Below are 246,994 nucleotides of genomic sequence, written 5' to 3' on the forward strand. Positions count from 1 at the left end.
GGCCAGGAACAAACTGTCATGCTCACGTTCATGTCTGATGATTTATCTGACTCCTGAGGAAACTCCTGCTGTGTAGCACATATGTTTACTTCTGCTAGGATTTTTTTTTCTGCTGTAGGACACCATCTCACTCTTGTACCACCCCGGTTCAGTTCCTGCTCTGTGAGCCACGATTGTTTAACTCCAGTACGAGGCACGACAGCATGGCACCGCTTCATAAACCGCAGCTTCTCTTTGATGTGTGTTTTTTTTAATGGGCGAGGAAAGCCTCCATGGGTTGGGCTCCTCTCCGCCTTCACCACAACCTCCTTCTTTAACCCAGATGGCATCTGATTTTTAGCTTGAGTTTACTAAAGTATAGGTGAGCTCAACAAACAGGAATGATACTGGTTTATATGAAAACGTGATTGTGCGTTTAAATCGTTAACCAATGGGAGCTGAGGGTCAAAATGTGCAAAGCCAAAGGGCAGCATTGTACATCAAACTGCACGTGAGTCTGTGCTTCATGGGAAACATGGAGCCTGCTAACATGTAATTAGCTGTTACTATTTTGATTCTGCATCGCCCTGAAGCGGCACAGTGTTGTTGGTTGTGTGTCTTTTGCCAGGAAAGTATGAGGCTGTCATATGGTTTTTCAGCCTCATAGTGTTCTGCCTTTCTTTATTATTGAAGAGAGGACCCTTTTCCTTAAATGAATGACTTCTATGACTTGTGAAAAAAAACAATCCTGAATGAAAAGTAAGCCTTCTTAGGAAGTGTTTTTTAAGATTATTGGCAATTTCCTCAAAAAGCAAAGAAGCAAAGGGAACAGTCATGCGGTGCTCCTTAAACAGATGTTGTTTTCATTCTTAAATGAAAAAATAAAAAATATGGGACTCCGATAGTTGATATGATGGATTTTTAAAAGACTTTGGCCAACTCCTGTACAGTAAGTGGAAAGCAGGACTGTCCGCCTTAGGGACCTCTCAGTGACTTTGAGGATAAAAGCTCATTTTCCTCTTCCCTAAATCCTGCTGCACTGAACATCATCCAAACTGCAAGCTAATGCAAACTCCTGGCAGAACTTCAAAGCAGGGAGGGCTGGTGTCTGTCTCACTTCCTTTGCCCCTTTTCCTCCCCTGCCCTACCCCCTCCAACTCCAGCAGAGTAACAGCAGACTTAAAGAAAGACACAACTGAAATCAAACTGATCCCTGACCTAGAATTGAGGAAGTGACTCTGTTTGTATAGGAGGTCAGTCATGTTTGCTCTAAAAATACAACTGCACTTGAAGGACAGAAAACCTGAGGTGGATTAATTGAGTCCAACAAAAAAAAATTGTTGTGGTTTTGAATATTAATGAGTTTAAAAAAAAACAGACAGAAGGCAAGTTTGCTAAATGTGAATGTTGAGATGAACTTTATAGCTTTTTAGTATCATTAAGTTTTAATGGTGATAATATATTTCATCAATAATTCAGAGGTATTTTAAGTATGAGTGTATTTTAAATGCAAACAGTATAAATCTTCTTCAGTCCAAAATCACATTAAACTAGAAAGGCATTCAGAGGGTGCAGCACTCCACCAAGGTCAGTGCAGTTAATATTTTAAATAAAGTTTAATGGTTTAATGGTTTAGCCTAGTCTCCATCTCTCCAAGAAGCTTTACGACATCCAGCCTAGTAGTTGTTATATAGACAGAAAAACAGACAAACCAACATCGTTGAAACAGCCCAGTGCTTTATCCCAAAATTACTTTTATAACCAAGAAAATGATCTAGAGAGTTTGCCAAGATTTTCCTCCTTGGCAGTGCTCCACATCTCCACCAAGATTCATGAACTTCAGCCAGTTCATTTTTCCATAATATTGCTGACAGATTGATAAATAGTACTTAAAAATTACCCCTGTTGTGGCTACTGAACAGAAACACACAATTTCATTATCAAATCATAGATGCTTTCATTACTTGTTACTAAAAACGGTCATCTCGAGTCACTAATCACAGATATATTAAGAACTTGATTCAGATTGGTTAGATGGCTTCCTTTAATGAATTGGAATAAAAGTAGTTCAGTGGCTTCCATAATACTGGGATGTACCACATTATACTGCTATTTTTGGGCCCAGAGAGCATGCTCAGCATCATTCTTAATAGTCGAGTCCATAAAGAGCATGGACTAGTTGGCTGACTTCCTGTTGGCTCCACATAAACACAAACAGCGCTTAAATAAAATAATCAGTGACTCTTTGTTTCCAGATGATTTTGAACCCCATGGATCAAATTAAAAAGGTTGCTGATCCTAGAATATTTAATATTGTTGATGATCTGGATCTGGAGCTCCAGTCACACAGGCATAGAGACTAGTTGGCAACCACTTGGCAAACACCTGTCGCTAGGGGAAAATATATAGCCCCAGACTGATTGTTGGGCGTTTCTGGTTAGCAGACAAGTTAGTCTTCCATGCAAAATAGGAGACCACAGCAATCTGCTAGTGACAAAAACAATCACAAGGAGGAAGCACGTTCTATGGGACTGATTTTACCTGGTAACTACTCGCCAGCCAGTCAGGGAATACACATTTTTCCCCAGTAACTGGATACTATCAGGTTTTTCTGACCAATTTCTAGGCCTGTGTGAGTAAGGTCTAAACATATAAAATAAGCATCACTGACTTTTGTCAGGGCACTGTCACTGACTGACAGTTTGTAAAGATGTGGGAGGGTGCTAGGTCACATTTGCAAACATACCAGTATACATGATGTCTGATGATTTAATTTAGTGGACAAATGTGATCAAAAGATAAAACAAAACAATTATAATATATGGTATTTTATTTCAGTTAAGAAATTGACAAGCACTCATCAGTCAACATATTAAAACATTTGTGCCACGTGTGCAAACTCACACGACGGCTCCTTAAAATAAATACTTTTAAGAGGAAATAATACAGACAGAATATGTAAGGCTCAAACCACACGGACGAACAAATTCTCCAAATGTCCAAGAGACGAAAGGGTCTGAAAGTTCCCAAAGTCACCCCGACTCTCCAATGAAAGGTGTTTGTATAAAACAGCTAGGTACTTTTAAAAATACAGAATCTTACAAAAAGTTTTATTTTTTCACTTCTTTAAATCACTGGAAAATATCAGCTGGTATTATGACAAGAAATCAGGAAATTTTTCCATGTATAATCATAAAAAGACAGAATGTGCTTCTGCATTTTTACATTAGTATTCACATACATCGTGAGTGAACTGCATCGAGAAAGTCCTCCACACCTCGGATGGTGCTGTGATGGAGAGTGATGTTTAGCGCAGGGCCGCTCCCCATTGTTGCATTATGCATCGATCTTGCTATCTTTTCAAAATAGCTGCAGTATACCCTCAACGCCCAGGCTACGTAAAACACATTTCACAGCCAAGTGTTCATTGTCTTTATAGGTTATATTAAAAACAGTGTTCACATTTCTGTATATAAAAACAAACCAAAAAAAGTAAAAAACAATATTCTTTTCGACAATTTGTCATCTTTCCAATGGTCCAAAAGAAAGAACAGCCATCAACAGGAGAGGATTTTACAAGTTACAGTACAAAAATGTGATCCCGGTGATAGCACATGAAGCATGCATGTGTTTATGTCGCCCTGCTCAGCCCTAAAACCCTCATGCGAAGACATACTGTATAAAAAGGCCACATGGCTTTTCCTTCTTTTTTTAAATGCACAGGTACTCCGACAGCTGACCTCTTTGCTCTACTCATCCGAAGACCAACAGAAGGTGAGTTTGTTTTTATCTTATTTGGGACTCCACTGTAGATATGAAGCCTCTAAGGGTCAGTACGAGTGCTTGTTTGGTTGAAGCTACTCACACCGGGGGGGTCAAACTAGCTAAAAATACAAAGTCATGGAGAGGTCCTGTGATGGGAAGAAGAGACAGACCTGTAATTTCATTGTTGACAGGTGAAAAAACGCTTTGAGAGATTTTGAAAGCAAACATCTCAACGCTGAAAAACCTTTGACACACCATCTTTTCTCAATGGAAAGAGAAAATCGTACAGTCGACATGACTTTGATGTCCTGAATGTCCTTTTTGGACTTTATAGTGATGAAAGGTTTGTGAAGAAGAACCATTTCATAATATATTTTTAACAGTTTTTAATAAAACAATCATTCTTAACCCGTTGCACTGGAGGCCGTGGTTGGCCTGATGAGCTTCGATGCTGTATGGTTAGCTAATCATAATCATTTCATAACCAAATATGTCATCAGTCAAATGTTTGTATGAACAAAATCCAGAGATATTTGTCTGCTCTTGATAATCAGATCAATAGTTCTTGCTTTGCAAGAGACGATCTGACTGAACAACTGTTGCACTGAAACAACATGAGCAGGTCTGACTGGGAAGATAACGTTAATGTTTCAACGGCTTGCTGGATATTTATTGTTTCAGTGGTTTAAGTCTAGCAGTTGATAACACTCATATCTTTTGTTACAGCTGGTAGGTAGTTAGCTTATCAAGAGGAAACAAGAGGAAAAGCTGTTTGAAAGTGATGTATGAGTGGTTTACAGTTTCTGTGAGCATGCTAGGACTAGCTTGGTCCAACTTTACAGTACACCATACATACAAGACACCACATTGTCTGGCATTAAGGTGGACTTCAAAGAAGTATAATATGAGTGACTACTCCTCTGTGTTGTCTAAAGCCATCCACAACTGAGTAATCCCCACATGACTGTTGGCTACAGTTGCTTGAAGGCTAGCAGGAAGGCTAGCTGTTAGCCACGCTAAGATTATAAGCTATAGCAGCTGTATCTTTTCCAAAGAATTCATTTTCTTATTCAAGCCTAATCAAGTTGAGTAAGCTGGATTGGTAGTTCAAAAGGCTAACCTAGAAACTGTGATCCACTCATGCTTGCATTCACAACTACGGCCAATTTAAACTCACCAATTAACCTAACATGCAAGTCTTTGGACTGTGAGAGGACACCGGAGCACCTGGAGGAAAGCCATGCAGAACAGCCAGCCAGGAAGTTCAAATCCAGAACAGTCTTGAATCATTATTCCATTAAAACATGAAAATGATCAATATTTGAGCTGGAAGTTTCTCACCCGTGAACACTGACCTGTTTGTGTGTTCACAAATCTCACAAGCAGTTCTTACTGCGTATTCAGGGTTCATATATACTGTATGAGCACATGTACAAAAGGCAGTTGGGCTTGAGCTTGAGTCCTCTGCTCCCTCTTCTTTAGATCATCCCAGATAAAAATGGGACATCTCTAAAACAGCTTGTTTTTTTCCTTTTTTCCTACTCTTAGTGTAGAGGCTAATGAAGCCCTTCAGCTTTATTTTATATCTGTTCCATAATCTTTTGTATGGTAAAAACAAAACAACAAAAGCATAACTTAAGATAAACTCTTTAGGCACTGTTTGATTTCCAAGGCTTTCAGTTGTAGACTGTGATTAAAGGTCAACAAACGGAAATTGAAAAAAAAAAAAAAATTAATAATAAAAGAAACAACAGAGATTGATGGCTCTGCAGACGAAACACTTTCTCCTCTCTGATATATCAAGGTCCTCCAAGTCCACTTGCACAGCCAGACAGACTCACTACAAGCTCTGTGGTGGAGAAGTTATAAGGGCAGAAAGTGTCTAAAGCAGGGGTCCCCAATCCCAGTCCACGAGGGCCGGTGTCCCTGCAGGTTTTAGATGTGTCCTTGATCCATCACAGCTGATTTAAATGGATAAATTACCTTCTCAACATGTCTTGAAATTCTCCAGAGGCCTGGTAAAGAACTAACATGTGATTCAGGTGTGTTGACCCAGGGTGAGATCTAAAACCTGCAGGGACACCGGCCCTCGTGGATTGGGATTTGGGACCCCTGGTCTAAAGGGTAAGTCTGTATAAGTTCTCAAGGTTAAGTTTCAGTTCCAGTTTTTAACGAATCTTTCTCCTTCATAAAACAGAAAACAAAGTTTGCATCTCAACCCATTATCTTCTGTGGAATCTCTATAGAAGCCTTGATGAAGATGCAGTTGTCCCGGATGTAGTTCCTCTTCTTGATCTCCTCGTGCGAGATGAACTTAGGGTAACCGAAGCCCAGCGTGCTCTCGTCCAGCGAGTTACGGCTGCTGCAGGGCTTCTGGAAGTTCTTCCAGTTAGGGTCGGGGTTGAAGGTCTCCGTGATGTGCTGGGGTTTTGAAAGCGACGGGTCGCTCTGGTCCAGAATGGAAAACGTCACCTTGTAGGAGAAGGGCCACTCCAGCAGGTTGTCATATTCTCCGGGCAGCACGCGGATATAGACAGAGAGGTGAGAGCCCTCACCACTCCCATTACCATTGAGGAAGGCTGACACCTGCAGCTTGTAGCCATAGCGGTGAGTGTAGAAGGGCGGGCTGAAGAACTCATGGTTACTTCTGAGTTTGGCCTCCTGGAGTTTCCGTGAGTAGTCACTGAGTTTCCAGATGAGTACGCCATCGTGGCTTACAGACAACTCCTCCATCTCCCTCCGCAGCTCCAGGATCTCCTGCCGCTGACGACCCACCAGGTTACACATCATGGTCAGGTGGGACTTAGTGGTGTCTTCCAGGTGACGACCAATAGCCAGTTTGGGGCACTGCAGAGAACGGGGAATCTGATTATAAAAACAAAAATTGGCTTCCCATCAGTGTAAAAGAATGCTTTTGTGCTAATCTTAGTTATTTATAGTATTTCTCCCAGGTTTTATACAGTACGGGACACTTAAAACTTCCTGTGTATCAATTAATAATAAAACAAACAGTAATATGATGAAGATGAGCATGCTCAGACTGCAAAGTGAATCTGCACTCTGCTTTTGTGTTTGTACTTTCCATCAGGCCATCTTTAAATAGAACAAGTCAAGCTCTCCAGATGCTTTTTAAGTCTTAACAGAACACCAAGCCGGAGTTTGGTGCTCATCAGTCACTCTTCCTCGAGCATATCCACATTTCTCCAGATTGATGTGGGTTTTATAAATAGACAGAAATGCACTGTCAGAGTGTAGAAGTGTTGATCTCATTAAAATAGACCCTACAGCCACAGCAGTGCATGTCTGAGAAGAAGAAAGGCCATACTTTGGACACATTTACCAAGGACCAGAAGTTTCCTTCTTGGACAACAAAGGCAAAACATTTGACAAGTCATCTCTTAAGGTCAAATGATGCAGGTCTTACCCTGTGTTTGCACCCGGCATCTTTAAAGGGGCAGAGAACGAGGGCGCTACCGCAGTTATCCTTCATATGGTTAGCCAGGTCCTCTCGGGCAATGTTGGGTGTGCCGCATTGGTTTGGGCACTGGACAGGAAAGCGAGGGCAGTGGTACTGATGGTTCTGCAGAGGACAGACAGCATGACCAGTAAGAACACAGACTGCACACCAAGGCTCAGATTAATAGCTGTACAGGGGAAAAGAAGTCCTTGAAAGTACCCCCCAAAACTTGGGTTTAAAAATGAGGCTACAGACATAAAAAGCATAAAATTATTTTTATTTTAGCTTCAAAGAAAAGAAATGAAGCTATTTGTTATAGTAAATACGTTATGGTTTTAGATCCATGGCTGAATAAACCAAGGAAAGCAGTGGATCTGGTTAATTGTGATTAACATTTTTATACATTTTCATCCGTTTTATAAATGTCGGCTGATCATTTCATCAACTGATTTCTTTAAAACCAGTCTATAAAATGTCTTCCATATCTTCATGTGACGTATTAGATTGCATATTATTGTAAATTAGTGTATGTTGTCATGGTAAAATCAGCAGCTGTTTGAGATACCCCATTATAGACTAGATGGCAACATGAGGAAGCAGGATAACACCTATCTTTGTAAACCAATTAAATGAGCAATACTGAGAAAAGCTCTGAATATCACGTGACAACGAAAAAGCTCTTCAACTCTAGTGTGTGCTATGACCAAGATTGGATTATTACATCTTGGCCTGTCACGTGGGGGGAGGGTGACACTGACTGCTCTGCCTCTGGCCAGATGTGTGCAGCAGGAGGTGCCTTCCCCATAACAAAAACCCAGAAAGAAAAAACAGCAGCTTCACACTAAAAATCCAGCTGCCACAAGACAGAGACACCATAAATGGAAACATCCTTCAGCTACAGCAGGTTTTCTCTTTGCCATCGGGCCCCAATAGGCTGAATTACAGACAGAAGATAAAATGTGTCTCTGCACTTCATCTTGCCAAACATAATTATTTCACTAATAAAAAATAAATACATTTAAAAAAGAAATTAAGGAGCCTTTTGGGGAAAATCACAGCATCTGGTCATAAACTTAATGTGAAACAGACCTGGATTGTGTCGAAGACGAACTCCTTGCCGCAGTACTTGCAGGGCTGCGTGCGTTTGGGGCACTCGGCCATGCTGTGTTGGGACAGCAGGCGACGCATCATCCTCGCCCCGCACTTGTTCTCGCAGTAAACGCTCTCTTGAGGACATACACCCTGGTGATTCTGGAATGAGAAAAATGAAAAATTAGATCGGGGTTATGACATAAATCTATGATTCAGACATGGAGGTGTGCATATTTGATGGTGTCTTCTATTTAAACTGCATTTTAATTAACAAAATAATGCCTGTTAAAATTGGGTTATAATGAATGTTATTGCAGCAATGAACACACCTGGATCCATGAATAGTAACGAATCATGGGGATCTAACTGGATCTTAATCTAATAACAAAATGTTCACCAATTATATCTAATGGTGTCCAGCACAGAAAGCAAAACCTTTTTTTACCCATTTTATATTGCTAGATTTGTGAGGCAATTTAGTTCCATGTATTACCACTACTTTTCCAGTAGCCACGGGAACTGAACTGAATTAATTTAATAAAAATAAAAACTGTATATTTAGTTTAAAAAAATGACCTAAATAAAACAGTCTTCCATTCAAACATTTTTTTAAAATTCAAATTAAAGTGCCACTGAACATTTGTTTTGGCATTTTGCTAACTTTCAAAACTTAAAATTTCACATTACACATGTCAGAATTTTGACTTTTTCCAAATTTATGCATCTTGAAATTTCAACTCATTCAGAAATAACTCCTCATTTTCAGATAATAACCTAAAATTATAAGATAGAATATAATATAATAATAATGAATTTCATTTATATAGCACTTTTCGGGGCCCTCAAAGTGCTGTACAATTCCACTATTCATTCACTCTCACATTCACACACTGGTGGAGGCAAGCTACAGTTGTAGCCACAGCTGCCCTGGGGCAGACTGACAGAAGCCAGGCTGCCATATCGCGCCATCGGCTCCTCTGGCCATCACCAGTAGGCGGTGGGTGAAGTGTCTTGCCCAAGGACACAACGACCGAGACTGTCCGAGCCAGGGCTCGAACCGGCAACATTCCCGTTACAAGACAAACTGCCAACTCTTTGAGCCACGATTGCCCTAATAATGGCTTTATTGTCACTATACAGTTGTACAATGAGATACAGAGCATCTCCTACTCAGTGCAAACATGCCTGTTAGCACTGCAGCACTATATACATATGGAGAGTATTAACAGAGAAACAATATATAAAATGTACAAATATACAAAATTATAACATGATAACTCTTAAGTGTTATTATCAACTTGAAGTGGTAGGAACAAGCTTTCGCTTCTAATGTGGATAAACTCATTAAATTGTTAAAAAAATACTGTTTAAAATTAACACCACATTGTAGGGAATTGTTAGCTTAAATGCATGGCTAACAGTTGTTAGCTAAGAGAAACAAAGTAACAAACTATATTTAATTTACTGTACAAAAACTTAAAATAGCTATCTATAAATATAAACTTATTGTTTAACTTAAATATATAGATAACAGTTGCTAGCTAATAACTACACTACAGTAGAGACAAACAATTTAAGCTGTTAGCTAAACTGTAGCTGTAAAATACCTATGAAATGGAATAGCTTCAAAAAGCTAACAAATAGAATTATAGATAAATAAGTCATATTTAATAAATGACAAGTTGAATGCAGTTGCTAAGAGTAAATGGCAACCTCGAGCTAACATTAAACAATGTGAGAAACAGTGTTAATAAAGGAGTCTTGAGTCCAAGGCTGCAAGGGTAAGATATTTAGTTATTTTATAAGTATAACCAACTTTGTAGAAGCTTTAACAACCTATTTTTTTGTCTTGTGAATAAATGAATTTTCTGAGTACTACTGTTAATCTCAGCATCTTAAAGGCACATCCATATAAATACTTACATTAGATATTAGGATTATTAGTAAAGGTCAAAAGTGTATTAATGTTCCTGTAATATTGGGCAAAGGGGAAAGCAGAGTAAACAGAGGAGGGGCAGGCTGGCAGTAATGACAGAGGTGCTAGTGAGAAGCCTGAATTACTTCAGCTGTGGAAAACACTTTCAGCATGAAAGACACAGTTATATATTCTTTCTTTCTGCCAACACACGTGTTATTTCAAAATAGACCTAGACTCTCTGAGGGCTCTGACACGTGCATTCACTTTTCCTGCTGCTTTCAACAAAGACACCTTTCATATAACCATGGAAATCATGTGCCGTCACATGAAGTTGTTTACAATGAGAGAGAAACCATAATAAAAATGATTTTTAAAAAAAAAAAAAAGGTGTGAAGTGCTTACCTCATAGGCTTCGCCGGTGAACTCGCTGCCACAAAACTCACACTTGACCTTGCGCTTGGGGCAGTCGTGCTGCAGGTGGTCGGGCAAGTCGCGGCGCGTCAGCTTGACTGAGCAGCGATTGGGGCAGGGTATCACATTGAAGGCGCAGGTGGAGAAGTGGCCCTGAGAGCCACAAAACAGGTCATCAGAATCACCCCACATGCTGGGTGCAGCAGTGGAGGAAGGAGGCATGTATCAGAGGGCATGGCTTCTTACCTGCAGCTGCTTCATCTGGCCAGTCCAGCGACAGCCCTCCTCGCTGTGGATGCATCGGATGGGCAGAGCCAAGATCTGCTGCTCCAGCTCTGGGTCTGGGTAGATCTAAACAGAAAAGCAGGAGGTCGGTGTAGCAGATCCCAGGATGTGTCCCCACTGGTTAAATGCATGTGGCTTTGACAAGTTTTTGCTACATTTGTAAGCTTTGTCATTACTTTGAGGGTAGGAAATATGGGATAAATGAGACACTGGTTAAGTGAATAATGGGAAATCATAAACCAGAATACAGACACTCAGTGGCTGCTCACAGTTACACACACTGGAGATTTATATTGCAAAAAGGGTAAATGCAGCCTTCATCAGACTGCAGCACAGTGACTCAAGCCAAGCACTGCAGTGATAATGAGTAAGTCTGTCGTTTTATGGGACCTCTGAAAGAGTCAGAGAGGGGAGAAAAGAAGAAAAGATTTATTTATTCTTGTTCACAGAGCGATAGGGATGAGTCAGTTTTCTGCCCAAACACCCCAAATCCTTCCCTACAGTACGCTGTCCAGAGGATTTACGGCTCTTTCGCTGCATCTCCATCCCTTGTGCTGTCACACGAAGCACGGGCAGAGCACTGATCAAACAAGAAAAGCCACTTCCTCAAAATGTCACAACAGCCCTCCGAACAAATAACGGCTCCCAGAAAGTGCCCGACTGCGCTCACGTGTCTCTGCCATCGCCAGCAAGTTAAAAATTCATTTGGAAAACGATCTGCAAGGAAACCCTCGTCGTCTCTCTCATTGTTTGCAGCAGCTTTGTTAGGAGATAGACGCCTTTTCAAGTGTTTTAAAGTACATCTCTGAAGTGAAATGAGATCCACAGAAAGCGACTCCATTTACACTGAAGGAGCGGTTGAGATTTCAGTGCCATAATCACATTCTCTGAGGAGAAACAAAGAGCAGAAAAAAAGTCCTCTAAAGCACACTGAAACACTCTCTCATTGTTACAGTCTTGGAATTTGCAGGAGGACGGCAATAATGACCTTTTAATAAGTTAGTCGCAGGCAGATCGGGGGGGGTTAATCTCTTTGGAGCTCCAAGTTGGGGGTTTATTCTGTCTGCTGCAGCAATTGTTGGCCGTGCACTGCTGCTACAGCAGAAACAGTGCAATCCTTTAATGACTGCAACACTGTTGTTCTGTGGGAGCGAGGTTGTGTTTGTGCACGTTTTCGAAGGACAGGGTTCAGCGAGCGTTACAACAACCCTGACAGGGACCACCAGGATGGGGTAATTTACAGGCGACTGGGAGCCTTGGCAAATAACAGCGTCTGACAGGTGTGCCATGAGCACATCCTTCCCGTGGGGAGTCCCTGCTATTACAGGCGCCTTCATCGCTCTGAGCACAGCATGCAGACCTGCACTGCTGCCCCGCTGAGCCTGCTGCAGCTCGAGGTTAAACCCTGATAATTTCCTTCGTTTTTTAACGAGTTTTAAGGTCACAAAAATCACCTTATTCCTCCCCGCCTGACGGTATCAGCTTTCATTAAATCTGAACGATGATGAACTTCTATTGAGTGCAGTCATCTTTTTCTTTTTCCAGTGGCTTTGATTAAATGAGCTTTGTGCACACAGAACAAAATCATAAAGAGTAAAGCTAACAAACTGCATGGGAGACTTATCAACTGAAGCCTAACACTGCACTGAAAAGGAGATGATCCTTTCCTGCCCCTTATCCTTGTCTTCCAGTCTCTCATTTTGCAGTGGGGGTGTGGGTGTGTGAGAGCCAGCCGCCGACTCTGAATACAGTTAGTCATTATCTTTTCCCCCTGAGCACAATCTGATTAACTGCATTTATTGTTCAGCTGAAATTTCTTCTGGACATAAAGAGATGTATTAAAAGAGGCGAGGGTGGGGTGGTACTAGTTTTAATAGATTTTCCACTGACTCTGACTCTCAGTTAAAACAAGGATCTGTAAACTTACTTTCAAAAATTCAGCTTTTATCACACCATTATAAAGTCAAAGCCATCACCCTAAAGCAGTTTTTCTGATAATTTGCATTTACATCCGGATTCATGACTCCATCTTTATCTAATCTTTGTACTCGTTAGACATCTGATTTGCATTCGTTCCTAGTCAGGCCAGTGTAGCCCAGTTTATTTACATCCTGAAGCAGATGAATGCAAACAAAACAAAAATGCTACAAAGCTAGCATTTTAATTATTCTAGCATCTAGTGGCATGGTGTTACATTGATCATCTCCAGTCTTATCTGTACTCTGTGTTTAGTGCTTTGGGCAAATGCTAGCGTGCTAAATTTCTCAACCACAGGGGTGATCACAGTTAATGTATCTGCTTAAAATCTGGATGCTAACGTGGTAGAAATTCTGTACAAATTGTCAATTCTTTGATCTGCTGCACATCAGCTTGGTCGCACAAGCATTTTAGCACACTCACGTTACCTCACGGTGAGCTGTATCATGGCTATTATCACCTTTGGCCTTGCCAAATAGAACTCTTTGAAAACTTCCAGTGTACAGACATCCATAAACAAGGCGAAACTGAGTTTAAAACATGTTCTGTTAAGTGTTTTGTTTAACTTAGGTAATGTTGTTCAGTTTGCACATGACACAAAAGTCTGAGGTTTCAAGAACATCTTTTATGCTGTCCATGTCTCAAAGCAAGTCATTCCCCATCGGCTTTTGGCAGAGGGTATTTTTGGTCGCTCCCTTTATTTCCCAAAGGAGGTCATCGGAGTGGATGGATCCACACCTTTTATCTGACACAGATTTTATACCAGGTGCTGCTTTTTTTTTTGTTTTTTTTTGTTACATAACCATCCCATTTATCCAGACTTGGGACCAGCACTTGGACTACCATATGCCCCCTGAGCCTGGGTTTGTGTCTGCCCCTGGGATCGGAACCATACAAACCACTACATTATGGGGTCATTTGTTCTCAATAGACTCCCATGTTAAAATACCCCACTTCACATCAATTAAAAAAGGTTTACAACCTAGAACTAAATATATTTGACCTCTATGGATATTTTCCTCCTTCAAACCAACTAAACAGGGTCTGTTTTTTCACATACTGCAGTAGGGGGTGTAGCTGGTTTGATTGACAGAAGTGTAACCACTCAGTGTTTGCTAGGCCACAGCTGCTAATTGGAGTCAGTGAAGTGAACCACTCAGCTGCGTTTGTGCTGTTATTGCCTTTTGGAGCATTTTCAATGGAAATTATTGGGACTTGCTCTTTGGTATAGCCCGTCCAAGATATATCCACTAATTAGCATTAATTAGCAACTCCAACCTCTCATCTAAAATATGCTAATTTGCCCCTCAAAAACAAACAAACCAAAAAAAAAACAAAAACAAAAACAAAAAAACATGGCAGCAGACAAAACACATGTTCAGGCTTCCAAATGTGGTGGGTTTGGTTCATGTTGTTACCGTGCTGATTTTTCAACTAAGGAGGGAAAAATGTGCTTTTAAAAATACTCCTGCATGTGTGGGTTTGGCTTTAGTTTGGGATTAGGAGTGTCAGTCGTACCTTGGCATAGTCTAAGGGCAGCTGATCCTCTGGACACTTGAAGACACCCTCACTGCAAAAGAAAAGAAAAAAAAAAGAAAAACAAAGAAAAGTTTAGTATTGAATGAAAAGAAGACAGAGAAAACAAGTTTAAAAGCAGACATTTTAAAACCACACTGACCGTTGGACAGAGCTAAAAGGCTCTTCTATAATAGTCTGAAAGAGCAGCGTTGCTCTGCCCTTAGTGCTTCTCTGTCTCTTCACATACACTTTAAAGCTGAAAAGTTCTCTGACTGATCATGCTGCGTGACGCACTCTCATGCACAGTGATGTCAGATCTGTGAGCTGCTGACTTTAATGACATTGGCTCTTCTGTGTTTGACCCCTCAGAGGACACGTCTGCACAGATTTATATGACTGCAGAGGACAAAACTACACTGTAGAGCTTCATCTGTTTTTCTCTAAAACATAAAGAAATGATTGTGAACCCCACTGTTTAGCTTCTTTTTCCATTTCTCTTTTTGCTCTAGTACCACAGCCGACATAACAAAGTTCTTGTTTTAACAGGCTTCAGTTTTTCTCAGTATACAAACTGAACCTCGCCTTCATGCTCGAGGCTCATCCTCGGGACGATTTGCCGATCTGCTCCCATAACAGCGAGACGACTATTTTCTGCATTTTTCCCCCTGGAGTAGTAAAACCCCAAATAAGACTTGAACACCCACTTTACTACATACCCCCTGTGCAGTTTTTGTGGCGCCACAGAAGTGCATTCAGCAGCCCGTTTAAGGTCCAAATGAGTGAGTGCCATGGCTCATTAGGGCAGCCGTCTCCCAAACTCCCAGCCCTGATGTTGTCATAAAATATTCACACTTCTAAATAATAGAGGCAGCAGCCACTAGGGGTGAGCTGCTATACAGCGCCGAGGCTCACAGCTGCACAGCAGACACTTCTACACACACACAAACTTAAACAGACAAAAAAAAATAAAAAAGGAGGCAATCATGGCTCATCTCCTGAGATTTTAACAATGTTATGATTATCTGGAGCCTCCCTGTTATTTTTGAGTCACACATGTTATTGTTGAAAGTCAGGCCATTTAAAAGATGTCACCTTGTGAATCTGCTCATGATAAACATGATCACACGATCATGCTCAGGCTTCACACTGCTATAACGGTTTGTTTTCACACAGTTTTTCTACTCTTTTCTCTGTGTGTTGTCAAAAAGGGGTGACCTCCGCAAGTACACACGTGTCCCCCACCTGCTATGTAAACCTTGTATTTGTGAAGGTCAGCCAATCAGACCAAAGCTTAAAACAGCAAATTTCTTACATATGAAAAAAGTGAAGGGGTCAGGATGAAATTATTTATTTAACTGTAATTTATGCAAAGCTACTGTAGCTGAAGCTAATATTAAAAATACAGAGCTGGAAATCACTATAACTGGTCCTAATTTCAGCAGTGGTTTTGCCTAAAACTACAAAGAAAACAAAAACGGCAGGAGAAATGTGTTCTGCACAAAAGCCCTGAAGCTTCATCTGACCTGTGCAGAAGCCTCTCATAACCCCGACCACGGCCACATTATGCTTAAACTAATTAAGGGACAATCGTATGCAAACAGTAAGTGTATGCCTTTTGGTGCTTTAATTTGCTTGGCAGTGTCACCTGACTGCAGCTCCCAGAGGCACAGGGACATGTGACAAGGCGGGAGTGCATGTGCACCCCCCGTCTAACCAGCTGCTGTGAAACCAGAGAGTGAGCATCAAAGGGGGGGGGGGGGGGGCAGAGGTTAGGCCTGAGATGGAGGATGGAGGGAGGGTTGATGAAAAAAAAAAGGGGGGAGGTTAATGCATGACGAGACAGCAGTAATTCTCTTCCATTAGGGTCACTGTGTCAGCAGGGAGCTGGAGACCAATTAACAAACCCACAACGGGCTGTAAAAGGAGGTCAATCGATTAGAGGCTTCGAGAGCCCAGTCAGCATCTCGTGTGGTGTGAAATCATTTACAGTATTCGTGGCCATCGCAGATTTAGAAAGCGCTGCCTGTCCCACAACTGTAAAGCGAGAGGAGATGGGAGGCGACAGGCTCTCCGCTCTGGACAGGGGGTGATGTAGGCGCAGGCAAGGGTGGTGGGGGTTTACAGCCCGAGGCCCCATCCAACTCGGGCCATGCATCTGACACACAGAGAGGCAGACAGGCGAAAAGAGCCTAGTCACAGACTGTCAGGATAATTCCTTCCCCGGTCACAGAGAAGCTCCCACAGCTCCCACACATTCATGTGTTCGGCCCCACGAGCGATAACGCTGCCCGACTCTCTCGGGTCGCTCTCGAATCGAACTGGCTGTCGCTCCATGACAGCACATTAGCAGTGAGCAGCGGGGCTGATGTGAGACACAGCTCCGGTTCAATTCATCCATCTTCTCTGCCAAACAATTTCTTTGGCTAGCGAGAGCTTTCTAGAAGAAATGAAATATAACCCACAGATTTGGGTACAGTGCAGAATACTCTGCTAAAGGACTGCTTCAAGCGACATGTTTACTACAGCAAATGATTATCTGGATATTGATACAAATTCGTTTTTAAGCATTTATCTAAGAGCACAAAGAAAAGACTGGAAAACTGGTAGAAAGATCAATGGAAAGTTGAGCAGGTTCTTATACAGTGAATTTCTACTCACTTGGAACACTCCAACCACTCCAGGATCAAACTACCAACCTCTAAGTTAGTAGGTAGATCAGGTCAACTGCTAAGCTATAGCCACCCTATCTAAGGTGAGATTCGAACCTGGGACTCTACATTATCCTTGTGATACATCCTGCTCAATCCAGTGAGCTAAAAAAAGCAAAAAATTGTTTTTTCTAAATGCTTGATGGTTCCAAATGTGTACAATTTTCCATTCAAACAATTTTCTCTCGTATAGTTACAAGCACTACTTTGGACAGATGTTTAATCCGACAAACAAAGCGATCTGAGGACGTCACCGTGGGCTGCGGGGAATTGTGCACTTCTACTGGACCTTGACATTTTATAGCACTTTACACAGTAAGCAATTAGCAGATCAGTAGTAAAAAACATTGCACAGGACAGCCGCAGCCTGACTAAAGCTACTATAGGGTAAACATTACTATTACGCAAAGCCTTGAGGGTAAACTTGAACTGTGCATGTGGGAACTCGCACCCCACAAACTTCTTCTGAAACGAGTTCGTCATAAATGTGCATAACAGTCGAGATGCTGGTAAACAGCGTTTCGGGGCTGTGTCGGGGAGTCACGGGGGAGCAGCTTAAGAGCGTATAGCATGCAATTTAACACAATCACTTCATTAAAATTTGATCTCCTCCTTCTGTCCACTCAGCTGCTCTCAGGCATTCTTAATATCACCTTAAATTCACTGGCAGGCGACATCGTCACATCGTGTTAGGGGGTAGAAAACACATTCCCCCCACTGGAGGTGAAATACACCCACCCACCTACCCACCAATCAGCCCTTAAATCCCTCTTCCCTCTAATTGCCCCCTCTTTCTCTCCCCTGTCCTTAAATCTTTTCAGGCCCAGATTAAACAGTCGTTCATTCATCCAGCTGATACCACGAGGACAGCCGTCACAACATGCTTCGTCACTCTGCGCGCAACTCTTGACAGGCAGACGGTGAGGAGTACAAATCCCTCAGGTTTAATCTCACCGGTGCAGAGCAGAGTGGTGTTTTTCCAAGAGACAGCGACCGGCCTGCAGGCCACACAGAGACAACATGTTGGTGACAGTCTGCCTCAGAGTAACCTTGAAACCTGCTCTGTATTGACTAAGAGAGAAACTCCTAAACAAACCCTTCTGTGTTTGCCATTGTGGCAGGCAAGGGCTGTCGAGACGAACAAAACAAACTAAATCAAAAGCACGAGAGCTTCGGAGAGCGCCAGTCTGTGGCACATTAACTCTCTGAGCAGACTTTTGTTATTGAGTCAGATAGCTTCGGGAGCCTTGACTGAACTGCCCACTTATCTCTAGCTGGAGCTCGCTGCCAGCTTTTATGTTCATCCTTATGCTAAAGCCTTTTGTCTTTTCAAGATATAACCAGGATTAACTTTAATATGCACAAACAAAACCTTAAATTCCACCAGTGCGCTGCATGAAGGCTTTGGGTCTCACAGCTGAAACTCTTCTCGTTTCCTCTCAGGAAGTTGAGGGAAAACAAGACCTTTGTTTTATCTCATCTAAAGTTACGATAATCCCACAAATCCATCTGGTTTTGGGTTTATGTGTGCAAGAAGTCAGGACTTCCTTCGTCCAAGTCTCGTATTTTGAACAATAATGAGTACAGATTTCATAGAGACATCAGAGTATTAGTTTTATGGTTCAACTTCATTTAAATGATCTCCTTTTTTGCAAGTTTGGGATACTTGATACAAAACAAAACATGTACCTCGAGTTTCACACTGTACTTTCTAATATTCTTTTTTGTTTTCTGATGTTTCAGTTGCAGGATTAGGGTTTAAAATCACAATCAGTCTTTCTCAGTACAGAAAAACACCTTTTCAATAACCATTAACTAATTTGAGAAGATCCATTTCAGCTATGGTCTCCCACTCTGCTCCAATTGTTCAGCAGGCCTGGCCAAAATGTGCCAGCGGTACTCGATGAGTCATTCTGTGAGTAGAGGCGCAACCCTCTGGGAGCTGCCGGTTGCTAACAAAGCCCCAGAGTTCAACCGCACGACCAGAACTGCAAGCGAGGCAGCAGCATTCTTCGGTTCCAGGGTGTGTCAAACTATATGTGAGGCGGGCATAGCGCTTACGTGTTGAAGTAACGAGGATACGGAAGAGAAAGTAATAAGGAAAAGATTAGAGTTAAGGTAAATCATTTTAACCTGGGGTTTTTTCCCGTGGGAGGGAAATAAAACAATCTAGCACGGACTTTGGACTCTGCATCCAACAAACTAGATAAAAATAAAAGTGCTAGCAGATTAAAGGAAAGGAACAACCTCCAAAAACGCAAAATACAGGCAAAGATCGGACTGTACTAGAACGTCTCAATCATTTTTACACGTGGACTCCAGTGCTGAGCCTTTTCATAGGTTAGATGTGAAAATGCAAATATCCCTCCACAAAGCCTGCGTGATATCAGAGCGTGGAGGAGGGAATAGTCTGGAGAATTCATAGCAAGCGAGTGCCTCCTCAAAGTTTTACCCGTGAACTTCCCCTCACCCAAAGCAAACAGACCATTTCCAGGAATTAGAACAGGAAGGACAACTACCTGTTGTTCGTTACATGTGGGCAAGAGCAACTTGGGACGCTGCCAGGACCCGATAGTTGTCATCACAATATATGGAAAGCAGAAATCTACACACGCAAGACTATCAGGGAAATTACAAGTGTGACAGCTACTACCAGTTTAATGAGAACTTCACACAGAGAATTCTAACCGTTTTTCCAGAGATTTAACAGTTCGTTCTTACGTTTTTCCAGCTGTCTCTGAAGCTGTCTGACCACAAACCACAATTCGTTGTAAGGTCTTGTGGAGGAGCAGCTTTGCAACAGAGTTTTTAGAACAATGGGATCAACATAAAATACAAAAACCAACGACAGTCAAAAGGTTACACTGACATCCTTCTGCACACCACAAACTCAAAGGTTACAATTAGTATTGTTAGTGCTGCAGCTCAGAGGTCTTCCTGAAAACATCCTGCCTCTAGCCGGGTGTTCTGTCCCTCCGCCTCACGATTAGCTGCGCATCCCCTGAATAAGCCGGGTGATGTTTCCACCTGTGGAACCTGATAGACTTCGCCCACAGCTCATTTGGCTTTCCGCCGAGCTCTCTGCGGCACTCTCATTTGTCTGAAAGAGGAGAAGCAGCTCCTACTTTCACGGAGCGCGATGACACACCGGCCTACAGGTGGATTGACGGCTCCTTTGCAGACTTTCTGTGTGGCATATCCACACATGAATGACGCTGTGACAGCTGCTTGTGTAGCGCTTAATTCCTACAGGATAAGCTGTCCATACCTGTGGTTTGTTGGAGATTATATTGTGCATAAGCCCTCTGACGCTTCTGGGAGGCAAAGCTATTGCCTACTAGGAAGCACGGTGACCTTTTCACATAGTATAGCAATAATTAAAAGAGGTTGGCACTGAAACGTCTTGGTGTAGAAAGTTTATTTAAACTGAGGCTGTAGAACATAAGTGTGAAATGACTAGTGAAGTAGTTATTTTATATAAAGTAAAAAACCCACACATTTCTTTGTTTACAATTTGTAAACGTGAAAGTGTTTTGTTTTTTTCTTTCATTTGACATTATCAGGTTTTGGACACCTGTCTGCCTGATAAATAAAGGATTTCAAAGAAAAATAGCAGCAGATTGACTCAATTTTTGTAGAGAAAAACTAAACTAAATCTAACATTTTACACAAATAGCATATAGTTTTTTTCTGCATCTCTATTGTTGTCCTTCAGTCTGTTACGCACCTGACATTTTAGTGTCCAATTTATAAGGCTGCTATTATCATCTGAGCTAAATTTGTACAGTTCTCTGTTCCGTCTTTACTCTGTAAAGTACAGATATTATTACTGAACCTCACACCGAGGCCATCTAATGGCTCATAGCTCAGTGATATTTACTATTTAGCAAAGGAGTCACAAGACAGTCAGTAAATTTTGGTCAAACACAGTTTCTTTATCATATGCCCCGAAAACTAAACTAAAGAGAAGAGAGGACAGACTATTACATTTTGCACTACTGTTTTTACCCTAAAATTATTCTTACAGTTTTTGACAGATCTCAGGAGGCTTTTTGTTGAGTTTAGCAGGATCCAGTCTGGAATATGACACCTGTAAAATCCTATCTGACTTCCTGTGTTGGTCACTAACAGCCACTGACAGCTGTTTAATATGAAGCAACAATGGCTGACAGTCTGTAGGTCATGGTCATCAGCAAGAGAGAAATAAACCACATGTGACGCTTTGTCAGATGGCGCTTCAAATAAAGGCGGAAAATGTAACTGTTTTCAAAGATTTGTTGCATAATTCCCTGTAAATTGAACTTTCACACTTTCAGTTCTCCATGTTCCTTATCCAGAAAAGGACTATTTTTGTTGCGTTACTTTGCTGAAGCAGGAATAAAATGATGCAAGTGGAAGAAAGGCACTACTACTACTACTGGAGAGAGTGTGAGTGTGTGTGTGGGTGGATGTCTGGCCTCGTTCCCTGGCTTCATCTCCTGCACCCCATGCAACACACTCGCTGAGAACAAATGTGTACCAAGATAGAAAAACCATTAAAGGACGGTTTTACTACGAGCTACACAGACGCCACCTACAAAAACCTGAACAAAAGAAGAAAAGTGGATTTCGAAGCTACTGGGAATTTGTTTCGTGCCTATACGCAGGCAATTTTCTGACCACACACACAAAACAGTGGAGATCAGGACACCTGAGGCCATCCCTGCTCATGCCGTCATCGCTTATGCAATGTTATTCATTTCTCTGTGCAGTTCACCTCACCGTGTTGACATTTGTGAACACGAGCCATCTGTGAGAGAGTTCGCACATCTTCTCACAGCATCCAAAGGTTGACAAAAATCTGTTTGTTTGTTTGTTTGTTTTTTAATGTCAGCTTGGCAGTAGCACCGGAAGCAGATAAAGGTGAATGTTGCCCTGCGCTCCGTGTCATCTAAGAGCTCTGACTGAGCATACTCAAAGTGTGACCCAACAGTAAGAGAATATTTCCAGGGACTGTCCTTTAAATTTCCAAAACACAACATCAGATGTGATGTTGTGTCCTGAGAAGGCCTGCAATAAATGATCATAAATATGCACCAATAACACGTGACCTGTGTCACCACTTCTTTATTTTTCAGCTGCTCCTTTAAGGCGTCGCCACATTGGATCATCTGTCTCCATCTCACACCATCCCTAACATCCTCTTCTGTCCCACCAACCACCAACAATCTTTGTGGTTTTCCTCTTTGTCCTCATTCCCAGTGGCCCCAACATCCTTTGTCCAATAAATTTAAGTATTCCTCCTAACGTGTATCAATAAGATACTTCATTATGTTATAAGCACCATGTTGGTTATGTCAACGCATGCATTTGAACAGGATTACATTTTCTGTATGAATAAAGGGGATAAATTGAAGCTAACACAGGTTTGCTATTAACAGATGAACTTTTATTGAACATATTTTGCAGTTCATAACATAATTATTCTGCTAACTTCCTTAATTTTGATGTATTTCTACACACAAAGACCTGGTTGTACTTGTAGCATTACACAATAAAGCTCCATTGATGTGTTATTGGTTTCCAGAAAACACACACCTACATCTCCTGGACAGAAATAACCTTTTGTGTGATTATAAAAAGTAGAACTCAGTCGCTCGAGAGGTGAAACCTGGCGGTCGGTCTGAATTTGAGAGCAATTAGATGACGATGACTCATCTCATCGACCAGAGGTGTAGCTCAGACACACAGCCACGAGGAAAACACAAAGAAGAAGAAGAAGAAAAAAAGAAAAAAAAACACCTTTCGGAGGGCAAGCAGGAGAGGGGAGGAAGGAAGACCATATATGGAGGGCTGAAGGGAAGAGGAGGAGTAGTTTTCTGAAAGCTGAAGGCAAGCTTGTGTGATGCATAATCCATCCTTAAGTGTGTGAGGAGGGGAGACGGCACATACAAGTAGTTATAATCCCCCCCACACTGTCTCCTTCCATCAGCGTGATCAGGCTCTGACATGAGTCTTTAACAGAAAAAGGAGGGGGGTATAACAGAAACTGAATTCCAGCTCCTCCACTGACACTATGAATTTACAGCAGTCATAAACTCAAGATGCCCTCCTAGGTCGCACCTTGGATATTATGAAAGGAGCAAGGGTTTAATGATTGATAGCGCTCATTTCCAGGTTAAATATGAAGTTAGCTGCAGCAGCTTGTCAGTTTAGCTCCAGATCAAAAAAATGAAAGAGCTATCTGAAGGTTTCTGCACAGTTAAATGATAAAAGGTAAATCAGGTTCAAGAGTTTCAGGAGCCTCGCCTCGACGTCTGTTAAATACCTGCAGGCATGTGCACAACACCGATAACTTCAAAAAACACTCAATTATAAATTACTCAAGACAAGATTGATTAGGATCTAATATTCTAGAGAGCAGTATCACTCCTCTATCTTGACAAAGAAGCCAATAAGTGCATTTCCCAAATGGTCCAACTCTTCCACTAAAATGCCTCAAGTCATATGGATGTCAGTGCCAGTTATGCCAGTTTTATACCAACGCAGACTGTTTTCTAAGGAACTTGGCAGGCAATCAAAGACATAATATAACAGAATGCAGTAGGATCTTTTGTTTTCCTGGTTGATTTCATCCCCCAGATTAAACGTTGGAAGCAGGAGGTACAGGAAAATCAATCCACTTTCATTAACTGCTGCTGATCTGGGAGCAGGGTGGTGGGGGAGTTGCAGAGAGAGAAAAAAAAAAAGAAAAAAAAAAAAGAGAGAGGTCCCATCAATTGTACCGGGAGCTGAGCTCATGCATGCATGAGTGCAGTCACCCTCACCCACTCAGTATACAGCAAAAGTGGAAAAAAAAAAAAAAAAAAAAAGGAAACGAGAGAGACCACCATAACGGAGGCGTACCCGCACGAACAGAGCCCGCACTGCGTACATGAAAGGAAAGCAGAGCTTGAAAGGAGATGCTTTACGTTTGATCTGAAGGGCGGTTTGTGGAGGGGCGGGGCGGGTGGAGGACTGCATCTGGAGATCAATGAAAGTCCTGAGGTTTAACATGTCACACATGTGAGAAGGACTTACTGGCCATTGAAGAAGTGCTAAAAGCTGCATTTAAGGTTGCAGCAGGTGAGAAATACCCCACTCTCTGTTTTACTATCCACTGTCACCAATTTGTGAAGATTCAAAAGCTACAAAGGAGCTGGAGAGTGATCAGCTATAATTCAGCAACAAATGGAAGCAGCTACATGCTCTACATTTCTCCAGACGCGTGCGATATTTAGCAGTTTTAATCACAGATGGCTGGTCTAATTTTAGTTCAGAAGGCAGATTTCTGCTCAAAAGAGCAATATGCAGCGATGACGGCTGGCTTTGAGGAGCCGCAGTTAATCTCGTGGAGCGCCTACACCGGACGGGGAGGCAAAGCCTGGCCTACTCAAACGAGAGCCACAAGCCAACTGTATGCATATGGCAGCGGAGACGGAATAGCAGACAGAGTCACCTCATTTCCCCCCCTCAAAACAGCATTAATGAATCAGCTATTGGAGCCACAATCACGGAGAAGCACAACATGAAATCGCAGCACTAATGCAGATTAAGTGTGGAAGCAGCAGCGCGCTTCGAGCTATTGTACAAGCTGCCTGTCAAAATAAGAGCATTTTCAATCAGTTTGTGACGTCTGCAATAATAAGGCATGAGGTGTGCTGCTCAAAAAAAATAAAGAAAATGTTTTCATTCAGGTGTTTAGTTTGAGGCAGTCAGCTCAGTTTAAAGGCTGGAAACAGGGAATCAGTCAGCCTGGCTCTTTAAAAGGTCTCTGTATCATTGTGGGTGGATTTTTCTTACTCTAGGACAGAGCTAGGCCAGCTCCATGGTCTCCTGGTGCAGCTTCATAGAACACATTAGTAGGCTGAAAACAGGAGGGGGGGGGGGGGGGGGGGGGGCTCAGTTAGTCTGGCACAGTCTAAAATCTGCTTACTAACACCTCTAAAGCTCACTAACTAACCACTTTATATCTTGTTTGTTTAATCCGCACAAAACCCTTCGCACAGAGCCAGGCTGTGCCCACTTCCACTATATTGAGCTGCTAGCTGCACATTCATATTCAGCAGAAATAGCATCCACACTCTTCTTCCTTTCACATCTTCTCATAAACGTCTCTCTGAGCTGGGACACTGCCGCAGGTCAGCGTATCTGACAGATGGTTGACAGCGAGGTGAGGAGGTTAATGCCCAGTAAATCCAGAGATAAGCATATTCTGCATCATAACGCATTTTACTTTGAACACACTTTCTCTGATTAGTTGGGACACTGGATGGGAAAATCAGTCCTTCACACAAATACTGGATTAACTCAAGATTTAAATGCAAGGACAGTTCAGCGAGTAAGACGAGCTGCGATCGGTCACGATGGAGCATCTCTGCTTCGCACACAGGAATAAAAAACATCAAAACACAAAACTACATTTCCACACAGAGGTGTAGGCTTCTATATTCTATTAGGCTAAACGCATGTGGTCAAAATGGCTTTAAAAAAAACAAACAAACAGAAAAAAAATCAAGACCATTTTATCTTCTCTGGAAGAATGATGAGGAATATGCCAGTGATTTGTTAACTGGTCCTAGCAGAGCATTTTTCCTGCGTAATGACCTCGTTTTGCTCTCTGTGGGGTTTGTTTTATGACTTTAAGAACCGCCAAGATCTGTTTCGCCCAGACGCCAAGAGGGACATTTCAACTTTAAAGAGAATTTAGGACAGACCTGGCCACCAGAGGCACGGCATCAATCAAAAGCCACTTAGAGCTAAAATTTCACCATTTAGTACCTATAGGCGCATGAGCTCATGGCAGAAGAGGAGGAGAGGAGGAACTGCTGCTGCTGCTTTGCATGCTCTCAGCATAAATCACATTTTATAGCAATTCGTAAGGAGAGTGCTTCGGTTTGCTCGTTTATTATGGAGTCTTTCAATGCCAAGGCCCTCACCAGACAAAGAAGACTGTTGTTTTTACAGCAAGCAAATGAGCCGTATACCCTCAAGGAGAGAGCCTCAGAGAAACACGGAGCTCATCACTCATCAGTTAACACTATTATTTACTGCAGACTGACTGACAATCGCTTTGGAAATATTTAGAGCAAAGAAAACAAGCTCAGATTTTTTTTAAAAAGTGAACAAATTCAGACCACAGACACATCTCAATCAAGTTCAGGAAGCAAATGATCGGTCTGCAGATTATGCCAAAGAACTTCTCCGTCACAACTCCACTGAGAGACTGCAGCAGGTGGGCAATGCAGATAGCCCCTCCCACTTGTAATAGCTTATGGATCGTAGCAGATCTTTTCACTGATGTGCACCTGTTAACCTTGGAAAAGCAGGTGGAAAACATCCACATGACAAGAGCATTGTTACAGGTGGAGGCAGCCTAGAACAGTGGGCTAAAGGATATCGGCTGATCCATCAGCTGATGTGCGTTAGTACTGAGATCGGTTAGTCTGCTGAGATAGTGGCTCGGAGGCCTGAACTATACGAGGCATCTAAATGTCACAGGTACAAAAATAGGAGGCTGGTACGAATCATAAATGCCATATTTGACATATTTTCTGGTAAAAAAAAGCACCCCCAGCTGCTGATCCTGGATAGCATTAGTTAGCATTTTAGGAAAAAAAAAAAGAGTCTGACTTGTGCACAGAGAATAAATAAGCACTGTTGTTTCCTCTCATCAGGTCAGTATAATGAGCAGCAACTTCCATTACACAAACTAGATACACCAGAAAAAGAAGCCCTGCCTTCAATAAACAGCTGTCTGCTCTTCCCAGGCCTTCAAAGATAAGTACTCCACACACACTCCCTCACAGCTGGTCTGCTATGTGTGAGAGAGATAGGAAGAGATAGCAGGTGTGGGTAAACCATTATCAGCTTTGCTGTGTGAAGAAGTTATTTTGGTCCGACCCCACAGGAACAACACAGACGAAGAAATGTGAATTGGCCTGAGGTGGACGAGTCTAATCCGAGATAAAGAAGTTTTTATGTCTGGACCCAATGAATTTCCACAGAATTTAGTTTTTAGATTGCAACTTTGCCACAGTGTGTCTGAGGTCACAGCGAACTGAAGACTGGAGCGAGGATAACGACTTGGATTTCCTCTTGTCAGAGTCTGCGATCTGCGTCGTTGTGATTCACTGTTATCGCAGCAGCAGAGCGCGGGAGGCACAGCCGCGAGTCTGATGTGTCATGAGTCACTTGTGTTCCTCTCAGGCAGAAAAACTGAAAACTTTTGCCTCTCAGCGCCGTCTTAACTCTCCTCCTCAATCCTGCTCACCTTAATGCCTCGCTTTACTGTCAGATATCGAAGAAATCAGCGTTACGTAACGCGAACGTCTGCTTCCGGCTCGTTTGAATTTCCACTGAACAGCGAGCGGAAAAGCTCCTTTTTCCTGATGTGTCAGTAAGCTGATTCGGGCCTGAGAGGTGTGCACATCACCGGCAGGCAGTGACAATTTTAGGTCCTGTGCTTTTGTGTCCATGGTAACTGGAAGTAGGTGTGTGTGCGTGTATGGTTGACAGTGAGCACACACACACACACACACACACACACACACACACACACACACACACGTGTGCACTAATTCACAAAAAACACACACACAATCCCTTCTCGCTGCCCTTATTATCAGCTACTGGAATCACACCTCAGACGGGCTGTGGCTCTGGCTTCTCCTTATCAGCCTCAGTCCCTACCAACCAACACAGAGAGCCCCCTCCCCACACCCCCTCCCACGTGCCTGATCTGTGAGGCACCTCAAAGCTGGGCCTCCTGCAGTTGTCCACTTCTCTGCCTGCTCTGTGGACGCGGTCTCTTTGTTCGGCGAGGCGAGGCGCTGACGTCAAATCGCCTCCTTTGTTTCAAAACGCCTCAGTTTGAATTGTTCCTCGAGCACCGATTCTTCAACCTGCCCCTGTTGCTGGGAGCAACAATGAGATAAATGACAAGATTTTTCAATCAGCGCATAAAAAAAAAAAAAAAAAAGAGGGGGAGGAAAAATAGAGGAATTAGCAACAAATACAGATGTCATCCATTACTCATAATAAAATTTGTTTTTTCAGCTGGAATATAAGCTGCACTGCTTGAGCTGCAGTATTAATTGGGGCGTCTGTATGGCACTTTCTGAAGCAAGACGTTAAATAAGTAGCCTTGTTACTGCAGGGCTTCTTGAGTGTCAACAGTGAAATTAGTATCATTTGTTTGTCTGCTGCTTGTTGGAAACTAATAACTAATAATAATCTAAACCCACAATCAGCTGATCTAGTCTTCTTTCTATAGTCTCTGAGCTGAGGAGGTGAAGTAAACAAACGCTCTTTCATTCTGAACAGGGTGACTGACCCATCCGGAGGTGCACCTGATCGCTTCCTGCGCCACCCCATCGGGGGTTCAAAGTTGGCCCGTTCAGAAGGAGGAAGGAGGAGGCCAGGCACAATAACGCTGCGTTGACGCATCAGTAAATGAGTTGTGAGAAAGATCCTGAGGCAAAAACACAAGGGAGTCATTGAGCTGTTCGGTTAAAGGGCCACCGCAGAAAAATAGATGAGAGGAAGATGTAGAGCCTTGGCAGGAAGGAAGCCCTCGTCACTGAAAAAAAGAGGGCAGGCGGAAAGGCTGAGGGCCAATGGACAGTGACCTTAACATTGACGGAGGGCCCTGTGAATAAATGACTATAATTCAGAGTGTGTTCACTTCAAGCGAGGGGCTTAACTGCTCTGCAGACACCTGTTCGGCTCGACAGAGGAGCCTTTCACTGAGGACAGGTGCCTCGGCAGCGAGCCGCCAACTTCCCGATCCCAGCTGCTCCGCTTTCAGACCTCGAACAGAGATTCCTCACATGCCTTCCTGTCAGCCCCGAAACCCTAAAGACTACTCCCTGATGCAAACAAGAGGCATTGAGTCGACAAAACAAGAGCATGTGGTTTAAGGCGCATAAGCTGCACGCAAAAAGCTGCATTAGTGCACATTTCTCACTCGGGGATAGATCAGAATCAGAATACTTTATTAATCCCGAAGGAAATTAGGGATTAGATTACAGATGTTTTGTCTAAAAGTATGTGCAAGTTTCACTTCCTTCATGAATAACGAGACGTCACCTTCAATACAAAGAAGTCTGACGAAGATTCAAGTAAAATAAACTCACAAAGCTGCTGCATCATCAAAATTACTTCTCAGAAATCTTTCCACAGTCATATCTCCTCAGTATTAGTCCAAGGTGACGTCTTCATCACTCTAACCAGTTCGAATTCTATCTGCTGGCAGATTACTTCACCGATTATTTGATGAAATTTTGGTGAGAACAGTCCAAACAGCCCACTGCTGACTGTTAAATATAAAAAACTAAATACCAGAGCCAGAAAACCTCACAGTTCAGCTGCTGAAACTAGAAAAATGTTCAGTATTTTTGCCTGAAAATGACTCGTTAATCAGCCCTAATTTGAGGTTTGATGGCGTCTGCTTGCACTCTCCAGATGCGATTTCAGCCTTACAGCTTCAAATGAGAAAGCGCCCTGCTGGAATAATCTGTGTGAGAGTCGAAACACGTGTGTCGGTGCGCTGGGTCCGTCAGCTCGGTGACCTGTGCACAAGACAAACACGCTGAATGAGCGGCGAGTCGATTAGTGCGAGAGGGGAGCAGATGGAGCCGGGCTGAACACTCAAACCTTAAAGTATCTGCCGCTGAACCCTAAAATCAGCAGCGGGAACAGGCAGAGAGCATGTATGTGGTTTCATATACACATATTATTATCTGAGCCGCTTCACATAGTATGCATACTCGGGCACATGTAAGCACTAGTCACGCTTTTCAGATCTGGGCCAGTTGGCTGTGGTCCAGCATCAGGGCTGGGCTGAGCAGCTCGGTCCCAGCATGCTCGCTGTGCGAGGAGCAAGGTGCTTCAATGCATAGCAGGAATGTTTTCAGCCTTTGTTTGGGCGCAAAGGGCTGCGGGATTCATTTTAAAGGAGCTCTTATAGGCAAGGGCAAGTCGAGGCATGTCTATAACGGCCTCTTATTGGGCCTCACGAACACTCAGGAATATATTCACAGGCATATTCGCATGGTTACATGCAAACCAGGCGTCTACTGGGAAACATTACATCCCATTTACACACGCTGCCGCCTCTGTGGGTTAAGGTAAAAGCAAGCTAGTGTTTTTTCCTGTTTGTTTGCCTTGTTTATCATGTTTTGGGTGAATAAATAAATAAATAACTCAACTCTTTACCCTTTAAAAGCCAGCTAGGACTAACCCTTGAAGCTCTCTTCTGAGCTGAACAGTTTCTGTCATATTTCAGGCCTATATATAGACCAGATGACTCTGTGTGCGTCACAAGTTAGTGAGGGTGGTCTCTGCTTGGATAACCCTGAAAACTATTGTTAATAAATCTTTATCGACATATACCGAGCTTTCAAAACTCATCACTAAGGGTACTGGGAACGTCGTCGAATGTCGTCTTTATGAAGGAAATAACTAAACGCCGAAACTTCCGGTCCATGCATAGTTGGATTTTGGGCTTCCCGTTGAGGATTTTATGCAGATCCTTAAGGGTATTAGCGCATAACAAAGCATAACATTCAGAAACCATAAATCAGTGTTATCTGAAAAAACACAGAAGATGATGGTGAAATCAGTTTGATGTAGCAGGAAGATCAGTCAATTATATGGGAATTGAACAAATTTCTTGGTTATCTTCCGAAACATTTCTTCAGTTCTTTGCAGTTTTGTTGAGACGGCCTCGTTTGCTTGCAGTTGCTAATTTTCACTAAGCTTCACACCAACCTAGTATTGTTATTAATGAGTCATTTAGTTGAATTAGTATCTCCCTAAGCCTGTTAAATTACTTTAAACTACCGCCACATAACTGTCAGTTACAGCCACAATGTAAAAAATGTTTTCTAAAGAGCAACTAATCCGTTAATTATCACCTTTAGCCCTAATTTTACCTACAAATAATCGTCCTGTTCGCCCACCTTACCTGTTTTTAACAATACTTAGAGTCAGTGACTACAGTCTCATGACAGCCAATAAAAAAAACAACCACAACTGCGCAACAAAACCTATATTGTAACAAACTACCTCTTCATTGTAAGTACTATGAACCAAATCTGCACTTGTAATAAGCCGCAATTTGCTTTTATTTCAACAAACCTGTATTTCATTTTTAGGCTGTTATACCGGCACTTCATCAGGTAACATGAATCCATGATTTGAAGTCATTCAAGTGGATGGAAGTTGACTTACTTTCCCTAAACCACAAATTAACCTTCATCTAAACATTCTGACACAAACCACAAACAGCAGTGGAAACACAGTGTGTGGGGTCAGGTAGTCTGGCTTTATGGAGAAGTCTGTGAAAGCCTCCGAAGTCATTCAGGATGTGTTCCTGTCTGAGCTCGCATAATCGGTTCCAGGGGCCTTTCAGAAGAGAAGAATTATTATTATTAAAAAAAACAAATAAAAAACACATCCAGATGACACAACCTGAATGCGAAACATCTCCATCAGAAAATCCACCCAAGAGCCCAAAGTGGCTCCGAGTTTCATCCGAACTCGAGCGCACGCTCTCGTTTCTTTACATCCGTCAAAATATGAATCTCATAATGACATCTTTTCTCTACTGGAGGGCCTCTGCAGCTGTGTGAACTGGCCGGGGCGCTTTCTCTCAGCAATGTCATCATCACAGCTGCATCTCTAAAGCCTCTCTCCGCTTCCTCCCAGGAGACAAGCGTCTTATCCTGAAACAGCCTCGGCTCACATCTATCCGTCAGTCTCAGGAGTGAACGACTTCCATAAACGTATTTTTGTTCTCCCTGCTGCACTTTTTTTCCCCCCCTCTACTTTTCGTGGGGGGGAAGAAGTGGGTTTGCGTGGTATGTAAGCAAAGTCACGTGAAGCCGTTGTGGTCGCAGCCCAAAAACAACAAATTTAATCTGACTGTGTAATAATTCTGTCTGTTTGCTGTTTATAACAAGCAACATTAAAGTTGGCTGCAGATCATTTCATCCTCTCCTGTCTAAACATGGATAATTATGGGCTATTAGATGTCAACATCCATTTCCTTACACCCATGAGACATGGCAATTTGAGGTTGTTTTCTTTTATTTTTCGGGATTATATTCTCAGACTTAGATCTTCAGCTTATGTGCAGCTAAACTGAAATAACACTGCTTGCAACAGAAATGGGTGCTTGGTTCGTACAGACGCAATTATGAATCAAGAACATGCGTGAAGCCACCGGGTGGCTGCACCTGTAGTTCAAAAAGCACAAAATGAACCAAACTACACTGGTTGAGAATCTCCACTTTCATGTTGCGCTGCAGCTGAACTCGATTGCTCGGGCTGTAAACTTGGTCCACGTTAAACTTTAAACATCAGTGACTTTCCATGCAATCATTAATTTCAAAGTCCAGCCGTGTGGTGAGCTCAGGGACTTTCAGTGACTAACTTCCTTGTCAGTAATTGCTGCTAGAATTAGAAAGGTGTGGGTGTCACACCTTCACAGCAGCTGGTGACTGCTGCTCGACTCTGCAGGTACATTTAGGTGGCATTCAGAGCACCAACTGCTCTTTTCCCAGACAAAAGCTGCAGTGTCCCGCACCATGTTTTATCTCTGCACGCCTCTTTATCCTCCGACTCCTTCTATGCATTGATGTGTTAAAGTTTATGGGACCCTTTCCAGCTCCATCACCCCGAGTGCAACAGCTGACAGCAGCTTGATTGCACAGCTCTGATAGGCCTTCACAGACCCCAAAGTGTAGAGCGGAGGCCTCGCCTGAACACAGCATCTCTCTGTGCGCTGCTTGCTGATCACTGTTGAGTCTCCGGATCTGGACCCAGGAAGCCTGTGCAGTGTTGGGACACCTGCGGGGGGACTGTGAATGTCTCTGTGACAGGACCGCAGGATGGAAATGGCAGCGAACACGCAGTCATTCACCAGTCATCCATGGCTCTGCTCCCATTCAGACACAGACACCCACTGAGGCACAAAGACCCAGCTGCCTCAAGTGGCAGACTTACACACAACATTGAGCACTAATACAACACAGCTCCATTAAGCCCTTTAAGAAACGTCCTGTCACTGCAGCCAGAGTGCCCCTCTATACATCCCTTTGGACAGAAGGGAATTCATCACAAAGTTAAAAGGGGGACACATTTAGATCATCGTGTGCCAAACAGGCCAAACGCTCTGAGCTCAGATCACACCTGTTTAGTGTTTTGGTTAAATCCAGAACTAGTTTAAAATTGCACAATCCATCTGAATCGTGCCTCCAAGCTTAATAATGCTGGCATTGTGATTCTGACAGCTGTGCATTACAAAGACAGACGTCAAACTCAAACAAGTGGAGCTTTTACACACCTGAGTCACATGCAAACTTTGTTTTTCTGCTCTGTTCCTACAGTCTGTTCAGGCTCCGATGATAAAACCTGCGTGTGTTACACTCAGAATGTGGATGCAAAACCAACGAGGGACTCGATAAAGAATCAGACCTGTGAGGTGTATTTTAATCAATATCCATCCCTAGTCTTAGAATCACATCCTAACAAACCAGCTTCAGTAAAAGAGCAAATACAGTCTTTATAGAAACTTTATAAACCACTGATTAAACAACTTTGAATGAGGAAATTTCATCAGCACAGAAATTGTTTACTTTTTTGGGAAATTAGCTTTCACACTAAAAACCGAATGAGAATATCCGAGACTCACATCCACACCTATGGCCCATTAAACTAACGAGCATGTCTTTGGGCTGTGGCAGGAAACCGGAGCACCTTCAGGAAACTTATTCTGGACAAGCTCCACACAGAAAGATCCCAGGAACTCTATGAGGTGACAGTGAGGCAACCACTGTACCATAGTGCCGCCCACGACTTAAAGAATTCCCCACACCTGACAAAGAAGTCATCTGGCAAATAACTCACTTCCATATAGAAGGCCTGGCCTACTTTTTTCACATAAAGACAAAGGAAAGTAATTTTATTATAGATTTATGTTTTGAAAATAAAGGGTTTGGCTTTTTAACAAAGTAATAAAAGAGTTGTTGACTGTAGTGTTAGAGCAATTCATTAATTTATTGAAAAAGTAGCCAATCAGACAATCATTATAGCAACAATTTAGCCGTTTCATTAATCATTTAAATAGTTTATTAAGCAAAAATGCTCACGCTAAGCTTTTAATAAGTCCACTTGGCTTCTTGGAAACACTTCCAATCAGGTGACTTATCAGTTTTTTTACTACCACACTGCCCACATATTAGATTAGACAGATGCTAGAGGAAGGAGAGTGAGGTACGAGGTGTTCTGTGGCTGTGCATCAGGACATCCACAGTGTAAAAAACGTGGGAGAGCACAGCTGAAAAAGCGAGTATCACCTACATCAGTGAGGAGTGGGGAAAAATGCTGTGCTACACACAGAGGACATGTCAAAGTTAAAACGAATCAAGGTCTGCTGCGAAAAACACTGGCCTGGCTTTCGGACAGTGAATAATCGAGCCGTGAAAAATTCTCACATTAGCCCACTTTGGAGCCACTCGTGACTCCGGGTAAGTCAGCAGTTGTGCTGTACGAATGCGCGAAGGGCCTGTAGGAAGAGATGCTCCCGAGCTGAACAAACCAATTACACCCCTGTCAAGGCCGTGGCGCTGCACTGCATCATCCCCACAGAGGCCCCACAGTTACACTGTGAGGCTTTACTCTGGCTCAGGAGTCCCGGCACTGCCGAGCCGTGAGGCCTGGCATGTGTGGCTCGATCATAAGCCCAACTATTAAGTGTTTATTGTCCTTTATTAGAGCCTCAGTGTGGCTAAAACAAAGTCTGCCCTGGTCAGTAGACACCGAGCAACTGAGGCATGTGACTTCTATTTGATTGCAGAGTGTGTTAAAGCTGCAGGGCAGGGCTGCTTTTACCCCATGACTCTCCCTTTAGAAGAGTGTGTGTTGGAGGGGGGGAAACCTCCAAGACTGCTGCTGCTGCACATTCCTCCCAAAGCGGAAACACAGGCCATTAGCATCACATGCTAACAGAGGCTGCTCAGACACAGTAGAGCCACAACGCTTCATGTGTTTCCTTGAGTGCCTCTCAGGGACGTTTCACTCCACTGTGACATTCTTTGAAGTGGAAATACAGGATTAGCCTCCTCGTGGTCCTATGAACAAAATAAATGGTTTAAAAGGTGATAGAAAACTCTATCTGAACACACATGGCTTATGTCTGCCTGGAGGTATAATACAAAATATTTATATAACATATTAGCACTGTTGCCTCGTAATAAGAATGTCCTAGGTACAAATCCTGCCCCGAGTGAAGGAGTCTCCCTGTGCCTGCGTTGGCTCTCTCCAGGTATTCCGGTTTGCTCCCACACTCCAAAGACAGGCTAATTGCTGATGCTCAATTAGCCCTAGGCGTGAATGCGAGCATGAACGGACCTGCGCAGGGTGTACTCCACATCTCACCCTGTGACAGCTGGGATAGGCTCCAGCCTAGGATGTCCTCACATCGGCGCTTATTACAGCTTGCACCTGACAAGTACTGTCACATTAGGACTAAAAGTGAAACCAGAACTCGGAGGAGACATGGAGCATGACTAACAGAAGAAGGCGTCGCATCGTGGTGCAGATCGGGATCAATTTCCTTAAAATTACAAAGATGGTGCACTAACCCTGGTAGTTGTTGCTCTCTGCATGTCCTCGTGCCATTACTGTCATTTGTGATCATCTCCGTTCTTCTCATGAGGAATTTGGTTATTAAGCACGTATCACTCACCACATAGCGTGTTATAACCCAGTTATATTGCTCCATATAAATTTCTAAATAAGTCTGAGGGATTATTTCGTGAGAAAGGATGATTAACGCTCCAGCAATGTCATGCATTTGCTTACTTGTGGCTTATTGTGACAGAGCAGTGGGTCTCCGGAGATGATGACAGAGCCGTCCATGTGAAAGCGGGCATACTGGCCAAGCAAGCCTGGACTGGATGTGACATAGCCCTCAATAACTTCAGAGACAGGATCAGCTGAGTTGCACAATGGGCAATGCATTAGCTAACTACTGACTGTCAGCCTCAATAAACTTGAACCGTGCTCACAAAAGGCGCACACGCTCGACGGCCTCGACTGGCACACTTCGTTAATTAAAGAGGTGAGAACGAAGCCTGTCAGCTGCTAAAACACTATTTGCTGTTCACGTAGATGTTTATTTACGCTTTAATCTACCTGGGAAGTGAAGCAGGAAATCTCCTTTGAAGCACGATCAGAGTTCCCACTGTGAAACAGTGTGACCTTGTACGTCATTGTGATTCTATTATTATAAATCTGAATGTGGAAACAGTTTATTTAGACATCTTAGTGCCACTATCACACATCTCTCTTCATGAAAAGCTCAGAAAATAGCTGTTTTAAGTGGCTCGTAACAAATTTGGAGACATCAGGAGAAGTTTATAAACATTATTCTGCAGTTTTTAGGCCATTAATAAAGAGATTTAATTATCTGGTGTAAGATCATATTTGTTAATAAGTTGGAAATAGAGTTTTAACCTTGTATACAATGGGTGCTAAAAAAGTCTAACACCTAAGTTTACTGATCAGAGGTGTAAATACTTTTAAGTATTGAATGATAAACGGATCAATGGCCAACAGATGACCTGTGAACATTAGTAAATATTGATAAAACGACCACCCACATTTTAGCTCCTTTACTCAGGATGTGTTGTTAAAGAGGAGATGCACTTCCAGTAAGGCTCTCCACTCACTTGATGTAGGTCATGTAAACTGTACAGGGAGGAATCATATTATGTGACATCTCTACCACGCAGGGGCACAATGTTACTCAATTTAAAACTTTAACAAGTTGAGAAACTTTAGTTAAATTCAGTCAGTCTGTGGGAGTTAAAGGAAAAAAAAAAAAAAAAAAAAAAGAGCGTAAACTGGAGGACGAACATGGAGGCGGACGGGATGAGGCAGACAAAGCGTCGGGCCAAACTCATTGATCAGCAGCAACACTGTTCCTCCCGCGCTCCCTTTGTTCAGCACTCTTTCTGCTTTTCAACCAGATGCAATCTACTGCTGTTTAGTAATCCAGAGGAGGCTTCCCGATGACTCAAAACACTGCAAACCAGCAGCTCACGACAAACTAGCTAATATATTCATAGCGTCAATCCACCTCTGTGCTGTCAATGTGTTCTGACACAGGAAGCCTGACTGAATGATCACCAAATAAGACATCAGTCTTTCCTGAAAGCAACTGGAGCTTACAGAGAAGTTATCCCAGTTTCCCTCGGGGTGTCTTCGTGTTTCATCAAGTAAAAGCGAAGACTGGTCTCAGCTAAAAGGCTGATTTTATAACTGATGTTAAACTGTGGATCAGCTTGACAGGAAAAATGACAAACCAAGAAACCGCAGCATTTTTATGACTCATAAAACTACATTTGAACAATTATAATGTGACGTTTAACTATAGCAAAGCATCAGACACTGCAGACAGTCGTCTTTAGTGTCTCAAACAAAAGCAACTTTGTGTTTTGTCTTTCTCGATTTATCTTTCCATTTAATCACTGCAGCTCAGATTTGAAACTTCACAGCAGCTGTCACCCATATCCCATCCAGACTCCATAACATAAAAACAATAGTCTGAACAAAGAGACCAGATCTACTTTTATTCAAATCTGATGTGTGAATTTAGTTTTCAGCCTACACATGAAACAACTAATGATCATATTTCCAATAATTCAAATGTTTAGCACAAAACACTACAAATGTTCTTCAGTCCCATTTCATTCACTTGAATCTATTACGCCAGCAAATTTTCAAATCGAGGAGGAATCAAGTTCTGACGGCACTTTTGCTCAAAAAAAGAAAAGAAAAATGTGGTAATCAGACAGCTTTTCCAAAACAGTGTGAGTCACATTTAGACCGCACTGTACAGATTTAAAAAAAAAAAAAAAAAAGGGAAATAAAAGCCAAGCTTATGAATGACAACTCCCACAATCAAGTCTTTAGACCTTCTAGTGTGGAGGGCAACGCAACTGTAATACACAGATCAGATCTTTTATTTAATCGGCTACTCTCTGTTCAAAAAACAAACAAACAAAAAGTTCTCAGTGTCTCAAAGTCCACAACCAACAGGGAAACAACACAAATGGAGTTAAGGTAAAATGAGTTAACACAAAGAAAAGCAGGAAATTTTAAACCATTTAAAAACAGATATTTTGGTCAAAAATTAGATTTTTCCCTATCATCATCATCATCAACTACAAATTTTACTTATCAGTGCACCAAAATATTTCAAGGTTAATTTTAACCTTTAAAATAATTTTTTTCAGTTTATAAAAAAAATAATTAAGTATTAACTAAATTTGTTAACCTGTTTGTTTCCCGTTTTAAATCTTTGTGATGTGGCTTTTAGGGCCATTAGTGCTTTTCTGCACACATTTTAATGCAACTAAACATCACATAAACACAAATCAGAAGTCGACAATCTGAACTCATCTACTACTTTACATGGTGACACTGCAGCCAATCAGGCTGGAGAAGAAGCTCCTGATGCAGGTGTGTGTGTGATCTGCAGGTAAGCTGTTGGGGGATTCTGTGTATTGCTTGAGAGTCCTGTAGGTGTAGTGGGATAATTAGCAACAGGGCCATCTTTGAAAGGAACAAAACAAAGACTCTGTTTGTAGGGATCTTAACACTGAGTCCAGTGTTGAACAGATTAAAAGGTGAGGAGGTCTGCCATCCTGCTGACCTCTGAGCGAAAGGTCCCTCAGCGGCCCCCAGATGCCCCCGACCAATGAACCACTGTCTAATCCTGGACTCAAGAACATACTCAAACACACACATACACAACCCACGCAGACTCATCCACCCCAGCCCAGAAACACAGACAGTATGGGGAGGCAGGGGCCCTCTGCAGGCCACAATCACCACAGCATGAAAAATTAATGTAAAAGGGGGGAAAACCCCCAAACTTTAACATAAAGATTACACTCGGAGAAAAAAAAAAATCTGCACATTTATGAGTCTAAGCGATAATTAACAATGATGAAATATTATTCCAGGCTAAAGCTGCACATGCAGAGAGAGAAAAAACACACCTGACATCAAGAGAAGGAGGGTTAAAGCCAGGCATTGTTTACCAGGCCTCATATTGTGTTATTGCTCTGGGCAGCAGCTACACAATAGACCAACATTAATGCAGACCCAGGCAAGACGGAAGAAAGGTGAGCAGGGCACACCTTTGCTTTTATTTACTGCTGCTCGACCGAAACTACGCCAGTAATTTCCGGTGTCGCCTGCAAAGAGGTGGATCCCTGTGCACACAAACACACAGCATACCTCAGAAATTCTTGCAGGCAGGTGTCACAGAAGCGGTGTCCACAGGTGGACACTTGGACGGGCTCCCGCATCGCTTTGCTGCAGAGCGGACACTGGAAGCGTCTCTTTGGCTTCTCCAGGAACTTGTAATCAAACCCGGGCATGGCTGCAGGTTCTGTCGCTTTTGTCGGGCCTTCGGCTGCAGGTTAAAGGTAAAAATGTCCTCTCGATCCCCCCGCAAACGGGGCTGTCTAGCTGCGCTGCCGTGAAGCCGATGAGGGGTTCATATCACGTCCCTTCCGCCGCCGACGGATCGGGCTCTGCAGATTCGTCCTCCCGCAGTACTCAGCTGTCTGACGGCAACAAAGGCTGGACGGTCCGAGACAGGCTGGAGAAACGGTTCTCCCTCCGCAGTGTTTATGTTGGCCGGCAGAGCTGCTACAGCTGTGCGGATGACTCCTCTGGTGATGCAGAACTGACACACTGAGAGCAAAGCAAGAGCCCTCCGTCTGTTTAGGTGCACCGAGTCCCGCCTCCTCCTCCTCCTCCAGGCAGGAGGAGTCAAGGAGCTGAAACGCTCTGTTCACACCATTTTATCTCTGTGATCCCCTCTTTATGAGGCTTTAATCGAGCCTTTGTCCGGCTACAGTGGGCTCTCATCGTTCTTTCATTTCACATTTGATAATTATCAATGTTTATTTATCAGCTTAGACGCCATCAGGGGTCCACATAAAGTGTCGGAGAGTGATAATAAATAAATAAATGAAAAAATACTAAACATACATAGTGCCAGCTGGTGAAGTCACACGTGAGAGAGGTTTCGCAGTAAAGATGTAAATTAAATAAAGAAAAACTGAATCCAACTCAGACACCTACAGCACAGTCAGAGGGGAGAGGCGCCCCCTGGCGATGGAGCAGCACACCAGCCTGGTATTATTTCGTTTCAAGCTTAAATGTTTCATATAAATGCTTCATTAAAAATAACCACTGACGTCTGCTGTTATACTCATTAAAAGAAATAAACATCCGGATGTCATTTCGTTCACGGGGTCAATAAAGCGCACAGCTTCACATCTGGATCGGTTTTCACCTGCTGTATTGCCACTGGATTACATCACCATTACATCATCACACAGGACAACAAAGGCAGCTGAGCCATGTCCCCAGAAAAGGTGAAGAAGTCTGGAATAATACCCACTGATTAAAAATAACTCGGTGTGTTTATAGTATTAAACTACATATTAATGACAGCGTAAAGAGGAGGGTAGAGGAGGTTAATGTTTCATTTTTTGAAAGTCTGTCTTTTTAAATGTTCTCTATTGCAATAAAAGCCGCAACACAAGAAAATGTCACTGTGAGTCAAATTTAATGTGAATGTAAATATAAAAAATACATGCATATTTAAAAAAGCAGCAGTGGAAATGAGCATTTTGAGGTGCTTGTACTTGAAACTGTTTTCTGTGATTATTTTGGTTTGTTTATATGCATATATATATATATATATATATATATATATATATATATATATATATATGCATTAAAATCTTTATCAGAGGTGAGCCTTGGCCCACACTTAGAAGCGACTACCTGCTTGAAGTGGAACTAACAGTTAGTCACAATAGATCAAGGAATTTTTGGAACGATATTTCAGCGCTGTGAGACATCTTGTGTCATCAGAAATACCTATCGAAGTGAAATCAGACATCACCTTGATGTTTACGAGAAAATATCACAAACTAATCCAGATGCAGATTAGTAAGTAAAATTGATTTATATAGCGCTTTCTAAGAAAAGGAGTCACAAAGTGCTTACAGAGGTATCAGGAGAAAAACAAACAAAAAGAAGAGCAAAATGCACACAACAGAAAAACAACCAAATCTCTGTCTGAGAAGTTTAAAGCTTTCTAAAGAATGCCACAGATTCAAGCGTGTGAAGAAAGAGTGGTAAGCTGTTCCACAGTTTTGGTTTTAAGAGACAGTACCCACTTAGATTTTACACGGGTACGGAGAACCACAAGAAGACCTCTATCAGCCAGCCTAAGGATTTGAGTAGACAGGCGATGTAAGTGAGGGCCTCACCTCATAAAGCCATGAAAGTAAGAACCAAGATTTCAAGATGATACCTAAACCTGACTGGATGCCAGTGCAGATGCTGTAATGATGGGGTGATATGAGAGAATTTGAGAGCGAGTTACAATCCTTGAAGCAGCATTTTGGACAGATTGGAGGCGATTAATAAACGCTTTGGCGGACAAGAAAATAGAGCAGTACAATAATCCAAGCAGGAGGTGATGAAGACCTGAACGAGCATCTCTTGTTCACTTTTTGAGCATTTTTTCTTACAGTGAAAAAGCAAGAGCCTTGATGTGAATATCAGAAGTCAAACATCAAAAATGATCTCAAGATTGTGTGTGTTAGCTTTTAGGGTGAATGAGAAAGAAAACGGATATAGAGGTATATGCTTTCTGGAGCGGGAAATAGAGACGTTTGCTTTGTCTGAGTTAAATTCAAAAATATTTATTTTTCATCCAATCATTAATTGAATTGAGACAGTCAATCTACCCCTCGTCTCTGGAGAGACAGAACTTCCAGCCTAAGCTGAGCTGTGCAGTCTCAGACTGCTCTCAGCCTAAATACAGAATATAATCATGTAACTGCAGATGATCTCTGGATTTACTATTGGAAATGAAGCCATGCAGCAGCATATAAAGTACTTCAAACTGACCCCACTTTGCATTATTAGGACTTCAGGTTCTGTGTGCAACTTTCTTCAAATCGTTCATTATTACAGGTTCAAGTTTACATTGACTGGCCCAAAAAAGGTCCTCAGCTGTGACATTTATTTTCCAATATCTCATATTGATGAGGGGAGATCCGCACCGCTGTGCAACATGTTCTTCAGCACATCCCAAAGATTCTCAGTGGGGTTAGGATCTTACTGAACCTAGATCTTCAACCCAACGGAAGACCCTTATTTCTTTAGTTAAATTGAGGCGGTGTATTTTGTCTTTATTTACTACAATGGGGGCTTTTCAACATTGTGGTATTTTCATTTGTTGTTAACCCTTTTCAGCATGGTTGTGTCTGCATCAGAGTGAGGCATTGAATGAAATAGTTACTGTACTCTGAACACTTTGGCAGGTTTTGATTTTGGTCATCACATGAACAGTTTTCACACTGTTCTGTACAGCGACATGATTTCAATGAGTTACAAGGACAATAATGATAAAACTGTGAACTTCATCTGCTGTTCAGAGTCCTACACTGGAATGAAAACAGCCCAGCATGTGCACCATTTCCTGCTGCAGTCAGTAAACAGTCTGAAATCTCCTTTCACTCCTCTCATTGAACTGCTGTTTATCTTACAAAAGTGAATGAGCGAACAAGCGAGTGGTTTCAGACACAGCTCGGTCCGTCGTTATGTGGTTCGAACACCGCTGTAATCCAATAAATCGCAAAGTGACCACTGACGTGGTGCTGACTTCATTTGTCTGATGAACGCTCAAGTGGCTTCATTCTTTTCGTTTCATTGACCGGCTGCTTGAGAGCGCTCAAACCAGTTTGACCTTTTAATGGTCTTTCTTGTGCTGACACTGCACATGAGAGCGCACAATAGCTCACTGCATGAGCCCAGCCTAATGACTTCCCGTAATCTAGCTTCAGTATCTGTGTTGCAACATTCCTTTCACCGACCTGATGTGAGATAAAACCTGCAGCAAGGCTGTGACCTTTTTTTGTGCTTTGCACCATGAAATCAAACCATTGAATGAAACACCTGAAAGAAAAATAGATAGAGAGAGAAAGGCTGAGGCTGCAGCTGGGGTTTGAAAGGAAATCTTTCTAAATTCAGCACAGATGGGTCTCTAGGAGGAAGCGGTCCTCCTCCACAGTCCGCTGTCAGGTCTCACGATGGCCGCAGAGTGGGTTATTTTTCAAGACAAGATCATCTGGAGATGGCCTCCTCGAGCAGAGCTGAAGCAGAAACAGAATGGCAATGTCAGTAGAGCTGAATCAGGTGCAAGTGCAAGTGTTTGACCTAATTGGGAACTCTCCTTTAAATATAACAGTAAGATAAACAGCTTTTGGTTTTTGTATTGAATTAATCTGAAGATGCCGCCTTGGCTTGAAATCTTCGCTACATTTTGACATTGGTTAGACAAAATATTCATTCATCCCACAAAGAAAACAATTAGCAGGTTAATCGATGAATGAATTGAACCGGCAGCAAACAACTCGTCTGTTGTTGCACAAAAAGTATTAACCCAATAAATCAGTGGGCCAATAATGAGGCTGACAGTTAAATGAATATCAGTACGAGCTTGTCATGTTTTACAGGAGGTCTGGTAGTCCTGACTAGTCTAATGGAAATTTTAACACTGCAACAGAGTGATTCCTGCTGTCCAGATGTTCCGCTCTCTTCTTTCTCCATCTGCTTTTTCACTCATGACTAATAAAGGCAAAAATACGACATAATACAAAAGAACTTCAGGTCTTATTTGTTTTTAAATTTAGGATCAATATTACAAATTTTGGAGAAGTGGTCTGCAGTGCTGCATTTTCTTTAGTATTGTTTAATCACAATTACTACTACTGGGCTACTGGACCAGAAAAACATGTTTGCTTTTCACAGTGACTCCACAGCTACATCTGCACACAATTATCTACATTTTCTCTGTTCATTGTTTAAAAGTAATTAATAATTAATTAATTCTGTCTTCAAGTAATTGTTGTGAAGACTTTTGCCTTCCACTCACAATTTAAAGCTCACATTAAGAATTTAAGTTCCTTTCAGAGGTTTGTGAACTAATTTTGTGTTCAATTAAATTAATTCTTTCCTCCTTAAGGAAAACTTTAAAACCTGGTGATTTTGTACTTGTGTGTTTTAGCTTTTGGCCTTCACATATGTGTTTCCTAATGTTCACCAGATCCTGATCACTGAAACATTGTTCAAGCATGTGTCATATCATCCACACACATCAGGTCACGTAGAGAAAACACTAACCTACATGACGAAACATTCTTGTTGTCCAAAAAAAAACTATACAAACAAGTTTATCTCTCGACTCTAAAAATAAAAAAAATAAAAAAAATAGCTTCGCATGATTCAGAGCTCAAAACAATCCTTTTTTATCTTTATACTGGACCTTTAGGACCACCCTCCGTTTTTTTCTATTTCTGTTGTTTAATGTTGAAGCGTTTGAGTTAGAAGGGTGAAACTCACTCACTTGGGCACTTGTGCAATGGTCTGTACTGTAATCTAAACCTCTCACAGTGGTTGGTCTCTATATATCTGCTGCTCAGCTCAGGCCTGAGAACCATTTAAACAGCAGCCCTGCAGCCTGTTGCTGGATTACCAGCATCTCTGTCACTTATTGAATTCTGATGCAGTTTAATCTTCTCTAATTCTGCAGCTGTTTTCAAATATAAAGTGGAATCCAAGCCCTCAGTTTTGTACCATCACTGTTTATACTGCCATTTTCTGTTCCACTCCGTAGACCTCTGTGACCTACAATTACTTTTAGTGTGCAGATAAAAATTATATTTGTAGCATAAAAACTAGTTTCTTGTGTAAACAAACCCCCTGGCACCCTGTCTGTAAAAGATGGAAGTACTCCACATTTTTGGCCACAGCTGAGCTTTCAAAATTACAAATGAGTCCTTTCACTATTGTACACAGACGAACATGCAACTCTGCTGATGTTATCGGGGGACCTTGTCTCGAGTTAAGCTTGTCTTTCATCTGGGGAGTAGTGATATTTCACCACATCCCAACATCTCACAGAGTTTGTTAACAGAGGGTAATGAGTGAAATATTACGTTTCACTGCCAGCAGGGTGTTGCCATGACAACAAGCCACCGATGTCACCGCGAACGGGTGACTTTCATCGAGCTGCACTGGCTTTGGTATCCCAGAATCCTCCTCTTTTCTTCCCAGGCGGCCACGGGCCCCCTTGCCCCACGTGTACACCTCCCCTTCTGCAGAGAACAGAAACAGAATAAGAAGAGGATGGTCACCAAATTGAGAGTCAGAACCCCAGCATGCATTAATTCACACAGGTCTTTAACTGATGGCTCCGTCTCTCCTGCAGTGGCAGCACAATAGCTCGATCTGATGGAAATCAGAGTCGAACAAAACCCGTATTCCACAAAGAAAGCACGGCTGGCTTCTTTCCAGGGAGCCAATCACTAATATGACATTTTACTGTTTTACCATCAGCTTTAAGAGCAACACACACAAAAAACTGTTACCTACCACTGTGTTTAAGTAACGCTATCGACATAATCTATGTTTTTCTTGAATATTAAAGTTTTTCTTAGTACAACAATCAAGTATATCATGGGTTTATCTTTGGGATGGCGTGAAAATAATCCTGAAGAAATGTGAAACTTGCTGAAGAATCTACCGCAATGATCATCTTTATCGGCTTTATTTTGGAGTTGACGCTATAAACCCACTTCTGACAAACGTGAGATGCTGTCCAAAGAGAATCCAATTATTTGCAAATCTCATAAAACCCATATTTTACTCATAATAGAGCATGGAAAACATATCAAACGTTTAAAGTGACAAAATGACGATATTAAGAAATATATTTTGAATATTTTTAATTTAATCATAGAAATGCATTTCAAAACAGTTGGCACTGGGCAAGAAGAGGCTGGAGAAAGTAAGTGGTACTAAATAGAAACGGCTGGAGGAACAGTACCGGTAGTTGTTTGCAAATCATTAGTTTAATCGCCAACAGGTCAGCAACTAACTGGGTATAAAAAGATCATCTTGGAAAGGCAGTTTGTCACAAGTAAAGATGACCAAAGGTTCACCAATCTGCAAAAAACTGCATATACAAATTGTGAAACAATTTCTGAACAATGTTCCTCAAAATTAAATTGTGATTCTCTTGTAATCTGCAGTAAATACATAATCAAAGATTTCAGAGAATTTAGAGAAATCAATACGGAATGTTTATGACTGTCGAGTTCTCAGGCTACCAACTCCTAGGTCCCAACTTTTTCAGAATTGGTGTTGTACATTATAACTGTGTGGTGACACAGCCAGTCAGAGTCAAATTGAGATATAATAAAATACCCATGTAAAGCAGCTAAACAACAGCTATCAATGAAATGTGGTCTCTATCAGATTAAATCTAATGTTATCCATTTCAAAATCCTAGGTGACTTCCTTCTCAAGTTATCGATTTGAAGTCACCCGTTTTTTTCGTTGTTTTTTTTTTTTATAGTTATACCTATGGTATCAATTTGAAACTCCTATGTCAGTTACTGCATTCACAAACTTGGGACTCCACATCACCCACCCGGCAGGTTGATGATAATACCCCATCAGTCTTTTACAGCTGAGAGGTAAAAAGAAATGTCTAACAGTAATTTATAGTTTCATTGGCTAATATAATTAGACATGGTAGTTCTCACAGTTTATGTTTCTCTGGCATACCAAGCAAGTCTCCCTTGCCAGAAAAACAGATTTGGCCTGATTGCAGCTTAAGCTGTGTGTACACACACTTTTCTCCTTCTTATTAGTTCCAGTAATCCAGTCAACTCTCAAACTGTACTACATCCCCGGCCCATCTTCAACCTGAACGGCAGCCAGAAAAAACTGAAAGCCCCTTTGCAGGTGTGCAGGGTCTTCAAAAACTTCAAGACATGATATTTACTCCTTTCTACTCATAAGTATATTAACCTGATATCACACTTTACTTAAAACTATATTGTCGTTTCCTCTGTCAGCCATCCAACATATTTTGAGGATTCTTGTTCACAAAACTCAAGTCTCAAAAGAAACGTGGTTCAAAAAGAAATCTGTTGCAATGTTACAAACACGACTCAATAAATGCATCTACTCACCAGATCCTATGGCTAAGGTGAAGGCGTCACCACAGGCAGCCACAGTGATGCCCTGCAGGCCAGACACTTTGCAGGGGGCACGGCTGCTACGTCGGGAGCTGGAGCCAATTTGACCGTGCTGGTTGCTGCCAAAGGTGAAACACTGACCATTTTCTGAACAACGAAAACGTGGAGACATAAACCAAGAAAAAATTTAGGAATTACACTAGTGGTGAAATTGCTTTGTTAGCAGCTTTTCCCTTGTGCGGATAAGAAAAATTTACGTTTTTAATGAATTGCAGTAATATTAATTTTTGTACCGCAGTTGCCTGACAAGGGTCTGCGGGAAAAAAAAGAAAGAGGTCACAGACATTATTCAGGATTCTTTGTTGCATCCCACTAAACCCAATGCTGTCAAAAGCAAGGGAACTACTGCAGTTTTGTCAGGGCTAATCTCTTCAGTCTTTCTGGAAAGCTTTCTGGTTTCTGTTTTTCTAGTCAGCTTTAGTCTGGGTGCTAACCAATCACATTTGAGCAGGTTCTGGATGCAGATAAACAGACTGCATAGATGCAAAAAGAGGAAAAACATTTGCCGTTAAGCAATCTCTAACAATCAGCTATTTAAAATATCTGCTCCTCTCTCTATTTAGTCTTTCTGTGTTCCCCTCAAATTAGTTTATTTATCCTTTAGTTATGTCCTTGATTAATTTCCTGCTTTATTCTGATACCTAGATTTCTCTTGTATCCTGCTTTGGATTTTATCCCTTGTTTGTTGATCATCTTGATAGTTTTCACCTTTGTCTGGTTTCCCTTCTGTTTCTCATTTCCAATCAGCCCTCTGTGTATAAGTAGTTCTGTCTTCCTCTTTGTCAACTCATCTGTTGTACCACCTGCTTCTCTCATAAGGTGCTGCTTCTAAGTCATGTGCTTGTTGGCAGTTTTTGTACTTTTGGATTAGTCACCCTTTTTTCCTCCCTGGAACTTATTGTCAGCATGAAAGTAAAGCTTGCTTTGTGTATTACTCTGTGTGCCAGTCTGTATTTGGGTCCACCTTTGGACTTAAACTTAACACACAAAGGCACTCGCAAAGAAATGCTATAATAGCTACAAACGAGACTCTTTCCAAAAAAGAGAATAATATTGTGAATTTCTTGAACCTGTAACAGCGACAGAATGCGCCGTTCCAATGTCAATGTAAACAATCTTCTCAGTGTTGAGTGGGGCTGATTGGACTGGAGTGTAAGAATGAACTTCTTCCACTTGATTCAAGGGATTTGGTTCCTCTCCAGATGTGATCATATCCAGGCCAAGCTTGTTGAACCTGAGTACAATAAAACAACAAAACAAACATTTTTAACAGACACAATGCTGTAGTATTCGTCCAAATCTTAAGTGTTTGTTTAAGCATACATACATTTGAGAGTATAAGACTGTTTGTTTCCTGTAAACAGACACATTACCAGCACTCGCTCATAAGTATCGTTTCTTTTTTGCCTTTTGGCTAAAAGCTGCAATCGGTGAAATCCAGAAAACAAATCTGACATTATGTAATATAGAAAAAATCCCAAGTAGGCAGACGTTCCAGTCTAGTTTGCTATCATGTGTATCAAGTTTCCATCCCGTTGGCTATGAAGTCTGTTAAGTTTCATTGTATATAAATAGTTCCACCTGCTATTTTTGGAACACTTTGATGAATATCGTGCAATAAAGTTCTTCTTACCCATCAATGAAGAATAATTATCATTTAATGGCAGTAATCTTTTAGTTTCATATTTATCAAGTATTCAATACATGTTTATGGTCTGGAGCTGAGTTCACTGCTACTGTGTATGTATTTCATGTCTGTAAGCCACACAAGTGTGAACAAAGCTGTTTACTACTCTTGCCCTCTCCTATTCACACATACATCCTCTCTGAGAGAGCGGGATTAGCGCTGAGTGAATGCAAAGGCTTTGTCATTTTAAGAGAATGCTGTCTCACAGGTTGTGCACTAGGAAAGTACCTCTCTGAACTTTTAACCTACCACCATCAACCTACATGATCGACTTTATAGAGTGATAAAATGTTAGCATTTTTTACGGAAAACATGGAGTGAAAACGTCGTCTCAGCGTTATATAACGCTGCTCATCACTTCCTCATTTTTGTCACACTTTTGAATCAAGAACCAGAATAGTCACCTGTTGCTTCCACATGCCACAATGCTGTGCTGGTTGCTGATAATCATGGAGCAGTCAACTCCACACACCACCCTCTGGGCTTCAAAGTCGCCAGGTAAACACACTTGCTGTGGAGAGTTATGGGTGTCCTGGGTGCCGAGCCCGAGGCGACCTTTCAGACAGAGACCCAACCATTAAGCTCTGTGTTGAGATGCAGCTGTCATAAACCACACAAGCAAACACCAAAAAGAAGAAAATAAAAACTGGTTTGTTTACTATACCATTGTCTCCTCTTCCCCAGGCAAAAACTTCTCTTTCATTGGTCACAGCGAGAACATGGGAAGCACCGCAGGACACCTGAATGAGCTCGTAACCAAGCAGAGCCTCCACTATCTTGGGCTGAGAACAAAAACAGTGTCATCAATGAAATGAAAGCTTTTTATCAAAAATCTGTAGGGACGTTGCGCCCTCATAGCATTCATTTAACTGTATAAAATGAAACTGCATCATTCTTGGTTGAATTCACTCCTCTCTCTCCCTTTGTTTCCTGTCTGCTTCTGTACTATCTATTGCCTAATAAATTTTAAAAATGTCTTTTTAACGACCATCTCTTTCTATAAAGTCTTTTAATTATTCATTCATCCATTATTATTTCATTGTTATCGATTCATTGTACATGTTAAGGCACGTCTGCTTTTAATGTGTGTTTTTCTGTAAAAATATGAGGGAGAGCACATCAAGCCATGAAAAAAAGACATTATTTTAACACTGTGAAATTGCAAAACACACACAAGCTTGTGTAGAAGAGTGTGGAATGAAGTCTAACCTGTCAGCTTTTTAGGACGACGTCCGTATTTTTTTGCTCCAGTGTTCCAACAACCCAGCTAATATTCCAGCACATTCACCACTAGCTAGTGGGCATCATGTGCACACTAGCTCTCTCACCTAAACCACACAGTGTTTCCAGTAGTGCACTGCTGATTAAATGGTATTATAGACTAACTTCAGGGTCACAGAATTTCTACTGATTGAGAGATTTCTTTAACATGTAATCCACCTTTATTAATCTAAACAAGTTGATTTGAGTGGAATTTACAAAGAAGCTGTTGCCTTTAACTGTATTACTTTTATTAGGGTATACCTAATTTCTTACACTGGCAGCTATCATTGCATTTACTAAGGCTTTCAAATAGTGTACCTGTGTTACATCATTGAAGTTCCCATGTCCTAGACAGCCGTTGCTTCCACTACCAAACGTCATGATAATGCCCCTGTCTGCAAATTGGAAATGAAAAGAAGGGATTAACAGGACTATTAGTTGATGAGTGTAGGTGTATTCTTACAGAGGCCAACAGAATGCTTCTAATCCCCATCTAGGAAACACTAATCTGCAACACAACAGTGAAAACTGATGAAAGAGACATGAGCTAAGAGAAAAGAGTCTTTAATCCTGTGTTATCGGCTTTGTGGTGTTGGATGGGTTGACAACACCGTTCAAAAGCACGCTGTGAGTGTACCACAGTGTGAGAATGAGAGAAACAACCATTCCTAACTGCCAGACAAGCATGAGGGTTATGTTCAGGTAGATTCACAATATGAAGATAAAGAGATGGCTGGCTGTATCCAAAGTTTGCACTCAAACGCTGGTTTAGTGTTTTAGGGGATGAGCATAAACAGATTTTCTACAGCACAGCTCCTAACTAAACTGACTGGCATGGCTGTGATCTCTCTGATGGGTATCCAAAGACAAATGGCCCACCTACCTGTCATGCAGGTGGTAAAGAGATCACCACAGGACACAGACTTGATGGTGACTCCAGACTGACCCTCGAGGAAGCGAGAAATAAACTGAGGCTGGATCTGCTCCACCACACCAGGAAGACTGGCCTCAGAGGACCCCACTGATGGAGCCTGTGACAAAAAATGTTATTAGACTAAAGTGAGCAGAGAGTCTCTTTATGGCAGTAACAGAATAAGAGGAAATCATGAGTCTGCAATATTCAAGCCTTCCAGATGTTACTTTTAAAGTATACAAAATACTAGGGGTGCAACGATACACAAAATTCATGGTTCGGTTCGGTTCGATACTTTGGTGTCACGGTTCGATATTTTTTCGATACAAAAAAAATGTTCATGCCTTTTTAATTTGTCATTTATTAAAATTATAAATATATATTTTAACTCAAAAGTACAGTTTTTAAATTTAATGTTGCTGAAACAAAAGTAATTAAAAAAATAAATATATCTCAGGGCTCTCAAAATTTCAAAATCCCTGGTAGCCCTTCGGGCAGGGACTCTTCAGTTTTTGGTAGCCCAAAATAAATGTAAGTAGCCCGAATAAAAAAGAGAGCAATTTTTTGATTGATGTTTTGTTTCCTGTTTTGTTTCCTTTACAATATTATACATTAAAGTATAATATTGTAAAGGAAACAAAACATTAATCAAAAAATTGTTGAAAAACAAATGACAACATTGTATAAAAATTACAATCATCAACTCAAATACTTGGTTCTAATTGAACAGAAATTTCTATGAACTTGTAAGAACTGTGTAGGACATGAATCAGTCTGTGTCAGATCCTGAATTTGAAATTTCCGCTGAAGTCACGGGTAAGAGACAAGTGGAACCAAGATCTAGGCCATTTGCTTTTTGAAGTTTGCAAAGACTGCTAAATTGTGCCAGTGGTAGTTCACTCTTTGCAACATAGTACGCTGTTCTAAACAGATTTTTCAGGTTTATTTTTAGTATGTTATTTGCAATTGGTGTTTGTTCTGGGAAAGATATTGCAGACTGAGCAATAATGCATTTCTTGCATTTCTCATGGCTTCTAATGGGGGCCTTTCTTAAAATGACTGGTCCCAGTAACAAAGGCGCTTGTCGACTCAGAAATCGAGAGAAAACCAACAACACACCCGGCAGAACATTATGTTATTTACACGGGTGCACATAAGTGGTCCGCATGTGCGCATTCGCTGTCAAAATAAAAGACGCGCACCAGATAAGAAGTTGCAACGCGCGTTTGCGTCCATATAAAAAGCACCGTTTTTGTCCGCTAGAGTGGGATTTTCACGGCACATTCTGCACCACATCTCTGTGCGTTCATCATTTGTTTGAAGCCAGCTCACCTCCTGCAACCACTTTTCCGAGAATACGCGCTTCTTTTGTGGTTCGGACTCCTTCTGACATTTCTTTGGAGGTGGAGGAACATCACAGTAATTGCTTAAAGGAGCTTCTTCGACATCTTTAAGAGTTTTAAACAAATGTCTGTCCTCCTCCAGAAAATCTTATGTATGCAAACACGCGTTGCAACTTCATATCTTGTGAGCGTTTTGTTTTTTTTTTGACAGCGAATGCGCACCTGTGGACCACTTATGTGCAGCCCCGGTTATATAGCTCGTCATATTGCAGCCACAGAAATTCTTTTGTCCATGAAACCATAAAGCTGCACTTTTTTGCCTTATAGTCTGATTTGTCATAACTTTTCCGTTTTGTGGTAAGCTTTTCTTTGGCTGTCACTTCTTCACCCTGACCTCTCTTATTTGGCTCAGCAGAACTAAAATATATATCCTGCTGCTTTTACACACACACACACATAACGGTCAGCGATTCTCTGCGCGATCAACCTCTCATATGTTTAAGCTTGCTGCGGGAGATTTCACTTGTCATGTTTGCATGTTTGATAAGACGATGTCAGAGGAATTGGTGCGCAAATTATCGTCACTCACCAATCAGTGCTGTCGCTCTCTATACACAGTTCGCGCGATTGCAAAGTGAAAGCAAAAAACAAGCGCAAATTCAAACGTGATTTCAATATGTCACATATTGACAGTGGCTCACCGATGCCAATAACATAATTACCCAGCTACATTTCCGAAAGAATGCAAAAGCATTGACATATATTTTTCCTTCCTACAATAGCCCGACGGGCAGGGAAGAGATAGATTTTGGTAGCCCGACTGGAAAAATCGCTAGCCCCGGGACGTCGGGCTAGCGATTTTGCAAGCCCTGTATCTGATTGAGGAATCACTCATCTTTGGAAAAGAGAGTTTATTACAGAGAAATGGCTCTTTCCAAAATAAAAGCTATACTATACGCTTCTTCTGGGCTATATTCTCAGCAGCATATTGTAGCGGGTCAGGGCTGTTCGGGGTTCTGTTTGTACAGTTATGTTTTGTTTATGTACCCATAGTGACGGGTGACGCCCTCTCGCTGCGACGGTGTGTCCTTCCGGGGTCAGAGGGCGCCCTGTGTGTTGTTGTTGTTGCTGTGCCGTTGCCGCGCTGAGCAGTTAGCTAGCGGCAGTGTTCTTCTGCAGATGTCAATAAACGGCTGTGCTCCCTGGCTAGCTCACGGGAAGCAAGACCAAACGACACCTCCATCTCCTCCTTGTCTGAGCTCGCCACATTGGTGTCAGAAGTGGGATGATGGTGGCACCCCATGTTCTGACCCGAGTGACTTTTCCCCCGCCGGTCGTGACCGGCCGGTGCGCCAAAAGAAGGCACCTGGACATTTGCAAAGTGAAAGCAAAAAACAAGCGCAAATTCAAACGCGATTTCAATATGTCACATATTGACAGTGGCTCACCGATGCCAATGACATAATTACCCAGCTACATTTCCGAAAGAATGCAAAAGCATTGACATATATTTATCCTTCCTACAATAGCCCGACGGGCAGGGCAGAGATAGATTTTGGTAGTACGACTGGAAAAATCGCTAGCCCCGGGACGTCGGGCTAGCGATTTTGCAAGCCCTGTGTTACAGGCATGGCCCTTTAAGGATGAAGCCTGATGGGAAATGTATTCGGGATGTGTGTAGCGGGACTGCCTGGTGTGTGTGTGAAGAGAGAGAGCGGAGAAGGGGAAAAAGTAAAGGTTAGCTACAGAAGAGACGAAAAGAAAATAAATAAAAGGAATATAATAACTCCCTCGACCGCCAGAGTTGTGTCGGCGATGCTCGCTGTGAGTAAACTGTTTCAGCCCACTGTACGCGGTGTTCATGCCTTAGAGAAGAAATAAAGTTCGGTGAAGCAGTTTCCTACGCCTCCTTCGATCTTTTTGCTAGCGGAGTTGACCTGTATAGTAAGCTGTTGCCGGCTACGAGTCAGTTACGGAACCTTCAAGTAACTGCCAGAGGTTTCCTTACTACGGTTCGGGGCCGCGGATCTGGCGCGGTAACCCATGTATCTGATTGAGGAATCACTCATCTTTGGAAAAGAGAGTTTATTACAGAGAAATGGCTCTTTCCAAAATAAAAGCTATACTATACGCTTCTTCTGGGCTATATTCTCAGCAGCATATTGTAGCAGGTCAGGGCTGTTCGGGGTTCTGTTTGTACAGTTATGTTTTGTTTATGTACCCATAGTGACGGGTGACGCCCTCTCGCTGCGACGGTGTGTCCTTCCGGGGTCAGAGGGCACCCTGTGTGTTGTTGTTGCTGTGCGGTTGCCGTGCTGAGCAGTTAGCTAGCGGCAGTGTTCTTCTGCAGATGTCAATAAACGGCTGTGCTCCCTGGCTAGCTCACGGGAAGCAAGACCAAACGACACCTCCGTCTCCTCGTTGTCTGAGCTCGCCACATTGGTGTCAGAAGTGGGATGATGGTGGCACCCCATGTTCTGACCCGAGTGACTTTTCCCCCGCTGGTCGTGACCGGCCGGTGCGCCAAAAGAAGGCACCTGGACATTTGCAGGACTTTGTGTGGGGTAATGGGGTCGTCGGGGACGACTGACCCCTTAGGTGGGGGCTATGTAGCGGGTCAGGGCTGTTCGGGGTTCTGTTTGTACAGTTATGTTTTGTTTATGTTGCCATAGTGACGGGTGACGCCCTCTCGCTGCGACAGTGTGTCCTTCCGGGGTCAGAGGGCGCCCTGTGTGTTGTTGTTGTTGTTGCTGTGTGGTTGCCGCACTGAGCAGTTAGCTAGCGGCAGTGTTCTTCTGCAGATGTCAATAAACGGCTGTGCTCCCTGGCTAGCTCACGGGAAGCAAGACCAAACGATACCTCCCTCTCCTCCTAGTCTGAGATCGCCACAATATTAAACATATCAGGTCCCCATAAGGAGAATCATGTGCTAACGGCTGTCTAAATGACTTGGGTAAAGTTTGTAGCATGCATGCTTGTTGTTTTTGTCTGCTTCCACTTGTCTTTGCACTAGGATGATGTCGGCGTAAATGTGCAGTCATATTCGTTGTGTTCCCACTAGTGCTGTCAGCGTTAATCTCGTTGAAATGACGTTAACGCCACAACACGGCAAATCTCCATTAACGAGCTACCCCTGCGTGGGGCTAGATGGCCAACACGTTAACGAGCTAACTGCGCTAACACACTAGTTCCCACCCATGTAATTGAGCATTGCATGGCACATCCAACATACTGTTTTACTTTAGTCCATGACGCGCTTACCTTCAGGGTCATACGTCACATGAAAACCAAAATAATTCCAAACGCCAGATCGAATGAGGGTGGGGGATGTTCAATTTGCAAGGAGAGCTTAACTTCTGTCTAGCTAGCTTGCCCTGCGCTCTTCCTTCTGACGATGCTGTCTGTGTTGAACGCTCAGTGGATCTGCGCTCGACAGTGCAGCCTAGGCGGAGTAGTCGAACGCAGATTCACTGAGCGCTCAACACAGACAGCATCGTCAGAAGGAAAGTTGATAAAATAAATTACAAATTTTGTATTGTTTGATACATATGCGTACCGAACCGAAAGCACTGTATCGAACGGTTCAATATCGATACGAGTATCGTTGCACCCCTACAAAATACCCATGTAGAGAATTTATGCTTTTCCAAGAGTATCTTAAAACTCAAAATATGGATGAAAAAGTGCTAAAATCCTTCAATCTGATGTTGTCTGTTTAGTACTGTAGCTTCTCCAAGCAACCATAACAATGCTGTCCTGTAATATTGCTATTTGAGTCTTTAAAACTTTCTGGGATTTTCTTGTTTGCTACAAGTACTGGCTCATAATTTCTTTCAGCTATATTTGGACGTTTAACAGTGGAAACATCAGCAAGGCTGAGGAGAGCATATCAGATCAAAGCTGCTCCTTTTGCACTGTGTCAGAGTTACAGGGAACATTTGTACTTCAGGAAAAGCAGTCAAAGTTTAAAAAAAAAAAGGAAAAACAAAGAACACACACACACACACACACAAACCTCCCATGTAATCAAACGGCCAGTCTTGGTCACACCCATCTTTTGAGTGCGGCCCAGAGAGACCTGAAGCACTTCCGTGTTGAGCATCGGGAGGCGGAGAGGGGTCGAGATGCCACTTCCCCACGTATACACAGAAGACAGCGGGAGGGAATGCACCTTTCCTGGTCCTAAACCAACTGATCTGTCTGTTTCAGCCCAAAAAAGCAAACAACAAGTTTTGTAACTGACGCTATCAGTCTAGATCAGCCAGTACTATGGTCAAATAACTACATGCTTCACCTCTTGACCTGTTGGCAGGAACTCTCCCTCCTGGTCTACCTTGAGGACCAGTTTGCACCGTAGACAGAGGTTTCTCAATCCTGGAAGAAAAGAAGATATTGATAAAGACAGAAGTCACTACACAAAACATAATAAATCTCAATCTGACATCAAAACTCTTGTAGTTAAAATAATCTTATTTCATTATTAATTAAGCAAAAAGACTGTACCTGCGCATTTTTACATTTCCTATATCTGTGTAGAGGTTAAGCAGGGGCCTGATGCATATAGGGAGAGCCATTATTTCATTGAGTTGAGGCCGTTTGGATGGATCCAAATTGAGCATGTTGAGAATTAGCTGTCGGAGTTCTGGGCTGTAACGGTCTGAGATCGGAGCAAAGGTGCCGCTCATGATCTTCAGAACGAGGGCAGGGAGATTCTGAGAGAAAAATGAAAGAGTGAAATCATAAGATGCATCACAGATTGATGTGAAAAGCATAATCTCTCATCATCTACCCTAAATCCTTGTCAAAACAAGAATCTTTCACAGCACTAAACCGCAGTGTAATCGGTAGTGAAAACAGACTTGAGCAAAAGCAAAAAAGATTTGAATGAATTATTGATCTGAGTGGATATCAGAAGCAGTAGCAATCTGTTTGTGCTTTAAAGTGGGACAACATGCGGGTGCTTTTATGAAATATTCTGAGAAATTTTAAGAATCGCTCTAAAAGAAGTCGCTCTAATGGTTTGAATGCCTTTGCACACAGCAAGAGTTTATAATTTATACATTTAAGGAGAAGAAGAGTAATGTAAAAACAATAATGCAGTATTATCATCACACCCAAAATGGGACAGTATAAAGTATATGCTCTTATTACAGCAGCCTCAAAGGCTCTCTTGAGGCTTGCTAGCTCATACAGCACACAGCCCAAAGCCCAGATATCACTCTTCTGGTTATACGGCTTTCCCTCACACAGCTCCGGGGAGATGTAGCAAGGGGTCCCGACAACCTGTAACAGGAAATAAAGGAGGTTTTAATTCCATTTCAGAATGCAATTTAGAATTCTAAAAATGAAGGGAAGAGGTAAGACGATTCACCGTGTAAGCTTTGCTTTTGCTGACGAGGATCTTGGAGATGCCAAAGTCTCCGATTTTGACAATCATCTGGTGTTTGTCAAGAAGAATATTCTGAGTCTTGAGGTCCCTGTGCAGGATGAGCTTGTTGTGAACATGGTACAGGGCGAGCAAGATCTGCACAAAGAAGTGAAGGATGGTGTCTTCGTCCAGTAGCGAGTTACAGCGCTTCTGTATGTAGTCAGCCAGTGTCCCACCTGCATGGAGAAAACATGAAGGAAAGAATAAACAACACAGATGACTTTGGTTTGTTGGAACCATAATGGAAGTTACTATGTTGGTCTGAGTAATGAAATGATATTACAGCCAATTAACATTGGATTTTAAAGGCTTTAAAGGGCTTTAAGATCACAGCAGGTGATCTTGTTGCTCAAGTGAAATGTTACTGCAAGCATTAGAAAAAATAAGTAATCCAGCCATGTAAATAAATCACATCAACACTTTTATCTGCAACAAATAGACTTTTTGGATGTTTACAGCCGCAAAATCTGAACTTTAACAAAAACTAAAGTCCACGTACTTTTTCAATAATTTTCTTTCATGTGAAAAAATATGACAATAAATCCAGGCAGGATATATTTACCAAAAAATCAAACAAACTACTGCTAGAATAGTTGGAGCAATGACAAAGAAAAGATAATGAGTGAAAAATGCTCATAAAACACCAAAATATGTAAGGTTTTATATCTGAATCAAAACAATGTACGTGCACCAATATCTGTAAGCTATGGCAGTTCCACTGGCAAAACAAGCTACTTAACCAATCACAAATTGAGAAAATGTCATTTAGAAATGCATTGCAGAACTTTAGAGGCCTTGGCAAAGTCCTCGTCTTTAGTATGAAAATATAAAGATCCAAAAGTAACTTGCCTCATGATTTTAGGTTTTTGTTTTGGTGCATTTGTGCAGAAGGCTGGCCTCACTGATGGCAATCTACATTTTTTACATTATAGATAAACAGATTTCTGAATTGTAATACTATCACACAGCCTCATGTGGTATTCCCAGGCCTAACATGATGGGAACCAGCAAAGGTATGGAGCCCTGCAGGACTATATCATGGGAAAAGTAACATGCTGTACAATTAACAAAAGGGAGATGTGTAATAAGATATTATAGCGAGGTTACCTGGAGCATATTCCATCGCTATCATTAGGGCCTTGTCTTCCAGGAAGTTCTCATAGTACTCTATAATATTTGGGTGGTTGAGCAGTTTCAACACCTGACACTCGTTTTGTGCTGCCAGACGCTCGTCTCGTGACATTTGCTCCACCGGGATCTCCTTAAGGATGACATAGGCCGCGTCGCTGCGCCTGCGGCACAGGTGAACAATCCTGACAGCAGAGCAAAGTGAAGAAGAATGAGAGATACCGTTTCCTGAATAAATATGAGCAGGGTGATTTGCTGAAGTTTAGATTTGACATTGTTAAGCTTTGGCACTGATTTATTACACGTTACTCTCTGGGGAAGCGATAATGTGAACCAAATAAACACAGTAACACAGTAAAATAACCTCAATATTTAACTTAAGATTTTTAAGCTAATGTGAGACAAAGTTGTAAAAGAATAGAGAATCTGAAAAATCTGACCCTTTCACAGCATTCTGTACTAACCTTTAAGAACTACTCCCACACATGGCTGGCACAGAATAAAAAGAGAAATAAATGGAAGGGACACCAACACAGTGCATGTCTTCTTAGCATATAACCTGACTGGATTCTTTTATGTAGAAAAATAATAACACTTTATCAGCCGATTTAACATCTGGGCTCAAAAAATAACTCTGCCATGCTGTGGGATCAACATTGTGTTCTATTCAAATAAAGTACTGACATAAAAGTACAGCTGTGCAGATCAGGACCTTGTGACTTCCCACCTCTGATGGATTATTTAAGTAGTTATAAATAAACTGCAAAATGAGCAGAGCAGCTCAGGCTCGGGATAAATCCACTTGATGTGCATTATTTATGAAATGTAAGCAGCACAATCCCATGTCTCATTGTGCAAACATCAAACGGGCCATCTTTTAATGACAGTTTTATCATTCAGATGTGAAGTATGACCAACACCAATTCAAAGTGATATGAATGTACAGGTATGGAAAACAAGATTTCTTTTTCCTGCCTCTATGGTATTTTGATCACAAGTTGGAATTGAGACAAATAGAATGAAAATAATAAATTTCAATGTTACAAATGAAATTTCTGCTATATTTGGGTTAGATTAGTTGATTTTGTTTCAGAAGACATCAGAAGCTTTCTCCATCTGTGTACCTGAAAAGTATATTTGATTTGTGTTACAGTCCTGAGGTTTCTGAGATGTTACTGAAAACTGATTTTTTGGAATTTGTTGAGTTTCGGTTCCTGTTTTGATTGGATTGTTATTCTAGTCTGCCCAGTGTTTCAGTCTTTGTGTCCCCCTGTCTCTATGAGCATCTTTATTGTGAGTCTTTTTGTCTGGCTTTATTTATTATGTTTTTAATGTTCAATTATTTTCAGTTTTGCTTTGATAGTCAGATTACTTATCTTGATTCAGTTTTTTACCTCCTGTCTGTCTTTACTTGTGTTTGATTACCTTCAGCTACGCTTTGTTCCCACTGCCCTCTCATCTCCAATCAATATATATATGCTGTGGACAAATAGTCCAAAAAATTCTTTACCTTGACCTTAATGGTCAGGTGTAATGGACACTATAAGGAAAAGAGAAGGACGGTCCTCAAAGAATCCAACTTTACTTACACTATACACAGCTTCTTAAAAATGTGATGGCAGATGTTGTGGATTTTCAGAACAGTGAAGACAACAACTAAATCTTAAACATGTTTGTGTCATGTTGTTTCACACAGTCACATAAAAAGAGAACCACCCCTAAGAAATACAGTAAAACTTCATTAGCAAGGCTGGACATTTAAATGAACAGGGACATGGAGCTCATAAAGTGTATACCATACCAGTCAAAATGAGATTATTTACTTCAGTCATATTTTCTGATGATCTAGTGTAACTCAATATAGCTCATAATCTTTATTTATGGAGCTTTTCCTACTTATAAAGCTGCCTTCTTCGTGTAAAGCAACAACAAGCAGATTTTATGACAGTAGCATAATATTGATCATTTAAAAATAAGCTATAAAGGTTTAGCACATAAAATTGAAAATCACACATAAATATGTGAATTGCTTTTTCTTAGTACTTAGAGAATTCAACCAGCTCCGATTATGCCTGCCAAGTTTATTCTTCCAGGTCACTTCATGCTGAAACCTTCCTAAGCAAAACCGACTCTTTGACCATCTTTGACCATCAAATTAATATTTATTCATATGTGACATGGTAGTGTTTTTGTCATTGGCTATAAAGTTTGTGATTGGAAAAATCGTTGTAGTGTTTTATGACCTCTTGGGGTTTTTGTTTATCAGCTAAAATTATATATCTTCATGACACTTAAAAGATTAAAAGTTTCATTCAATTTAAGACTTCAGTGCCTCTTTCTTAAAAGACTAGCCAACACATATTCTTTTTCACAACTCCAGACAAACTCATTAAATTAGTTGAAGTTTAATAATAAAATTTAGAGTTAAACTTTGAAATTCAGTTTGTAGGCTGGTTATAAACTATTTACACTCATTTGTCATCTTACCCTGTCATCTGGACCAACTAACACTATATTACCAAAAGTATTCAGTCGCCTATCCAAATCACTGAAATTTGGTGTTCCAATCACTTCCATAACCATAAGTATATAAAATCAAGCACTTTGGCATGCAGACTGCTTCTACAAACATTTGTGATAGAATAGGTCGCTCTCAGGAGCTCAGTGAATTCCAGCGTGGTACCGTGATAGGATGTCACCTGTGCAACCAGTCCAGTTGTGAATTTACTCACTTCTAAATATTCCACAGTCAACTTTTAGTGGTATTATAATAAAGTGGAAGAGATTGGGAACAGCAGCGGCTAAGTTGCTTCCTGTTCCAACATGACTGTGCACCAGTGCACAAAGCAAGGTCCATAAAAATATGGAAGAGCAAGTTTGGTGTGGAGAAATTTCACTGGCCTTCATAGAGTCCTGACCTCTACCCGACAGAACACCTCTGGGATGAATTAGAGCGGAGACTGGGAGCCAGTCCTTCTGTTCCAGCATCAGTGTCTGACCTCACAAATCCGCCTTTAGAGGAATGGTCTAATATTCCTATAAACACACCCTTAAAGCTTGTTGAAAGCCTACCCAGAATAGTTGGAGCTGTTATAACTGCAAATGCTGGACTAGCATAAAATTAAACCCTATGAATTAAGAATGGGATGTCACTCAAGTTCATATGCGTGTGAAGGCAGATGACCAAATACTTTTGACAATATAGTGTATATAGGGTTTGACCGAGGGTGGTAAACATTTTTGGTGACTTTGGCAGACTTTAACACTCATCTGACCTCTACATGCCTTTCAGATAGCTGGTTTTTAAAGTAAATAAATCGCGTCCAGTGCTCTGTTACTTCTGGTAACACGTCCTTCTCCGTCGTCGTCTTCTTCGCACGTTTGACGATTTCCGTTACTTCTTTTTAAGGGGAAAATTTGTTTTCCTCTTTCGCTCCTGACAGCGCAGCGTTTACAGACAGGTTGATGTGTGTGACATAAAAGAACTTTTATAAATTACATATAAAGTGTAAGTATAGCCAGACGTTACCCGAAAGCTCCTCTTCCAACAACTTTGATTTTCTCATACTTCTCCATCGCTGCTGCGCCCAAACGTTTCCGCCGTTTCCAGGCAACCCCTCTGGCACCACGGCAGCCAGCGAGGGACAAAACAGACGGATTCCACACAGTTAGTACAGGAAGATACCAAACAGACACCCCCTTTTTTTTATTATTATTATTTTTTCAGTCACGGTGAACATTGTTTTAAATTATGCTTACACGTATACTTTAATACAACGAAATATGGTTATATTTTATTTATATTTTATTGGAAGTACTTCATAATACCTACATAAATTGTAGTTTCCAAACATTTTCGATTTGCTGTATGTACTGCAAAACAAAGGAGTCACAATTTGCGGTTTAAAAGAGAAGAGGACAAAAACTACACTATATAAATATTTGGGCATTTTAAAGTAATAAGTAGCATGAAACATTTAGAAACAAAGAAATTGAAAATAATATATTATTTATATATTATTTATTTGTTTTTGTTTGGTTTTCCCATTAGAGGAAATTGTCCTTTAGAAGAAACGATAATGTTTATCCATCTTAAATGGTAATTATACAGTATTTTTAAGCACAACGGCTGTGTAGTGGTTTCCACATTTCCTTGACAAGCGAAAGGTCACTGGTTTGATTCCACTTGAAGACACAAATCACCTTTGGGGTTTTGTCAGGAAGGACATCTTGCATAAAACTGCAAAATCACGCATGTGGAGCTACCAACTGTGGTGACAACTGTTGAGTAAGGGAATGATTGGAAGTAGCTGTCAAGTGCAAGAAATGTATTACAGCTTAGATCAACCTGCTGTTATTACACTGTAACTACCTAATATTTAGGGTGAACCTGAGTTATACAGTATTGTAACTGCCCCCTGCTTACATGTTGATAAGTGGTTATTACTGATTTCCCATTTTGTTTATTTTATTCTTTAGGCTACAGGGTATGACTCCACAAAATTCCAGGTCTCAACCTTATTGTCCCTCATGTCCCTTCAGAATAAGATGGCACACTCCTACAAAGCTCCTCACTTTGGAAACTATACCTACATCTGTGGGGTTAGGGGGTTAGGGTACTTAATAATACAGACCACGTAATGATAATACGGTTAATTAAAATGTAAGAAGTCCTTTCCTCCAACGTATCTCACGGGTAATCATTACTTAAAAACACTTACAGTATAATTTGTTTCTTTTTCTTTTCTGTTGTTACTCCATTGTCTAACTACACCTACCAGTAAAAACTCACACTTAATTTAAACATTAAAAAAAAAACATAGTAACACTTGGGAAATTATACCATAAATCGTGGACTGTATTGTGAAAACGCAAAACGCAGCCAGAGCTTATTTTCTGTGAAATATCCGGCCATGCACTTGTGCCAGGAAACAAGTAAATTGAAATGAAAGTGAAAAGGAAATGGAAATGAGAACTAGTCTGACGGATGAGATTAGTAGAGCTTCTTGAGCTTGGACAGCTATTGCACTCTTACATCCAGACACCTGGTGATTATAAAGCGCCTTTCCCTTGCCTGAGACAAGCAGGAAGGGAGCTGTATCAGCACTGTTTCCCCTCTTTGCCTCAATAATAAATGCTTTGTGCTGTGACAAAGCTTGCTCTGTGCTAAAGTACATACCTTCACTATCATCATCAGTCTGAAATAATGCTACATTACCACAAACAGTCATCTGCATGTAACTCAACCTTACCCTGCAATTTCCCTGCAAGATTTTTAAATGACACTAAAGGTGGTGCAGAGATAGGTGAGTAGAGGGTGAGTCCAAAACACAATACCTCGCTCTTTTTCAGGAACATGATATCTCAACAAAGCACACATAAAGCAGCCCTGAAGTGTATATGGCATTCCTCAGACCAGCTAAGTGACATATTTTGCCTTCTGTCAGCTGATGCTTGAGAGTCAGTGTCCAGGAATGCACGGTGCAGGACAGTGAAACTGTTGCTAAACCTCAGGTATGAAACCTCACCTGAAGAGCATTATCTGTTACTAATCTCCAAAGATCTCTCATGACACATGATGAGAAATTGTGGGGGAGTAAAGTTGTTTTTAGAGATATCTTGAACATCCAGCCCTTTTTCACACTTGGCATCATAAGCTTTGACAACAGATAAGTCAGGACTGAAATGTTGCCTATGAACGCCTGCTGTGAAGAAGGTTATGTTGACATGTTTCTTTGCGTTTGTGTAAAAACTTCCTTAAATTTTTAGGAAAGGTAATAAAGGTAAAGGTAAGGAAAGGTAATACTTGTGTGATAAAAAGGAGGAACTGCTTATGAATACTCATCTTAATATCTTTCTTTATAATTTTTAATGGAACGGCAAGAGGAAGTCAGGAGTGGCAGTGAAGAATGTGAAGGTTGTGCAAGACATGTAGTGAGGACCGAGACAGTGGTGAGGTGTGTGGTAGGAGTGACAGATATGTTCAAGGTGGGACTAGGATTACCTCAGGTATCAGCTCTGAGCTCTTTGTTTTCAGTGGTGATTGACAGGTTGACAGATGAGGTCACGCAGGAGTCTCTGTGGTCTATAATGTTTGCAGACAGCATTGTGATCTGTGGTGAGAGTAGGGAGCAAGTGAAAGAGAGCCTGGAGAGGTGGAGGCATGCCCTGGAGAGTAGAGGAATGAAGGGCAATAGAAGCAAAATAGATTACGATTGAGTGAATGAAAGGAGGCAGGTTGAAAGGTGAACATGCAAGGAGAATATGTAGAAAAGGTAGATGAGGCAAATACCTGGGGTCAACCATCCAAAGCAATGGACATTGCAGAAGAGAGGTAAAGAAGAGAGTACATGCAGGGTGGAGTGGGTGGAGGAGAGAGTTAGAGGTGATTTCAACAAAAGGATAGCAATAAAAGTGAAAGAGATGGTAGTGAGTCATGCTATGATGTCTGGTGGCAGGCTGAGCTGGAGGTGGCAAAGTTGAAGATGTGAGATTTTCATTGGATGTGACCAGAATGGACAAAATTTGAAACGATTAGCAGTTTGGAGACAAGACAAGTCTGGGAGAGGCAAGGAGGGATAGTGGATACACTGGACAGAGGATGTTGAATATGGAGCTCCCAGCGGAAGAGCACAGAAAAGATAAATGGATGCAGCAGGAATAAGGTGGGATGAAGGCAGATGACTCACTTTGGTGACCCCCCTAAACATGGCAGCGAAATAAGGAAAATTATTTTTAATGAACATTGGTACACACACACACACATATATATATATATATATATATATATATATATATATATATATATATATATATATATATATATATATATATATATATATATATATATATATTGTAGGCAGCTTTTAAAGTCAGAAAATAAGTCAAAGCAAGATAGTTGTATTGGCAATGTTGATTCGATCTACTCAACAGAGACTTTTATAAAGTAAATCACCTTGCAGCTGTTTATACAGTATAAATATGGCCTCAAGTTTCCAGTAGTACTCTGCTAAGTAGCGTTATGATAGTGGGGTACATGGCATCAGAACTCAGCAGAATGTTAGACTCTGAGCAAAGAGGCACTTTCACAGTGTCTAATCTCGTGTATGGCACTCTAAAACACTTTGAAATTGCATCAGTTTTCTCACAGTCAGGCAGAAGAAAAAGTAGGCACACCACCAGAAGACAAGTGAAGCTTTGCTCACTGAGAGGAAGAAAAACATTTTCCTCACACAGGCAGATTTTTCAAACACAAGAACAAAAAGACTCCAATCAGCAAAAGCACAGTCAAAAAGAAGGCTGTGTGGACTCAGAGGACAAGCAGCATTTAGAACAAAACCAAATGCTGTGGGTGATGGAAGATACTGAGTGATGATGAGATCTGTGGCAGTAACAAAAGGGTCTGCGTGAGGAGACAAATGGGAGAGAGAATGATACCACAGTGAGTTAAGCACATAGTAAAACATTGCTGCAGCTGGACACAGAATGGACTCCACCCTGAGCAAGAAGAAGCAGTACTCCATTCTTTAGAGACATGCTCCACCCTCTGGTTTGCATCTTTGTGTAGAAGAATTACTACTACAGCTGAACACTGACCCCAAACACACATCAAAACACTGAAAGAACTAACTGAAAACCAAAGAAGACCAAACACTACTGAAGCTGTGGCTTTCCCTCCACAGTCGTGTGATTTGACCCCAACTGAAAATTTACTGGGACTGAAAAAAAAGCACTCCTGACATAACAAAAAGCTTTGTTGGATCATGCTAAGGTGTGGATTACCCGCTTCTGCTCAAAATTTTGTAATGTAACAAATGTAAACTAGTGTCTCAGATTTCCCCCAAACTACGTGAGAAAGTCAGTACAACTATTAGAAATGTAACGAAACATTAAAAACACTTACATTACCATAAACATTCTATTTACTAGACCCTTCAGTGCCACATTCAGGCCCAACAGTGAAATTAAATCTCTTTCTGATTAAGATAGACCTGCTTTTGTTTGCTATTCACGATGCAATCGCTGGATTCAGCTGACCTCTAGATTTTCTTTCTTCTGGCTGCTCACAGTCCCCACTGTAGCTGTTTCTCAACAGCCGTCAGGAGAAAGAAAATCAAGATCAATATGGTTCACTCTTAGCCAGACAGAAAGATTCTCATCTAAAACAGATCACATGATATTGGGAGACCTTCTCAAGACCTAAATAGCAAAAGAGCAGCAGCAGCTTCTCTTGTATGAAACCAGGGGCTTCTGCATCTGCAGGCTGAAGTATTTTTTCTGGAAACCTGAAGCTGTGAGGAATTACAGGTTCCTGTGCCTAAAAAAACTATGAGAGCAAAAGGATTCCAGCATCTCACACTGCAAAAGAACGAAAAAAAAAAGAAAACTACAGGGAGGGGACCAGGAAACACAAACAGTGGTGTTAAATTACATTTCTCTCTCTCTTTAACTCCAGGGTGTCTGGTTACAGGGAGCTTTGTCCTCTGGGTATAAGCAGATTAATTATATTGTTCATCTTTCACATTTGAAGTTTGCTTTCAAAAGGTAAAAAGAGAATTTCGGGGATTCAGATGCATCCAGGCATGGCTTTTATTTACCAGAAAGACATGTGCCGTTTTGGAATAATTTTATTAATGCAGATTATTAAAGACGAATTTTTCAGGATGTCTCAACGGCCCTTCTCCAGGGTAGAGTTTAGAGCGTAAAGTACCCCCCTGGTGGTCTTATAAAAAACTGAGTGACACATAATTGTTGGTTGCGATGTGAGGTCATCGTGTAAGGTTTTGTCTCCATCTCCTGGTGTGTTTTCATGCTAGCGCCTGGCTGTATTTTTTTTCTAAAGATGGAGCTACACACTTTGAAAACGCTAAAGCTTATTTTTAAGTCGTTGTTTGGACATATTTACGTTAATTTGACAGCTGCGGCTGAACACAGCCGGTAATAATATTACTAACAACTGTTCATGGTGTTATCAGTAAAGAGAAATGCGCACTCTTCAACGAAACCACTGTGAATATAAAAACGACAATGATGTAATAAGCTCTCATATAAGGGACTATTTTAATATTGTGCTTGGATTTTGCTAGAATTGCAATTAGATAATTATTGGTAATATTGATATGTAGCCAACAGATTGGGTTTTTCAGCTTTATTTGCAGCTTTGTACCCAACACACTCATTCACAAATTAAACGCTTTTACGCGCAGCGCGTTATTTACGCACGAAGGAGCGGCGCCTCCTGCATGTCTATGTGCCAAACATTCCTATGCTTATTTTTGTTTTCGACAGCACGAGCACAAATTCACATTTTAGCAGGATCTGTGACCGCGGTGGATCAGTGCTACCGTTCTTCTTGTGAAATCTAATCTCAGCCTCTGGTCTTTCGTTTCTCTGGTTTTAAGGGCGCAGCAGCGACGGCACCACCCACCCCGCTCTCCCTCTCCACCACTCCCCCTTCGTGATCCACAGACAGGCGGGGTGAGAGCGGCGGGACATAACGTTACGAGGCGCAGCGTGAAGACAAACACCGTCGCATTGGAATGAGCTGTAACCGGAATCCCCTCCAAGCCCACCTCTTCAGGCTCCAGACGCTGAAAACGTGAAACGAAAAAAAAAAGGCTGCAGCATCAGTTGGAAATCAGCTCTGCAGAGCTTTGGGGGGAAAAAAGAAAAAGAAGCTTAGGATCATCTCCTGCAGCAGCAGCTGCGTCTCTTTTCTCTGGCCTGGACAACGCTCCCATCTCTTAACGCATATATTCGCTCATCACTGGGGCCGAGGAGACGCTGACAGGGGCGTAAAAAAACAAAACAAAAAACGTCAGGGGGACGAAGGGAGGGAGCTCATTAAGAGCAGGCGCCAAGAGACAGCGGGGTGGGAAGGAGAGTATGGAGGCCCTGCTTCCTGTGCTCAAGAGTCACCCAGGCCCGTCAGTACTGGTGTGCTCTTTGATTTTCAGGTTGGCCTACCAGCTGCTCCAAAGGCTGCCCGTGCCCAAGGTGGTAAAGCAGGATGCCTTCCGCTCCTGGAAGTGGAAGAACCTCTCCGTCTCTATGGTGCACTCAGTGCTGACTGGGATTTGGGCCCTGACCTGGTAAGTGTCCTTCCAACGCACACATCTGCCTGTCCATCCACACTGGGACACCATTGTCTATTGACAATGCACATGATGTGTCGTGTGTAGGGGTGTGTGCGCAACAGTGACAGCCTGTGGCAGCCAGGATGAGAAGGGCATATTCACACAGGGTGAGGGATGGGGGAGAGAATGGCATTTTCAAGTGGGGAGGGAATTGCCACTGTACAGTATGAGACAGACACATACAGCTCTTATTGCTGTTTGTATCATTCATGCACAACTCAGAGGTTTGTAAGGAAAGGAATCATTTCAGCCTCAACCGGCAGGCAGACCCAATGAAGCAACAGACTGCTGATATATCAACTGGAAAAACCTGCTGGCTTAACCGTTCTTGTGAAAGCATTTTGAAAAAGAGTTATGTTGGGCGGGTCTGAGCTCATGACTCATCTTTTAACATTAAGAAATGGGATCAAGGTCAAACTTTGAAGCTGTCAGCTCCATTCAGTTTGCTAAACATGTGACCATTTGAATTTGCAGTCACTTGACTGCTTAAGTGGGTGAAAAAACACGTTTTCCAATTCAAAGTAAGGGGTTTAGCAAACTGCTTTACATATCAGATAAGGTCTACCAGCCATTTATTAACAGTTATTCTTTCGTGGCTTGTTTATTCAAGGAGGGGGAACAGAGGAACCTTTGCTTTTAAAGGTGTTCCCCTTATGCCAAACTTCAAAGAATGATAAAGAATAACAGAGAGGAGCTAGAGATTAAAATGGTAGAACATGAAATAAAAAAAAAACAATAACAGCTGATGTTAATGTCTCTGCTTAGTCAGGCTTTTCTCTCCATGTATGTCTGAGAGAGGCAAATTCAGAGCCATCTATCCATAACATGTATCCTTCTCCAGTGTGGTGGTTTGGCCAGAGACGCTGAGCGACATCTACTCGTACCACACCCCTCTATCCTACCTGCTTGTCTGCGTCTCCACAGGTCAGTAAACACATAATGGATAAAAAAAAGCTAAGGGTACTGCAAAATTGACATATATTTCTTCATAGTTATGCATCCCAGTAGTTGTATACTGGGAAAGTATAGTTATATAGGGCTACTTTTGTCATGGAATCTGATGATGAATCATTTTTCCTGTTAAAAGTTATAAAAATCGTCATATTATATATGTTATTATATCTAACTGTCTAAAGGTCCAATAGAAAAAAAACCCCTCATGTCTGAGAAACTGAAACCAGTAAAATACATTTTTAGTAGTACATTAGTTTTATGTCGATTGCAGCTCCAGTTTAATGTTTGAGAGAAATGTGGGAGAGATGTTGACTGATGAAAAATTCTTCTTTCATTACTTGATCAAACTGCAATTATTTTGGGCACGTAAAATTCCGCTTTGCCTGTCATTAGAGAAGCAGCCAACAGATACTTCTCACCTTTTTCCCAGAAGGGAATCTTTCCAGTTAAATGGGCGGCTCCCCTCAATCACCATGGACACCAAAGATAGTCCCCCCAAGAACTCGTCGATCAGGTCGAGCTCTGCTGTGTGTAGTTTAAACAATGTGTCTCTGCGTTACTACGAAGACACAAATCTGTAAAGATTTACCGTAACTACTGCAAACAGCTATAAGTGCCCCTGAGGCCAGTTACACCAGATACTGGAGGTCATTTTCTTTAACAGAGGGACTTGTTGTGCATCTCCGTAGCTGCAGAGTGCCAGTCATACTATAGTACAAAGGGACCCTTAGTCACTAGAAAACCTCCAGCTGAATGAGGTCGACACAGTTTAATAACTGAACTGTTTAGCTGGCAACTTCTAAAAATGATGATGGCGAGAAACGTTTAACTCTGCTGTCAGATTAGCTCAACACTAATTCAGCACTTAATGTTGCTGTGTCTGAATGACCGTAAATGGATGGAAGGGAAACCCGGCTTTGTGGCCTCAAATATTCTCAAAACTAGCATCTGAGAAATTTATCTTTTAGTGCATGATGTAAGAATTAAATGGGAGCTTTATCTAATAGATTAAGCGATTACTGACGTATTCTTTCAATATTTATGTGCTAAAAGAAGACTGATGCAATTGTCAAGTAACTAAAATATTAGTTTGCTAAACTGTTGTTTACTTCATGTTGTAAAAGATCTTCATAGCAGGAATGATGATTATGCTCATTCTTGTGTTATCTTTTTATGATTGGATACATGGTTTCATAATCACTTGTGTGTTGGGGTGAGGTTAAAGAGAATGTTTACTGTGGTAGGAAAACCAAATATTTTTCTGGTTTGTCAATCCGCTCTTGTCTGATTTACAGCTCCAGTGACCTTGTCATTTCGGGAAATATTAGAGAAAATGTTTGGTTCGTGTAGGTGCAGCAAAGCACGTGTTTGATGAGGTGAGCAGATGTGCCAATCACAATCTGACAGCAGGAGCTCAGCAGATTAAAAAAGAAAAAGAAGTTATCTTGCAGAGCAGCAAAATGTGATCACACAGTGGGGAGAAAAAAAGAGAAGTGTGTGATCCCACTAGTCCCACTCTGTTCAGTAATATTGTAGATATGAATGATGGCATCACATCCAACAGTTTAAAAATTAAGCCAAACTCATGTGTTTGTGCATTAGTGGAGGCAGGTGGAGACATGATATCGATGATCCAGCCACTGCTTGATGTAAATGTGAGCACACACCTTCAGAACTTCATGTAGCCTAGCCTTAAATTGTACATATAGCACTGTGCAAAAGTCTTGAGCCACCCTTCATTTCTTTACATTTTGTATTTTTATATTAAAAAATACAAAATAGATATTAAATATTTTTTAAATTTTATGTTTCATATATTTGTAATGATATTTGGAAAATGGGAAATTATGGATTAAGTGATTTATTAAAACGTGCAAAGATTAATATAAATGACGTTAACTGCATTAACGTGGCAAATCTCCGTTAGCGCGTTAACACGGATCACACAATTTCCAGATGGTGCTGAACGGTGAGCAGTCCAGTTCTTTTCTCCACAGGCAAATGGAGTGGTTTTTTAAGTAGAACATGATCAATGAGAGTTAGATCATAATGATAAACTGAGAGACCTCATCAGTCATAAAGTAGGCCCACTCTAAACCATGTATGGTTTCATCATCCTCTTATCATCAGTCTCTGTGACTGAATGTTGGATACTGACAGGTGGTTGTAGCTGATAGGTGTCTGTTACGGTTAATGGAGAACTGAGTCACTTTGTGGATTTTCAATTATTTCTCATCCAAATATGGTAGGTATCTCTATGCCTCAGAAACAAGGGGCTGGAATTATGATGATGATGATGCGGCTTTGCTTCTTGGGAAGATAGCGTGCCCTCTGCTTTACAATCTAAATGCATTTAAAAGCTAAGACATAAAAAGGTGAAAAACCTGCACAGGACTGTGCGAGAGAGGTCACAACACACATTGATCTGCCATCTCCTGCATAGCAGGGAAAATACTTAATCAACTAGTCTGCTGTGTAGACGTGTATGCTGCTGCTCTGTAGCAGACTGCTGTGATCAGCACATAATTTAATGAAGGCAACCACAGCAGACAGTCGTGCATAATGTGTCCCGCTGCCTTCGGACGGCTGCAGAGATTTATTGAAGTGAAGGAGAATGTGACTCTCACACTTTATGCGGTTGGTCAGCGACAGTTTCACTACAGTGAGGGCTGTAACTAACTATTATTACTACTGAGTGTTCTGCGGCTTATTTTCTCGATGCAGTGAAAAGCCTGCCAGATAGAAGGGAGTGTTTTACAGGGAACAGGCTGAGGCAGATGATCCTTACTTACTTACTTATCTTTACACATGAAAGCCTGACATCTTTACTTTCTTTTTCAGTCGGCAGTTTTAACCTACTGGTTTGCATTCTTTGACATGATAGAAGTCTTTGTATATGAAACATGCTGGTGGAAACTGTATTGAATTGCAGTAAACTGATAAGCTTCGCATGTAATGACAGATACCATTGAAAATATACTATCATATACCCAAAGGTGTCTAGTGACCGTGAGATCAGTATAAGAAACAACTGCTGTGACCTCACATGTAAACACCTTTAAGTGCTCTTCTTCTAACTATGGAACTGGAACAAAATCATTTGAATACAGGGGTCAGTCATGTTTTTCTCACTTTTGGTTGGTGCTAGACTTTAACAAAATTACCCTATTGCAAATTAAACACCCCATATGCAAAATACACCAGGGAAACATTTTCAGGAAAGCTTTTGTTACAGTGAGCAGTAAAACACAGACAAAATCTTAGAATTTTTCTTTTTCCTTACAGGCTACTTTGTGCATGATGCAACTGATATCATCCTCTCGGGACATGCAAAAGGATCGTGGGAATTTTTACTCCATCATGCACTGGTAAGACAATATGCCTGTGACTGTTATGAGTTCTTAACTTGATCGAGGTTTTGTTCTCTGGTTTAGTCAAAAATTTAAGTCAATAATGTTAAATCCAGCCAGCCATTAAAAAGAAGGTAGTGTCAGGGTAACCTGCATACTGTTGAACTACTGGGTTTTCCCAGATATTCTAAGGTTTTATAGAGAATGACCCAAAAAAGAGAGAATATCCAATGAGTGGCAGTTCTCTGGGAGAAAATGTCATGTTGATGTTAGAGATTAGGAGCATGGCCAGACTGCTTTGATATGATAGGAAGGCAATAGTTGCTCAAAGAAACACTTGGTACAACCAAGGTATGCAGAAGAGCATATCCGAGATCACAACACATTGAACCTTGAAGCAGATGGGCTACATCAGCAGAAGACCACACCGGATGAAGCTAAGAACAAGAAAATAAGACTATAATTTGCACAGGTTCACCGAAAGTAGACAACAGAAGATTTGAAAAATGTTGCCTGGATTTCTGCTGCAACATTTGGATGATAGGGTCAAAATGAGGTTATGAAAAAATGGCAACAGCTCAGCCAGCTGGTGGTGTAATGGCATGAGAGATAGTTTCTTGGCACAGTTTGGGCCCCTTGGTACCAGCTAAGCTTAATTTAAACACAACAGCTTACCAGAATTTTGCTACTGACCATATCAGTCCTTTTATGACCACACTGTTCCTGTGCTCTGATGGCTGCTTCCAGTGGGATAACAAGACATATCACAAAGCTCAAATAATCTCAAATTTGTTTATTGAAGACAATAATGAGTTCACTTTACTCAAGCGACCTCCATAGTCACCAAATCTCAATCCAATTGAGCAACTTTGGAATGTGGTGCAATGGGAGATTCTCATCATGTATATGCAGCTGACAAATCTGCAACTGTGTGACGCTGTCAATATCAACCAAAACCTCTAAGGAATGTTTCCAGCACTTTGTTGAATCTATGCCATCAAGAATTAAGGCAGTTCTGTAGGCAAAAGTGGTCTAACTCAGTTTTACCTACCAAAGTGTAAGGTTTGTTTATAATGTACTCTGAACAAAGGATTATTATAGCTGTTAAATTATCTACTGCTTTAAATCCTTTAATATTACCCGGAGATTACTTTTAATGTTGGAAAAATCATGGTTTTCCACTGAGTATAGTACATATTCTTAGATTGAATCTGGACATGCACTGACAAAGTCCCAAAGCAAACAATAAAAGCAATTGAGCTGCAAAGAAAAGCAAACAATGAGATCACAATCCACAAGAGATTAGCTATTAGTACAAACACCTGCACCACCCTCTATGTCTGTCTCGTCCTCAGGTGATTTGGTGTTTCCTGTACGCCCTGTACACTCAGCTCTATGTAGCCGGCGCTGTAATCGCCCTCTTTGTGGAGGTCAACAGCGTCACCCTGCATCTGAGGCTGATGCTGAAGCTGGCGAGTGCTCAGTCTTCCACCTTGTACTACGTCAACAAGCTCACCAACCTGTTCACCTACGTTATGTTTCGCCTCACCACCCAGTTCTACCTCACTTGGTTTATTATCCACAACTACTCCTGGCTGGACCACGGTGGATACTTTCTTGTTTCTATGATGGTGATGAATATTATGATCCTAATTTATTTCTACCGCTTGCTCCGTGCTGACTTCTTCCCACGGAGCTGTGCAGGACAGAATGGGATGCATAATAACAACACCAAAAAGTTTATTAGCGATTGACAGGGGAAAGGTTTACGGGTCTTTTATAGTTTTGTCATTTTGTTACTGACACCGTTTCTCATGACGGCAGGTTTCCTTATCGTGTCTCTCTGCCAAAGAACATACTGCCACAAAAAGTCCAAACCCTGGGGATGTTACCACTATTAGCGTATTTAAAATGGCTTTTTGTATCATAACTTTTACAGAATAAATTGAGGTTTTGTAAAAGACCCTTAGTGGTTTACCTACCAAGAGTCTGGTTAGAATAAACCATAAAACCAGCGTTTTCATACCAGTACAATAAATATGAAGCTACGGCAAGCAGCTGGTTAGCTTAGCCTAGCGTGGAACCAGGAGGGAAACGATTAGCCTGGCTCTGTCCAACAAACAAACAAAAAAGTACTCATGTAAATTAACAAATAGTTGCTTTTTTGTTTTTGTTTTTTAACAGTTGTTGAATTTGAGCAAAAATATTTAATTTGCCAGTATTTTCTCCTCTTTATGTATGCTATGTATGGTAGCCCAGATAGTTTCCAGATGTTAGTGGGGGTTAAATTAATTTTTCAAAAAGTGTTAAACCATTGCTTAAATGTTAAAGTTAAGCATCATGTCAGGTCTAAGATTTTGAGTACTGTATTTTTAATCAAAACTTTGATAAAAGCTGTCAAGCAGATATGAAACTTCATCTAACAGCAGTTAGCTTTGATTTGCATTAAGATTAGAAATAATGTTTTCACACTTGGAATTTCATACAGGTTAAACCAGGGGTCTCAAACTTAAATGAGGTGTGGGCCCCTGCTGGCACTGTCATCTCATCGGAGGGCCACTTTAGTATTCAAGTTGTACAAAAAAAACAAACAAACCAAACTTCAAGGGCCAAGTTGCATTGTATTTCTTCATGTCAATACACGGGCCGCAAGTAGGGGTGACGTGGGCCGCAAGTGGTCCCCTGGGCCGCAAGTTTGAGACCCCTGGGTTAAACAAACAAATCTGCTTGTCAGTAGGTTATAGTTAGTTTAGCCAGTCAGTATTAACTAGATTTATAATTATTAGCTTACAGATATAAGAGTAATTGCAACCTTTTCATGAAACTCACAGCAATCACTTGCATGATGCAGATCTTTAATATTTCAAGCAAAAGTTTGACTTTTAGGTCATTACAATGTCCTTCTTGTTATCTCACAGCTTTGCAGCCTTGAAATGTTTCCAGGGACTTATTTAAGGACATATTTTTTATGCATTATTTAAATTAACTTTAATTTCAAACATTATGTATGAATTCAACAGTCAAACTGGGTAAAAATCTTTAAAAGATTTACAGACTGCTCCAAAATGAGGTTTTTAAAAATATTATTTATTCCTGTTAGATATACTTAAATCACTGTCTTTGCTGTTATAGAATTCATACATTAATTCATATTTTAACAAACATTTGCTGTCTTAGTAAGACCTGATATTACTAAGACAGTAAATGATGATATTTGTTTTGGACATGCACAGCTGTAGGGACCATGGATGAGCAGTTTTATCACACCTGCTTGGGGGATGCATAGCAAGGAGATGCCCTTGCCTTTGCAGTGAAGTCCATGTGGTCATAGCCACTTGGAGGGCAGATGGATGTCTATGCCACATCATGTAAACCCTCTGATGACTAAATACACTAAATGTCACTAAATTAAAAACAGATTCTAGTGTGCCCACCCTTGCAGAAAGTAAAACACCAGAAGAGTGTTGTTGATTTTTTTCATAAGAATCTCCATTGACAAATGCGTAGTTTATCAGAAAAATAAAAAAACTGGAAATTGTATTTTACAGTTGCTAACAACCTTGCTCTGTGTTGCTACATGTTTAACATTTGCATGGGTAGCAGGTTTTTTTTACGTCGGGAAAATCATGATCAGCTTTCCTCTTGCTATTAGGAAATTTCTGATCTTGGACTTTGAATTTTAGCATTCATTTTAATTATATGTGTAAATAGAGTGGACCTCTCCCTTTGTCTTTATGAAGCCATTTGTGGCTGAAGAGATGCTGGACTGTCAAAAGATGGGTGCATAATACACAGTGTTGTCAAACTGAAGTGTAATACACAATAATGTGGGATAATTTATGGTACTCTTGTGGTTGTCATATTAAATCTGTTTGTATTTGACTCAAGTGGAGCTGGATCTTCCTGCCATCTAACAGTAGCTCATTGGAAACTGGGAAAGCCTCCATGGAGAGCAGGCAGCAGCACAATCCCAGACAGATGTATCTTGTTGCTTCTTTTCAAAAATAATACTTTTACAGAAAAGATCTTCTTTTAAAGACCTTGAAACAGAAGATGTGTTCTCTCTTCCTCTTTGTTCCTAAACTGTATATATATGTATAGCACTTTGTACATAATGTCCTTCAGTGTGCATTCCCTTTTGATATATTTTAAAAGAAGTGTCCATAGTTGTTGACCATTAGTGGACTAAAACCATGCCATGAATCATAAGTGCAGTGACATTTGAAAACCTAACAATAAGTACATTTCATTTTCTATTTCAACTGATGCCAAGAAAGTCCAAACAGACCTGGACAGAGTGTCTGAGCTGTGCTACAGTGCCTTTGCCACCGTGCCTTTGTGAATAAGGAGGTATAGATATGCCGCAGAGTGGTGCGTAATATAGAGACAAGCATACAGAAAATCCATGCGACCCTGACCACAACAATGTAAAATATATCTTGTATTTAAACAACAACTGTCTTTTTTTTAGGAACTGTGTATTTTGGATTGTTGAGTGATACCATGAAAATAAAGATTGTATTTAAAATCACACAGGTGATGACGTGTCATTTTGTCTTTTATTGATGAACAGTCAGTCTGAGTTTAAAGGCTTTCTCTGATTCGTGCCTCCTCGTCTCCTCCGTCCCGGCTGTGACCTGGAAAATAATCTTTGTTGACGGATGTCTCACTTCCTAAATCATGTCTGGGTGAGACGCTTGCCAGACGACCTATAAATAACAAAGGATGCACAGGTATATTCTTTGCAGACGTGTTTTTACCTTCATCAAAAAACACTAAGGGATTTTTGTGAGAAAACTAGATTCTGTTTTTATGCCCTTATTGAGGCTTCGCACACAGCTTTAATACACAAACTGCCCTTGCCCCTTTTTATTTCATGTTTTCATTTAGTTTTGTGAAGCTTTCCTCCTTTCCCAATTTTTATCTGTGTGATTGTCCCACTGTGTTATGCAGTGAATTTATTTAAAAATAACACAGGTCTGAGATGATAAAACAAGCAGTAGTTGTGTCACGTGTCATATTTGATTGACATGCTTTATAAATGCCTGTTGCTTGGTCTCCTCTCCTTGACTGCGATCAAATTCAGGGTCACAGGAACCTGCAGCCTACCTCCAGCAGTCATAGGGCAAGAGGCAGGGTCCACCCAGATTGCTAGACTTTTGCAGGGCTAACACACAAAGACTGGATATATACTCACATTCACACCTAAGATCAGTTAACCTGAAATATGTGCTTTTTTGGTAGAGAACCACAGTCACCACTCCACTTCACTTGAGGACAGCACTAACCACCACACTATTGTGCCACCCTCTGTGGTGGGGCTTGGCGCTCCACTCAGTGTAAATGGTCTTCTTACTCTGTTTTAGGCAGGTCATGTAAAAGAGAACAACTGCTAATAATAATAATGACTGTTTTGGTATGGCCGGAATGAATAAACATGAAATATTTGTGGCATTGAGGTTCATTGCTCATATGTGCTCCTTCACCTGGACCTGCTATAACTCCTCTATAAATAAATGATCCTAAAGGGTGCACTGTAGCAGTGAACATAATTAACACAAACTGCATGAATTTACTTGTATCATTTTGTTATGGGTCATAATCTCCGTTCATTTATTCATTAAGATTTTTAATATATGGATTCTTCCTGCGACAACATGATGAGAAGCAAATCTCACATCTGCATTCACCTGTGGGTTTAACATAGCTTGAAGCGATTGAAAACGCAGTGTTAATCACGCTGTCTGGTGGCATGTTGCTGTGATTATGGGACGTGATCGGGTTATCTCATTTCCTAAAACAACAACAACAAAAAACGATCGTCCAGTGCATCCGATGTCAAAGAAGATAATAAAGGAAGCATTGAAGCGCCTTTCCTTAACATTTAGAGAATTCCACCAGCTGACACACAGATACTTCCGGTTCACGTCTCCCATTTTTAGAAAGCATCTAAAGCACATTTGACTATTGGCTGATGTGTCTCTTCCTCGGTTCCTCCGCTTGCATCTCCCGGTGGGCGGGACTAACACCGGAGGGAAGGAATCGAGGGTGCACTCTGAATGAGGAAGGGGGTGAGGCTCAAATATGATACACATTTAACAAACACATTCTTCGGTATTACAGTGCCAGTCTGGGCTTTTCCAGGTGAAGCTTACATGTTGTGGGATACTTGGTGGTTTCTAGTGTTGTAGTATGTGTGTACGTGGTTGTCTAGGTGACCTGTCAAGAAGGGGTGTGGCCGGCAGAGTGAGGAACAGAATCACATAGAAATATGTCAAATAATTGTTTTGTGACCTCCAGAAGATTTTTCTTTGTGTAGGATGTGTTCAGCTGACCCGTGCTGTTGCTCATTATGGATTAGGGAAACGGAGTATGACAGGATAGAAGCAGGTGTTACACGAGCTATAGGCTGATTTCTAACTTCCAGAAATAATAAAGCTATAAAAGGTACAATTCGGTGAATGAATCTAATCAGTGTCATTGTTTTAAAAATAAATCAATGTCTGCTTCCCTTTATGCGACCTAACGTTGACCTAAACACCACAGCCAGTCCACAGGTTTCTCCACAGTAATGCATTTTCATCTAACCTTTAAATAACAAAAAAAAAAAAGAAGTTTTGAATACCTTATACAAAGATATAGATATAGATATAGATAGATCAAGATATAGATCCAGTCTCTGATTTGAATGAATGAATCAAGATATTGCATTCCAATTTATCAAATTTCACTTGCTGAACAACGCTTACCTCAGAAAAATATTATCTTGTCTTCCTCTCCCAGCTTTGCATTATTTCATGTTTCTCCATTCTGAGAGGGGAACACATTAATGCTTTTAGCACACAGCACATAGTTTGTGTGCCAACCTGCACAGAATCAATTTTTGTGTTTACTGATATGTGTTGAACTGTTTGAAAACATTACATGAAACCAAAAAGTAAAACAAAATAAAAACATGTTGAGCACTGCAACCGGAGCTTTATTTACATGTGAACTATGAACATCATAGGGATGAGAAGAATAAAGGGATGTGTTGATAGTGTAAGCGAGCAATGGGATGTCTTTTTTTTATTATTACTGAGCAAACATATCATTGCTGTTGCTGGAAATAATGCATGGCTCATTAAAATGAACCCATTTGACAGTAACTAACCTGCCTGTAAAAGTCATCTGTTTACTAACTGAAAGTTTGCTGACATTTTAAAAAATGATTTCTGGTATGTAAACTGTTGTAAAACGATTGTTAGCTTAGAATCTGTCAAACATAAATCTTATGAATGATATGAAACGATTTTGTGCCAGTGTGTGAATGTGTGTGTGAATGGGTGAATGACTGAATGTAGTGTAAAGCGCTTTGGGGTCCTTAAGGACTAGAAAAGCGCTATACAAATGCAGGCCATTTACCATTTATGATATTAGGCGTTTGTTTATTTTCTGTATAACCGTTCCATACAAATGCAGCCTATTTGCCAATATCAACAAGGATATTAGACACACAAAAATACATAAAAACATCAGCAATAACTTTTTCATCCCTGCCTCATATTTTAATAAGACACGTCGCTGCATCATAAAGACAAATCTAGTATGTGCAAGTTTGTGTATGTATGTAGGCCTGCACTGCTATATGTGACATAATATAATAACGCAAGCAAGTGATTTATGTCTGTTAGAAATTTAACTACTATTTATTGCGCTTACAACTAGACAGATATTCAAAAGAGGGTTATGGCGCCCTCTGTAGCAGAAGAGTCAGTATTGAAGGACAGGAAGTTGTAGTTTTTTTCCTTTGTGGGGAAAAAACTAAGACATTAAAAGTAAGCAATACTCGAGTTACGTGGAATTAGGTGAAAGTGGGTGGTATTATAAAATGGAAATAGAAGATATGTACAGTAGTTTTTGTTTTTGGGCTGTTGTTGTGCATGCAGAAGGATTTCCCGCATCGTGACCTTTAAACATGGTTTCTATTATAGTAAAAAAAATCACATAAGTGTAACAAAGAAAAACAAACAAGCAAAGTTAACAATGTAAGTGACAGAGCCCCTTATATCCGATCATTCCTCTTTCCTCCAGCAGGGGGGCGAGCAGGGAAAAAATGTGGGAGGAAAAACTAAATCCAGGGACCTGAGTCAGCAGCTGCAGCGGTGCCAGTCTGCCGATCCCCACAACTTCCGCTCATCCGTTTCATCTTCACACACATTCATAGTTAACAATGGAGCTGAATTGATTTACAGTGAAGAGCGTCTTTGTTAGAGGACGAATACAAGCAGAACAGAGGAGGAAAGAGGACCGAGCGGACCATCCGGAGACTCTGAGGTATCCCGTAACATCTCCAAACCCGCTGCTGCTTTTCAGGAGTTAACTCTGAGTAACTCCTGCGGTTTTTCTTCTTCTGGGGTAACTTCAGCGCTCCTCCTTCAACTTGATGCTCAGTCTTCAGGTTTCCGCTATATGTTAGACTATATAAAAACAGCGTTCTTCCTCTTTTCGTGAAGCTCTGATGAACAATAGGATTAAATGTGATCCACGCAGTGAGGGGATCAGGGCCGATCACAGTTGTCTGGTTTTACAAACTGTTGCTGTTGTCTACATGGTCGCGTCTATTTCTAGGAAAATAACATTTTAAAGAGGCTGGCTAATTGTGGTACTGTCTATGTCCTGGTAGCCTGGGAAACGAAAACAAACAAACCTGAAAGAAGTTAGAGGAAAAACTGCGTGAGCTGATGTATCCCACATTCAGAAAGCTACGGCTAATTAAGCACTTGTTTTTATTACCTTCTTATCCGAACTTCGGTGCAGACGTGGTCAACAGACAATAAATTGGGGATTTCTAATAATAATCAGCATAATAGTTTTAGTTAACTACAGTTTGTGCTAAAGACTCGAGCCACCTTTGATTTTCTTTATATTTTTCTTCCAAGGTGACTTTTGTTCTTTTTAAGTGGTCTTTCTTAAGCTTTTTCACCCATTTAATCAAATCAAATCACTTTTATTGTCACATCACATGTGCAGGCACACTGGCACAGCACATGCGAGTGAAATTCTTGTGTGCGAGCCCCACAAGCAACAGAGATGTGCCAAACACAACAACACAAACGAGCAAAATACAAGAATGGCCGACCTGAAACTAATAAATATATGTACAATATATAGTGTATGCATTTCTGGATGTGTATACTAAATATTTTCGTGTGTGTGTGTGTGTGTGTGTGTGTATACACATTTTTACAAATTAAATAGTAAAAAAAAAAAAAAAACAATAATAATAATAATAATAATAATAATAATAATAAAATATATGAAATATACAGAGTTGAATATGTGCAAAACAAGTGGCATTTATATACAGTGTGGAGTGCATAATGTTGATAATAATGTTGAGTGCATAATGTTTTCAGTCCAGTCCTTTAATTTCACAGGAATATATTTGTGTTTAAGTCACTCTACGCTGACCTATGACTCATTCAAGCACAAAAAGGCACCTAAATCGAGGGATGAACAAGTGTTGAGTGTACACATAACAGAAACCTTTTTAGCCCTTTGTTATTAGGATTATTTGTTGCCACTTTGTTAGCTGAATCTATGAAAGTTATAAAAAATAACACAGCTTGACAGACAAAAAATAGCAGCCTTGCACCAACCAGGTGATTCTTAAAGAACTATTAGCTGAAAAGTTGCGTATCTCAGGATGGTGTGCCGTGTGTGCTTAAGAAAATCTACGTAGAGCGCAACAGAAGTAGAAGTAAGATATTTACGGCAGATGAACCGAATCTGAAAGTCACCTCCTTAAAAAATAAAAAATATCAATACCTGAGAGAGATCTGTGGTTCACTAAAGAAATAGTCTCAGTGGAAAGGTGGCTGTCAAAAAGAACTGAACTGAAAATCGGTGACAAGCCAGTGGTGTTGGCGATCATATTAAAGCTGATGGAAATACTAACACAGCAACAGAGATTCATTCACAATGTAGTAACATCTTGAAACGCACAATGGAACACCATAGATCATGGCTTCACCTCTCAAGAGCCTGGATCTCAACATTACTGAAGCAGTGTGGGTTCATGTTGACAAAAGAACAGAGTGAAAGGCAGCCAGCACCCAAAGAAAAGCCTTGAATGCTCCAAGAAGCCTAGAGAACTATCCCTAAAGACTACTTAAAGCATTGACAAGAAAACTTCCCTAAGAGAGTTCAGATTGTTGAAAAATAAAGGCGCTTATGCCAAATATTGACTTTAATGCTGGTTAGAATTTGCCTTGTATACTCGGTCAACTAAACCCGTTTCTGTCTCGGTAGATTTTTAGTTTAACTTGGGTGGCTTTAAAGATAAACAGCAGACTGTTTACACCGCTCCCTCTGTCTTTCTGTCCAGCTGCTGTTTTCCTTGAGGCCTCATGTCCGTCCGCATTTCAGCCATGAGCGTCCTTCCTCCTGTTCGACGGGACCGAGTCATCGCTCAGCTCCCTCAGGTAAAATCAGTGACCCCAGTTGCCTGCTTATCTTTCTAGAAAAGTTCACATCTTCACGATCCCGCCCTCCTCTCCTCAGTGTTTCCGAAAAGAGGCAGCCATCCACACTAAAAATGATTTCAACAATAAAGTAAAGACTGCGTGTCAGGAGCAGCGGACCGGCACTGTGGGGTGAGTGCCGCAGTGTGAAGCCGCTGTATGCGATCTGCTTTATGTGGCTCTTATTTACTTGCTGCTGCTTCTCTTATTCTTCTCAGCAGATTTAAAATATCCAAGGTCATCGTGGTGGGGGATCTGGCTGTGGGGAAAACCTGCCTGATTAATAGGTAAACTAAGACACACTCGCTTCATATGTGACTGCGAGGTGAGAGGGAATTTGGGGAAATGAATAACTCAGAGGGAGTTCAAGGAAGCACAATACTTAACCTGTGTTACAGTTGCTTTAGGTTTCATGGTAATCAAAAAAGTATGAAGCAGTTGTTAAAAGCATGAAAAAAAGTTAGAAAACATAAAAATGGGGCATCTATTTCCAGCCCTGATATGCTTTACTGTACTTATGCTTTGTAATGGCTGTTATGGGTGTTTTTGTTGCTGCGTTTGTGACCACAACACCAAAAATAATGCTTGTTAGGAATGTGTTCGCTAGCTTTGGCGTCACCAGATGATAATCTTTGATGGTTTGTGGTCCCGTCACTTCTGCGCATGAGGAAAACACAAGTTTTGGACCACTTAGAGCCTCGCTGCATGCAGTACAACATCTACCACATGTATGGAAGTACACAGTTTGAGACTGTAACGTTTTAAATTACAGTACAACCGTGTCACGTTTTGTCACTTGTAGTTTATTTTTCTGTAATAAGTTCCTTTATGCGTCTGCCATGATCATACATTAGATACTTTGTTTTATTAACAAATGCAGGCAGTGTCGGTTTTATGATCGGGACCTGGGGATCCAGGCCCACCCAGTAAACTCAATGTGCCCCCACAACTTTGGTCAGACTTTATAAAGGACCCCTCATGTCTCTTTGAAACTAAAAACAGGCCATTTATCAGCGTGTGCAGCTAGTTTCGAAGCATGAACCTACTGAAAATTGCTAAACTCCTTTGCCTCTGCAATCTAACACAGATCTTTTTGCACTTTGTGCTAAATTTCTCTGTGCATGTATGGGTGTAAATAAGCATAGCAATTTTCTGTGTTTTTTCTTGAATGCTCCCCTGTCAGAGTTGGTCACCTGTCCAAATGATGTAGTCTGCTGCCGACCGTAAGTGCATATATTTGCAATAGATTTTTTTTTTTTTTTTTTAAGGTTTTGCAAGGATACCTTTGACAAGAACTACAAAGCAACAATCGGTGTTGACTTTGAGATGGAGCGCTTCGAGGTGCTGGGTGTTCCTTTCAGCCTGCAGCTGTAAGTCTGATCCGGAAAATGTAACGCATTAATACAAAAAAGTCACTCTGATTATGCTCGTCAGCCTCTCTCTGTGTGTTAAAGGTGGGACACCGCAGGCCAAGAGAGGTTCAAGTGCATTGCTTCTACATACTACAGAGGAGCCCAGGGTAAGTTTCCATCAGTCTCTCTATTTAAAACACTGTTTACAAGGAATAAAATATCAGTCGCTTTCCCAGCTGCTAACGCAGTAAAATGATCTCTTCTTCTCTTCCAGTTGTGATAATCGTGTTTGATGTAAATGATATTGCCTCTCTGGGCCATGCAAGGTAAATATATAATATAAGAATAATATTTGTGTGCCTTTATCTCATTGTTGTCCCAGCTGGTGGATTTAATGCAGTCTTTTCCCATCTAAAGGCAGTGGCTCGAAGACGCTTTGAAAGAGAACGACCCCACCGCTGTTCAGCTGTTCCTCGTGGGCACCAAGAAGGACCTCAGCGTACGTCTTTTACTGTTTAAAGTGGACGTGCCTGCGGACATTTCTGTTGTATATACTGGAGTCAAATGTGAATTGCTTGGATAGGTGCCAGGAGCACAAAGCGTATCCAAGCTCGAACCTCAGGAATGTTTCTCCTCCTTTACTACACCCTAAAGTGGTTGTGACCGAGGTGGAAATCGCACACAGGAACGTTTCTAAGACATTATGTATTTAAACAGCCGTACTTAAGCTAGCTCGGTTGCTAGGAAGACATCGTTTTTTTATGATTTAGTCAGTAACATGACTGGATATGAAACATAAATGCTTATTTACACAATAAAATAAACAGTTGTGTTTGTTTTCTTATTGCTAATGTGTTGTATGTTCTGGTTTGTCTCACAGTCACCTGCTCAGTATTCCCAGATCGAACAAGATGCCCTCAAACTAGCAAACGAGATCCAAGCTGAGTATTGGGCGGTTTCATCGCTGACAGGTGAGCGTTTGGATTTTAATACAAGTAAAGCGGTTACCTCCAAAAGGTGTTAGATATAAAAAAAAAAATAAATAAAAATAAATAAATAAATAAATAAATAAATAAAAAAAATAATAATAATAATAATAATAATGTCTATAGCTTCAGCCAGAATAGCTTTTTGTTTTTGTTTACACTGTTCCTCAGGGAAAGACGCTGCAGTCGATTGTTCACATGAAAATATTTTGGTAGTAAATGCAAAGTGTTCAGTTCCAGAGTTACCAAATTTGCACCTAAGTCTGTATTACACTGCTTGAATAACAGCTACTGTACTCTAGAAAGAGCAGAAAATGTGTTTGTAGGCTACTTATTACCAGAAAATATTCAGAGAGAACAAAAGCTTTAGCAGTGGCCAAGTCGAATGCACTGGAAAGCTCAGCATCACTAGAAAGCCTGAAAATCCACAGAAGACAACTAAAGTAGATGCTTGCAAACTTTGTCCTCGTTTATGAAAAACAACTTGACAACATCTAACCAGGTCAAGAACACTCGAGGAGTGTGGGTTCATTTCAAGATGGAACCCACTGATTACTCTCAAGAACAAGAAGTCCAGATTAGATTTTGCCAGAAAACATCCAAAACAGCCTGCAGAGCTCTGAAAAATAATCTTCAGACAGCTGAAATCAAGATAAACTTGTACCAGAATGATGATAAGAGACAGGTATGTAGAAACAGAGAAACAGCTCATGATTTGAAGTGTGCCACTTCATCCATCAGACACAGTAGAGGCAGTGTTACGGCATGGGCACGTATGATGACGTGGCTGCTGATAGAAGTTGCAGGATGAATTCTGAAGTGTACAGGGCTTTACTCTGTGCTCAGATTCACCCAAACACCTCACAGTGCAATTGGATAATGAGCCAAAGCATACTGCAGAAGCAAACCATGAGTTTCTGAGTGGTATGTCCTTCAGTACCAGGAGTCCATCGCCTGATCTGAAGGCAGAGACCCTGAAACGAGCACCAACAGAGGGCGGCTGCAGTAAAAGCCTGGAAGAATGAGATCTATGCTTTCAGTCATAGACGGCAAAGGATTTTCATTCAAAAAACAATCCCTGTATTTAAAGTCATGTTGGTTTGTCAGGTAGCTTTTGATTCTCTGAAAACAAGTGGCTTTGAATAGGTTCACTGTCATTCATGGACAGTTGATGCATAGTTTTTAAAACCACCTAAATAAAAGCTAAAGGTCTACATTTGACTGTCATTTTGATTGTTTGATTTAAATCCCACGATGCACAGAGACAAAACTACAGAAAAAAATAAAAAGATTTACTTGTCCAAAGCTTATTGAGCTAGCTTTAGTTTCTTTATAGACCTCCAGTGCTTCTCCTTAAGTCTGTTTAAATATAAAGTCCCCCAGCAGTAGTTTTCACACAGGCCCTGACAGATGCTCTCTGTGTATCTGCTGCAGGGGAAAACGTGAGAGAGTTTTTCTTTCGGGTTGCATCATTAGCGTTTGAGACCAACGTTCTTGCTGAGCTGGAGAAAAGCGGATCGAGGCAAATCGGAGATGTTGTCAGTGAGTATCCAGACAATCCCAAATCACAAAAGTAGTTGTCGCACGCTTTAAAACTAAGCTTTGCTTTCAGGGATTAACAGCAATTCTAACAATCTGTACGCTGCATCGAAGAAGAAACAGTCCAACTGCTGTCAGTAAGGATGGAAGCGAGAGGTTAAAATCGATGGTACGGACTGAAAGCGAGGAGTTTTCTGAGTGGAAAATGACCACGGCTGCCGTCCAGCTCAGCGGGAAGGATTTCTGTGGTCGGGGAGGGAGGAGGGATTCAGATGTTCCCCTTCCTGACATGTTTTAATTTCAGTTTTTCCTGGCCTAGAAAGCTTTTTCCTCCACGGGATGTGTGTGCAGATTCTTGTGGAGTGACACAGGAATTACACACAAAATGTTCCCGTCCTGCCAGAAAATGCCAGAGTCTCGTTTCACTTAGGGCTTCAATTCAATCTTAAATCTTGTTGCTGCTGTAGTTTATTTTAACAGTCATATTCTGCTTGTGTTGAATTTGTTTTTTTGGCTCTTTTTGTTTTTTTTCCTTTTTTCATTGCATTTAAGTGACCAGTTATATTTGTTAGAGGCTAAAAAGAAAATTTGTTCTTGTTTTTATATCTTGTTCATCATTTTCTCAGTTTATCCATCGCACGCTGAGGTCCCAGACCAAAGACTGGGAGCCATATTTGTAATGAAGATACTTGAAAGGTATATTTTTTCTGTTTACAATCAGATTTATCACAGACTTTTATGGTCAGTATCAAAACTAATGTGGTTTTCATATTTTTCGTTTTCCCATGGTGAGCTTTACATGTTGTTAGGACATTAAACAATAGAATAGAAATTGTTTCGGTTATTTAAAATAGAACTAAATCTAAAAAAAAAAAAGCCAGCTATTCTATGAGTTCACTGTATTTCTTAAAAAATATATCTATACATGTATTATAAAATTTCTCTGTGCTTTGCCTTCTTTGCTGAACCTTTAAGGAATCACGTTAACTTGTTCAGTTGTTGAAGCTTTTGAAGGAGTCGAGGTATTTTCCATCAATTTGGCTCTGCAGCTCTTCGGGTATGCAGTGAGAGAATTTGTAGTTTTCCTTAATCCACCTTCCTCCTTCGGTGTTCTCGATGGCCACAGCTGCGACGCCTGCAGAGTGAGATGTTTACAATCAAGTGTTGGGAGTCATTCGGTTATTATATAATACATTACTTTGCAAAAGTCTTGAACAACCCCTTGCTTCTTTATGTTTTGCTTCCAAGCGCACTGACCTCCGTTTTTAAACCAGTCAGTAGTTCTCCAGGCTTTTCTGGAAATCTTTCAAAGTTTTTCTTTGGCTGCTTTCCCCCCCCATTCTCAGTACAGCCATTGTACCTGACCATTTTCATAGGAATGTTTATGCATTTGTGATGTCACTTAAACTTGGCCTATGAATAATTCTAAGGGTAAAAAGGGGATAAACCAGTGTTTTGTCTAGGAACGCATCAGAAAAGCAGCCTGCCACAAAAACAGTGATTTATTTCAATTTCTTTAGTGGAATCTGCCAAACATAACATTCAAACAGGCTTTATAAAAAAAAAAAAAAAAAAAAAGTACTTTTGCACCAACACAGTGACTGCCAAAGAGCTATTTGCTGAAAAGCTAGCATATCTTGGAAAAGTGTGTCCCTTTGACCAAACTGGAAAAGTAGGGCACAAAAGAAAAAGTGGTTGATTTAAAAACGTTTTAAAGTAGATAAGCAGTATCTGAAAGTGTCCTCAAGTCCTATGTCCGTAAGAAACAAACAAATCCAACAAAGATCTGATGCAGGACTTGAGAGATGCATCTGGCCCTTCAGATACATCTCCTGTTTACTGAAGCCTCATCAGAAATGGTCTCAGTGGAAGAAACTATTCTTGAGGATGGGAAATGGAGTGAAAAGGCTGAAGAATGCCAAATTATACAAGGATTGGACTGAAAATCAGTGGCTAATGCCCTGTGGAAGATGGATCTGGCTTCATTTCTTCATTTTTTTTTTTTTTTTTGACAAAACAGCGCAGTAAAAGCATACCTAGTTAGAAAAACACACAGTCATGGTTGATTATTTCCATAACGTGGGGTCGTATTGACAGAGAACAGAGCAAAATGCAGCCAACATCCACAGAAGAACTTAAATGTTCATCAAAAATCCTAGAAAACTATTCCTGAAGACTACTTTAAGGATTTAGAAGAAACTCAGTTTTTGCCTAATATCCTTGATTTCCACATTCCAATGAATTTTTGCATCCTTTTTTACGTTTTCCTAACAAAATATAAAGAAGGGTAATTCAAGACTTTTGCACAGCACTGTAACTGTTAACTTATTGACTGACACACCTACAACTGTGGCTCCCAGTTTCTCTACCAGCTGAATGGCAGCCTTCATTGTGCCTCCAGTCTCTATCCACTGGTCCACTAACAACACCCTCGAACCTGCGGCGGGGACACACATGTCGACTGTTAATGTCTCCTTCAGTCTTTCTTCTTTAACTCTTTTTGTTTACGAGGACAAGTATTAAAAGAAAATGGTACATCTTGTGTTTTTGAAAGAAACAAAAACAAATGCTGACAATAAACAGTTATATTTTAATGCATAAGTTTCCCATTAATGTTGTTCTAGGGGCTTCTAGTATTTTGTTTTCAAATCTCAGATTAAGAGAATACTCATTTCCCTAACGTTGTGGCTCTCCATTCACCTGTTTATACACAGTCACACCAGACTGTGTTTGTGCTGGAGAGGATGTAGAAAGTAGAAATTGTAGGAATTTGTGAGACTTGATTCTTCTTTAAATGTACGTATTGCAAATTGATGTTTAAAAATGAATCCAGGCTGTCAACAGAATCTGAAGAACCAACATCTGTGGTTTCATGTCCTAAACTGGCCTACGCATGTTATGCAATACTAGATTGTACCAGGAGATGGTGCAGTGACCCAGGCAGGACCTTCAGAAGACATTCCTCTACAGCAGGGGTGTCGGACTCCAGGCCTCGAGGGCCGGTGTCCTGCAGGTTTTAGATCTCACCCTGGGTCAACACACCTGAATAAAATGATTAGCTAATTACCAGGCCTCTGGAGAACTTCAAGACATGTTGAGGTCATTTAGCCATTTAAATCAGCTGTGTAGGATCATGGACACATCTAAAACCTGCAGGACACCGGCCCTCGAGGCCTGGAGTTCGACACATGTGCTCTACAGGAAATAAAGCATCTTAGTCAGGTGTTGAGCTACTTGAACAGCTTCAGTGTTTCTTGGCAGTTTTAATGAAGCTTTCCCCTCATTCAGTGTTATGATGAATTCTGACACATTATCCAAAATCTTCCATCTGTAATATGTGAAGGCCATAGCATGTGGCTCACATCGTTTTTAGCTGTTCAATGATCTGTCATTGTCATTGTGTCATCCTGCCAGACATCATTCCTGTCAGGAAATGTTTAATCATTGGATGATTTAGGGTAGGGGTGGAGAACTCCAAGCCTCCTGCAGGTTTGAGATGTGTCCATGATCCAACACTGCTGATTGAAATGGCAAAATTACCTCTTCAGCATGTCTTGAAGTTCTCCAGAAGCCTGGTAATGAACTAATCATTTCATTCAGGTGTGTTGACCCAGGGTGAGATCTAAAACCTGCAGGACACCGGCCCCTGAGGCCTGGAGTTGGACACCCCTGATTTAGGGCATATTTTCATTGATTTACAATGAAACAAACATTCAGGACTGTGCTATTCTCTGCGTGCTCGTTACACACACACGTTCGCCCTGTCGTTGAGAATATTGTGAAGGATAACTCATCTGATCACTTTTTCTACGTCTCTCTGGACAAAGGCCTTTACACCAGTTTTATAGTTTTCTGCATTCATCTTTGTTATGACAGCTGGTATTTGTTCAATATCAGTTGCTTCAGCTGACAACAGATGGTGCTGTGCTAGAAGAAAGACAGGGGAGTTTGGAGAAAGAAAGACTGGGCTTTGACAAAATAAATAATTAAATGATTCTGTCATATTTTTAGAAATGTAAGAGCTGAAATCAGTCATTTATCAACATTCTCATCCACAAACTGCCCAAACATCTTTCTCAGTAAATTATATAACAGGGTTTAAGGGTAAAAAGAAATATTAACCTGGTCTTAGCACATCCAGTCTTACTTCCATAGTCTTTTCCCTGCCTGTGTAGTCGGTGTAGCTTTGGCCTTGGGTGGGGACACATAGGTGACCTGCTTTGCGAACAGCCAGGAAACCTTTTCCAAGAGTGGTGGCAACAGAAGCCCCTGAAAAGACAACATCAGTAACGTTCATTCACACTGACAGAGCGAGAAAAGAAGCTTCACATTGCCATGCCATGTGTGAGAGGCAGAGTTTTTCTAAATTTAGTATCTTTGCCTGAAGGGTCAGGTTTCCTGACCTACGTAACGTACACACTGACAACGTCTTAAAATAAAAAAAAAAATACTCTTGAGTTTAGTTTCTCTGAACTCGCCCTGTATTTTACCTCTAAACGTGAAGTTCTTTGCTTTCTTACCAAGAATGAATCCCATTGCATCCATGCCAGCAACCAAGTCAATGTTGTCACTTTGGAAAGGACTGAGAAGGTCTTTGGCACAGTCTGCAAGAGCCTGGATCGAGTGCAAAGAGGAAAAAAAGCATAAAATGATGAATGTGCACATGATAAGAGACAGACTGCATGTGTATTTGTGCAGTTAGAGGTGGGGTTTGTCATGCTCAGCGAATAGTTTTAGCAACATTTCTTTTCTCTCGGCATACCTGGGAGTTGCAGTAAAGTCTGGACGGGTCCAGCCAGGCGAACTCTGGACCTTTTGTGTTTGGAGCCATTAAAGAAAGGTACCATCCTTTATGCCTGTCGCCTGGAACTGCAAACACATCCATTTGGAGAACAGCTCTTGACTGCACTGACAAGAGGCACAAACAGGGGTGAACGGACTGAACTGTGAATGAGAGTCTTCTGTATCAGGTTCCAGGGGGGGTGAATAATGGGTGGGAGCTGGCTGTTAATTATACTGAACTAAGTTACAGTTTCTCTCTGCAGTTTGCACCAGATTTCTTGTTCAAAGTTTACCAGTCATTCATTAAACAGTCTTAGCCTCATCAAACAAAACCTTATATGAGGTATATGTCACAAAATAAACACTTATTTTTCCTCTTTCTTTGCATTTTCTTTTAGTACTTTGGGACCATTAAAGACTCACACCAGTGTTTAGCCTGCTTGAGTTTACTTTTATTTGATTTTTGTACTGTGGTTAAATGACGTCAAATCAAACCTGTAAGAACAACAAAACATTTAAGATGACGTTGTATCAGTGTCTTTGAGGCAGAAAGGTGCAGTCCTTTAACAGATCATCTATCTGCCCTTCCAACCATAAATGCATAATTTAAAACAAACTATTTTTTAATGAGTCAGTCTGAACTTCGCATGTGACGAAACAAAGAGCAATTGTCACAGTTTTGTTTTTTGAATATGTTCAGTCTCTGCACTAAACACTCCAGTCACCTGACCATAACTGAATACACATCCTATAAAAATCCCTCCCTCATGAATGCCTCAGGTTGTTATTGCAAATACCGCTCAGAGCTGATGTCTTTAGAGGAATCAGTGTCTGAATAAGCTCAGGTTGAGATCACGCTCACTGCAGGAGAAACACGACCCTGGATCGCGCTGTATTCACAGGATATTTCCAGCTTTCAGACTGGGAAGCTTCTTACTGTTATTAAATAAACGCATATCTGAAATTTCAAGTTCAAGCTGAGCTCAAGAATGAGCGATGAACTGTCTTTCAGCAGTAACTGCACTTTCCCACAGTCTGGTTTGTGTGCATCTTGAAGCACATGGCTGTGTAGTAAATGTTGCTCTGCAATGATTACATGCTTTATTTCTGACACCATGAATGTGTTCAGATATAAAGGTGTTATGAAGGAAGGAAGGCTCAGGGTTTAAGTAGTCATCATCATGGGCTCATCCGATTAGAATGAGAATAAGCGGTCATCAATCATTCACAGGGTTCTCCTTTTATTCTCAAAATCAAAACCCCAACCAGAACCTCACCTCTGCTGCCCCTCCCCGTGTGGGAGTGAAGAAAGAGTGAGCTGAAAGTAAATGCAGTCCTTATATAACGTGTGACAGGTGAGTGCAATTAAGGACAAGCACCACACCCAATCAAAGGTGAGAGAACTAAACAAGGTGCATCTGGTGAAGTGAGTGGGTGTGCTGGGATGTGCTAAAAGGTGGGTCTTTACAACAGCCGCTCCCATATTTCTAGTGAGAAATATGTTGATATGATCAGAACCAGATCTCACACTGAACTCTGTCGTAATGATCATGGATTTATTCATTTAGCTCCATGTTAGTGCTAAATGCTCTGCTTACTGTATTTTCACCAGCTACTATGACTTTCTGTCTGTCTGCCATTTGGTGCTGGACAGGTAGAATACATTGATTTTAGCATCTGAAGGCTGTCTGCTAATGCACCTGAATAAATTTCATTTGCTTTCAAGGTCAATGGTAATTTAATGATGCAATTCAGCCATCTAGTACTTGCTGGCTGTCTTGCCAAGATTTACTGTTAGGCTCCCAAATCCAATCCTGGGCTGTGTAAGGAAAAAAACTTTTAAGGGGTAAAAGTTTTAAGTCGTGAAATTTTTCTATGATCACTTCTGTCTGTGTCATAGTTATGACATAGGTGTCACTGTGACTTCTGCATATTTTACAGTTTGAATTCTATTTCCAACCAGAAAAAAGATCTGAATCTCTTTCACAGCTCTTGTTTCTTACTCACAGAGTTCTTTTATTACTGTAGAACAAAACATCCATCAGGACGTTCCTTCAACCCTTGTTTACACTCAGGGGCAGAAAACCCAGATTAGACTTTGCTAGAAAACACTTAAAAAGGAGCTGCTGCTTTGAGAAGATAACAGAAAGATTCCCACTGGCTTGGAAAAACATGCAGAAGATGTGAAGTTTCCACAAATATGCCAAGAAAGGTAGAGATAGTGCGGCAGCATGACTCAAATAATATTACCCAGCAGCTGTTGGTGACATGAGGCCCAACCATAGATATGAAATGTAGAGATATTAGATATCAGAATTACCAATTTACATGATTCATGTTTAGTTTATAGATTCCAATCTGTAGGGTTTCCTTTTGCACTACTGTTAATTTTAATAATCATTTCACTTTATTTCTACTTGTTTTATTGTTTTGTTTTTTTAATAATTTTTACTAGTCCACTGTCAAATGCAATATCTATTAATATGCTGTCTAAATAAAGTTTTACTTGTGTGACACTGCCTGCACCCTGCCTTCCTTTTGGCCTACTTGTGTCTTGTTTGCAGGCACTGGAGAGGCTGAGTTCCTGTTCACAATTAGTGACACTGGCAACACCTGGGCCCAGTGTGCCAGGACTGCACAAAAAGCCATTAGAACCCAGATATGCATCAGCTCATTTCCCTGAGACACCCTGTTGGACTGTGGTTGCTTTTAGTTGGGTTCTTGCATTTAACAACATTACATACACCATTTTTCCACCTATGGACTCCACACCACTCTACACCACTGATGGTACTGACTACACACACACCCCCATTTGTGCAAAGTTTCTTTTTTCTGTTTTATTTACTTAAAATAAAATAATTTGGATGGCATCCCTATGCATCTCTGTTTTTTTTGTCGTGCGTGCAGCCTGGTTTGTGACACTTGCTAACTTAAATGTTCCATGCTGCCCTTTTTCATTTTTTTTATAATTTAATATTTGTTCAATATCAGTACTGCTAATTATGTTATAGAATTTTATTATGATGACAATATTAATCTTTGCTTTATATTTTATCATCCTCTTCATGAATATTGCATATTTCATTTGTTTATTGTTTTTCCATTTTGTTTTTATACATGCCATGGTTTTTAGCTTTTATTTTTCTGTTTTCTCCTTTAAAAAAAAGAAAAAAAAATTTGCACTTTATTCCCACTTTTTAAAAACAGTCCCTACTGTTTTTTTTTTCTTTTTTTGGGGGGGTGGGGTGGGGTATTGGTTAATTTAAGTTAATGCTGTTAATGCAAAATTTTTGTCAAAACCTGTAATTTAACAGTAATGGTCTGCATTTTACTCACATCTGCATTGCTTCATTTCAAATCCATATTGGTATTGACAGTTCTGAAAACGAACAAATACCTGTGGGCATGACTGTAGTTATGTGTCGCCACCAGTCTATCGGGAAACCTAGAAAATATGAGAAAACACCTACACTTTGTTTATTTATTTATTTTCCCAGCTCTGCAACACACAGAGAGTCTGAATGAGCTGTTCTGGTTTGCAGCCTGCTGCAGCAGCAAAAGCAGAGAAATACCAGCCTCAGCTTGCATCGTCATTGCTGTCCACAGCTACCTTTCATTTTATTATTATTATTAACCTTTATTTAACCAGGAAGATCCCACTGAGATTAAAAACCTCTTTTTCAAGGGAGACCTGGCCAAGATAGGCAGCAGCAGATGTCTCACAGTTACAGAAATTACTCAAACACAGGCAGCAACAACACATACAACAATAAGTGAAAGAATACAAATAAAATAAAAATAAAATTCTATAAAATTAAAAAAAAAAAAAAAGTCAGTTAAAATGACAATCAATCCAATTGAAACAGTTGCATGTTATGGACTTGGCCTCAAGGATTCGTAGTTTAGATTTAAAAGCACTCAATGAAATGAATTCAGTCATTTTCCATTCCTCCTGCAGTTTCTTCCAAGCCGAGGGTGCTAAATGGACAAAAGCTCTTTTACCAAGTTCAGTTCGGGCAAATAGAACAGAAAGCAACAAGTAGCCATGCGGACGAAGAGAATACCGACCAGCATGTTTCATTACAAGCAGGGAACATATATAAGAAGGCAGCAACCCAAGTATCGCCTTATATATAAAACTGTATAAATGAGAGTTCCTCCGACTTACCAAAGCAGGCCATCCTACCTGAGAGTATAACTCACAGTGGTGAGTCTGAAATTTACGGTTAGTGATGAACCTCAGAGAAGCATGATACACAGAATCAACCATTCGAAGACATTGAGCAGAAGCATTCATATATAGAATATCACCATAATCCAGCACAGGCAAGAATGTTGCAGCAACAAGCCGCTTCTTTGTATTAAAAGAGAAACACAACTTATTTTGAAAATAAAATCTCAGTTTTAACTTCAGGTTTTTCACAAGATTCTCTACATGTGGTTTGAAGGTAAGCGAGTCATCAATTAAGATTCCCAGATATTTATAGGTGTGAACCAACTCTATTTTATTACCTTCAAGAGTGGTTACTGATGGGATTGTTTGGGCTTGTCTCCTTGATTTAGAAAACAACATGAGCTTTGTTTTGTCATTTCTATTTCCTGTTTATCACTACTATATATAAATATATATTCTAACATTGGTGTAACTGCACTTATTCTTATCTTCGGGAGACACTGCTGGTCTGCAGATGATCTGTCTGTGGCTGTCAGTAAGTGGAGTGTAACTTATCAATATGTTTCATCCAGACTCACCTTTTCTGTTTCACTCTGCCTTGTTACTTGACTCCACATGAACGCACAGTGAACAGCGGGACTATTAGGCTCTTTATTTTTCCCAAACCCCTCCTGCAGCGACAACATTAATTCATGAGAACACCCCCGCCCCACTCAACACTTGGTCGAATGTTGCCTCTGGTGATTTTACATCACTTCTCTCCACCTTCCAGAAATCCGATTTCAGTGCCTTGAGTGGGCTGGATCTCCGCCTCTAGCGCTCAGAGTAAGACCAGCCATGTGATATAACACTGGGCTGATTAGAAACTTGCCCTGCCAAACATTTTTCCCTCCCCGTGAGGAAAACTCAGTTGTAGAAATATGCTGTGCATCATTCTCTTAGTTTGGGAAAATATTAGGAGGGTTTTTGTTGATATCAGACATGAATAAACAATAATTTCACATATGAAATTTGTTCCCGTGTTGAGGTGATCACATAATGTGAATAAGCAGTGCAACTACTGATATATTATTAGTCAAATGAAAGTTTTTACTCACCTGTCAAATATACTATATCATATTGTGTGAAAGATTATAAGATATATGACTAAATTCTTGAACCACAAATAATTAAATACTGTATTAAAGTGGAAATATCAGGGGAAAATACCCATTTCGTCTTTTGTCCCAAATTTAAAAGTAACTCTAATTATGTTATTCATTGCTTTCCTGTCACACATACTTTATCCTGTTATAATGACTGAGGCTCACATTAAATATGGCTAAAGCTTCAAGTAATGAGTTAGAACAATCTGATTTGATTCTTAGACCTCATGGTGCTGGTAGGAATACAAGGCTGTAAAAGTTCAGTTAAGTCATGTGATTTCAGAACATTGAAACTCTTAAAAATAAGTAATAAAATTGGACAGAAATGGACTGGAAGCCAGGAGCTGCACAGGTGTGATTTGATCATGATGTATCTTTCCTGCAGCTTCAGCATTTTGCACAGCCTGCAGGGGAAAAAATAACAGCTGATCAGAGTCAACAAAGTGACAGCAGTCTAATCGAGGGGTAATAGAGGCATGAATTACTCTACTAGTCATGTGAAGGGGCTTGTGTTTATCACTTAGAGGACAGCATATGCACAGGTAACCCCAATCAGCCAAAGGCTCAGCTTTCAGACTGCTCTAAACACAGTTTCAGACTATTTGTTTCAGATCTTGGCTCTGTATGATGGAGAAGGAGAAGAGATACCCTTAATGTCAGTAATGGTTTGATATAAGCTAAGATTGTTCTTTTAAGATGGTGTTTGGCTTGAGGGGCAACTCCTTGGATTAAGATAATAAGGATTATTTTGGATGTTCAATCATGCAAAGCTATAGTAAGATCAAGGAACAGAAACATGGAGCTGGGATGGAAAATAGTGGGTTTATTTTTTAAGGAAAACTGGCATCTTACATTATTATAGTGAACCCAGACTGTGCTACAGTACACACGTACTTCTTTGATAATCTGCTCTTGGGGGAATGTAATTTTTAATTTTTGTTTTGTTTTTGTAGTTCTTCATTACTGGAGAAAAAAATACAAAAGCTTCTTGAAGCTCTACATTTGGGTTCATTTGAATGATTGGCAACTCGTGTCAGCTTCTTGGGATAACTGGAAGCCAAGCAGTCATCTGATATCTCCATTATTTCAATGAGTTTTTTTCTTTTCTGTGTCGGCCGTCAGACTCTGGGGCCCTTCAGTCACCCGGTGCAGAATGCGTGCGACAGAGGCAACCTTTTTCGACATTCCTGCGTAAATGAGTTTTGTCCCTACACTGTAATTTAGGTCATCACCAAATCAGCGCTTGTTTTGTGGTATTTGAATAATGTCCAGTGTGCTTGGTCGGCACAGTCACCCCGTGCTTGTTACCATGGGAAGCGGGCGTGAGCTAGAACCTCCTCCATGCATTTTCCCAAAGTCCTATATCTCAGCCTTCTAGGGTGGTGCTGAGTGGGGAGGGGTGGGAGGTTACTTGCGGTCATCTCTTTCTCTGCAGCTAAAGGTGCAGGTTTACGCGCCGCACACCCACTAATTAACCCTCCGTGGGTTAAGTTAGATAATTAAGGTGGTGGGGGGCGGAGGGTGGGATGATACCTGTTCACTGTGTCTAACAGATAAAGCTACTCTCCCAGGGCTACAGAGGTTAATCCTGCTGACTCCTCCCAGTCATTCATCGTAGCAATAATCGTACCACTTTAGGTTCGCCTTAAAACTGGGTGGGCTGCTCGAGAGCGCCGGGAAATCGCGAGGAGCTGTCTCCGTTACGCGTGGTGCTGAAAGTGCCACTCGCCGCATCATGTGGTCGGTCTTCTTCGTATTTTTGTCTTATCTGGACACAAACGTCGTCAATGGCGACCTCCTGAGTGGCGCTTTGGATGCAGAAAAGGAGGGCAAAGAAATGTTCTCCACGCTCAACGGCACCGTGTGCGCAAAAATGTCCACGGTGGGGGAGAATTTCCTCTACCAGGTGTCAGACGGAGCCGAGGTGGTGGGCTCAGTAGTCAGTCCAGCCGGGAAACTATTGAACTGCTCCGTGATAGTGGAACAGATGCAGGTGAAATCTTTCATGCACGAGTGCAGGTTGGTGCTGAAGAGACGGAGTGGCGGGCGGCAGGTGGAGGCGAGTTTTGCGCGCATGGATGAAGCCAAGCTGATGTGCAGGAAGTTTAAGAAGAGGGTGGAAAAGGAGGATTCGACTGTGCAGGTGCAGGTTCTGAAGAGATCCAAGAGAGGCTTTACTTATCCGGGGACCCTGTGGTGCGGAGCCGGGAACATGGCTGATAGCTATGACCAGCTGGGTAGGTTGAAAAGTTTTTATTCAAGCTGTTTGACTTCCGAGTGCAATACCTGAAATATATAATGACGCTGACCTCTCTTTTACAGGAGAGTTTGCAGGCACTGACAACTGCTGTCGTATTCACGACCACTGCCCTCATGTCATCCACGCCTTCTCCTCAAACTACGGTTACACCAATTTCAAGTGGCACTCCATCTGTCACTGTGACTGCGATAATGCGTGAGTAAAAGCTTTATTCAGTGATGCTCTTCTTCATTTCAGCAATAAAGAAGAAAAACTGGAGAGTGCAACTTAATTAGGAGCAGTTAACACATTAAATGTTTGGCAGGTCTGTATGTAGAATAGCTGATAAATTATGTTGCCAGATGTTAATATTACTCTATTGACTGTTAGTTTAAGGCATTATGGTCTCTTAAACTAAAACCTTCCTGGCTAATTTTAGATAGTAATGCCAGCCCAGTAGATACATTGCTGTATTAACAATATATAGTACTTGCTTGTCATTTAGTCAGTTGTAGTTCTCTTATAGAGAACTCAAATCATCCCTACTCTCTCTGCAGGTTGAAAGACTGTTTGAGGAAAGTCAACGATACATCTTCCCGAGTTGTTGGTCAGGCATTTTTTAATGTCATAGGTGTCCCTTGCTTTGAGTTTGCTTATGAAGAGCAGTGTGTAGAGCGGCACTGGTATGGTCTGTAAGTATTCGTGTAAACCTTTAAGTAGATTTTAAACATACTGAGCCATTTTACTTTCATAATATGTGACACATTGCCTCCCCTCTCTGTTTTCTCTCTCATAGGTGCAAACGATACAAGAAGCTCCCCGTTGCTGTGATGAGAGAGGCGGTGCCGTATGACTTTGGAGGCATTGACATCATTGATGAGCTGACAGTAGCTCCTCCCAAGTCAAAAGGTTCTAAGAAAAGCAATGAAGAAGAGAAACTGGAGAGTGCAACTCAGTCTACGATGTTGGGTCCCGAGGAGCCGTTGCTCAGAAACGTTGTCACCGCCGCCGAGGATTTACTCAAGGTTCTCGCTACTGTCTCCACATCGCAAAGCTCCAGTACCAACTCTGATAAGGTAGAGGAGCAAAGTTCAGAGAAGAAGAAGAGGAAGAACACAGGGAAGAAAAAGAAAACCAACAAAAAGAAAAAAGGAAAAGGAAATGGGAGGAAGAGAAAAGTGAAAACAGAGGCAGGTGTGAAAGCAGAGGAAGGAGCTGCTGTTTCACCCTCTGGCAGCAAAGCAGAAGTCAAGCCTCTGAGTAACTTCATCAATGAGTCACAAAGATATGATCAGTCAAGCAGGAGCACAAAAAGAGTTGATGAGAGCGAATTTGAGCTCAGAGGAAAAGACGAACCCACTAATGAAGTCATGAAAGATGAACCAGCCTTGGATAAGGAGACGGTTTCCATTACATCACCTGCAACAGTCCAGAAGAGGCCAGCAGGGTCGATCACTGCTGTGCTGACAGAAGAAGTCACTCCCTCAATAAGCACTACTGTTCCACATAAAGCTAAAACAAGAAGGCAAAGAAAGGAGAAGAGAAAGAAGAACAAAGAAACAACTCTTCTTTCGTCTCCCAAAGATCTTGTAGCAAACAAAACAGAAAACTTAAGCCTTGTCCCCACCATCATTACCATAACCCTACCAGCGCAGCCTGAGCAACAAAACTTTGGGAGCGACACTGAAAAGAGACCTGTTGTCCGCATTGCTAATGCCCCCATTGTTATCTCCAAAGTCAAAAGGAACAGGTCAAAGGAGAAAACAGACACAGAGGGGAGAAAGAAAAGGAGAAAAGGCAGCTCTGCTTCCCCCATTGTTCCTGTTGCCCTGCAAAATTCCTCTCTGGACAATCTGAAAGTGATCCCTCTCACTGGGGTTCACACCACACCGTCGATCCCCACCGCAGACTACCAGCTTTCCCACAGGCTGGATGTTTACACAGGAAGGGTCAAAGTTACAGCTTTGAACACTTCCTTTAGTATTTTGAAAAGGCAACGGTCGAGAGAAAGAGGGCTGAGAAACAACAAGAGGAAAGCCAGTGTGCCTTCTTCATTGGAAATCCCACGTTCTCACAACAAGCTTGAAAATGTGCTGCCTATTCTCACGACTCCAGGCGCTCGCGTTCCTCTCAACAGCCATGAAACCACTGCTGCAGAAGAAGAAACACAAACTCAGAGTGAATGTAGGCTTTTTGCCACAGCTGCGCCCACTGTCGACACAAAACAGCAGCGGCAAGCAGCCAGACAGCAGAGAAAACCAAGAAAGAAAGCTGCAGCTCTCAGTGATGCATTTTCTGATGCTAAACAAACTGAACCAGTCACATTTTTAAGCATGTCATCCAAAGCTGCCACTACAGCAGAGCTTAGATCTAAAAACCCCTTTGCTACCACCTTAGCACCACCTGACATGAGTCCACTTCAGTTATCTATTGAGAGAGCTAAAGTACAATTCACCAGGAAGAAGAAAAGGAAAATGAGACTGTCTAACCGACAACAATGAGCCGTGTTTTTCAGGCACAGCAGGATAGATGGAGAAACACACAAACACAGCTTTAATTACTTAGATTAGCACCTGATGATCAGACATGCTTTACAGTTAGAATATTTACATATCACAGTACACTGTTTTCTGGCTTTAATTGCTGGAATCGACATAATCATATTTAATTGTAATATGAGAATCAAGTTTTGCAATAATTTATCCTGCATGTCAATAATAAAATTATTGGTTGATTATGAATGTGTGGCAGTGTTTCACTTTATTTATTCAATAAATAAAATATTAAATAACAGTATTCTATTTTAACATAAAATAATAATTCAAAATGTTTTCTAGCAAAAGCATCTTCCAGCAGCCACTTTCCATCCTGTCAGGGAATACAACAGTACATCTCCCTAGCAATTAGTGGTTGCCAAGCAGTTGCCAACTGGTCTTCAGGACAGTATGAAAAGGCTCTAAAGCAACTTTGTTCTGTCTGGCATCCCCCTGTTCTTTGTGCTAACAGTCAACGCTTTGCCCCTAAAATGAGTATATTTGGGATATACACTCTACACTGTGATATCAAAAAGGGATAAAAGTAGTGTTTAATACAAGCATCTACCAGTGTAAACATATGTATGTCTGACAGCAAAATTAGCAAAGATGTAACAGAAGCTACCAACTTTAATGAGAAGCTAGCACCAGTGAATGTTAGCTTAAAACCACAACTTAGAATATAATACGCACGGATTAAATTTATTCAAATCTGATGTGCTATTTGGTGAGATTTAGCTGCTCAGAGGATATGATTACCACTGACTGTACAAAACTAATGGATTACAGTCGACCCCCGATATTTGTGGGGGTTAGGGACCACAACCGCCTGCAAATAGCTGAGATCTGCAAATATTTGAAATCCCATCTAAAACGTTTATAACTGGTTATTTTAATAGCTCAAACACCAAATATATCTTATATTATCACCCTAATGAAAATAATTATTTTAGATATGCTTTCTATGCTTTCCAAAAGATCAGTGAATAGGCAAATTTTCCGCAAATAATTTTATTCGTTCCACAGAAAAATCTGGGAGTAGGTGATTCTGCAGATACCGAACCACGAAGAGGCGGAGGTCGACCGTACTGCCCCTGGACAACACCAGGCGATACCAAGCTAACAAGCTAACAGGCTGCTAGCCATACCATCTTATTTAACCTTAGGAGAATGGTAGAAAACTGCAGCTCTAACTCCCAAAGAAACAAAGCAATGTGAATGCTCCACATGGCAAAAAAACAGTTTTTCAAACTTTGTAAAAATGATATAAATTTGAATAACATACCAAGAGCTATTCTTATCTAGCTAATAAAATATAATCTTCATTTTGTAATTTTGCATGCACATCTTATCTCAGCTGGAGACATTTAATCAGAAGGAGAAAGCTGAAAGGCTTAAGGTTGACCTTCTTAACCTGACTCTCCTGAGTTTCTTCTGGGTCAGAAATAGCCTTTAAGGCAGTGGTCCACAACCGTTTTTGCACCATGGATCGGTTTATGTCGGACAATATTTTCACGGCCTTTAAGGTGTCACGGATAAATACAACAAAATAAAACCAGCATGGGTACAAAGAAAAGAAGATTTATTCATAACACACGGGAAAAGACCCAGGGAAACCGAGTTAACGATAAAAACTATTTTAAAAGTAACGCTAAAAACCCGATAAAAACCCTGAAAACCATGAATTTCACACCTGAGCTTGAACTCTCGCGGCCCGGTACCAAACAACTAAAGTATTATACTATCGCCCATCCTGTCCATGGCTCTGGGGTCCTGGACTGCTTCTTTAAGGGGTGGCTGAACCATGTATGGTTAGCATACTGAACTGGGAGTAGGTTTCAACAGAAACGTGCATTTTCCTGTTAGCTGAACATTTGATAGTTGTATGTTGTCAGGGGGATGGGGTGAAAAATTCCTCAGTGCAGAAAAATCCCTGCTTTTCTTTCCATACTGCAAAAAAATCTGCATGCTCCTTTCTCCAAGGTGACTGAGGACTTTGGTCAAGCTGCCTCCCCATGTGTGGTTGAAGGCAGGGTCACATTTTCAACACTGATTAGAACCTCATTATTTTCACCTCTTACCATTGAGGGTTGTAGAGGCAAATCCTACAGATCAGCTGACCGTCACATGCTTGCATAAGAGGACTTTATCTGGATGGTTCTGGACATGTAACATATTTCCAAATTAGACCTCAATCACTCAATCATTTAAAATGTGCTCTTAGAAGAAGAATATTCACATACAGTATGGACATCTACATATCTTGCAAACAGTGGGAGTGATGTAAAAGTGCAGATTTTTATGCTACAGCTCAAGTTCCCAGGACTTTTTGGAAGCCATCCAAATATTCAAAGGAGCTTTCAGATGCAGTCCACAGTTGAAATGGGCAGAGCGACTAACACAGTTGGATGTGTGATAAAGCCATTTCTCACAGCGGGGGAAGAAAAAGTAGCAGGAATTTTCCAGTTCATCAAGTTTATGAGTTTTTTGGGTTTATGTTCCTATTTCAAAATGCATTACAGGTTGTTACTTGCACGTACAGATTAAAAGAATATCACTGAAGGCTAATTTTTTTTGTATAGTAAAGTTTTCACATCATTAAAAAATATATATTTTATAGACGTTGGCATTATACATAAAAATGTACCCTCACGAATATTTCTGATTAGTAAATGCAACCGACTCCATAAGCTCTTCTTGATACTAGACACTTTGCAGTTCTTTCAGACTTTCCCAAGGGGTCAAATATATATTTCAAGGGTTGTGAGTAACATGTGCAACAGGGTCTCACAGAAGAAAGCTCACATTTTGTGACAGAAAAGATCTTTGTTTTGTTTCTTTGCAGTCTTGTGAATTCTTGGATAATTTCCTCCATGTAGGCCTCCAAAATTATTAAAAATTTCGAGCATAAACATTGTGTAGAAATAAAGATATTCATGAAAACTTGATGTTTTTTATGATTTTCTTTTTTCTTTCATATTTTATTTATATTTACATGTTTGAAAAAATATATATAACAAATAAAACAGTCACACATTAAATACACAAACTGAGAGATAACCTTGTCTTCACTGTTAGTACATCCATCAGATCTCCTTTTTCAATATTTGCTGTTTTTCATATTTTGTCTTTTAACTTTTAACACTACAACCCCATTTAAAATAAACTCACCGATTAAATCTTCTTGTTGTTTGATATCATGCAGCTAGTGCAGCGGTCCCCAACCCCCGGGCCTCGGACCGGTACCGGTCCGTGAGTCGTTTGGTACCGGGCCGCGAGAGTTGAGGCTCAGGTGTGAAATGTATAGTTTTCAGGATTTTATCGGTTTTCAGCGTTATTTTGTTATCGTTTTTATCGTTTACTCGGTTTTCCTTGGTCTTTTCACATGTGTTATGAATAAATTTTATTTTTTTCGGTACCGGTACTAGTTTTATTTTGTTGTATTTATCCACGACACCTTAAAGGCCGGTCCATGAAAATATTGTCGGGCATAAACCGGTCCGTGGCGCAAAAAAGGTTGGGGACCACTGAGCTAGTGTACACTCACAGAGCAGTGAAAGTGAACCAGAACAATACATGCACTGTCCTTGCATGCAAACGAAGAACTGAACCTCACCGTAAAGCTGTAATTGTACAATGAAAAGACCGAAAAAAGAAAGATTTGCTGCCCACAGCGCGGGTCATGTGTTGACCTCTGGTTACTATTGTGGCGATGGCTTTGAATAGCCAGGGAGGCGGTCAAGCAGAAAATCAAATGAACAATGTATGGTTTGGGGGAAGACATGATAATGAAAGAACATCGTGTTCTGTGGATTTGTTTGGCTGAAGAAGCCAATAATCCACTGTGTTCACACATGTGGAGGATTGACAGAAAATGACCTGGCTCACATTGCTGATGGAAGAAGAACTCCGGCCTATTTCTCAAAGAAGCTGGCACTCTGATACAGACATTGTATTCATTTGTGGTTACTCTGCATTGTTCTGTGTATCTTTTTGGTAATACGCCTCTATAGTTGCTTTGTGTCTGCTTATTATGTTAAGTCTCCATGTGGTCATTTTGGGTCTCTTTGTTTTGTGTTTCTCTGTATTGACTTGCTGACAGTCCGTTCATGCACAGCAGAGTGAAGTGCCAAACAGTGGGACAACTTCCTGACTTACACTTTGTGTTTAGGTGCAAGGACCTGCAGCTGCATTTGTGCATATATACAAATGTATGTCCAGTGTAACTGAATATATATACACTGACATGAGAAAGGTGGTGGACTGAGGCGGGAGTCCTTAGCTTACCTTTGCTTTCCTCTGGACTGAGAGTCCTTCTGGCAGCTCTCCATGGACTGAAGTACAGATTTAGATTAAAGCAGGCTTGCCTTTCATCAGAAAATCTTCCATGCTGTGTTATTCAGTAAAGCTTAATCCTACATCCATGTTGACATTTTAACACACAGGTCAAATATCTTTTGTCTGGTAGTTTGTCCTTTATTTTTTTATAAACTTACATACTCAGAGACCAAGAGAGCATTCTCAGCATTAATTTAATCTAGTTTATTTTAATCTGACAGATTCTCTGAGCGAATCTTCTAGCAATAAATATTAACCTGCACCTTTTATGACCCCTAGTGGTCAAAACACAAAGGGGTGGAATCAAGTGTTTCTGAATTAGAGTGTCCCATTACCATCGCTATCCACAGCCTGATACTGTCGCACTGTGAGTTTCTATTTTTATACTTTGTATAAAATTGTATGTTTTCCACCATGCACTGCTCTTTAAATGAGATTTCCTTCAGGAAAATAAGCCAGCCAGTTTTCTCTCATTTTATTTTATATATTAGTAGAAAATTTCAGTACAAACATCAAAAACAAAACTGTTTTGTGAACAGATCATAAATCATCATTCCCATAAATGTAGTGAAGAAGTGCATAATTTCAGGGAGGTCATGTGGTTCAACTCTAAACCTGCTCTGTACCTTGCATCCGAACATCTCCGATCTGAAGGGAGAACAGTGTTTTAATATAAAATGATATTTATACAGAAAAAGAGTAAGGCATAAAAATAAGAGAAAAATCACCTGAACATGAGGAGGGGCACTGAGCACGTACGTAACAGCATTGGCAACATCTGTTACTTCCAGAGACTGTCAGAGAAGTGAAACGTGATTAATGACTTATTATTTGAGTTACCACATCAACAGTACATCAGGTGTAGGAATAATTATTTTACCTTGTATGCAGAGTATGCACTAGCTGCTTTATTAGGATTGTTTTTGTAGAACCGTGACAAAAATTCTGTCTCCACCAAACCGGGAGAAATACACTGCAAAAAAGAGTGGATACTGTGTGTGAGTGTCTCATCACAGTAATGTTGGTTTTAAAGTGACTTTTGGAGCTGCCTACAGTGTTTTTAAAGCCTTACTGTGGCTCGGATATGGCTGTTTTCTGCACGCAGCGCCTGCCGCAGGCCCTCTGTCAGGGCGGTTACAGCATACTTTGTGGCGGTGTAGAAATGTAGATCAGGATTGGTAATTACACGATGTCCGCACATGCTGCAACAGATTTATGGTAAATGGCCTGCATTTGTATAGCGCTTTTCTAGTCCTTAAGGACCCCAAAGCGCTTTACACTACATTCAGTCATTCACACATTCACACACTGGCGATAGCAAGCTACATTGTAGCCACAGCTGCCCTGGGGCACACTGACAGAGGCGAGGCTGCCGGACACAGGCGCCACCGGGCCCTCTGACCACCACCAGTAGGCAAACATGGGGTTAGTATCTTGCCCAAGGATATTTGGCATGCAGCCAGGAGGCAGCCTGGGATCGAACCACCGACCTTCTGATTAGTGGCTGACCTGCTCTGTCACCTGAGCTATAAACCGTTAACCAAATGAGCATTAAACAGCACGCATTAAACAGCATGCATTAATGTGCAAGTAAAGTAACTCTTTTAAAGTCATGTCTCAATGATGTAAGAAACACGAGGCCTACAAAGCTGTTTTGTTGATAGTTAACTGGAAATATTCAGGTTCTGGATTGCTGATTGGCCACCATAAAAGATGATGCAGATGTCACTTTGGGTTTTAAGAGATTCTCAAGGACATTTTGAAATACTGCATGGGATTTCTGCTTATTAATTATGAAGACTAAAAAACCTTTTCCCCAACGAGATCTTTAAATCAGGTGTCAGTTATTTTGCTTCCTAAATGTAGTAATACTAATATGCTGATAAAATCCTGAGCTGCAGACCTTTATTACTGCATGAGTGACACTTGTCATTAGACTAAAGAGTCTATAATAAGTGGAATTAGATATCTGCATTGATTCTGTTCCTGGCTCTGCTTTTAAAATCAAGGCTGCACTGGGAGATTTTGGCACAGTTAAGAAGTAAATCCATCCCTTCATCTATTTCCTACTGCTTATCCAGGGCCAGGTTGCAAAGCAGCAATCTGAGCAGTGATGCCCAGACCCCACTCTCCTTCCACTGTCTGGCTCTTTCCTCAGTTGACGTCAGCAGCACTGCTGCAGAACCTGAGCTGTGCGTTGTGGTGAGCCCGACTAGACTGAGTCAGTATGTTTGAATCCTGTGCACTAGCCCCATCTGAGAAGTGACGTTCCATACCTATAGCCAATTTTGGCAAACGGGGATCAGACCGCCAGGGCATCTGCCCCTGACCAGAATTGACTAACTATGGCTTCTGCTGTTGATGTAGCTCTTTTGGGCCCCCATAAGCTAAGGCCCAGCCACCTGGTAGTTTCCCTCTTGTAAAAATGTGACTTTGTTGTAAGTGAAAACATAATAATGTTAATAATAATAATGATACAGGTTGATATCACCAGTAAAAATATCGAACCCGTTTATGTTTACGATGTGTCCATCATCCACATTTCTCTCTTTCATCGACTGATACGCTTCGCGCGTGCAGATACTGAGAGCAAGAACATTTACCTGCAAGAAAAAAAACAGAAAACAAAATATCAGGAATCAGCACATTCTGGTTGATGCACTTACTTGTTGCTTCTTGCACACAGTGGGTGAAAAACGGTTATAAGCAGCTTCAAAAACTATTAATGAGTCAGTTTAAGAGCTGGAGTCACTGAGAGGTTAATGCACACTGATCAGCTACAATATTAAAACCAGTGACAGATGATGACATGTTTCACTTTTTTACAGTTCAAAGTTCTGCTGGGACATTATTCCTGTGAATGTTACTTTTGATAAAACGCTACAACAAATATTATATTTCTACAATAACTCTGAGCTCTTACATCCATCATGTTCTTCCAGCCACTGGTTTTGCCGTTTAGCAGCAATTCTGGATGAGCCAAGCCAGCACTGTTGATGCACACGTCCACGCCTTTGTGCTGCTCTTTGATCGCTGCAAACATGGCCAGAATCTCCTCTTCTTTGGTCAAGTCACACTTGAAAGGAACCAAAACACCAGGATGGCCGGCACTCTGACACTCTGCTGCCAGTTTCTGAAACCAAGAAGAGAAAGATGACAGATTTCAGAATCCACTTTGTGTTTTTAATGTGTATGAATCTACTATTCAAATATACTAAGTTACTGTAAATACACTGATTTGACTTTCCAGTTTGCATATCATCCACAAACAGTTGCCTGTGTTTGGATGTTCTGCCCATTTTTGAGTTTTGCTTCTTTCATGGATCTACTAATGATTTTGTAACAGCAGGCACATGATGATGGGATGATGCCTGCAAAAGCATTTTGTCTGGTTTTGTCTTGAGGTATGTTTCAAACAGTTCATGCATTTTATCAAGGAAATTAAAAAAAAAAACCCCACTTTACTAATTCAAGCTCTTAATTTATTCTTGGGAGATGTCACTGTAGCTCAGGGCTGGACTGGGACAAAAAAAGATGGTCCTGGCATTTTTGGTCCAGGCAGCCCGCCATGATCCACTCAGAAAATAAATAAATAAATGAATAAATAAATGTATATATCCTGCCTACACACATACTATATATATATATATTCCCTTTTGTTTGATTGTTGATATTGAAACAATAGAACAGAATAGATTTGTAGATGTCACATCAATGTAGTGGCGGCCGGCCACCCTGTTTAGCCATGTTTAAAGTGGTATGAATCCTGTAAAATGCTACCATTCATATCATTATGCTCTGTTTAGAATGTCCACTGACATTTTTCAGTACCTTACTAGAAAGCATCCATTAAATACATGAAAAACTACTTTGTGAAAAATAACTTTTGTTTTTCCACTAACTTCACTTTCTGCCCCCTCATTCTTCCTCTTCTTCTGCAACCTCCCTGTTCTCTCTCTCCATCCTCCTCACTCAACTAGAAACTAGAAAATGACAAAAATACAATCTTATAATAATTATTATAAGAGCAACAGGGGGATCCACGATCTATAACAGGACAACACACTGATTAAACGTGTGGGTAAAACAGAAGCTACAACTTTATAATTTTTGATGAATTTAATTGTTACAACGATTAAAAGACTGATCCATAAGAATTTATAACAATATTTAAACTGAATGCAGGCTGTTGCTAGATGCTGACAGGTTACATCATTATGACCTGCTGTCACCTGGAGCTAGAGCTATAATGTACACAAACACTGAAGCCCAATTTGACCAGAACAGGAACAGAAATCTTTAACAAACTAAAATAATAATAAGTACATCAGCTTCTTAACTTGTGATATCCCAGGAGACTAGTGGATCGGAAGGGTAAAGTTAGCTAATAATCTCTAGTGATTTATATACAGTCTGAACTTTTACTCTATTTCAGTTGAATTGTGTTTTAAATCTGCATCGCTAATTTGTGCCATGAAACTACTTCTTTATCTTCTTTCTGCCGCAGCAACTAAAGTCTGTAACAGAGAGGCTGTAACATCATGAGAGAACAACACTGGACATAAAATTTGTTTCCATTTTATCCTGTTCTGTCCTCAATAGAAAAGTTATGATAATATAACATTTGAAGATAATACTACTATTATTAATACTATTTATTGTTATTTTTAGGGGTGCTCTGATAAAATCTCAGACCCCAAAAAGGGTCTTATCTCGCCCCTGTTGTTTTCTCTCAGCTTTTCAGCTCCAACTTTTCGACACTTATTTCACCCTTAACTTTTTCTACAAGCGAGCAAGGAAATTTTATTGGGCAATCCAGTGTCAGTATTTAAAACGAACCAATGGGTTGCTGTCAGTGCTTGTACGCCGGTGCGCAGCGGCCCTTCTGGTCGGTCCATCTCTCCAAAAGTGTGTCGGCCAACCGGGAAAATACCAGGTTTACCAGATTACCAGTCCAGCCCTCCTATAGCTGCACTTTGTTAAGATTGTTGATTGTGGCTAATCTTTGACAACAGCATTATGTTTCAAAGTTCAACAACCAACAGTGCATATCATCTACATAAAGTATGCTGACGGATTGTGTGCCAACTTAAAGAATAATTAACCACAGAGTTATAAATTTCAAAAAAGCAAAGGGCACAAAAGAGGATTTTCACCGTTATGTTTAAAATTTCAATATCCTGGCTTTTGCTAGCTTCTTATAAAAACTCTGTAGATGTAAATCAAAAGTAGTTTAACTACAAACAAAAAACAACAACGAAGAATAGCGTTTTCCCCTGCATAATAGTAACTTTAACAACCAAAATGTATTTATCTTTACATTAAATTACTCCCTGCAGAAATTACGTTTTCACTTTATAGCATACCTGAATCTTTTCGACGTCCCTGGCGCAGCCCATCACTTTCATACCGAGTCGGACCAGCTCTACCGCTACAGCCGCCCCAATCCCGACCGAGGCTCCGGTCACCAGAGCCACTCTGCCACGCCAGCGCTCCATCACAGTCCAGACAACGATAACCTGCTACACCCACGAAAGCCCCACAATTATAAAGATAGGGATGCTGAGTCTGCAGCAGAGAGACCCCAGAGCTCTCATGGACCTGTCACAAAAGCGTGAGCTGTGAACCCTGTGAACATGACTATGAACGCCCCGAGCGCTTAAAAACAGTCGTCTCTGTGCTGCGTTCATGACATCAGCAAACTGTAGGAAATATTTAAATCGTTTTTTTTGTTGCTTCTCTTGAAAATTATACTACAATCTATTTATTCATATCCATCAAATGAAACCTAATTTAATCTCAATTGACCTATCTAGAACTGTAAAAGACCAACAGGACCATAAGAGCCTTCATCAAGAATTCAATGGGGAAGTGGCGAACAATGCTACAGGCCAACCTCAAGCCAAATACACAAATCTCCATCAAGTGCTGCTCGGCATAGGCCTGAACCCCCTTCAGCCAAATCATTAACAAGACTGGCTACAGATAACGTCTGAAGCAAAGGAGCAAATGTCAGCAACTTCCTCTACATGGATGACATCAAGCTTTATGTCAGGAGTGAATGAGACACCGATTCACTGATCCACACTACTAGGATCTACAGCAATGACAACAGAATGCCATTCTGGCTGGAGAAGTGTAGTCGGATGGTAACAAAGACAGGAAATGAACAACATTTTTGACTTAGGAAAAAGTATTAAGAGATGGCGTCATTCATTTTAAAAAAATGTATCTTCATGTTTATGTCTGATTAGTAAATTAAAACAGCTGGTAACACTGCATTTCTTTTTAACTATCAGACTTTCCCACAGGAATAGAGAGGAAGCCGAGATGTCCCTGTTTTAATGAATGCAGCTTACGTTTGGGGAACTGTGCGAAGCTGACAGTTTGATATTTGTCTCAAAGCCCCCACATGGGTATGCGTTGTGGTCTGTACTTCTCAGGCGATTGGTACACAGGGATTTAAGGCTTTATAAGTAAAGTGTAGTATTGATGATGATACCTGTAGTTTCAGACATTTCTGTGCGCAGAAAGGTTTTTGAAAGAGGAAAAGAGGAAGTTGGGGCGATCGTGGCTCAAGAGTTCGGAGTTCGCCTTGTAATCGGAAGGTTGCCGGTTCGAGCCCGGCTCGGACAGTCTCGGTCATTGTGTCCTTGGGCAAGACACTTCACCTACTGGTGTTGGCCAGAAGGGCCGATGGCGCGATATGGCAGCCTCGCTTCTGTCAGTCTGCCCCAGGGCAGCTGTGGCTACAACTGTAGCTGCCTCCACCAGTGTGTGAATGGGTGGATGACTGGGTGTGTAAAGCGCTTTGGGGTCCCTAGGGGGGACTAGTAAAAGCGTTATACAAATACAGGCCATTTACCATTTTAATGTTTACGGATTATCACAGGTGATTATAGCCAAGGAGGAATATGTGCCCAACTTTCACTTAAACTAACATAAGGATATATAAAGGCTCTGTTAACATTATGAAGCAAGTCATGCTGACCTTCTTTCCTTTGTTCAGTGCATCATGCGTTGTCTACAACACCAGGTGAAAGTGAGGCCAAGCATCAGGAAACAGAGAGCTGCATTCAAGAGAGTGAAAATGAGGGACAGGCAGAGGGACAGCAGATGTTTCCATATAATGTGGCAGAATTTGTGTAAGCTGTTGTCTAGGGGTTAAAGAAATCCTTCATTTTAGATGTTGTTTAGGATATTGTTTTGATGCAGGTTTCCAATTTGCATGTTTAGGGGTTTCTTTTGCTGAATGACTGCAACTTTAGGATTTACATTTAATTTTTTTAATGATGTAGTGTGAGAAATTCTTCAAGGCTGACATGTTTTATGATTTCTAATATCTCTTATCTACTTAGCCCTATTTTTCTGGAGGAAGATGAAGCTCTTGAAGAGGCAATTCAGCGTAGCCTCCTAGAAGAGTCTGATAGACAGAGTTCATATTTCAAGGTAAGATTTGAAAGTAACCTTTGATAATTGAATATCCTATTTGCATCTTTACTTGCATCGTTTTTTTGCAGTTACACAATTACAAAGGTAATTGCTCATTTCTGACTAATTTAATATGGACTATCACAACATAATTATCTGTTGTAACTCTGTGCACTTGAGTCAAATGTCCAGCAAATTTCCATTTTTCCCCAAGATCTGTTTGTCATTGTCCCTTTTTTATATAGGTCTTTTAAGAAGCTCAGCAAAGAAGAAATTGAAGGTCTTCTTAGAGCTCATAGTGAGAAAGTCATTACACCAGGAACAAGACAACTCCATATCAGTCGAGCCAATGTGTGGTCGACTGCTTTGCGTCAGTTCAAGAGACCCAAGTTTGCAGAAAGCTGTGAGATGCTTTATGTCACATTTGCAAGCGATGAACATGATACAGAGGAAGATGCTGCTGACCTTGGGGGGCCAAGGCGGGAGTTTTTCCGTTTACTGGTGAAGGCCATCTTTCAGGACAGTGGTGCTTTTGAAGGTAATATGATTTCATAGACAAACGAACTAACTTACTTACTCAAGGCCTAAAGGCTTGTTGACGACACTCGTTTTTATAATGTTACAAACGCAACAACCACCTGATCTGAACATTGTTTGACAGAAAATTAACAAGTTAATAAATGACTACAGATAATAAATCTGTTATGTTCTGTGTCTGAAACAGTAAAAAAAAAAAAAAAAGTAATACATTTTTGTCTGTCAATCTCAAGATATCAGTTGGGGTCTGTACAGAATATACTTTTTTGTGTGTTATTTTTCAGCTACACCAAATGGATGCACACTGAAATTTAACATCCTACACTTGCAAAATGGAGTATATCGAACCATTGGCAGGATGTTGTCCACGATAATAGTGCAAGGTGGACAAGCACCTGCCTTTCTCTCTCCACATGTAGTAGACTACATTGTGTCAGGAGACATTCTTCAAGTACACCTAACACCGGATGATATAGGTGACCCTGAGTTAAGAGAGAATCTGAAAAAGGTGAATTGCAATATTATAACAAGAATATTGTAATATTTCCTATATTCACAAGTCTTCTGGTCTTCTTTTATAATATATAATAAATACACTTTTGGTTATTAGAGGCAATTCCATGTATTATATTTTCAATTTGTTTCCTTTTTGTTAAAAAAAAAAATTATTGGTGAAATACAGCCAAATAAACCAAAACTAAAATGTTTCGAGTCCAATTAAAATGAACTATCTGCAGTATTTGTGTACACTGGTAAAAAACAAACATTTAAAGTGTTTTTCTTAAATATTTAGGTTGTAAATGCAACAACGCAACATGATTTGGAGAAAGCAGTCAGCTGCTGCGACTTATGGCAATATCAAGTTGAAGGTCTTCCACTCACAGTCACCATGGCCAATAAAGATCTGTTTGTGAAAAATGTAGCTCTATACCTTGCAGTTCTGCAACGGCAAAGCTGTTTTGATCAACTTACTGATGGCTTGTCCTACTATGGAGTGAGATCTATATTTTTTCTGTATCAATTGGTCATTATTTTATAATAAACATTTAGAGTGAGCTACTTTTTGTATTTAAAACTGGAATTTAACCATTATTTAAACTTTTCTGTCTAGATTTTATCACCCCTGAGAGAGAACCCCAGTTTGCGTGTTCTGCTTGACCTACCGGGGGAGGACAAAGATCTGACAGCCAGTTTAATTGCTGGGGTTCTCAGGCCAAGCTATTCTGTCCTGGGGAGCAACAGAAGAGTTAGAGGAGCTGATGGTGGTCAAATTTCGGGAATTTCTCCAGTGTGTCAAAAGTAAACAGAAATTCACATATAATGTAGTCTGGCCATGAAACAATTCAGGACACTAAAGTAAAACTTAATTTGTCTTTTTATGTCACATGCACACACTAAACAGGAATAAAGATGTATGATGGCTTACAACTGACAAGCAAAGCAAAGACAGAACCTCTGTATTTTTTATAAATACATTAGCCATCATTTAGTTGTTAGCTCAAGCTTTAACTATTTTAGTGTCCCCAGGTTAACGGTGGTTTTTCTTTGTTTTTAGATAAAGAGCTGAGAGACGCACTTGGAGAAAGGACTCTTACCAAGGATGAAGAGGCATTTGTGAAGGCTTTGAGGCCTGGTCACATCTTGGCTTTTGCCACCGGGAGCAGCAAGGTTCCAGCCATAGGTTTTCAACCAGCTCCTAAAATAACATTCATTCACAATGAAAGCAAACATCTCCCGATTGCACACACATGTGCAAATGAGCTTTAGCTTTTTGTGAATGAAACAACAATGGCTGATGATGCTTTTCATTACTGCTTCTTAGTAGCACTCATGAATGGAACTTTATTCAGCACCATCTAAACATGTTCCAAAAAAGTGAAATTAAAATGGTGGGTTGGTTAACTCTAATCCTGTTCATTAATTGTAGTTTCAAGTAACTTTGCTTCATACAAGATAGTTGAAATAAATTCTGACTGCATTTAATGTTGAAATGTAATAATTTTCAAAGCTTAAATAGATTTATAAAAATGCCAACTCTGTATTTTCAACAACAAATCAATAAAGTCACTGGTGTAATACAATTAATAATTTTATTAAGTTTTTTTTTTTTAAAACAAGGACATTTCAAAACAGTTTATGCACAGAGTATACTAAACATGCTTTGTAGAACAAGCCAGGATTACTTAGACATCTAACAGCAACATTTATTAAGACTATTGCAACTTTACAATGATTAGCACAATACTGTAGATAATCTTGTGAATTGATTTAAAGACTGACCATAATGATAATTTTCACTGTTATACTGTATTACACTGTTACAGTGTGAATTTGATGGCTTTACTGCAATCTGAATAACTGGTTTTACCCATAAACTAAAAGTGGTTGTACCCTTCTGAATAGCCTATGAGTCACTGTCAGTCATTAACTCTGAGTCCTTATGTGGCAGGAGGTATCACTGCTAGAGGGGAGGGGCTTCTGCAGTAGTACAAAAAACACATTTGCTGTACAGCATTTAAGAATACTAAGTGTCATCACTCTTTAGAACATCACTGGTATCCTGTGGTTGAGGTCACACATTTACAAGTTTGTTAAAAATATACTGCTGTGTTCGTTGAAACAATGTTTTACCATTATTGTTGTCTTCTTCAAAAGGGTGAATGCTTGTATATAGCTCTTGTAAACTGCTGTCATTTAATGGGACAAACCTACTTTGAGAGTTTAACAAGGAGAGTATGGAGACCTCTGCTGTAGAAAGTTCTGGGTTGTGACGATGAAACACATGAGTTCCGCAGGCAAAAAGCTGGATGGGAGTTCTATTACCTTCAGTGGAAATAGAGTGATTGTTATATCCAGCTTTGAATTCCTTCAAAGTGTGGTTGATTCGTGGTAGAAACACATAATGAAGGCAAAATAGGTCTGTTGCATTTTCTAAGTCTAGGATACCAAGTGATTCCAATTCATAAAATATAGGTGCATAAATGCGGCTACAGTTGTTGTTTAAGTCACGGTTGAAACGCTCAATCCTCTGGTTGTGCACAGAACTTCCCATTAAGACAGAGCTTTCACCCCTGCTTGCTCGCATGTCCTCCCAAATCTGAGCGTTCTCTCCTCCGTGATCAGTCCTGATATGCAGGGGTCTGCCAAATTGTCCAACAGCTGCAGTAAAGAGGGCTTTCACAGTCTCAGCTCGATTATTGCTGGAGCACTGAAGAAACATCAACATCCTGCTGTATCCATCTATTGCACCATGAACAACAAACTTCCAACGAATCAGCTTGTGATTTCCATCTATGTGCCATATGAAATTTGGATGAGGCACAGAATATACTCGCTGAGCAACTGCAGTTCTTCTCCTGGATAGAACACCAGCCGAGTCCACCCTCCGCAGTGACTCTCTTACACGCCATCTTTGAACCACTATGTTTTTGGAACGCAGATGACCAATCAGCATCACTTCTCCAACATTTGGATGTTCAGTTTTTATCTGGGACACTATCTGATCTAACTCATGGTCACTGATTACATTGAATTTTGACTCTGAGATATTATAGTCTTGCAGTAACTTATACAGAGTGGGCCTGGAGATGGAAAGGATAGATGCAGCTTCAGTAAAAGATGTTTTCAGGGAAAGAACATTTTCCAATTCCTCTTTGGAAATCTGAAGCCTTCCTTGGTAACCATCCTAGAACACGGCACAGATAATCTCAATGAGCACAATTCTATAACAAAAGATGGGTAATTTGAGGCAATTGTACTGTGACAGATTAGCTAGAGAGTAGGGCTGCCACGATTTGTCGACTAGTCACAATTACGTCGACTATCAAAATCGTCGACGACTGATTTAATAGTCGACGTGTCGTTTGAAGCTTTGTAAGATCGCAAAAGACGCAGGAATAAGTAGTAGGATTTAAGAGTGTAATAACGGACTGAAACAGAAGATGGCAGCACTGCATGTACAAGGATGCCAGCTGCCGTTAAACCCCGAAGAAGAAGAAGAAGCAGCTGTGTCCCAGAATTCATAGCGCGGCCCAGCTTAGTTTCCAACAATGGCGGTAGCTAGTTAGTTTTAATATTACTCTTATTATTCTTTCTGGGTCACAAAATAAACGTTTAACATATTTTCAGGCGAGAATGTAGCTGTGTAAACCTCAAATATCGGCTCAGTTTATCAGGACACCACATATTTTCAAAAGCGCTCCGACGTTTTCGGAGACGTCTGTTACCCACTAGCTCGATAGCTAGCCGGGGGCTAGGTCACTAGCGCCGTGAGAACACCGGACTCCCGGCAAATTGTTTTCAAACCCACCGCCGTCTTTCGCGACTCAGGTTAAATATATATGAGTCACTTAGATAAATTAAAAATGTTGTTGTTTGGCTTTTTTTTTTTTTTTTTTAGTATTTTATTTGTTCCTGAGTAAATCGGTTTGGCTGAGATTAAAGTTATAGTTTTTACACAGCTGAATAAACGTCAAGCAGACAGCTGATTATCAGAAGTGTGAGATGCTGGAGAATATACTCCGGTGTCCTGTTATATTTTAGATAGCAAGGAGTTTATTAAACTTTACCAAAACAATCTGCAAATTTCATTAAAATTGAATAAACTATCATCTTGTCTTTATTTTTAGTTAGCACCTTAAAAGCTTAAAGCTGTAAGCTAATGATAGTTATATAAGAGCAGATGCTGCTGGTGCAATAAGCTGTAGTTTTACGTCCAGTGGATGATGATCTGATTAGTCGACTAATCGCATAAATAATCGGTGACTAGTCGACTATCAAAATAATCGTTTGTGGCAGCCCTACTAGAGAGTAATATTTTATCAATAGTTTTAAAATATTAAAGTGAGCAATCAAAAGACACTTCACAGCAAAAACAGTAATAAAATATGACATATAACTTGTGAATGTTGTTGGTGGTGATGTGACACTGCTAGTGATAAACCCCTAAGAAGATGAAATGTATGTAGAATCAGAATCATTACTTTGACAGGATTTAATTTAAGGTGACATATTGCACCAAAGAAAAAACAAAAACCAGTCAGCTAAATGATATGTGTAAGAAGGCCTACCGAGCGGTATGGTATCCCAGTGGAGACGGCAGGTCTACTTGGTACAGGTGCATTGCTGGATTCCTAAGGAAACATTTACATCAAGAACGACTGTTACCTACCTACCAAATAAATAAATAGAGTTGTATGATGTTCGATCTCTGTCTGCTGCCTACCAAATGAAATAATTGAGGACTAGCTAAGTAATTTAGCTTTGCTAGTTTTGCTAACACTGCTATCAACCCGTCCAAAAGGCTATATAATAAACTTACCAAGTGCTGCGGCGTTTGTGAGGTCGAGGGTGCACTACCGCTGAATCGTTAGATGGCCGACAACGGCTCTTTCAATGTTTTCAGCTAAATCGCTGGACATGCTGGTAGGGAATAAGTGAAGCAGCTCATGGCAGTCAAAAGTGACCGTGAGAGGAGCGCAAACACAGAACCTGACCACGACCGGCACACTTTAGCGCGGGAGGTTTTCTTGAAGCTTTTATTTTGGTATTTCCGTTGACCCGTACAATAAATTTGCATATTAGCTAAATATTTAGTTTCCAGTAACATTTAGATTTAACATTTAACATTTAGAGTTATATATAATATTTAGATTTAACATTTGGATTTATATATAACATTTAGATTTAACATTTAACATTTAGATTTATATATAATATTTACACTTAACATTTACATTTAAATATAATATTTACATTTAAATATAATATTTAGATTTAACGTTTAAAATTCTGTTTTAAATATAAAAAGTTACAACTATTTTACTAAATGTTGTAAAAAATGACTCGAAAAAACATGTTTTTGTAAGTTTTAGAACTAAATGTGGAAAAATGTTGCCGTTAATTTCGGCATGTTTCAGTTTACAAACGGCGCCCCATAGAGCAGGGGTGTCGAAGTCCAGTCCTCGAGGGCCGGTGTCCTGCAGGTTTTAGATAATTCCCTGGGTCAACACACCTGAATCAAATGATTAGTTCATTACCAGGCTTCTGGAGAACTTCAAGACACGTTGAGGAGGTAATTTAGCCTTTAAATCAGCTGTGTTGGATGAAGGGCACAACTAAAACCTGCAGGACACCGGCCCTCGAGGCCTGGACTTCAACACCTGTGGTCTAGACTCTAGAGCAGGGGTGTCAAACTCAAATACACAGTGGGCCAAAATTCAAAACTGGAACAAGGTCGCGGGCTAACATTAATATTTATTGAAAAAAAAAAAATCTTCCTCCAGATTTAAGAATGAATCTCTTCTTATGGACTCAAACAAGTTTTGCTGAAAAACTGAATATGGAACAAGCAAAGCTTAATACTAAACAATATATATATTTGCTGTATAATACCAGTAGGCCAGCTCTAATAATAATTTGGTATGGCTTCGCGGGCCAAATGTAATTAGGCTGCGGGCCAGAGTTTGACACCTATGCTCTAGAGTCATCAGCTCATATGTGTCCAGCCTTCTGTTTCTGTGTTGGACTAAATTAAAAATCTATTAACAGTGAACTTTTACACAGAATCTGATTTATAGCATTACAATAGATTATTGTAAAGCTGGTTTTTCAGGTTTATTTAGTGTTAGTCAGATAAACTGTTCAACTTTTGCCCAGCCGCTCCCTCTGTTCTTTTTTGCTAGGTAACAGTGAACATATATATAAATATAAATATAGACTAAAAAATATAAAATGCAACAGCCGAGATCGAAATACACTAAGTGATAAATGCAGGCCTGGTCTATCAAAATGTTCTTTTTTTTTAAAATCAGGTTCGTACAGCTGTTGTTGGGCTAGAACATCTTAGTTGCAATGTAGAAATTAAGTTACCTTTTAGCTATTAGCTTGTTATTATCAAATTGCTTTAACCATGAGCCATTTATTTTTCCCTGAGTCTCTTCCTCTCTCTACCTTATTCGTTAACTACACCTTCCTCTGTTTCTTCCTCACTCTCTTGTTGGGACTGCTGGTCCTCTTGCGCTCTCCATGGCTAATGCTGTGCCTCTATTCTGAGAGGCACATAAATAATTTTTTGCAAATGTTGCATTTTAAGGAGACAATTATTTTGAGCAAACAAAATTCATTTCAGTGTTTGCTATTATACATATACACACACAATAACTGCCATTCTCGCTCAGTTGTTGGCATTTGCTCTTGCTCAGATCTCTGCTCTGTGTGCTCTCAGTATGTCGCTTCTGCTTTCAACATCTCTGTTCCCTGCACACTCAACTTCTGCTCTTCTTCTGTGGTGGGCCATCAGTGTCTAATTGCTAAATAGATTAATTGAATTATGTAAATCAATAAATCATATTCAATTCCTTTTAATGATCACTCCTTATTTAACTGTTTTTATACATCTTAGAGCACAAATAGGAAACTCAGAATGAGGCCAGTCATTTCATGGACAATTTTTATTTGAAAATCACTCCCATTCACTTTTTAGACTCTTTAACTCTTTACACATGTCACATCAGAATTTTGAAAACAGACCTGATTTGCTTGACACAGTAATATATAAAGACAGCTATATTTTTGTTCAGTCAGCACAAACTTCTACAGGCCATAGTCATAGTCTGGTTTTCCATCAACGAAGGGCTTGAAGAAGGCCTTGTGGGCATCTACGCTGTGTATTGTGGCTTTGACAGCTGGATCTTCCAGCATGCGCTCTGTCCACATCTTCATCTCAGGTGTGCCATCCAGACAGCTAGGAGACAAAAGTAAATTACAGCATGTGAACCCACATTTGTTTGCAAAACATCCAGCAGACAGGAAATAAATATAAGATATTCAGTAGATGCTACAAAGGAAGAAAAGCTCAAATTAGATATTAAATTGTTACTTTAGTTGTGTTACAGTTTTGCAGATTGGGCACTGTTATTTCTTCATTTGAAAGGAAGAAAAATAAGTCCACATGGAAGAGGTAAACCTTTATGGAACAACAAGATCTGGAAAACCTACTGTTGCAGCTCAAAGACCTCCAGTCTCTCAAACCACGGCCACATCATGTAGTCAATCATTGTTATGGAATCACCACCAAAAAACTTGATCTTCTTGTTAACGAGGTCCTAGAAATTGAATATTACTTTCATTAGAGTTGCATTTAATACTCTAAAATAACCAGGTATAGATAATCTTAATAATCCTTTGATTAGTGATTATGATTGGCAAGCAAAGTTGCAAGCACACTCATTCACACACAGTCTTTCAAATTATATGTTTATGTGTAAAGAAACTAGAAGCCTCAATTGTGCCACCTACCTCGTTCAATTTGGAAAGCTTTTCTTTCAGTTCAGCTTCCAGTCCTGAGACATCCTGACCATTCTTTCTCCCTGATGAGATCCTGTAAAAATATCCTATCATCTAAAACACTGACATTAAACTGATTATTTGGTGATTAAAAAAATATATATAAAGATTTATGTGCAAGTTTCCATGTGACCTACTTTGGAAAAATACTCCAGCATCATTCTTTGCTTTAGCAAAAGGAGAAGAAGGAAGCAGCTGCTTTTCAGGGTAACCTTCATCCAACTATTCGCAGGTGATCGGTTACTCATATATCAACTCACCAGCAGGTGTCTCTAGTGTCGGGACAATCCCAAATGGATTCTTTTTAAGGTACCACTCAGGCTTGTCTGCCAGATGGACATTTATGATTTCATGCCTGAAACACAAAAACAGGTTGCACATACGTGTTTAAGTAAAGGTTAAGATTGTCATGACTTTCCATTCGTAAAGTAAAGCAGAATAAAAAGTAGCCTTACTTGATTCCTTTGGCTTTCAGCACTAATCTGGCCCTCTGGGCAAAAAGGCAGAACCTCATGCTGTAAACTTTGATGCACCCTTTAGGGACTGGGCCAGGTGCAGCACTACCTGAGGGAAACAAAAAACCTTCATCCATAAGAAAAAGCAGCTTGGAGAAGAAGTTAACTTGTGTTTTCAGGCCAGTAATGCAACATTTTAAAATGCTGAATTGATTTAATGTATCCATTGTGCTTCCCATGGAATATAGGAATCATTAGGAAAGCACAAAATTCACACAATGTACAATAAATTAAAGGAATTTTATAGTTGTCAGTTTGGAACATGTTGCTTCCACAAGGGCAAAGTGAATTTTATATTTGTTATTAGCAGGTGGGCCCCATGTTTATAGATAAATGTAATGTAAGGATTTTAAATCGTTACAATACATTCCTATTTTAATTTTACACAACATCCCAAGATTTTTGGAAACGAACTGTGTATAAAAATGTGAAAAGAGCACCTTCATTAACATTACAAATACCTCCATGGTAATATTTATATACTGTAGACTTTAAATGGATGTTGTATATTTACATATTTGTACCCTTTCTTTAGCAGGAAGAAGTAATTTTCTGACATCTGTGTGTTTTTAGAGAAGCCACGGTGTGTCACTATTTGTTCTGTCGTTTTCAGTCGCATGCTTTTAATCATCACGAATAATATCAATATTGACCTAATTAAAATGCATGGCTTTGTAAAACTGCAACTACACCCTCACCACAAGCTAGGTAAGGGAACACGACAGAACTCAGGGAGCAGAACGGTTCAGGGAACGGAACAGCGCTTACTGCACTTCAGAGGCTTCACTTAACGCAGTAATATCTTAAAGTCTTACCTTTAGCGAGATGCTTTTCAGCAGACGCGTTGGCACCTGAAGTAATGAATGAGACAAAAAGAAGATGGGCTGTGAAGACTGAGCTCAGATTTTCACGAGTGAATAGTGTGGCTGAAGTTCTGAATTTATACACCGCGATGTGCGTGTATGAGAAGTGTGTGTTGTTCTTAGAAAGAGGACTCTTTTTCCCAGAAAGCTAAACAAGCCATACGTGTTTTCTCTGTTTCTGGTTGTGTAGGTTATTATCATGAACTTTAACATTTGAAATCCTACATTAGACCTGTAGAGAAATGAGGTGTGTCAGTCTGAAAATTGACCTTGATGTGTATTTTCTGGAACATTAATGCAAAAATGTTCCCAGTGTGTACTTAGAAATGATGCTCCAGACCAGAAAACTGGTAAAAACCTCAGATTTTATAGAGGTGCTCATACTTGCTGATGATCAATATATTTAATAGCAGCACCTAGCTGCTACTTATATCTTAATTCCTGTGGAGGCAGTGTACAACAGTGTACATTCTTTTTTGTGATGCACGTGTGGGAATCACGTGTTGGATGAATTCTCTGAACTTCGGGCTGAAGTGTGTTTGTGTAGGCTAAAATAACAATCTTAGAAATAATTCCTTGACTAATCTATTACAAAACACATATTGCATACATGACCCTGCTTTCTACAAAGTATTTATTACCTTATTTCTTATGAATTTGCAGTAAAGAGAAACCACATTGTCCACTGTGACAGGCTGTGCTCTTCTGATTCAGTCATATAAAGATCATTATTGTAATAGACAATACTCATGTCAACAGTGACCCAGCTGGTCTACATTTACACCATCAGGACAGATTATGTAATGCTCATAATGACTTTGCAAATACATCACTCCCTTACTTGACATGCAGACGGGAGGAGCCAGGGATCGAACCACTAACCTTCAGATCAGCAGGTGACCTGCTCCGATCCCTGGCTCCTCCTGTCTACATGTCAAGTATCCTTGGGCAAGATACTAAGTCCCCAAATTGCTCTCCGATGCTTCCATCAGAGTATGAATGTGTCTGAATGTATTTAGGAAGCACTAAGAGTAGAAGAAAGTGCTTGGTTGAATGGGTGTGATTGGGTGAATGTGGCATGTTGTATAGAGCGTTTTGAGTACTCTGGGAGAGTAGAAAAGCACTATATAAGAATCAGTCCACTTACCATTTAACAAAGATGACTGGTGGCGCGGGACACAGCGGCCACTCTGGACCAAATAGTGCTGTCTTGGTGGTTCATTTCCATTGCACTGTCTTGTGTCTCTATCGTCCTGTTCTGTATAGTCATGCACTGTCTTGCCTTTTCTATTTTTCAATTTTGCACATTCCACTTTACGCAGTCCTGTGTTTGTCTGTTATGTGTCATCTGTAGCACCAGGGTCTTGGAGGAATGCTGTCTCATTCCACTCTGTACTTTACCACTGTACATGGTTCAAATGACAATGAAAGCCACCTGAACTTGAACATCAACATCAACATGACTAACCATGACATTGCAACAATGCTGCCCCTTTTGTTTCCTTCTGACATTCCTCCCTTTATTTGCTTGAGTCAACACACCTTAATTTGATTCAGGTGTGTTGACCCTGGGTATTATCTAAAACCTGCAGGCCACCGGCCCTCGAGGCCTGGACTTCGACACCACTGAACTAAAAGTGGAATATTACTGCCTGCATCTGCTGTATGACCGAGGCAGCAAACAGTCTTCCTTTGTTTTAGCTTTCACACATGGATCAAAAATGTTAGTGGAAAAGTACACGACACACAATGATTGTGCTTACTATTATTGCATTTTATTGACAGTGTTGAACTCAAGGAACAAGGTCTGTTCCAGTCCAGCTCTCTTCGTCTCCACTCGACTGCTTTCACTATATAGAGAAAAGGAAAGAGACACCGTGATCAGTCAATCGCCACCACCTGTAACTCACCTGCCTCCTGGTACCGCCCCCTTGAGCTCACTGCACCACTCCTCCCCTGCAGCTGAGCTAGGGACCACACCTCCACCACAGCTAGCAAAAGAGATGTGCATAAAGCGCATTCAAATTCCTCCCCGAGTGGTTCATAACCCCACAAACAGCTCTCCACACCATTGCTGGGTGTGTCAGCATAGATGCCCCCTCATTAGGTTTACTGGCTAATGCACAACAGGTGTGCTAGTCACCTCACCTGACACTGCTGCAGCTGAACCCAAAACCACACCCCACTATGACAAGGAGAAAAGTACTGACACGTATACAAGACTGAAGGAGGAAAAATGGAAGCAAGGAAACAGAGACATGGAATCAGTGGGGAATACTGGAGTAACAATACGAATAGGAGCCAGTCATCTAAGAAATAACAAATCAAAGCTAAAAAAAAAAAACCATCACAACGACCCTGGACCATGACATTTTGTCAGCATGGTTGGGTTTGTGTTGACGTTATAGAGGCAGCTCTCCCCCTGCATGGATGCATGCAATTAATCTTGTTTTTGTGTTTATGGAAACAGTTTAAGGCAATTTTTAATTTAAGATATTGAATACTGCCATTAGATGGTAAATGTGTATTTATTACATTTTAATAAACATAGTAAATGTGTAATATTGATTTAACATAGATAGTATTGATGCTAACAATGAATGAACTGGTCTAAACATCAGGAGAGATTATGTAACACATATTCATAATGAATTGGCAAATATGTTGCTCCCTTTCCTTACATTGCCTAATACACAAACATGACTTATCGTCACAGCAAGCTGACATAGTTCAGATGGATATATAAATGCTTCCCGGCACAGGACAGTTAAAGATCCGTCACTCTCTCTCTCTCTTCATATTTGTGGTTCTTTCGTGTGTGTTGCAAGTTGCTGGACTGTGATGGAGCGCTGGCAGGGAAGAGTGGCGCTGGTGACCGGCGCCTCGGTTGGGATTGGGGCGGCAATAGCGGTAGAGCTGGTCCGGCTCGGAATGAAAGTGGTGGGCTTTCAGTTCAAAACAGGTTTGTTTTGAAATGAAAACTCCTTTTCAGCAAAGAGCAACAACTGCATTTTTTTAAAAGTGTTTTTTTGTGTGTGTGTTTTTTCATTTGTTTTGTTTGTTGTTGGGGCATATGCATACTCATAGTTTGATGATTATGTTGATACAGCAAAAATGATGAGAGGCTGGACAGTAGCCGATTTTATGGCAGTTAAATAAACCTGCAGAACGAGCTTTGCAACACATAATCCACTGTAAGACTGAAATGAACTATAAGTCTTTGTAAAGTTTTTTTTTCTTTTACTGCCGTTATACAGTATTATAATATTGCATGCTGACTGTTTGGTAAATCAGATTCAATGTAAAAGTTCACTGCTAATAGATTTTCAGTTAAGTCCAGCACAGAAACAGAAAGCTGGGCAAAAATTAACTGACAACACATGAAGGATTTAGAGTTTAACGGCTTGAAGAATATTTGTATATTATGCAAGTCCTGGTTTCAACTGTCTTTGTTTGTTCTCTCGATATAGCCAAACAAAATGAATCTGTATGATAATGAATATAATGCATGTATTTATAGATATAGCACTTTTCAAAACCCTTCTTTGAGGATCAACAAGGTGAGAAACATTGGTAACTAAACTGCGGAATAAACTGTGGGGAAAATTACAGAGGTTTTTTTAAAATAACAATTTGAAATGAACTGTAAAGTAAAGGACTTAAAAGCAGGACTCAGCCCAGGTTGAATGATAGAAAACACAAACAATATGACAAAGACTACAAGAAGAAGGACTGGACTATTTGTACACATCCAGCAGCTTAACTGTTTACAGTCTAAAGTTTTCCACATATGAAATGAGTGATCTCCCTTGTGAGGGTCTCGGTTATAATATACTGTCAGAATGTTTTCATGTTAAAATAGTTTTTGTTTTTTAAGGTACTGTACAGCAGGCTTGGTGAACCAGTGAGGGCAGGATGTGTTCAGACATGGGATTTCCAGTTTTGGACAAATTACTGAAATGAGTTGTGAAATACAAGCTCAAAACTTAAAGCAAATCTTAAACATATTTACAGTAACCATTTGAAGGGCAGTCTTATACAACACTAATGTTATTTTGAAGCTGAACCTCTGTCATCGTTTCCTTTTTGGTTTCAGAAACTGGCAACAGAGTGTCGGAGCGCCGGCCACCCTGGTGTTTTGGTCCCATTCAAGTGTGACTTGAGCAAAGAGGAGGAGATTCTGGCCATGTTTGCAGCGATCAAGGAACAGCACAAAGGCGTGGACGTCTGCATCAACAACGCTGGCTTGGCTCACCCAGAGCCGCTGCTAAATGGCAAAACCAACAGCTGGAAGAACATGATGAATGTAAGAGCTCAGAAATGTTTTAGAAAATCTGCAGCTGTGTGAAAGTTGAGTAATGGCTTCCCCAGCAGAACACTGAAGTGAACTTCAATGATCACTCTAACGTTGACTCATCCGTAGTTTGTAGAATAAGCTAAGACAGAACTTTTATCACCGTAGTAGGTAAATTACTACAACAGAAAACAATCGGAAAACAATCCAGCTCATAATATCACAAAACTAAATAGCTGAGAAAGGTAAAAAAATAAATAAATAAATAAATAAAAAATACACAAAAGTGGGTAAAAAAAATTATATTGAAAAAATACAAGAAATTTGTTGATTCAAAATATTGTCGTTACTATTTTCTGCAGTTTTTGCAGTTATTTAATCTAAACAAACTATGCAAAATTTTGCTTTTTTATATTTTGAATATTTAAATTTTGATGTTTAATGTCACTGTCATGGAGAAAATTTTCAGCTGCAGCAGACTTATATATGACAGACAGGAAAAAAAATATTTCAATGTAAATAAACCAGTGTGACCAGTTTTCCAACAAGTCATCCATTAATCACACTGTAAATCACATTTTGTGTAAAAGTTCACTGTAAATAGGTGGGGTACATTATGCTCAGTTTAATCCATCCCAAAAACAGGAAGTATTCTTCAACCGAACTCATGAATCATCTGAATTACAAAATTGTTACACAATTTGACAAAACTCAGAGTTCAAAAGGTACACAAGTGGCCAAAAACTACTTAATGCTTCTTATGCACAAGAAACAACAAGTCATTTGGAAAGTGTTGATTTTCCTGGTTGTTTATTTCACTGCTTGGTTTCTTACAGGTGAACGTTCTTGCACTGAGCATCTGCACACGGGAAGCTTATCAGTCAATGAAAGAGAGAAACGTGGACGATGGGCACATCATAAATCTCAACAGGTGCAGTTTTATTTGTTGATGAATAATGATGGGGATTTGTGAAGTCTGTTGACTTAATCATCAGAAAAATATCTTGACCATTACCATCATGATTGTCCAGGACTCTTTAAACCCTTTTCACATCAAATATTTGGTTAACAGGAAAAGCACAGATGGTGGTATTAACAATACTGCTAGCTCTTTGACATGGAGATTATTATCAAGGCAAGACACTGTTAGGCCTTTTACACATATTTTCCACTGTTATTGTTCTTTTTTATCTTATTCATATCCCCTGGTCTGACCTGATGTAGACTTGTGAGAGTTTCCTAACACAGGCTAGATTTTTTTAAACCTTAAAGCAGCACCCAGTGAAAGTACAAGGGGTCTAGTACCACATCTTACTGTACAAAATGGATTATGCTGAAAGGTAATTTATGGACTTTTTAGTCCAGTTACACCAAATTACATGTTGGCTACAGCATAAGCTTCTTTTACCCAACATGCACAACACCAAATCCTGGATCAGACAATAGAATAAAGCCACCATTGTGTATTTACCTATTTATTTTATTTGTTATACTGTTAAAAAGGTCTGTAGCTCTCTGTTATTAAAACATTTAGGAAGCAAAAAGAGTCAAACCCCATGTCAGGAGTTCACTAGTATAATAATTAGTTTAATTAACTGTTAATTTGAAAAAAGTGCCAGACAGTAGTGAAAAATGTCTATCACAATATCCTAAAACCTAAAGTGTCATTTTCATTTTATTTAATTGACCAACCAGCAATTCAGAACCTAAATATGATTGGGGATTTTTCTCATATGAAGATCTGAGATCAGATCACTGTATCAGTCTTGGTAAATGCTGATTTGGTAACAGCTTGTAAACCTTCTGTTGCAGCGTGTGTGGACATCACGTCTTACCTGTTGCTGATCTGCATTTCTACACCGCCACCAAGTATGCTGTGACTGCTCTGACTTAGGGCCTGAGACAGGAGCTGCGTGCAGATAAGACCCATATCCGAGCCACGGTGAGTATTTAAAAGACACTAATTGACTCCAAATGTGTCTTTAATACCAAGATCGGCTGCTTTGAGACACATACACATTGTTTACTGAAATTTCCATTTTTGTTTTTTCTCAGTGCATTTCTCCTGGTTTAGTGGACACAGAATTTGCAGCACGGCTCCACAGTGAAAATCCCGAGAAAAAAGATGGGATATATGCTGCGTATAAGGTAAAACCATTAATCCTACCGTTTGTGTACTGTTGATTTGATTACTCAGATAAAAATAATTTAAGCATTTTTTCACTTCTTTGACAGTCTTTGGAAGCAAAAGATATCGTCAGTGCTATCGCATATGTGCTCAGTGCTCCTCCTCATGTTCAGGTTTGTAATTTTCACTTTTACAACCGTTTTTTGACTCATTGGATTTTGCTCTGCAACATTCTTAATATCACAAGTTTACTTATAATAATAAAGCATTATTTAACTTTTCTTTCAGATTGGAGACATTCACATTGAAGCTGTGTAGCACAAGTCACTGAAGTTGTTCCCTCGGCAACTGCAATATTTTTGTGGCCTTCCTGTTTTCAAAATGGCCTCTGAGGATGTTACTATCACTGTGTGTTTCTTCAGCCTCTTTGACAAGTTCCATCATGTGCTCTCTCATATAATCTTATGTCTTAACTACATTTATCAGGGCTGAAACATTTGTACTGAAAAGTTTGAATGTATGAAATAAAATGATTTTCAGGGGACATTTATTGCGCTCCAGTATTTATTATTAATATATAGAGGATATTTCATTTAAAAAACAGTTTATGATGGAAAGAATTCAACCAGTATAAAGTATAAAACAATAAAAAATTCTGAAATATACATTTAACTATCCGACATAAATCCCTTGGGTTTATTTCAGGACAGGCAGCATAAAAATCTACTAAATTAAATATCCCAAATTTTATTCTATTGCCTTTATTCTGAAAATACTAAAATAACAATAATATAGAATATATATATTCTATATTATCCATCCATCCATTTTCTTTCGCTTATCCGGGGTCAGTTCGCGGGGGCAGCAGCCCAAGCACAGAAGCCCAGACCTCTCTCTCCCCAGCCACCTCCTCCAGCTTATCCGCGGGAACGCCAAGACATTCCCAGGCCAGCCGAGAGATCACCTGATGAAGCCAACAGAACCACATCATCTGCCAAACGCAGAGATGACATCCTGAGACCACCGAAGTGAAAGCCTTCCGCCACTTGGCTATGCCTAGAAATTCTGTCCATAAAAAAATAAGGACAGAATGGCCTGTAACAATGGGCCAGACACTCCATACTCCCGGAGCACCCCCCACAGGACCCCACCAGGGACACGGTCAAATGCCTTCTCCAAGTCCACAAAACAGATGCAGACTGGTTGGGCAAACTCCCATGCGCCCGATGGACTTTTTGTGTGGATGCTTTAAGCATCCACACTATTGAGTTCCTCTTGGGACTTCCGTACACTTTTTGGCACTTAAATACTTCCACAATTTTCAGCCGATTTTCACCGTTCAAATTTTAAACTATTCTGCTATTTCTGCTAATGATGGCTATGTCTTTTGGTATTTTTCACTATTATACTTTTTAAAATATTAAGCTTAATTTGTCCCATTGAAATGAATGGGAAACTTCTGCAATTCTGCTAAAATTTGCTTGTTTTTGAAACTTAACTACTTCCTCATATTTTCATGTAGAACAACCATTCAAACTTTAAAATGTTCTCAAATTATTGGGCTATTCAGGTATGATTCAGCTTTTTCAACTCTTTTACCGTTTTACTTTTATGCCTCTTAAAGTTTTCAGTTGCAAAATTGTGATTTTTCACAAAATACATGCGTTGTTATGGTTGCTATGCACTTGGCTTCCAGTGTGCCACTGAAGGTTTTGCAGTCTTCTCTTCATGTCCGAACAACTTCTTGCTACTTGCTCAATTTTCACTCAACTTCCACAAAGTATACATCAAAACGTAGGTATTTTTGCTGGCTTTCCGAAAATGTCACTATCATTGTTGTGCGATTTATAGAATTTTGGCAAATCTCCTCAGACCAACACAAAGTTGCAAAACTCTCCATAGAAAGTCAATGGCGAGCTTGTTCAAAATCACCGCCTGATTTCTGTAATGAGAGGCATATTCGAATCGTCATATCTCCTTAACGAAGCGAAGTTAAGACATGAGGCTTGTCCCAGTATATCTTCAGACACTCCTGACGCTCACAATTCAAGAATTATTTTCTCACCTATTACCGTTCTGAAATGAGTTAGACTTGTTTGAGGGTAGGAAATTCGTCCTTCGCTCAGATTTCTTCAGATTTCAAACTCTGGAAATGAACCACTTTTTTCTCTCGTCATATCTTTTTAATGGATTTCCACAAGTTATTACATTTTAGCAAAGTTCCTTTGCTTCTGCAAAGTTTTTACAATTTCTGCAACTTTTCAGCTTTTTCAGCTAGTTTTTGCATACAGCTTCAGCTTTAAAGCATCCACACAGCATTTTCGCAGGAAATGCAAATTTTTCTAGTTATCTGTTGCGTTCAAGCAAAACAAGAAAACAGACAGTGATTATGTTGGCCCCAGGGATTCTTTTAGGTGTCTCCTCCACTGATATTGTTCCTCTTTGTACACTGTTTACTGTGTCTCTCACTTGATCTTGTTTTACCTGATCTAGACATGTGAATTGCCAAATTATAACTCCGCAGTTTGGATTTTTTAAAACCTAAAAGCAGCACCCAGAGAAGATGCAGGAGTCTCGTACCACCTTGTTACTGTATGAAATTGTGCAGAAAAGACCAGCATTCGAGCCACAGTCACAGTTAAAGTACACCCCAAGCTGCTATGAGATACATATACATTGCTTCCTTCAGCTTCCTCACTATTCACCTTTTTTGTGCATCTCTCCTGCTTTACTGGACACAGAATTTGCATCACGGCTCCACAGTGACAATCCTGTGAAAAAAGCTCCTACATTTCATGTACTGTTTATGTTATTAAACCACATTTCACCTCCTGTATCCAAGGTTCAACTCTCTTTTCCACCCTGTTACAAAATTTCCCGGGTAGGGGAAATAACAACAAATTCTTTTGAAAATATTTTTTTATTATATTAGCGTCAAATTTTCAGGACAACATCAAAAAGTTCTTTCATGACCAGTTTGATAGCACTTTGTTAAATGTAATAAAGAAATAAAAAAAATGCCAGTAGAATATATGACAGGGTCACATGGTGCAACTTCTCAAAGACACTAAAAAACACAGTGACGGTAACATCCTCACAGACTGTCATAAGAGGTAGGTCACAATTAAACATGCGACAGAGGAAGTGCATCATGTTCCAGCATTTTTAAGAAGAAGACAGTTAACTCTTGGACAAATTTCCTTATTGTTTCTTTCCGTATTCTGTAAATTGATCTTGCTGTGTTGAGTAGTCAGATGAGTCGATCACACCACCTTAATGTGAAGACTACCCTGGTCCTGGAGTTGCTGGGGCAACAAAAGCTGCATGACACCTACTGTATAGCTTCGAGCAGAAGTTCTCCAATCTGAAAGAAAAGTTATGTGAATGTTATATGATCATCTTAAATTATTATAAGGAAAGTGTTGTTATTTAAAATGCTAAAGAGGAAAGTTCAAAACAGAAAGGACTGAAAATAAAGAGAAAAATCACAAACCTGAACATGAGGAGGGGCACTGAGGACGTACGTGACAGCACTGGCAATGTCTTTTGCTTGCAGAGCCTGTTAGAGAAGTGAAAAGTGTGTCATTTGATTTTATCTGAATGATCATGTCAACCCTCCACAAACTGTAGGATTAATAATTTTACCTTATATGAGGCATATATGCCAGCCACTTCATCAGGATTGTTGGCCCGTGATACAAATTCTGTCACCACTAAACCAGGAGAAATGCTCTGCAAAAGGAGATAATGATTAAAGAACTGTAGGATCTACTGTGCATGTGTCTCACAGCAGCTTATACTTGTGTTAACTGCACTTTTCCAGTTGGTTACAGTGTGTTTTAAAGCCTTACTGTGGCTCGGATATGACTCTTTTCAGCGCGCAGCTCCTGTCTCAGGCCCTCAGTCAGAGCAGTTACAGCGAACTTGGTGCCGGTGTAGAAATGTAGATCAGCAAAATCAAAGACATGATGTCCACACAAGCTGCAACAGGAGTTTTATAAGCCATGAACGAACAAATTCATTTTAAACTATTACTAGTACTTTTTTCAGATTAACTAGCAATTAAAGTAATCATTGCCCTAGTAAAGTCCTTAAACAAAGATCTGTTATTTCCCTTCTTAAATCTTGTAATAATGATGTGATTACAAAATAATTCTGATCTACAAACATTTTCCACAATAGAAAAAATCAAATCAATAAATAATGATTACTGCATTTCATTTAGTGGCTCGAGGTTTAAGTGAACGAAGCACGGTCTGTTGCATTAGGAAACATGTTTTTGGTGTCACTGGACCAAAAGCCCATAAATGATCTTTATCCATATTGTAATTTTTATAGTAACAAGTGGTACTATATTCCGCACCTCCTCTAAGCTTGTTTTTGGGTTTCAGAAAATCTAGTCTATGTTAGGAGAATTTGGCTTCTTGCAGGTCTACATCAGTTCAGAGCAGGGGAGATTTATCAGACAAGAAACACAAAGAGGAACAACATCAGTAGAGAAAATACAGAAAGACATACCCTGGCAAGACAGATTTAATCGGTCTAAATCTGTCTTGCCCAGGAAAGACAGATTTAAACATCGTTGTGTGTTGCATTATTTGGCTTGAATTCAACAGATAATCATCTCTATGCATAAGAACCATGAGTATTGTTAATGGTACCATCTTTGCTTTTCCTGTTAGCCAAATGTGTGCTTTGAAAAAGGTCTGTTGAGTCATGTTGCTACAGGATGGTCTTAATCAGACTAAATGATGATTAGAATCATATTATGACATTTATGTGACATTTAAATCGACAGATTTCAAAGTTCTGTCACTTTCTATTAGCAAGTAAAACTGCACCTGTTTATGTTTATGATGTGCCCATCGTCCACGTTTCTCTCTTTCATTGACTGATAAGCTTCACGTGTACAGATGCTCAGTGCAAGAACGTTCACCTGTAAGAAACCAAGCAGAGAAATAAACAACAAAGAAAATCAAAATTCTCCAGGGGAGTTGTTTGCCTACTTTCGTGGAACTTTTCAACTTTCTGAGTTTTGTCCTATTGCACTTATTTTAACAAACTATGTTGTTTTGCAGGATTTTAGGACAACAACTTTGTAATTCAGATGAGAGTCATGACTTTGGTTGTATCAGACTTTCTTTTTTTGTGATGGATTATACTCAGCAGAATGGGATTTAATGGATGACTTGTTTGGAAATGGTTATACTGGTTCATTTACATTAAAATAAACTTTCTTTCTCTCTGTCTAATATAAGCCTAATACAGCTGAAAATTTTCTGCATGATAGTAAGTTTAGTTCTGTCCAAATTTCTGTTTTTGATATGGACTAAATTGAAAGTTTCATGTGTCATATTCTAAAAACTATGAACAAATCAACTTAAAACTGATCATTTAATTGCTCTTCTGGGAAACCACTCCTGTGAACGCTTCTTTCAAACAGAACTGCAGATAATTTTTTCTAAAATAACTCTGAGCTCTTACATCCATGATGTTCTTCCAGGCACTGGTTTTGCCACTTAGCAGTGGCTCTGGATGAGATAAGCCAGCGTTGTTGATGCACACATCCACACCTTTGTGCTGCTCTTTGATCGCTGCGAACATGGCCAGAATCTCCTCTTCTTTGGTCAAGTCACACTTGAAAGGAACCAAAACACCAGGGTGGCCGGCACTCTGACACTCTGCTGCCAGTTTCTGAAACCAAGAAGGGAATGATGACAGAGGTTTAGCTTCAAAATAACTCTGCCCTGTAATTACTGTAAATTTGTGGATTTCAGTTTTCATAACACAGCTGATCAGTAACTTTGTACAACACTGGAAGTCAGATTTTTGTCTCCAACTGCAAAAACATTCTTCTCACTGGGTCTCAACTCATGTCTGAACACATCCTGCCATCAGCTGTTTCATCAGATCTGCTGCACAGTAACTTATCTTTCTATCTCAAAAGCAACAAGATTCCCTGGGTCAACACACCTGAATCAAATGATTAGTTCATTACCAGGCTTCTGGAGAACTTCAAGACACGTTGAGGAGGTAAATTAGCCTTTAAATCAGCTGTGTTGGATGAAGGGCACAACTAAAACCTGCAGGACACCGGCCCTCGAGGCCTGGACTTCAACACCTGTGGTCTAGACTCTAGAGTCATCAGCTCATATGTGTCCAGCCTTCTGTTTCTGTGTTGGACTAAATTAAAAATCTATTAACAGTGAACTTTTACACAGAATCTGATTTATAGCATTACAATAGATTATTGTAAAGCTGGTTTTTCAGGTTTATTTAGTGTTAGTCAGATAAACTGTTCAACTTTTGCCCAGCCGCTCCCTCTGTTCTTTTTTGCTAGGTAACAGTGAACTTATATATAAATATAAATATAGACTAAAAAATATAAAATGCAACAGCCAAGATCGAAATACACTAAGTGATAGATGCAGGCCTGGTCTATCAAAATGTTCTTTTCTTTTTTAATCAGGTTCGTACAGCTGTTGTTGGGCTAGAACATCTTAGTTGCAATGTAGAAATTAAGTTACCTTTTAGCTATTAGCTTGTTATTATCAAATTGCTTTAACCATGAGCCATTTATTTTTCCCTGAGTCTCTTCCTCTCTCTACCTTATTCGTTAACTACACCTTCCTCTGTTTCTTCCTCACTCTCTTGTTGGGACTGCTGGTCCTCTTGTGCTCTCCATGGCTAATGCTAGCAACTGTGCCTCTATTCTGAGAGGCACATAAATAATTTTTGCAAATGTTGCATTTTAAGGAGACAATTATTTTGAACAAACAAAATTCATTTCAGTGTTTGCTATTATACATATACACACACAATAACTGCCATTCTCGCTCAGTTGTTGGCATTTGCTCTTGCTCAGATCTCTGCTCTGTGTGCTCTCAGTATATTGCTTCTGCTTTCAACATCTCTGCTCCCTGCACACTCAACTTTTTCTGTACATGGTTATAAATATGCCACAAAACCAACTAATTACAGACTTGAATTCAAAATGAGTGGCTGTTTTGGTCTCCAATCAGCTCGCTAGCCACTGCATTCAGGAAACACAAATGTAGCTAAATCCAGTGAAGTGGTTTGGTTTAAACTAGATTAAAACCAACATAAAAAATATATATTTTACAATCAAATAATTAGAAATACTAACCGAAAATGTTCTTAACTACACTATTATTTTGTGTCTATGTGGATAATAGCAAACACTGAAATACATGAATTCTGTACATGAATTTTGTACATGAAAATAATTTTCTACTCAAAATGTGACATTTGTTCTTGCAAAAATTATTTACGTGCGTTTAGAATAGAGACACAGAAATAAAGCCATGAGCTACAGCAGGCTCTTGTGAATGCCAGGGCTTTATAGCAGCTGTTTCTGGTACTACTGCACTGCTAAGATGTCGGTTAATTTGACACACTTTGCTGTATCTATTTCTTGTTTATTTTTCTCTCTTAGTTTTTTTTCCTCTTTTCTTTCTTCGTTTGTATCCCGCTTTATTAAAACTAACTCTGTTCTAGGGTGCGTAGGCGCACACGGAAAGTAGGAAGGGCCAGAGGCGTTAAGAGATTTGATTGAAAATTAAAATTGAACTAATGCAAACAAGAAGAAAAAAATCAGCCCCCTACAAATGCTTCGGCCCACAGGGAAAATACCCGGTATACCAGATTACCAGTCCAGTATTGTGCCAAAAAGTGATTGCCTGCCAAAAACTGATTTCCAATGTTCCCGTGTGTTTTTTACGTGTAATATCGTAACGTATGTTGCTAAATAGACTTTGGTGAACAGGTATTACAAAGGGGTTATATATAAAATTAAAAAATTACCTGTTTCTCAAGTATTTTTGTAACTGGTTATAATGTAACCAGTTACAATCAGCTCCCTTTTGTCACTTAAAATATGTTTACAGAACTATTTTTGCTTTTGTTGCAATTTCAGCTGTCCTCTTGGCCAGATTACTCTTAAAAGAGACATTTTTAAAGTCAACAGAATTTTTTTTTAAGTGCATAAATAAAGGATACATAAAAGTCACTGCCAAAAACTAACTGCGGCTACCTTGTTACAGGAATGTTGTTTGTTGCTCAAGATGACTTGATATCATTAATGAGGGATACATTTGAAATATGTTTCACATATTATAGACCAATAAGTTATTTATAGCAGTTTAAATACATTAATCAGTTTTTGCCAAACACCGCAGTTTTTGGCAGACAACCACTTTTTGGCACCGGCCCTGGATATAGGTCAAGATACTCTAGTTTTCACTTCAGAACAAACCTGGATTTTTGCGACGTCCCTGGCGCAGCCCACTACTTTCATACCGAGCCGGACCAACTCTACAGCTATAGCCGCCCCAATCCCGACTGAGGCTCCGGTCACCAGAGCCACTCTGCCACGCCAGCGCTCCATCACAGCGGTAACCTGCTACAAGCACGAAAGAAGCACAAATACGAAGAGAGAGAGCGACAGATCTTTCACTGTCCCGTGTGAGCATTTATGTATAGAGAGAGAAACATCTGAGTCATGTCAGTCCACCTTTTTCTCTCAAACAGCTACAGTTCCCCGCCCTGCAGGGAGGCTTTCAGCCAATCCTGTTGTCAGGTTTATGAAAACAGTTTGAGATAACTTTTACTCTGTGACACGTTACATCATCATTGTTAGAATGACAAACACGTGATGACCAAGTAAAAGCTAATTCTAAATGATGTAAACCGTGCGACGTGAACCTTACACCTTTATTACTGCCTGTTACTACTGTCAAAGCAATCTATGTTTATGGCTCCGAGCGTGCAGCGACAGTCCCCCAAGGCCTAGTTTATTGTTGAAGCTTAAAGACAACCTGTAAAATATTGTGGGTAATTTAAAGTTTTTTTCTGATTTTCATATTTGTTGTGACCTTGACCTTAACCTAACCTTAACCCAATTTTCACCAAAATTAAAGTTGGAACAGCTCGTGGTGTTATTGATATCTACCATCACACAAAAAATGTAATATGAGATTTTTCTGTTGTTAATTCAGTTTAGTTTGACTTAGTTATTTATTAGTTTCATTGTTAGTTTCTTTTTAGTTGTTACTGTATGGAGGGGTGTTACAGTTCATTTCCAAGCATTGTTTTGTGTGCATTTGGGTCCTCTATTCTCCACTCCACACAGTCTGCACCTGCTGACTGTGACAACAGGAAATATTAGGTCCCCTCAGATTTGTTAAACCTAAATTCATGAGCCTTTTTTGAAAATGTCAGAAAGAGTTGTTTTAGGATGACAGGAGTAAAAGTAAAAAGTTGCCAGTACAAATAAAAAAAGTCAACTTAAGTGCTGTAAAGAAATATTGGTTCTTTGTCCATTTACTCTACTGCAGATCAAGAAGCAAAACTGCTAAAACTTTGACCTCTTACCTGCATTTCAATCCTGGTTTTTCCACGTAACAGTGATTGTGTTGCAGCACAAGTGCACACCTTTGTGCTGCTTTTCGATTGCTGTGAACTTGGATGTCCTTCTCTTTGATCAGGTCACACTTGTAATGCATGACAATGACATTGTGGGCAGCACTTTGACATTCTGCTGTGAGTTTCTGAAACCAGAAAGAAAAAAGATTATAGACTTCAAGATCCACTTTGTGTTTTTAGCACTGTATGTGTATGAATCCGCAAATCCACTTAGCTGATTGTGAAGGTCTGGGGTGGGAACTTTTCCTAGATTTGACTGATTTATGTGAAGAAATTGCTGTTTCAGTACATGGGAGAAATTACGCAAAGGTGAACTGTGTGTGCTGAACAAACAAAGTTTTGTGCACCATTTATTAACAATGAACTTTTACCAAAAGTCAGATTTCCAGTATGAATAGAGGGCGTGCTTTATAAAGGTTGATTAACATTTAGATAAATTGCCTGTCCAAACCTCTCTGTTTTATATAACCATGACAAAGCTAAAAAAAAAAAAAAAAAAAAAAAAAAAAGAAAAGAAAAATCATGATATTTAATCACAAATAACACTTAAATAACTTTTGGCAAAAGTTCATTGACTTCTGGGGGCAGAAGTCAATGAACAGAAGTCAGTCTGCCCCAGACTGACAGAAGTCAGTCTGCCCCAGGGCAGCTGTGGCTACAACTCCACCAGTATGTGAATGGGTGGATGACTGGGTGTGTAAAGCGCTTTGGGGGGACTAGTAAAAGCGCTATACAAATACAGGCCATTTACTGTATGAAAGCAGTGAAGCTCTGTCGCTGGGATAAATCATTTAATTTCATCTTGCTAGATATAATGCCCACACTCATATTTTTGTATTTCCAATCTTAAAGTAAGATGAGTACATCTTCTGAGTATAAATGTAGTAAGGACATAACATGGCCCTCTATATTACTAGAGAGGACGACATGGTGTCACTTGTCAAAGAGATTGAAGACACACACTCACACTGGTGACATCCTCCAGAGTCCATTCTGAAAATAAAACATGACAAAATAAAAAGAAGCAAATAAATGGATGGAAATCAGATTGAGGGTCATGTGGCAAATTTAAATCATGTCCATGTTCCATAACCAGTGTTACTGTACTAAACTAATATTTCTGTCCAACAATTATGATGGTGACCTTTTCCACAGAGAGATTTACAGTGTGAGTAAACGACAGGTATAAGTGGTTACGACACAGCTACAAGATGCAGCAATTAAGGCTACGTTCACACTGCAGGCGAAAGCGCATCAAATCCGATTTTTTGATCCTATGCGACCCATATCCGATCATGGATATCCGATCACCTCTCTGTTTTATATAACCATGACAAAGCTAAAAAAGAAAAAGAAAAAGAAAAGAAAAATCATGATATTTAATCACAAATAACACTTAAATAACTTTTGGCAAAAGTTCATTGTATTTTAGTATTTTAGTGTATGGAAAACATGTTCTGACCTCAGGGGCTAACAGTAGAGGTCAAGGTCAAATGCTTAGCCCACCTAGTTACTCATGTCCCCCAAGGCCTAGTTTATTGTTGAAGCTTAAAGACAACCTGTAAAATATTGTGGGTAATTGAAAGTTTTTTTCTGATTTTCATATTTGTTGTGACCTTGACCTTAACCTAACCTTAACCCAGTTTTCACCAAAATTAAAGCTGGAACAGCTCGTGGTGTTATTGATATCTACCATCACACAAAAAATGTAATGTGAGATCTTTCTGTTGTTAATTCAGTTTAGTTTGACTTAGTTATTTATTAGTTTCATTGTTAGTTTCTTTTTAGTTGTTACTGTATGGAGGGGTGTTACAATAAAAGCTGTGTACACAGTCTCAGTAAACACACCAATGAAAGCCTCAACAGGCAAGTTGTAATAAAAAAAAATGTTACCAAAATAATGAATATTGCATGAATTATTTCCTCTGTATTTTTTGTTTTTTAGTCTTCAAATTCACAAAATCATTTGAGTTATTTTCCTTTGAAGTCTACTTGTGACTTTTATATCAGTTAACAAAAATAAGCTTGATGACCATTTTTCTTTTTAAAACAGCCTGAACTCATGTAGGCATGCTTTCTTGTAATTTAAGTAGTCTTCAGGAATAGGTCTCCAGGCATTTTGAGGGAAATTCAAAACTCATCTTCAAATCTTGTCTGCCTGTTGTTTCATCCTCTGCAAGGATGATCCAACACTGCTTCAGTAATATTGAGGTTCAGGTTCTGGGGAGGTCAGTCCATGACTGATAGTATTCCACTGTGTCTTTTTTCTATACAGGTGTGCTTTTACTGCATTGGCAGTGTGTCTGTCATCACTGTCAAGCTAAAAAATGAAAACACTGCCACTCAGATGTTTTCCAGATGGTATTACATGGTAGAACAAACTTTGACAGTACTATTCTGTGTTCATAGTTCCATCAGTTTTGACAAGATTCACAACCTCTCTGGTGGAAAACAGCCCCAAACCGTGACAGAACCTCCAGTGTGTTTTACAGATGACTGTAGATGAGTGCTGTACCTCTCTCCTGACCACCTCTGTACATACTGACAACAATTTGAACCAAAAATTTCACGTTTGAATGCCACACTATTTTCAGTCATTTTCAGTTTGTGTGTTATTTGGCACACCTCAGCTTTTTCTACCCATCCCTTTCTTAAGAGTGGCTGTCAAGAAGCCATTCTTTGCTTTGAGACCAATTCTGATGTGGCTTAAACAACAAGAGATGAATCCACAGATCTAAAAATTGGTTAAAAAGCAGCCAATGTCCAGAGAATAAACCGGAAAACTGCTGTTCTAGACCACTTTAAAAATTATAAGAAAGTATGGCTTCAGTGAAGCAAAACCAAAAGAAATGAGAGGTGATTCAAGGTTTTTGCACAGTACTGCACGTCAGTGTGAAATGTAGTTCTGATGAAGACATTAATAAGGGAATCAACAATAAATAATCTGGCATAATTTTAGATAATTCCCAAGAGGTTTCCTTACTATTGAGTTGCTTGCAGTGTTTAATGAATTTAAAACTCTACTCTCACATTTTTATGATTCTGCTCCCTCGTAATGCTGTTTATCAGTTGCAAACTTTCATTGCCATCTGGTATTTTATTTTATAATATAAAGTGACACCTGTCCAAAATTGAAATGTCCAAAAATAAATATTTAAATTTTACTAAACATTTTTAACAATACTTTCATGCACTGAACACAATATTTTGATCTTCTAGTAACAAAATCACTATTCTCATGTGAAATATTGTTTTGAATGTTTTTATTGTACATACACTGGTTTTAATGCATTAAAATATGCAAAACACATGATTGTGTGAATAATTTGCACAAATTTTAAAACTACATGTCTATATGTCAGTGTTCATTATACAATTAAATGTTCTTTTAATACCACTAAAAAACTCAATTCCATTGTTTTCTGTTACTTTAGTAATCAGTTAGTATTTGCTTTAGTACTCTAAGCTATTTGTCTTTTCTTCCACACAGCACCTTACAGTTGCAGAGATACTGATAGGCTGTGATGGCGTGTCTGGGCGGTGCTTTGTAAACCAGAACAAAGGTTTCTGTGAATTTTAAACTTCTGTGTAATGGTGAGTTCCCTAACTGATGCTCGAACTAAAGAGCAAGGTTGACTTTATATAAAAAGTGCAGTATGTTTGAGAAATGCTGCCAGAACTTTGCCAACCAGTTCTCATTTTGCTATAGTCACACTACAGACCGTGACATAGGAAAATTATTTGTCTCCACAACAGCTTGCCATCAATCTCAGACGGAAAAAAAAGAATCATTGTAATGGCTGGATAACAACTGATTTTTCATTTTTCTTGGTCATAGGAGTGTTGCAGTCATACTTTGACTCTAGCCATTTTGTTTACGTCAGACCAGTCAGCAACCATCTAGCAAACACAAGTCGTGTGAGAAAAATATGACTGGTTTTGACTGGTGGTTGGAAGATGCTGCCAGTTCTTGTGAAACTGATTGCTAAAGGGTTATTGTCATAATATTTAAACAGAATTCAAACTATGAGTTTGTCTGTGGAAAGCTAACTGCTGCTCTGTCTCTCTATACAGCACTGACTCAACAGAAATCTGCTGCGTCACCCCCATACCTCAGGAACCCCTCCCTCTCTGATCCCCCCAGGAACCATACCCCTCCCTCTCTGTTTTTAATTCTCCTCCCTCCACAAACCCCCCTCCCTCTAAGGGAGAAAACATACATTCTCCCCCCACCGGTTGCATTTCGTCACACATATGGAATCCAATACACACTTCCGGAGTACCCTCCCCCTCACCGGATGCAATTCATCGCGCTTATGGATCATATTACACACTTCCAGAGTACTTCCGGTGGGGTCAAAAGGTCAAGGCTAGGGCTATCAATCAAATTGGAGACATAAGCAGGGTACCTAATCTCTCTGTCATGCTTGTGACCTCTAGTGGTCAAAACAGAAAGGGGTGAAAGCTTATCCTCCCTCTACATCGAAACATTACTTCAGACATATAAGTCCATTTTAGTACAAAGGAAAATAGAAAAGTACAAACAACACAAAAAACAGGATCATCAGTGGAAAAAAAACATGTCAGCAATTGTTCCAATGTTTCCAAAAACAAGAAGATTATTTTTTTCAGAGTAGGCTCAGTTAGAGTCATCGTGACCACAATTAGGAAGAATACTAGTCAAAAAAAGACTATTCTGCATAATCCATCTGGTGGGGTCCAGTGTTGTTATAGTTTGAAGTTGGAATATGCTAAGACATGAAACAAGGTGTGAAAAAAGTATTTTAGTTAACCAAAATCTGAAGCTACTTTTCACTGTTCCCTTGTCACAAAGAGTCACCACAGTTTTTGTTTTTACACACGGTGGGTTAACTTTGTTAACTAATATTCTCAGACTCTACTTTCCCATGAATTAGTGAGGTATTATATAATAACTTTACATTTTATTACTATTGTTGGAGGAATGAAACATATGTTTGAGATATTTTTACACCTACAACTGTATGTTTTCCACCATACACTGCTCTTTAAATCAGATTTCCTTCAGTGAAATAAGAACACTCACAAATTTCCCCCACAAAAACATTTTATTTTATAAATCAGTGAAAACTTTAAGGACAAACATCATAAACAAAACTGTTTCATGACCATATCACAACTCATCATTTTCATAAGTGTAGTAAGGAAGTAGGTTAATTCAGGGGGATCATGTAGGTCAACCCTAAGCTTGCTCCGTGCCTTGCATCTGAACATCTCCAATCTGAAAGAAAGATGTTTTTTATATATTATTACAAGCAAAGTGCTGATGTTTAAACAGCAAATCAGGAAAACCAATAATTCACAATAAAAAAGAATTAAAATAAGAGGAAATCACCTGAACGTGAGCAGGCGCACTGAGCACGTAGGTAACAGCATTGGCAACATCTATTGCTTCCAGAGGCTGTCAGAGAAGTGGAACATGATTAACAGCTTTAAAAATATTTTTATTTTGGGCCTTTTCTTCTTTATTTTTATAGATCAGTAGAGTAGACAGAAACGCAGAGAATGAATCACATGCAGAAAGTGGCCAGGCCAGATCACACCTAAGCCCCTATAGTGGCCTTTTGGCATATGGGTCGCCTGCTTGACCCAGTGAGCTAGACTGGCATCCAAATGAAATACATTTTATCTGAGTTATCGTATTAGCAGTGCATGAATAGTAGGAATAATAATTTTACCTTATATGCAGAATATGCACCAGATGCTTTATCAGGACTGTTGCTGTAGAGCCGGAAAGCAAATTCTGTCTCCACTAAACCAGGAGATATACACTGCAAAAAAGAGCTGATATTGAGGGATCTTCACAAACTACTACATGTGTGTATCTGAAAACTGTAATATTGGTGTTTCAGACACTTTTAGATTGGCTGCAGCCTTACTGTGGCTCGGATATGGCTGTTTTCTGCACGCAGCTCCTGCCTCAGTCCCTCCGTCAGGGCGGTTACAGCATACTTTGTGGCGGTGTAGAAATGCAGAACAGCTTTGGGAACTACACGATGTCCGCACATGCTGCAACAGATTTATGAGGCATTAACCAGGCGAGCATTAAGCAACATTTATTTTGTGTTATTTTTTAAGTCATTTCTCACTGATGTAAGACACTCTGCTGCCCACAAAACTGCATATAGGGTTGCAGCAGTTATTTTATCCTGATGTTTTGCAGCTTCTCTTTGACTTTGTTAATTTGTTAAATGGACCCACAACCATTCATGGCTGACTCGTCCTATCAGAAGTTTCTTCCTGTTAAAAGGAAGTTTTTCTTTCCTACTGTCGCCAAAGTATTTACTCACAGGAGGTTGTCTGATTGCCAGGGTTTTTGTGTATTATTGTAGAATCTTTACCTTACAGTATTAAGCGCCTTGAATTGACTGTTGTCGTGATTTGGTGCTATATAAATATAATTAAAATGAATTGAAATATTCAGTTACTAGACTGATGGATGCCAGTGGGCCCCTTAAGCTAAGGCCCAGTCACTAGGCACTCTCCTTCTGTAAAATGAGACTTTGTGGTAAAATACAGATAATGGTAATAACAATATTACAAGTTTGTGAAAAATTGCACACCTGTTTATGTTTATGATGTGGCCATCGTCAACATTTCTCTCTTTCATTGACTGATAAGCTTCACGTGTGCAGATACTCAGAGCAAGAACGTTCACCTGTAAGTAACCAAGAAAATAAATAAAATGTAAAGAAAATATCTGGAATCAACAAATGTGAATTACTTTTTACAATGCAATGATCTGCAATGCAAAACATTCTTCCAGATCAAAACAAGTATTTTATTTCTACAATAACTCTGAGCTCTTACATCCATCATGTTCTTCCAGCCACTGGTTTTGCCATTTAGCAGCAGGTCTGGATGAGCCAAGCCAGCGTTGTTGATGCACACGTCCACGCCTTTGTGCTGCTCTTTGATCGCTGCAAACATGGCCAGAATCTCCTCCTCTTTGCTCAAGTCACACTTGAAAGGAACCAAAACACCAGGGTGGCCGGCACTCTGACACTCTGCTGCCAGTTTCTGAAACCAGAATAGAAAAAGATGACAGACTTCAGAATCCCATTTGTGTTTTTAAAGTGTACGAATCTACTATTCAAACATGTAGATTAAGTCACTGTAAATACATTGATTTGAGTTTTCAGTTTGCATATCAAAGCTCAGTGACCCTATCATCCACAAACAGTAGTTTGCCTGTGTTTGGATGTTCTGCCCGTTTTTGAGTTTTGCTTATTTCACTGACCTAATAATCATTTCGTAACAGCAGGCACATGATGATGTGATGATGCCTGCAAAAGCCTTTTCTCTGGTTTTGTCTTGAGGTATGATTCAAACAGTTCATGCATTTCATCAAGGAAATAAAAAAAACTTCAGAAAGTCAAGTTCTTCATTTATTATATGCTAAATGGATGGTTGTGGCTAATCTTTGAAAACATCATTTTCTATCAAAGCTGAAACAAAAAACAAAACAAAAAAAAACCAAAAAAAACAAAAACCCCAGTGAGTACCAAATCGAAAATGCTGACTTGTGTGTTAGGATGGTCTGCCAGCTTAGAGCTAGGCAATTCAAGAAAAAGAGGACAAAAAGCTTTTTGTCCTCTTTTTCTTGAATTGCCTAGGCCTAGGCGAATTTCATTGTTGTGTTTAACATTTTGATTTATGAAAACTACAATTCAGATGAAAGTCACGTGTCCAACTTCCTACTTTCTGTGCCATATTAAACTTAACGTTCCGTGCAGTGTCTGTTAACAAAACACTTGTGCAGTTAAATAATAATGTAATATATTAGTGTGCTGTAACTACATGCTTTCGTCAGTTTATAATAGTTTAATGCTTCCTGCTCGCCCAGCCTCTCTTTTGTAAGTCTGAAAGCTATATTTATTTATTTATTTATTTATTTATTTATTTGCATTACGGCAACTTTAACATCAAAATTTACTCCGTGCTAGCTAGTTTACATTAAATTACTCTCTGCGGGATCTGAGTTTCCACTTCAGAACAAACCTGGATTTTTCCGATGTCCCTGGCGCAGCCCATTACTTTCATACCGAGCCGGACCAGTTCCACGGCTATAGTCGCCCCAATCCCGACCGAGGCTCCGGTCACCAGAGCCACTCTGCCCCGCCAGCGCTCCATCACAGCCCGGTAATCTGCTACACGTACGAAAGCACCTCAAGTATGATGCCAGGGACGCTAAGTCTGAAGAAAACGGACTCCGGAGCTCCAACTGTCTTGTGATCGTGAACACGCGATGCTTTTAAACACATCATATGCTTGTGTGCTGCGTTCAAGTCATCAGCAAACTGTAGGAAAACAGTTGAATCGGTTCTTTTGTTTATTCAAGTAAAAACTATACTATGATATGTTTACTTGCATTCATGAAAATAAAACCTAATTCTATCGCATTTTATGGAGACATATATATATATATATATGTCTGAACTCTCTGCACACACAGAATGAGTTAGACCTGTTTATTTTTTAAAGTTATGATTCATACACAAGGAATAGACGGGCAAGGACTTAAATATTAAATTGAATGATTTTGTACGGTGTAGAAGTAAATTCATATTTCATTTGATTTACAGAGATGTGTTTATGATGTTTACAGATGTAATTATGTACACATTTCCATTTATATTTAATATTTACATGTTTTGGTATTTACACGATTACATGCTTATAATGTTTACATATTCACTTTCAAAACAGAGTCTTGAATCTAGCTAGTTGGTTTTCCCATATTTATCCATGATGATGATCAGGTTGGACCCCTCCCCCTCGCCGGCATTCAGCAGGCAATGGCGGACAACTCCAAGTTTAGCTTCTATTTCCAAACTCCATATCCAATCAGACCCACCTCGATTTCCACAGTGTCCACTCTTGGGCTCTTCTGTCCAGTCCCAAGCTCTGCAGAGCCCCAACTCGTGGCCTCTCATATCTGGAGCCCCCTCCTTTCAGTACTCAGCACATCTCTCCAAATATCTTGGCTCCCCTGGTTCTGTACAGGCCTCCTTAATTAACAAACTCCACACCATAACTGCTAATTGACCCAGGGCAACCCATACCAACAGGACTCAAGTCAATCAGACAATCTGGTTAGGGAAACATGATTAGTCAGAATATTCTCCCAAAAACATGAAATAAATAAAACAGTAAGAATTTACACCACAAAACAAAACTTTAACAAAACTGAAACCAAACCCATGCAACACAATCATTTAAAACACAATAAAAAATGTATTAAAAACATGCAAATCACAGCATATTAACGATCTGCCTTATAACTGAATGTTATAAGGCATGTAGAGAAAGACCCCTGTGGAAGCCAAAATCAGGGAAGGACGTTAATTGGTTAACTGATGTGCAGAAGGACATCATGAGAGACGGAGCTTGGATGAATGAGAGGTCAACAAGGTGTCTCTAACGGAGGTTCAAAAAACAGTCAAATGGACCACTGAAGAGCTGAAGTGATGTTCGTGGGGAAGAAATGTTTATTTTTATCTGAATCATCATTATGGTGAAGATTGAAATCTTAATGCTAAATGAATGTTAAAATACATATGAAACCCTTACTGTACCCCAGAGATCTCTGTGAATTCATCAGGTAAGCATTTACTCATTTTCTAATATTTGAACTGTGCCAAATGTATTTTTAACCAATTATATTTCATATATATTGTTGAACACTCAGTACAGTGATTCATATTGTAGATGTGTAACTGTGTAACTATGAGACACTTCAAAAATGTCATTAATTGAAGTTAGGAGCTTTATTGCATTATAATTGCATTATGACACAAATCATCAGTGCATGGGTCATTTAGCAAGTTACTAAATCTCTAACAACAATATTCAAAATATGTTACTTTAGTTATTAGGATTTTATTTACCTTTTTTGTGAAAAGCTTCACTGAGCACATCAGACATTCTGTGTATTCTGAGACATTCAATATGTTTAAGTAACTCTGTTAACTAATATTCTCAGGACTTTACTTTCCCGTGTATTAGTCAGGTATTATATATTAACTTTACATTTTAATACTATTGTTGGCAGAGTGAAATATATTTTTGAGATAATGTTAAAATGACAATTAAATGTTTTCTACCATAAACTGTTGTTTATATCAGGTTTCCTTCAGTAAAATAAGAACACTCAACAAGCCCCCCACCATCATTTTATTTTATACATCAGTGAAAATTTTCAGTACAAACATCATAAGCCAAACTGTTTATAAATGTAGTAAATTAAAGTAAAGTAAAGTAAAGTAAAGTAGGTTCATTCAGGGGGAATCATGTAGGTCAAACCTAAGCTTGCTCAGTGCTTTTCATCAGAACATCTCCAATCTGAAAGAAAGATGTTTTTATATATTATTATACACAAAGTATTGACAATTAAATAGTAGATGAGGAAAAACAATAAGTCAGAATAAAAAAAGCATTAAAATTAGAGAAAGTCACCTGAACATGAGGAGGAGCTCTGAGCACGTAGGTAACAGCATTGGCAACATCTATTGCTTCCAGAGGCTGTCAGAGAAGTGAAAAATGGTTAATAGTTGTATCTGAGTAACCATATCAGCAGTACACGAACAGTACGAATAATAATGTTACCTTATATGCAGAGTATGCACCAGCTGCTTTAGCTGGATTGTCTTTGTAGAACCGTGATGCAAATTCAGTCTCCACTAAACCAGGAGAAATGCTCTGCAAAAAAAAAAAAGATAAGATAAGATGAGATTAAACTTTATTAATCCCTCAGGTGGGTTTCTCTGGATAATGAAGGAATTTCAAGAAGCACCTTGTGTATATTATAACAGGTAATACTGCTGTCTCAGACACTTTGTACATGTGTTTCTTAGAAGCTGATATTGGTGTTAAAGGCAGTCTTGTTGTACTTGTTGTACAGTCACTGTTGTACTTTGTCATGTTTCTCAGGTCTTTGTCTGAATTTCTACCAACATTACTTGTCAGGTTCTCATGTTATTGCTAAGGATTGTCTATTGCATTGGAGTCACACTGGGTTAAATATGTACACTTGGGTTTTAAGGGGTATTTATTATTTTCTTCTTTTTTGGGTTGTATGGAAGCCCCAAACGCAATTTCATTGTTCTTGACAATGACAATAAATAAATACTACAGTCTTGGAGCTGGGTGCAGTGTTTTTAAAGCCTTACTGTGGCTCGGATATGGCTCTTGTCTGCACGCAGCTCCTGCCTCAGACCCTCTGTCAGTGCGGTTACAGCATACTTTGTGGCGGTGTAGAAATGCAGATCAGCATAGGGAATCACACTATGCCCACACAAGCTGCAACAGAAGACAGTTCAGAAGAAGTCGTAACCTGGTCAGAATTTACCAACATGCACTCATCTGTAGGTTATTCTTTTAGAGACACGATTTGGAGTTTCTCATTGGCTTTTTTTAATTTCCAGAGAGAAATACCTGGTGCTGACAGGTTTAATCAGCATTGTTTGCTTTCCTTTTTTTTTTTTTTTTGGCTTGAATGCAACAGATAATCATTTGCTCCTTGTTATTGGGATAGAGCCATTGCCATTGTTATTACCCTCTTCTTTGCTTTTTCTATTGTTTGCTGTGAAAACAGTCATCTGTGTAGTGTTGACAACTTTCATGGATGCTTCCTAGACTTTCTTAGGTGAACCAGTCATTGTTAACTTATTAGAATTTATAGCACCACTTTGGTTGCCAGGTCACTCTGATAAAATAGGACTTCATGGTAAAATAAACATAATGATGCTAATACTGGAGGTTGCTATGTGTCATGGCACAGATAGCGAGCATTGGCGTGTTTGGGTTGAATGGGAAAGTCCTGCCCTCCAGCTTTAACAAAAGGTCCACTGTGAGGTCCATTGTGTAGTGTTGTCATAATCAGAGACTGACTGTTTAATAAAGATTATAAGATATAGTCTTTGTTTAATAATTAAACCAATTTCACAAGCATACCCGTCACAAAGCATTATTAAATAAAACTGCACCTGTTGATGTTTATGATGTGCCCATCGTCCACGTTTCTCTCTTTCATTGACTGATAAGCTTCACGCGTGCAGATGCTCAGTGCAAGAACATTCACCTGTAAGGAACGAAGCAGAGAAATAAACAGTAAAGAAAATGTATCTGGAATCAACACCTCCAAATAGCACATCTACTTATTGCGTCTCACACACAGTGGGTACAAAAATGCATTAAGACCACTGATCGGTGACCACACGCATCATGTTGTTACATTTTAATGACCTGTTGGGAAAACATTCATGTGAATCTTACATTCAATTCAATTCAATTTTATTTATATAGCACCAAATCACAACAGCAGTTGCCTCGAGGCGCTTTATATTGTACAGTAGATCGTACAAGAATAGATACAGAGAAAAACCCACAGAAATCACACACTACAACATTCGTAGACCAAACCAAGATGTGAGCTCTTACATCCATCATGTTCTTCCAGCTGCTGGTTTTGCCACTTAGCAGAGGTTCTGGATGAGATAAGCCAGCATTGTTGATGCAGACGTCCACACCTTTGTGCTGCTCTTTGATCGCTGCAAACATGGCCAGAATCTCCTCCTCTTTGGTCAAATCGCACTTGAAAGGAAACAAAACACCAGGATGACCGGCACTCTGACACTCTGCTGCCAGTTTCTGAAACCAAGAAGAAAAAGATGACAGACTTCAGAATCCATTTTGTGTTTTTAAAGTGTATGAATTTGCCATTCAAATGTTATTTTTCCACAGTCCTACACAGCAAAATCTCCAGTGTTAATTTAACACTGGAGATTTTGCTGTGTAGGTCTGTGACCCAGTGTTTTGGTTTAAGTTTTATTCCTTGAATTATTGTTCTCTGTTATATTATGTTTATAGTTCATGGTTTCTGTTCTTGTTCTGTGCCTCATGTTTCCTTGTCTCTGTGTGAAGCCCGTGTTTTTGAGCCTGTGTCGGTAAGTTCAATCGGTGTATTTCCTGTTTTACTTTGGTAGTCTTCAGTCTGTGTGCGTCAGGTTCTGTTTTGCTCTCCTGTTTCACTGTGTTTCCCAGGTGTTTGCTCTTTGCCTTGTTCCCCTTTTGTATTTACTGTGTGTTTGCCTTTGCTGTAAAGTTACTGCAAATATGTAGATTGGAGTTTTCATTCTGGATATCAGAACTCAATAACTAACAGTGCATTTTCTTTTTAGCGTATCATCTGACTCTAGCATATTCTTCTGTCATGCCAATTAACCTTCACTACATCCATGAATCTTCTCTGCGGTCTTCTTCTTTACTTTCTGCCTGGAACTATCCATATCCTTTGTCCTATATATCCACTATCCTTCCTCTGCACATTTCCATACCCTCTCAGCCTTGCATCTCTAACTTTGTCTCCAAACAGTTCAACGTGAGTTGTTCTTCTGATATGCTCATTTCTTCTTTCTCCATCATATCAGTCAGCTGCCTCCCTTTACTAGTCACAGTTCCATCATTTAAAATCCTTATTCTCACTTCAAAAAGAATCTTAGCAGCTTGTCTGTGTTTAGGTGTTCTACTAACTTGTGTGTGTTGTCTGGGCCTTCCCAGTGTGAACATCTCACAATGGGCATATTTCATTGGCCTAATAATCACTATATTATGGAGGAGTGTGATTATATGATGATACCTACAAAAAACATTTTTATCTTGCTGTGAACTGAACATTCGGTACACTTTACACAAGTAAATCAAAAGAACTGTACAAAGGCAAATCAATGAGAGTAATGAGAGTAAAAAAAAATACAGCCGGAAACATATGTTTCCGGCTTTTTTCTTGTATTTTTTTTTCTTTCTTTTGCGTAAGTTGTTAACAATAGAGTCACAGAGTTTGATTTACAGAGCTGTAATACAGGGTGTGCTGGCTGCTGGCCAGCCTCTCTATGTTATGTAAGTCTGACACAGCTGGAAATGTTATGCAAAACGGTAACTTTAACATCACAATTTACTTCTCTGCTCGAGTCACTTACACAAATACCCGGTATGCCAGATAAGAGCATACCGGGTATACGCAGTCCAGCCCTGTATAGAGGTTAAATTACTCTATGCGTAAACTGAGTTTTCACTTCAAAACAAACCTGGATTTTTCCGACGTCCCTGGCGCAGCCCACCACTTTCATTCCGAGCCGGACCAGCTCTACTGCCACAGCCGCTCCAATCCCAGCCGAGGCTCCGGTCACCAGAGCCACTCTGCCCCTCCAGCGCTCCATCACAGCCCGGACACCGGTAACCTACTACACGCACGAAAAGCACCACAAGTATGAAGAATCTGCCGCAGAATGACCGCGGAGCGTCAGCTGTAATGCATCGATGAGAAGTCGATGTACTGTTCTGTGTGCTGCGTTAAAGTCATGTTCACACTGTAGGAGAAAAAAAGTTTTCTGTAGTGATAAAATGCTGAAACACTGGCGGTAATGCACTCGTAACAAAAAATATTAAATCAAATTAAACTATTTCTGTCTGTTTCGGCTTTTCCTGCACATATTTGCATAGGTAAATGCCACTTTGAAATCCACAGAACAGTTCGTAGCTGTTGCTTCACTTTCATTTGCAATGTACACTAGTCTCTATTTATTTATTTTTGTTATGGTCTCCCTTGGCCCAGTATATTTCTCTCTTAAAAATCAGACACATTAAGACACCGACGTGGCGCTTAGAGCATGCTGAGATTAAATCTACACATCTACAGAGATGCAGCGTAACAACAGTTTAAGTTTAATATTTAAGAGACAAAAAAGACCTTTAAAGTCATTATTTTGTTTCTTTTTAAATCAAATTTGTTAACCTGGATGGTTCCTACTAATAACTGTCCAGCATTTTAAGAAGGGTTTTCCTGTCACAGAAGGTTCAAGAGCAGAGAAGCAAACAGATTAAAAAACGACTGAAACCAAACTCTTTATTCCACAGATGAAATATTTCCAAGCACAATGAACAGACGCAAACACACCAGAGTCCTGAGGCCTGCACTTGAGCAGGTCATGTTGATGATAAGTAATAAATGAATTTTTAAAACAATCTTATTATTTTTTAGGTCTTAATATATGATCCTAAAACAGCAGAGCATTCTCATTCCCAACGTGTGTCACGGCCCGAGGCCTCTCATCAGAAGGGTGAAAGGTACCCTTCCAACGTGTTTAAAACAGGGCACCTACTTTTATTTGTAGACCTTATATGAACTCTGGGCTATGTTGTGGGATTGTCTTTATTATGTAGTTTAGATTAAGATGGTTTAAAGTTACTTGCTATGTGGTTTACAAACGTTATGGGTTCTTTATGGGCATTTGAGTATTCAACTACTTTTGTTTGTATTTAGAAGTGATGGGCCATTGGACTCTAACTGCCAGTTACCTCTATCTGAATTCTGTACATCATTAATACACGTTCAATTCCTTTTAAATGATCGTTCCTTATTGAACTTATGTTATTTCATCAGGGTTGTGTTTACTGCCAGATTCTTCATGTGGTCAATACTGGTTTATAAGGCATTTCTATTGCTTGGGACACCAATCTATTCTGACTTTAAGAAGAAAAGGTTTCTTCATATATAAACTGGACATGTCAGATATCAGTTATTCAGATTACTTTAGCTGACTTTAGCTGACAAAGATATAATTGATCTGCTCTTTGACACTGAAGATTAAGATTTGTATTTTCCTTTTTATTTTTTGTAAAACAACACAGTCAGTCATGCCCATGCATACCATTTATCATGGTACTGCTAAATTAGCAGAACAGCAAAGATATTCTCTATAACACCGTTGAGACTGTGCATGTATGGGTGCAGCAACCCGAGGGACCTGGGCTAAATCTGTCTAACCTGAATGGACAGGATTTGCTGTCTCATGCTCCCAACAGTGACAAATACACAAGCAAAAAGCAAAACTAGAGAAAAATCATCCAGGAGGGATCAGAAGAGAGCAATGGCCTCTGGTAAAACTGTTTGCAAAACCATTTCATTTACAGGGGTTGTCTTGTTGTTGCCATCTCTTCAGGGCACCATGGTTACTGTCATGTGCACAAAAGCGGATTAAATGGATTCACAACAGATTATGCTTCCTAGATGGGGTCAGTGATATGTTAAAGAAATCGCTCATTAAGGTCTAGTAGCTCTCAAATGTCAGCAGAGTGTGACAGAGTGTTTTATAAAAACAAATATAAAATCGAATTAATATTTAAACCACGCTGTAAAAAAGAATTACTTGACTTCGCTGCACTCAAATGAAGTCCAGAGTCACCAGATTTCAATCCAACGGGATGTGGGAACTTAAAAGATTCACATTACGGATGTGCATCTAAAAAATCTGCAGCAACTGTGTGACCAAAATCTTAGTAGGAGTGTTTCCAGCACCTTGTTGACTCTGCCATTTAGAGTTTAAGCCGATCTGAAGGCAAAAGGGGTCCAACTTTGTAATAGCAAGCTGTATCTAATAAAGCAGCTGGTGACTGTTTTTCAGGCAACACTTTAACAAAATTAATATTTTATTACAGCAGTTAATTATGTTGATCATTTTCATGAACGAGTGTTGATGGCTTTATCTTCTCTCGTTTCATAAAGGATGACCCAATGTATCAAATGCCAAAGGAGGAACGGCCCTTTGAATTCAAACAGCTCTTACTGTGGCCGCCACACAGATATTTCTGTCACTTCACTCAGTTTGTGTGTTCTGGGAAATTCAATATGTTTAAATAACATAACATTAACATTCTCAGGACTTTTTACATTTACTTTCACATGTATTAGTAGTATGTTATTCATTAACGGTATCCAAATATTTCAGCTATTTTTCAGCCCTTTCTGTGCCATACAATGTATAAATTTAATTTCCTTTAAATAATACATAATAATTATGTAGATACATAATTTTCTAATAAAAAAAATAACAGAGTGCAACAAAGTTTCCTTGAACACCATTTTATTAGATGAATTAGTGAAATTATTCAGAACAAACATCATAAAGTTATTTAAGGACCAGATCATAAACTGTCCCCTGTGTTTCAGTCATTACTCACATTACCTGTGAGATGCTACTCTGTAAGATTCCCTGAAGTACACTATCATATAATTACCAAGAACAACATGACCTTAAGCTATAGCCCCACACACTGACACAAATCCCTAACTTACGTGGATACGCATTTCTTTTAGCGTTTAATTCTAAACGCTGAAAACCAGCTCTAACACTGTTTAAAAAAAGACTGCCACTGTGATTACACTGTAGAAACAGGTAGAGTGGGTAGAAATGGAACCTCCAACCTCATCACTGCATTTGTTAGATGTTTAAGATGAGGCTCTGGCTGCTGGGCTGGGGTTAGCATACACTCAGCTTTAATATCTCTCTGGGCTTTTAACTAGCCTTGTGTTTGCATGGTGTGTGTGCAGATATTTGCAAAGAGCTAATGTTGAGTTAGTTGTATAATGCAGTTGCTTCCATCATGGATGCAGTTTGTGCTTTTACCATTGTGCTCTTGTCAATTCATGCAATACAAGAAATACAAGTAATGTCCTTATTTTTACTCCTCAGAAGTTGATTCCCATTTTACAATTTTCCTGCTGCTTACACACGAACTAAAATCAGCTGGTTATAGAGCAACAGCACGACATGATTAACAGTTTTTTCTTTCTATTTGGCCATCCTCCAGATGATTGGAAGAACCTTTAAAAGGCCAGTAGTGCTATAATTGTTACAACTGTGTTGTATTACTGAAAAATGTAATCTGATTACAGCAGCATGTTACACCCAATGCTGGTCGTCAGTTTCATAAAGGAGAAGAATTGGTCTTATTAATTCAGGAGCGTCTCGTGGTGCAACTGTAAGACTTCTGCTCTGTTGCTAGCATCTGAACCTCTCCAATCTGAAAGAAAAGTTATGTTAATGTTACCTTATTATAACGCCACATAATACAAGAAAACAAAAAAGTTAAATAAGTCACAATTAAAAGAAAATGAAAACAAAAGTAAATCACAAACCAGAACATGAGGAGGGGCACCGAGCACGTATATAACAGCGTTGACAACATCTTTTGCTTCCAAAGGCTGCAAGAGAAATGAAAATATTATTTTTTTTAATCCGAGTAATCATCTAAATAGTACATGAACTGCCGAAATAATAATCTTACCTTATATGCAGAGAAAACTCTGGCTTTTATATCTGGATTGTTGCTATAGAGCCGCAAAGAAAATTCAGTCTTCACTAAGCTGGGAGAAATGCTCTGCAAAAGAGTAGATACTGAAAAGAACTTCAGGAAGCATTGTGCATGTGTGTCATAGAAGCTTATATTGGTGGTAAAGGCAGCCTTGGAACTGGTTACAATGTTTTAAAGCCTTACTGTGGCTCGGATATGGGTGTTTTCTGCACGGAGCTCCTGCCTTAAGCCCTCAGTCAGAGCGGTTACAGCAAACTTGGTGGCGGTGTAGAAATGTAGATCAGCATGGGGAATCACATAATGTCCACATACACTAAAACAGCAGGCAATTTGTTAGCTTTTACACAGATGGGCATTAAACAACATGTATTGATCTTTAAGCTATTCTTTTAAAGCCATGTCTGATTGATTCAAGAAAATCTGTGGCCCACCACAGAGCTGTATCAGGTCTGTAACAATCATTTTGTTTTGATGATTTGATAATGATAATTCCTGAGCTGTGCACCTTTTCCAGCGCAGACATTTTTTCTGTGTGTTCCATGTGAGCCAAGAGGTTTTTGGATTCTCTTGGCGGTTTACTGTTCTGTTGTTGGTCCTTCAGGGTTTCATTTTCTAGCCATAATTCCTGTTTGGTTTTCTGTGATTTTATCATCAGCTTAGATTTTGCTTTCTTTCATATTTCTCAGGTATAGTTATCATTTAATAAATCAACAGATTAACTAAATCACTTTTTTCTGATTTAGCTCAGCTGTTATCCCTGACACTTTTTCTTATGGACTGTGTGCTGGCTAAGAATAAATGAGGCATCTTTGGTTCCTGCCCTCTGCCTCTCTGCATCCTGCATTTGGATGCATCTCTTCAAGATTCTAAAACCGTAACAGTAAGTTTTTCTATCATTGTTAATGTAGCAGGAATGTTGTATCATAACTATGTGTAGATGAAACCAACAGTGTATGCGACATGCGGGCTCGTCATTGTACATCAGCAAATAAAAATGCACCTGTTTATGTTTATGATGTGCCCATCGTCAACATGTCTCTCTTTCATTGACTGATATGCTTCACGCGCGCAGATACTCAATCCAAAAACGTTCACCTGCAAGAGACCGAGAAGAAGAAAAAAACTTTACATTTAATCATTTCTTCTTGTGCACAAGTGTAAATTAACCCCACAGTGTTAATTCTTACTCAGGTGCAACATTAAAAGCACTGATAGGTTACATTTATTATTTTAATTTATTGTTCTGGTGGGACACCCTTGATGTTACTTTGAAAGAAATCACAAACATCGCTGCAGACCAATCCAGGAGATAACACTGAGCTCTTACATCCATCATGTTCTTCCAGCCGCTGGTTTTGCCACTTAGCAGCGGCTCTGGGTGAGCCAAGCCGGCGTTGTTGATGCACACGTCCACGCCTCTGTGCTGCTCTTTGATCGCTGCAAACATGGACAGAATCTCCTCTTCGTTGGTCAAGTCACACTTGAAAGGCACCAGAACACCAGAGTGGCCGGCGCTCTGACACTCTGCTGCCAGTTTCTGAAACCAAGCAGGAAACAAAAACAGACTTCAGAATCCCATGTGTGTTTAATGTATGTAAAAATCGTTCACAATTTAGATTTATATAAACTTAGTGTAAATAAGTAGATTTAAGTTTTCACTTTGCATATCACCTGTAAGTTTACAGATTGAAGTCAACTGAAGAATCATTACCCAAAGTCTTAAAGGGAAAAAAAAGCTGCACAAATGCCGTTTTAACATAAAGCTGCCGTCATATTCTGTCTGAAAAGATGACAGACTTCAGGATTCCCTTTGTGTGTTTGCTCTGTGTTTCAATCTACCATTTAAACATTTACAGTGAGGAACATAAGTATTTGAAAAACCTGCGATTTTGCAAGTTCTCCCACTTAGAAATCATGGAGTGGTCTGATATTCACAATGTAGGTGCATTCCCTCCGTGAGATACAGCATTTAAAACACAATTCAGGAAATCACATTGTATGATTTTCAAAGAAGCAAGAATTCTGGCTCTCAAAGACCTGTTACTATGCCTTTAAAAAGTCCACGTCTACTCCACTTATTAATCTAAATTAGTAGCACCTGTCTGAGCTTTTTAAAGACACCTGTCCACCCTACAGCCAGTCAGACTCCAACTGCCTCCATGGGCAAGACCACAGAGCTGTCAAAAGAAATCAGAGATAAAATTGTGGACCTCCACAAGGCTGGAAAGGGCTACGGGGCAATTGCCAAGCAGCAATTGTTAGAAAACGGAAGAGGCTAAAGACGACTGTCTCCCTTGGACTGGGCCTCCATACAAGATCTCACTTCATGGGGTATCACTGATGATAAGAAAGGTGAGGAATCAGCCCTCAACTACACGGGAGGAGCTGGTTAATGTAATGAAGAGAGCTGGGACCACAGTTTTAGAGGTCACTGTCAGTAGAACACTACGTGGTCTCAAATCATGCATTGCATGGAAGGTTACCCTGCTCAAGTCATCACATGTCCAGGCCCGTCTGAAGTTTGACAGTGACGATCTGGATGATCCAGAGGAGGTGTGGGAGAAAGTCATGTGGTCAGATGAGACCAAAATAGAACTTTTTGGTCTAAACTTCACTTGCAGAGGAAAAAGAAGGATGAGTTGCATCCCAAGAACACCATCCCTACTGTGAAGATTTGGGGGTGGAAACATCATGCTTTTCTGCGAAAGGGACAGGATGAATGAGGTCACCATTCAGAATTCTTGCTGATTTCCAAGTGTTCAAATACTTACGTGCAGCAGTGCAATACAAATAAATTTTTGCTTGAGGCTCTTTGTGAACAGCTCACAAAGAGTATACTATACAGCAGGCACATGATTATGCAGTGATGCCTGCCAAAGACATTTCTGTGGTTTTGAGGTGTGACACAAACTGTGAATTGCACAATCAACACATAGATGTATTTTTCTCATAAACCTAACTCTGCTGAAAAATGATCCTCATAGCATTAAATATCAACCAATACTTCGTGACAGAGTCACTTTACATTAAATTACTCCCCGCAGAAACTGCAAACCTGTATTTTTCCGACGTCCCTGGCGCAGCCCACCACTTTCATTCCGAGCCGTGCCAGCTCTACAGCTATAGCCGCCCCAATCCCGACCGAGGCTCCGGTCACCAGAGCCACTCTGCCCCGCCAGCGCTCCATCACAGCCCGGACGCCGGTGTTCAGACACGCACGAAAGAACAAGGAAAGAATCACAAGTATAAAGAGAGCGTGAGTGACGAGTGTCCTGTGATATAAAGCATTTATATAAACATCTCAAACATAACTGACACCGAGGCTGCAGCACATTGGCACAGCAGAACTCCTCCTCCTCCTGAGTGTACCCTGGTGCCACGCTACGCCCCACGCTCTAAAAGAGGTTTGTGTGCTGCATTAAAATCAGGTGCAAACACAGGAAAACAGATCAATCAGCTCTGTTGTTGTAATTAAATACTTCAAGGGAATTCAGATTGCACAAACTGATCAAAAGCAAGTAAAACTCCGACTTAAATTTAAGAGTCACATCTAGTATTAGTATTTATTTCAGTACTGGCTAGACATTCCTTTGCACCATCTAATGTGCTTCTAAACGGACACAGGAAAAGTTGAGTTTATATAACGATAAATAGATGGATAGATTTATGCAAATATTTTTAGGATTGGTTTGTTCACTTATTTGCAGGTATTCGTAATGTGGAATCATAGCTGGACTGGCCATCGGGCATACCGGGCATTTGCCCGGTGGGCCGCATGCGATTTTTTTGTTTTTATGGGCCGATTGTTTTTTTTTTTTTGTTTTTTTTTTTTTTTAGGAAGGGTATAAATAATGAAAGGTGTTGGATTGGCCAATTGGTCATGATCGACTCTGGGCTGGACCAATTACAGCCGAGGAGGTCGGATGCACCCTCCCCCTTGTTTAGCAATCTTATAGACGAACTAAAGAAAATGGAGAACAAAAAAAGGAAAGGAGGTGCAGAAAAAATCAGGGCCAAAAAGAAACAAGCCCTTCAGGCAGACGCTGCCAAATGTGTAAAAATAACTGAATTGTTTGGTGGTAGCTATGGCATAGCTTCCACAGATTTAGCAACATCAGCAAGTGGTGGAGGCCAGCAGGTGGATAAGGGAAAGGGGAGGCAAGAGGAGGAGAGACCGAGGCGGCCGCCGGTCATAGTGGCAGAGGAACTGAACTTCAGGTAAGAAGTTATGACCAGGGGCCCGTTCTTCGTACGTCGCTTACTACATCCAAGATCAAATGACACATCCAAGACCAAATCATCGCGCTAACCGTGAGCTCGCTAATCCGGTTCTCCGAACACACCTGCTGTTGACGATCAGTACAGCTGGATGAAGTAATGTGAGATCACTGGGTGTTGTAAAAGGGACTACGCATCGATAGTAGAAACATTGATCGGCAACCCTCTGATTGGTCGGCGAAAATGTCGAAGGAGAGCGCTCGGTATTTTTCGGCAGCAGAGCAAGGACTCTTGATTGCGGGATTTCAGGAGTTTCAGAGTTTAATCAGAACGAAAGGGAACACTGCAAAGGCTGCAAAAGCAAGGAGAGAGGGCTGGCAGAAAGTTGCTGACAAATTAAACTCGTAAGTGATTTAATAATAACAATAATAACTGAGTGGATTGATATAGCGCTTTTCAAGGCACCCAAAGCGCTTTACAATGCCACTATTCAGTCACTCTCACATTCACACACTGGTGGAGGCAGCTACGGTTGTAGCCACAGCTGCCCTGGGGCAGACTGACAGAAGCCAGGCTGCCATATCGCGCCATCGGCCCCTCTGGCCAACACCAGTAGGCGGTAGGGTAGATTTATCATATCACACTATATTATCCAATATTATATTACATCATAATATGTTATATTATATCCCCTTACACATTAGAGCCACAACAGGACCCACTAGAACATGGGAACAAGTAAAAGTGAAATATAAGAATATTCTACAGAATGGTAATATTTATCACTTATATTGCTTTTCGTCTCTTGAAAAGAGACCCTGAAATAATCTGTTTGTTTGTTCATAACAGCAACCAAGAAAAGGGCAGAGCACAAAAAGACAGGTGGTGGTCCTGCACCCCCTCGTCAACAAGTTGGTTAAGTGAATAATACCCTCACGGGAATATCGATATCTCTCAATGAGCACACTGTCGCGCTGAGCTAAAGGATCCTGCCTGTCCCGCAATATACGCTGAATTCTGAGGACTCTCCTTATCAATCTTGCACCTTCCGCAATGGGTGGCTCGCGTAAACGGACAGGACATGGCTGCGACAGGCTTCCCAAATCCACCTTCGCTTTTATAGCCGTGGTCTCTCATCTTGATTACACAAAGTAATTTGCAATTACTACTCTGAAATATGAATTACATCTGTAATAATCACATACATGTAATATAATGTTAATAGTACATTTCCCTTTTTTAGGAAATGACCTGTATGTATCTGTGTGAAATCAATAACAGGATCAGGTGCTGCATTATCTTTAGTTACATTGATGTTATTTATTTATGGTGAAACAGTGGTGGAATATCGCTGTTGCTTACGTATAAATGAAGCGGACATACCTGCGTGGCCGCGATCTAATCCTGTTTACATAAAGTAAACCTGCTCGGGAGCAGGTTTACGCTTACGGCTCTGTTGCTATGGCAGCAAGTCCCGGATGAGCTTCGGGGAACCGAACGATCCGAGATCACGCGAAATCGTCAACAATCAAATCCAGCTAACTTACTTAGCGAGGTACGAAGAACGGGCCCCTGGGCCCTATTTCAGGAAGCCGGTTTAGAAAACTCAGAGTGAAAAACGATACTCAGGGTTGAGTAACCCCGAACTGTCCAATTCGGAATATTCGGTTTCAGAAAGGCTGATAACAATTAGTTCAATCAACGCGGAGTTGCTTTAACCCCAAGTTAAGCGCGCGCACGAGGATACATAAAGCCCTGATTAGTGGAGCACAGATTAAGCGAGTCACCATGGAGACGGAGGGAAAGAAGGCGCGGTCAATGTATTTTACAGCGCTTGAGGCCGAAATTCTGATGGCAGCATATGCCGATAACATGCAAATTTTGCAGAAAAAAGTAACACAGCCTCAGCTGCAAAAGAAAGGGAGCATGCATGGCAAAACATAGCCGACAGAGTCAATGCGTGAGTGTTAATTTAAACATTGATCTAGGGATTTCCACCCATTTAACACGTTATTTTATTATATTTTATTTTTTATTTTATACATTTTATTTCGTGATGTGATGTGAGCGCAGGTGCAACCCAACAGGCCCCAAACGTTCATGGCAGCAAGTAAAAATGAAATATAAAAATATAGTCCAAACAGGTAAGGTGTAATTGTATTATGAGCCATAGTGCTTGGTCTGTTTGTCCCATGTAAATCAATTGCAGTTAGTGGCTACATTAATTTCCCCTCTGTAAGCACTTATTGAAATTATCTGAGCACATTACAAGTACATATTTGCTTACCCTGTATGCTCAAATGTGACCCGTTATAGCCAACAGAAAAAAAGCGGAGGCCCGAAAAACAGGTGGGAGTCCTCCACCATCACCACTCACAGAGGCTGAGCAGTTGGCTTCCACATTTGTGATAATGTTGGCAGCATCACATATGATCTGCACAGTGCAGAGAACACAAATTAGCATCCATTACTATAATGAAATAATTTGTTAGTTTGAAATGCTACAGGGAACTATGTACCTGTACATTAATGCTGTGGAAAGACTTCCTGTTCACATAGTCTCCTTCATTTACTGAAGGAGCAATGATTGGAATGTGAGTGCCATCTATACAGCCAATCACGCCTGGGAACCGTGAAAATAAATGTAAAATTTAAGTAGTAGTTCAAGTATCACCACATCATGAATTAAGTTTCATTCATCCTGATACCTGCAATTTTGTGGAATCCCTCTTTGATAAATCTTGTGGGTCTATGACCGGGGAACACCACAAACGAGTACACGAGACGTTTCAGTGCAACTGTAACATTCCTGACTGCCCGACAGACGGTAGCCTTGGAAACGTGCTCAGCGTCACCAATATTATACAGGAAGCTCCCGTTTGCAAAAAACCAAAGTGCAATACAAATAATATGTACAGAACTGAGAGGATGTCCGCGATGTGTCACATGAGCAATATTAGGCCTGAGGATGTTATTCAAATAAATTATAGATTGTGCTGAAAAACGGTAACGTTCACACAGGAACTCATCAGGAAATGATAAAATGTCCAAACGCGCTCTCGGCGGAGAGCTCTGCGGAGAATTTGGGCCGGTTTGCACTAAACCGGCTTCCTGAAACAGGGCCCAGGGCCCTGTTTCAGGAAGCCGGTTTAGTGGAAAAACTGAGTAAGTATACCCTGAGTTAACGAAAACTCTGGTTTTTCGGTTTCACAAAGCGAGTTCAGATGAAGCCTCAGTGAGTCACCATGACGACACACTCCGTGAAGCTAACCTGCCCCCTAGCAGGTTTACTACAACTAACCCTGACTGTCTCCGCCCCTTTGTCGGAAACCTGACAGTAGGAAGTGTCGGACATGGCGTGCCCCTGCCTTGAAGAGCCAGTAGATCGTGAAGCCCGAATTCTCTGCAGAGCTCTCCGCCGGGAGAGAGTGATTAGAGCGCGTTTGGACATTTTATCATTTCCTGATGATTTTCTGTGCGAACGTTACCGTTTCTCAGCACAATCTATAAGTTATTTGGATAACATCCTCAGGCCATATATTACGCATGTGACACATCGCGGACATGCTCTCAGTTCATTACATATTATTTGTATTGCACTTCGGTTTTTTGCAAACGGGAGCTTCCTGTATAATATTGGTGACGCTGAGCACGTTTCCAAGGCTACCGTCTGTCGGGCAGTCAGGAATGTTACAGTTGCACTGAAACGTCTCCTGTACTCGTCTGTGGTGTTCCCCGGTCACAGACCCACAAGATTTATCAAAGAGGGATTCCACAAAATTGCAGGTATCAGGATGACCAAAACTTAATTTATGATGTGGTGATACTTGGACTACTACTTAAATTTTACATTTATTTTCACGGTTCCCAGGCGTGATTGGCTGTACAGATGGCACTCACATTCCAATCATTGCTCCTTCAGTAAATGAAGGAGACTATGTGAACAGGAAGTCTTTCCACAGCATTAATGTACAGGTACATAGTTCCCTGTAGCATTTCAAACTAACATATTATTTCATTATAGTAATGGATGCTAATTTGTGTTCTCTGCACTGTGAAGATCATATATGATGCTGCCAACATTATCACAAATGTGGAAGCCAAGTGGCCAGGCTCTGTCCATGACTCACAAATATTCCGTGAATGTACACTGAGCACAAAATTTGGACATGGTGAGTTGAGAATACTTTAAAATATATAAAGACCAATTGCTTCAGGACATTTGAACTGAAGTGTATCCTTCTGTCTTAGGAGAGTTCACTGGCTACTTGCTTGGTGATAGGGGGTATCCATGTTTACCCTATTTGCTTACCCCTTACCCTGACCCTGAACTGGGCCCACAGCAGCGATATAATCTGGCTAATTGCAGGACAAGAGCCAGAATTGAAATGACTATCGGAATGCTTAAGGCCCGGTTCCAGTGCCTGCAAAGACTCAGGGTCACCCCAGAAAGGGCATGTGACATTATTGTGGCATGTGTGATTCTTCACAACATTGCCACAATTAGAGGAGAACACTGTCCTTCTGAACCAAACATCAGCAGTGATCCAAACCATGAACATCCTGACCCTCCCACGGACATACAAGATGGAAGCGCAGTCAGAGACACCATATGTCACAATCATTTCTTTTGACCCATCACCTCAACATGTTGAAAGAAGAATAAACAGATTTTGTGTTCAACTGGCTTTATTGGTCGCCTGTGTTTCCTGTACACAAAGTATTAAAAGATGTAAACCTCATAAAGTGTCTCTGTTGCTTCCTCCTCTGTAACAGCTGTCAATGTTTCTTCATTATTTTCCTGTAGTAAAGAAATAAACAACATTGCTGTTCTACTGTAAACTCATGTAATCTGTGGAGTATTACTCACAACTGCATGTTGGTCTGGCTCAACAGGAGGCTGCACCAGATGCAGTACACCACCACCATCAACTTATAGTATATGAGGTTTATACAGGTCACTTATAACTTACAAGGGACCAAATGGCAATTAACAAACATACCAATCACCTTACACTTCATTGTCATATTGCTCTCAAAGACAACCAAGACTGAGGGAAGGCAAAATCAGTAGGAAAATAACTTCACTACAAAATAATCCATTATGGTAAAGAGTTTATCAAATGAATGAGTAGCACTGCAAAGGTGACTGTGAAGACAGGATGTATGCACATCATGTCTTATTTTGAATTTACCCCCTATGTAGGCACTTGTGTCTTGCAGGGTTATTGACTCAGAGGATGTCCCCGCAGAGATGCCTTCGGCCACAGGGCGCCCACTGTTTTGGCTGAGGGCCAACTGCTCAGCCTCTGTGAGTGGTGGTGGTGGAGGACCCCCACCTGTTTTTCGGGCCTCCGCTTTTTTTCTGTTGGCTATAACGGGTCACATTTGAGCATACAGAGTAAGCAAATATGTACTTGTAATGTGCTCAGATAATTTCAATAAGTGCTTACAGAAAGAAAATTAATGTAGCCTCTAACTGCAATTGATTTACATGGGACAAACAGACCAAGCACTATGGCCCATAATACAATTACACCTCACCTGTTTGGACTATATTTTTATATTTCATTTTTACTTGCTGCCAGAAACGTTTGGGGCCTGTTGGGTTGCACCTGCGCTCACATCACGTCACAAAATAAAATGTATAAAATAAAAAATAAAATATAATAAATAACGTGTTAAATGGGTGGAAATCCCTAGATCAATGTTTAAATTAACACTCACGCATTGACTCTGTCGGCTATGTTTTGCCATGCATGCTCCCTTTCTTTTGCAGCTGAGGCTGTGTTACTTTTTTTCTGCAAAATTTGCATGTTATCGGCATATGCTGCCATCAGAATTTCGGCGTCAAGCGCTGTAAAATACATTGACCGCGCCTTCTTTCCCTCCGTCTCCATGGTGACTCGCTTAATCTGTGCTCCACTGATCAGGGCTTTATGTATCCTCGTGCGCGAGCTTAACTTGGGGTTAAAGCAACTCCGCGTTGATTGAACTACTTGTTATCAGCCTTTCTGAAACCGAATATTCCGAGTTGGACAGTTCGGGGTTACTCAACCCTGAGTATCGTTTTTCACTCTGAGTTTTCTAAACCGGCTTCCTGAAACAGGGCCCTGCTGTCTATCTGTGTCAGATATAAACCAAGTTTAGTTGTAGTTTGTTTTCGTTGTGTTGACTTTTTACAGTCGCTTAGAATAACTGGCACTGCGTACTAGCTAGCATGACGGAGTTTATATACTGCTGGGCGGGTGCTATGAAGTTACTGATAGTAAATTTTATTTTATGCTTAAGGTTAGTTTCTCAAACTCCTCAAAATCTCAACAAATTGTGCCAATCCTTACATGTTGCACCAGGCTGATTTATCATCAAAAGTGGAGAAGACAGAAGAGCAGCAGAGAGAGATGGAGCAAGAGAGAGAAATAAAAGAGCAGGAGAGAGAGATGGAGATGGAGAGATGACTTTATGTCATCCATGAGGGATGCATTTGACATATGTTTCACATATTATAGCCCAACAAGTTACTTATAGCAATTTAAATATGAGCAATCAGTTTATGGCAAATACCGGAAATCAGTTTTTGGCACAACACCGGCTATTGCAGTTAATAATACAACAGCTTCTTGCCATTTTTTGTGTTTCTTTTTATCGCTGTGTAACTGAGTTTAATTGAAAGCCTGCATGCGCTAGTACCTCTTGCCACAAGTTCCCAGAATCCTTTGCGGTTGTACCCCTGAATGACGTCACATTTTTGGTGGGCCGGTGTTCCAGATCTACTGGCGTTTAGATCAACTGGCGTTGGTCGAACAGATGTGTGGCAGTCTTGCGTTTCAGGAGCTGCTACCGACAAACCAGCAAAAAAACGCCAAACGTGTCACCTGTGACACTTGTGAGGTTATCTCAAACACACTCCGTCAGTCTTGATGCTGTTGAACAACAAAATGTTTAAAAATGTGGCGAGTTTACCTGGTGATATCCTCACGCGCGACGCGATCGCGAAAATAGCAAACAGTTAACACCACGCCGATGTTGTTCACGGGACAGCAAGAGTAAACGATCGGGAGACTCTTGTCGTCGTTATCGTTCCCCTCGCACGTTTTATTTCTCCGGTTTCAGCGTTTTTGCTCCACAACTACAGCGAGCAGTTTACTTTGTGCACTAACATGGACTCGAGTCAACCAGCGCCACCTCTGGCCAAGTGCCACAGCCCACAGCCAGATCAACCTGTGACACACATCTGCAGCACGTTTGATTTCGTGTCATGCACATTTGTACCTTTCAATTGCCTTTCAATGGCCAGAGTTTGACACCTATGGTCTAAAATGTCACTGTGTGTGTGTGCATGTGTTTGTTTTATGTATATGGATTTTTTTTTAATTATTACTCATGATATAACATTGTCCAGACATGCCTGGTAAAGACACGAGGAGGAAACAGTAGGAGCTGTGGTAGGCTACTAAAGGCAGGGCTATAACATTTTTCTGTCATCCTTTTATTATAGATTAAGTGCAAGAGTTGTTAGGTGTGGATGATTAGATTATAGTTTATTGCAATAGCAAGTTGTGCCTTGTTCTCAGATAAACAGCAAGTGGAGAGTGATATATGAAATGATGGGATGGAAGGAAGAAGAGAAGCAAAGAGTGATTCACAGGCAGAGCCTACATTATTTCTCACAGTTCTTTGTTGCCTTATGGTTCCAAGCGCTGTCACCAATCTTTGCATTTTGTTATTATCTCATGACACTTGTTTAATCAGCTACCATCTCTCCTATGGACTTTTTAATGTCTACAGTCTCAGATAAGCCCTGCCCTCCAGCACTATCAGCAGCAACCCCTCAACAGCAACATTGTACCCATCAGGTAAAACATAGGCTACGTTTGCTTTGCCTTGTCGCCACCTCACAACAGTGATATAGTATGATGCGATGCCATATTAGATTCTTGATGAATGTGTGTTGTTGTTATTCAGCCTGGTTCAATGTGCACCTTTTTAACTTTGAGCACCCGCCCCTCTAAACGTCTCTGCACGGCCCTGCTTTTTAGCGCCTCTTACTGGCAGATGAGGTGATCTGATGGAGCAGTGGTGAGACAGTTGTTATTATTGTGAAGAAGTTATCCAAATAAACTGTAATGCTCATGGTCACAGAGACTTAAAAATGTATGAATACATTCCCTCTTAAGCCATGCTCTTTCTTTGCCGTTGCACAGATTTTGAGTCACGGCTTCTACGTCGTATCTTTGATTTTACGGAGCAAATACGCAGTGGGAGTTACATTTGTGACAGGTCTGTCTGTTCTATTAATGGTTGATATGTTTTAACTTCAGTAAAGTGAAAGATATGCGTTACTGTCAATTAAATGTGAGTAAGGCTATGATCGGTTGAAGTACGGTATGTAATCGCAGTGACAGAACTGATGCTACTGCTTTCTACGGTTTACAACTGATTTACGTGAACGCCGCATACGCCGAGACGTATGACGTACTGAGTGTGCGACGTTTGCGGTTCGCATGTGCTTGACATTTCCAGGGCTCACTGTGCTGCAGGCTCAACGTCCCTTTCTTCATACTTGTGGTGTTTTCGTGTGTGTTGCAGTTACCGGGCTGTCATGGAGCGCTGGCGGGGCAGAGTGGCTCTGGTGTCCGGAGCCTCGGTCGGGATTGGGGCGGCTATAGCCGTAGAGTTAGTCCGGCTCGGCATGAAAGTGGTGGGCTGTGCCAGGGACGTCGGAAAGATTCAGGTTTGCTCTGATATAGAAACTCAAACTTTCTGCAAAGAGTAATTTAATGTAAATCGCACAGTAAATGCTGCTGTTTATTGTTGGCTTTATGCAGAAAATTTGCAGCCGTGTCACTTATTTGGTAAACGCTGATTGTGCTCGTTCTTGTATAGCGCTTTTCTGCTTTACACTTTAGTCGTCGGTTAAACACCTTGCGCACAAAATGTTAATTCCAACTAACTGTCACTCATGCTACTTTCAACAGAAAGTGATATTATATGAGAAAGACAGAATATGACGACGGTTTTATGTTAAAACGGCATTTGCGCAGATTTCTTTACCTTAAGACTTTGGCCAATGATGATTCAAGTTGGTATAACATCTGAACACAGATCCGTAAGCTTACTGTTTATAGATGGCATGCACTGCTCTTTGTGGTGATATGCAGTGGCGGTCCTAGCCTGTTTGGCGCCCTGGGCGAACACTCCCTCTGCCCCCCCCCCCCCCCCCACACACACACACACACACACACATACACATATGAAGAGAGAGAGTATGCATAGTATGCAAACGGCTACCAAACAGCTATCATAATTCATCATACAATGAGAACAGGACAAATCAACAATTGACAATGACTAATTAATATTTAAATCTGTAACATAATGTATTGTTTGGAGTTTGGAGTAGTCTGTTACTGTTACTATTTTTACCAATTCTTCTTGGAGCAACTGTAACCCACATAATTTCCTTAGGGATTAATAAAGTATTCTGATTCTGATTGTTTCAGGATACATAACCCGCCATTATCCAATGACACATCTGCTTACCTGTATCCTTCGTTTCTCCTCCTCTTCTTTTCTTTTCTTTTTTTCTAAACTGAGCACCTGATAGCTTTGAACTGTTCTTGTCCATCTTGGTTTTAATTTTGCACTCCAGTATGAACACCCACCCCCCAACTCGAGGATCACCACAACATAACTTAATAAACCTACACCTTAGTTCACAGATTCACTTTGTCTAGGGTTTATTTCTGGGATTTCACACAACCCAGTATTCAAATCAAGAATACATAATGGGCTTGGATTTACAGCATTATGAATGAAATGTGCTCTATTTGGAAGCAGCAGGGCTCTCCTCCCCTTTCGATGTGTTGTGTGTGAGACTTTAAACCATCAAACTGTAAATTATAAATTTTAAATTGTTATTGATCCATTTACCCCTAGTCTTAAGTGTATATTTATTTTCTTACTCTTCTTATATTTATTGTTTGTTTACTTGCACTTTTGTAACTGGAACCTCGTCGTCTCGTCTCTCTATATACTGGACTGTATGTAGCGGAGATTACAATAAAGTTTACTTTGACTTCAGCAGCAAGCAGGCGCACCGAGGGCTCTCGCGCTCACTTTGAACGTATAGAATTTTGGAAAAAACATCGGTGCAAATTATAAGTCTGTATCATAATGTCAGGTGTTTTCGTGTTTGTTGGTTTGTTTTTATTTTGTTTTATTTTGGGGGTGGGTTATTAGACGCTGCTCTAGCCAGCCAGTGAATCCCCCGCTGCCCCGCCCTCTCCTTCCTGTGCCGCAAGCAGCAGGCGCAAACGGAGGGCGCCCTTACTCCCAGCAAATGGGCGATAGAAAACCGATCGGTGCCTATGCCATTCCCAATATGCGCTGGCATGATGTCGGGGCAGCATGAGCACGAGCAATTTTTTTTAATTTTTTGTTTGCCGATGCCTGTGATGCCGCCCCCCACCACGATGCCGCCCCGGGTAACCGCCCGTGTTGCCCGTATCAAAAACCGCTACTGGTGATATGCAAAGTGAAACCAAAATCTATTTATTTGGACTAACTTTATATAGATCTAACATTTGAACGATTTTTGCATACATTAAACACAGATGGGATTCTGAAGTGTGTTATTGTTTCCTGTTTGGTTTCAGAAACTGGCAGCAGAGTGTCAGAGCGCCGGTCACCCTGGCGTTTTGGTGCCTTTCAAGTGTGACTTGAGCAAAGAGGAGGAGATTCTGTCCATGTTTGCAGCGATCAAAGAGCAGCACAAAGGTGTGGACGTGTGCATCAACAACGCTGGCTTGGCTCATCCAGAGCCGCTGCTAAGTGGCAAAACCAGCGGCTGGAAGAACATGATGGATGTAAGAGCTCAGATCCTGGTTTACATTGATGTGACATTCACTAGTGGTTTTCAAGTAAAACATTGAACTGAAATAACAAATGTGACAAAGGTCACCCATCAGTGATTTTACTGCTGTGGTATTGTTTAAACATTAACACTTTCAAACAGTTTTAAACAGAATTCAAAGTTGCTTAAAAACCTTTGTTGTGCAAGATTTCTCTGTTTGTTTTCTTGCAGGTGAACATCCTTGGGTTGAGTATTTGCACGCGTGAGGCGTATCAGTCAATGAAAGAGAGAAACGTGGATGATGGGCACATCATAAACATAAACAGGTGCAGTTTTATTTGCTTGTGCAAGCTTGTGAAGTGAAAAACTGTTGAATTAATAAGAACACACATATGTTTTCATGTTGGCATGTTCTCTATTCAGATTGTGAATATGATATTAATTTTGCAACTCTGCACAATTTTTTATTTTTAAATGGCCGACATTTTCTAACTTTGAAAGAAAGCTACAAGTGAAATGAGGGCAGGACTTTTACATTTTAATGAACTTCGTCACATTCAAGCAGGTAAGTTTACACAATGCTGCCTGTCGGTGCAGTTGTGCTGAGGGGTGTATTACGGATGAAGTTCAACACAGCCAGGCTTTCTTTAGGTTAGCTGGCTCAGCAAAACCTAAAGCCCCATTATGGTAGTAACGGTTGTCACAATGGTGGTTGTCAACTTTCTCTGTTGAGTGGGACTTTCTGTTTCATGCGCTGAGCACACTAAAAACAGGCGTTTTGTTGACAATAATGTTAAAATACTGATTAAAAATCGCTAAAGAAAAAATATAAAACCTATAGCAGCGAAATTCAACAATTGCAAATAAGACAAAAGGTTAATGCTGCAAATCTTGGGATTTTGCTCAAAGAGCGGTAAAATAAACAAATTTAAGTTTAATTAAATTATTTTATCATTGAGTTCCCTCTTGGTGCGGCCTATTGTCCCACAGGTTAACACAGGAGACATGGAAATTTCTTTATGTTGTCAATATATCAAAGGGAAACTAACTTGATTGCTTGAACAAAGACTCTTGGTGTGTGTTCTGCTGCACTTCCAGCAGAATCAAAGTTAAAAACAAATCACCAAACTAATACATGTACATTCCCATGACAATGCAATGCTTTCTTCAGTGGTTTTCATAAAGTTCAGCTTAAAAACTTGGACATATAAAACATTTTCCCCCAGCAGAGAATCTGTATTTCACTTAAAACATGCTATGAATTAAAAAAAAGAAAAAAGAAAAGAACGAAATCAGCTAAAGCATGGTGCTACCAGTCAATTTTAGATGAAAACTCAGAACACAACCTGCTCTTACTGTGCTTATTTGGCCAAGTTAAAGAGAAAATTGTGCCTTTATGCTCAAGCCTCAGTTCGCTAAGCCATTAATCTGGCTTCATAGAAAACCCCTCTGGCTTTTCAATGATGAATCTTCTCCAGTTATCCAGAAACCTTGACCCATGAATTTATTACATGGCGTGTTGCTGGGAAAAGCCTGTTTTTTAACGTTTGAGTCTAAGGTTTATTTTAAGCACCTGACTGCTCTTTTTTTGCTTCTCATCCATAAACTCTCTCCATAATCTTTTGCGTGACTCTTGTGTTGGTGGTTAAAGAGGTTTGCCGTGTTAGAGTCTGAGGTGGAGATCGGTTTCCTGCATAATTTGCAGAGCACAGTTTTCTGGTCCATGTCAGACTTTTCATAACCAAACCATATCCATGCTACGGAGGTAGCCCCTCGTTTAGAAATAAGGTCCTCAATTTGTTTTGAGTGGTCTTTCTGTTTGTCATCATTTCAGTTTATTTTGAAAAATCTCAACAGGATCTTGAGCTTTATTGTAAAAGGTTTATGTGGAAAATAAACAAGCGGATGACGGAGCCACACACTGGGTTTACCGTCGTAGCTGCTAACAACAACGTGTAAAAACAGTCGCTTGTCCGTCCGTAGTGTGGTTATTTTAAATATAAGAGAAAGAGAGATTTTTAAGAAATTAATATAGCCACTACAGTGACCATCAAAACGATGAAAAAAATATGGTCGTAAACAGTGTATTTTGTGACACCATGAAACAAATGATAACGTAATATGAAAAGAGACTTTTTCATATCGTCTTCCGATATATATCGTTATATCGAACAGCCCTAACACCTAAGCGATTTCTGTTTTCTGTAGGGATCGGACTTTTTTTGCACTGAAACAGCCATCACTTTGCTTTGACAAAATGCCTGTTATTACAACATTTAGAAATTTGCAAAATAACTGAGTCCAGATTTTAAAGACCTCATTGAGGTCAGTGTTTATTCATCTGCAGGATAAACCATCAAAAAAAATGTCAGACAGTATTTAAAATGTTCATAAAACTGTCCTAAATAAAGTGACATCTCCAGTTATTTTGGCCAACCAGAACCCAAACTAATATGAAAGCTGAAGGAAAATCCAGACTGGAGATCAGTATCAAACTATCAAATCCAGATTTTGGACTTAAGCAATTTTTTTGAGTATGAAACAGTTTTTGCAGCTCTGGACCTCAGCTTCTGTGTGCCACAGAAGTTCTTGCATCATTCAGTCAGACTTGCCTTTTAAAAGAAGAACTTTTAATGTTATTTCTGCTCACCTGCTCAGGTTTGTAATCTGTTTGATGTTGCAGTATGTCCGGTCATCGTGTACTTCCCAATGCAACTACACATTTCTACACCGCCACCAAGTTTGCTGTAACCGCTCTGACTGAGGGCCTGAGGCAAGAACTGCGTGCAGAAAAAACTCATATCCGAGCCACGGTAAGGCTTTAAAATATACCATAACCAGCTCATAAGGTGCTAGTATAATTCATAATGCTAGTAACAGTTGCAATGAGACACATAAACAGTACGTACAGGAGTTCCCTCATGATCTTTTTTTTTTTTCTTGCAGAGCATTTCTCCTGGTTTAGTGGAGACTGAATTTGGTCCACGGCTCTTCAAAGACGATCCTGATAAGGCTGCTGGTCTATACTCAGAATATAAGGTAAAGGGATCATTCCTATAATTAAAGCATCGTTGATATAATTACTCAAGTAAAGTGTATTCAGTCACTTTTCACTTCTCTCACAGCCTCTGGAAGCAAAAGATGTTGCCAGTTCTGTTGTATATGTGCTCAGTGCCCCTCCTCATGTTCAGGTTTGTGCTTTGCTCTTGTTTTTATGCTTTTTATTGTGTCTTATTAAGACTTTCCTGTTTTACTTTGACTCATAATAAGACAACGTTCACGTAACTTTTGTTTCAGATTGGAGACATTCAGATGCAAGGGACAGAGCAGGTGTCTTAGAGCTGCACCACGAGACCCTCTCAAACTATACAATGACAGATTTCACTTCTTTACAACATTTTAAAAGATAATGACTTGATACGATCATGAAACAATTTTATGGTGGGTTTTTTTTTTCACAAATGTATAAAATAAAAAACAATCTTCAGGGGAAATTTGTTGCATTTCATTTTTCTTTCTTTTTAATTGCATTAAGGGAAGTCTGATTTTTAATAAAATCTTTATCGTTTAAAAACCATGTCTGAACCTTAAGTATAAATGTACTTGAGAAATTAAGCATTAGTAGTATTAATGAAGTATAGCAAGATATGTAAGATAATTGTAAAAATTTTAGAAAAAGAAAATGCAAAAATAAATAGAAAATATATTTATGTAATATCAATAAGTGACACATCACAAATACATGTAAATAATTAAATAAAATGGTGAACCTACTGACTCGTTGTTATTCTTAAGCTGTGGTTTTGATTACTAATTGACTGAGTTTCTTTTTGGTTTTTTTTTGTCTCCGTCAGTATTCCAGCATCGTACATTCTGTTTTATACTTAAAATAAGTAGTCTTAGAGGTGGATTCTTTGTGTTTTAGTTGACTGTAGCCTCCCACATGTTTCTCTATGCTGTGTGTTTTTGTCACAGTGCTGTCTAGTTGGTTACTTTCGGCTTTACTTTGTGAGTTGTCTTTTCTGCTTTGCCTTCGGTTTTGTTTTTCCATGTCCTGTGTGTTTTTAAAGTCTCTGTTTGCTTGTGTGCTCTGTTGTGTCACACTGTGTTCCAGCTCGCTTTGTTCCTAATGTGCTTCCTGCTGGCTTCTTGTGTGTTTAGTTAATATGTAGTAATGGAATAAACAAATGTCATGTGTTTTGAAACTCTGTAACTAGACTTCATGTTTTTTTTTTAATCCCCTCTCTCTCCTGCGGGTAGTTTATCCTTAAAGCTCGGGTCCTCTACCAGACCCTGGGAGTATGAAGGTGCGCTCTTCTAGGACTGTGCTCTTCTGAACAGAGGTCTGATATTGTTCCCGGGATCTACTGGAGTTTCCCACTCTCACATACATTAATCACATAATTTCAGTTTCTGTGAGACACCTGCACAACTCTTCTGAGTTTCCTCAGTATCCACTCTTTTTTGCAGTGCATTTTCTCTGGTTTATTGAAGACTGAATTTGCTCCATGACTCTACAAGGACACTCCCGATAAAGCAGGTGCAAGCGACAGAGCAGCCCTTATAGAACTACACCATGTGACCTTGTCAAATAATGGACTGAATTTTTTTTTTATACTACTTTGCTACATTTATGAAGATGATTTTAACTTGTTACATTTGGCCCGCGAAGCCATACCAAATTACTATCAGAGCTGGCCTACTGGTATTATACAGTACAGCTAATATATATATTGTTTAGTATTAAGCTTTGCTTGTTCCATATTCAGTTTTTCAGCAAAACGTGTTTGAGTCCATAAGAAAAGATTCATTCTTATATCTGGAGGAATAAATATATTTCAATAAATATTAACGTTAGCCCGCGACTTTGTTCCAGTTTTGAATTTTGGCCCACTGTGTATTTGAGTTTGACACCCCTGTGTTAGACCTTCTTCAGAATACTGTATATACTATGGGCATCACAGTGCTGATCCAGAATCCTTACATTATTATTTGTTACTAGAGCTATAATAATAAAGCAATGAGGAGGGGGAAGTAATAAATATGAAATAATGTATTTATGATGATTCCATTTGTTTCACTATCCACTCTGCGCAGGGGAAAGCTTATTACATTTTTAAACTGTAGAGATACAATAATTTTACTGCTGTAAAATCCAAATTTTGTCTTATTTAAAATATAAATCTAATATAATCTGCTTCTTAATGTGTGTTTTTTAAAATATTATAATAATGCATAATTATGTGGACATGCATATTAGACCGTTTTTTAGCGAAAAATAATCCCCCCTGAAAGGCAGCAAAAGCTCTGTAACTTACTTTAAAACTAAATATGTTCACTAAAACGGTGACAGAGCTACAGACCCATGACAGCCTTACACAGGTAGCCAGCAGCTATGACCAGCACTACTTGTGCAGTTAATAAAAGGACAGGTGTGTTCGTCGCGCTGTTGCAAACAAAGCACGCTCATTTGTTTCAGTTCGTCAAATTGCCACAAGACAACTTACCAACGTGTACGTAATAAACCAATACTCCTGGGTGCTATGGACTACAGTGTACGCTGTACACCTACTTACTGGTTTTGTCGCATCAGTCTGTATCTCTGAGTTAATTTGTGTTTCTCCTACAGCTCCGGACTGCAAAAAATGCGCGTGCTCTTTGTGAGCTCGTTCCCGGCTCGTAACCAGCGCGTTCTGCAGTCAGGAGCGATTATTGCTTAAATGTGATCATGTGACTGATGCAAGCCAGATCCTTTTATTTAGCAAAACTGTGATTAATAGTATATATTATTGTTGAGAGACACAGACAGGACTCCGCACGCACACACACATAAAAAAAAAATTAAATAAAAAAATAAATAAATTAAAAGTTGCCTCAACAAAAGGGCACTTCGGGCACCCATCAGCCTGCTCCTGACTGTACCCTGGTGCCACGCTACGCAACTAGAAATATGAGCTATTTTACCAGTGATTTATGTATTTTTATCCCCCCGGATTTCACTATCAACTTAGATATATTACTATGTTAAGCAATTCTTTTTGAATACTGAAATATATATTTTCAGATATTTTCATACTTAAGGTTTAATGTTTTACACCATAAAGTTTTTTTCTAACAAATATCCGTGAAGTGCAATTAGATAGGGAAGTACAACAAAGTACAACTTCATTAATACTACTAATGCTTAATTTCTCAAGTACATTTATACTTAAGGTTCAGACATGGTTTTTAAACGATAAAGATTTTATTAAAAATCAGACTTCCCTTAATGCAATTTAAAAAAAAAAAAAAAAGAAAGAAAAAAAGAAATGCAACAAATTTCCCCTGAAGATTGTTTTTTATTTTATACATTTGTGAAAAAAAAAAAACCACCATAAAATTGCTTCATGATCGTATCAAGTCATTATCTTTTAAAATGTAAAGAAGTGAAATCTGTCATTGTATAGTTTGAGAGGGTCTCGTGGTGCAGCTCTAAGACACCTGCTCTGTCCCTTGCATCTGAATGTCTCCAATCTGAAACAAAAGTTACGTGAACGTTGTCTTATTATGAGTCAAAGTAAAACAGGAAAGTCTTAATAAGACACAATAAAAAGCATAAAAACAAGAGCAAAGCACAAACCTGAACATGAGGAGGGGCACTGAGCACATATACAACAGAACTGGCAACATCTTTTGCTTCCAGAGGCTGTGAGAGAAGTGAAAAGTGACTGAATACACTTTACTTGAGTAATCATATCAACGATGCTTTAATTATAGGAATGATCCCTTTACCTTATATTCTGAGTATAGACCAGCAGCCTTATCAGGATCGTCTTTGAAGAGCCGTGGACCAAATTCAGTCTCCACTAAACCAGGAGAAATGCTCTGCAAGAAAAAAAAAAAAGATCATGAGGGAACTCCTGTACGTACTGTTTATGTGTCTCATTGCAACTGTTACTAGCATTATGAAATATACTAGCACTTTATGAGCTGGTTATGGTATATTTTAAAGCCTTACCGTGGCTCGGATATGAGTTTTTTCTGCACGCAGTTCTTGCCTCAGGCCCTCAGTCAGAGCGGTTACAGCAAACTTGGTGGCGGTGTAGAAATGTGTAGTTGCATTGGGAAGTACACGATGACCGGACATACTGCAACATCAAACAGATTACAAACCTGAGCAGGTGAGCAGAAATAACATTAAAAGTTCTTCTTTTAAAAGGCAAGTCTGACTGAATGATGCAAGAACTTCTGTGGCACACAGAAGCTGAGGTCCAGAGCTGCAAAAACTGTTTCATACTCAAAAAAATTGCTTAAGTCCAAAATCTGGATTTGATAGTTTGATACTGATCTCCAGTCTAGATTTTCCTTCAGCTTTCATATTAGTTTGGGTTCTGGTTGGCCAAAATAATTGGAGATGTCACTTTATTTAGGACAGTTTTATGAACATTTTAAATACTGTCTGACATTTTTTTTTTTGATGGTTTATCCTGCAGATGAATAAACACTGACCTCAATGAGGTCTTTAAAATCTGGACTCAGTTATTTTGCAAATTTCTAAATGTTGTAATAACAGGCATTTTGTCAAAGCAAAGTGATGGCTGTTTCAGTGCAAAAAAGGTCCGATCCCTACAGAAAACAGAAATCGCTTAGGTGTTAGGGCTGTTCGATATAACGATATATATCGGAAGACGATATGAAAAAGTCTCTTTTCATATTACGCTATCATTTGTTTCATGGTGTCACAAAATACACTGTTTGACCATATTTTTTTTCATCGTTTTGATGGTCACTGTAGTGACTATATTAATTTCTTAAAAATCTCTCTCTTATATTTAAAATAACCACACTATGGACGGACAAGCGACTGTTTTTACACGTTGTTGTTAGCAGCTACGACTGTAAACCCAGTGTGTGGCTCCGTCATCCGCTTGTTTATTTTCCACATAAACCTTTTACTAGGGATGCACCGATACCGATACTGGTATCAGGTATCGGGGCCGATACTGTAAAATGTGTGTGTACTCATAATCGTAAAAGTTAACCGATACCATGAACCGATACTAACTTATTTCATTAATCAGAGGGAGGTTTGTCATTTTTGTTGTAGTTTTTTAGATTGGCCACTAGGGGGACGTCCCGTGCTAAACAGGCACAGGGTTAGACCAGTCAGACTGGCAGCTCCAGATAAAAAAAAAAAAGAGAAACTGGAGGCTGCTGTAGCTAGGCTAAACAAAATGTCAGCAGTGTGGACCGGAACAGCCAACTTTAACTCAGGTTTTGGAAAAGCGATGAAAAATGTCAAGAGAAAATCCACGGGCAGTTAAAATAACAGAGGCTCTGACTCATTTTATCGCTCTGGATGACCAGCCAATTCCAGTCGTGGAAAACATAGGATTCTTCTCAGCATACTCGAGCTGCGATATGAAATTCCCAGCCGCCCACACATCAGGGAGATAATGGTGCCAAAACTTTCTAAAGAGGTAAAGACAAGCAGTGTGTGCGCGATGTCAGTCCTTGGTTTAACGGCACAGTGGACTGATGATCCACGGGCAGATGGGGAGTTCGTTCGTCAATGCCAAATACTTTCGTTATTTTGTTTGTTTGTTTACAATATGGACACTCTGCAATAATTTAACAGTTTATTTGATTCCAAACAGAAGTGTTTATTTATTATTCTGAAAGCTCGAGACAGTGCCAATAGTTCAGTGATATTTTGTTAAATTACAATGTGGAGACTCTGCAATAATTTAACAGAAGTGCTTATTTTTCACTTGAAATTTTTTTTGTGGTCATTTTTATTAAGATATTATTTATTATCGGCAGAGAATAAAATAAAACCTGTCTTCCAATTCATTGTGTGTGTGTGTGTGTGTGTGTGTGTGTGTGTGTGTGTGTGTGTGTGTGTGTGTGTGTGTGGGGTAGAAGTATCGTTTTTTTGTACTCTGTATCGGCAAGTACTCAGATCCAAGTATCGGTATCGTATCGGTTTGAAAAAATTGGTATCGTTGCATCCCTATCATGAAACCATGCTCCATTTACCCAAATCTTGGGCTAACGAATGGAATCCAGTAATCATTATTTATTCAGTTATTTTTTTTCTAATTTGGAAAATGTCTATAGATCAGAATTTTGTTGTTATCACGTTATTATGACAAGATTTAAGGAGGGAAATAACGGCTCTTCCTTAAAGGACTTTACTAGGATAGTTAATTTGGAAAAAAGGAGTCATAGTAGTAGTAATAGTTACGGTAAAAATTAATATGTTTGTCCATGAATTGTAAAACATCTTTTGTTGCAGCTTGAGTGGACATAAAGTCATTCCTTTTGCTGATCTACATTTCTACACCGCCACCAAGTATGCTGTAACTGCTCTGACTGAGGGCCTGAGACAAGAGCTGCGTGCTGAAAAGAGTCATATCAGAGCCACGGTAAGGCTTTAAAACACATTGTAACCAACTGGGAAAGTGCCTTGAACACCAGTATAAGCTTCTGTGAGACACATGCACAGTATTTCCTACAGTTCCTTTATCATTATCTCTTTTTGCAGCGCATTTATCCTGGTTTAGTGGCAACAGAATTTATATCACGGGCCAGCAATCCTGATCAAGTGGCTGGCATATATGCTGCATATAAGGTAAAATTATTAATCCTGCAGTTCGTGGAGGGTTGACATGATCATTTAGATAAAATCAAATGACGCACTTTGCACTTCTCTAACAGGCTCTGGAAGCGAAAGACATTGCCAGTGCTGTCACGTACGTCCTCAGTGCCCCTCCTCATGTTCAGGTTCTTTTTTGTTTCGACTTTGCATTTTAAATAACAAAACATCATAATTATATAACATGATCATATAACATTCACATAAGTTGTCTTTCAGATTGGAGAACTTCTGGTTGAACCTATATAGCAGGTGTCATTGCAGCTTTTGTTGCCCCAGCAACCCCAGTACCAGGACCCAGGCTAGTCTTCACATTGAAGTGGTGTGATTGGCTCATCTGACTACTCAACACAGCAAGATCAATCACAGCATCCCTCTGCAAGATATCTCACTATTTTTGACTTTTCTGAGCCTGTCAAGTCCTTCTTTTGACCCATTTTGCCAAAGGAAAGGACGTTGCCTAATAATTATGCACACCTGATATAGGGTGTTGATGTCATTAGACCACACCCCTTCTCATTACAGAGATGCACATCACCATCGAGGGCGACTGTGGCTCAGGGGGTTGGGAAGCGCATCTGTAACCGGAAGGTCGCCGGTTCGATCCCCGGGCTCTCTGTCCTGGTCGTTGTGTCCTTGGGCAAGACACTTTACCCTACTTGCCTACTGGTGTTGGCCAGAGGGGCCGATGGTGCGATATGGCAGCCTCGCTTCTGTCAGTCTGCCCCAGGGCAGCTGTGGCTACAACCGTAGCTTCCCTCCACCAGTGTGTGAATGTGAGAGTGAATGAATAGTGGTATTGTAAAGCGCTTTGGGTGCCTTGAAAAGCGCTATATAAATCCAATCCATTATTATTATTATTATTATTATTATTATTATTATCACCTAATATGCTTAATTGGTAGTAGGCTTTCGAGCCTATACAGCTTGGACAACATGCATGAAGAGGATGATGTGGACAAAATACTCATTTGCCTAATAATTCTGCACTCCCTGTATACAGGAACTGTTTCCGTACCACAAAGTACGTGGCAGTAGTTAAGTTAACAACAACAACAAAAAAAAAAAAAAAACTTGCCAAAAGTGTGTAGGTGGATCTTAGTAATATAAATGCTTTGCTGGACTTGATTATTCCTTTTGGATTAAAGCATATTTGACTTAAGAAACAGTATGTGGTTAAAGAATCTCAACCTGACTGTGACAACAGGAAATATTAGGTCCCCTCAGATTTGTTAAACCTAAAGTCATGAGCCTTTTTTGAAAATGTCAGAAAGAGTTGTGTTAGGATGACAGGAGTAAAAGTAAAAAGTTGCCAGTACAAATAAAAAAGTCAACTTAAGTGCTGTAAAGAAATATTGGTTCTTTGTCCATTTACTCTACTGCAGATCAAGAAGCAAAACTGCTAAAACTTTGACCTCTTACCTGCATTTCAATCCTGGTTTTTCCACGTAACAGTGATTGTGTTGCAGCACAAGTGCACACCTTTGTGCTGCTTTTCGATTGCTGTGAACTTGGATGTCCTTCTCTTTGATCAGGTCACACTTGTAATGCATGACAATGACATTGTGGGCAGCACTTTGACATTCTGCTGTGAGTTTCTGAAACCAGAAAGAAAAAAAGATTATAGACTTCAAGATCCACTTTGTGTTTTTAGCACTGTATGTGTATGAATCCGCAAATCCACTTAGCTGATTGTGAAAGTCTGGGGTGGGAACTTTTCCTAGATTTGACTGATTTATGTGAAGAAATTGCTGTTTCAGTACACGGGAGAAATTACGCAAAGGTGAACTGTGTGTGCTGAACAAACAAAGTTTTGTGCACCATTTATTAACAATGAACTTTTGCCAAAAGTCAGATTTCCAGTATGAATAGAGGGTGTGCTTTATAAAGGTTGATTAACATTTAGATAAATTGCCTGTCCAAACCTCTCTGTTTTATATAACCATGACAAAGCTAAAAAAAAAAAAAAAAAAGAAAAAAAAAGAAAAGAAAAATCATGATATTTAATCACAAATAACACTTAAATAACTTTTGGCAAAAGTTCATTGACTTCTGGGGGCAGAAGTCAATGAACAGAAGTCAGTCTGCCCCAGACTGACAGAAGTCAGTCTGCCCCAGGGCAGCTGTGGCTACAACTCCACCAGTGTGTGAATGGGTGGATGACTGGGTGTGTAAAGCGCTTTGGGGGGGACTAGTAAAAGCGCTATACAAATACAGGCCATTTACTGTATGAAAGCAGTGAAGCTCTGTCGCTGGGATAAAACATTTAATTTCATCTTGCTGGATATAATGCCCACACTCATATTTTTGTATTTCCAATCTTAAAGTAAGATGAGTACATCTTCTGAGTATAAATGTAGTAAGGACATAACATGGCCCTCTATATTACTAGAGAGGACGACATGGTGTCACTTGTCAAAGAGATTGAAGACACACACTCACACTGGTGACATCCTCCAGAGTCCATTCTGAAAATAAAACATGACAAAATAAAAAGAAGCAAATAAATGGATGGAAATCAGATTGAGGGTCATGTGGCAAATTTAAATCATGTCCATGTTCCATAACCAGTGTTACTGTACTAAACTAATATTTCTGTCCAACAATTATGATGGTGACCTTTTCCACAGAGAGATTTACAGTGTGAGTAAAAGACAGGTATAAGTGGTTACGACACAGCTACAAGATGCAGCGATTAAGGCTACGTTCACACTGCAGTCGAAAGCGCATCAAATCCGATTTTTTGACCCTATGCGACCCATATCCGATCATGGTATGACAGTGTGAACGGCACAAATCCGATATTTTCAAATCCGATCTGGGTCACTTTCGTATGTGGTACTGAATCCGATACATATCCAATGTTTTAGAAAGCGACTGCTGTTTGAACGGTCATGTCGCATTAAAACCATCTTTTACGTCACTGACACAAGACAGACGCTAATTATCAGCGCCGGAGAAGCGCCCGCGAAGACATCGCGAACTCTTCCTGGCCATCCAGCGAAGATGTCAGTGAAACTGTTGGAAAGACAACGTGAACATTTTATTTGTACTGTATAATCTGCAGATTCTGACAGAAATCTGCAACTATCCTTTGAAGCACCGCTCCTCTCTAAAACAGCAAGAAGGATAATTATTCGGTTATTTACATTATTATGTAAATAACACAATAACTTAAAGCAAAAATTGGGAAATGTAAAATCCGAAATCTTTATATTAAGGGCCATCAGTCAAACAATATTGTTTGTTCTGGGTTTAAACAGAGCGCGTTGTGTGTGACCTCTTCTTTTGCGCATGCAGGCCGCTTTGAGCATTCACACTAGAGCACGTTTGCTGTCGCATTTTATTTGTAGTGTGAACAAGCAGACGACAAAAAAAAAAAAAAAAAAAAAAAAAAGAAGAAAAAAAAAATCGGATTTGATCAAAAAAATCGGAATTGAGCATTAAGACCGGCAGTGTGAACGTAGCCTTAGAGTCTCCATTTCAACTTGGGTCGAAAGTGCGGACTTCAAACTACATACCAGTTTTTGAATTGTGTCGATGGGCCACGTAAAACCAGAGTTATGATAAAAAAAAAAATACACGCGATGTTTTTTTCTGAACAAAACAGTAGTGTTTACAGCGGGAAGAAAGGTAAAACGGCGTTTTCTACAGACAGCGCTAGCAAACACTCTCCGCTTGCGAGTGAAAAAAGAAAAAGAAAAAACACCCCTTCCCTATTGGTGTTAGTACGGAAGAGGATTAGGGCCACTGGGGGGGAAAAAAAAAAAAAAAAAAAAAAAAAAAGAATTCTGACTTTAATTTCAGAATCCTGAGAATTCTGAGATTAAAGTCAGAATTCTTTTTTTCCCCCCAGTGGCCCTAATCCTCTTCCGTATGTTAGAGTTTATCATGTCAGCCAATCAAAAAAAATGATATGGCAACATGTGGCACTTGGTTGTTTAGGGAGAAGGGGAAGTTTTTAGGAGTGACACCCGCAACGGAAAGCGGGCGAGCGAAAGAAAGAGAGAAAGAGAGTTTTCATATGTGAGACATTAGTGACGTTTAGCGTGTTTGGAGGCTATAGTTAGTTTGTTGTGTAGTTATTGTGTTTTATGTGTCAGTTGTACTGCTGAATGTCACTTTTTCCCAAAAAAAATGCCGTCAAAGGCAGATTCCAGTGTAAACGCTGTTCCCACATGGAAAACTGCACCTCCTGCTGTCAGACCTGCAGGGTTTAGGCCTTTGGTGTTCTCCTCTGTCTTATACTGAACACAAACTACATTTTTTGGACTGGCACAAATAATTTGTGTGCCTTCTTATTTGATGCAGCACACCTGATTGTTCTGTAAATAGATTTAAATGGTTATATAAAAAAAAAAAAAAAAAAAAAAAAAAAAAAAAAACACCTGAGGCCTTGGCTGCATTTTTAGGTAAATAGTACCATATAACTTTGTTGTTTGCAAAACTTGCGCATAATTTTTAGAAATATACAATTTCTATTTGCATTTCAAGTTATGAAAATGATTCGTTAAACATGTTTGTGGGTTTTACAGTAAGAAATATAACTTTTCTACTCGGATTTTGAATTTTTTTGTCTTAATTTAGATCAACTGTGCTAATAAATAACTCAAATTTCAGATATTTGAGGTTGTGCTGAAAATAATGGTACCAAACAAGGCAAGAAAAACATATTTTAAAGGTGAAATATAGAGGTAAAATCAAAAGTAGTCAAAAACGGCCAATTATACCCTGGACCCCAGAGGATTAAAGACCTATTATTTTAGTATTGTGTTAGATAAGTGTTTTGCATATTGAAGAAAAAAAAAAAAACACTTAGACTTTTTTACCCAAGTAAACCTATAGTGCACTAAATGTAAATTAAAAATATATTTAAAATATGTAAAGTACATATGGTTTTAAAAAAAAAAAAAAAAAAAAAAAAAAAAAGTACTTTGTTGAACACTTCAGTTGTGGAAATAGCAACAAATCATGACACTGATTTACGTATCCTTTCGGCATCCCTTTGGTCACTGTTAAAGTGAAACTGATTATTTCCGAGCTTACAGCACACCTGCATACCTACTTTTATCATGCAATAAAAAAGGCAGTAAAAAGTGGAGTTCCCCAAGGTTCCATCTTGGGACCCTTTCTGTTTAACATTTACATGCTCCCACTGGCACAGATTATAAAGAACAACAAAATAAACTATCATAGCTATGCAGATGACACACAAATATATATCACAATGTCACCAGGAGACCGAGGCCCTGTACAGGCTCTTGGTAAATGCATTGAGGAAATCAATGACTGGTTGTGCCACAATTTTCTCCAAACCAGGCGAGAAATTTGGGTGTAGTGATGGAGGCAGACCTAAACTTAGAAAAACACATTAAGACAATAACAAAATCAGCTTACTATCACAAGAATATTTCAAGGATAAAAGATCTGATGTCTCAACAGGACCTGGAAAAACTAGTCCATGCATTCATCTTTAGTAGGCTTGACTACTGTAACAGCATCTTTACAGGTCTACCTATTTAAAAAAAAAATCAGTCAGACAACTACAGCTCATTCAGAACTCTGCTGCTCGAGTCCTCACTAAGACCAAAAAAAGTGGACCACATCAGTCCAGCTCTGAGGTCTTTACACTGGCTGCCTGTCCGTCAGAGGATAGACTTTAAAGTCCTGATGCTGGTCTATAAAGCTCTGAATGGTTTAGGACCAAAATACATCAGTGACCTCCTGACCCAGTATGAACCTTCCAGATCCCTCAGGTCATCTGGATCCGGTCTTTTATCAGTTCCCAGAGTCAGAACCAGACACGGAGAAGCTGCATTCAGCTTTTATGCTCCTTATATCTGGAACAAACTCCCAGAAAGCCTCAAGTCAGCTGAAACACTCAGTTTATTTAAATCCAGGTTGAAGACTCACCTGTTCTCAGCTGCATTTGAATAAAGCACCAAATCCACACTTTTAAGCTTAAATTTCAAAACTTACATTTAACTACTGATTTTATCTACTGTTCTGATTTTATATACCGTTTTGTTTGTTTGTTTGTTTGTTAATTAGTTAGGTTTGTTTGCTTGTTTTAATCAATTTTAAATCATGCTTTTTATTTGTTTTTGTTTCTAATGTCTCTGTAAAGCACTTTGAATCACCTTGTTGTTGAATTGTGCTATACAAATAAACTTGCCTAACAATAATGATGTAACGTGTCACAGAGTAAAGGTTATCTCATACCGTTTTCATAAACCTGACAACAGGATTGGCTGAAAGCCTCCCTGCAGGGCAGAGAACTGTAGCTGTTTGAGAGAAAAAGGCGGACTGACATGACTCAGATGTTTCTCTCTCTATATATAAATGCTCACACGGGACAGTGAAAGATCTGTCGCTCTCTCTTCGTATTTGTGCTTCTTTCGTGCTTGTAGCAGGTTACCACTGTGATGGAGCGCTGGCGTGGCAGAGTGGCTCTGGTGACCGGAGCCTCGGTCGGGATTGGGGCGGCTATAGCTGTAGAGTTGGTCCGGCTCGGTATGAAAGTAGTGGGCTGCGCCAGGGACGTCGCAAAAATCCAGGTTTGTTTTGAAGTGAAAACTCAGTTTCAGCATAGAGTATCTTGACCTATATCCAGGGCCGGTGCCAAAAAGTGGTTGTCTGCCAAAAACTGCGGTATTTGGCAAAAACTGATTGCTTGTATTTAAACTGCTATAAATAACTTATTGGTCTATAATATGTGAAACATATTTCAAATATATCCCTCATTAATGATATCAAGTCATCTTGAGCAACAAACAACATTCCTGTAACAAGGTAGCCGCAGTTAGTTTTTGGCAGTGACTTTTATGTATCCTTTATTTATGCACTTAAAAATTCTGTTGACTTTAAAAATGCCTCTTTTAACCCTTGGGCGTTCCTCGTCAAAAAAGTTACCCTTTTGGGTAACTTTGGATTTTTGATTCTCAATATATCAGTCATTTTAAAGACTAGTTGCATGAAACTTGGCCAGGATGTGCATTTTAGGATTATTTTTAAAATTCAATGATCCCCTCTATGGTGTGGTGTATAGTAAAGGAGATTCACATATGTACTACCATTAGGGCTGCACGATTTTGCATAAAATGAGAATCACGATTTTTTGGCTTAGAATTGAGATCATGATTCTCTCACGATTTTCTTTTCCAATATAAATATTTATTGCACTTATTAACTGCACATCAACTTCATAACAGTTGAAACTGAACATAAAAACAATAAATAAACATAAAAACAACAAATGTCTCACGTTTTGTGGTTGCCACAAAATGTTGTACTGCTTGAAATTCCGTCTCCACCGTTGCTCGACACTGCGCGTATAGAGCAGTGTTGCAGCTCAACCAACCAATGGCCGCGGCAGGCTAAACATGAGGACACAGATGACGCGCAACAATAAACGCATAAAATACACTTCTGTATCATTTGCTCCTTTTATTCCACATGCAACTGTCCACTATACAAATCGAGGACATGGGATTAACAAATGCACAGACTGCACAAACAAATAACTGCAACTCAATAATAACTGCACTAACTACTAAATCAAATTACAACTTGGTCTATGGTATCAATTAGTGCACAAATATACAAAACCATCAAGTTACAGTTAAAATACATCAAATCATTCAAGCTGCGGTCAACAGAAAGTTTTGCCTCATGCTCACCCCACCTTTCTGCTCATCAACATCAGGTGCTGTGAACAGGTGAGTGCAACCACATTTATCATCTACCACACCCATGAGACACGCCCCACACCCGTGCACCAATACAGTGAGTCCATTTAAACCAACCCACTTAGTCAAAAAGGAACAACTCATATGGCTCCTACATACCGGCCCCTAATTATTTTAGAGCAATAATTACATCATACTTACCATGTAGGAGACATATTGAGAAACATGATCTATCCTTTATCAAACATTCAAAGATACAATTTTAATTCAAAATAATGAAATACACATTAATACAAATAGACATTTGAAAAAGTCAATCTTCATGACTCTTCTGCTTCCTGTAGAAGACACACTTTAGTGATCGGCCTGTCCAAACAACCAGTCTTTGTTTTAACACGAACCTGACGTACAAGTCCTTTACTGTCAGAAATTGCTTCCACAATCCTTCCAGTCACCCAAGAGTTACGAGGCGCAGAATAATCGACAACGATAACCACATCCCCAGGAATGAAGTTCCGTCCGATTCTCTGCCACTTCTGATGCTCTTGAAGCTGGGGCAGGTACTCCTTAACCCAGCGCTTCCAGAACAGGTCAGACATGTACTGTACTTGCCTCCATCGACGTCGTCCATACACGTCCCCCTTCTGAAACACTCCTGGTGGTATCAATGGCTTGGTCTTAAGCAGCAACAGATGGTTAGGAGTCAAGGCCTCCAAATCATTAGGATCAGTAGAGGCTTTGGTTATTGGTCTACTGTTCACAATAGCCTCTGCCTCACAAAGAACTGTACAAAGGCCTTCTTCGTCCAAATTCTGCACTTTCAAAATGGAATTTAACACCTTCCTGACAGACCTTATGAGACATTCCCAAACACCGCCATGATGGGAACCAGCAGGGGGATTAAAAATCCACTTTATGCCCTTTTGCAGCAGCATCTCATGAATCTGTGCCTGATTCCATCCTTCCACTGCCACTTTCAACTCACGTTCACCACCCACAAAGTTTGTACCATTATCCGATTGTATCTCTAATACCTGACCCCGCCTTGATATAAATCGACGGAGCGCATTAATAAAAGAGTCTGTGCTCAAAGATGACAACACCTCTAAATGCACAGCTCTCACTGCCAGGCATGTAAAGATAATTCCATATCGCTTTACTTCACACCTTCCACGCTTAACTTGAAAAGGTCCGAAACAATCTACTCCAACCCGAGAAAATGGAGGTTCATCTGGTGAGATGCGATCTTGTGGAAGGTCTGCCATCATCTGATATCCTGATGCTGCATGAAGTCTGCGACACACAATGCATTTAGCCAAAATCCTCCTTATGGCAATGCTTGCACCTGGAACCCAATACCTTTGCCGCAATTCGGACAACATGTGGTTACGTCCACCATGCCCTATTTTCTGATGTACATGTTGAAGCACCAGGTCAGAAATATGCAGATCCCTGGCTATAATTGCGGGATGCCTTGCATCTTCAGGTATAGCTGCTCTACTAAGCCTACCTCCCACTCTCAACACACCATTCTCAAGCTTAGGATCAAGCCTATAGAGCTCACTACTCTTCTTCACCCTTTCACCCCTCTGCAACCTACTGATCTCATCTGAATATCTCCTCCTTTGACAAAAGCAAAGAATTGCATTCTCTGCCTTGTTAAGTTCTTTTACTGAGAGAAATCCTTTAGCAGCATGGTCCTTGACAGTTTGCAACTCTGTTAAGCTTTTCCTCAAGATTTTCTTTAGTCACACTAGACGCAAAGCTCTCTTTCAGCTGTTTCCTCTTTTTACCAAGTTCCTGCAACAAACCTTTGAATCGAATAATCCATGCAACCATCCTTTTCAGACGAGTCCACGAAGAAAAATAAGTAATGAACTCATCGCACCATCCTTGTATTCATTTGCATCAACAGCATTAACTAAAACGGTCATTTTAATTTCTGGATCATTTATGGAGATCTTTCCAAAATCAAGGTTCACTGGCCAATTAATTTCTGGTTCAGCAAGAAACTTTGGCCCTGACAACCAGGAATCATCCTTGACAAACTTCCGTTTAAGGCTCATAGCTCGCTGTTCTACAGCCTTCCTATTATTTGGCATTTTTACCTGATTGCACCTAAAAGGTAAACCAATGGTGTAATGACCATCAACCAACTTAACAGAGTCCATCACTGACTTCATAAACTGCTGATCTTCTCTAGACAAAGCAAACTGCTCATCCTGAATACATTCTGGAAAATCAGCCTTCATTTGACGTTCCCACAGCTCATCCAATCTTGACACGGAAATCCTATTGACACTCACATCAAAAATGTCAGTCTTACGATCCTCTCTGAGAGGACCACTCACCGTCCAACCCGGCATAGTTTTTACTGCATAGGGACCTCCATACTGACTTCTAACAACCTCCCATGGCTCTAAAGCCTTGGGCACATTGGTCCCGATCAACAGGTCTACCCCGGAATTTATCTCCAGTATCTTAATATGGCGCAAATGTGGCCATCTATCGAGATCTTCCTGTCGGGGAATATTACATTGATGAACAGGCATGCTTTTCTGAGTAAATAAGTCAGGCAAGGCACAGTAGTGATCGAAATCCAAACCAGCTACTTCCAAATCTGAAACAACATAACTACTGACCATTTTCTCCTGACCCATTGTCCGCAAAAGAATGCCAGTTTTCCTTCCTGAAAGATTCAACCTATTCATGAGCCCTTCAGTACAAAATGAAGCTGAACTCCCAGGATCTAGAAAAGCATAGGTTATCAGTGACTGATTACCTTTCTTGGATTTTACTCTAACTGGTATTACGGATAGAGCACTATTTTGCTCACCGGCCCCAGTAACACCACTGCTTTGCACAGCACATGAAGGACCTTCATCTGGTGGTTCTCTCCCTCCTATAGTTTTCACTGCAACACTTTCCCTCTGCTTGGAGTGGATATGTAAGAGTGTGGGGTGTTTCTGTTTACAGACTTTACACAAGAGACGTTTCCTGCAGTCCTTGCTTCTGTGCCCAATGCGCAGACAACTAAAACACACACACCATTCTCTTTCAAAAAAGATAATCTTTCACAGTGCAACTTTCTTTCAAATGAAGGACACAAATCCAACATATGTCCTGCTCCACAACACAAGCAAACCTTGGTCACAACTGAACCACTCTCTCGCCTCAATGCTGGCTCAATCTTCCCTTCCACCTTGGCCACCGTAGTAGCAAAACTACTCCGCTTAGCCTTAGGGTAAAACTAAGACTTAACATTCCTCGCCTCTTTTCTGATGGCTGTTGGAGGATCCTGTATGTCTCCAAACAATGGGTCACTTACGATCTTCACTTGCCTTTCGACAAACTCAACAACATCGCAAAAAACCACTTTATGTTGAAACCTCTCCTGCAGATCGCAGACAACATTCCTCCACTTATCCCTGAGCTTATAAGGCAACTTTTTTATAACTGCTTGCATATTAGCAGAGACATCCAACTCATGCAAGGACTCAACGTCTCCCATTGCATTACAACATTGCCTTAATAAAAACCCATATTCCTGCAAAGCCTTCACATCATCAGATTTTATAGGTGGCCATTTACTGACCCTTTCAATGTAGGCAGCAGCAATTTTCAGCGAATTGCCAAAGTTCTCGTGGAGCAAAGATTTAGCTTTAGCATATCCATACTCAGCAGGCATATACTGACAGCTTCTGACCATTTCTCTTGGATGGCCTCTAGTATATTGCTCGAGAAAATAAACAATCCTTAGCACTGTGAGTTTGACTCTCCACCATGTGCTCAAAAGCTCTCATAAATGTTTGATATTGCAAAGGATCACCATCAAATAACTGAATGTCACGCCTTGGTAACAAAAACAGAGACTGCTGCTCAGCCAATAAAGTTGTAATTTCATTTTGTTTCTTCAAAACTGTGACTAGATGATCATGACCCTCACCACCTTGCACTGTATGTGTAAGAGGTTTTGATTGTGCGTGAGACTGCGACATCATCTGAGTAGTTGAAACTGCACCTGGAAATACTTTATGTAACTTCGTCTCTGACTTTTCCAACGAAACGACCTTGGGCTGAAAAGTATTTTTAACCTTGGGCCTTACATCCAATACCTGCGCTTGATGATCACTTGCATCAACACCCTGATATGGTTGCTCTGGTAACACAGGTTTGAACGTCGGAGCATTAGGATTTAAAACACCTAACCGCCCCTGCTCTCGTTCTAAATACGAATTCATTCCATCTGATTTAACATTAACAGCACTTGAGACTCGGGACATTTCAGAAGCCTTTAAAACATTCACCTTTGCTGCTGAGGCTGCTATTTCAGTTTCTAAGTCAAGCAGCTCCTTCCTTTTCTTAAGCTATATTTCTTGTTCTTCCAGAGCATGCTTTTCTTTCAACAACCTCTGTCGAACAAGAAGGGCAGCCATGTCAGCCTCTGCCGTTATGCGTGCTGACAAGGCAGATGAAACCATTGAGCCACTGAGTGATGATTTACTTTTCCTACAACTTTTGTTTCCAACATTAGAGACGCTATCACTTGGATTAACATCATCTATCGCAGCACCTTTACCAACATTCCCGGTGTGCCTAGAAGCACCAGAACCATTTCCAGCAGGTAATACATCAGAGGAATCAACACCAGGTGGATTTAAATGTGGCAAATCAAGCTCAGACACCTGATTTTTGCTCTGAGGGTTTCCCTTTGCATCATGAAGCCATTTCTTTATCTCTTCCATAAACTCAGTATTATGTGCTCGCACACTTATAAACCAAGCAGTTTGTTTCTCTTGCTCTTCTTGAAGAAGCAAAGGAAGCAAGGTTTCATGCAGATGAGTTGCCTCATTAAGCAACACAGACAAATTCTCTAACTGAGCCTGAACAGTGGAAACATTATCCTCAGATTGCTTTAATTCTTTAATAATCTTTATGACCTTTTTAATTTTATTAATCTTAGTGTGCCGTTCTGTTTGCAGTCTTTCAATCTGATTCTCCAAAGCCTTAGCAGTCGGTTTTGGCTGTCTTTTCTTTCCATCCACATCACCACATTGTATTAATTGGTGTGTCTGCATTTTTCTTCAAAACATTACAAAATCCAAACACTGAACTACACCTATGCCACACCGCTTCATTCCAACGCCTCCACTTGATGACATTCACTTCATAAAACATTGGACACACAAAATTAACAGGAGCAATATCCCCCACTATCTGCCTATTAAAGCTAACTAACTTAACCTAGTCTTCCGTACATACTAGCGGTGGGTATTTATGTACCTCCATACCGTCAGCTGTGAGGAAGACAAACTGTCTTAAACACAAACTGCGGCGGTACTCCCAAGCCAATGGCTTCAGCCGCCTGATGCACAAAAACTAGAAAGAAAATCAGTACAACGCCTTGTGCAGCTGTACTGTTAAAACCTAACAGGGGAACAAAACTCCTGAACAAAATGTGCTCGTGTAGCCAAAGGCTTAATCTAAAAGCAGGTGGTAAAAGGCAACAGCAAACTACAAAACTATCATCAATAAAACTCGGCTCTTTATAAATAATCCAATAAAACCTAAAAAGAGCACTTTCTGTTGACAATTTGTTGCAGCTCAACCAACCAATGGCCGCGGCAGGCTAAACATGAGGACACAGATGACGCGCAACAATAAACGCATAAAATACACTTCTGTATCATTTGCTCCTTTTATTCCACATGCAACTGTCCACTATACAAATCGAGGACATGGGATTAACAAATGCACAGACTGCACAAACAAATAACTGCAACTCAATAATAACTGCACTAACTACTAAATCAAATTACAACTTGGTCTATGGTATCAATTAGTGCACAAATATACAAAACCATCAAGTTACAGTTAAAATACATCAAATCATTCAAGCTGCGGTCAACAGAAAGTTTTGCCTCATGCTCACCCCACCTTTCTGCTCATCAACATCAGGTGCTGTGAACAGGTGAGTGCAACCACATTTATCATCTACCACACCCATGAGACACGCCCCACACCCGTGCACCAATACAGTGAGTCCATTTAAACCAACCCACTTAGTCAAAAAGGAACAACTCATATGGCTCCTACAAGCAGGTAGTGCAACAATAGAAAAATAGTTGCGGGACAGCACTGTGTAGCGTTTATCTAGGGTGTTGATCATTTTCCTAAATCCCTCGTTTTGCACAGTGTTGATGGGAGCCATCTTTGGTCAGGTGATAAGTGATAGCCTCCGTAATTTCTTTGTGCCTGCGGGAGTTCGATGTGTATAGGGAAGCGCTGTATAAGGTTCCCGTTATTGATGTTTGGGTGGTTGACCGGACGGATTTTCTCCTGTCACTTTCTCGCCACCCCTGACGTGTTCTCCGTTGTTTTTTCCCTGCTAATTTTAGCATCACACGGCACAGCTTCTGTATCACGTGGTATAAGGCTCCGCCCTTGTCATTTGTTGAGCAGGAAGAGTGAGCGCTTGTTTTCATGCAGATTACGTCCCGGATCAAAATGCAGTACAATCGTCGTCTTCTTTTTTTTTTTTTTTTTTTTTTTTTTTTTTTAAATCGTTGTCATTTGGAAATGAGATCGCACATAAGTATGAATCGAGATCGCGATTTTCCAACGATTAATCGTGCAGCCCTAACTACCGTTGATATCCCTCGTACCATTTTGGGTCCCATTGACTCCCATTATAATCACATATTTTTGATATACTGTAATCCTGACATGTGATAATGCCTTTCTCGTGAATACCTAATGGATCTAAGCCTCAGCCTTCAAAATAAAGGAAAAATAGGTTTTGGATCAAATGAGCAAAATATTAGGTACAGCACCACCATAGACATTTTCAGTGGTTTTGAATGCAGGACATGTATATCTTACTATGCAAAATACATGACAATAAAACAGCTGACCACCATAAAATAGTCTTGATGTAGTGGAACTGATATAAGAGAGTGGTGTGAATGTGATTGAGAATATATTTATACTGTGTGTGTGTGTCGGTCGTAAACAAAACGGCCTATAGAGCCGCCTTCTTGAAGTGAACAACGGCAGCCTGCTCCGTTTTTTTTTTTTCCTTTCTCTGAACCTCTGTCAATATTATTTTTCTTCACTTTGCACACGAGCCTCGTGTTGGCTCTGAGCAAGCAAGGGGAGGGGTGCAAAAGCAGCCACGTGTTTGCAGAGCAGAGGGGGGAGGGGCAGTTGTTACTCTCTCAGTGGCAAGTCAGCAGAGCTGGGGGAGAGACAGAGAGAGATCCTTTTCTATCTTCTTGGATTCAAGTGCACATTTGAAGTCTGTGAGAATAGTTTGCAGCCTTGTCTTACGAGTCATTTCTGCACAGACGCCACGAAATGCACAGACGCGCGTATGCACAACACGAAGCGCACGGTCAATTTAGGGCAGGCTTGGAAGCTGTGCTCATCGTGCAAACAGCGCATTATTATCGTAACTGCTGCAAAAGGTAGGATATGCCCTGTCTGCAAAATCCAACCATCTAGAGGTTCGTGCTATAAAATGTAAATTACATCTTTGTTCAGTTTGTTGTTGAGTTTGCTCAGGTCAGTTCAGTTTCCCAGTGGCACAGGAACAGAACAGGAGGGAGAGACAGAAAAAGATCATCCTCTGTATAATAAGATAGAGGATGATCTTTTTTTTTAAAAATTTAGGTGCATCTTTGAAGTCTGTGAGAATAGTTTGCAGCCTTGTCTTACTAGTGATTTCTGCACAGATGCCACGAAATGCACAGACGCGCGCACGGACAAGACAAAGCGCATGGTCAATTTAGGGGAGGCTTTTGCTGAGAAAGAGCAGCGTTCCAAAAAGCGGAAGCAGTGCTCATCGTGCAAACAGCACATTATTATCGTAACTGCTGCAAAGATATATAAGATATGTCCTGTCTGCAAAATCTAACCATCTTGTGGTTCATGCTATGTATGATAATGTAAATTACATCTTTGTTTAGTTTGTTGTTGAGTTTGTTCAGGTCAGTTCAGTTTGTTTTTTTGCAATAAAGTGTTATTGTTCCAAAAATAATAATGCATCCAAATCAATGTTGTTATGAATTATTTACCTATTCAAGGCTGCAATAACCTCATGCCAAATATTTCCATTTGCAACTAATTTTTTGAAAATATTGGATATTATGGGTTCCCCCCCCCCAAAAAAATAAACAGGGGTCTTTATGACAATAAAGCCATAAAAACCTAAAAAATATTAAAAAAATTATGAAAAACTTTATATCTGTGGTTAGGTCTGAAGTTGTTTAAAAGATCTGATGTGGAAAAAAATGAAAATTTAATTCATATATGATATTGCTATATCACCTTTTGGATGGGGACCCCTTTGGGTCCCGAGGGATACCAATGGATGTATATTGCAAAAACTCTTATTGCTCCAAAAATAATAATGCATCCAAATCAATCCTGTTATGAATTATTTACACATTCAAGGCTCTAATAACCTCATGCCAAATATTTCCATTTGCAACTAATTTTTTGAAAATATTATATATTATGGTTTTTTTACCCCCCAAAAAACAGGGGTTTTTATGACAATAAAGCCATAAAAACCTAAAAAATATTTAAAAAAAATTATGAAAAACTTTATATCTGTGGATAGGTCTGAAGTTGTTTAAAAGATCTGATGTGAAAAAAAAAAAAAAAAACATCATATATGATATTGCTATATCATCTTTTGGATGGGGACCATTTTGGGTACCGAGGGACATAAAAGGGTGTAAATTGTAAAAACTCTTATTGCTCCAAAAATAATAATGCATCCAAATCAATTCTGTTATGAATTCTTTACCTATTCAAGGCTCTAATAACCTCATGCCAAATATTTCCATTTGCAACTAATTTTTTGAAAATATTGCATATTATGGTTTTTTACCCCCCAAAAAACAGGGGTTTTTATGACAATAAAGCCATAAAAACCTAAAAAATATTTAAAAAATTATGAAAAACTTTATATCTGTGGATAGGTCTGAAGTTGTTTAAAAGATCTGATGTGAAAAAAAAGAAAGAAAAAAAATCATATATGATATTGCTATATCACCTTTTGGATGGGGACCATTTTGGATAACGAGGGACATAAAAGGGTGTAAAGAGTAATCTGGCCAAGAGGACAGCTGAAATTGCAACAAAAGCAAAAATAGTTCTGTAAACATATTTTAAGTGGCAAAAGGGAGCTGATTGGTTATAATGTAACCAGTTACAAAGATACTTGAGAAACAGGTAATTTTTTAATTTTATATATAACCCCTTTGTAATACCTGTTCACCAAAGTCTATTTAGCAACATACGTTACGATATTACACGTAAAAAAACACACGGAAACATTGGAAATCAGTTTTTGGCAGGCTATCACTTTTTGGCACAATACCAGACTGGTAATCTGGTATACCGGGTATTTTCCCTGTGGGCCGAAGCATTTGTAGGGGGCTGATTTTTTTCTTCTTGTTTGCATTAGTTCAATTTTAATTTTCAATCAAATCTCTTAACGCCTCTGGCCCTTCCTACTTTCCGTGTGCACCTACGCACCCTAGAACAGAGTTAGTGTTAATAAAGCGGGATACAAACGAAGAAAGAAAAGAGGAAAAAAAGCTAAGAGAGAAAAATAAACAAGAAATAGATACAGCAAAGTGTGTCAAATTAACCGACATGTTAGCAGTGCAGTAGTACCAGAAACAGCTGATATAAAGCCCTGGCATTCACAAGAGCCTGCTGTAGCTCATGGCTTTATTTCTGTGTCTCTATTCTAAACGCACGTAAATAATTTTTGCAAGAACAAATGTCACATTTTGAGTAGAGAATTATTTTCATGTACAAAATTCATGTACAGAATTCATGTATTTCAGTGTTTGCTATTATCCACATAGACACAAAATAATAGTGTAGTTAAGAACATTTTCGGTTAGTATTTTTAATTATTTGATTGTAAAATATATATTTTTTATGTTGGTTTTAATCTAGTTTAAACCAAACCACTTCACTGGATTTAGCTACATTTGTGTTTCCTGAATGCAGTGGCTAGCGAGCTGATTGGAGACCAAAACAGCCACTCATTTTGAATTCAAGTCTGTAATTAGTTGGTTTTGTGGCATATTTATAACCATGTACAGAAAAAGTTGAGTGTGCAGGGAGCAGAGATGTTGAAAGCAGAAGCGATATACTGAGAGCACACAGAGCAGAGATCTGAGCAAGAGCAAATGCCAACAACTGAGCGAGAATGGCAGTTATTGTGTGTGTATATGTATAATAGCAAACACTGAAATGAATTTTGTTTGTTCAAAATAATTGTCTCCTTAAAATGCAACATTTGCAAAAATTATTTATGTGCCTCTCAGAATAGAGGCACAGTTGCTAGCATTAGCCATGGAGAGCACAAGAGGACCAGCAGTCCCAACAAGAGAGTGAGGAAGAAACAGAGGAAGGTGTAGTTAACGAATAAGGTAGAGAGAGGAAGAGACTCAGGGAAAAATAAATGGCTCATGGTTAAAGCAATTTGATAATAACAAGCTAATAGCTAAAAGGTAACTTAATTTCTACATTGCAACTAAGATGTTCTAGCCCAACAACAGCTGTACGAACCTGATTAAAAAAGAAAAGAACATTTTGATAGACCAGGGCTGCATTTATCACTTAGTGTATTTCGATCTCGGCTGTTGCATTTTATATTTTTTAGTCTATATTTATATTTATATATATGTTCACTGTTACCTAGCAAAAAAGAACAGAGGGAGCGGCTGGGCAAAAGTTGAACAGTTTATCTGACTAACACTAAATAAACCTGAAAAACCAGCTTTACAATAATCTATTGTAATGCTATAAATCAGATTCTGTGTAAAAGTTCACTGTTAATAGATTTTTAATTTAGTCCAACACAGAAACAGAAGGCTGGACACATATGAGCTGATGACTCTAGAGTCTAGACCAAGGGCGTATATGGCATGGACAGAAGGGACATGTCCCCACCAATATCCAGCGATTATTGAATTGTCCCCACCAATAATTTGATCTCTTCGAGTAAAGAAAAACAAAACCGATAGAAATAAAAAAAAAAAGCGATCTGTCAACATCTCATTCACCCAGTGGTGCAGAAAGAGTTAAATTACGTTCTCTACTGGAGTCCTACGTCATGTGACAAATATGACCAATGTGATTGGCTGTTCCTTTCAGTGAGCTCTGTTTAGTTTTAGCAGCGGCAATCCTGCGGAGGACCTGCAAGGAGGAGAGGAGGATGGCAGCAAAAAGAACCTGGATATAAGAAAGTATTTTTCAAAGAAACCTGTAAGTCACTTAAAGTCAAGTTCACTCATAAAATCTGTCCATCATAATAACGTTACAGGCAGTGGCGGTCCAAGGCTGTTTGGCGCCCTGGGCGAACACTCGCTCTGGCGCCCCCCCCACAATGACTAATTAATATTAAAATCTGTAACATAATGTATTGTTTGGAGTTTAGTCCGTTACTGTTGCTATTTTTACCATTTCTTCTTGGAGCAACTGTAACCCACATTATTTCCTTAGGGATTAATAAAGTATTCTGATTCTGATTGTTTCAGGATGACCTGCCATTATTCAATGACACATCTGCTTACCTGTATCTTTTGCTTGTTTCTCTTCCTCTTCTTTTCTCTTTTTTCTAAACTGAGGACCTGATGGCTTTGAGCTTTTCTTCTCCATCTTCCATTGGTTTTAATTTTGCACTCCAGTATGAACACAAATCCCTCAACCCGAGGATCACCACAACATAACGTAATAGACCTACACCTTAGTTCACAGATTCACTTTGTCTAGGGTGCATTTCTGAGATTTCACACAAACCAGGATTCAAATCATGAATACATAATGGGCTTGGATTTACATCATTATGAATGAAATGTGCTCTATTTGGAAGCAGCCGGCTTGTGTGTGAGACTTGAAATCATCAAACTGTAAATTATAAATTTTAAATTGTTATTGATCCCTTTACCACGAGTCCTAAAGTGTATATTTATTTTCTTACTCTTCTTATATTTATTGTTTGTTTACTTGCACTTTTGTAACTGGAGCCTCGTCGTCTCGTCTCTCTATATACTGGACTGTATGTAGCGGAGATGACAATAAAGTTTACTTTGACTTCAGCAGCGAGCAGGCGCACCGAGGGCTCTCGCGCTCACTTCTCGTGTACAGAATTTCGAAAAAACATCGGTGCAAATTATAAGTCTGTATCATGTTGTCTGGTGTTTTCGTGTTTGTTGGTTTGTTTTTATTTTGTTTTATTTTGCGAGTTGGTTATTAGATGCCGCACCAGCCAGTCAGAGAATCCCCCGCCGCCCCGCCCTCTCCTCTCTGCGCCGCAAGCAGCAGGCGCACCTCGCAAACGAAGGGCGCCCTTACTCCCAGCAAATGGGCGATAGAAAACCGATTGGTGCCTATGCCATTCCCAATATGTGCTGGCATGACGTCGGGGCAGCATGAGTACGAGCATTTTTTTTTTTTTTTTTCTTTTCTGATGCCCGTGATGCCGCCCCCCACCATGATGCCACCCCGGGCAACCGCCCGTGTTGCCCGTATCTAAAACCACTACTGGTTACAGGCTATGCAAGGCAATACATGCCAACCCTCCCGTTTTTTCTCGGACAATCCTGAATTTCAGTGCCCCTCTTATTACTCTTTCTGGGTTGCAAAATAAACTTTTAAAATTTTTCAGGCGAGAATGTAGCTGTGCAAACTTCAAATATCTGAACCTGGGAGAACAGCAAACTCCCGGCACATCGTTTTAGGCTTTGGCCCACATCAGTCTAAAATTGTATGTAACCATGAATAACATGTTGCCATGTCCACCGAGAGAGACTGGACAGTATAGATGTAAAACAAATATGCCAGCAGTTCATCTCAGTTAATGAGAGGAGAAGGCATGTGTTTGGCCCCTTCACATAGTGGACATTGAGTTGTTGTGTGGGACACCAGTAGTCCATGTCTGTTGCTGTAACAGTAGTTCATGTTTAGAGTAAAACATACCAGCTCACTGATTTGATCGGGGCAATAGTGTGCCTAAAATGTTGCATAATTTTGCTAAGAGATCTGTTACTTTGTGGTAATCTTAGATGAGTAGTTTTATGGACAAAAACCACCAGGTCATTCAGTGTTCCCTTAGTGCTAATGTATAAGAGATGTTGGTGTAACTGAAGTAATGATGTTAAGTCCTTAAAGTCATATTCTTTTATTGTCATGACCAGTGTTGGTCAAGTTACTTGAAAAAAGTAATCAGTAACTAATTACTGATTACTCCCCCCAAAAAGTAATCTGGTTACTTTACTGATTACTTATTTTCAAAAGTAATTAATTACTAGTTACTTTTTAAAAACACGATTTACAACCTGAATAGGTGATAAAGCGATAGATCTTTCAGCCCAATTCTACTTTTTCTACATAATCCACCATTCAAAATGTAATCAAATGGAAAAGTCTCTTTTTAAAACTTGTTTTATTAGTTTTAATCTTTTAACTTTATGCATCAAGCAAAAATTTAATTATATGCAACATTCTCTGACTGGAAGAAATTTGTTTAATATTTAAACCTATTTTCTGCACATTCCAGCACATAATTTTTTTTGTGTGTGTTTACACTCACTCTTTCAAATAGATGCAAGTAAAACACAGCAGAAAATAAATAAAATCAAAGACTAGCGGTCCTTTTGCTCTATTTTCACCTGTAAAGCAGGAGTAGGAGTAGGCGGAGGTTTACCCTGGTGCAGGTGTGCTGCGGCGGTCAGTGGAAGAATCCGCGAGTTTTTCTGTGAATTTCCCATTACGTCGCTTGGAAGTTTAGAGGTTTTTTTTCGCTGTAAAAAGTTTTCTTCCCACGCACAACGGACACTAATGTTTTTGTCACTTTTTATGGAATCAAACTCAAAGTAAGGTCAGTACTTCCACGCTTTAAACGCTGAACGCTCATACTCTCTCCATATATTATCCACTGTTGATCTGCAGACAGCTGTTGTCAAGAACATCGCACTCACGTCACTGTCATGAGACATTCTCGCAAAAAAAATCACGGTATTAGTAACGCATTAACGCAGCGTTCCTACGGGAAAGTAAATGTAATCTAATTACCGTTTTTGCAATAGTAATCCCTTACTTTACTCGTTACTTGAAAAAAGTAATCGGATTACAGTAACGCATTACAAGTAACGCGTTACTGCCCATCTCTGGTCATGACTGTATTTTAAGCTATTTTTATTTTTGTATGATATCTGATTTATATGGAATATGGTTGAAGTAAACTAAAGTATAAAATACTTAGTCATTTGTTTGATAGTAACTTAACATTATATAATTCACATATAAAACTATGAATTGTAATTTTAAATGGTTTAAAAGCATGTAGAATAGCATATGTAGGCAAGTATATTTCTCCTTTTTCTAATCAAGAAGCAAAGACGAAAAGGAAAAAAAAGAAACAGGGCAGGGTTCGGTGGTTGAATCATCCGTCCCCACCAATGCCAATTTTGGAGACAAAAATCTGACTTCCAGTGTTGTACAAAGTTACTGATCAGCTGTGTTATGAAAACTGAAATCCACAAATTTACAGTAATTACAGGGCAGAGTTATTTTGAAGCTAAACCTCTGTCATCATTCCCTTCTTGGTTTCAGAAACTGGCAGCAGAGTGTCAGAGTGTCGGCCACCCTGGTGTTTTGGTTCCTTTCAAGTGTGACTTGACCAAAGAAGAGGAGATTCTGGCCATGTTCGCAGCGATCAAAGAGCAGCACAAAGGTGTGGATGTGTGCATCAACAACGCTGGCTTATCTCATCCAGAGCCACTGCTAAGTGGCAAAACCAGTGGCTGGAAGAACATCATGGATGTAAGAGCTCAGAGTTATTTTAGAAAAAATTATCTGCAGTTCTGTTTGAAAGAAGCGTTCACAGGAGTGGTTTCCCAGAAGAGCAATTAAATGATCAGTTTTAAGTCGATTTGTTCATAGTTTTTAGAATATGACACATGAAACTTTCAATTTAGTCCATATCAAAAACAGAAATTTGGACAGAACTAAACTTACTATCATGCAGAAAATTTTCAGCTGTATTAGGCTTATATTAGACAGAGAGAAAGAAAGTTTATTTTAATGTAAATGAACCAGTATAACCATTTCCAAACAAGTCATCCATTAAATCCCATTCTGCTGAGTATAATCCATCACAAAAAAAGAAAGTCTGATACAACCAAAGTCATGACTCTCATCTGAATTACAAAGTTGTTGTCCTAAAATCCTGCAAAACAACATAGTTTGTTAAAATAAGTGCAATAGGACAAAACTCAGAAAGTTGAAAAGTTCCACGAAAGTAGGCAAACAACTCCCCTGGAGAATTTTGATTTTCTTTGTTGTTTATTTCTCTGCTTGGTTTCTTACAGGTGAACGTTCTTGCACTGAGCATCTGTACACGTGAAGCTTATCAGTCAATGAAAGAGAGAAACGTGGACGATGGGCACATCATAAACATAAACAGGTGCAGTTTTACTTGCTAATAGAAAGTGACAGAACTTTGAAATCTGTCGATTTAAATGTCACATAAATGTCATAATATGATTCTAATCATCATTTAGTCTGATTAAGACCATCCTGTAGCAACATGACTCAACAGACCTTTTTCAAAGCACACATTTGGCTAACAGGAAAAGCAAAGATGGTACTATTAACAATACTCATGGTTCTTATGCATAGAGATGATTATCTGTTGAATTCAAGCCAAATAATGCAACACACAACGATGTTTAACTCTGTCTTTCCTGGGCAAGACAGATTTAGACCGATTAAATCTGTCTTGCCAGGGTATGTCTTTCTGTATTTTCTCTACTGATGTTGTTCCTCTTTGTGTTTCTTGTCTGATAAATCTCCCCTGCTCTGAACTGATGTAGACCTGCAAGAAGCCAAATTCTCCTAACATAGACTAGATTTTCTGAAACCCAAAAACAAGCTTAGAGGAGGTGCGGAATATAGTACCACTTGTTACTATAAGAATTACAATATGGATAAAGATCATTTATGGGCTTTTGGTCCAGTGACACCAAAAACATGTTTCCTACTGCAACAGACCGTGCTTCGTTCACTTAAACCTCGAGCCACTAAATGAAATGCAGTAATCATTATTTATTGATTTGATTTTTTCTATTGTGGAAAATGTTTGTAGATCAGAATTATTTTGTAATCACATCAGTATTACAAGATTTAAGAAGGGAAATAAGAGATCTTTGTTTAAGGACTTTACTAGGGCAATGATTACTTTAATTGCTAGTTAATCTGAAAAAAGTACTAGTAATAGTTTAAAATGAATTTGTTCGTTCATGGCTTATAAAACTCCTGTTGCAGCTTGGGTGGACATCATGTCTTTGATTTTGCTGATCTACATTTCTACACCGGCACCAAGTTCGCTGTAACTGCTCTGACTGAGGGGCTGAGACAGGAGCTGCGCGCTGAAAAGAGTCATATCCGAGCCACAGTAAGGCTTTAAAACACACTGTAACCAACTGGAAAAGTGCAGTTAAAACAAGTATAAGCTGCTGTGAGACACATGCACAGTATTTACTACAGTTCCTTTATCATTATCTCTTTTTGCAGAGCATTTCTCCTGGTTTAGTGGCGACAGAATTTATATTACGGGCCAACAATCCTGATGAAGTGGCTGGCAGATTTGGGACCAAGTCTCAAGTAAGTCTCAAGTCTTTATCCTCAAGTCACAAGTCAAGTCTCAAGTAAAGTCAAGTAAGTCAGAGTCAAGTCGTAAGTAAAGACAGACAACTTTCAAGTCAAGTCCCAAGTCCGAAACTTTGAATTTCAAGTCCTTTCAAGTCTTTTTTTTTTAAAACAATGTTGCAGTTATATGTTAAATGTAAATAATAGACCATGTGTTCTTTTTTTAAATCTGTATTTATCTCATCACCTGATGAAACAAGTAACTTACAAAATATGCACAAACTAATTCTGAAATTGCACCTTGTACAGCTCAATTAAACTTTGCTGCAAGAATAGTCTTCCTCTAAATTACAAATTCACAGAATAAACATTCAGTGAAAAATGCAAAAACAGAACTTCCTGTTGAAACAAAAAGTGCTGATATTTCCTTATGTACAAAACAATGAACCATCGCAGTAAATTTAGTGCAGTGTGACAAGCTTGTCCTCTCTCTCTCTCATATATATATATATATATATATATATATATGAACAATGAACAAGAATGTGCAAGAATGTGCACTTTAAGTTATTTCAGTTAACTATTTCAGTTAACTATTAACTATTCTGCATTGCATTTGCAAAAGACCAAATTGGCCAAAAGTCTGTCAGTCATTTGTGCACAATGAGGCCGTAGAATGATGCCACCATAGCTGAAAACTCGCTCCACAGGAGCACTACATGCAGGTACTGCCAAAACTCTGGTGGCCACATGAAACAGAGAAGGAAGAGTCTGCATGTTCATTGCCCAGAACAAGAGGGCGTTCTGTCCATCAGCAATATCCAGGTAGTGACTTAGCTGTAGAGCAAAACAAATTAACAACAGCAAAAGAGCCTTTATTACAATTTTAGACAAAAAAAATACAGAAAAAATATAAACTATATTCAATCTTTACCTTTAACTTTTTGTGTCACCTCTGTCTTTATGTCACAACTGCCCAACACATGGTGTTCCACCCACAACAGAGAAAATGCTGGATCCAAAGCAGCTGCTTTAAGGTACACTGGATCTGAAAAGGGGGCAGTGATCCCATCTTCTGCTCTAGCCATTTGCACACTGATACAGATTCCAATAAATCTTTTGTTCAAAGATGCTTGGAGAATCCTGACCAGACCATTCAGGAAACGGACTTGAGGCTTCAGTTTCTCAAGGTGGTGATTGAGGGACAGCACGGATGGAACAACAGCACTAATCGTGACTATTTTCTCACCTTGTGTCAAATCTGTTGCTTCTCCAAAAGGCTTCAAGATGTCCACCATCTCCTTCAACAGGTTCCACTCTCGTGTTGTGAATAATAACTCCTTGTGCCCAGCCATTTCAAGAACAGCACAGAGTTTTAGATGTTCACATTGGATAACTGCCTTCACTTGTCTCAGTGTTGAATTCCATCTTGTGATTACAGCAGCAGGGATCCATTTCTGTTCACCAAATTCAGCTTCAAACACATCTTTGAATGTTGTGCTTGTGTGCAGTAGAGAGCTGAGCTTAGATAACTTTGAAAGTGAAGGAGATGCCACTTTGGTCTCTGACAAACCATCTTTCACCACCAGCTGAAGTGTGTGTGCAAAACACTGCAGGCGCTGTGTCTTTGCCATAGCAGCACCTACTGTTTCTTGATCTTCCAAGGTTAAGTCATGCCAGAGCTCTGGGTCGTCAAGATGATCACCATCATCATCATGTTCCTCACCTTGCTCAGTGGGGAAGCACACAGTGAATGCTTTCCGCATATTGGCAGCATTGTCACTAATAATATAGTCTAGTTTATCTTTGATGTTGTATTCGTCACATATAGCTTCAAATTTCTCACAGATTCTTTCACCAGTGTGTAATCCTTTGAAGCGGTCAAAGGCCAGCAGTTTGGATTTTAGCTGCATCCTCTCTGTCTCTTTCTGTATCCACTGCACAGTGATACCAAGGAAACCCCTCATCCTTCAGTCTGTCCAAATGTCCACAGTGACTGAAACATGATCAGTCTCACTCAACTGAGTTTTTAACATTGAACGTTTCTCAGCAGCGAGGTTCTCTGTTTTTGATATAATTGTTCTGCGACATACCGGGCTGTATTTTATGTCAACTACCGTCAGAAAGTGCCGAAAATTCTTGTTTTCCACAATAGAAAGGGGCAGGTTGCAACCAATAATCAAGTCACTTAATAATGCATTCGTGATAGCTTTCTGCTGTGGATGAGTCATGCTGTACTGTCCAGCACAAGTGTCCATAAACTGTGATATGGAAGGCTGTTGAGGTTCATTTGTGATCCTCTTTTTCATCTGGTATTCTTCAAATCTGATAGAGGTAAGCATATTAGACTCATGTCAGAAATTCCATTACAGCCATTTATGAATTGCATTTGACTTTAAGTTGATCCTAATAATCCTAAATAACTATTAACACTTAAACCCTCATAGTTTTCAGACAATAAAAAAAAATATAAACAATATTTATCAAAACTCTGCATACAGTTCTAATAAGCAATGTTTAGCATTCCTGTTAAGAATAACTGACCTTTGCAAATAAACAACAGCTAATAACATAAGATCAAAGTATTTTATTTGATGTATTGACATAAATGACAGAAGAAAAAGGCCATATATAGCAGGACTACTCAATTACACACTAAGGTGGGCCAGATTTTCTAACCAAAAATAAATTTCCCTGGCTCAGACATGCAAAAGTTAAACACGACCATACACTAATTGCAAATTAAACAGTGATTTTGAAGTGTGATGTGATGGTAAAATAAATATTTGTCAGTCTAAACTGGGTTAAATCTATGGGATTAATGATGGGGGGGAGACGGAGAGAAACCCTCTTCCCTGAGTACAGCTACAGAACCCACTTTCTGAAACGGACCCTGCTCACCATTCACCGACAATTCTGAGCTAACAAGTTGCATGTTATTCTTGGATGCGTTTGTAGGACCGGATTTGAAATAGCATGACAAACATATCATACCTGTTAAAGCCAAACAGTATCATCAACGTAGCCCGGTGTTCCAGATCTACTGGCGTTTAGATCAACTGGCGTTGGTCGAACAGATGTGTGGCAGTCTTGCGTTTCAGGAGCTGCTACCGACAAACCAGCAAAAAAAAACGCCAAATGTGTCACCTGTGACACTTGTGAGGTTATCTCAAACACACTCCGTCAGTCTTGATGCTGTTGAACAACAAAATGTTTAAAAATGTGGCGAGTTTACCTGGTGATATCCTCACGCGCGACGCGATCGCGAAAACAGCAAACAATTAACACCACGCCGATATTGTTCACGGGACAGCAAGAGTAAACGATCGGGAGACTCTTGTCGTCGTTATCGTTCCCCTCGCACGTTTTATTTCTCCGGTTTCAGCGTTTTTGCTTCACAACTACAGCGAGCAGTTTACTTTGTGCACTAACATGGACTCGAGTCAACCAGCGCCACCTCTGGCCAAGTGCCACAGCCCACAGCCAGATCAACCTGTGACACACATCTGCAGCACGTTTGATTTCGTTTCTTGCACATTTGTACCTTTCAGTTGTGTCTGTTTGTGCGTCATGCAAATAAACCTTTGAAATTAATGAAATGACACTAATATTTCACTAGTGTTGTAACATCACATGTCGTTAGCATAGTCTGCGTGTGTCTTTTCTCTGCAAACGAACATTTTAGAGTTGGTTGTTATATACAGTCTGTATAAGTGTGGTTAATCTAATGAACATTTGTAAGGAGATGGCAGTTACTGTGAATGTACAGCGGGTGATCAGTAATAAACAGTCAGACAATGACTCTGACAATCTCATTCAGTCTTGCAGACTGAATGCACCTTCTGTGGAAAGTGGTACCACACGGTGTGTGTGGACTTCCCCTGTGCAGAAGGCGACTACAAATGTTGTGGGTGCTAAATAAACAGAAAAAAGTGATCCCTGTTGTCTTTGCTTACTGATTGTTTTTAGTGTTGACAATCCACATTGCTGGGATTGCATCTGTCAACATGTTTGTGGGTAGATTCGGATGTACCAGGGGTAAGTGCAGCCACTCAGCCTCTACTCACTGTCATCATAGCAGCAGGTGCAGATGTGTCACAAGTTAATCTAGTAGTGGGCTATGGTACTTGGCCACAGGTGGCCGCAGTGGACTGACCTCCATTTGAAACTGCTCTAGCTGCTGTGTGATAGTGGATCTGCTACAAATTGAAGATCATAAGCAAGTTTTGGAAATGAACCCTTGCATTATGTTGAAGAACAAACAATTGGCATTGATTTTGTTGCGGGTCATTTAGATCCGTACTGTGTAAATCCACTCAGAATTGTCAAAAAACTGCAATAAAACAATAGCAACTTTATTTCCCATCAGATAAACATGTAGAACACAGACATACAACAGTTAGACTTTCCATAACTATTTTAGGAACAATTTGGTTTTTCGTTCTTACAAACACATTTCTTTTGAACTTGCCCAACATTCTCAGTTTTTCAATGCTCAACATTTTCAGTTTTGTCCACATGATGGACAGAATGTAACTGTGTGCTTTCTGCAGATGTACTTCTTGCATTTCTCACAAAAAGTGCTTGTTTTCAAACAGGAATCTTCCTAACTAAGATTTAAAACAAAAGATTTCTACGTCTCCTCCAGTCTCACAAACAGATGACAAACCAAGCGACACACCTGAGTCACTGACTTTCTTAAATCCACTCACTCTCACTGGCTGTTTATTACTAATCACTGTGTAACTGCTGTGAATTCACAGTAACTGCCGTCTCCTTACAAATGATCATTAGATTAACCACACTTATACAGACTGTATATAACTACCAACTCTCCAGCCATGTTGATGGATTGCCTATATTGGCTGGAAATATTAATTTCCAGGGAAAAGACACAGGCAGACGATGCTTACAGGATGTGATGTGACAACACTAATGAAATATTGATGTGTCATATTTGTCCAAGGTGTATTTCATTGTTATGGGAAAAGAGAATATTAAAATCATGATGACCAATTGGAGTGGTGATTTCTATGACTTTGTGTATATAATTTGGAATTTTGTACAAATGAAGGCCAATAAGGAATATATGATATCATTTCATTAATTTCAAAGGTTTATTTGCATGATGCACAAACAGACACAATTGAAAGGTACAAATGTGCATGACACGAAATCAAACGTGCTGCAGATGTGTGTCACAGGTTGATCTGGCTGTGGGCTGTGGCACTTGGCCAGAGGTGGCGCTGGTTGACTCGAGTCCATGTTAGTGCACAAAGTAAACTGCTCGCTGTAGTTGTGGAGCAAAAACGCTGAAACCGGAGAAATAAAACGTGCGAGGGGAACGATAACGACGACAAGAGTCTCCCGATCGTTTACTCTTGCTGTCCCGTGAACAACATCGGCGTGGTGTTAACTGTTTGCTATTTTCGCGATCGCGTCGCGCGTGAGGATATCACCAGGTAAACTCGCCACATTTTTAAACATTTTGTTGTTCAACAGCATCAAGACTGACGGAGTGTGTTTGAGATAACCTCACAAGTGTCACAGGTGACACGTTTGGCGTTTTTTTGCTGGTTTGTCGGTAGCAGCTCCTGAAACGCAAGACTGCCACACATCTGTTCGACCAACGCCAGTAGATCTGGAACACCGGAGAACATTTGCTAATAAGATGAAGTTAGCTAAGTCGCTATCTCATCGTAGCAAAAAAAGGCAGCACCTACCGTTCTTTATGCAACTTCAAATGTCGGACAAAGTTGGAAGTTGTTCAATCTCCGTCTGTAATTCTCTTCTTGCATGTTTTGCATGTTGCATTTCGTTTTTTTGTTGACTACTTCGTAGTTTATGTAGCCGAAAGAAATTACTCTTGGGAGCATTTTTGGCTCGAGCGTTTTTGTTTTTGTTTTCGTTTTTTTTTAAAATCTGGTTAATTTGATTGGCTGTGCTACAGCTCACGCTCACATACATACGGAGTGTGGTAAGAATGAATGAATGAATAAAGTGAATTAATGGTCCACACTTTTTATATAATATGTATGTTAAATTTTAGATTTGGGTAAAATATCAAGTCTTTTCAAGTAAACAGGTTCAAGTCCCAAGTCACTGGTGTAAAAGTCCAAGTCAAGTCACAAGTCTTACAACCTTTTTTCAAGTCAAGTCTAAAGTCATAAAATTAATGACTCGAGTCCAAGTCATGTGACTCGAGTCCACACCTCTGGTGGCTGGCATATATGCCTCATATAAGGTAAAATTATTAATCCTACAGTTTGTGGAGGGTTGACATGATCATTCAGATAAAATCAAATGACGCACTTTTCACTTCTCTAACAGGCTCTGCAAGCAAAAGACATTGCCAGTGCTGTCACGTACGTCCTCAGTGCCCCTCCTCATGTTCAGGTTTGTGATTTTTCTCTTTATTTTCAGTCCTTTCTGTTTTGAACTTTCCTCTTTAGCATTTTAAATAACAACACTTTCCTTATAATAATTTAAGATGATCATATAACATTCACATAACTTTTCTTTCAGATTGGAGAACTTCTGCTCGAAGCTATACAGTAGGTGTCATGCAGCTTTTGTTGCCCCAGCAACTCCAGGACCAGGGTAGTCTTCACATTAAGGTGGTGTGATCGACTCATCTGACTACTCAACACAGCAAGATCAATTTACAGAATACGGAAAGAAACAATAAGGAAATTTGTCCAAGAGTTAACTGTCTTCTTCTTAAAAATGCTGGAACATGATGCACTTCCTCTGTCGCATGTTTAATTGTGACCTACCTCTTATGACAGTCTGTGAGGATGTTACCGTCACTGTGTTTTTTAGTGTCTTTGAGAAGTTGCACCATGTGACCCTGTCATATATTCTACTGGCATTTTTTTATTTCTTTATTACATTTAACAAAGTGCTATCAAACTGGTCATGAAAGAACTTTTTGATGTTGTCCTGAAAATTTGACGCTAATATAATAAAAAAAATATTTTCAAAAGAATTTGTTGTTATTTCCCCCACCCGGAAAATTTTGCAACAGGGTGGAAAAGAGAGTTGAACCTTGGATACAGGAGGTGAAATGTGGTTTAATAACATAAACAGTACATGAACTGTAGGAGCTTTTTTCACAGGATTGTCACTGTGGAGCCGTGATGCAAATTCTGTGTCCAGTAAAGCAGGAGAGATGCACAAAAAAGGTGGATAGTGAGGAAGCTGAAGGAAGCAATGTATATGTATCTCATAGCAGCTTGGGGTGTACTTTAACTGTGACTGTGGCTCGAATGTGGGTCTTTTCTGCACAATTTCATACAGTAACAAGGTGGTACGAGACTCCTGCATCTTCTCTGGGTGCTGCTTTTAGGTTTTAAAAAATCCAACCTGCGGAGTTATAATTTGGCAATTCACACGTCTAGATCAGGTAAAACAAGATCAAGTGAGAGACACAGTAAACGGTGTACAAAGAGGAACAATATCAGTGGAGGAGACACCTAAAAGAATCCCTGGGGCCAACATAATCACTGTCTGTTTTCTTGTTTTGCTTGAACGCAACAGATAATTATTTCAGTGTCAGAGTGCAGTTATTATTATTAATAGCTCGGTCGGCACTTTTCCTGTTACTCTGAGTGCTTACTGTGAGTAGTGTTGCCAACTTTACTTGGATGTTTCTTTAATGAATTGTTTATGTAACTTCCCTCTTCAGCGAGGGCAAACCAATCATTACTAACTCATTAGAGTTTGTACCGCTACTTTGGTCAGACTTCCTGGTGGGATAGACATAATTACAGGTTGATGTAAAAAGCAATTCAAAAAAGACCATCGGGCGCATGGGAGTTTGCCCAACCAGTCTGCATCTGTTTTGTGGACTTGGAGAAGGCATTCGACCGTGTCCCTGGTGGGGTCCTGTGGGGGGTGCTCTGGGAGTATGGAGTGTCTGGCCCATTGTTACAGGCCATTCTGTCCTTATTTTTTTTATGGACAGAATTTCTAGGCATAGCCAAGTGGCGGAAGGCTTTCACTTCGGTGGTCTCAGGATGTCATCTCTGCGTTTGGCAGATGATGTGGTTCTGTTGGCTTCATCAGGTGATCTCTCGGCTGGCCTGGGAATGTCTTGGCGTTCCCGCGGATAAGCTGGAGGAGGTGGCTGGGGAGAGAGAGGTCTGGGCTTCTGTGCTTGGGCTGCTGCCCCCGCGATCTGACCCCAGATAAGCGAAAGAAAATGGATGGATGGATGGATAATATAGAATATATATATTCTATATTATTGTTATTTTAGTATTTTCAGAATAAAGGCAATAGAATAAAATTTGTGATATTTAATTTAGTAGATTTTTATGCTGCCTGTCCTGAAATAAACCCAAGGGATTTATGTCAGATAGTTAAATGTATATTTCAGAATTTTTTATTGTTTTATACTTTATACTGGTTGAATTCTTTCCATCATAAACTGTTTTTTAAATGAAATATCCTCTATATATTAATAATAAATACTGGAGCGCAAGAAATGTCCCCTGAAAATCATTTTATTTCATACATTCAAACTTTTCAGTACAAATGTTTCAGCCCTGATAAATGTAGTTAAGACGTAAGATTATATGAGAGAGCACATGATGCAACTTGTCAAAGAGACTGAAGAAACACACAGTGATAGTAACATCCTCAGAGGCCATTTTGAAAACAGGAAGGCCACAAAAATATTGCAGTTGCCGAGGGAACAACTTCAGTGACTTGTGCTACACAGCTTCAATGTGAATGTCTCCAATCTGAAAGAAAAGTTAAATAATGCTTTATTATTATAAGTAAACTTGTGATATTAAGAATGTTGCAGAGCAAAATCCAATGAGTCAAAACACAGTTGTAAAAGTGAAAATTACAAACCTGAACATGAGGAGGAGCACTGAGCACATATGCGATAGCACTGACGATATCTTTTGCTTCCAAAGACTGTCAAAGAAGTGAAAAAATGCTTAAATTATTTTTATCTGAGTAATCAAATCAACAGTACACAAACGGTAGGATTAATGGTTTTACCTTATACGCAGCATATATCCCATCTTTTTTCTCGGGATTTTCACTGTGGAGCCGTGCTGCAAATTCTGTGTCCACTAAACCAGGAGAAATGCACTGAGAAAAAACAAAAATGGAAATTTCAGTAAACAATGTGTATGTGTCTCAAAGCAGCCGATCTTGGTATTAAAGACACATTTGGAGTCAATTAGTGTCTTTTAAATCCTCACCGTGGCTCGGATATGGGTCTTATCTGCACGCAGCTCCTGTCTCAGGCCCTAAGTCAGAGCAGTCACAGCATACTTGGTGGCGGTGTAGAAATGCAGATCAGCAACAGGTAAGACGTGATGTCCACACACGCTGCAACAGAAGGTTTACAAGCTGTTACCAAATCAGCATTTACCAAGACTGATACAGTGATCTGATCTCAGATCTTCATATGAGAAAAATCCCCAATCATATTTAGGTTCTGAATTGCTGGTTGGTCAATTAAATAAAATGAAAATGACACTTTAGGTTTTAGGATATTGTGATAGACATTTTTCACTACTGTCTGGCACTTTTTTCAAATTAACAGTTAATTAAACTAATTATTATACTAGTGAACTCCTGACATGGGGTTTGACTCTTTTTGCTTCCTAAATGTTTTAATAACAGAGAGCTACAGACCTTTTTAACAGTATAACAAATAAAATAAATAGGTAAATACACAATGGTGGCTTTATTCTATTGTCTGATCCAGGATTTGGTGTTGTGCATGTTGGGTAAAAGAAGCTTATGCTGTAGCCAACATGTAATTTGGTGTAACTGGACTAAAAAGTCCATAAATTACCTTTCAGCATAATCCATTTTGTACAGTAAGATGTGGTACTAGACCCCTTGTACTTTCACTGGGTGCTGCTTTAAGGTTTAAAAAAATCTAGCCTGTGTTAGGAAACTCTCACAAGTCTACATCAGGTCAGACCAGGGGATATGAATAAGATAAAAAAGAACAATAACAGTGGAAAATATGTGTAAAAGGCCTAACAGTGTCTTGCCTTGATAATAATCTCCATGTCAAAGAGCTAGCAGTATTGTTAATACCACCATCTGTGCTTTTCCTGTTAACCAAATATTTGATGTGAAAAGGGTTTAAAGAGTCCTGGACAATCATGATGGTAATGGTCAAGATATTTTTCTGATGATTAAGTCAACAGACTTCACAAATCCCCATCATTATTCATCAACAAATAAAACTGCACCTGTTGAGATTTATGATGTGCCCATCGTCCACGTTTCTCTCTTTCATTGACTGATAAGCTTCCCGTGTGCAGATGCTCAGTGCAAGAACGTTCACCTGTAAGAAACCAAGCAGTGAAATAAACAACCAGGAAAATCAACACTTTCCAAATGACTTGTTGTTTCTTGTGCATAAGAAGCATTAAGTAGTTTTTGGCCACTTGTGTACCTTTTGAACTCTGAGTTTTGTCAAATTGTGTAACAATTTTGTAATTCAGATGATTCATGAGTTCGGTTGAAGAATACTTCCTGTTTTTGGGATGGATTAAACTGAGCATAATGTACCCCACCTATTTACAGTGAACTTTTACACAAAATGTGATTTACAGTGTGATTAATGGATGACTTGTTGGAAAACTGGTCACACTGGTTTATTTACATTGAAATATTTTTTTTTCTGTCTGTCATATATAAGTCTGCTGCAGCTGAAAATTTTCTCCATGACAGTGACATTAAACATCAAAATTTAAATATTCAAAATATAAAAAAGCAAAATTTTGCATAGTTTGTTTAGATTAAATAACTGCAAAAACTGCAGAAAATAGTAAGGACAATATTTTGAATCAACAAATTTCTTGTATTTTTTCAATATATTTTTTTTACCCACTTTTGTGTATTTTTTATTTATTTATTTATTTATTTTTTTTACCTTTCTCAGCTATTTAGTTTTGTGATATTATGAGCTGGATTGTTTTCCGATTGTTTTCTGTTGTAGTAATTTACCTACTACGGTGATAAAAGTTCTGTCTTAGCTTATTCTACAAACTACGGATGAGTCAACGTTAGAGTGATCATTGAAGTTCACTTCAGTGTTCTGCTGGGGAAGCCATTACTCAACTTTCACACAGCTGCAGATTTTCTAAAACATTTCTGAGCTCTTACATTCATCATGTTCTTCCAGCTGTTGGTTTTGCCATTTAGCAGCGGCTCTGGGTGAGCCAAGCCAGCGTTGTTGATGCAGACGTCCACGCCTTTGTGCTGTTCCTTGATCGCTGCAAACATGGCCAGAATCTCCTCCTCTTTGCTCAAGTCACACTTGAATGGGACCAAAACACCAGGGTGGCCGGCGCTCCGACACTCTGTTGCCAGTTTCTGAAACCAAAAAGGAAACGATGACAGAGGTTCAGCTTCAAAATAACATTAGTGTTGTATAAGACTGCCCTTCAAATGTATATGTAAGGTTACTGTAAATATGTTTAAGATTTGCTTTAAGTTTTGAGCTTGTATTTCACAACTCATTTCAGTAATTTGTCCAAAACTGGAAATCCCATGTCTGAACACATCCTGCCCTCACTGGTTCACCAAGCCTGCTGTACAGTACCTTAAAAAACAAAAACTATTTTAACATGAAAACATTCTGACAGTATATTATAACCGAGACCCTCACAAGGGAGATCACTCATTTCATATGTGGAAAACTTTAGACTGTAAACAGTTAAGCTGCTGGATGTGTACAAATAGTCCAGTCCTTCTTCTTGTAGTCTTTGTCATATTGTTTGTGTTTTCTATCATTCAACCTGGGCTGAGTCCTGCTTTTAAGTCCTTTACTTTACAGTTCATTTCAAATTGTTATTTAAAAAAACCTCTGTAATTTTCCCCACAGTTTATTCTGCAGTTTAGTTACCAATGTTTCTCACCTTGTTGATCCTCAAAGAAGGGTTTTGAAAAGTGCTATATCTATAAATACATGCATTATATTCATTATCATACAGATTCATTTTGTTTGGCTATATCGAGAGAACAAACAAAGACAGTTGAAACCAGGACTTGCATAATATACAAATATTCTTCAAGCCGTTAAACTCGAAATCCTTCATGTGTCGTCAGTTAATTTTTGCCCAGCTTTCTGTTTCTGTGCTGGACTTAACTGAAAATCTATTAGCAGTGAACTTTTACATTGAATCTGATTTACCAAACAGTCAGCATGCAATATTATAATACTGTATAACGGCAGTAAAAGAAAAAAAAACTTTACAAAGACTTATAGTTCATTTCAGTCTTACAGTGGATTATGTGTTGCAAAGCTCGTTCTGCAGGTTTATTTAACTGCCATAAAATCGGCTACTGTCCAGCCTCTCATCATTTTTGCTGTATCAACATAATCATCAAACTATGAGTATGCATATGCCCCAACAACAAACAAAACAAATAAAAAAACACACACACAAAAAAACACTTTTAAAAAAATGCAGTTGTTGCTCTTTGCTGAAAAGGAGTTTTCATTTCAAAACAAACCTGTTTTGAACTGAAAGCCCACCACTTTCATACCGAGCCAGACCAGCTCTACCGCTATTGCCGCCCCAATCCCAACCGAGGCGCCGGTCACCAGAGCCACTCTTCCCTGCCAGCGCTCCATCACAGTCCAGCAACTTGCAACACACACGAAAGAACCACAAATACGAAGAGAGAGAGAGAGTGACGGATCTTTAACTGTCCTGTGCCGGGAAGCATTTATATATCCATCTGAACTATGTCAGCCTGCCTTTGCTCTCAAACAGCTTCAGTTCTCCCCCCTGCAGGGAGGCAGTCAGCCAATCAGATTTGTGAAAAAGCTGAGAAAACTTTCTAAGAAACCTTTTTATGTAGGTAGAGGTGGCCTTCTTAGTAAGATGTTCAGTGAATGGAAAAGCTAATCATTTATTTTTAGGTCTATTTAGATGATTAAAAAAAAATAATTTACTTCCAACATACAGTATTATCATGTGGCATGACCTAAAAATAAATGAGCCAGTGGCAGTATTTTTGCAGTGTGACGATAAGTCATGTTTGTGTATTAGGCAATGTAAGGAAAGGGCGCAACATATTTGCCAATTCATTATGAATATGTGTTACATAATCTCTCCTGATGTTTAGACCAGTTAATTCATTGTTAGCATCAATACTATCTATGTTAAATCAATATTACACATTTACTATGTTTATTAAAATGTAATAAATACACATTTACCATCAAATGACAGTATTCAATATCTTAAATTAAAAATTGCCTTAAACTGTTTTTATAAACACAAAAACAAGATTAATTGCATGCATCCATGCAGGGGGAGAGCTGCCTCTATAACGTCAACACAAACCCAACCATGCTGAAAAAAATGTCATGGTCCAGGGTCGTTGTGATGGGTTTTTTTTAGCTTTGATTTGTTATTTCTTAGATGACTGGCTCCTATTCGTATTGTTACTCCAGTATTCCCCACTGATTCCATGTCTCTGTTTCCTTGCTTCCATTTTTCCTCCTTCAGTCTTGTATACGTGTCAGTACTTTTCTCCTTGTCATAGTGGGGTGTGGTTTTGGGTTCAGCTGCAGCAGTGTCAGGTGAGGTGACTAGCACACCTGTTGTGCATTAGCCAGTAAACCTAATGAGGGGGCATCTATGCTGACACACCCAGCAATGGTGTGGAGAGCTGTTTGTGGGGTTATGAACCACTCGGGGAGGAATTTGAATGCGCTTTATGCACATCTCTTTTGCTAGCTGTGGTGGAGGTGTGGTCCCTAGCTCAGCTGCAGGGGAGGAGTGGTGCAGTGAGCTCAAGGGGGCGGTACCAGGAGGCAGGTGAGTTACAGGTGGTGGCGATTGACTGATCACGGTGTCTCTTTCCGTTTCTCTATATAGTGAAAGCAGTCGAGTGGAGACGAAGAGAGCTGGACTGGAACAGACCTTGTTCCTTGAGTTCAAAACTGTCAATAAAACGCAATAATAGTAAGCACAATCATTGTGTGTCGTATACTTTTCCACTAACATTTTGAATCCATGTGTGAAATCAACAATATTCAATATTTGGACACCACGGCGCCAGCTGCTAGGCCCAAGGCTGGAGCCCACCAAAACAACTCCCTGATAACGACTGTGTGATGACTATTCTTCCCGTCCCATGAAGGCCACCTGGGTTGGCTGGCAGACTGTTTACTTAGCCTGATAGAGCGAAGGACACTGTCTCCGCTGAACTCTGGACACGCACACACATACACTTACACTGATAGGCACTCACTCATCCCCTCCCTTTCCAACGCCTTCGATGCTTGTTTCCGGCGAGGGAACACGGCGGGTCTGTGTGCCGCGCTGGAATGATAGCGCTGTGCAGGGTGGCTGCTGTGTTTCTTCGGATTACTCCTCACCCCCCACCCACCCCTGTGGCTTGTCATGTCTTCACAATGTTGTGCTGTGGACATTTATGTGCTTTTTTTGTGCAAAGGAGTTTTTTTGTTTCCTGTTCTCATGCTGTCCTACCATGGAAGCACAGCATGAGTAGGGGTCTCTTTTTTTCCTCTCGTACTTTCCCCACTGTAGTGTACATTTCAATGTTTTTCTCTGATTCTACCAATCTCCGACCTGTATCCCCATGTAATGTTTGTGCTATATGTGTATGGTCGGGGGGGGGGGGGGTCCCATTTCACTGCAGGGCAACCTGCATGTGACGAATAAAGCTTTGATTGATTGATTGATTGAAAGCTAAAACAAAGGAAGACTGTTTGCTGCCTCGGTCATACAGCAGATGCAGGCAGTAATATTCCACTTTTAGTTCAGTGGTGTCGAAGTCCAGGCCTCGAGGGCCGGTGGCCTGCAGGTTTTAGATAATACCCAGGGTCAACACACCTGAATCAAATTATTAGTTCATTACCAGGCCTCTTAAGAACCTCAAGACACGTTGAGGAGGTAATTTCGCCTTTAAATCAGCTGTGTTGGATCAAGGACATCTAAAACCTGCAGGACACCGGCCCTCAACACCTGGACTTCGACACCTGTGGTTTAGTCCTTCCTCTCTTCTATATCATAACAGTGAAAAGCAGAGTGAGACCTTACCATTACTCTTTTCTACAAACAGAAATATAGTAAATGTAAACCATAAGGATTCTTTGACAAAATTATACAGTATATATAGTTAGGCCCATACGTTTTTGGCTGATGATTGATTTATTTATTTTTTAGCTTTTCTTCCACACACTTCTGTCAAAAAATAAGAATTAAAAAAATCAAGAGGGGATTAAAACTAACAAATTGTAAGCCTTAAGTAAAGCAATTCTGTGGTCAGGTGAGGCCCATTTCCAATTTATTTCATGACAATCTAAGTAGGTTAAAAAATAATCTGGAGTTGATTCCAAACTTTCCACAAATAAAGGGAGGAATGTCAGAAGGAAACAAAAGGGGCAGCATTGTTGCAATGTCATGGTTAGTCATGTTGATGTTGATGTTCAAGTTCAGGTGGCTTTCATTGTCATTTGAACCATGTACAGTGGTAAAGTACAGAGTGGAATGAGACAGCATTCCTCCAAGACCCTGGTGCTACAGATGACACATAACAGACAAACACAGGACTGCGTAAAGTGGAATGTGCAAAATTGAAAAATAGAAAAGGCAAGACAGTGCATGACTATACAGAACAGGACGATAGAGACACAAGACAGTGCAATGGAAATGAACCACCAAGACAGCACTATTTGGTCCAGAGTGCCCGCTGTGTCCCGCGCCACCAGTCATCTTTGTTAAATGGTAAGTGGACTGATTCTTATATAGTGCTTTTCTACTCTCCCAGAGTACTCAAAACGCTCTATACAACATGCCACATTCACCCAATCACACCCATTCAACCAAGCACTTTCTTCTACTCTTAGTGCTTCCTAAATACATTCAGACACATTCATACTCTGATGGAAGCATCGGAGAGCAATTTGGGGACTTAGTATCTTGCCCAAGGATACTTGACATGTAGACTGGAGGAGCCAGGGATCGGAGCAGGTCACCTGCTGATCTGAAGGTTAGTGGTTCGATCCCTGGCTCCTCCCGTCTGCATGTCAAGTAAGGGAGTGATGTATTTGCAAAGTCATTATGAGCATTACATAATCTGTCCTGATGGTGTAAATGTAGACCAGCTGAGTCACTGTTGACATGAGTATTGTCTATTACAATAATGATCTTTATATGACTGAATCAGAAGAGCACAGCCTGTCACAGTGGACAATGTGGTTTCTCTTTACTGCAAATTCATAAGAAATAAGGTAATAAATACTTTGTAGAAAGCAGGGCCATGTATGCAATATGTGTTTTGTAATAGATTAGTCAAGGAATTATTTCTAAGATTGTTATTTTAGCCTACACAAACACACTTCAGCCCGAAGTTCAGAGAATTCATCCAACACGTGATTCCCACACGTGCATCACAAAAAGAATGTACACTGTTGTACACTGCCTCCACAGGAATTAAGATATAAGTAGCAGCTAGGTGCTGCTATTAAATATATTGATCATCAGCAAGTATGAGCACCTCTATAAAATCTGAGGTTTTTACCAGTTTTCTGGTCTGGAGCATCATTTCTAAGTACACACTGGGAACATTTTTGCATTAATGTTCCAGAAAATACACATCAAGGTCAATTTTCAGACTGACACACCTCATTTCTCTACAGGTCTAATGTAGGATTTCAAATGTTAAAGTTCATGATAATAACCTACACAACCAGAAACAGAGAAAACACGTATGGCTTGTTTAGCTTTCTGGGAAAAAGAGTCCTCTTTCTAAGAACAACACAGACTTCTCATACACGCACATCGCGGTGTATAAATTCAGAACTTCAGCCACACTATTCACTCGTGAAAATCTGAGCTCAGTCTTCACAGCCCGTCTTCTTTTTGTCTCATTCATTACTTCAGGTGCCAACGCGTCTGCTGAAAAGCATCTCGCTAAAGGTAAGACTTTAAGATATTACTGCGTTAAGTGAAGCCTCTGAAGTGCAGTAAGCGCTGTTCCGTTCCCTGAACCGTTCTGCTCCCTGAGTTCTGTCGTGTTCCCTTACCTAGCTTGTGGTGAGGGTGTAGTTGCAGTTTTACAAAGCCATGCATTTTAATTAGGTCAATATTGATATTATTCGTGATGATTAAAAGCATGCGACTGAAAACGACTTTAAAAAAAAGTCAGAACAAATAGTGACACACTGTGGCTTCTCTAAAAACACACAGATGTCAGAAAATTACTTCTTCCTGCTAAAGAAAGGGTACAAATATGTAAATATACAACATCCATTTAAAGTCTACAGTATATAAATATTACCATGGAGGTATTTGTAATGTTAATGAAGGTGCTCTTTTCACATTTTTATACACAGTTCGTTTCCAAAAATCTTGGGATGTTGTGTAAAATTAAAATAGGAATGTATTGTAACGATTTAAAATCCTTACATTTAACTATAAACATGGGGCCCACCTGCTAATAACAAATATAAAATTCACTTTGCCCTTGTGGAAGCAACATGTTCCAAACTGACAATTATAAAATTCCTTTAATTTATTGTACATTGTGTGAATTTTGTGCTTTCCTAATGATTCCTATATTCCATGGGAAGCACAATGGATACATTAAATCAATTCAGCATTTTAAAATGTTGCATTACTGGCCTGAAAACACAAGTTAACTTCTTCTCCAAGCTGCTTTTTCTTATGGATGAAGGTTTTTTGTTTCCCTCAGGTAGTGCTGCACCTGGCCCAGTCCCTAAAGGGTGCATCAAAGTTTACAGCATGAGGTTCTGCCTTTTTGCCCAGAGGGCCAGATTAGTGCTGAAAGCCAAAGGAATCAAGTAAGGCTACTTTTTATTCTGCTTTACTTTACGAATGGAAAGTCATGACAATCTTAACCTTTACTTAAACACGTATGTGCAACCTGTTTTTGTGTTTCAGGCATGAAATTATAAATGTCCATCTGGCAGACAAGCCTGAGTGGTACCTTAAAAAGAATCCATTTGGGATTGTCCCGACACTAGAGACACCTGCTGGTGAGTTGATATATGAGTCACCGATCACCTGCGAATAGTTGGATGAAGGTTACCCTGAAAAGCAGCTGCTTCCTTCTTCTCCTTTTGCTAAAGCAAAGAATGATGCTGGAGTATTTTTCCGAAGTAGGTCACATGGAAACTTGCACATAAATCTTTATATATTTTTTTTTTAATCACCAAATAATCAGTTTAATGTCACTGTTTTAGAGGATAGGATATTTTTACAGGATCTCATCAGGGAGAAAGAATGGTCAGGATGTCTCAGGACTGGAAGCTGAACTGAAAGAAAAGCTTTCCAAATTGAACGAGGTAGGTGGCACAATTGAGGCTTCTAGTTTCTTTACACATAAACATATAATTTGAAAGACTGTGTGTGAATGAGTGTGCTTGCAACTTTGCTTGCCAATCATAATCACTAATCAAAGGATTATTAAGATTATCTATACCTGGTTATTTTAGAGTATTAAATGCAACTCTAATGAAAGTAATATTCAATTTCTAGGACCTCGTTAACAAGAAGATCAAGTTTTTTGGTGGTGATTCCATAACAATGATTGACTACATGATGTGGCTGTGGTTTGAGAGACTGGAGGTCTTTGAGCTGCAACAGTAGGTTTTCCAGATCTTGTTGTTCCATAAAGGTTTACCTCTTCCATGTGGACTTATTTTTCTTCCTTTCAAATGAAGAAATAACAGTGCCCAATCTGCAAAACTGTAACACAACTAAAGTAACAGTTTAATATCTAATTTGAGCTTTTCTTCCTTTGTAGCATCTACTGAATATCTTATATTTATTTCCTGTCTGCTGGATGTTTTGCAAACAAATGTGGGTTCACATGCTGTAATTTACTTTTGTCTCCTAGCTGTCTGGATGGCACACCTGAGATGAAGATGTGGACAGAGCGCATGCTGGAAGATCCAGCTGTCAAAGCCACAATACACAGCATAGATGCCCACAAGGCCTTCTTCAAGCCCTTCGTTGATGGAAAACCAGACTATGACTATGGCCTGTAGAAGTTTGTGCTGACTGAACAAAAATATAGCTGTCTTTATATATTACTGTGTCAAACAAATCAGGTCTGTTTTCAAAATTCTGATGTGACATGTGTAAAGAGTTAAAGAGTCTAAAAAGTGAATGGGAGTGATTTTCAAATAAAAATTGTCCATGAAATGACTGGCCTCATTCTGAGTTTCCTATTTGTGCTCTAAGATGTATAAAAACAGTTAAATAAGGAGTGATCATTAAAAGGAATTTAATATGATTTATTGCTTTACATAATTCAATTAATCTATTTGGCAATTAGACACTGATGGCCCACCACAGAAGAAGAGCAGAACAGCATCCCAGTGCTGCTAGGGATTAGGCCAGGATCTCCCAGAGTTTAGATGCTGGTTGGGGAGATAAGGGTGGAGACTTGAATGGAGCTTGAGAGTTGAAGGTAAGGAGGAAGTGGGTTGCACAAAGGAGTCTGTAAAGGAGAATGACAAATGAGCAGTGAGATTTAAAGTACGTGAAGGGGAGGCTAATATTATGTTTCCCTTCAAGCCACATAATGTTGTCTGATTTAATAAACTAAAACTCCACCAAAGATTTGGCATCAACATAGCAAAAATATCACAAGCAAAATGCAGAAAAGAGGCTCTAGTTAGCCAAAAAGGATATATGCAACATTACAATCCTTAATAGCTGCCATCAGATCTGCAACAGTAACAATGTAACATAAAACATTGTTATAAAAAGCAGTGCACTGTTTTGTTAAAGATTGCTCAATAACATTTAATATTTATTATATACTGTTGCTTTTGCATATGTTTGTTTTTATTGTGGCTGAAGCAGATTTTCAGTCTTCTCTCTCTCTCTCTTCTCCTCTATTTTTTCTCTCCGTCTCCTTTTGTTAACTCTCTTCCCATCCTCTCTTTCCTTCTTCTTTCTCTTTCCTGTCCCCCCCACACTGTCTGTTATGATCTGTTCTGATTGTAATAACTCCACCTGGGAAAATAAATATGTTGGGCATTTTTCTTGGCCTTCAGACAATAACTCTGACTGCTTCACTGCTGAACAGAACAGGCAAAAAAGAAAATAAAGATTTTCTCTTTTTTTTTAAGTGTGAAGGAGCAAAATTGATTAAGTCCCAATAAGAAAGCATGAAAATAAGAGAAAATCACAGACCTTGACATAAGGAGGGACACTGAGCACACACGTGGCAGCAAATATCACTGCAAATATCACTTGCTTTCAGAGGCTGTTAGAGAAGTGAATCTTATCTTATCCTAAAACTTGCATAGAAGTGATCCTCGCACAATATCCTGCTGGGAAACCATCCCTGTGAATGCTTCTATAACACATATCATATACAAAAGCTAAACCAAAATAACTCTGAGCTCTTACATCGATCATGTTCTTCCAGCCGCTGGTTTTGCCATTTAGAGCAATTGGGTGAGCCAAGCCAGCATTGTTGATGCAGACGTCCAAACCTTTGTGCTGCTCCTTGATCGCTGCGAACATGGCCAGAATCTCTTCCTCTTCGCTCAAGTCACACTTGAATGGGACCAAAACACCAGGGTGGCCGGCACGCTGACATTCTGCTGCCAGTTTCTGAAAAAGAAAACAATGCGCTGTAAAAAAAACAAAAACAAAGACCCCACGGGTTGTTTTTCTTCAAAATCTTTATAATGAAAAGTTGTAATATATTCATATTCCAGGTATTCCTCATAAAATATGTTTGTAACATGAGGCCATTTGCATTTTTATTAATTTTTTTTCATCAATTTTAAGAAAATGCAGTTTTTGTATCACTACCCCACTCTTCCACAAGTGGGGTCAAAAATGACCCCAAGCACTTCCTACGGAAACTTCTACACAGCAAAATCGAGTGTTAAATTAACACTTTTGACAGTGTTATATGTTTAAAAGTAACCTAGTCAGTTTTGAAGATTAACAATGGCTAACACTGAGCAGTGCTGATTTTCTAACACTGGAAAATAACTCAAAATGTTAGAAATATTCCATTGACAGGCCCCTGCACGGTATGTACCACCGGCAGATAGAGGAGGTGGCTGATATCCAGAAATCCTACCAGTGGCTGGACAAAGCTGGACTGAAAGACAGCACAGAGGCACTAATCATGGCAGCACAAGAACAAGCTCTGAGCACAAGATCCATAGAGGCTGGGGTCTATCACACCAGGCAAGACCCCAGGTGCAGGCTGTGTAAAGATGCCCCAGAGACAATCCAGCACATAACAGCAGGGTGCAAGATGCTAGCAGGCAAGGCATACATGGAACGCCATAACCAAGTGGCCGGCATAGTGTACAGGAACATCTGTGCCGAGTATAACCTGGAAGTCCCGAGGTCAAAATGGGAGATGCCCCCAAGGGTGATGGAGAATGACCGAGCTAAGATCCTGTGGGACTTCCAGATACAGATGGACAAAATGGTGGTGGCTAACCAACCGGACATAGTGGTGGTAGACAAACAGAAGAAGATGGCCGTAGTGATCGATGTAGCGGTTCCGAATGACAGCAACATCAGGAAGAAGGAACACGAGAAGCTGGAGAAATACCAAGGGCTCAGAGAAGAGATCGAGAGGATGTGGAGGGTGAAGGTAACAGTGGTCCCCGTGGTAATCGGAGCACTAGGTGCGCTGACTCCCAAGCTAGGCGAGTGGCTCCAGCAGATCCCGGGAATAACATCGGAGATCTCTGTCCAGAAGAGCGCAGTCCTGGGAACAGCTAAGATACTGCGCAGGACCCTCAAGCTCCCAGGCCTCTGGTAGAGGACCCGAGCTTGAAGGATAAAACCGCCCACAGGGGCGTGCTGGGTGTTTTTTTTTATTTTTATATATATATATATATATATATATATATATATATATATATATATATATATATATATATATTAGGGGTGCAACGATACACAAAATTCACGGTTCGGTTCGGTTCGATACTTTGGTGTCACGGTTCGATATTTTTTCGATACAAAAAAATGTTCATGCCTTTTTAATTTGTCATTTATTAAAATTATAAATATATATTTTAACTCAAAAGTACAGTTTTTAAATTTAATGTTGCTGAAACAAAAGTAATTAAAAAAATTAATATATCTCAGGGCTCTCAAAATTTCAAAATCCCTGGTAGCCCTTCGGGCAGGGACTCTTCAGTTTTTGGTAGCCCAAAATAGTTTTGTTTCCTTTACAATATTATACATTAAAGTATAATATTGTAAAGGAAACAAAACATTAATCAAAAAATTGTTGAAAAACAAATGACAACATTGTATAAAAATTACAATCATCAACTCAAATACTTGGTTCTAATTGAACAGAAATTTCTATGAACTTGTAAGAACTGTGTAGGACATGAATCAGTCTGTGTCAGATCCTGAATTTGAAATTTCCACTGAAGTCACGGGTAAGAGGCAAGTGGAACCAAGATCTAGGCCATTTGCTTTTTGAAGTTTGCAAAGACTGCTAAATTTTGCCAGTGGTAGTTCACTCTTTGCAACATAGTACGCTGTTCTAAACAGATTTTTCAGGTTTATTTTTAGTATGTTATTTGCAATTGGTGTTTGTTCTGGGAAAGATATTGCAGACTGAGCAATAATGCATTTCTTGCATTTCTCATGGCTTCTAATGGGGGCCTTTCTTAAAATGACTGGTCCCAGTAACAAAGGCGCTTGTCGACTCAGAAATCGAGAGAAAACCAACAACACACCTGGCAGAACATTATGTTATTTACACGGGTGCACATAAGTGGTCCGCATGTGCGCATTCGCTGTCAAAATAAAAGACGCGCACCAGATAAGAAGTTGCAACGCGTCCATATAAAAGGCAGTGTTTTTGTCCGCTAGAGTGGGATTTTCACGGCACATTCTGCACCACATCTCTGTGCGTTCATCATTTGTTTGAAGCCAGCTCACCTCCTGCAACCACTTTTCCGAGAATACGCGCTTCTTTTGTGGTTCGGACTCCTTCTGACATTTCTTTGGAGGTGGAGGAACACCAAAGTAATTGCTTAAAGGAGCTTCTTCGACATCTTTAAGAGTTTTAAACAAATGTCTGTCCTCCTCCAGAAAATCTTATGTATGCAAACACGCGTTGCAACTTCATATCTTGTGCGCGTTTTTTTTTTTTTTTTTGACAGCGAATGCGCACCTGTGGACCACTTATGTGCAGCCCCGGTTATATAGCTCGTCATATTGCAGCCACAGAAATTCTTTTGTCCATGAAACCATAAAGCTGCACTTTCTTTTTGCCTTATAGTCTGATTTGTCATAACTTTTCCGTTTTGTGGTAATCTTTTCTTTGGCTGTCACTTCTTCACCCTGACCTCTCTTATTTGGCTCAGCAGAACTAAAATATATATCCTGCTGCTTTTACACACACACACACAACGGTCAGCGATTCTCTGCGCGATCAACCTCTCATATGTTTAAGCTTGCTGCGGGAGATTTCACTTGTCATGTTTGCATAGTAAGCTAACGATTAATAAGACGATGTCAGAGGAATTGGTGCACAAATTATCATCACTCACCAATCAGTGCTGTCGCTCTCTATACACAGTTTGCGCGATTGCAAAGTGAAAGCAAAAAACAAGCGCAAATTCAAACGCGATTTCAATATGTCACATATTGACAGTGGCTCACCGATGCCAATGACATAATTACCCAGCTACATTTCCGAAAGAATGCAAAAGCATTGACATAAATTTTTCCTTCCTACAATAGCCCGACGGGCAGGGCAGAGATAGATTTTGGTAGCCCGACTGGAAAAATCGCTAGCCCCGGGACGTCGGGCTAGCGATTTTGCAAGCCCTGTGTTACAGGCATGGCCCTTTAAGGATGAAGCCTGATGGGAAATGTATTCGGGATGTGTGTAGCGGGACTGCCTGGTGTGTGTGTGAAGAGAGAGAGCGGAGCAGGGGAAAAGTAACGGTTAGCTACAGAAGAGACGAAAAGAAAATAAATAAAAGGAATATAATAACTCCCTCGACAGCCAGAGTTGTGTCGGCGATGCTCGCTGTGAGTAAACTGTTTCAGCCCACTGTACGCGGTGTTCGTGCCTTAGAGAAGAAATAAAGTTCGGTGAAGCAGTTTCCTACGCCTCCTTCGATCTTTTTGCTAGCGGAGTTGACCTGTATAGTAAGCTGTTGCCGGCTACGAGTCAGTTACGGAACCTTCAAGTAACTGCCAGAGGTTTCCTTACTACGGTTCGGGGCCGCGGATCTGGCGCGGTAACACCTGTATCTGATTGAGGAATCACTCATCTTTGGAAAAGAGAGTTTATTACAGAGAAATGGCTCTTTCCAAAATAAAAGCTATAGTATCCGCTTCTTCTGGGCTATATTCTCAGCAGCATATTGTAGCGGGTCAGGGCTGTTCTGGGTTCTGTTTGTACAGTTATGTTTTGTTTATGTTGCCATAGTGACGGGTGACGCCCTCTCGCTGCGACGGTGTGTCCTTCCGGGGTCAGAGGGCACCTTGTGTGTTGTTGTTGTTGTTGCTGTGCGGTTGCCGCACTGAGCAGTTAGCTAGCGGCAGTGTTCTTCTGCAGATGTCAATAAACGGCTGTGCTCCCTGGCTAGCTCACGGGAAGCAAGACCAAACGACACCTCCGTCTCCTCGTTGTCTGAGCTCGCCACATTGGTGTCAGAAGTGGGATGATGGTGGCACCCCATGTTCTGACCCGAGTGACTTTTCCCCCGCCGGTCGTGACCGGCCAGTGCGCCAAAAGAAGGCATCTGGACATTTGCAGGACTTCGTGTGGGGCAATGGGGTCGTCGGGGACGACTGACCCCTTAGGTGGGGGCTGTGTAGCGGGTCAGGGCTGTTCGGGGTTCTGTTTGTACAGTTATGTTTTGTTTATGTTGCCATAGTGACGGGTGACGCCTTCTCGCTGCGACGGTGTGTCCTTCCGGGGTCAGAGGGCGCTCTGTGTGTTGTTGTTGCTGTGCGGTTGCCGCGCTGAGCAGTTAGCTAGCGGCAGTGTTCTTCTGCAGATGTCAATAAATGGCTGTGCTCCCTGGCTAGGTCACGGGAAGCAAGACCAAACGACACCTCCGTCTCCTCCTTGTCTGAGCTCGCCACAATATTAAACATATCAGGTCCCCATAAGGAGAATCATGTGCTAACGGCTGTCTAAATGACTCGGGTAAAGTTTGTAGCATGCATGCTTGTTGTTTTTGTCTGCTTCCACTTGTCTTTGCACTAGGATGATGTCGGCGTAAATGTGCAGTCATATTCGTTGTGTTCCCACTAGTGCTGTCAGCGTTAATCTCGTTGAAATGACGTTAACGCCACAACACGGCAAATCTCCGTTAACGAGCTACCCCTGCGTGGGGCTAGACGGCCAACACGTTAACGAGCTAACTGCGCTAACACACTAGTTCCCACCCATGTAATTGAGCATTGCGTGGCACATCCAACATACTGTTTTACTTTAGTCCATGACGCGCTTACCTTCAGGGTCATACCTCACATGAAAACCAAAATAATTCCAAACGCCAGATCTGAATGAGGGTGGGGGAGGTTCAGTTTGCTATGTTGCAAGGAGAGCTTAACTTCTGTCTAGCTAGCTTGCCCTGCGCTCTTCCTTCTGACAATGCTGTCTGTGTTGAACGCTCAGTGGATCTGCGCTCGACAGTGCAGCCTAGGCGGAGTAGTCGAACGCAGATTCACTGAGCGCTCAACACAGACAGCATCGTCAGAAGGAAAGTTGATAAAATAAATTACAAATTTTGTATTGTTCATACATATGCGTACCGAACCGAAAGCACTGTATCGAACGGTTCAATATCGATACGAGTATCGTTGCACCCCTAATATATATATATATATACATACATATATATATATACGTATATATATACATAAATATATATACATACATATATACATATGTTGTACTGGATATTCTCCACAGCACATAAATATCCTTTAGTGCAACAAGAACACTGCAATGAAACAAATTTTCCTGAAAGTTTTATTAATTAGCGAAAATTATCAGTAAAATGTTATAGAGTGTTTTCATAAGTACATAAAGTCAGTAAAATTTTCCAGTACATTATGGTCACATCCTGCAACTTCTCACTGAAATGGAAAAAATGTTTCACAGACTGTTTTGAAAGGAGGCTACAAATGAAAGATGCAATAGTTTCTCCTCAGGGATGAGAACATACACTCTGTGTATGTCTAACTGACATCCTCATCGAAGGTTCTAACCAGATGAAATGAACACCTGCTCAACAGTAAAAATACTTAAATACTATCCAGCAACTGAGATCTGTTACAATAAGAAGGAAGCTGTCATTAATCAAAGTGTTTTTATGGGAATTCCTGGAGTTGGCCAGTAGGACGCTTGTAAAAAGGTACCACAGGGGCCTTTGATAAGAAGACAATTAGACAGAAAACAGCTGGATGAATTTCCTTTATTTTATCCTTCTGTGAATTGATTACAATCTGACAGTGTTGAGAAGTAAGGAGAGCCAGTCACACTACTTTGATGTAAAGATTGGGATGGGTCTCACGGCCAAGTTGCATGACACCTGCTACAAACCTTCAAGAAAAATCTCCCCAATCTGAAAGAAAAGATAGATGAATGTTATCTTATGACTAAACTGCTGATATTTAAAATGCAAAAGACAAACATTCAAAAGGTCACAAAAACGATGAAAATATGAGACAATCTCAAACCTGAACATGAGGAGGGGCACTGAGCACGTATGTGATGGCACTGACGAGGTCTTTTGCTTCCAGAGACTATCAAAGAAGTTAAAAGTGCTTAATGACATTTTAGCTGAATAATCACATCAACAATTCTGTAGGAATTGTAGGAAATGAAGGAAGAATAATTTTACCTTATATTCAGTGTATACAGCAGCTGCTTTATCAGAATTATCTCTGTAGAGGCGTGACACAAATTCTGTCTCCACAAAGCCAGGAGAAATGCTCTGCAAAATGACATAATGAGGATTCTTCAAGAAGTACTCTGTGTGCATCTCATAACAGCTGACATTAGTGTTAAAGGTACTTTGGAGCTGGTTACAGTGTCTTTCAAAGGCTTACTGTGGCCCGGATATGAGTGTTTTCTGCACGCAGCTCCTGCCTCAGGCCCTCAGTCAGCGCAGTTACAGCATACTTGGTGCAGGTGTAGAAATGTCCGTCAGCATTAGGAAACACTTGATGACCGCACACACTGCAACAGAAGGCTATTTACAAGCTGCTAATCAAATCAGCATTTACCAACATATTCTGATTTGATCTCAGGCCTTAGTGTTACAACAACAATGGCAACAGTTACTATATAGTTTAACATCCCTCTCTTTTTGTCTGCTTATCTAATTTGGGGTTCTGGAGCCTCGGGTACAGCCTGGACAGGTTCCAAGTCTGTCACAGGGCTAACACAGAGACACAGACACGATTCAACTAAACTAACCCAACTAACTGCATGTCTTTGGACTATGTGGGAAAGTGAGAACTCCTGCAGACACAGGGAGAACATGCAAACTACACAGAGAAAGACACTGGCCAGATGCTGGATTTGAACCCAGAAGTTGTGAGATAACAGTGTTAACCAATGCATCACCGTGCTGTTGTGCTGTAACTTAACAGTTTCTATATAATTTATAATCACTTAGTTATAATACTACTACTAATAATAATACATTTTATTTGAAAGCACCTTTCAGAACACTCAAGGACACTGTACATGGTAGAATAAGAAAAGCAACATAAAAGCAAGAAGTTTACACAATCATAACAGCATAAGACATAAAACAAATTTAAAATAGCAGAGTGGAGAGGTTATGTGGGAAAAGCTATTTTGAACAAGTGAGTTTTGAGGTGGGACTTAAAAAGAGAGAAGGAAGAGATATTTCTTAAATCAGGAGGTAGGGAGAGAGAAAGGGAAGAAGAAGATCTCAGACATCTCAGACATCGAGATGGGGCGGTGATCTGAACCAGATAAGAGAGATATGGAGAAGAGAGATAATTAATAGCCTTAAATGTGTACAAGAGTATTTTGAAATTGATATGATATTTGACCGGGAGCCAATGAAGCTGCTGCAGGACAGGAGTGATGTGGTGGATAGATGGGGTCCTGGTGATAATACGAGCAGCAGAGTTCTGGACGCGTTGGAGCTTGTGGATGGATTTTTGAGTAAGACCAAAAAGAAGTGAATTACAATAATCAATCCGGGAAGTAACAAGGCTATGGACAAGAATGGCAGCGGCATGTGGGGTGAGAAAAGGACGGAGACGATTAATGTTGCGCAATTGAAAATATGCAAACCGAGTGACATTGTTAATGTGTGAATTGAAAGAGAGAGTACTGTCGAGGATGACACCCAAGCTTTTCACAGAGGAAGAAACGAAGACCGGCGAGTTATTGATAGTAACAGAGAAACTGTTGGTTCTGGATAATGTTGATTTAGTGCCTACCAAGAGAAGCTCGGAATTATTACTTATTTATGTATTAATTTGATTTGGTTGGCCTGCATTTTTTCTTTGATGATTTTCACAGTAAACTCAAAATCTTTTAGTTCTGAACTGATAGCTGTCCAATGAAAGTGATATTAAGATGTCCCTTATGGTTTTAGGATACTGTTATTGACATTTTTAATTGGCTTTATTGGCTATAGTGAGGTTCTTAAATGGGGAGATCAAATGTGTGCTGTGAAAAAAGTCCATTGTGCAGAGTTGCCAAAAGAATGACTGAATCATAAGATATTTGTATTATGATTAAATCAATAAACTTAACAAGCATACCCATCACTGTCCATCAGTAAAATAAAACTGCACCTGTTTATGTTTATGATGTGCCCATCGTCCACATTTCTCTCTTTCATTGACTGATAAGCTTCACGTGCACAGATACACAGTGCAAGAACGTTCACCTGTAAGAAACCAGCAGTGAAATAAACAGTAAAGAACATTTTTGGAATCATCCATCCATCCATTCACTTCCGCTTATCTTCTTTCAGGGTCACAGGGGGCGCTGGAGCCTATCCCAGCTGTCTTAGGGCAAGAGGCAGGGTACACCCTGGACAGGTCGCCAGTCTGTCGCAGGGCTAACACACAGACAGAGACAATCATTCACACTACACATTCGCTCCGCATTTACACCTATGGGCAGTTTTAGTATTTCCAATTAACTAGGGATGCACCGATACTGGTATCGGGTATTGGCCTCGATACCACATTTTCTAAAGTACTTGTACTCGTTAAAAGTCCCCCGATACCGAGGACCGATACCACGGTCTGAGACCTGTCTATGTTTGAGCGGCATGTAAGGGGTTAATCACAGGCGTCGAGTGCCCGCCCCCAGGCCCCGGCTGCAGCTCAGAGCGGGGAGAAAGCGAGGCGAGACATATCAGCTGTGTGGAAGTATTTCAAAGTGAATGAAGACTCGAAAACAAAGGCGGACTCCAAATTGTGCTCAGCGAAATTGTCCAGAGGAGGCTCTAAAGGTAGCGCATTTAACACAAGCAATTTAATCAAGCACCTAAAATCCCAACACAACAACGAGTACAAAGAGTTTACCCACGCTTATTAGCACAGTGGAGCATAGCTGATGCTATAGCAGTGGGACGGAAAATAGTTGGGCATTTTAAACATTCCGCCTTAGCCTACTCCCGCCTCGAGGACATTCAGGGACAGCTCAACCAGCCAATAAAGAGACTGCAGCAGGACGTACAGACGCGCTGGAACAGCATGCTCCAGTCCCTCATTGAGCAAAAGCGAGTGCTGGGCGTGTATGTATCCGAGCACGAACTCCCTGACTATCTCACTGCTCACCAATGGGCTCTTATGGAGACGACTGTTGCCATCCTCGCCCCCTTTGAGGAACTAACTAAAAAAGTGAGCAGCTACGACGCACTAGCCTCTGATGTCATCCCAGCTGTGACTGTGCTAGTGAGACTTCTAAACAGAGAAACAGACGAACAAATTTAAAATTAAATTTTGTTTTTTTATAATTATTTATTCTGTAATATGTTGCACACAAGATGCTTTTCATTTTAAATAAATGTTCTTAATTCCAAACTAGTCCCTTGTTTGTTTGTTTTTTGTTAAATTATAGGACTAAAGCTGTCAGGGTCCTGGGACTGGGCGACCCAGGATCCCTGGGCAGTCATGGACCTGTGTATTATTATGTATTTTTGGTGTCGTTTCCCCTTCTCTGTGCATGTACATATGTGTGTTTCTCTGTGCTGTGTTAGTCTGTGTCCCACTCATATGTTTAGGCGAGGTATGGGTGTGTATGTCTGCGGGTGTGCCTGGAGGATGGAGCTCGGCCACCTGCAGGCCTGAGGGGTGTGGCCCTGCGGAGGGACTGGCCACACACCTGCCGCTGATCAGGGCTCGTCGGGGGAGCTACTTAGGAGAGTCTTGGAGCTCCCACCGACGCGGGATCATTGCATGAGACTCCACGTTAGTCTTCTGTTCAGTTCAGTTAAGTTAGTGTGCGTGTATGCCCGCAGTTGTATGTGTCCTGACGGCTGCGTCTATTGTTTCCCCACAGGAGGAGCGTGGAAGACACGAGAGCAGCGAGCACCGGGGGGTGCTGACACGGGAGCGGAGAGCACAAAGACACGGACTATTCACGGAGAGACACAACACGGGAGTCTGGGAAAACACGGGGATTTATTGTTACTTTGTTGCACACTGTAAATAAACACACTGTTTATACATAGAGCACCGCGCCTGGGTCCTCCTTCCCCACACATCCCCACGGTCTGCCAGCCAGACCGTGACAGAATGATCCCGCCCCGTATGGACCCAGCGGTCTCCGAGGAGAGGCTCAGGAGGGAGATTACGGACAAAGTGTACCGCATGTGTGAATTATGGTGGGAGAAGCCTGCGGAAGGTTTGCGTCACGCCGTGGAGAGGCAGCTGCAGGAGATGCTTTTCAAATCCCCCTGGCTGGTGGACTCCCTTAATGCGGTGGTCCTGGACTTCCTGCTTTCCACCCTCCACCTCCACTCTCCTCCTCAGGCTGCCCACCAGCTCGGACAGCTGGTGGATTCACTGCCTGAGACGCCGGCCCCGACGTCAACACGGAAACGACGTTCGCGCCGCCGGCGTTCCTCACCTCAGCCACATCCACAGACATCTCAACAGCCGGCCGAGGTGAGTCATATGGACAATTCATCGTCACTCACCTCTACTGTTTACTCCGGGGCTATGTTTATACGGTCAGCTGCCCAGCCGGTAGCTGAAGCGCTGCCCGCAGCCCAGCTGGTCGCTGTACCACAGCCAATCGCCCAGCTAGTAATCCAGCCGTCACCTGCTGAATCATCCCCCGCGACATCTACCTCACCGCTTACCGTTTCATCCTGTTCACCATCCACATCACCCGCTCAGCCTTCTTCTCCACCAGCAGCGGCCTCCATTCCACTACCCACTCCAGCGGCCCTGTCCGGAGAGAGCGACCTCACACGCGTCCAACGCCTGTTTGACTGGGTGACTCACACCACCAACACAAGTGCAAGAGTGGTGGGGTTAAACGCCATCGAGGCGATCCTGGAGGGAAATCCCTACCTCGGCCAGCTCAAGGGTGTTTCCGCCTGCCTTCGCACCCTGCGTAAAGCCCGGGGGGTAGTGCCAGCTCGGGAATCCACAGACTTCGTCCAGCAGCTACGGGAGCTCAGCATGCCCGAGGAGGAGCTCAGCATGCCCGAGGAGGAGCTCGCGCTGCCGGCAGCCGAGGAGGAGCTCGCGCTGCCGGAGCAGGAGCCCGGCGAGGAGCCCGGCGAGCGGAAGGAACAACCAGCGCTGTCAGCCGAGGAGCTCGGCGAGCCAGGGGAGCCCGCACCGCCAGCTGCGGAGCTCGGCGAGCGGAAGGAACAACCGGCGCTGTCAGCCGAGGAGGAGCTCGGCGAGCCAGGGGAGCCCGCACCGCCAGCTGCGGAGCTCGGCGAGCGGAAGGAACAACCGGCGCTGTCAGCCGAGGAGGAGCTCTCGCTGCCAGCGGCCGAGCTGGAGCTCTCGCTGCCAGCGGCCGAGGAGGGACCCGCTCAGCTTGAGCCGGAGGTCAGCGAACCGGAGGGACCTCCACGTCTGGCGCGGCCTCCACGCCATCCACGTCCTCTGCATCCACGTCAGCGACCAGCGCGTCATGAACTGTGTACCACACCTCGCTGTTGCTCACCGGAGGCGCAGCGCCGCCACTGGACCCGTGGCAGGCCGCCTGGGGAGCAGCGCCGCCGCCGTCGGACCCGGGGCAGGCTGCTGGAGGAGCAGCAGCGCCGCTACCGCCACTGGATCCCGGGCAGGCCGCCTGGGGAGCAGTGCCGCCGCCGTCGGACCCGGGGCAGGCCGCCGGAGGAGCAGCAGCGGCGCTATTGCCACTGGATCCCGGGCAGGCCGCCTGGGGAGCAGCGCCACCGCTACTGGGCCCGGGCCTCGCCACCGGAGGGGCAGCAGTGCTGCCGCCACTGGAGCAGTGGCAGACCCCCAGAACTGTTTTTCTGCTGTTGCCGGACCCGTGGCCGTCCGCCGGAGCTGCAATGTCGCCACCATTGGACTCGAGGTAGGCCCCCTGAACTCTTTTGTTATGTTGATGAGCCGCCTGAGACTGTTTTGTAGCGTTTTTTCTTTTTGTTGCTCCGCTGCGGGATGCGCGGTCGGCCTCTGGGACTGTGACCTTGGGGGGGTTGTTTTGTTTTGGTTCTGCCCTCCGTCCTGGACCTCCCGCCGCCCGCCCTGGGTTGGTTGTACTGTTTTTGGTTTGTGTTTTTGGGTCGTCGGGTGCCGACCCTTAGAGGGGGGGTACTGTCAGGGTCCTGGGACTGGGCGACCCAGGATCCCTGGGCAGTCATGGACCTGTGTATTATTATGTATTTTTGGTGTCGTTTCCCCTTCTCTGTGCATGTACATATGTGTGTTTCTCTGTGCTGTGTTAGTCTGTGTCCCACTCATATGTTTAGGCGAGGTATGGGTGTGTATGTCTGCGGGTGTGCCTGGAGGATGGAGCTCGGCCACCTGCCGGCCTGAGGGGTGTGGCCCTGCGGAGGGACTGGCCACACACCTGCCGCTGATCAGGGCTCGTCGGGGGAGCTACTTAGGAGAGTCTTGGAGCTCCCACCGACGCGGGATCATTGCATGAGACTCCACGTTAGTCTTCTGTTCAGTTAAGTTAGTGTGCGTGTATGCCCGCAGTTGTATGTGTCCTGACGGCTGCGTCTATTGTTTCCCCACAGGAGGAGCGTGGAAGACACGAGAGCAGCGAGCACCGGGGGGTGCTGACACGGGAGCGGAGAGCACAAAGACACGGACTATTCACGGAGAGACACAACACGGGAGTCTGGGAAAACACGGGGATTTATTGTTACTTTGTTGCACACTGTAAATAAACACACTGTTTATACATAGAGCACCGCGCCTGGGTCCTCCTTCCCCACACATCCCCACGGTCTGCCAGCCAGACCGTGACAAAAGCTGTTACCTGCAAATTTAAATCATGTTTTTATTAAGTACTCGGTATCGGTATCATCAAGTACTGAAATGCAAGTACTCGTACTCGTTTCCAAAAAAGTGGTATCGGTGCATCCCTACAATTAACCATTCCTTTAAATACTTTAATATGTAGTACACAACAACATATTACTGCATACCAACCATGACAATTTTTTTTCTAAAATAACGCTTACATCCCACATGTTTTTCCAGCCACTGGTTTTGCCATTTAGCAGCGCCTCTGGATGAGCCAAGCCAGCGTTGTTGATGCACACGTCCACGCCTTTGTGCTGCTCCTTGATCGCGGCGAACATGGACAGAATCTCCTGCTCTTTGCTCAAGTCACACTTGAAAGGCACCAAAACACCAGGGTGGCTGGCACTCTGACACTCTGCTGCCAGTTTCTGAAAACAAAAAGCAAAAGATGATACCTTCATAGTCACCATTGCATTCAGATTCTTGTGGTAAAAATACTCTGGTAAAAGTTGAATTATCGATTAAACTCCTTTACTAAGATAAAAGAGAAAAATTCCAGGCTCTGAAATGAATTCAAAGCATAAAAGTAAGAAGATAGGGACATTTCAATTATTTTGCAAAGGAAACATAACCTTGTACAACTTCAACATAATAGCAAAATTAGACATGGGAATGAAAATAATGAATATATGAGTATAGTCAGGGGCTAAAATGGGATTTGCAGATGTGAGAACCCTAAGATCACTGTAGTGGTTATAGGAGTGTGAGGAAATGAATCAAGAGTCACAATAGGCTCTATTGAGAGATCCAGCAGATTTTTTTTCTCTACAGGCTGTGATCAGCTGACCTGTGCTGTGGCTGTTGACCCGAGGTTTACTGCTCTTTGTGGATTTACACAATTCATCAGTATGTAAGTAAGTAAGTTAAGTAAGTAAAGTTTATTTATTAAGCGCTTTTCATAGACAGGTAGTCACATAGCGCTGCACACAGATACGATAAATAGCAAAATGCACAATATACAAAATATACAGTTGAAATGTAAATTAAAAATATAAAAATGTAAAAAGCATTGGTCAACAGAAAGCTTGTTTAAACAGTACAGTTTTTAACTGTTTTTTTTTTTTTTATGTATGTAAGATATCATGTCTGACTTCTGTCTCCTATACTGCCAACATACTGTTTATAATTTTGTTTATTATACTGCATAGTACACAACTTGTATCTGGTATTGTGCAGCTCATTTTAACCCATGCATATTGACCAATATGTACAGCATAAATGATTTATTGTAAAACAAAAAGTCTGTCGCTTGACAGCCATTATATGATGTCCACTTGACAGAGCTACATAACTGCATATTTGCATAACATTAAAAAGTCCTTTGCATTAGAGTTTTACATTAAGTGTTTCTCTTCTGAAATCGAGTTTGTTATTTCAGAGCAAACCTGTATTTTCCCCACGTCCCTGGCGCAGCCCACCACTTTCATACCGAGCCGGACCAGCTCCACGGCTACAGCCGCCCCGATCCCGACCGAGGCTCCGGTCACCAGAGCCACTCTGCCCCGCCAGCGCTCCATCACAGACAGTCGTAACCAGCTCACGCACCAAAAGTATGAAGAGAGGGACGTGCCAAGATAGATATCCCTGACAGAATTAGTTTCCTCTGCGTCGTGAGCGCGCACCAGGTAGGGAGAACGGATCCAGTTGACTCCGCCTCCATTCCAACCAAATTACTTGAAAATAACAAGTAGTTACTATTACTTCTCCAAGAAGGTTATCCAGTTACTTTACTGATTACGTATTTTTAAAAGTAATTATTTCATTTTAAAAACATGATACACAACCTGAATACGTTATAAAGCAATAGACCTTTCAGCCCAATTAGATTTTTTTTCTGCATAATCCATCTAAAATTGGATCACTTGAAAAATCCTCTTTTAAAAATTGGTTTTATTATTTTTAATCTTTTAACTTTATGCACATTGAATCAAGCAAAAAGTGACATAATATGGAACAACCTATGACTTGAAGAAATTTGTGTAACATTTAAACCTATTTTGTGCACATTCAGGCATGTAAAAGAAACAATTTTTTTGGTGTTTATATTGTTTGTCTGTGATTTGGACAACCAAGCCTGTGCTCTCAACGCAGGGGAAACAAATTCTGCCGGGGACAACTACCTTGACATGACTGCCACAATAAAAACTGAAGTGAGTGAGCTAATTAATTTGTAACATTCTGTATAATATTAAGTATTTGTGACCATTCGGCCTCTGTCAAGGATTTCTTCGCTAAGATTAGAGACAATATGGGAAGAATCAATAATTCCCCAGTCATGCTCTATACAGCAGCAAAGAGACATTTAACTTTCAGGGGGAAATGCTTTTTTAGGATGAGTCCTTCCATTTCGGACAAATGGAAAACTTGTGAAGGTCATCAGCATTTCATAGCTCAACAACCAAGAAGGAAAGAAGGCGTGATTTGGTAATACTTTATACCAGAATTGTGACTCGCAAATTAAGAACTTCTGAGGAAGTTGAATTTTTAATCATGAAAGGTTTTGTTTTTTTGTTTTTTTGGGGTTTTTTTGTAAAATAAAAAACTACACCAAACATTGTTATTATATTGGATACAGAAACCCTGTTTTAACAATTAAAACTTTAAACGGCCATTTTTGTGCACCAACTGATAGAAATGAACTTTTACACAGAGTCAGGTTTACAGAGTTATAATGGATGATGAATTGCAACTCACCGGTTTTATAGTAACATATAAACATAAACTGGCTGCCATCCCAGTTTCTTGGTCTCATCTCAGCATGACACAGCAGAAAAAACTTCATTATTATTAATTTTATTATTATTATTATTGTTATTATTATTTGTGGCAGTAGTATTAGTATTAGAAGCATATCTAGAAAAGAACACTGTCCCTACTGTGAAACATGGAGGAGGCTCTGTTATGTTCTGGGGCTGCTTTGCTGCATCCGGCACACAGTGTATTGAATCTGTGCAGGGTACAATGAAATCTCAAGACTATCATGGCATTCTAGAGAGAAATGTGCTGGCCAGTTTCAGGTCATGGGTCTTGCAACAGGACAATGACCCAAAACACACAGCTAAAACACCCAAGAATGGCTAAGAGAAGGACATTGGACTATTCTGAAGTGGCCTTCTATGAGCCCTATATATATATATATACACATATATGTGTGTGTGTGTGTGTATGTATATATATATATATATATATATATATATATATATATATATATATAAAAAAAAAAAAAAAACACCCAGCATGGTTTATCCTTCAAGCTCGGGTCCTCTACCAGAGGCCTGGGAGCTTGAGGACGATCTGATTTCCTCGTGTCAGCGTTGTTCCCACATCATCATAATTAATGTTGTTCCAGGTTCAACATTGCAAGTGACCAATCACCTTCTTGTGACGTCATTCCTTTGCGACTTCGAAATACCCGCCTTCGAGTATTTCGAAATACAAGTGAAGAAGTGAGAAGCCGCCTGTCTGCCGAATTTGAAGTCAATTCGCCTGTCCGCCGAATTTGAAGTCAATTTAGGATACTTTTCTTTAATAAACGGTAAGCATTATACATATGTTCCTCACTTGGCTTGCTGTTTGTTTGCTAGTGATAGGCTACTTGACGACAGCATTAGCTAACCAGTGTTACGGTAAGCATTATACATATGTTCCTCACTTGGCTTGCTGTTTGTTTGCTAGCGATAGGCTACTTGACGACAGCATTAGCTAACCAGTGTTCTCTAGACCAGCGTTCCCCAACTTTTTGGGTGTTTCGTGGCCCGGGGATTGGGTCAGGCAAAATTGCAGTAGCTTCCCTGCTCATTTTACAAACATAAGTGAAGTCAAGTCAACTTTATTTGTCAATTCTGCCACATGTACAGGACATACAGAGAATAGAAATTTCGTTACTCTCAAACCCTAGTGATTAAAAAATGCAAATAAAATAAGTAAAAGTAAAAATTTAAATAAATACAATACAATTTTACGTATAAAAAAAAAAAAAGCTATGCAATATACAATATACAATATTCAAGTAAGGAGGCATAGTAGTGCAAATAGGCAAATAGTGCAAATGGAGATTTAGTAGTATGCGGTAAGAGATAGTGTAACAACAAAGTCTTATGAGGTAATGGCAGTCCAATGCTCCACAAAGTGACTGGTAACTGGTGCAGGCCAGTGAGTGAGTCAGAGAGTGTGTGTGTGTGTGTGACAGAGTTCAGTGAGACTGTGGAGGGGAGAGGGGGCAGAATCGGGAGGGAGTTAAGCTTCCTGGCAGCCTGATGGATGAAGCTGTCCTTCAGTCTGCTGGTTCTGGCCTGGAGACTCCGCAGTCTCCTCCCTGACGGCAGCAACTTGAAGAAGCTTTGCATTGGGTGCGTGGGATCAGCCGCTATGCAAAGGGCTTTTTTAGTGAGACGGGTGCTGTAAATGTCCTGGAGGGAGGGGAGAGAGACACCAATGATCCTCTCTGCAGCCCTCACTATGCGTTGGAGGGTTCTATGACAGGACGCATTGCAGGCTCCAAACCACACAGTGATGCAGCTCGACAGGATGCTCTCGATGGTGCCTCTGTAGAAAGTGTACATGATGGGGGCTGGTGCTCCTGCTCTTCTTAGTTTGCGGAGAAAGAAGAGACGCTGCTGTGATTTCTTGGCCAGTGCTGTGGTGTTGTACGTCCAGGAGAGATCCTCTGTGATGTGCACACCCAAGAACTTGGTGCTGCTCACTCTCTCCACAGACGCTCCGTCAATGGTCAGAGGAGCATGTTGGGTGTGCACTCTCCTGAAGTCCACAACAATCTCCTTCGTCTTCTCCACATTCAGAGAGAGATTGTTGTCAGCACACCACGTGGCCAGACGTCTCACCTCACTTCTGTAGTCGGTCTCATCCCTGTTGCTAATGAGACCCACCACCGTTGTGTCGTCCGCAAACTTGATGAAGAGGTTGGAGCTATATGATGGAGTGCAGTCATGGGTCAGCAGAGTGAAGAGGAGGGGGCTCAGCACACATCCCTGCGGGGCCCCCGTGTTTAAAATGATGGTGCTGGATGTATTACTGCCGACCCGTACTGCTTGAGGTCTTCCGGTGAGGAAATCCAACAGCCAGTTGCACAGTGAGGTGTTGAGCCCCAGCTGGACCAGTTTTTGAGTGAGCTGTTGGGGGATTATAGTGTTGAATGCTGAACTGAAATCTATGAACAGCATTCGAACATATGAGTCTTTTTTGTCCAGGTGTGTGAGTGCTGAGTGAAGTGCAGTGGAGATGGCATCATCGGTTGAGCGGTTTGGCCGATACGCAAACTGGAAGGGATCCAGGGAGGGGGGCAGGAAAGTCTTGATGTGTTGCATGACTAGTCGTTCGAAGCACTTCATCAGGATGGGAGTGAGTGCAACAGGACGGTAGTCATTAAAGCAGGAGGGAGATGACTTTTTTGGAACCGGAATGATTGTGGTGGCTTTAAAACATGTGGGGACGACAGCCTGGATGAGTGATATGTTGAAGATGTCTGTGAAGACATCAGTGAGTT

The 246,994-nt window shown here is 40.3% G+C and overlaps 17 protein-coding genes, 4 long non-coding RNA genes and 3 pseudogenes across 28 annotated transcripts; 10 read left to right on the forward strand and 14 right to left on the reverse strand.

The window, feature by feature from the left end:
- Positions 1–5,748: 5,748 nt before the first annotated feature.
- On the reverse strand, positions 5,749–40,129 carry traf4a (tnf receptor-associated factor 4a). Its single transcript, XM_040008622.1, has 7 exons — positions 39,446–40,129; positions 14,403–14,454; positions 10,869–10,973; positions 10,614–10,775; positions 8,291–8,452; positions 7,169–7,324; positions 5,749–6,591 (listed from the first exon to the last, which is right to left on the reverse strand). The coding sequence occupies exons 1-7, from the start codon at positions 39,586–39,588 to the stop codon at positions 5,959–5,961; spliced, it is 1,413 nt and encodes a 470-aa protein (XP_039864556.1). The 5' UTR covers positions 39,589–40,129; the 3' UTR covers positions 5,749–5,958.
- A 644-nt stretch (positions 40,130–40,773) lies between these two features.
- Positions 40,774–62,761, reverse strand: nek8 (NIMA-related kinase 8). The gene is made up of 15 exons (XM_040008621.1): positions 62,641–62,761; positions 59,091–59,296; positions 57,927–58,159; positions 57,707–57,838; positions 57,059–57,267; positions 56,850–56,929; positions 56,571–56,755; positions 51,183–51,330; positions 50,618–50,694; positions 49,701–49,818; positions 49,441–49,591; positions 48,420–48,583; positions 47,284–47,436; positions 45,241–45,399; positions 40,774–43,395 (listed from the first exon to the last, which is right to left on the reverse strand). Exons 1-15 carry the CDS (start codon positions 62,685–62,687, stop codon positions 43,367–43,369), a joined length of 2,091 nt encoding a protein of 696 aa, XP_039864555.1. The 5' UTR covers positions 62,688–62,761; the 3' UTR covers positions 40,774–43,366.
- Positions 62,762–68,392: 5,631 nt separating this feature from the next.
- tlcd1 (TLC domain containing 1) lies at positions 68,393–78,084 on the forward strand. The gene is made up of 4 exons (XM_040008897.1): positions 68,393–69,202; positions 70,089–70,171; positions 73,487–73,569; positions 74,907–78,084. Exons 1-4 carry the CDS (start codon positions 68,997–68,999, stop codon positions 75,303–75,305), a joined length of 771 nt encoding a protein of 256 aa, XP_039864831.1. The 5' UTR covers positions 68,393–68,996; the 3' UTR covers positions 75,306–78,084.
- A 1,329-nt stretch (positions 78,085–79,413) lies between these two features.
- rab34a (RAB34, member RAS oncogene family a) lies at positions 79,414–90,527 on the forward strand. Of its 3 annotated transcripts, none has more exons than XM_040008895.1 (11): positions 79,414–79,622; positions 83,921–84,017; positions 84,097–84,188; positions 84,275–84,343; positions 85,325–85,426; positions 85,511–85,575; positions 85,683–85,734; positions 85,826–85,907; positions 86,289–86,379; positions 87,829–87,936; positions 88,007–90,527. In XM_040008895.1, the coding sequence occupies exons 2-11, from the start codon at positions 83,943–83,945 to the stop codon at positions 88,072–88,074; spliced, it is 804 nt and encodes a 267-aa protein (XP_039864829.1). In that variant the 5' UTR covers positions 79,414–79,622; positions 83,921–83,942; the 3' UTR covers positions 88,075–90,527. The 3 variants fall into 3 exon arrangements, with proteins under 3 accessions (XP_039864829.1, XP_039864826.1, XP_039864830.1); XM_040008892.1 differs by lacking the exon at positions 79,414–79,622 and adding an exon at positions 81,751–81,867; XM_040008896.1 differs by lacking the exon at positions 79,414–79,622 and adding an exon at positions 81,751–81,867 and having other exon boundaries at positions 84,278–84,343.
- On the reverse strand, positions 88,635–94,246 carry zgc:174895 (uncharacterized protein LOC100126024 homolog). 2 transcript variants are annotated; one of them, XM_040008899.1, is made up of 7 exons: positions 94,234–94,246; positions 93,993–93,997; positions 92,696–92,836; positions 92,454–92,547; positions 92,056–92,202; positions 90,275–90,370; positions 88,635–89,068 (listed from the first exon to the last, which is right to left on the reverse strand). In XM_040008899.1, the coding sequence occupies exons 3-7, from the start codon at positions 92,816–92,818 to the stop codon at positions 88,926–88,928; spliced, it is 603 nt and encodes a 200-aa protein (XP_039864833.1). In that variant the 5' UTR covers positions 92,819–92,836; positions 93,993–93,997; positions 94,234–94,246; the 3' UTR covers positions 88,635–88,925. The 2 variants fall into 2 exon arrangements, with proteins under 2 accessions (XP_039864833.1, XP_039864832.1); XM_040008898.1 differs by lacking the exon at positions 94,234–94,246 and having other exon boundaries at positions 93,993–94,037.
- A 5,210-nt stretch (positions 94,247–99,456) lies between these two features.
- Positions 99,457–103,048, forward strand: proca1 (protein interacting with cyclin A1). Its single transcript, XM_040008562.1, has 4 exons — positions 99,457–100,274; positions 100,360–100,492; positions 100,834–100,968; positions 101,073–103,048. Exons 1-4 carry the CDS (start codon positions 99,773–99,775, stop codon positions 102,775–102,777), a joined length of 2,475 nt encoding a protein of 824 aa, XP_039864496.1. The 5' UTR covers positions 99,457–99,772; the 3' UTR covers positions 102,778–103,048.
- A 4,560-nt stretch (positions 103,049–107,608) lies between these two features.
- LOC120719411 (dehydrogenase/reductase SDR family member 11-like) lies at positions 107,609–112,791 on the reverse strand. Its single transcript, XM_040008550.1, has 7 exons — positions 112,515–112,791; positions 110,072–110,281; positions 109,657–109,751; positions 108,221–108,350; positions 108,029–108,121; positions 107,877–107,942; positions 107,609–107,796 (listed from the first exon to the last, which is right to left on the reverse strand). Exons 1-7 carry the CDS (start codon positions 112,644–112,646, stop codon positions 107,758–107,760), a joined length of 765 nt encoding a protein of 254 aa, XP_039864484.1. The 5' UTR covers positions 112,647–112,791; the 3' UTR covers positions 107,609–107,757.
- A 1,237-nt stretch (positions 112,792–114,028) lies between these two features.
- On the forward strand, positions 114,029–117,023 carry LOC120719415. Of its 2 annotated transcripts, XM_040008556.1 has the most exons (7): positions 114,029–114,293; positions 114,507–114,597; positions 114,825–115,117; positions 115,401–115,624; positions 115,910–116,110; positions 116,228–116,415; positions 116,672–117,023. In XM_040008556.1, exons 3-7 carry the CDS (start codon positions 114,988–114,990, stop codon positions 116,673–116,675), a joined length of 747 nt encoding a protein of 248 aa, XP_039864490.1. In that variant the 5' UTR covers positions 114,029–114,293; positions 114,507–114,597; positions 114,825–114,987; the 3' UTR covers positions 116,676–117,023. The 2 variants fall into 2 exon arrangements, with proteins under 2 accessions (XP_039864490.1, XP_039864491.1); XM_040008557.1 differs by lacking the exons at positions 114,029–114,293; positions 114,507–114,597 and having other exon boundaries at positions 114,680–115,117.
- Positions 117,024–117,219: 196 nt separating this feature from the next.
- LOC120719419 lies at positions 117,220–120,709 on the reverse strand. The gene is made up of 3 exons (XR_005692683.1): positions 120,437–120,709; positions 120,186–120,248; positions 117,220–118,801 (listed from the first exon to the last, which is right to left on the reverse strand). It is a non-coding gene; the product is annotated as an uncharacterized LOC120719419 (long non-coding RNA).
- A 1,791-nt stretch (positions 120,710–122,500) lies between these two features.
- LOC120719927 lies at positions 122,501–126,251 on the reverse strand (annotated as a pseudogene).
- A 2,204-nt stretch (positions 126,252–128,455) lies between these two features.
- On the forward strand, positions 128,456–131,806 carry LOC120719416 (annotated as a pseudogene).
- Positions 131,807–134,166: 2,360 nt separating this feature from the next.
- Positions 134,167–139,751, reverse strand: LOC120719414 (dehydrogenase/reductase SDR family member 11-like). The gene is made up of 7 exons (XM_040008555.1): positions 139,538–139,751; positions 136,747–136,956; positions 136,104–136,198; positions 135,114–135,243; positions 134,908–134,994; positions 134,756–134,821; positions 134,167–134,626 (listed from the first exon to the last, which is right to left on the reverse strand). Exons 1-7 carry the CDS (start codon positions 139,667–139,669, stop codon positions 134,594–134,596), a joined length of 753 nt encoding a protein of 250 aa, XP_039864489.1. The 5' UTR covers positions 139,670–139,751; the 3' UTR covers positions 134,167–134,593.
- Positions 139,752–145,774: 6,023 nt separating this feature from the next.
- On the reverse strand, positions 145,775–149,001 carry LOC120719409 (dehydrogenase/reductase SDR family member 11-like). Its single transcript, XM_040008548.1, has 7 exons — positions 148,747–149,001; positions 147,556–147,765; positions 147,309–147,403; positions 146,625–146,754; positions 146,424–146,516; positions 146,081–146,146; positions 145,775–145,966 (listed from the first exon to the last, which is right to left on the reverse strand). Exons 1-7 carry the CDS (start codon positions 148,876–148,878, stop codon positions 145,928–145,930), a joined length of 765 nt encoding a protein of 254 aa, XP_039864482.1. The 5' UTR covers positions 148,879–149,001; the 3' UTR covers positions 145,775–145,927.
- Positions 149,002–150,906: 1,905 nt separating this feature from the next.
- Positions 150,907–155,103, reverse strand: LOC120719410 (dehydrogenase/reductase SDR family member 11-like). Its single transcript, XM_040008549.1, has 7 exons — positions 154,833–155,103; positions 153,187–153,396; positions 152,733–152,827; positions 151,917–152,046; positions 151,354–151,446; positions 151,204–151,269; positions 150,907–151,089 (listed from the first exon to the last, which is right to left on the reverse strand). Exons 1-7 carry the CDS (start codon positions 154,962–154,964, stop codon positions 151,051–151,053), a joined length of 765 nt encoding a protein of 254 aa, XP_039864483.1. The 5' UTR covers positions 154,965–155,103; the 3' UTR covers positions 150,907–151,050.
- A 2,547-nt stretch (positions 155,104–157,650) lies between these two features.
- LOC120719407 (dehydrogenase/reductase SDR family member 11-like) lies at positions 157,651–162,411 on the reverse strand. Of its 2 annotated transcripts, none has more exons than XM_040008545.1 (7): positions 161,954–162,411; positions 160,226–160,435; positions 159,899–159,993; positions 159,082–159,211; positions 158,872–158,964; positions 158,723–158,788; positions 157,651–158,607 (listed from the first exon to the last, which is right to left on the reverse strand). In XM_040008545.1, exons 1-7 carry the CDS (start codon positions 162,083–162,085, stop codon positions 158,542–158,544), a joined length of 792 nt encoding a protein of 263 aa, XP_039864479.1. In that variant the 5' UTR covers positions 162,086–162,411; the 3' UTR covers positions 157,651–158,541. The 2 variants fall into 2 exon arrangements, with proteins under 2 accessions (XP_039864479.1, XP_039864478.1); XM_040008544.1 differs by lacking the exon at positions 161,954–162,411 and adding an exon at positions 161,382–161,884.
- Positions 162,412–171,280: 8,869 nt separating this feature from the next.
- LOC120719408 (dehydrogenase/reductase SDR family member 11-like) lies at positions 171,281–177,745 on the forward strand. Of its 2 annotated transcripts, none has more exons than XM_040008546.1 (8): positions 171,281–171,396; positions 171,706–171,850; positions 173,775–173,984; positions 174,203–174,297; positions 176,655–176,784; positions 176,918–177,010; positions 177,097–177,162; positions 177,269–177,745. In XM_040008546.1, the coding sequence occupies exons 1-8, from the start codon at positions 171,296–171,298 to the stop codon at positions 177,308–177,310; spliced, it is 882 nt and encodes a 293-aa protein (XP_039864480.1). In that variant the 5' UTR covers positions 171,281–171,295; the 3' UTR covers positions 177,311–177,745. The 2 variants fall into 2 exon arrangements, with proteins under 2 accessions (XP_039864480.1, XP_039864481.1); XM_040008547.1 differs by lacking the exon at positions 171,281–171,396 and adding an exon at positions 171,606–171,622.
- Positions 177,746–180,325: 2,580 nt separating this feature from the next.
- Positions 180,326–220,662, reverse strand: LOC120719929 (dehydrogenase/reductase SDR family member 11-like). The gene is made up of 7 exons (XM_040009490.1): positions 220,476–220,662; positions 219,128–219,337; positions 218,209–218,303; positions 180,969–181,098; positions 180,743–180,835; positions 180,591–180,656; positions 180,326–180,484 (listed from the first exon to the last, which is right to left on the reverse strand). Exons 1-7 carry the CDS (start codon positions 220,599–220,601, stop codon positions 180,443–180,445), a joined length of 762 nt encoding a protein of 253 aa, XP_039865424.1. The 5' UTR covers positions 220,602–220,662; the 3' UTR covers positions 180,326–180,442.
- Positions 182,936–184,030, forward strand: LOC120719421. The gene is made up of 3 exons (XR_005692685.1): positions 182,936–183,584; positions 183,671–183,736; positions 183,828–184,030. It is a non-coding gene; the product is annotated as an uncharacterized LOC120719421 (long non-coding RNA).
- Positions 189,964–214,680, forward strand: LOC120719412 (dehydrogenase/reductase SDR family member 11-like). Of its 2 annotated transcripts, XM_040008553.1 has the most exons (8): positions 189,964–190,165; positions 205,940–206,149; positions 206,698–206,792; positions 207,653–207,782; positions 207,902–207,961; positions 214,194–214,220; positions 214,307–214,372; positions 214,502–214,680. In XM_040008553.1, the coding sequence occupies exons 1-8, from the start codon at positions 190,034–190,036 to the stop codon at positions 214,532–214,534; spliced, it is 753 nt and encodes a 250-aa protein (XP_039864487.1). In that variant the 5' UTR covers positions 189,964–190,033; the 3' UTR covers positions 214,535–214,680. The 2 variants fall into 2 exon arrangements, with proteins under 2 accessions (XP_039864487.1, XP_039864486.1); XM_040008552.1 differs by lacking the exon at positions 214,194–214,220 and having other exon boundaries at positions 207,902–207,991.
- LOC120719420 lies at positions 190,159–199,403 on the reverse strand. The gene is made up of 3 exons (XR_005692684.1): positions 197,941–199,403; positions 197,229–197,233; positions 190,159–190,677 (listed from the first exon to the last, which is right to left on the reverse strand). It is a non-coding gene; the product is annotated as an uncharacterized LOC120719420 (long non-coding RNA).
- Positions 208,192–209,969, reverse strand: LOC120719406 (zinc finger BED domain-containing protein 4-like). Its single transcript, XM_040008542.1, has 2 exons — positions 208,911–209,969; positions 208,192–208,813 (listed from the first exon to the last, which is right to left on the reverse strand). The coding sequence occupies exons 1-2, from the start codon at positions 209,941–209,943 to the stop codon at positions 208,788–208,790; spliced, it is 1,059 nt and encodes a 352-aa protein (XP_039864476.1). The 5' UTR covers positions 209,944–209,969; the 3' UTR covers positions 208,192–208,787.
- On the forward strand, positions 208,807–211,108 carry LOC120719418. Its single transcript, XR_005692682.1, has 2 exons — positions 208,807–209,013; positions 209,106–211,108. It is a non-coding gene; the product is annotated as an uncharacterized LOC120719418 (long non-coding RNA).
- Positions 220,663–223,467: 2,805 nt separating the features above from the next.
- Positions 223,468–227,247, forward strand: LOC120719930 (annotated as a pseudogene).
- A 6,877-nt stretch (positions 227,248–234,124) lies between these two features.
- LOC120719417 (dehydrogenase/reductase SDR family member 11-like) lies at positions 234,125–243,141 on the reverse strand. Its single transcript, XM_040008559.1, has 7 exons — positions 242,877–243,141; positions 241,650–241,859; positions 236,800–236,894; positions 235,066–235,195; positions 234,858–234,950; positions 234,694–234,759; positions 234,125–234,578 (listed from the first exon to the last, which is right to left on the reverse strand). The coding sequence occupies exons 1-7, from the start codon at positions 243,006–243,008 to the stop codon at positions 234,549–234,551; spliced, it is 756 nt and encodes a 251-aa protein (XP_039864493.1). The 5' UTR covers positions 243,009–243,141; the 3' UTR covers positions 234,125–234,548.
- Between the last annotated feature and the right edge of the window lie 3,853 nt (positions 243,142–246,994).

The sequence above is a fragment of the Simochromis diagramma genome, unplaced genomic scaffold (assembly GCF_900408965.1).
Source record: "Simochromis diagramma unplaced genomic scaffold, fSimDia1.1 OVJJ01000344.1, whole genome shotgun sequence".
In the NCBI taxonomy this organism is placed as follows: Eukaryota; Metazoa; Chordata; class Actinopteri; order Cichliformes; family Cichlidae; genus Simochromis; species Simochromis diagramma.

Excerpts from the sequence above, each read along its gene's own strand:
- LOC120719408 (XM_040008546.1), top strand. The coding sequence starts at position 171,296 with ATGCTCTTTCTTTGCCGTTGCACAGATTTTGAGTCACGGCTTCTACGT. Across the intron at positions 171,397-171,705 it reads GGGAGTTACATTTGTGACAG|TTACCGGGCTGTCATGGAGC; the intron begins GTCTGTCTGTTC and ends TGTGTGTTGCAG. Across the intron at positions 171,851-173,774 it reads GGGACGTCGGAAAGATTCAG|AAACTGGCAGCAGAGTGTCA; the intron begins GTTTGCTCTGAT and ends GTTTGGTTTCAG.
- LOC120719411 (XM_040008550.1), bottom strand. The coding sequence starts at position 112,646 with ATGGAGCGCTGGCGTGGCAGAGTGGCTCTGGTGACCGGAGCCTCGGTC. Across the intron at positions 108,122-108,220 it reads ACAGCCATATCCGAGCCACA|TGTATTTCTCCCGGTTTGGT; the intron begins GTAAGGCTTTAA and ends TCTTTTTTGCAG. Across the intron at positions 107,797-107,876 it reads GTGCCCCTCCTCATGTTCAG|ATCGGAGATGTTCGGATGCA; the intron begins GTGATTTTTCTC and ends TTCTCCCTTCAG.
- proca1 (XM_040008562.1), top strand. The coding sequence starts at position 99,773 with ATGTGGTCGGTCTTCTTCGTATTTTTGTCTTATCTGGACACAAACGTC. Across the intron at positions 100,275-100,359 it reads TGATAGCTATGACCAGCTGG|GAGAGTTTGCAGGCACTGAC; the intron begins GTAGGTTGAAAA and ends TCTCTTTTACAG. Across the intron at positions 100,969-101,072 it reads GAGCGGCACTGGTATGGTCT|GTGCAAACGATACAAGAAGC; the intron begins GTAAGTATTCGT and ends TCTCTCTCATAG.
- LOC120719417 (XM_040008559.1), bottom strand. The coding sequence starts at position 243,008 with ATGGAGCGCTGGCGGGGCAGAGTGGCTCTGGTGACCGGAGCCTCGGTC. Across the intron at positions 241,860-242,876 it reads GGGACGTGGGGAAAATACAG|AAACTGGCAGCAGAGTGTCA; the intron begins GTTTGCTCTGAA and ends TTTTGTTTTCAG. Across the intron at positions 234,579-234,693 it reads GTGCCCCTCCTCATGTTCAG|ATTGGGGAGATTTTTCTTGA; the intron begins GTTTGAGATTGT and ends CTTTTCTTTCAG.
- LOC120719407 (XM_040008544.1), bottom strand. The coding sequence starts at position 161,630 with ATGGTGACCTCATTCATCCTGTCCCTTTCGCAGAAAAGCATGATGTTT. Across the intron at positions 158,789-158,871 it reads GAGTTTTCTCTGCATATAAG|CCTTTGGAAGCAAAAGATGT; the intron begins GTAAGATTATTA and ends TTTCTCTTGCAG. Across the intron at positions 158,608-158,722 it reads GTGCCCCTCCTCATGTTCTG|ATTGGAGAGGTTCAGATGCT; the intron begins GTTTGTGATTTA and ends CTTTTCTTTCAG.
- LOC120719410 (XM_040008549.1), bottom strand. The coding sequence starts at position 154,964 with ATGGAGCGCTGGAGGGGCAGAGTGGCTCTGGTGACCGGAGCCTCGGCT. Across the intron at positions 151,447-151,916 it reads AGAGCCATATCCGAGCCACA|AGCATTTCTCCTGGTTTAGT; the intron begins GTAAGGCTTTAA and ends TTTTTTTTGCAG. Across the intron at positions 151,270-151,353 it reads GTGCATACTCTGCATATAAG|CCTCTGGAAGCAATAGATGT; the intron begins GTAACATTATTA and ends CTTCTCTGACAG.
- LOC120719415 (XM_040008556.1), top strand. The coding sequence starts at position 114,988 with ATGCTTTATGTCACATTTGCAAGCGATGAACATGATACAGAGGAAGAT. Across the intron at positions 115,118-115,400 it reads GGACAGTGGTGCTTTTGAAG|CTACACCAAATGGATGCACA; the intron begins GTAATATGATTT and ends GTTATTTTTCAG. Across the intron at positions 116,111-116,227 it reads ATGGCTTGTCCTACTATGGA|ATTTTATCACCCCTGAGAGA; the intron begins GTGAGATCTATA and ends TTTTCTGTCTAG.
- zgc:174895 (XM_040008899.1), bottom strand. The coding sequence starts at position 92,818 with ATGGATGTGTTTGCAGTTCCAGGCGACAGGCATAAAGGATGGTACCTT. Across the intron at positions 92,548-92,695 it reads GACTTTACTGCAACTCCCAG|GCTCTTGCAGACTGTGCCAA; the intron begins GTATGCCGAGAG and ends CACTCGATCCAG. Across the intron at positions 89,069-90,274 it reads ACTGGGAGCCACAGTTGTAG|GCGTCGCAGCTGTGGCCATC; the intron begins GTGTGTCAGTCA and ends CTCACTCTGCAG.
- LOC120719406 (XM_040008542.1), bottom strand. The coding sequence starts at position 209,943 with ATGAGGGGTTTCCTTGGTATCACTGTGCAGTGGATACAGAAAGAGACA. Across the intron at positions 208,814-208,910 it reads GGTGACACAAAAAGTTAAAG|CTAAGTCACTACCTGGATAT; the intron begins GTAAAGATTGAA and ends TTTGCTCTACAG.
- LOC120719412 (XM_040008552.1), top strand. The coding sequence starts at position 190,034 with ATGGAGCGCTGGCGTGGCAGAGTGGCTCTGGTGACCGGAGCCTCGGTC. Across the intron at positions 190,166-205,939 it reads GGGACGTCGCAAAAATCCAG|AAACTGGCAGCAGAGTGTCA; the intron begins GTTTGTTTTGAA and ends TCTTGGTTTCAG. Across the intron at positions 207,992-214,306 it reads GATTTGGGACCAAGTCTCAA|GCTCTGCAAGCAAAAGACAT; the intron begins GTAAGTCTCAAG and ends CTTCTCTAACAG.
- LOC120719414 (XM_040008555.1), bottom strand. The coding sequence starts at position 139,669 with ATGGAGCGCTGGCGTGGCAGAGTGGCTCTGGTGACCGGAGCCTCAGTC. Across the intron at positions 136,199-136,746 it reads CCTGGAAGAACATCATGGAT|GTGAACGTTCTTGCACTGAG; the intron begins GTAAGAGCTCAG and ends GGTTTCTTACAG. Across the intron at positions 135,244-136,103 it reads CACATCATAAACATAAACAG|CTTGTGTGGACATCATGTCT; the intron begins GTGCAGTTTTAC and ends CTCCTGTTGCAG.
- nek8 (XM_040008621.1), bottom strand. The coding sequence starts at position 62,687 with ATGGAGAAGTATGAGAAAATCAAAGTTGTTGGAAGAGGAGCTTTCGG. Across the intron at positions 57,268-57,706 it reads AGAGAGCCTTTGAGGCTGCT|AATCTCCCTGCCCTCGTTCT; the intron begins GTAATAAGAGCA and ends TTTTTCTCTCAG. Across the intron at positions 49,819-50,617 it reads ACTTCAATGATGTAACACAG|CCCAAGATAGTGGAGGCTCT; the intron begins GTACACTATTTG and ends TTTTGTTCTCAG.
- traf4a (XM_040008622.1), bottom strand. The coding sequence starts at position 39,588 with ATGCCCGGGTTTGATTACAAGTTCCTGGAGAAGCCAAAGAGACGCTTC. Across the intron at positions 14,455-39,445 it reads TGCCTGCAAGAATTTCTGAG|TGAGGGTGTCTTCAAGTGTC; the intron begins GTATGCTGTGTG and ends TTTCTTTTGCAG. Across the intron at positions 6,592-7,168 it reads ATGCCGGGTGCAAACACAGG|TGCCCCAAACTGGCTATTGG; the intron begins GTAAGACCTGCA and ends CGTTCTCTGCAG.
- rab34a (XM_040008895.1), top strand. The coding sequence starts at position 83,943 with ATGTCCGTCCGCATTTCAGCCATGAGCGTCCTTCCTCCTGTTCGACGG. Across the intron at positions 84,018-84,096 it reads TCATCGCTCAGCTCCCTCAG|TGTTTCCGAAAAGAGGCAGC; the intron begins GTAAAATCAGTG and ends TCCTCTCCTCAG. Across the intron at positions 85,576-85,682 it reads ATACTACAGAGGAGCCCAGG|TTGTGATAATCGTGTTTGAT; the intron begins GTAAGTTTCCAT and ends CTTCTCTTCCAG.
- tlcd1 (XM_040008897.1), top strand. The coding sequence starts at position 68,997 with ATGGAGGCCCTGCTTCCTGTGCTCAAGAGTCACCCAGGCCCGTCAGTA. Across the intron at positions 69,203-70,088 it reads GGGATTTGGGCCCTGACCTG|TGTGGTGGTTTGGCCAGAGA; the intron begins GTAAGTGTCCTT and ends ATCCTTCTCCAG. Across the intron at positions 73,570-74,906 it reads TTTTACTCCATCATGCACTG|GTGATTTGGTGTTTCCTGTA; the intron begins GTAAGACAATAT and ends TCTCGTCCTCAG.
- LOC120719409 (XM_040008548.1), bottom strand. The coding sequence starts at position 148,878 with ATGGAGCGCTGGCGGGGCAGAGTGGCTCTGGTGACCGGAGCCTCGGTC. Across the intron at positions 147,404-147,555 it reads GCTGGAAGAACATGATGGAT|GTGAACGTTCTTGCTCTGAG; the intron begins GTAAGAGCTCAG and ends GGTTACTTACAG. Across the intron at positions 146,517-146,624 it reads ACAGCCATATCCGAGCCACA|TGTATATCTCCTGGTTTAGT; the intron begins GTAAGGCTGCAG and ends TCTTTTTTGCAG.
- LOC120719929 (XM_040009490.1), bottom strand. The coding sequence starts at position 220,601 with ATGGAGCGCTGGCAGGGAAGAGTGGCTCTGGTGACCGGCGCCTCGGTT. Across the intron at positions 219,338-220,475 it reads TTCAGTTCAAAACAGGTTTG|AAACTGGCAACAGAGTGTCG; the intron begins TTTTGAAATGAA and ends TTTTGGTTTCAG. Across the intron at positions 180,836-180,968 it reads AAACTCATATCCGAGCCACG|AGCATTTCTCCTGGTTTAGT; the intron begins GTAAGGCTTTAA and ends TTTTTCTTGCAG.